The following is a 288,358-nucleotide window of genomic DNA, read 5'->3' on the forward strand; positions in this document are numbered from 1 at the left end:
CTGGGTTTTCCTGACTTAGATCTTAGCTGTAGGAAAATACCCAGGCTCCTTTCCAACTCGGAGGACCTCTGGCCTTGCCACGAGCAGCAGCCCTGCCCGCAAACAGGAAGCTTTCTCCTCCACGGAGGCTCAGGTCTGATGACTGTCACACGCCCCAGCAGTTTTCCCCTAACAGGAAAGTTGTCAGAGCCGTCAGGCATTTCCTCCTCTGCCATCTGCCATCCGGACAGAGGAGAAAGTCTTAGTTTCAGTGGTGCAGGGGAGGTCACTCTGATAGGAGGCTGCTGAAATAAGCCCTGGGAAGTGGGAAAATAGGGTTTGGAAGGGCAAAACAGTGCTTCCAATTCATATTTTTCCTGGGACTCTTTTGTTGAAGAATGATTAGAGTTCATCTTCTAAGTCTGAGTTCTTGAGTCTTTGTGGACCAGTCAGCAACCGGGAGAGGGATACATGGCCTTCATTAAAATTCACATACTCTCAATGGAAAAGGGTTGAAATACCAGGCAAAAATATCATTTCAGTTTGAGCAGTGCTTGTTGGGAGACCCCTCTGCAGAGGAAGAGGGAGGAAGCTTCTGAGGGTCCCTCATAAGTTTGTCCTCTATTCATCTCCATTGGCTTTTCTGCCATCACTTGAGTCTGTTGCAATCTTGAAATGAAGGCTTTTCTCTTAGTTATTTTTGCATTATTCATCATTTCTGTTAGTGATTTCTTTCTTTTTATTTTTTGTACCGGGATTGAACCCAGGGGCACTTAACCACTGAGCCACATCCTCAGCCCTTTATTTTAGATTTTATTTTGAGACAGAGTCTCATTAAATTACTTTGGGCCTCACCAAGTTATTGAGGCTGGCTTTGAACTTGTGATCCTTCTGCCTCAGTCTCTGGGATTATAGACGTGCCCCACCCCCAGCTGTTGGCAATTTCTTTTTAATTCAATTTGAACAGCATATGAACAAATGGGCAATCTTTAAATAAGATAATTTTTCCTAAGTTTGATGTCGTAGATACTAATAGATATATGTTTTGGTACTGGAAAATTAATTTTTTTTCTTACTGCTTTGTTGCAAATATTCAGTTAGTAATTATTTTTTTTCAGTTGGAATTTTAGAAAGAGGCAGTCTTCTTGTGGAGAGGGTAATTGTGTAATACCTGTCAGAATTATTACCTAAGACTATAAATGCAGTTCAGGGGTACAAGTAAGTCTGTCTCCTACTTTCTGTTGTTATATTTTCCTAGGAGGACTTTAAAAAGGACAGAGGAGAGGACCTGATTCAAATACTGTGTGGGAAAGAGGATGTTGATGCTGGGACTGGCATGTGCTCCTTGCTTCTCGCCCAGTCTGAGGTTAAACCTCAGTGTCTACTGCTAGTCTTGGCCAATGGAACAGGTAAGGATGCAACTTTTCTGTGTGTGGTGGGGGTGGGGGGAGTAGGTAATGAGTAGGGCTGAGGTTAGATAGGTCTGAGGTTAAAAGATCTTGGGTGGAGATCCTATATCTCAGCTCCAGAGACCACAGGTGCTGAGGAAAAGGCTTTATCTGAGATGGACCACCCTGGCCATCAGAGCATCTTCTAGAACAGATGGGAGTAAATAGCTGAATAAGTTTCTCTAGCTTCTAGATTTAGCAATTCTTGTTTCTAATTCTAGAACTTCCCAGCAAACTCCTGCTTATGGAAAAACACCAGTCTAAGCTGAGAAAGGTAAGTTCTCTGAGATAATAGGTCTCAGAGGGAACACTGGGTCAGGAAATAGTAATTATCTTCTCTAGAATTTCCCTTCCTTCATCTCCATTCTTCTCTACAGTCTTCATATTCCTATGATTGAACCAAAAATTTTACAGTATAGCTCAATTCAGAAACATCAGTCTTAAGTCCTGTCTCAGAAATCCCCAAGGTCACTATCCTCTTGTGTCTATTCACTGCTGAGTTGCACTCAGGGATATAAAATAAGCTGGCCTTCCTCTTCTAGAAGTCCTTTTCCACAATTAACAGGCTGCCTTTTCTGTGTCTTCTCAAGCTGGGGATCCAAGGTTTCATGAAACAAGATATTGGGAGCCACCAGAGTTATTCCAGAAAGACCCTGATTGCACTGGTCACCTCAGGAATCCTGCTGGCTGTCTTGGGCACTACTGGCTATTTCCTGATGAACAGACGCAGTTGGAGCCCCACAGGAGAAAGGCTGGTCAGTTCTGGGGTCCAGGGCAAAGGAAATGAGGAAGACAGTGGTCTTCTGAGGAGGTCCATGGGTATCATAGGGAGGAGGAAATACCAGAAAAGATACTTCCACTTGTGTGCTCCTACATGGGGATACACATGCATGCTTACACTGTATTCATTCAAGAATCAAAACGACATACAGCAAAAGGTGGTGGGGGAAGTTAACTGGGGCCAGCCCACTTATTCTCTCTTGTAGCAGATGATTCATGTCATCTGTTCATTGTGTTTCCTGAGATAATTCAGCTGGGTACAACCAGAATAAATGGCTAAGTCAATCATACTTATTTGTAAGTATGTTAAAGGCCCAGTAGGTGCCATCTTGCTCACAAAAGGGGGGCACACGGAAGGAAATTCTACTTTTGAAGTATTCTGGATAAGGGAGGACAAGACAGAGGTGTGACTCTTGTCTTTGGGATGTTACCTACTCTGGGGAGTTTATTCCACCCTCAGGACTGCCAGTTTCCTTGTGGTTGCTGGCTACTGAGCTCTGGTGGCACGGTGTGGTGCCTCTCCTCTGTCCTTTCTCCTCTAGGAGCTGGAACCCTGACTGCTCTACAGGAAGAAAGGAGTCTGCACGTGCAGCTGCATCTCCTCTCCCTCCCTTCCTCTACTTCCTTTGGTCTCCCTCCTCACAGTGTCTCACACCCCTGCTGACCAGATAATGCTACTTTATTTATACACTGTCTAGGGCGAAGACCCTTATTACACGGAGAACGGTGGAGGCCAGGGCTATAGCTCAGGACCTGGGTCCTCCTCTGAGGCTCAGGGAAAGGCCAGTGTGAATCGAGGGGCTCAGGAGAACGGGACCGGCCAGGCCACCTCCAGAAACGGCCATTCAGCAAGACAACACGTGGTGGCTGATACCGAATTGTGACTTGGCTAGGTGGGGCAAGACTGGGCACTGTCCAGGAAAGCAGCCCCTCTCTGCCTCTTGACCACATACTGCCTCCGTGCTGGAGGCGACATCCCTCATGTCCTACCCTTCCCTACTGTATGCACCTCAGAGGCTGTTCCTGGAGCCCTGCACTTTCCGGGTGCCCTTTATGCATTCAGCTCTCTGAACCTACACTCTGGTCTTTTCTTGGTAAAGATGTGGTGGGGAAAAGCCAAGGTCCAGAGGAGCTGCCAGGGTGGTTGATGGCCTTGTAGCATCCATACATGGACCCCCTCCTTCCCTCCTGCTCTCTGCCCCTTTCTAGACACCCCCAAGGGGAAAGGGTGGGCTTTTCTAAGCTACAACCTCCTTCAGGAGGCTTTTCTTCCTTTTCTTTCTTTCTTTCTGTTTCTTCCTTGTATTTCTTTCTCCAAACTACCCCTTGTACCTGCTCCCTTGTAATGATATAACCAGAAAAAAACAAGTTGTCTTAAACCATGTCCCTTATCCTTCCTCCAAGACACTGTGGGATTAGTCACCAGCTCCATACTTGCTCTCCTTAGTTCCACCAAGCTTCATGTGTCTCCCTCTGTCCATGTACAGAAGCTGGCACAGTTTTCTGGCTCTGTGTTGTAGAACAAACAGCTCACTCCTGGTCTCTCGGGCCACACAGAGTCTCCTTGGATCAAAGTGGGCAGGACCATGGAACCAGATCCAGATCTTTGATCAGAGCCTCTTGACCTGTGCTCTTCTGCAGAATCCTCTCGCACTGAGACTGCGTCTTTGTCTCCTCTTATCTGCACAGCTTCTATCTCCTCACCTTGACTCCTGGGTTGAGTGGTGACCTCAGTCCCCCAGCAGACTTCCTTTCATTTCTGCCTCCCCCACCTGAATCCCTTCTTTGCTCTGCATCTCCAGATTTGAGAACCCCAGGACATCTCCCAAAGATCCCAAGCTTCCTCATCTGGGGGAGATCCAGTTTCTTTTCTGCTGTTGTATTTCTCAAGGGGTGAGAAGGGATCCTGGTTTCAATAACGGTTGGAAAGAGAACTTTCCAGAGATGAAAGGATGGGGTGGGGTTTTTTTCCTGAATAAAAAGTTGCGTGTTTAAATCCTGTAATTAAAGTAATACTGAAATATCTGTTCTGTGGCGGTATCCCAGCTGAATGTGTCTACATGACAGAGTAGCCTCATCAGACCTGGCAGGACCATGCGGCAATGCGGTGGGGAAGGGCCAGCCTGGGAAGAGGTTGGAACATCTCAGGGGACACAGGTACCAATTGGGATGCTGAGGACCTTTGGTCTGGTTTGCCAGGTCTTCTCCATGGGGTCAGGCAGGGAGGCTGGATGTTTCTAGTAGTAGAGAGAAATGCAGGCTCTAATGCAGCAGGGACCTTCAGGAAGGAGGGTGGTGTGCTGGGAACTTAGGAACACCCTTCTGAAGAAAGGAACGTGTTGGTTCTGCATGCAAAATATGCAAAACAAAGGAAAGGTATGACGTACTAAGCAGCCTCTGTTATCAGACCATCCAGTGTCCCAGCTTAGAGCAAAAATAGCAAAGGACGATGTAGGGACTCTTCTAGAAATCTGGCAGCCAACTCCAGGAGGAGAGCTGGCTTCCACCCTCAGGATTTCAGCAGCTATCTGTAAGCACTCACCTCTTCCCAGCTTCCAGATACCCCCACCCCAGGCCATAGGAAATGGGGTGGGGGGCTGCTGCTGGACACTCCCAGTAGCCTCAGGAAACACCTCCAACCAAGTGTGTCAACAGTGGCAGAAGTGATGGGGCCAAACAAAGGTTGATTCTTCCATTCTTATCTTGACAAAGCCAGACCTTTCCCTCTAGCACACCCCCTCCCCCATTTTCTCTGGCTTTCCTCCAACTTCTCTAACCAGAGGTTCTTCCACAGGACCCAGGAGAGGTGAAGAGAGGACGCTAGAACCCTCCTGGGACTGGAGAAAGGGAAGATGGTAATCAGAAAGAAAAGCCCAATTGGCTTCCAACTAGTTGCCCATCTTGTCACAAGAGTGACCATTTGAGAGTGTGACCCAGTTAGTGGTGACAAGGGGAAGGACAGATACACAGGAAACCTGGGAGGAGGAGAAGCAATTGGGTCTTGGAGCCATCTTTCCAATGTATGAATGTGTAGGCTTTGAAGCAAAGGGCTGTGTGTGTGCTGGGGGTCGGAAGGAGTAGGGTTATCCATGACAGCTGGGAAGCTTTACTTCCCTAGAAAATCAAACTCTCCCCCTTTGGCTTTCGTATCCTGGTGCAGCAATGGCTCCACCTGCTGGCCTTGCTGAGCTCCTACTGCTCAGCCTCAGTTCAACTGGCTCTCTGCTGACTTTCTCTCTGCGGCTGCCCCACCCTTGAGTCTAGTCCAATTTACGTCATATACAAAATTCGTATGACCACAGAAAAGCACTGACGTAGAGAATCTGAAAGATACATTCAATTCAACTTCCTTATTTTGCAGTTAAACACAAAGCAGAGAAGGGACTCAGCTTCCCAGACAGCTAGAATTCAGAAGTCCTGAATGGGAAACCTTCCCCTTCAGCACATCACCCTGCTCTTCTGCAGAGACCTCCGGGTTCCTCTAGTTGGATGTCATGAAGTCAATACAGGAAATGTCAGGGTAGGTCTGGAGCTTTACCTCTGGAGCATTTCACCACATGTGAAATGGGCTGGCCCCCCAGCAGGTCCTGGGTCTAGAAATTAAAATCCCAGGAAGTTGTGAGGTTCAGCTCCCTCTGCTGTGCCCTGGAGCTGTCTCTGCCGTATTACATTGTTCATTATAGACTCATCTTCTGCCAGATTTTCATTTAAATGGATAAATGAGAGTCTCCTCAGCCTGGATGAATAGGTCATCCCCATCCCATTTCTTCTAAGTTGATCAAGTCCACACTTCCTTTTCACACAGACCCAGGAAATGGTAAGCAATTTTGTGCAACAGGATGTTGCTTCCATCCAAGGAGTTTTTCAGCCACTGTTCCGTCATTTGCCAACTTTTGTTAAACACTTGCTATGTGTCATCCATCGTTCTAGAGATTGGAGATACAGCAGATACTTGTGGAGCTTACAATTCTAGCAAGGAAACAATCTTGTCTCAGTAAACATATAGGTATGTTTTCAGGACATATTAAGAGCTATAAAAATATAAAATACAGTAATTCCCTCTTATGTGTTCCAAGCCTGCCAGTGGATGCCTAAAAACGCAGATAGTAATGAACTCTACATACAAGTAATGTCATGGTGCAATAATTGACCTGATAATCAAGATAGCCACCACATGTCTAGCAGGTGGGTAGCTCATACAATGAGCATACACTGGACAAAGGGACGATTCATGGGCTGGGCAGGGCAGAGCAGGATGGTGAGAGATTTTTATCATGCTACTCAGAAGGTAGGTACTTTAAACTTATGAATTGTTTACTTCTTCAATTTTCCATTAAATATTTTCTGACTGTGGTTAAACCACAGGTACCTGAAACTGGAAAGAAAAACTAAAGGGGGATGACTGTAGACTGGGAGTAATGGTTGACATTTTATATGTGGTGGTTACTTTTTAAGTAGGTGGCAGTTGAGAGCATAGGTTCACTTGAAAGAAGAGGTGAAACAGGTTATATTGAAGCTGGGAGAGCTCATCCCAGGCAGAGCAAATAGCAAGTGCAAAGTCCAGTGAGGCAGACCTGCCACCGGCAAAACACTACATGAGGAAAGGCACTGGTAAGAGGGGAGAGTGACAGGAGGCCAGGTCACATTAGACCTTTTAGTGGAAACACCAGAGCATTTTGAGCAGAAAAGTAATTTGATCTGATTCCTGTTTTAAAAGGATCCTGCTGGCTGCTGAGTCGAGAATAGAAGTAAAGGGCAAGAGAGTAGAAGGAAAGAGACCAGGTAGACTCTAGTGGCAGTGGCAGGGGAAATGCTCATGGCCAGGAGCAGCTGATCACAAAGTGGAATTGGAAAGATGTTCTGAAGTTAGAGCTAACAGCACTCGCTCTGTCCATTTATTCCTTCAAACAACACAACCACCATAGGAGTACTTACTTGGGAAAATTGAGGCACTGTACCAATGTATAAATAGTGTATTTTGCTTAATACTCTCAGAGCTTCAACAGTATAGGTACTATTCTTTCAGAAAAAGAAATGGAAACTCAATGAGTAACAAGGAACCATCTGAGATACTCAGACACAGAGGTCAAGATGAAGAAGATATGCATTTATCTGTAACCACAGGTTTAAAAACCTTGCAAAGAATACTATAAGTATATTCAAACAAATAGCAACAAAACAAATGCAAGAAAGAAAATGAGAAATAGTATCAGAAAAGTCTTCAAGAAGTGCTGTGCATCCAGAGTAGGAAGGACTCCTCCCAGCTGGGGAGGCCTGAGTAGGTCTGTGAAGGTGGGTATGATTTTGATGGTGGTGATGAGTGAGGACGTTTGGGGCTAAAAGAAGAGCACATACAAGATTGGAGTCAGGAAAGTAAAAGGTCCTTTCAAAGGACAGTCTTTTTCCTAGGATAGCAGAGAAATAGGAGGTGTTAAGGGAAACTGAGTACCAGAAAAATCAGTGTGTCAGTGAATGCATAGGGTGTTTTAAGCTGAACCAGAGTTTAATTTTATTCAGTAGAAAAGGGGGAGCCACTAAAGAGTTTCCATTTATTCATTAGTCTACTCACTTGTTCAATAAACATTTCCAAGGGTTTATTATAAACCAGGTACTATGTCAGGTGCCTGGGATAAGACAGAGTCCCTTCTGTTGAATTTTATGTTGGGTGGGTATGGGAGGGACGGAGGGCAGAACAGTTTTCATTGAGTGTAAGTGCTACGGTGTGCAAGCTCTCAGTGGGAGGGCCGTAGAAGCCATGGAAGGCCATGAAAGGCTTTCCAGAAGAGGAGACATCTGGGCTGACTGAGGGATAAAAGGGGGAAGAAAGAAGTCGGTGTTCCAGGGAGAGGAAGAAGCAGTGGCCCAGGCACAAAATGAGGATAAATCATTCCAGAAGTGTGAGTTATTCTTTTAAGGCCCAAGCAAAGAATATGATTTTCTTTAGCTGTTCTACGTCTTCGTCAAGACATTCTATTAGTTCTTTTGTTTCAAGCATATTATAGTTTCTCACTGAATCCTTTTTATGATGGCCGTTTATAAATCCTTGACAGGCTGGGCGCAGTGGCACCCACCTGGAATCCCAGAAACTTGAGAGGCTGACGCAGGAGGATCATAGGTTCAAGGCCAATATCAGCAACTTAGGAGGCCCTAAGCAACTTATCAAGACCCTATCACAAAACAAAAAATAAAAAGGACTGAGGATGTGGTTCAGTGGTTAGGCATCTCTGGTTTTAATCCCCAATACCAAAAAAAGAAACAACAAAAAAAGAAAAGGTAAATACCCATGACATATGACTTCAACACCTCTATCATCTGTTCTTACCGTCTATTAATTGTCTTTCCTCATTCAAGAACCTCATTCCCTAGTTGTTGGTTTAAGAGAGGTTTTTAATTGTATCTGGATATTTTGGGTATGTTGTTATAAAACTCTGGATCTTATTATATCTTCTGTTTTAGCAGGCCTCTTTTAATATTGTATTGGTGGGCCCAAGTTCCCCATTTAGTTGTTGACACCTGTGGGGCATTGGGGTTAATTATTGCTGGACCAGGGTAACATTTAGGCTCTCCCCTAGATCTTTGATGACACCACTTTGGTGCCATGTCATTTCTTGAGTCTGTAGCTGCATAACCGTTCTGCCTTCTTCTCTCTACCTATCAGTCTTTTAATGTTCATTTTGCATTCTGTGTCCAGGGTTTTTAGATAAATTTAGCAAAGAGGAATAAGGAGAAGTAGATCTACTCCATCTTGTCTGGAACTGGAAGTTCAAACCAAAAATATGAGGAAAGAGAAGAAATCTCAAGCCATGTGAGTGGAGAGTTAGGCAGCTATCTTCAAAGCCCTCTTACATCATTAAAAATTGAGAACTTCAAAGAGCTTTTGACTCTGAGGGTTATATCCATCAATAATGACTGTCAGAAATGAAAACTGCTGGGGGCGTGGCTCAGGGGCTGTGGGTCTGATCCCCAGCAACAACAACAACAACCAGAAAAGAGAAAAGAAAACAAAATGAAAAAAGGAAGAACTAAAACCAGAAAGACTTAAATTATTTGTTAATTTATTTTAAAATAATTATTTATTTTAAAATAATTATTTATTTTAAAATAATTAGTATCCCATTACCAAACGTAATAAAATGAAAAAATAATTATATTTTACAAGAAAAAAAAAACAACTGGGAAGAAGAGTGGCATTGTTTTACACTTTGGTAAATCTCTAACATCTGGCTTAATAGAAGGTTGCCAATTCTTTTATGTGCCTCTGTATTAGAGCTGTTCTGATATTACATGTCTTGTAGCCTCTGGAACACTCTGCTGTGCACTTCTGAGAGAAAGAAGGTGAAAAAGGAAAATAACATTATAATATTATTATGAAAATAGTTTTGATTTCAGAGACTCTTTTTGCTGTGTTTAAGGAACCCCCAGGGGACACTGGATCAAACTTTAAAAACTGCTGCTCTTGATCTGCACAATTTCAGGAGTAACTAGCTTCATGTGGCTAGTGAGCACTTGGCATGTGGCTAGTGTGTCTGAGGAACAGAACTTCCAATTTTAATTTTAATTCAAATTTTAAACCTGAACTCTATACATTGTGTGTGTGTGTATTTGTGAAACATAACCTTTTAGTTTTAGTAAAAAAATACATTTAGTTTTAACCCTTAAAAATTTAGCATCTGAATGGAGATGGGCATTATGTGTTAAAGACATGTCAGATTTTAAGGCTTTTGAGGTGGGGAAAAAAAGAATGTCAAGTATCTCATTAGTACTTTTTATATTAATTTTGTGTTGCTATGAAAACATTTCAGATATATTGGATTAAATAAAATGTATTTTGAGATTTATTTCAGCTTTTTACTATTTAAAACGTGGCTATTAGTGGGCTGGGGTTGTGGCTCAGTGGTAAAGTGCTTGCCTAGCATGTGTGAGGCGCCGGGTTTGATCCTCAGCACCACATAGAAATAAATGAATAAGATAAAGGTCTATCAACAGTTTAAAATATTAAAAAAAAAAACAACATGGCTACTAGGGAATTTAAAGTGACACAAATACTCAGAGTGTATTTCTACTGGGCAGTGCTGCTCCAGATGAATCTAGATGATGCCAGCTTTGTGTGCCACCTCAGGTCAATTCTTAATTGTGAAGGTAACAGAGTCATCAGAAAGTCTGAAGTAGGAAGGAGACAGAGTCGGATTTGTACTTTGGAAAGTTCTTTGGCTGGGTATGGAGCCTGGACAGAAAAGGGTTCCAGCAAGGAGATGACTGTACCATGGACATAAAGTGAAACGTGAGGTCTGAAGAAAAGTGGTTAAATGGGAGATGTCTTGGGATGACAAAGTCAACTGGATTTGGTTCTCAGATGTGATAATGGTGTTGTGGCTATATAGGACAATGCCCTTATTTTAGTTTTCTATGCAAAAATCTTTAGGAATGAAGTCTCAAAATGTCTGCATTTATTTTCCACATGGCCCAGCATATCACATAGAAGTAGATATATTTCGCCCCCACACACACAACATATCTGTGAGAGAATGAGAGTGAAAATTGCATTTTAGTATCATTATGAAAATATATATATATATATATATATATATAGAAAGAGAGAGAGAGAGAGAGAGAGAGAGAGAGAGAGAGAGAGAGAGAGAGAGAGAGAAATGGGAAGGACCAAGAAAGCAAATGTCTTGTATAAGATTAGCAGTTTTATTTTTTTATTTTTATTTTTTTGCGGTGCTGGGGATGGAACCCAGCAAGAGATGCAAGGCAAGCACTCTACCAACTGAGCTATCCCCCAGCCCAGATTAGCAGTTTTAGATCTAGGAGAAAGTGATCTAATAAATGGGGGAATCAGTGTACTTTTGCAGAATTTCTGTTGGTTTGAAAATTTTCAAAGAGAAATGATAGAGGAAAAACTTTTTAAAAAATCTTAACAGATCTAGGTAGTCACTGATTTGATGTGACAGAGAGGGTGAATGGCAGCCAAGAGTGATTTTCTGGTTTCTTACCTGGCAACCGAGTAGGGGCTCTCTCTTTGGGAAGATAAGATGAACTTTCTCTTGCTTTGGAGTGCTCGCTGCCTCTTTAAAACCGTCACTTCAAGCTGGTTGCCCCCGATGTCCGAAAGAGCTGGCTAGGTAGCAGAGGCGCTCACAGAGAGCTCAATAAATAGTTGTGGAATGAATGAAAGACCAGCTCACTTGGATTCATCAGTTCTCTTGCTAAGGACTTACCTGAGGTGGGAGTGGTGAGTCAGCAGACCCAGATGAAGGAGCATTCCAGCTGGAAAGACAGCTGGGGCACCAAAGTTGTAAGGGATGCAAGAACACCACTGGAAATGGATTAAAGTTGCAGAAACAGAATTTATTAGAACTCTTCCCAGAAAGAGTTGGAAAATATTCCTTAAAATGTCACTGGTGGAGAGATCAGAGGGATTTTGCCACATAAAAGCAGTATGACTTTGGCTTTCTCAGTCCTAAAATAGGGATCATGATATTTTTTGGAAGGTTTCTCCCTGTAGTAAGTGTGATAAGGGGAAAATTATAACTGATTATTACTTACTCTTCAGTCTACTATAATCTGGTTTCTGTCCTCCTCTACTCTACTTATCTTCCCCCAAAAGTGAGCCCCTACCCAAGGTCAAATACAGTGCAGTAAAATTTGGCAACTGCAGCACCAACAAATGAAGCAATCAGAGCAATCATTCAGTGGTGATTAACAGCGACAACTCCTCTTGAGTCTCAGACATGAAGCTATACATAGGTAGTTATTCCAAGCTCTTGGTTTTAATGACTTTGGCCTTCAGTCAGTCAATTCACCTTCCTCTGACCTGCAAGACCTCCCCACAAAAAGATTTCCTGAGTAAGGATTCCTGTGAATGGAACCACTTCAGAACCGCTTGACCTGTACTAAGTGGTCACATAGTGTCGTGGTCATTCTCTCTGGCTTTGGAGTTAGACAAGTCTGCATTAGGAGTTCAACTCTGACATTATCTGTGGGACTTTGAGCAGGTTACTTAAAAAAATTTTTTTTTCATCCTCAGTTTTGTCACCTGGAGAAAAATGGGTCTAATAATATCTACCTCATAACATTTCTACAAGTATAACAGGAAGAAAAAGAATGTTGTTATGAAAAAAAGAACTGCCATATGTCTTCATTCCAGGGTGGGGCAGGATTCATCACAGATGGAGATTTGCTTATTGGTCAAGGAAAACACTTATGGTTACCGCTTTTAGTTTAAAAAAGTTACTGAGCATCTATTCCCTCAGCTGCTTCTCTGATCCAAGATCAAGAATATCCTAGAATGGAATTGTTCAAAAGAGCTAAATTTCCTTGCATAATAAAGTAACAGGAATATAAGGTTTGTAGAGGAGACAAAGACAGTGAGAAGACTCTTAGGGGAAGGGAAAAGTAGTTGTAGGAAGGGCACTGGGTAGAACAGTCCAGAAGGAGGGTGCTGAGCACATTAGTGATTTCTGGTGTTGTCTGTGAATCCCGTGATGCCCCCGCCTTTCAGAAAGTCTTCTAGGTAAAAGGGCCCTGTGTCCCAAAGAGGGAAAGAAGAAAAGAAGGGGTCTAGCCTGCTGTGAGTGAAAGCAAGGGGATGAGGGGACAGCATTGGCAAGAGGCAGATAAAAGCTTAAGTTCAGCTGGAGCAAGAATTCGTAAGGAAAAATGAACATGAAAATGCCAACCCATTCCCCAGGAGTCCTTGGAATCTTGGGAGAACACAGTTTCCACAACGTTTTATATCAGAGCTCAGGCTATTAAAAAAACAACTGTGATTTAAGAAAGGCTGATAAAAATCAGGTTCCATAAGGATTAAATGAGAGAATGTATATAGAGCAATTAGTTCAGAGTCTAGCTCATGAGAAGCACTTAACGAAAGGTAGCTTTTATTATGATGATTTATTGTTCAATTTCTCTTTTCTCCACCTTTTTGAACTTCGAGGGCTTACAATCTACTTGAAAATTATGAACCAGTCGTTCATTTACTCCACAAACATTTATCACGTTCCTTCTGTGTAACAGGTATGTGTAATAATTTCAGGCAGCAGTAATCATCATAGCTGATGTTACTGAGGGCTTAGTATGTGCTAGGTCCTGTGCTAAGTGTCAACAGAGTTTATTTCATTTAATCCTCACAACAATCCTAGGGAGGAACACTTATATTTCCATCTGACAAAAGAGGAGACGGAAGCACAGTGAGATGAAAAGACTTACCCCAGATCACCAGGCTGGCCAGTGAGAGAGCCCAGATTCCAACCCATGCAGTTGGATTTCAGTGCATGCTTGTCGTCCCAGTCTAGGCTGTATTTTAATGCCACCGACAAGGCATGTGAGTTGTGGTATACAGAGGGGCAGGGACCATGAGGGAAGGGCCATGAGGAAAGGGTCTTCTAGTAATTCTAGAACTGTGATTAGGATTTTCTTGCCTTCTTGTCCTCACCTCCCATTCCCTTTTCAACTTCGAGATGTCGGGATAGGTGGTGGATAGAACTTAACACATCTGTCCAGCGCTGCTCATTGGCTGGTTTGAGTTCTCTCCTTCTGCTTGTGCCCACCATTAGCAAGGGGCAGGAGGAGGAGGAGGAGAAGGGAAAGGCCTTACTGAAGCAGTCAATAGGTAATTAGAAGCTGACTATTTTACCATAATGCAGCACAACAGCAATAAATAAATCAATCACTTGGGGGATGGGGAATGACTTTCCTATAATCAGCTATTAAAGGCTTGTATCACTAATTAGTCTATTAATTAGAACCGTTCTCTCCCTTCCACATGTTATCAGCCTGCCAAGGCAGAGAAAACCCAGCCCCGGGGGCAGGAGATAAGAGAAATAAGACAGACCCGAAGCAGCAGATTCAAACAGCTGGGCGTGTGTGTGTGTGTGTGTGTGTGTGTGTGTGTGTGTGTGTTTGAAAGCACAGCTCTTAGTGCCCGGGGCAAATCCACCTGCTAGTAGGAAAGGAACGTTTATCAAAAACCAAAGGGCTGTTGTCTCTGTTGAACGGAAAGGGAGGGGGGTGAGATTTAATCTTTAAAGAGAAAAACCGCAATAACCACACACACGGGGATCTGTGAAGGGCAGTTCCACCGGGTGTTCCCTGGGGCTCTGGACAGCGCAAGAAACAAAAATGCAGAGGCAGCGCTGTTGGAAGACCCAGCGGCAGAGGGCCTCCCCTCCTGATGCCCAGATGTGCACATCTTAGGGAACACACACATCAAGCTCCTACCACATACCTGGCACCTCCTCTGTTGTTCAGGTTTGCAATGCCCCGTCTGATGATTTCACTGACATTCTCAGGATGCCCTTATTTCTGGGAGTTTCCAAAAAGAAGCCTCATGGGAGCCCTCACAGTCGTGGTCACCAAAGGATGGTTGCTCTCTTATTTTGTCTCTCTGTGGTCCATGCCCCATTACCCATCAAGATCTCACCACCGTGGCTCTGCATGGGCCCAGAAACTCAAAAGTCATTCTTGAACAGTTCCAACAACCTCTGAGCTCCAAGGCTTTCTCCACATTCCTGGGAGCACTGCAGCCTTCATACTCTTTTCTTTACTTCTCCAGTTCCTCTGCTCCTCTTTGACACCACCTGGTCACCAAATAGCCATTCCCATGCACTTGAATACATCAGACACTGGGCCTGATACTGGAGTAGGTGGAGACTGCCAACAGCTGTCAGTCATCTTGTTGAAGCCTCCCAACAGACATGATAGGCCATTAACCCCATTTTGCAAAATGGGGAAATTGAGGCTCAGAGAGATTGATTTGGCCATAATTCTACCCGTGGTGACATAGCGAACTCAGTAGATATTTGCTGATGGACAGAATTGGACATGTGGAGGAAACAGAGCTCCAGCTTCTGGAACCCTTGGAGCCTGCTGAGGTGCAATTACATGGTACAGAGGGGCTGTCAACTGAAGTTGCCCTACTCAAGTGTGTCGAGGGGGAGAGGTAAGGAGCTAGAGAGTTGGCCCCAAGGTCATTCTCCCTAGTCCACTCCTTCCTGTCCTGTTTCCACCACGAACCCACCTTGCACACTGAAAAACCCTTCAGAAGTGGGCTAAGCAGTGACATCTGTGAGCACATGATCCTCAGGATGTCGACATGGATGTGTCCCAACACTGTTTCCTATTTTAGGGATGGGAGAAAAGAGCAGTGTGATGTGGAAAGAGCCTGTGCTGGAACCCAGTGTCGCACCTCCGTTCCCTGGTAACTAGCTGGATGACCTTAGGCAAATTGCTTTCCACTGTCCACCTTCAGTTTCCTCATATGCAAAATGTCAGCTGCCTACTCAAAATGTTATTGTGAGGCTCAAGTGAAGTAGTATAAAACTACTGACTAACAAATAGATGTGGAGGACTTTAAAATTGCCAAGTATTGCAGCCTCTCTGTCTAGCCAGTGTCAAAGCAACCCTGAGTACTATTATCCCTTTCAGTTGAGGAAATTGAAGACTCAGAAAGATTGAAATTCATTTGTTAAAAGTGAGTGGTGCTATTCTTAAAAAGCTGTAGGCCTGGCCCCAACACAACTTGCAGCTCCACTGCATTGCTCCAGAGTCTCTTACCTGGGGTATGTGTCATGTTCAAAGTCTTCATTCATTTAGTAAAAATTGGAGGTTGGGGTTGTGCCTCAGTGGTAGAGCGCTTGCCTAACACATATGAGACCCTTGATTTGATCCTCAGCATTACATAAAAAAATAAATAATATAAAGGTATTGTGTCCATCTACAATAAAAAAATTAAAAAATTTTTTTGACCTGGCACCAGCTATTGTGCTAGGTATTGAAGACACTATTGTAGACGTCTTATGGTGCCAGGGAAAGCAGACATCATGTTAAGAATAATATTGAGGGGCTAATGTTATTATAATTTTTTTGGTCCTGGGGATTGAACCCAGTGGCGCTTACAACTGCGCTACATCCTCAGCCCTTTTTATTTTTACTTTTGAGACAGGGTCTTATTAAGTTGCTTAGGGCCTCACTAAGTTGCTGAGGCGGGCTTTGAATTTTTGATTCTCCTGCCTCAGCCTCCTGAGCCACTGGGATAACAGGTGTGCTCTATCATGCCTGGCTGAGGCTATTGTTATATACCAGGAGAAGGACAAAGGACAGGGAAATGCAGCAGGGGACAGAAGGGAAGCCTGAAGAAGGAGTAGGACACAGTCTCATATGAAGTGGAAGGAAGAGTGTTCTTCCCACAGGTGGGAAGGAGCATGGTGTTTGGCATGAGTGAAGCATAGAGGTAAAGGAGAGTGCCCAGGGAGGAAGCAGCAGCATCCGCTGAGGGCAGAGCGGAGGCCTAGTGAGCCAGGAAAGGGTTTGGACCCTTTATGTAGCACAGTGTGAAGCTACATAGGGTTTTAGGTAGGGCAGTGATGGATTTTTGGCAGATCTTTCTGGTTGGACTTAGTTTAAGCTGCTCTAACAGTGTCATCCACTGGGTGGCTTAAGCAACAGATTCGTACTTCTCATAGTTCTGGGTGCTGGGGAGCTCAAGACAGAGGTGCTGGCAGGTTTGTTTCTGGAGAAGGTCTGCTTCCTGGCTTGTCATTGGCCCTCTGTCTTCTTGTTTCCTCTCATGCAGAAGGCAGACGGAAAGAGAGCAAGCTCTTGAGTCTCTTCTACGCGGGCACTAACCCCATTCACGAAGGCTCTGCCTTCATAACCTAATCACCTCCCAAAGGCCCTGCCTTCTAACACCATCACATTGGGGTTTAGGATTACAAGTGTGCTTTTTTGGGGGGGTTCCTGGGGATTGAACCACTGAGCCACATCCCCAGTCCTTTTTATTTTATTTTTTATTTTGAGACAGGATCTCACTAAGTTGCTGAGGACCTCGTTAAGTTGCTGAGGCTGGCTTTGAACTTCTGATCCTCCTGCCTTAATCTTCCAAGCTGCTGGGATTACAGGCGTGTGCCACCACACCCAACACAAATATACATTTTAAAGGAACACAAATATTCAGTCCAAAGCAGATGCGGAGACTGGCTCTGAGCATGTTGAGACTGGAGGCAGGCAGGCGAGGTAGGATGGAGCCAAACGCAGAAATCCAGGTGAGAAATAATAGTGAGGTGAGAAAGGAGAGATGGGCAATCTTTGAGATTGAGTATGTACAAGGAGGGAGGGAAGTAAGATGGGACAAACAAGGATGACATCCTGGCTGCTTCTGGCATGTGCAACTGTGCTTCTGGTTTGGCAGGTGGGTTATGATGCCCCTTATTTGGAGTAATGGATGTTAGTGGTAGAATAGCTGCTATTTGTCAGGTGTATTCTGCATGATCTTGTATCCCAACTTCATCCAGGAAACCCTAAATTGTGGCTGCCCTGCGCAGAGGAATAAATAAGATCTTGCCAATTTAAGAATTATGTTTTTCAGGCATGGAGCCACCAGTGAAGTAGCTATATGCTGGTTATTGGTGGAGCATCCATCATAGGAGGAGGGGCACAGTTCCCTCTGAAACAAAAGCATTCCTCTGCCTGGGCCTCTTGTTCCCCTTAACCCAACTTCTCCTTGATTATTTATGAACTGTTTGTCAAGGGCATACTATTTAAGATACCTTAGTTGCAGAGGGGGAAATTGATCTTAAAAAAGAGTTTACAACTAACCACACATATAACTACAGGTGCATGAATATCTAATAGACACAAAAGACATAAAGAACACGCTCTCAGGAATCAGAGGTCACAGATTGCACTTCAAGAGGCTTTTGTGCTGGCTTTAAAGGACAGGTGGAATTTCTACAGTCAGAAATGTGGGCGTGGGGTCCGCTGGAGATATTTCAGGAGGAGGAAACAGCTGGAGGAAAGGGGGAGGCAGATTCAGGGAATCAGAGGCAGATTCAGGGAATCAACAGCTAGGTCTCCGTCTGTGGATACCTGCAGAGTGGGAATTTTTAAGCTGGGAGTCATAGAGCTTCGAGAAGTTTCAGAATTACCTGAAATCCTATACAAAATTATGTTTTTATACGCATGTGAATACAAAAGAACAGAGGATCCACAGCTCTTCTATTCTCAAAAGGTTCTAGATTCAAGAAAAGGTTGAAAATCAGTACTCTAAATCTCCTGAATTAGAATTTACAGGTAGGCTGGGGCATCTGTGTTGTTTACTAAACAAGCTCTGCAAGTGACCCTGTGCACACCTCCAATCTCCGTGCAGGCCCATGGAGGCCCTGTAATGTCATGTTACCCCCATTTTACAAGAGAGGTCACTGGGGGAGAAATTTGAGGATGAAAAATCAGAGGAACGGGGTGGGGGGAACCAGTATGACATGCAAAGACTCTGGAGACTCCTTCAGGGATAGGGTGAGTGGGAGTTGTCCTGTCCCAAGCCTGGGGACCGTCAGAAGTCCTTTCAGGTCCCCCAACCCCCGCCCCGCCGCAAACCTACTGGCAAATTCTGGGAATTTCCAAATCAGTCGGCTGGGCTGCGGCAGAATTTTCCCGGACTCGAGCGTGCGGTGCTCGACGCGGCCGCTGGGTGGCGCCGCGAAGGACGCCGGGCGTGGGAAGCGCGGCCGCGCGGGCGGGCTGAGCTCACACGCCCGGGAAGCGGCGGCGGCTGCCGGGCCGGCGTCCGCAGCTGCTGCGCATCTCCCGCGCGCCGCGGTTCGCTTGCGGGGCGGCGAGCGGGGTTGCGCAGTCCCCCGGGAGGGAGGTGGCCGCAAAGGTAAGAGCGGGGCCCTGGCTGGGTGGGAGTGGGCAGCGCGGGCCGGGCCTGCAGCGCGATCCCGGAGAGTCCCGGGACACGGTGGGCTCCCAGGGGGCGATGCCCAGGGTCCCGTCCGCGCCCCACCCGCGCTGCAGCGCGGTCCTGGGGCGCAGCTGCCCTCTCCAGGGTGTGGGAGTGGATCGCGGCCTGGAGCAGCCCGGGCGGGCCCCGCACTCTGGGGGCCAGGGCCATCTGGGAGGTGGTTGAGCGGCCCCGGGCCCCGCACGTGAGCCCCTGCCCCCTCCCACCTTCGCTTCCTGGGCTCCGCAGTGGGCGTGGTGCCCCTTTGCTGCAGAGGGGGCGCCCGGAGTTGAGGAAGGCTGTGGGGGAGGGAGAGCGCAGAGACAGGTGGTTGAGGGGGCGAGGGATGGTGCGCCAGGGCTCGTGATATTAATACGTGTTTCTTTTCCCCCCTTCTTCAGGGGGCTCGGAGGTGCGTGTGGCCGAGGAGGCGGGAAGGCCAGAGGCATAGTTGGGGAGAGGGCAGGTGCCACCGGAGGAGATGCCACTGGGCTGTCTCTGTTAAGTCCTACCCCGCCCCCCCTTGCCTCCCACCCCACCCCATGTTAATAAAGTGGGTGTGGTGGTGATGATGGAGGAGTTTGATGAAGATCTGGCCCCAAACTGCCCTGAACTGCCCCAGGCCGCCGCCTGGCCCGGCGTGCACATCCCAGAGCCGTGGACTCTGAGCTCACTGCAGAGGGGGAGGGGGAAATGCCTGCCTTGGAAGAAGCGCAGGCAACTGAGGCAGCGACAGAGACGGGGGCTGCCAGGGTCGGGGACGGAGGACAATTCCCCAGGTTTACAGCCGCTTCATAGGTGGTAGGTTGCCAGGATGTGGTGGGAGGTGGGAGGTGGGGGCTGCAGGAAAAAAGGGCAATTTCGTTAGTACCCCCTTCTTCCAGCTTCGTTTGCAGCCCTAGATCAAAATTTGGGATTTAGCCTTTGCCAAATGTGCTTTAATTTTTTTTTTCCCTTTCCCTTTCGGTTTGTTTTGTTTTTTAGAGAAACAGCAAATGACAGAGCAGAGGGACGGCTGGCCCAGCCAATCCTGGAGCTGCTGCAGTCCTTGTTCCCCAAACAAGCACATTCTGGTAGGAGGACAGAGGAGGGGGCTCTGGCTCTCCTCCCCTACCTAGGACCCCCTTGCTGCCCGCCTGCCAGAAGGGCAACCGGGCTGTCTCAGGCTAGACAGAGGCTGCCAGAGCCAGAGTGGTGATGGTGCTGGGCCCCTCCCTGCTGCCCAGCGTGGGAAGAAGAATGCAGAGCCAGGCAAGTCTCTCTCTCTGTCCTCTGGGGTGGAAGGAGCAGGTATAGACAGGGCTGGGGCAGCTAGGGCCTGGCATTGCTTTGGCATTTGTGGCAAGAGGGCTGTACTTCCAGCCCCTTGGGTTTGTTTCCACCCCTGGCCTGTCCCTGGCACTTGATAACTGCGTCTGTGTGCTTATTGGTGCCACCATGTTATATAACGCTTATATAATCTCCCAGGGCGAGCACTCTGTCTCTGTTCTCAGGTCACGCAGACACCGTGTCCGTGTAGGAGGCAGGATCTGGGAGAGCTTGTGGGTGGACTTACTCCCCCCATCCCCAGCCTGGCTCCTTCTGATCCCAGCCATGGGAGGGGACTGGGAGAACAGGGGCCAATTCCGTATGAGCTGCCTGGCCCTGAGAAAAAGGGGTTGGCTGGACATTCTTCACTACCACCTTGTCCATTTATTTCCCCTTGCCCGGGGGAACATCTGGCAGAGTGGATGCCATTTCTTGTGCTTTGAGGCCAATCACTGATTCTTGGGGACCCTTGGCATGGCAGGTGGGTGTGGTGAGATGACCCTCAGAATGTTGCAGTAGAAAAGCACATGGTACTTAGCACTGGATAAAAAGAGCAAAAAATTAGCTCTGCCTTTGTGGTTTTGAACATGAGACCAGAAGGATGGTGATGGCATCATAAGAAATTTGGAACAGACTTAGGGGGTAGGGGATAGTCAGGGAAGGGTGTACAGGGAAGTGGATCAGACAGCAAAGATAAACATGGTGTTCTTTTACTGTACTCTCCACTGGGCTGTCCCTGGTTACCAGGGCAACAGAAGCAGTGATGAAAATCATGCCTTTCGTTCAGTGGAAAAATCTGGCTCCTCCTCCCGCCTCTTCCTTCTCTAATCGTTTGCGACCCATTGGGGAGGGTGATGCCTTCAGGGATCAGACCCCAGTATATCCTTGTTATATTCCTCTTTCCCCATTTTATTTTTTTTAATCATCTGCCTCACCCCAGCTCAGTAACTGGCAGTTGCATAGAAGTTGGAGTGCGTAGAGGGGGCAGGGCATGGACGTCATTGCAGGGCAGGGTGAGCAGAGCGTGGGCAGAGGTGTGGATGCAGAATGATGGGCACATGAAGAGGATCAGGGATTGATCAGCTCAGTGGAGCCAAGATCTTGTTTCTGAGATGGTAAGAGCTGAGGGTGGGAAGGATGAGTGAGATCCCTCAGAGCTGCCAGTCTGGGTAGAGGTCTTGGGAAATAGGGAGGCCATGAGGTTTCTTGAGTGTTCTGTGGTGAGAACTAGGAACTGTTCATTAAGCATTTATTGTATCTTCCCCTCACATCCATGTTGGATGAGGTGTTTGGATCTGGGACACCCGAAGTAGGTAGCACTGGACCTTGACCTTGAAGAAATCTTGTGCATGTGAGACAGATAAGTAAATGAGGAAGATCTGGCATTCTGGAATCTCGGGCCCCAGGCAGAAAACTGGCAACATACGAGATTGGAGGTGAGGGGTTAGGGTAGAGGCTGTGGAATGGGGAGGAAGAGGTAGTACAGAAAGCCACTTTGCCTTGGAGATAGGACATGGGGAAGAGAAGGTACTGAATTTTTGAGCCTCAATGATTGAAGGAAAAAGAAAAATTAGTGTTCAGACTGGGGGAATCCTGTTTGATTTGCTTTTGGACATATTGCCTTCAAGATGATGGCAGGGCATTGGCAATTAAAGATTGTGATGGAAGTCAGTTCTGGGAAGAGATTTGGAGGATATTAGATTACGAAGCTTGAAGGTACGTGGTTGTTGAGAAGGTCTGTGGAGTAGATCCCAGGGCTTAGGACGTTGACCTGGAATGGGGTGATGCTATATGCCTTGTACTTGTTTATTACGCCAAGGCCTGCCCAGACTCCTGGACCAGTTTCTGCTGATCACCCACATCTTCCTAACCACATCCTTTTTTGAAGATTGGGGTTTTGTTTATGTTTTCTCCCTAGTAACTGTGTTCAGGTACTGTTGGAAAAATAATCCTATGTACATGCACTTACCTATCTAGGCAGTCTCCATGACCTTTGCCGTACCATTTGCTTTCAGCCCCAGGAAGTGCTATAGAGAGGTGCCATGGGCCCTTGGCCGCCACCAGCATGCTGTTTACCTGCTTCCTTGTTAGTCATCACTCTGGAGGAGGGTAGAATTCGGAGACCTTTGCCAGCTATGTGATCTTAGGCACACCACTTCCTTTTCCAGGCCTTAGTGCCTAGTCCTAGGGATTCTAGTTTTTTCCAGTTCTGAAGCCCTCAGATTTGATGTCTACAGCTTTTTCCACCTTTGCCCAGGTTTCTGATCCAGGCCAGGCTTTGGAACAAGCAGCCTAGATTTTCTTCAGTGCTTTCTGGGAGTGAATAGCAGGGATGAACGCCCTTGTCTTCAGAATGGGTGAGAGCCCTTCAGGTGCATGGTGGCCTCTTCTTTGGTGTATGAAAATTCTAGAAGAGCAGGTTTTCCCAGTGACTAGGGTTTGGCAAACTATGATCCATGGACTGGATGCCTGATTTTTGAAAATAAAGTTTTATAGACACATAGACATGCCCGTTATTTATGAATCGTCTTTGATTTCATGCCATAGGGGCGTGGTTAAGTAGTTGCAACAGAGACCATATGACCCAAAAGCCACATCATCTTGACCTTTAAGATACAAAAGATGAAAATTTGCCAACCTCTAACATAGGCTATGAGAAAAGTGTTTGCGTCTCTGTTGGGGATACTTACTAGGACCATTTCAGATTTCCAGAGTTCTTGAAGATTCTGCATTGGGCCTGCCTTTGCGATCCCATGGGAAGGTAGTCTGGTAGTCAAGATGATAGATTATTAGAGTTAGCCTTAAAATAGCAAGTCTGTATCAGGAAAACTACTCATTTTTAGCCCTTTTCCTGGAGTCTGGAGGGTGCCCCACCCTATTTTTGAGCCAGGAGGCCTGAGTTCCTGAGCAAGGCTGGATTGTGGCCTCGGTTTGACAAGCTACTCTGATTTCCCTGGCCTGTACAGAGGAGATTGGACTGACCCATACTCAGCCTTACCACAGGAGAAGGGAAGCTAATGGGTACTGTCAAGTCCTCCAGCTAATTTCCCCTGCTAGCTCTGCTTTACCACTTCAGGCCTCATTACCCCCTTTAGTGCCAGACCCTGAAGATTGTCCTACAGAGATGGTCTCCACCCAGCCTGGTGTGTCTTCCTGAACCTGGCACTCATCAACACTGTCAGAACAAGGCCCTGGGCTCAGAGGTTGGGGTGTGTGTCCTTACTGACTTGGGGCTGGGATTAGCCTCTTTTTTTTTTTTTTTTTTTTTTTTTTTTTGCAGACCATTTTTATGGAATTCTCTTGTGTCCTGATTTCCACCTTACTGATTGGGTCCTCATACCAGAGTCTTTGTGAAATTCTTGACCAGGAAAGGGGCTCATTTAAAGATCTTGCTGCTGTAGAACAGCAACAACACAGAACTTGGGGCAGTTCTTCTCAAGGCTGTGATAGGAAGTGAAAGACGCGGTGGCAAGAGGAAACCACATGCTCAGAGCAGTGGGGAGAACGGGGAGGGGTGACCGAGGTTTATTCCCATTGCAGCTGGGAGAAGGGAGGAGGCTGGTAGTGGGAGGAGGGAGCAGATGATCCAGAATAGCAAAGAAGGCAGAAGCCAAGCACACCCAGAGCTGCTTTTAGCTGGTAATGGTAAGCCAGGCTTCAGGAGCCTTACTTTGTACCTTCCTGATTTATTTCCCCAGAGACTGAGTCTCTGGCTGCTCATCCAAAAAAAAAAAAAAAAAAAAAAAAAAAAGAGATTCTAATCAAAAACTCCTCTCAAAAAACCTTTCATTCCTTACAATTGTAGAGTTTAGGGTGACCCCCACATTACATAGACTTCAACTACTGTTGGGACCTATGCATTGACTAGGAGAATCAGTCATTTCATCTGCTGGTTATTCATTAAGGTTCTGTTATGTGTCAGGCACTGTGTGAAGTTCTGAGGATCCAGGGGTGAATAAAGGATTCACAATCTGGACTGGAAGGTTTATGGACAGTTGAACCAATTTTAATTCCATGTGCACTAGATCATAACGCTTCAGGAGAGTATGTCTGTGTCTGTCTTGTTCATTGCCGTCACTTTGGTGCCGGATGCGGAGTTGGCACGCTGGAGGCATGCAGATGTTTAATCGGCTGACCCATCCTTATTTGGATTGCCCCAGAAATGTGCAGGAGGGATCTGAGTAGGTAAGTGGAGGAAGAAAGGAACTCACACCAGTAGGAGTGACAAGTTTGGGAGGGGTGTACATACTAGAGTCTATTGGTAATGTGACTGCCTTTAAGGAAAAAAAGATAGAGAAGGGTTGAGGCCAGATGGGCATGAGAGAATTCATTGCCATCATTCAGGGCCATGACAAAGGAGGATTATGATCTGGTACCCAGAGGTAGGTTAAAGGCAGTCAGTACCATCAGATAGAGCAGAGGGCTGGCAAAAGAAGGAAAAGCCAGCTCCTGGCAGGGAAGGGAGGATTGGCGAGGGGGAATAGAAGTCAGTGTGAGGAAACACAGGCATCTCTGGGCCCAGAGTGAGGCCAGACATCAAGAACTGTGAATCCACATGAACATGGTGGTAGGAATGAAGAGACTGAACTCCCAGCCATGATCTGTGAATCTCCATAGAAATGACTGTGCCAGCGTATGCTCAAATATACCACTCAGTTAATTACCTATGGTACAGCAAATGCAGAAAACTAAGTGGTTTGACATTATGGTTATTCTTTTATTAAAAATTTCTTACTGTAGAAATTTTCACAGGTATACGAAGGTAGAGTGTTCCAAACCCGTACGTTCCCATCACCCTGTCTTTGAACACATTCAATGCGCAGCCCTTCTAATTTCATTTATACGTCCATCCATCTTTTCCTTTCCCCCTTCATGGGTTATTTTGTAGTACTTCTCAGGCATTGTAGCATTTTATCTGTAAAGACATCCTTATGTTTCTTTGCATGATAATAACTTTAAAGAACATAACCCTAGGAGTATTACATCTGAAAAAGCACAGTCATTCCTAAATATCACCTGTCACCTTGTAGGTATTTTCCCCCGTGGTCTCATCTTTTTTTTTTAACTGTCGATTTAAATCAAGATCCAAATAAGATCTACACTTTTCATTTAGTTGATGAATCTTATGGTCTCTGTTAATAAAGATGACGGCCATCCTTAGTTTGTTTTGCAGTTTTGCATTTCTAGCTTTACTTAGTTGCCCTTTCCCTAGTCAACTGCCATCGATGCAGCTTTCCTGAGTTTCATGGAACCATCTTTGTGATTTTGAACATCCTTCATTATTCCCATTGCTTTATGGTTTAATGCAACTAGTTATTTATTTCTTCCTTCAGTAATGATTTCTCGAGAGCTTGCTCTGTGCCAGGGCATGCACCTGTGTGAAGACAGGCAGCTTCCTGCTCTTATGGCGTCTACTGTCTAACCCCAGAGAGCTGCTGTCAGTTTTCCCTATGTAAGTTGTGTGACCGTGGCCATTTCTTCTGCGTTGACAGATCTGCCATGTTTTCGGGCTTGGTATTCGTGTTCTCATGCTGTCATTTTTTGTGACTGATGAGAGGTGCCCCCGAGAAGCCAAGGGTTTCATAGCCCTGCAACCTGCCTGCTGGCAGTGGTGCCGCCTTTATGTATGTTTATCCATTTAACACGCTTGGGCTTGAGCGTGTGTAGCTGAGAGTTAAAATGGGAAGCTTACTTAACTGATGGATCATAGAGAGGCTAAATGAAAATGTTTAAAAGGTGTCCTGAATTGGTAAAGGGCTTGGTAAGCACCAAGTGGTACTGATACATTTGCACATGTTGGATGTTTCTCTGACTTTGTGGAGTGCAGCTTGAACTGGGGCTTTGCCTGCTTTAATTAGGCTACTTGCAAGCCTTTCAGATGACAGACCCGCTTGCTTGATTTGCTGTTCTTTGCTGAGCTTACAGTATTGCGTATTCATGCTTCTGCAGTAGCAGAATCTGATGGTACAGTTTAGTCCTGTCTTGTCAATGTAACTAATTGACTTTTCTCTATGTGAATAATCAGACTTTTGTTTGATCTCTGTAATGCTCTGGTTTTGTGATTGTTCCATGATTTTTATTATTTTTTTTTTTTGTATTTTCAGTTCAAATGTAGCTATATTGTAGTTCTTAGATTATAGTGTCTGAGACCTTTAAAGAAGTATTAGTAAACCTGTTTTCTCAGATACAAAGACTAGTATTCTTTTACCACTCCTAGATTTCTATTATATGCTTAAAATAATAATATAGAACATATTAAATATGTCATGATATACATCTCTGGCTATACTGCGGGTTACATGGTTTAGAGTTTGAGTATGTTTTATTTTCTTCAGTTAAATGGCCTTTACTTATTTTAATATGTACATGTGTCAGTTAAAACTTTTGAGCAACTTCCCATGTGTGTTTATAATTTATATATAGCATTTCTCTACTGATAATGTATGTCATAAAAAAGTTCATTGATATGTGGTATTATCTACCTTTTTCTTGCATGAACTATTTGGGGTCCTATCCAAGGGCAGCCCCTCTCTGCACTAATTCCAGTCCCTCTCACATATTCAGGACATTGCCCCAGCACTTCCCCTTCTCCTTGCTTCACCAATATTTCCCTCTCCTGGATCATTTCCAAAGACCGTTGTTTTGTATTCTTAAAAAAATTCACCTTTAACTCCACCTGTCCCAGCTTCTGCCCCTCAAAGAATTTCCTGCTTCTGCTGCAGTTGAATTTCCTCTCAAACCTCACCACTCCAGATGGAAGCTTTCCTGACAAAGTCACAGTGAGCTGGCTCTGTGTTACTAAGTCTGCTGTCCATTTCTTAGTCTTCATTCTGGTAGTTCTTCAGCAGTATTTGGCATAACTGGTTATACTCAGTATACTCCCTTGTCTTCCAGGGTGTATACTTGTGGTTTCCCACTTGGCTCATTGGCTCCTCAGCTTCTCATCTTCTTGACCTCTGAACCTGAGAAGGTCATGAAAAGGCTGTGCAGTACCTCCTCCCCATCTTCTCCCATCCCTACTGTGATATTCTCCTGTCTCATAGCTTAAGTACCGTCCGTAAGAGTGATGTCTAGAATTTCTTAAAAGTAACCTTGGGAGAGAAACAATATTGACCATGAGTTGGTAGTTGTTAAAACTGAGTGATGGGTACCTGGGGATTTGCTATACTGTAGTTCTCTTTAGTTTTACTTATGTTGGAAATTTTTCCTAATGGAAAGTTAAGTCTTACGCTGATGATCCCCAATTATTTGTCTCCATCCCATGCTCTGTCCTGAATTATAGACCTGCATGTGCATCTGCCTGTTTAACATTTCAGTGTTGATGTTTGTAGATGGTTAGTACTGAACATGTCCGAAACTGAACTTCTGATTTTCCTGCTCAAATATCTTTTTTCTATGTTCTCCCTAACCTAGTTATGTGAATGCTTTTCTTCCAGTATCTCATCCAAAACACCTTTGCTTGACTTCTGTGTCTTGTGGTCCTTCATCCCATCCATCACAAATAGTGTTGACTCTACCTACAAAGTATATTCAGAATGTGGTCTATCAGAACTGCCTCTACCCCCTCTACTCTGGTCTAGACTATGGTCATCTCTCACCTGCTTCTCCTTTCCCTCTTGTAGGTTGGAGTCCTCACAGCAGCCAGAATGATCCCATGAAACAAAAGTCACATCATGCGCTACTGTACTCCAAATCCTGGAGTGGCTTCTCACTCAGTAAAAGCCACGGCCATTACTGTGGCCAGTAGGACTCTATCGCTTCTATTAACATTGTCCAAGGGAAATATAAGCCATGTAGGAGAGCCACATAGGTAATTTTAAATTTTCTGGTAAAGGACAAATGAAAGGAAATGAAACTGTTGAAATTAATTTTAATATTGTATTTTATTTAACCGAGCATGTCAGAAATATTTTCAGTTCTGAGATCCATTGCACTGTTTCTGTCTTATAGCTTGTACTAAATCACCCTCAGCATATCCCAAGTTAGATCAGCTCGTTTCAGGTGCTCAGCAGCCTCACTTGGCTAGTGACTTACTTTGAACAAACCCAGATCTGTACAGCCTGGCCGCACTTTGCTTCTTTGTTCTTATCTCCTCTGCTCTTCCCTTGCACCTTGTTCCAGCGTCATGGACCTCCTTATTCCTCCTCATATAAACCAGAATTTACAATTTTAGGACTTCTGCATCTTCATTTCCTCCACTGGGGCTGCTTTTCCCCAGGTAGCCCCATGGCTGACCACTACTTCCTTTGTGTCTTTGGTCAGATGGTACCATTCCAGCATTGCATACCCTCACCCCGACATTCTCTAGCACTTCCTGCATCCCTTTCTACAGTGATTGTTCTCCATCGCTTTTTAACATGCTACATAGATTTCTATTAGTATATTTTCTCTCTCTTCATACTGAAGTATGAGCCCCCTGAAAATGATGATTTTTGTTAGTTTTGTTCTCTGTTATATTTCAGAGCATAGAATAGTGCCAGGCACATGTGACAGATGATAGAGATTTGTAAAGGATAAAATGAATTATTAAGAATTATTAATAAGAACAACCAGGCATGGTGATGCATGTCTGTAATCCCAGCGATCAGGAGGCTGAGGCAGGAAGACTTCAAGGTCAAAGCTAGCCTCAGCAACTGGGCAATACCTTGTGCAACTTAGTGAGACCCTGTCTCTAAGTAAAATATAAAAAAGGGCTGGGGATGTGGCTCAGTGGTTAAGTGCCCCTGAGTTCAATCCTCGTACCAAAAAAAAAAAAAATTTTTTTTAGTAAGAACAATGCAATTGAGTATACTTTATTGTTTTGGAGTATCTTGCTATCATATAGTAGTTTGAAGTTCTAGTTTAGGTCAGGATATTTTGAAAAAGACCTCACAAATATGTGACAGAAAAGCATCCTAGATTATACTTTTAAATGTTGATACTTATTAATTTTTTTGATAGTGCTGGGCATTAAACCTAGGGTTTCATGCATGTTAGGTAAGTGCTCTACGACCGAGCCTCATTCCCAATCTGATTCTTTTTTGTAATAGTCACATCTGCCAGTTTCTGCAAGGATTTTTGTTGAAATCCAGCTAATACATTTTAGTCTTTCCTGATATCACTCAGTTCTTGTGAAATAATTGGAAGATTTTATATATTTTTATGTTTAATAAATGGGTTCAAGACCCCTGAAATACTTCATTTAGGGATTTTTAAAAAAGCTTGGATATATGGTTTGAGTGTTGGCACAGATAGGAGATTTTAGAGATGAAGTACTTACATTGAAGTTGGCAACATTATCACATAATGGTGGAAGTGATTTCCAAGACCCTGTTTATAAGTTACTCTTTCAAGGACTAAAGGCTTTTTTTTTTTTTAACCCATTCTAAAAAATCCACCTTCACCTTAAAGAGACAGATTATGTATTTGTTTGTTTGCTTAAAAATATTTAATAAGTAGGAACTGGGGTTGTGGCTCAGTGATATGGCGCTTGCCTAGTATGTGTGAGGCACTGGGTTCAATCCTCAGTACCATATAAAAATAAATAAACAAAATAAAGGTATTGTGTTCATCTACAACTAAAAAATTAAAAACAAAGAAGATCTGTGGTTCATTTCCTTTAAAAAAAATTTAATAAGTAGCATTCTGTTGACATTCTTGACAGAAGAGTTCAACAAATTTTGAAAGCCTTGTTGTCTAGTTTGGAAAAAGAAAAATGCAGTTTCTTTTTAAGTTGAACAACTTTTTCAAAGCTTCCATCAGTTTATCAGTGACAGCATGGTCCAGCGATTTTCAAATTTCACCCTTTAATTACAAAGGACCATCATTCATTGTATTAAAGATGGTATCTTTATGTGTAACTTGGCACATGCCAACTACTAAGTTATGTAGACAATGGGACTGCCACTATTCATCCTTCTGTGTTTTGCATCTTCCACTTAGATATAAGGATGCTTTCTGTACCTTAAATGACAGCAACTACTCAACGCATACATATAAGAAGCATACCAGTGCAACTCATATATTAAATAATAGTGAAGTGTAATTTCTTCTTTTTTAATAAAATAAGTGTAACAGGCAAAATATTCTTCAGTTAGTGGATCTTCTTGATGTATGCTGCATCAGAGGGGATTGCCCTAATTATTTTTTCTGTATTAACCTTACTTCCATAACCAGTCTTTAATCCATGTGAAGGTTGAGTCTTGTCTTTCTATACCTGATGGTGCTGAGTTTCACCAATATTTGCTGACTGTTGGTGCTGGAGAATAAATGCATTTTCTGACCAAATACCATAAGGTTATATTTCTTAGATAGTAAAGTCCAGTTGCCAGATTTCTTTTGTTAGCTGTTTGCACAGTTTCTTTAGCAGTGTTGACTATTGAAAGCTTCTGTGACATGAAGGAAGTCAGCACTGTGGTCTCAATGCTGTTGGCTCTGCAGTCTGGGTCTTACGGGTAGCAAATATGGTAGCTGCTTAGTCATTTCTTTGTTGTGATTTAGGAAGTAGACAGTGCCCTGGCAGATGGTTATGGTAGCTTAAGAAGGAGCTATCTTTAAAAAAAAAAAAGCATGTGTGTACACATACACACATATATACATATATATATATATATATATATATATATATATTTAAGTGACCCATAGTAATTATACATACTTAGGGAGCATAGCATATTTCAGTATGTGCCTACAATGTGTAGTGATAAGATCAGGATAATTGGCCTATTCATCACCTCAGACATTTATCATTTCATTGTGTTGGGAGCATTCAAAATCCTAGTAGCTGTTTTGAAATATATAGTTAGTTATTGTCAACCATAGTTTTCCTGCTATACTGTAGAACTTTAGAAGTTATTCTTCCCATCTAACTGTACCCCTGTATCTGTTAACCATCCTCTTTCCATCTCTCCCTGCTCCCACATTCTTCCCAGGTTCTGGTAACCACTATTCTGTTCTCTACTTCTATGAGATCAACTTTTTAGCTACCTCAAATAGATGAGAACATGTGGTATTTGTCTTTCTGTGCCTGGCTTATTTCACTTAACATAATGTCCTCCACTTCCATCCACGTTGCTGCAGATGACAGCATTTAATTCTTTTTCACGGTGGAATAATATTCCATCAAGTATATAAAAGATATTTTCTTTGTCCTTTCATCCACTGAATGTTGGGTATAACCTAGGTGGATGCCTTATCTTGACTGTTGTGATTAATGCTGCAGTAAATATGGGAGTGCAGGTGTCTCTTCCACATCCTGATTTCCTTTGGATATATCCCCAGTAGTGGGACTGCTGGATCATATGGTGGTTCTATTTCTAGGTTTTTTTTTTTTTTTTTTTTTTTTTGAGGAACTTCCGTACTGTTTTCCATAATGACTATACTGATTTACATTCCCACCAACCATGTAAGAGAGCTCCCTTTTCTCCACACCCTCTCCAGCATTTATTACTTTTTGTTTTTTGATACTATCCATTGGAATTGGGGTGAGATGATACCACATTGTGATTTTAATTCCTATTTTCCTCATGGTTGGTGATGTTGAGAATTTTCTCATATTTCTTGGCCATTTGCATATCTTATTTTAAGAAATGTCTATTCAGATCATTTACTCATTTTTAATTAGATGATGTGGTTTTTTTTTTGCTATTGAGTTCCATATATTTTCTGGATACTAATCACGTGTTGGATTAGTAGTTTGCAAATATTTTTTTCCCATTCTGCAACCATTGTCTCTTCACCCTGCTTTCTGTGCTGAATCTTAGTTTAATTTTAAGCCACCTCCAGAGAAGTAATACATCTTTACAGCATTTCTTCATGTCTTCTGTCAGGTTTCACCGTATGCTCAGAGTGCTTGCACCAACAACACAGGAGTACCCTTCTCTACCTTGATAGTCCAGGAGGTAGGTCGGCCCAACACACACATCTGGGTTGTTTTTCCGACTGCTAAGACCAGAAGCACAACTTGGATGCATGGTTGAATGGAGAACTGCAGGCGGTGGCCAGGACACAGGCCTTCTGTGCTTTCTGCTGCAGTGAGGACCAGGTCCCCTGTTTTCCTGGCACCTGCATCGCTCTGAACGAAGCCTGTCCCCGAGCACTACTCTTTGTCACACAGACCACTGGTGACCCATCAGCATCTGCTCATGGATGCACATTTGCCTAGGATGACTGGTGTGGACATTTCGGTGTCCATTTCTCTTTTCAGATGGAGTGGTTGGGAATGGGAGAGGAAGGAATAAGGGAGGAAGACAAACATTTGCACCTTTCAAAATAAAATTGAAAGCACGAAGGGGACACAAATGGAAGTGTAAGAAAGTATTAGGTTAGCCAGGAGGAGGGGAGCCAGGAATGGGATGTCTTTTGGAACACTAGAAAGATCTCTTCTTTCTTGTTTGTGGCTGTTTCCCTGGAGCCCAGCTGGTGCTTTGCCACAGTCAGGTGCTCAGTGCATATGTGTTTGTTAATAAGTGGGTATTCGGGGAAGGGTGGGGCTACGGCTGGGCACAGAGATGGAGGAGGAAATGACTTGTTGGGGCAAAGTGGCTGGTGTGCTCAGGGTGTGTGGGGCAGAGGAGGGGCTGTGCCTTGATGGAGGCGGTGGGAGAGCTTTGACCGAGCTCCCTATGAATTTGATTTGGGTAGCTCTTAACCTCTTTTTGTGCCAGTGCTCATTAGGAATTGCATAGAAGCTATGGTGTCTCTCTTCCTTGGGGAAAAAAATCATAACAGCATATGATTTGGCATGCACCATCAGAGGATTCACAGGTCCTGAGTTATAAAACCCTGCTGTAGGCTGGGTGAGCTCCTCAGACAGCGATAAGACACTTTTCCCCTGCCTCCTGGAGTCTTTGGGAACTGACCAAATGTACTCTGTCGGCATTCTGGGTTTGGAGGGCACTGATAAGCAGCTGCACAATGGTAGTTCCGAGGAGCCTGGGGCGCGTTGAAGGGGTTGGGGGCGCTGCACACTGGATGAATGGAGTGCGGCTGGGCTTGCTACCCTTAGCAGGGGCAAAAAAACTGACCAGGAAAAAGGTTTTGAAAAATGAACCTTTAAAACTTACGGATTCAGAATATTGAGTACTTATGCTTTTTTTCTATGACTTGGTTTCCGACTCAGATACCTAGCCAGGTGGTAATTATGGATATAAAGAGGCAGTGTGCTGTGTTTCTGGGAACAGTGAGTATGGAAAAGGAGCGATTAGGGTTTCATATTACCGTGGTCTGGGATTGTGGAATTTCTTAGCTGTCCTGATCCATCCGGGTGGGCTGTCTGGAGGAAGAGGTGGCAAAATTTCACAGGCCTGTTGGAAAAGCAGAAAAACAGTCCAGGGTAGCTTAACATTGGATTGTTTTTTGTTCCTGTTGACAAAATGAATTCCTGTAAAAAGTGTCTTTGTACCATCAGTTAAAAAACAAGCTACTTCCTGGTGACCTGGGTTTTGTAGCATATCTGATGTATAGGAGGGGGAAAAAAACAGGGTAATTTCTGCCTTTTTGTGTTATAGGAGGGTTCCACCAGTAGTGTGTAGTGAGGCAGTGCTTGATCTCTTGGACCATTTTGGTCTGGGATCAGCCCTGTGCCTGCCTGTGCCTAGTGACTGAGCCAGCACCAGAAGGCACCATTGAGGATGCAGGGGGGGGTCTGTGGGTCTGTCCCCTGATACTTTAGGACTCTTGGAATTACCATTGCTGGTGGACTAGTGTTACAGAGAAGGGACTTGGCAGTTGAAGTGGTGGTGAAACCAGTGTAGTGGGAAACCAGCATTAAAACAACGTGCGTCATGTAACTGTAAGTACTGCCCTGTGGGGTCTGTAGTAAGGATGAGTGGTATATGGCAGGAGCCTCCGCTTCCACTGTATCTAGAGAGAGAAAGACAAGTGCACACGTACATGTGTGCTGAGTTGCCATGTGAAATTTATTTTTTTACAATGGGTCAGGGTCCACAATGCTTGAGAAACATTGTCTGGGCAGATCTCTGCTCGCGGCATAAACGATGGGCTCCGGCCGCTTCCCCAGAGGCCATCTCTGTGGTGACAGATGTGGTGAGAGGGTTTCTTTTAAAGAGCAGCGGAATCAGGCTCTTACAGTGTGATCCTCACCTTGTCCTGGCTGCTCACCTGTGCTTGGTGTTTCTTGCTGCAGGGGAGCTAGGACCAGGGCCAGCAAAGTCTCAGCCAAAGGTTAGGAGCAAAGATTGTCTTCTCTTCCCTTGTTACCCAGGGAATGACTCCCTGGAATGCTGCAGATCTGGCCCCATCCCTCTTCTCTTGGTTCTGGTTTTATTAGCTGTAACCTTGTCTTTTAAATACTTTACTTTTTTTTTTTTTTTTTTTTTTTTTTTTTTAGCAGCAAACCTCTTTCCCCATGTACCAAGGCAAGGGCAGGGAGAGAATGCCCATCCTGACTTGTTCTATTCATTGTTCTGTTTCTAAGGTTCATTGGGTAGTGAGATTAGAGTTCAGACCATCTGGGCTGAGGTTCCTGGTGGATTGTGATGAACTGGCTCCTTCCTCAGTGATTTCACTTAGATCCGTGATGTTCTAGCTCTCTCTTTCCCCCAAAAGAATGAAGCCTTTCTCCAATCATAGTTGTTTCTCCTTTACCAGCTGCACGGATCGGCCTGCAGAGTGCTGACCCACTTGTCGTACCTCAAATAGAGGTTTAAATTAGGACCTTTAATCTGTAAGAGGCTTACAGCTTGTTGGGTGGCCAGCTGCTCTGGACTCCCTTGTGGCCAGAGCTGGGCTTTGCCTGGCTGTTCTCTGAGGGAATCATGAGGGTCGGTGGCAGGAGCCATGGGTCCTGGGAATGAATGGGTGGGCAGCACCTCTTTGGATGGAATGGGGTGATGTGTGTCTATGTTATGGAGGAGTCTGGATCCCACCGTGCTATGGTCCTTGGATATTGGCCCTGCTTCTCCTGGACACTTGAGCCTGGATCCTCGCTGATGTGTGGTCAGCTTTGTGAATTCATTCCACAAGTAGTAGTCCAGAGCTATGTGTCCAGCATAGTGCTAAATGCTGTAAGGAGTGCACAGAAGCATGAGATGGGTCGTTCCTCAATCTGTGTGTTGTCTCTTTGAGGTGTAAGACTAGTGCCTGTCAAAACACTCACTCATCTGTAGGCGAATGCTTGTCTGACCAATAACTTTTCAGGGTAGCAAGTTACCAAGTTCTAAGTAGTCATGGCGGGAGTATTGTTAAGAGACCTGAAAAGACAAAGAGCTCTAGGATGCTCGGAACTTGGTCCTGAATGGTAGGATTTAGAAAAGGGAGGATAATGGGAATAGAAGAACAGCATGAACAAAGGCAGGGAGAATGGGTGGGCGTCCTCCTAAGTGCCTAAGTACTGATGGCAGTGGAGCCCCATCTCCCCTTCCCACTTCTTGGAATAGTCCTTTAGTCCTAAAGAATCTTACTTCTTGGACAGCAGAGAACCAGCTCTTGGGTTCCTTCTCTTCTCCTTCTCCTTTTTGTTATGACATTGATGACTCCTAACGTTCATTGAGCACGGTTTTATGTGCTTTATATGGACTGTCTCATCATGCCTTCATAACCATGCTCTGAGATAACTGTTCTGCATTATTGGGTGCATTTTAGAGTCAGTACATTGAGGTTAGAAAGGCCACATAACTTGGCCGTGGTGACAGCAAGGAAATAGGTGGTTGGGTCCTGAGTCCACATGGCATGTCCTGAAGCAGAACTCCCCAGGTAAGCAGAGGCTGTACTCAACCCACTTGTTCCCAAACGTGTGTTCGCATTAGAATCATTTGGGGATCTTTTAAAATTGACACAGCCCAGGCCAGTTACATTATAGTCTTGGGGGGTGGGGAGCACATGAGCATCAGAGTTTTGGAAGCTTCCTGGGTAATTTCACTGTGCAGGCAGGTTTAGGAACCCCCTCTTAACCTCTTATGTTTTTGAGCCTCTGAATATTTTACTCAATATCTTTCTGTCTCTGAATTATCTAGAGCCCTATAGAGAGGATTCTTCAGCCCTATCCTAAGGGTCTCTCTATCCACCCACTCTGTCCCATGGTATCTGAGGGAGCAGAACCCCTCCCACCCCACAGCATCAGTGACTCCCGACAGTAAATCCTGAGTGCAGAGGAGTGGGCAGATGAAGGGGTGTTCTTCCCAGGATCAGTGGCCCCTTTTCCTTCCGAGTGTTACCTTGGGGGCAGAGCCTGCCTTCAGAGCCCAGGAGACCTCCGACTGTGTTTTCTCACGTCTTATGCTCCCCTGGGCCCTTGACTTCAGTGAAGAAGGGAGAGGGTCACACGAGGGCAGATCTCTTCTCGACAAGTCCCGTTCCTCTCCGTCTGTCCCCGGCTGAACCTGAAATGGACACGAAGAGCAGAGTCGTTTGGGTGGCTGGGAACAGCACTAAATTTAGCAAAACTGTAACTGGTGGGGGGCCTGCCTGGAGTGAGCCAAACCCAGCCCCGAGTGGACTAGATTTATAGTCAGCAGTGCAGTCAGTGTTGTCTCTGCTTGGGCAAGTTCGAGGTTACACAGGATCTTTCGGTTTCCAAAGCCCGGAAGCTTGTCAGCCTGTGCTGCAGACCTCCCTGGCCCTGCAGATGTGTCTCTGCCCACACTACCAATGGTGCCCACTGGGTTCTGGTTTTCCAACTGTCCATCTGTGCCTCCCTCAATATATATTGGATCTTTCTTGGTCTGCAAATTCATGTCTCTTGACCTGTATTGTCAGCCTTAATTCTCCAGGTCCTGAAGGGCTAGACCTGAGCTTTAGCAGATTTTCTTTAGGGCATCTGGCATGTAGGACAGATGAGTCTGGAAAAGGGAAGAACTAGGATGGTTAGCTGAACAAGGATTTGAGGGTTTGAGGTGTACTTTCCCTCCTCCCAGAAGCTTAGCCAAGTAGATGGTGTTCATACTCTCAGCACAGGAAATAAATTGTGATGGGGCAGAGTGGCTGTGGGACTCCCCTGTGGTCTGCTTAGTCTTGTGCCCGGATATGGGCTACATCTGGGAGGAGGTAGAATTTATGGGATTGGAGACTGCAGGTCTGCAGGTGACAGAATGTTCCTTCTCCCACTCCTCAGATCTGATGGTGGTAGCTTGTCTGGGGAGAACTTCTGTCTCCTTCATGTCCTAGGGGACAGTGACCAGGCTAAGTGTCCTCACGTCTTTCCAAAGTGGGTGATTATAGCATCAATTGGGTCAGGGCTGAATCATGTCTATGTTAGTTTAAGACTTAACCAGCGGCGACTTTGCATCCTTTTCCCCTTCCCCTGTTTCCCAGGGGATGTTTGGTAATATCTGGAGACCTTTTTTGTTGCCACAACTGGGAAGCAAAATGGCTGTTGTGGGTTTCTAGCGGTATAGAACAGATATACCGCCAGTTATCCTACAGTACACAAAACAGCCCTCCCCACAACAACAAATTATTGAGTTTAAAATAATAATCTTGATGAGATTGAGAAACCTTGGCATAGACAGACAGTTTGTAGAAATGACCTTCAGAGTTCATTTCACCTAGTCCCTGCTTCTGTTTAAAGTGACCAGGAGCTGTCTCGCCATTACCTTCTCCCTTTGTCCCCTTCTCCTTCCTCAGCATCTGCAGGGGTCCTTGTTGGTGAGATACTTGAGCATCTTACTTCAGGAGGTTGTTTCTAGGTGGTTGCTGTCAGCTCCTGCGGCATGATTTGGCACAGAATCATACCTTTTAAGCACATGTATATTCCAGGCCAGCTGTATAGGTGGTTTTATGCAGCTGGGTTGTCGTGCACTGGAGCAGGCACACGATGTTGGCATATTTAGTTGCTGATAATTTTTAAGATGAACTTAACGGGCAACAGCGAAGCCATTTCAAGCCGGCATCATGTGGGAATGATGGGACTGTAGCCTGGAGCTGTTTTTCTCCTGTCTGTAGCGGAAGTGTTTGCTCTGCCTTGCAGAACTGAGTTCTGCTTGTTAAAGTTCCCTTAAATGTGGGAAATCATACTCTGTGCCCTGGAGAACATGCTTTTGCTTCCCAGATAAAAGACCCAACCTGTTGCCAGATATCTAAGCAGCCCCATGCAGCTCTCAGCTGCCAGCACCGTCCTGCAGTTTGCAAGGCTGCTTTCAGGCTAGAACAGGGAAATGTGAAGTCTCCCAAAGTGAGGACCTATGCTCTAGCTAGATGGTGCCTGGAGGGGAGCTGTGTATGAATTCTAGAATATGCTGGTTAAATTTCAAGACAGGTTTCAGGGTTCTTTTCATGTGACCTCATTATGTGAACTCTTTACTTGTGACGTCAGAGAAGAAAAGTGGGAGTGGGGCTTTATGACTAGAAGAGCTTGGAATCGTAGTGTTAGGGGAGCAGCTCGGCAGGGCAGAGCCAGGGTGAGGCCAGCTACCCTGGGAGACGTGCACACGTTCTCCTCCAGCAAGAGGAGATACTGACGTCCTTGGGACCCGTTTGCTTCTAAGTGGCATTCCTTGTGTCCTGAACACTCACTCAGTTTCCCTGTTTGCGGGGGGGCAAATACATTTTTGGATAGGCCCATGCAAGTTAGGAAGGCACTTCTATTTAGGAGAGTAGACGATATTTGCAAATGACCTTGGGTGCCTTTTTTTTTTTTTTTTTTTTTAATGTTTCCTTTTGTTAGTGGAAAGCACTGGGGAAAGGATTAACATGTGGCAAATCCTTACAGTTCTTGGAGTTTAAATTCATCACTTCTCTTCTCATGCAAGTGAATGAGGTGATGCTTTGGGGCTCAGGAGCCATGTTCTAGTTCTAGATTACTGCTTTCTTAGCAACTAGGGCAACTGAACCAAAAGCCTCGGAAGTCCTATTAGGTGATGGCGAATATTTGAATGGATCGAGCAGAGGAACATGTATATATTTAGAAACTCACACCCAACAGAGAAAGAACCTCCTGGTAAGCCAGGCTTGCTCATCCCTGTGCCAGGTCAGACACACCCAACGTTACATCCTCTTGTTCCATGATAAGCTGAAGTCACTTCCTTCTATACCCAAGGCTGCCCACACCCAGCCACTGTTTCCTGCCTTAGGTCAGGAAGTGCAGGTCACTCCTCTTATTGCCTCTTGGTGGCTTAGGCACCTCTGTCAGCATTCTGGGTTCTTTTGTTTCTGCCCCTCAGTCTCCTCACAATTTAATTGTCATCTTGCTTCCAGAACCTGAGCTTGTCTTTGAGTCCCTGGCTTATGTTTGGAGTTCTTGTCTTGCAGACTTAGAATTCCTTCATTGCTCTGCAGCCACCAGAAATTTAAGCCCCGAGTGCTGATTTGGAATTATGTGATCTTCTGATCTCCTTGGTCTTTCACTTTCTTGGCCCCTGGCTCCCTCTACTTTTGTCTCATTAAAAATCTTGTTTCTGAACTGGGCATAGTGGTGTACACCTATAATCTCCTTGACTAGAGAGGCTGACGCAGGAGGATCGCAAACTTGAGGCCAGCCTTAGCAACTTAGTGAGACTCCACGTAACTTAATGAGAACTTGACTCAAAATAAAAGAAGGCCTGGAGATGCAGGTCAGTGGTTAAGCACCCCTGGGTTTAATACCTGCTACAAAAAAACAAAAACAAAAAACTTACTGCTTATAAAAATTATTCCATATTTCAACCTGCATTTATAAAATCCAAATATGTTTTCAGACAATTCTTGCAGAACATAAACTTGGGAGTTTTGAAAACATGTATTTCATTTCTATGGCATTAAATTTTTATAGATCGATGTCTGTCATTTATTAAAACACAGTAAGAAAGTCCTCAGAAATGTGCATGTGTCTTTTAGATTTCATTAGCAGAGGTAGAAAGTGAGAAAAATCTCTTGGTAGTTGGGCATCAACCCATTTGGATAAAAGTCCGTTTTCTCCTGGTTGCTGAATTTTTCCTTCTCTTTCTTGTTAGCCTGATTTAGTTAGGTTTTCTTGATGTGGAACACACATAGAAAAGAGTGAATAAATTGCGTGTGTTCGGTGCAGGGTGCACAGACTGTAACCAGCACCCAAATCCAGAAAAGAAGTAGTATTTCCAGCCCCCAGAAGATGCCTTGCACTTTTACTCAACGCACTTTCAGGGATGGCGTTGAGTCGCCTGCTGATGTCACAGGCTGGCTCCACCACCACCTGAGCGATCCGGTTTCTTTCATTCCTTTTGTGTTTGCCTGCCCCTTGCCTTGTGTGCCAGCGCCGTCGCCCACTCTCCAGCAATGCAGCGTTCTGTGGTATTCACGGGCCGTAGTTTATTCTTCCTCGTACATTGACGTTTGGGCCATGTGCGTATTTTGGCCATTGTAAACAGTGATGCTGTTGAAGTGTTGGCACAAGGCTTGTGGTGTAAGTGGAGGTATGTGTGCACACACGGTCATGTGCCACTCAACAGCAGGGATACAGCCTGAGGAATGCATCATCAGAGGTGAACATCATACAGGTACTTGCACAAACTAAAATATGATGTCACTGAATGATAGAATCTTATAGGACCTCCGCCATACAAGTGGCCTGCCATGGACCAAAACATGTAGTGCATGACATACCTACATATCTGTGAATATAAGCATGTACGCATGCATACGCACCCACTGGTATATTTCTGTTGGGTATGTACTTAGGAGTGGAATTGCTGGATCATAGTTTTAATAGAGCTAAAGTATTTATACCAATTACATTCCCACTAGCAAAGTAGGAAGGTTCTGCTTGCTCCAAGTTTTTGCCAGTGTTTGATATCTTCCTTTTTCATTGTACTCTTTGTGGTGGGTGTATGGTAACATTAAGTCCAAATATGCATTTCAGTGAGATTGACCATTTGGGTATCTTCTTTTGCAAAATGGTCTGTTTTTGTCTTTTGCTCATTTTTCTATTGTTTTTCCTGTCTTTTTCACATTGCTTTGTAGGAAGTTCTTCATACATTGTCCCATATATGTATTGCCAATATTTTCTCAGTGGCTTTTGTATCCATGTCTTTAGTAATATCCCATTGAAAGCATTGGAGTTGTTTATAGTACTTTGCATAAGGATATTTTATTCTTTGTAAGCTTTGTTGAAGTCGGGGCTACATTTATTAAGTCTTCTATAAATGAACTCTTGGAATATTGGTTATGAAGGGTGAGGCAGGGTCTCTTGCAGTTCTTGGCATATAAAGTGCTGGAACCTGGGGAATCACATCAAAATAAAAATGTTAATATCCAAGTATTTACTAGGTGCCATTTGGTGTTCTAGGCATTTTACATGGGCTCTCTAATTTATTCCTCAGACAAGTTTATCAGTTAAGTACCATTATTATGCTCATTTTCAAACAAGGAAACAGGCTCAGAGAAGTTTTCTAATTGCCCAGGGTTACAACTAGCTTGCAGGGCCCGTGCTCTTAACCACTGTACTTCACAGAAAGTTGCATTTCTGAAAATTGCTGTTTTATTATAGTTCCCAGCCCGTAGTAAGTACTTAATAAGTACCTGTTGAATGAAAGACTCTAACTGTGGTGAGTTGGGTAAAGTCTTCATTGAGCAGGGAAGTTTGTCCTGGCAATGGGATATGTTGGGTACAGGAAGCAGTTGAGTTCTTTACTGAGGACTTTGCCTAGAACAGTACTGAGTAGACACCGTAGTGAATATTTGTGGAGTGAATGAATCCCTTACAGCATATTGTGAGCCGTGTTTAGCAGATGGGGGAACTCAGAGAACACTACAGGGACTAGGGCCAAGACAAGTACATTGGTAGGGGTCATGATGATGACTCGAGGAGAATTCAGAGATGGGTTGGTAGCATCCTGACTGTACAGCCACAAGGCAGCCCAGTGGTGGTAACATAACAGGGTCCAGTGTCAGTAGGCAAGACTGTCCCAGTTACAGGCAGTCAGGTCAGAAGAGGTCTCAGCCAGGAGTGCAGGGCTGGCAGGATTCAAGGTCAGGTAATCCAAAGTCACAAGGTTGCAAGCAGTAAAAGTTCAGTCTTGTTGGAGAGAGAGCCAAGGAGCATTTGCAGGGAGCTGTTGCCCAGACTGGGTTCCCCTCCTCAATGAGGCCTTTCTTCTCAGGCTGCTCATGGTGCCTGGGAAGAATACAGCAGACCTCAGGTCAGAGACTTGTCCCATCCTGGAGCCAGAAGAGGCCTTTGTGAATGTCTTGCCAAACTCTTCATTTGACAGGTGAGGAAATTAAAGTTTAAATTAGAAGTTTTTCAGTGAGTAGTAGAGCCAGCACTGAGACCAGACACTGCAGAATTATTCCTGCTTCCTTGTATTTTCTATAAAAAATTAAGAACTGATGGGATTTGTGGTACTCAGAAGGAGGAAGGACTGAGGAGGAAGGACAAGCCTTAAAGAGGAAAGATGGAGAGAAATTGGGTATAGGGGAGGAGAAGGAATCTGGTGACTGTCATATGAATTTAGAGAATGGCAGTTGAGGTGCAGGAGTTTGAAGAAAGAAGCTGCTTAGATGATGTCTGCAGTCTTGATTCTAGAGTAAAGTTCTGTGAGAACAAAGTTTTTTTTTGTTTTTATTGAAGTAGAACATAGAAAAAAGGACACAGGGGACAAAGACTTAACAAAAAATGTCTTTATATGTATGTACTAATTTTGCTTGTCCATTCATCTGTCTGTGGACACTTAGTGCAAGAAATTTTCATGGTTTGCTCACCAATAACTGGAATAAATTCTGACTTTAGTAGCAACTCAACAAGTAATTTTGGAATGGATTTTAGTATTGATGAACCTGAACTGACAATGGAATATTCAGGTGGGCTATTCAGCAGCAATGCCAAGACAACTCGAGTCTAGAGGTAGAATCCCTTTCAGAGGTGAAGGATTAAGTCAGTGATGTGGTGTCCCAGAGATAGGGTGGAGCAGTGAGAGCAGGGGTCTGGGGTTTGCACAGGTGGGTGCCAAGTTATGCCAGATGCAGTCATTTCGGGAGAGTGTCATTACTTAAAACAGGAGAGAGGTTTTAAGAATGGGGTAAAAAGCAACATCTAAGTCAAGAAGAATGAGGTTCAAGAAGGGACACTGGAATTGGCAAATAGCCATGGGGCTAAGACTTGAGCTCGCTCTGCCTGACATCATGGTGGACCTGAGAAAGGAATTTCTATAGAGTGTTGGTAGTTCAGACCAAAATCCTTGGTCAAAGGAAATACCCGAAATGCCAGAGCTGTTCAGTGCTGGGCACCAGGCGAAGAAGTAGCACTAGTTATAGGCAGCAGAGAAAAGATTCATTAGTACAGATCATACTGAGGCTTCAAGGAAATCTTGAACTTGAGCATGGACTTGAACACAGCTGGACTCTGCAATTTACAGAGGGGAGAAGGACACCTCAAGTAGAGGAAGCAGTGAGAAAAAGAGCTTGATGGAAAGAATGGGAGCCACAGGGGACAATGAGGAAGCCAGAATGATGAGGCAGAGGATATGTGGGGGAAGTGGGACATAGGGCTGTCACTTCTATTATTTCCTCCCCTTTTAAGTTGATCAAGAGATGGCAGTTGGGGAGCTTGAGTGATCTACATCTAAACACTACTTCCAGCATAACTCAGCAGCCGTATTTAGAATGACTGGACAACCAAAGAATCCCCAGGACAACGCACTGCCCTGTGTGTATAATAGAACAGTCTAACATGGACACCAGTAGTTGTAAAGACTGTTGCATGTGACAGACCTACCTGGCTCAGATATGAGTGTGACTATATCTGGAATCACAGGCTAGATAATTCAGTTTAACCAGTAATTCATTGAGCACCAGCTGAAAGCCATGCTTGGTGCTGGATGCTAGAATATGGATTGAGATTAAGAAGTACAAATTGAGCCATGTGCAGTCGTGCACGTGTATAATCCCAGTGGCTCAGGAGACTGAGGCAGAAGGATTCAGAGTTGAAAGCCAGCCTCAGCCACTTAGTGAGGTCCTAAGCAACTCAGGGACACCCTGTCTTTAGATAAAATATAAAAAAGGGCTGGGGATGTGGCTCAGTGGTTAAGAGCCCCTGGGTTCAATCCCTGGGACCAAAAAAGAAGTACAAGTTGAGCCTGGGCTGGTCCTAGTCTTGCCTGAGTCTTAAAGACTTCTCTTTTTGGAGAACCCAGAGAGATAATTGGTTGAAGACTGAGAAAGGGGAAGCCTCATCTTCTCCCATCTCCCTGTCTGCAACAAATGCTGAGCTCCAAATGCTGTGTCCTGGGCCTGATAAAAGTGCGTAATGCTATCCCTGCCTGACAAAGTGGCTTGGTAAAATTCTTAAGGCTACATATAAGGGTGGCCCCAGATCTCTAGGAAATCCTTTGATATTACTTATAATCTCTAGTGAACTCCCCCAAATCCAGGTGTCGCTTATCCCAAGAAAATTGCATAGAACATTCTCACAGGATATAAGTGAAGGATCCAGAATGTGGAGCATGAATACTCTGTACATGGAACCAGTAGTGCAGAATCAGGGCCAGAGAGGCCAGAGGCCTTATCTGCTTATTTGTAGAAGGATGTTTCTTCCAGAATTGGGAAGCATGAGGCTTGGATCTCTGCAGGCTAATGTCTCTACCTTCTCAGGCAGCACTGTTTACTCTAGTCCAAGATCGCATGTATCTGTGTCTCCAGCCTCATCTGACCTGGCACCCAAGAGCCCAGATTTCAAAGAGCCTCATGTACAAACAATAAAATATCAATGGTAACTGGATTACCAAGTGTTTTCTGTGTTCTAGGTGCTGCTTTAAGGGTTTCCTGTGTATTAACTCCCTTAAGCCTCACAGCAACTGTGAGGTGTTCATTATATTTGACAGATGAAGAAACTGAGTCTTGGAGATGCGTAGGCTGTTTCTTGAGACTGCTTGCTGGTCATAGGTGGAGTTAAGTTAGCCAGTCTGGCTCTAGCACCTGCACTGTCCAGGGGACACAGCCCAGTAGGATGCATAGGAGCCTCTGCAGACCAGAGCAGAGAGGTCAGCTGCTGACCAGTCAGACTCCTGGATCTGGTTTCTCCCAGTTCGGACCAGCTGTGCCCACTGCTTCAGGGAGAGGACTGCTACCCTATTGTGTTGCCTGAATTGCCAGGAGGATTAGCCTCTACCTCATGTCAAAAGAAGCCAAGCAGGAAAAAAACAGCAAACAACTCATGACTCCAGAAGGAGCTTTGCAGCCTCTCCAGCCAGGGCGAGACCTCAGTTGCAGCAGGCCCAGTGGCCTAGGCGATGGCCCAGTCAAAGGCGTATATTGCTGAGAGAAGGTGCCGAGGACCCTAACTTTACAGGTGAGGACACTGGTCTGGCCCACTGTGGTTCTCAGTCTCTAGTGGTCCTCCTTCTCTATCCTCCATAATGCCTATGAAATTTAATAGTGACCTGATGACTCATGGCAGCCTGGAGGCCCAGGGTGTTGCCCCAGTCTTGTCCCAAGCTAGCTCTGGGACTCTGGGCAACTCTAGTTTCCCATCTATAGGAGAAGAAGATTGAATTTGAGTGGTGATTTCCAAAACATACTTACTTTTTTAGTTGTTTTTTAATTACAGGGGGACATTTTCTTCAAACAGAGTATTACTAATAGATGCAGAATATGAAACACTTAAAAAGCAGAGGTATAAATTTGCAAAAAAGAAAGATAAGGAAAAAAAAAAAAAGGCAAACACCCTGAAGGCAGCCTGCAGGGTCCCCATGATTCCTGCCCCTTGAGTCGCCTCTGCTCCTTCCTTTCTTATTAAAGACTTCAAATTCTTCAAGGGCTCCTCAGTTTCTACCTCCCTCATAGAGGCTCTTTGTCTCTAATGATTTCTGCCCCTTCCAGGTTCCTATTGCATTTTTGAACTATTTCAATCCTTTGATTCCCCCATACTACTTAATGATGGGCTCAAAAATATTTACAAAATATTTGTACTCATGACTTTATTATGTATCAATATAGCGTATGTTTGCATATGCATCTCCACAAAGGCGTCTGCATCTATATACAGGAGAAATGTAGTTGTATACACACGTATGCACACACAAGACCTTTAAGGAAGGATTATGGTTTTATGTCCCCAGTGCATACACTACATATGGAGCCTGTTTTTAAACACAGGAATCATTTTCCTTATCTTCTTGAATTCCTTGCCTGTGTCAAGTACTCAGTAAATAGTGTTAAATGATTGTGCAGCATGTTGAGCTTTGTATCTGCAAAGTGCTGGATTTTGAATGTTAGTTCTGCTGTATACTAAGTTTATGTCCTGGAAAATATAACTACTTTTTTTTTTTTTTTTTTAATCTACAAGGTGGAGGTGAAACTTATGCATTCCACAGCTATTTATTTAGTGTCTACTATGTGCCACGCATTATTCTAGGTGTTAGAAAATTCAGTAGCTCACAAAGAGAAGTCCCTGTCATTCCAGCCAGTTTTTAGGAAGAGCCCACAGTGTTGCTGGAAGAAGAGGCAGGAGGCCCTTCTGCTTGGTCAGAGTTGAAATGCCACCCTTCGGGTTGTAGCAAGATGGAGGCTCTCTGGTAGCCTGTGGGGCACACAGGGACGCACTGAGTGGAACTTCTGTGAGACAGAGAAGGAAAAGCTGCCTGGGTTGGACTGAGGGGAAAAGCTCCTTCAAGGCATGTTGCTGTCCTGACCCTGAGGCTGTACCCTCTGGTCCTATCCCCAGTGGACTAGGAGGACCAGTACCTGTGGAGATGCCCCAGTGTGAGGCCACAGGCCCCACATCCCCCATGCCCACCTGTGACATGCCAGCACCCGGACTTTGGTCCAGTTGTGACCTGGTGAGGGCAGCCTGGCTGGCGGGAGTATATGAAATCTCTTAGCTCTGCCGGGAAAGAAAAGGACTTGTGAGATACCCAGGTATTCTCCTCCCAACTGTGCCAGAGACAGGCTGGAGTTTAAGCCCGTAAATACCTGGGGATAAGCTCTCCCTCTGAGTGGCCTTTGGAAATGAAGAAGTTGAGTGGATGTGCTGTGAATTTGCAGTTCGTGTCACTTCACACTGTGACATTTGGATGTTGCTCATACGCACGTCCCCTTCTGCTCGCTCCTTTCTTAGAACGGGAGAGGGAAGCCTTGGGTGGGATTTCACCTCCCACCTCAAGCATCTCTTCCATCTGGGAAGGCCCTGCTTCCAGGATGTTCTCTTTAGGCAGTGGGGAGAAGGTGCTGTGGCTATCCTGGATTTGACTTTATCGCATGTGGCCATCTCTGGCTGCCCTGCTGGGCCTAAAAGCCTCTCCCCAGAGATGCCCAGTACCTGTGGAAGTTGGTTCCTCACTTAGGGTGATTTTCATTTTTAAAACCGACACGTAGTACTTGTTCACCCTTATGGCGTACTGTATAATTGGATCCATGTATACAATGCCTAATGATCAAATCAGGGTATTAGCATTTGTGTCTCCTCAAACATCATTTCTGTGTGTTGGCAACCTTTGAACTCTTTAGTTATTTTAAAATATACTTAAAAATTGTTCTAGCCTGCAATTATTCTACTTACTTTAGAATATTAGAAGTTATTCCTTCCATCTGACCATACCTGTCTGTACTCATTGTCCATCCTTTCTCCATTCCTCCCTCCCCAAACCCCCTTCTAGGCACTGGTAAATACACTTCTGTTCTCTGCGTCTCTCAACTTTCTTAGCTTCTACGTATGAGTGAGGACATGTGGTACTTTTCTTTCTGTTCCTGGCTCATTTTACTTAAACAAATGATCTCTGGTTCTCTCCATGTTGCTGCCAGTGACAGGATTTCATTATTTTTTCAGACTGAATAATATTCCTTTGTGTATACATACCACATTGTCTTATCCACTCATTTATCAGTGGACGTCTCGATTGAATCCAAACCTTGGCTTTTGTGAGTAATGCTGAAATAAATGTGGACTTGCAGGCATCTTCTGCACTTAGGGTGATATTGAGTAAGTTGTACTTGACCTTTGCTACACCTCAGCCTCCTCATAAAATAGGACTGATAACAATTGTACTTACTGATTAAATGAGCAGGTAGGGCTTAAAATAGTACCTTGCTGGTGTTGAGTGTTCTGGGTCTTTTAACTCCTATCGCCCACCACATTTGCATAGCAGTGCTGGACTTGTTTGCCCCATGGCCGTGAGCTCTTTGTTGACAGGATACGCCTTCTATTTTCTGCAGTCTCGGCGCTTAGCCCAGTGCCTGGTGTCTGGTAGACATTCACTTAAAGCATGCCCAAAGAACTGTGACCTCAGATACATAGAGGCTGGGATGAGGAGGCTTCTGGTAGCAAAGGCATAGAAGAGGGAGGCCAAGGAAAGGGCAGTGAGGCGGATCAGCAAGAAACCTGAGGTGGAGAGGTGGATTAGAACCAGATGCTAGAGCAAGGCCTAGGCTAGGCGTTGGGGAGCCATAGAAGGTGTCAGAGCAGGACTTGATGGTCCAGAATTTCAGAGACAATACGGACAGACGTATCTAGACTGGACTGAAGGAGAGAGAGCCTGGAGCTAGCAGGGCAGCCAGTTGGGAGGCTGTTGGGGACACAGGCTGGGAGTCACGAGTTGCGTGGGCAGCAGCGCCCTGTCTACTCTCCCTCCCTCCTTCCCTCCCTCCCTCCCTCTTCAGCTCCGCACCAGAGGAACCAGGCCAGCACGTTGTGACCTTCCCCCGTCCAGCCCTGACTGTTCCCAGCCCTGGTACTTGTCGGTCTGCGTCCCACTCACTCTGACACACCTTCCATAGGTTGCCAGGTTACCACAGCCCTGTGCTGCGTGAGTCCTTGTACCACAGCCCTGTGCGCTCCGTTCCCCTCCTCTCCAGCCTCTGCATGTGTGTGTTTTTATTATTCTCATCTTAAAGTGAGAAACAGGCTGCTGGAAGTAGGCCATGTGCTTTTATTTGCTCTTCTCACCAAGGACAGGCATGTTCCCAAGCCCTGGGAGCAGAGCCCTGGAGCCCTGGGGGAGGAGGGTGTGAGGCAGAATGTGGAGGCTCTGTGGACCAGGAAGGCACCAGGAAGGCACCGTGCACCCCATTGGCCGCACCTCAGCTGGCGGCCATTTTGTTTCTGGCTGGCAGTGGCAGCTGGGAACCTTCCCGCTCTCTTTGCTGGCCCCAGAGGAACATGTGCATCCGGGTGGGCCCTGCGTCTTGAGACCTGATAGTTGCTGTGGTTGGAAACCTGGTCCCAGTTTCCCTGGCCAGCACAGACAGTTCTGGTCACTGTGACCTGGGTAGCAGTCCGACCTCCTGCCTATGGCACTGATCATATTTTTGACATCTGTGTACTGTGATTCTTGGCCACAACTGTTTGGAGGGACATGGTGACTGGGATATAAGGAATTTGCTCACCGTCAGTTGGTATTAGGCACCTACTGCATACAGAGTTTTGTGTCTTGAATATACTATGAAAGGCACAGAGTAAAGGAGTCACTGCCGTCTCTGCTTGGGCAGGGCAGTGAAGTGGTAAAAATAACAGCCATTTATTGAATGTTTACTATGTGTTGGACATCGTGCTAAGTACTTGCATATATTATCTCACTTCATCCTCAGAGTAACCATGTGCCAGAGTTGTTATTAGCACTGTTTTTTGGATGAAGAAATGAATACCAGATGGAATTAATTAATTTGCCCTGGGTCCCACAGCCAGTGTGAATCTTACTGACCCCTAATCCCCCACTGTCTATCCCAGTGTTCGCTCATGCCATATGTTCCCAGAAGACAGGATGGAGCATTTTGAAGTCCTGGGTTCAGTTTATTACGAAACTCAGTTTGTTACAGAACTTTACTATTTATTGACGGAACCATCTGGACTGACTCTTCTTGCTTTTCTCATTTGCTCATCTGTAAAATGGGAATATTTGTGTATATTTCACAAAACTCCTGTGAAGGATGAAATAAGGTAATTTGTTATGGAAAGGGCTTCGTAAATGAGAAGGCATTATTCGTACATGTACCTCATTTATATGAGTCAGTGGTAAAAACTTATTTTACATGTGCATGGACTTTTTTTTTTCCTTTCTGAAACATGGCTAGTCCTGCCTCTTATACCAGGGATGTCAAGTGTGAAGATGGGGACTAGTTTATCAGTGAAGGACAGGAGTTGGGAGGGTCTCCTAAGAGGGAAGGATGTCATTTGCATGCCCAGCACAGTGTGAAGAAATGAGTGAGTCCAGTTACCAGCCGTGCATCCTTGGGGAAGCTCTTCAGTTCTAACCCCTGAGTGCACCAGCTTCATACTGTCGTGAAGGGCCCCACACAAGGCGTGCCACGTGGTAGGTGCTCAGTCAATGAGGGTTGTGTCCATGGTGAGAAGGATGCTGTTTGGGCAGGTGAAGGGTGAGTGGATGTCAGTTTGAGGACTTGGCCTTATTTGAAGGCTCTCCGAGGAGAGGGACAAGGAGACCATACGTGTCTGGTGGGACTGAGGCTGAAATTGCAGAGCGACTTTAGGAGGAATTCAGAGCCCTGTAAAAGACCTTAGGTGGGTAGACTTCTGCTAGTCTCCCAAAGCTGCGGATCAGTGGTGGCCAGGGATGTGGGCCCCACAGGGTTAAGAGGAAGGAAGCCTCTCCCTCAGTCCTTCAGGCCCCAGGGAGGTCGTCCTAGAGGTCAGCTGGCAGGATTCTCACAGGGCCCTGAGCAGGTTCAGATTACTGAGAGCAGGATCCCATGGTGAAGCTTGTCTTCATCCCTTTGGCTAAGGCGCAAAGTTTACTCAGAAAGCGTTCCTGCCGTTTTTTAAATTGTTACTTGATTTTGTATGAGAGAAAAGAGAAACAAAAACCCTGTGTTGAGGAAGGAGGTTAACTATTGGGGACAGTTTGCTGAGATACTTTTCTTGTGTGAAGATGATGTAACTCTTGGGATGGCTTAGGGTAGGAAGTGGCCAGTCAGTAGTATCTTGGCACTTCATGGTTTTCAAAATGATGTTTAGAAATCGGCCCCAAAGACGTTGTCTTGTGTGTCCGTTCCTGTGTTCATTGGTCCGTTCACCCAGCAGATGGTTACTGGAAATGGATGTGCCCCACGTGGTGGCATAAGGGGCCATAAGACGCAGTCCAGGCCCATGAGAAGCTTCCTAGCAGCGAGGCTGTTTTATAACTGTTCCCAAATCATGTTAGCTCTGGAAGCTATTTTAGGAACGCCTTTGGTTATGAACCATATCTTATATTTAATTTTGATTCTCTTTTCCCTCTTGTCCTGGATTCAGTAGCAGCATCAACAAACACTGTGTGCCTGGCATTGTCTTAGGTGTTGGAAATACTTAGGAATATGGGGAACTGCTTGGTCAAAGCTCATTAATCACCTAAAGCCGGCACCTAGAACAGCCTCCAGAGGACTGCGGGCCTTCTCCTGGCCATCACCAGCACTTCCCACGTGTCGGAGGGGCCCTGGAATGAGGCAACAGGTAGAGGGCTTTGCCTCCTCTCTTGGGGGTCTGTATATGTTCACAGGAAGAATTTCATCCCCCCTAGGAAGTGCTGAAGGCACACGAGGCTCCATCTTTCCATCTGCCTCCTGAGGGTGGGGATGACTCTTTTTGCTCCTCTCATGTCTTTTCCACCACAGGAGGTCAAGACCAGCACTGTGTTCTTTCCTGAGCTGGAATCTATAGTTCATAGCCACGGGGAGCTCTCAGTCTCTGAGAGAGTGAGTTTGACAGTGACCTTGCCACCCAGGCAATGAGATAGCTAATTTCTTCCCCCTTTGTGCCTCATGTGGAACCACAGGAAAAGAAAGCTGCATAAAGACCCCTAGGACTCAGAGTTGGGTTGCACTGTTAGCCTAGAGAAGCCACCCTTAGCATCCTAAGCTAGAGGTGGGGGGAGTGCAGGTGTTTGTGGCATTAGGGTGTCCCTTTGATAGTGCATGGGGACCGTTTTTAGCAATGGAGTTGGAAGAGTAAATTCATGTTTGATAAGTTTAGATTAGAGGAAGGAGAGAATAGCAGAGATCTCAGATAACCAGTATGGGAAGGGGAGGGGTTTGGATTAAGTGCGAACCTGTTTTCAATGTGTTGATCGGGGACTTGAGGGTCATCATGTTGACCAGGTTGGGGGGGAACATAATCCAGCTCCTTCTGCCAATCAACACATATTGATTGAGTGCTGCTAGTAGCTTAGCTTTGGAATAGTGAAAAAGAATTCTAGAGCTTGTCTGGGCCCTATTTTTGAAAAGTTCAGACTCATTGGTGGCACCAGGTGGGACCCATGGGACATGAGGTGTGACAGTATATTATCAAATCCTGAATTGTAACAGGGTTATGAATGTTATTGGCATTTGAAGAAGGGAGAGCAGTCGGGGCTATCCTGATGGCCTGCAGGATAGCCATCTCTCCTGCTTGGGAAAGAATGGAGAATAGAGGTAAACATAATGCTTAGTCTATTAGAGATCATGGGCCTCAGATTCTGGTCCAGCATCAACATGTGTCCAAGTACTTTCTTGCTGGAGTTTGGCCAGCAAGAAGGATCCATCTGGTAAGCACTTGGAAAAGGAGCAGGTGAGCTTTGGAGTTGATTCTGAGCCAAGAGAAGCTGAGCAGATTAATGCAACCTATGAGAAATGGCTTAGTGGGTTGCATAGAGAAATAATTCACCAAAGGCTTTTCACTAGATTTCTAAGACCAGGACAGAGACTCCTGAAGAAGACACAGATCAGTTTTAAACAGGGAGGGTGAGGGGGTGGTCATTGTGTAATGGGGAGGCAAGAAGGGCTACGGGGCAGGCTCCTCTAAAGACAAGAGTCTGCTATACTTTGGACTGCCCAGGTCATTTTGGTTTCAGTTCTTGATTCCAGTTGGAAGGGAAAATGTCAAAGTAGAAGGAGAACAGAGGAAGGCTGCCTGCAAGTGAAGAATACTTTAAAGCTTGAGACTCTTCACCCCAGAGAGATGAGGGGGGGCCAGGCACTGTACTGTATACTTAAAGGACTATCAAGGAAAGTGGGTGTCAGACTTATTCTTGAATGCTCCCAGGGCCCCCCTGGGGTCAGTGTTAATGGGTTCAGCAATGCAGATGGCAGTGCACAGAACTGAGTTGCTCTCCTACCTTTTGAACTACACAGACATAAGGGAGGGAAGCTGGGTGAGCCCCTGAGATAGGGAGCCCCATCATGGGTCCTGCATCACTTATGTGTGAGCAAATTACCACCCTGTAGTGTTGCTAATGATAAAAACAACAGTGGTACTAGCACTTACTGAATACTTGTTGGCATGGGTACATTGTCTGATCTGCACAACACTGAGAAAGGGGTATGATGAGCTTCTTAGCCCTACTTTACAGATGAGAAAGTTTAGGTCATAAGATGAGGTCATCCACCCAAGATCGAACCCAAGGCTAAGTCTCTAGGCCTGGTGCAAGGTGAGGTCAGACCGTGCGGAGGGTCTTACAACCTCACAGCCTAATAACCACAGCACCTGAGGTCTGTCTGGCAGGCCATCCCTGGCCCTGTGGATGGAGAGGGAGGCTCTGTGTGATTTGGGCAGGAATGGTGGTGAACTCTTGGTGAGCTCACTGCGGATGCTTTTTCTTGGCTTTGGGGTCGGTGGGAGGTTCTGTGAGCAGAGGTACTCCACTGGCTGTTTGGTAAGGGGCTCTCTGGGTAAGTGGGCAAGGAACCCTAGGAGGATCTCAGCATCTCAACTCCTCCTTTCCTTTGTTCTCCAACCATCTAGGGACTTAGGGCTCTTGGAAGCTCCAAAGGAACTTCTTTCATGTCTCTAGAAACTTCTAGAATGCATCACCAGCACACTCAGCTTACAGGTGCCTCTCTAGCCCCAGCTCTGCACCCCCTGAAAGGCACAGAGAGCGTGACTGCCAGGTGTGTCAGCATGGTGGGTAGCAGGATTCAAGCCACCTTGTTTGGGCGCCAGGTTGGGATTAAGGAGCCACCTGTGCTGGTGTTCTGCTTCCTCTGTCACGGCCTCTGCTGAATGGGAGTCCTGCTGGCCAAGGATCAGGTTCCTGAAAATGTCTTCATTCTGCTTGACATACAACAGGCCCAAACACATTTTTCTTTGAAATAACTGAGTGGTCGTTCTTCCTGTAGGACCTGCCTGCTTTGTAAATGCTCATCCTGGCCTCTGAACGCTTTGGAGTTTTCAGAGGAAGGTTATTGGAGTGGGTGCTTCTCTGACTCCAAGTTACATGGCTTTGGTGGAGCACATCTAAGTGTGACCCTTTATCTTTTTAGGTAAAGCTGACATTGCTGCTCTGCTTTTAAAGAAAGGACATTGGCCTTAGAGTCCTATGCCAGAGATTAACCTGAGAATAACCCCATGTAGGTCCCAGAGGGCATCAGAGAGCAGAACCCACTAGAAGGGTGTTGTTCCAGCACCGGTCTTTACCACAGGATGCTTCTCGCCCCCAGGGACTTTGCTCAGCAGGCTCCTTCCCCACAGCTCTTGCTCACTGTAGACAGAGGAGAATTCAGTGTCACAATTTTTTTTTTTTGGAACCATACATTGGTATGGCTTCACATTATGCAAATCATTTTGAAAATGTATCCCAACTGTTTTCCAAAATTCTGATTTTATGTTTTTGGTAGCCCCCCATCTCTCCCCATTTCCAGATGAGAGCCTTGGCCATGGAGGTCTTTTGTCTCTACTCTAGCTGCCCCCAAGGCTGGCACTTGCTGTTGAAAGCTCAGACTTGTGCTGTCTTCTGTCTTAGGCTGCAGGTAGAGCCATGCATCTGCAGGGGGGTGCAGGGATAAAGCAGAACGGAAGTGAGAGTTCAAGTCAGAGTTGTGGGGAATCCCCGTCCTACTTGTTCATGATTCTTGCTGTCTAGATCTGACTCAGTTAAGCAAAACAGTAGTTTGTTACAGGGTAGGAAGACTCCATTTTTAAGGCACATAGCACTAAACTTGTGTGGTCACACAGAGGTCAGCACAGCCCCATGAGTCATCAGTTGCCCATGTTCTATGTCTCCCAGAGATGTCTCCTCCTGCCTGCGACAGCAGCAGCAACGTCTCAGGGCACCAGCCTGTGCCTAGAGGGCATCTGGTCAAGACCCTCGTGCCCTTGGCCGTGACAGGCCCATGGCACTGGCTATGGTTCTGCTGTTGAGGAATGGGGTACGGATCTCTGCAGTCTGAATCATGTGGCCCAGCCACACACCATCTCAGGAAATTATTTCCATTTGTTGACAGGGCCAGGATTTTAAGAGAAGCCAGCCAAGAGGCGCATTAGGTTACTCCCTGAGTCCCAAGGAGACTTTATGCCCCTACCTATATTTGAGGCAGTACCAGAAGCCCCTGGACCAGGGTCTGTGGCCAGTGGCTAGTGGAGTGGCCCATCATCAAAAACACAGGTGCCAGTTCCTTTGCTGAGCAGGGTTTTGCTTGAGGTGCACTGGCGAGCCCTCTGGGGTGAGAGCTTAGATTTAGTGATCAGTGGCCTAGGACAAGATAATGCATTGACTTCTTTTACTTTCCCAGGAGTTGATGGGAAACAACCCGAGCAGGACACATTGGAGCCTGGATTTTTGACCCAAGAGACAGACTAACTCAATCTGTCCAGGAGAAAGCATTTGCTTACAAGCAGGGCATAGTGATCACAATGTCTATCCTCCCAGTCCTGACTGTTCCCCTATAGGTCCCCCCTCATGATAGTGCCCTTGGGCATTCCTCAAGGGACTCTGGGGTTCACCTTCATCTGTGCCTGATGTAGCCTTTAATTGCCATTACCCTGCACTTGGGGGCAGTCCCGCATTCTCTGGGCCAGCGTCTGCCAGGCCACTTACTGTCTGCCTCCTGACACCGCCTCCCCATCTGTGGACAAATTCTGTGTCCGTGTCTGCATCTCACCTCTGCCAGGACCTACCCTCCAGCACAGCCTGTCCCTAGCCCTTGTCTCTTGGATTTTCACTTGGCACCTGGAGCTGCATTGTGTCCTTGGAGTGTTTGTTGTCACCGCTGGGCCTTGTTTTGCTTTAGCTTAGTGACCTGGGTGGAAGTGCCATAGTCCCTAGGGTTGTGGATTTGTTGGGAATGTCTTCTCAGTAGCTCTGGGATAATTCCTCCAGGAGGCTGACCACATGGTGATTGTCACCAGTGATCTGGGCTGTTAATGGCTGTGGTCCTTGAGGAATTGGTCCCTCCCCCCATGAATGCCACCAGACTTCTAATCTAGAAGAACCATTTACCTTTCCCCAGCACACCTTCATATTTTCTTACTCTTTATGATTATGTATATTTATGAATTTTGTGTTTTTATTTCTTCTTGAAAGTTACCCAAGATTAGAAATTCATCTCTTCTTACCAAGTATGGAACTGTCCCGATAACTCGGTTTTTACTTGCCTTTTCCACCCTCTTTATTCCAAGCCCCTCATCCTTCTGGACTGGCCACCTGAACACTTGGTCTTGTCTGCTTACTTTGCCTAAGTAGTTATTGACTAGGCAACATGCCTGATTAGTGCCTGGATGGAAGACCTGAGAATGCTAGGTACCATATATATTTGAAGGCATTAGTAGGCCTTTTCTTATACCAAGTGCAGAATCATCATCATCATCATTGTTGTCCAGGATTAATTGAGCAGTTAACTTTGTGTTGGGCTTTGTGCTCAGTGCTTCTATATCTTATAATTGTCTTCTCCAGGAAGCTGAAGCTTAAAACTTAGGTAGGTTAAATAAGTTGTTCAAGTTTCTATAACTGTTGAAGAGGCTACACAAGAATTTAAATTCAGATCTGTTTTATTTGAGCAGGGCTTGCATTTTATTCCCTGGTGTTGGGGATTGAACCTAGGGTCTTGCACGTGCTAAGTTAACACTCTTCTGCGAAACCAAATCCCAGCCTGTCTCATTTGACAGTCAATTTTTAACCATTTTATGTAGCATGCATTTAAAAAATGTTTGTGAGATGGTGAGATTGCTCAACAGGTCAGCTAACCCATAGTATCACCGATGATGATGATGATGATGATGATGATGATGTTGTCGGCAGCGACAATGATGGATGACAGCACCAACATTTCTTGAGTATTTACAGTGCTCTCTTGTATTAAATGATGTGTATCAGTTATCCCTTTAATCTTCACAGCTCAGTGAGAAAGATCATTATCCCCTTTTTGCTGATCAGGAAATTGAGGCTCAGAATGGGCAAGGTGACTTGTCATAGGCTACACAGCTTAATAGCACAAGTTGGGGGATTTGCGTGCGGGTTACCTCTTGAACTGTGAGAATCTGTACTCTCACTCCCCGTGTTGGTGCCTACAGAAAATAAGACTCATTTTACCGTTCTTTCTTCCTGCTATCTTCTTCCCTTGCTTCTGATGCTTTTGTCTATTCCGATCTTCCTGTTCTTCCTAAGAAGCCCAGCCCAGGGCTCCTTCTCAGACTGTGCCTGTCCACCTGGAGCTTACATCACATGGGTGGCTGTTCAGGTTGTACTTTCTTAAGATTAGTGATCCCTATGGTAATAATAGATGTATTTGTCTATCTTATTTCTGATCAAAGGAAGGGAACAGGAAGCCCAGATAAAGACCCATACGTATCAGGGTATCTGATTTATGACAGAGGGCACTGCCGAGCCATGGGGAATGGACGGTCATTTTAAACAGTGCTGGTTCAGTGGGATCTCTACAAGGAAAGAAATGTATCTTGACCATATACAAAAATAAATTCCAGCAAGATCATATATCTAAAGAAGAAAGTTAAAATTTCATATATAAGATAACAGTATCTTCATAACCTGGGGATAGCCATTCAGTTCCTAAAGAAGACACAGAATGTGCTCACTGTAAAGGAAAAGCTTGAAAAATTGAACGACGTTAAAATGAGATACTTCTGGTTGATCATCAAGACGCCAGTAAAAGTGAGCAAAAGCAGGCAGTGTGGAGAAGGTACATTCAGTGCCTATAACTGGCAAGCGGAAGCATATCCAGAATACATAAAGAACGCCAACAAATCCATAAGAAAAAGCCCCTCCCCCAAGGCGGGCAAAAGAATGTGCCGTACTTAGGAATTGTGCCTGGTAAACAGTTTCCTTCTCCCAGTTCCAGGTTTTAATCAGCGTGTCCTGGATCATTGGCACAGCCTGGTGGCTGGCCTTGGGAACTGTCTAACTCAGGGCTCGTCATTTCCTTTTTGTGTGTGGCCTTTCCCGTGTGTTGCTTCACTCAGCTGTTTATTCTGCCCGACGTACCTCCTTTCTCATGAACGCATATGCCTGTTCCTCTTTCCCTTTGGCTTGTTAACTTTTGATCTGCTATTTTAAGAATATTTCTCTTTGGCCTTTTTTCCCCCCCTTCCTTTTTCATTTCCCTTTTTGTACCTTCTTGTTGAGCCCAAAACCTTGTGGTTGTAAAAACTGCCCTAAAATATCTCAAAGACTTTGGGGGAGTAGACTTGTGCTGTGGAACTCCAGGCAGAGCAAGAACCTGAAGGCCAGTGTTTACCCACGGAGAGTTTTCATCTTCCTTGTGCTCAAGAGGTGGGGTAGGAGATTCTGAGTGAAGTCAAGTCTAGGCAATGACTTGGGCGTAGTGTTGTTGATGGAGGGCCTTATGCCTTGCATAGGCAGCTGGATTATGATAATCCCTTCCAATCTTATCACCAAAGCCCTTTACAGACCCTTCGTCCATGTCCAGAGCAGTGGCACTCAGCAGGGGAAGAGCCAAGTTCCTCTGCCCTTCTGGCAGGTCAAGGTGGAGCACAGATAGTAGTACTTTAATACTATCACGTATACTTAAAACTGATTCCAGCACACTCTGCACCTGCAGCCCTCAGCAAAGTTACAACCATTGACCTTCTGAAGGTTTAGGTTCTCCGTATTTTGCTCTGTGCCATTCTTTTCGTCAAATAGCAGCCTCTGTGAGGTCAGGTTTTTCCGTGTGGGTAATTCTTCTTTGTTTACTTTGTTGAATTCCTTACTCTGACAGTACTTGTTACCCCTTTACATTACAAATGTATTGTATTTTGGACCTAGAGAACAAACTGGAAACTCCGTAGATATGTTTTGACTTGTAAACATTTTTGGCCATATTAAAAAAAAAAAATTCAAATTTAATGTAATAAAGCTAAATTTCTTCCTTGTCCTGAAAAATTGCATAGTCTGGACTATCTGGGTCCCCCTTCTCTGAAGGCCCCAAGCAGGCAGAGCCCAGGAGGGACTGGCCATTTGGACTGGCGTGTTCCTTCCACTTGGCACATTCTCTGCCCAGCTAGCTTTACTCCTTTAACATCTGACCCCACAAAGACTTTGGAGTTGGTCAGTTCTGAAGGGAATAAAATAGACTTTTATGGGCTAGCCTTGGAACCCAACCAGTTTATTTAATATTATTTCAATGGGAAAGTGAATTCCAGCTTCTAAAGAGTGGATTTTTGGAACATCAGCAATGCAAAGTTGGGAATGTTCATAGGGTACACAGCAGCATGAATATCTGAGGTATTGGCCTATGTTCTGTAATTCTGTGCTGTGGCTGGCTTAGCACTTAGTAGGTACTTAATCAATGATTTACCTCAGGGGTTACCAGGTGCCAGTTGTCTGCCCCCTCCCTAGTGGTGAACAGAAAGGCTGTCTTGCTGTGGACCTGGGCCTGCCGTTCCTCCTGAGACCGATTGCTGCGTATCTATCTAGAACATCCACTCTAGCTCCAGATATTGCGTAGAATGTGGAATCATTTTCCTGCACAGCTGCCCTGTCTTGAGAGCTGGGATTCTTTCACTGAGTAAAGACTCAGTCCCTGTAGAGTCGGCCCTAATGAGAAAACGAGAGAACAGAGAGACCGGCACGAAGGCTGCTTTCCTGGCGGATGCCTGCGGAACTGGAGTTGGTGGCTGGTACACAGTGCTTGCATTCCACACCCTGGACAAGGGTGGGTCAAAGTTCAGCTCCTTCCCTTTAAAGAAAAAAAAAAAAATCTTTGTCTTTGGCATTATGAAGTTTTAACCCAGATCATTAGGAGGCCATGGAGAAGGCATAGTGTCTGGGGAGTTTAGTTCCTGGGGCTTGTAGCTGCAGAGAAGCCGGGGAGCAAGTGAGCCTTTGGGCTGGATCTGAAGCCTTGCCTTTTTGAGTTTGCACTGGCCGGTCTTCCCAGGCCTCTGAGGAAGAATGGAAGGAGCCAGCACTTCTCGCTGCTCTGGAGTTGTCTTTACCCCCTAGAATCAAATGCTGCATGCAGCACCCTGTAAAACTGCTTCCCTGTAGGCTGCGGCGTGCTTGCTGAGTAAACATCCTCCCATGTTTTTGGAACTAAATTCATTTCTGCTTCCTGGTCATCCCATTCGGGTTTTTCTGTTCTCGGCGCCCTGCAGAATCAGGTTAATAGAAGGAAGACCTAGAATTGGGCAGAGGCGCCTAAAATGGCTGTTTCAGTTCTAGTAAAATCGTGGGAAGGGTAACGGGGTCGTGGGAGGAAAAAGATTTAGACAAAAAGTGAAACGAAACAAAGCCTACCCACACGGTGTCGTCCCAATGCTTCGCAAGTCAATTGGTCCACGCTGTGCCCCCCCACCCAGGATGGGGACGTAGTGTTACTCAGGCTCAAGCTCAGTTTTGCTGTGGTCATGCGTGGAACACAGTTGTCTCCACGGATTCTCTGGCTGTGGATGTCCCTCTTCTGACCCTGCACTGCTTTCACTCTGTCTCTCGTGACTTTCTTGCCTCTTCTCTCTCACTTCCACCCACCCGTGACATCTCCATCGCCATGGCAGTGAGCAGCCACGTCATTCACCAAGTTCACAGGGTGATGGGCCAACTCGGTGCCGAGCCTACTTCCCTCTAGTTCTCCCTCCTGAAGGAGGAGGCTCCCTGGCAGAGCTCGGAGCCCTTTGTTTATTTGATCCTGGGCTCTTGGATAAATCAGGAATGTCCTGACATGAACTTAGGCATGTTTTTCTTCCATAGAGAAGGAAACCACGGCAAATGGGATTTGAGTAAGCAGAAGACCATTCTGGGGGACTTGCTTTAGTGCCATCAAGGCCACATTCCTTTGGTCATCAGACCAGTAGGTGACTTCTTTATTGGCATGCTTTACCCTGGAGCCCAGAAGGTGTGAATTTGAAGCACTTTCCCCCCTGCTGGGAGCTTGGCACATTTGCTCTAGGCTTCTTTTAAAACCATGTAGTGCCATGGTTGTCTTCCAAGTGGTCCTTCTTTCTGCCGTGTGAAACCTTGGCCCACGGTAGTTACTTAAGGCTGCTTGGAAAGCTTTTCCCAGATGAGGTGCTGCCCGTCTCTCATTCTCATTCATCCTCCAAAAGTTGCATGGTTCTGGACATGATGCACTTCACCCAGGGCCTAAATACGTCTTTCACCTTGGATCAGGTCTAGGCTCGTATGATGCAACTGGTTGTCAGAAACCTTTGTCATGGCTGCATTCTTTGCATATAGCAGTGTGGGAACCCAGGACTTGCTGTGTGTGTCTGGGTATGTAGAGTCCAGTAGGTTAGTATTTTGAGCTGTTCTTAGAAGCATTGATCTTAGGGAGCAGGAAGGTGTTGGGTACCATGTGCCTTGCTGCAGTAGAGAACTGTCAGGATCCAAAAACAACTCCAGTCAATCTCCAGAGCATCAGTGTGAACACACTCCCTGTAAGGGTTCCCAGGTGTGAATGTCTGTGTATTAGGATTGGCAGGTGGGCTGGTGAACGGTCGTCTTAGTTGGCTGCCCATCCCAGACAGGAGAACCTAGTCAGTGGCACCTTCAGACCAGGCTTGGCTGTCACTCTCTTTTGCTGTTTTTCATGTTGTCGGAAGGATCTTCTTGGGAACAAATGACTCAGCAACCTGAATCTCTGAGACTGTGTGGCCTACGTGCCTTTTGGAGAGTAATTGGATGTATCTTCCTAGGCCCTACAATTCTGAGCCCAGAAAAAATGGAGATCCAGACTGGTTTTATTCTGGATTCTTCAAGCTGCTATTCAATTTGGTTTTCTAAATTCCTGCCCTGATAGAAGGATCTCACTTGTGGGGTAAGCAGACAATGTTTTAATTATGCTTTTTATCCTTAGGAAATTCCAGGGAGAAAAAGGTCCTGGTTTGTGGCCAAAAAAGCAAAAACAACAAGACCAAAAATTAGCTGTGGCTGTAGTTCTGGACTTGTCTGGGGCAGAAAGAGTATAATGGGATGGTGGTCTCAGGGTGAGGACCATTTTCCCCCAGTGGCTGGGAGAAGTCCAGATGGCTCAAGAAAAGATGATGCAACCTTTAGCATGGGACAGCCCCGTCTGGGTGCTGGGGGCTGCCACTCCAAGAGTTAAGATAGGCTTGTGGCTGGGAAGCCCTCAGGGAAGGAGTGAGCTTACAGGGACAGGGACCTCCGTGCTCCATAAGAGTGAGGTACAAGGGGGAAAGGGGCTGAAAAGTGTGGCCAAGGAAGCAGAGTGTAGGCCCAACTTTTTTTTTTTTTTTTTTTTTTTTTGCCTTGTTTGACCAGCCTTGGCACTGCCCTCCGGCTCTCCAGGGGAAAAGCTGCAGTTCTGCTCTTGCAACACAAGGAGCAGACTGGAGAATTTAGATCTGCGTCACAGAGCTCAGAGAGAGAGAGAGAGAGAGAGAGAGTGAGCGAGCGAGCGAGCGAGCTCCGTCCATAGGTCTGCTAGCAACAGCCGTGCTGCAGCAGAGAGAGAGAGAAATCAAGAAACAAGTCATAGCAACACCGGGCACCAGGTTCTGCCAGCTCACTTGCCAAGCATTCAGAAATCTGTCGGGGGCCAGAGGCCTCTGAGTAGCCTAGGCTAAGGAGATGACACGCAAGGTGGCACGGGCGGTTCCCGCGGGGAGGAGGTGTGGTGGGGGGGCAGGGGTGGGATCAAGAGGTTGTGGGGCGACAGCAGAAGGTTTAAGGGGACCGGATTCTGGAACATTCGGGACTGCGGCACCTTACGGCCGGACGGAGATTTGGGTCTGCGCAGGCGACGATGGGTGGTCCGACAGGCTTCAGGACTCGATGGCGTAGCCCACTTCTTCCCCCACGTACGTATTTGCTGGGATGAGGGGCGATGTCTCTGCGTATGTGGGTGCTCTGTCTTTATAACCTTCTTTCTTGCTTTTTGCTATTTTTTTCTATGAGGGAGGTTTTTTCCCCCACTTTAATTTCTTCTCCCTTGGTGTCAGCTGCCCAAGCCTGACCAGGGTAGAAGAGAGAGGAGTGAACTGTCCCCAGCTTCCCACCTGACCTCCCAGCCTTTGCCCTGTTTTCTTCTGGTGGAGACAGACAGACAGACTGGTTTTCCGGGTTGTTTGGCTGTCAGCGTCCATCTGTCTGTGAGATCTTATGTGGAAGGTAGGGAGTGAGGAGGAGGAGAAGGGCCGAGAGGAAGGCGAAGGGGACTGGTCTTTTTCAGGGGTTCCCTGTTGAAATGTCAGGCCCTGGGGATCTGGAGCTGGTATGGAGTGTGTGGCTGGGGTGGGGTGTGGGCTGGAGAAGTGGGGTAGACCTGGTGGGTTTGTCACTGCGTAGTTGGGAAAAGTGGGGAATGGTGACGCAGTCACTGTTGCATCTTGCTAGGAGCTCTGTGGGGACAGGTAGTGAGGCTCTCTGGGTCTGTGGGGCCAGCCGAGAGGGGCCAAGGATGAGCCGAGAAGGGAAGCTAGCATTTAGAGATTAAATGTCATCCTTTTGGCGTTGGAAAGTTGTTTACCTTGCGCTCTCTGTGTCTCCATGTTGGCTCCCTTCCAGTTCACATGTGATGGCCTTCCCTGTACTGCTGCATCATTAACTAAGTGACTGAGCTGGCCTTCCATTGGCCAGGGGAGGGCTCTCACTCCAGACACTTCCTCTGATTGGTGGGTGGGCCAATGGCAGGTGAAAAGCTTTTTATGATTGGCTGAGGGCAGGGTATCAAATCTGAATTTGCATTTCACTTGCTTAAAGGGGAGGGGGGAGAAGCCCAGCAGCTTTCTAAAATCTCTTCAGGGGTGTGCGTAGGCTCGTGTGTCTGCCTGCTTTTGACTGCCCAGTCGAAGCTTCTTCCTGTGCCTTTTAATATTTCATAGACTATAGGGAAGAAGAGCTCAGGCCTCCCCAAACTTTCCTTTTTGGAGGGAGGAAGGTTGGGGAGATGGGTGTACAGAAGGTTGACCAAATTGGAAAAAAAATATTTGTCCTTTAGTTTGGTGTTGGAAAAGGGAATTTTCCAATCAGCCACACCTCAGTGTTGCGGCAAAATAATTCTTGGCTCCCCTGGAAACGCTTGGGCAAGGTAGGGCAGAACTGCTGCTGCTATTGCCACCACCCTGGGCTTCCTGCTGACTCTGGGCTACTCCCCGGGGACAAGAGATTTGCATTGACGTCCGGGGCAGTCCAAAGATCCTCAAGAGCCAGTCCTGAGCTGAGCCCACTATGGGAAGGACCTACCTTTTGGAAGCTGCTGCTGCTGGTGCTTGGAAAGGTGAGAACGGGGACAGACCTTAGGAAATTGCTCAGAAACTGCGTATTTGGTGGGATTTCCCAAAAAGTCACAGGGCAATGAGAGGTTTGGAAGTCCTGGGTTAGAATGGTTTGTCAGCCTGGGGAACCAGGAGAGAGTAAAACTGGGGCATCAGGCTGTTCGCCTCTGTGGGGGAGGGAGGCTGGAAAAACCAGGGTCTTGACTCTTCATCCTGTCCTTGTGGACCGTCTCACATTTGTGAGGAGGGGGCTTCCTGAGCACTGCGCCATGCGCAGCGGCCCGCACCCATGACTGCGCATGTGGGAGCGCAGTGCGCCCTGGGTCTCTGGCCTAGGACGAGCACCGCCCTCCCGGTTACATAACGGAGGGCACGGGCATGTGCCTTCTCGGCCCTTCCTTGCAACCCTACCTCCTCGTTCCCCTGGGCCCATAGAGCCGGGGAGGAGGGTCTGATTGGGGAGCAGTGGAAGATTTCATTCCTTGGGAGGGCCAGCTCTTACCCAGTTAGGGATAGGGGCTAGGTTTGAGGACAGAAATGGTTGTTGTCCCACCGTGGGCCTGGGCCGCAGAACGTCCTTCTGAATGCCCTGTATCACCTATGGCCTCCAGGGCCTCCCTGGGGGTGGGGAAGGGTGGCTCCTTTCTTCCCCTGGTATTCTCTCAGATTTTGTGGAGGAAGTTTCCGAAGAAGATGTGACAGTTGTGAGCGTAAGGAGAGGTGTGGAGGCCTATTGGGAGGTGGTTGACAGTTCCCTCTTATCACTGGCTCCCCTCTCCCTGATGGACTCCTTTCTGGAAGCCTTTGATCGGCTGCCATTTTGGAAGCATCTCTGCTGGTCTCTGACATGGTGGCTGGTGGCGTTGGTTTTTCTGGTCCCGCTGTGCCAGTTCCGCAGAGTGGGCGGGGGGCGGGGGCTATGACAGAGGAGGGGGGGGTGAAGTCGCAGCAGGGGGCGGGCACAGTGTTGGCTGCCGCAGTGAAGATGGCCCCAGGGGCAGAAATGGCCAGTCCCACCCTGGGACAGAGCCTCCGATGGGGGTTGAGGTGGAAGCCCTTTTGGTAGGGGTGCCACGACCTGGGGCCCCAGCTTTGCCAGAGCGTGGGCATTGGGGAAACCCAATGTCCTCATCAGCTTGAGGCTTAAAAGCAGCTGGGGGGATGAGCTGACTGTTGGGAGAAGAGTGGGGGCAGAGACTCGGCAGCTCATATCAGATGTGTCAGACCTGTGGTTTGTGTTCCCCAAATAGGCTCTGTCTCCGTCAGCCTCTCCACGGGGACAGGGAGCGAGGTCCATGGCAGCCTGCAGCCCCGACTTTCTACCGTTTCTCTTCCCTGTGTCCCCTCCATGCCCGCCGCCAGTGCCATGATTCCAGCTGCTCTCTTCCAGTGAGGCTCCCTGCTGCCCGTCCCTCTCCTTTCCAGGCCCTTCTGCGTGCAGCGGCCATCTTGTTTTTCTTGCTCAGAAATGTAAAATGGTTTCTCGTCATTCCCAGGATGAAATTCCTTCCCTTTCACATGATGCCCGGGGCTGCCTGTAACTGGCCTTAGCTGTGCTGTGCAGTCTTACTTCTCTCAGTTTCCCAAGGTGGACCACATATTCCATAAAGCCAGGTGACTCACGTTTTCTTGCTTTTCCCCTCTCCCTGTTTTCAGTTAGTGGTATTTTCCGGCTTCCTCTCACCACATCCACCTGTGGCAGCTCCACTGCCTCCACAGACCTCTCCTGATCACCCTTGCAAGAAGCGTTCCTCACAACCACCCCTGCCACTTCGGAAAATCCCCACGCACCTCACCCCTCTTTTATGGTACCTTTGCTGCACTCTGGTTCCTTATGAGAAGTCTTATGTCACCTATGAGGATATGAGCTCTAAGAGGGAGACTGGGGAAAAGAGGAGGAGATCCAGTATCTACCTGCCACCTTCTTTTTTGCTAGATAACATGTTAGGTTCTTTTCGGGCAGTTATGTCACTTATCTTTACCATAACCCTGCAAGGAGAGGAGAGCCCCATGGCTGGCAAGTGGTGTGATCGTGGAAAGATGAGCCTGGTCTTCCAAAGCCTTTGTATTTTTCCTCTCTGAATTCTAGTGTTTACAAGATCCCTGTTATGAGGTGGATCCCACTAGGTGGCTATTTAAGGGATGTCGTATGTCCCCAGGGTTTTGTGGGAGTTTGGATGGCCGATCTTCTTGTGCTTATGATCCAGGTCACTTATGTTCCATGCCTTCCTTATTAACTTCCTCCATTTCCTTTGTGGCCAGGTTCACTCAAGATGATGACTCTTTTGTCGCTGAAATTGATGGATTGACAAGCCAGCCTGACTGCCTTCCTCTTGGAAGAGGAGGCAGAGGCAGGGTGGGTGATAGTATCTTCCGTGAAGGATGGGCCCCGGGCAGTCAAGGCAGGAGCAAAACTATTAGACTGGACGCACTTAGGTTTGCATCTCAATCCTGGCTTCTCTCAGCTGGGTGATTTTAGACAAGTCATTCAGTTTTTTCAAGTTTTAGTGCTCTCATTGTGTGAGGTAGAACTGTGGCAGCCCTGGTAGGGGAATGGCTAGCACAGTGCCAGGCAGACGGGTTCCCAGCAGAATCAGATGCTGCTCTCTCCCCCGTCCCATCCAGTGGTTTGTCAGGGACTTAGCACACACACATAGCAGGTGGCTAGAGAAGAACCGGGGGAGTAGGGAGCCTGTGTCCGTCTGTGATGTCATAAGCAGGGGCAGAGAGGAGGTGACCTGGCAGTACACGCCTAAGCCTTCGAGGTGAGGCCCCTGACACCCCAGAGGAAATACCCCTTGACTTTTGTGGCAAGAATGTGCAGTGGGCACTGAGCAGTGAGGACTGGTGGGGGCAGAGTGAGGGTTAAGCAGCGAGCTTCCTGGGAGCCTTTTGACACCAGGTTCGTTTCCCTTCTTTCCGAATCTCAGCAGTGGCTGCCTGCTTCCTGATGCCGTTGGGTCCCGTGGGAGGGGAGCTGGGCACCCTGATGCCCCTCGTCACCAATTCCGGGACTGTGGAGCAGAGAGTGACGACAGCCAGTGAGTCGTCAGTAGACGGCAATGGGGGCCCTGGTGACGGCTGCTTTGCTGTTTTTTTCCTCTTTGGAAGATGACTCAGTGTATCAGGAGCCGGGAGCTGGAGCTCTCAGCTGAGTGGCCAGAACGTTCTGTCAACATGAAAGCAGCAGAAACAGCTCACTGGGGCTCTGAGCCGATCCCTAGCCTGGGGTCATTTTCAGGGAGGGCTGATCAGAGAAGAAGGCCCCTTTCAGGCACGAGGATGGGGGAGACGCCAGGTAACTCAATAGGCTCTGTGACCCTTGAATTTTTAGAGCTCGAAAAAGAAATATAGCAGATCATGTTGTTCAGTGAGTTTGGAATGAGGGTCACTTTTTGAGCTCTTCTCATTGCTCCCAAATGACAGATACCTTCTCAGGACCAGAAAACCTTTTGGGATTTCTCATCGAGGCTTTGTCTTCTGTGATGGGCTTGGTGGTCATTGTGGTGTACAGAAGGCAGTTCCCTTGTTGGGACAGGGGTCGGCCAGGCCAGCCTCAGTGAACCATGGCACCCCTGGACCCCAGGAGCTGGAGCCCCAGTGGCAACATGGTGCCTCAGGATGCCTCTGCGGTATGTTAAGATGGTGGGTCCACCTCCCCAGCCCTTAGCGAAAGGCAGCGCAGGCACACTGTGTCAGCTCATCTTTCCTTATTGTCCCAAGTCACAGCTTATCTTCTTCCTTCATCTTCCTTATTTCCTCTGAGATGAAATAGTGGACCTTGAGTTCTTGACCTTTTCTTTTTTTCTTTTATTTCTTTTCTATTTTTTTTCCTGCCATCATGGCGACTCAGGGTTCTAGGCTTTTCCTGATTCTGCAGCATTGCGCTACAAGCGCGTGATCCCCCCGCCCCGCCCTGCCCCGCCCGCACGCTCACCCGCCATGCCTTCTTGGGAACAAGAGACAAGATGCACCTCCACGGCCACTGAATCCTGGCCAGACCATTATCCCCTTTCTGTCCTCTGCCACCTTCAACCAGCTTGGGGGCAGAGGAGTTTGGGGACGGAGGGACGGAGATCCTGGCCCGGAGCTCCCTCCTTCCTTTCCCCTCGTGCCATTTTTCAGTCTCATGCTTTCTCATAGCTGATACCAGTGCTGACATTTGTCTCAGAGTACCTTCTCTCCCTGAGGACCTCCCAGGTGACTCATTTTGGATCTCGGGCAGAGTAGCTACTGAGCCTTGAGAACCAACAGGAGCAGGGAAACATGACTGAGCTCACATCAGAGTTGGGCAGCAGTTGGGGGCCGGCCATTTCCCCACCCAGAGTGCAAAGGTGGCCACAAGACTCCTTGTGCCTGAGTAGAGAGCATCTTGACCTAAAAAGACTATGTATATGTGGGAGTTGGAACCTTTTGCATCTCATGCTTCTATGTCCTGAGCTGTGCATGTGACAAGTCCCTGGATTCCATGCTTCAGAGATCGCTGTTGCCTTTCCGGTTCATGTTCTCAGACAGGTGATGAGCAGGCCTCTTAGATCAGATTCTGCCATGCCCACTGGTACTGGCCTTTCTCTAAGACGATGGGTTCATGTCATTTTGTCCATTGTTGTCTTGTTTCTGTCACAGAATGGTGGCCAGCAGCTGAGGGCTGTGGTCCCAAGGGCCACATACAGCCCCTGGATAGGACTCTAGTTGGGGTCTCTACAGTTCATTACTTGATTGGCCCCGTGAGCTGAGTCAAGCCTGCCTACCTTTGTCTTCTTCCCCACAGAAAATTCAAGAGGTGCAGCTTGGCCTGTGCATTGGTGACCTCCTCTTGGTGACCGGCTCAGCTGAGAATGGCGCTGGTGTTCCCAGGACAGCACTGTACTGCTGGACGGCTCACTTGCATTTATTTGGAACACATATACACAAGAAGACTGGCAGTCCTACTGCGGTAAGTATTTGCTGTATTTTTTTACATTCTTTTATTTCTTTGAACATTGGAAGTGGATAGATGTTTAGAGCCCAGCCAGCTGCTCCGCCATCTCCATTCTTTTCCTGCGCACCCCACCCTTAGTTCTCTAGAAGAGGACCAGATTGATTTTCTGGTGCTACTGGAGACCTGCAGAGAGCCCGGAATGTGCTGTTCGGCCTCCGCACATCCCCCTCACATTTGGGAGAAGTCAGTTTTCCCTAAAATGGAGCCAACAGCCTTTGTCCTCTGTGCAGAGTGTTAATGGGCCCGTGGAAGGACCCTGAGTGTCCTCACTGCCCCTGGCTGAGAGGTGAGGCTCCCGATTGGCTGGCTGCAGGAGAATGGCCCTTGCCAGCACCTAGCATGGTTCTCTGCCAAGTTCTAGCTCCAAATCTCAGGCTGGTAGGAACCTAGACTATATATAGCATTGTGCTAAGCAGTTCTTATCAGACGTGTCTGCCCTCCCCTGCAGGAGAGGAGCACTTCTGTCGGAGAACTGGAACGTAGAGAGTGTGGGCCATCTCCAAGGGCCTTTTATTCCAGGAAGGTGTGTGTGTGCATGTATCTGCGTCTGGCCCAGGGCTGCCAAGCTTACTCTCCTTTCCCCTGTTTAGACACTGATAGATTCAAAGGTCATGCCGGATGAGGGCGCTGATGTGGGATGAAGGCCAGGAGGGGCTGGTAATTCTCTGATGGATGTTGGGCTTGGAGGAGAGGCTTGGGGTGGGGGGATGACGTGGCCGAAGGCAGCACACCCTGCGTCAACGACCAGCCTCCGGTTTCTCCTCTTAGTATCCTGTTTGCCTTGCTTTGCCCAAGGATGTCTTTTGACCTCTTTCTTCCTTTTCTTGGACCTCTCGTCTTCCCTGCCTTCCTCCACCCCTTCCTCCTCCTTCCTATGATTTTCTTTAGGACGTATAAGACCACACTCGGCCTCCATCCCCTGGAGCCGTGTCTGCTCTCTGCTCTTGTTCCCATCCCCATTCAGTCACAAGGAGTGCTGTACTCAGGAGGAGGCTGGATGGTGAATGAGCGTGTCTTGCTGGGTGGTTTAGGGCAGGGTGGGTTGGATAGTCTCCTCTTCCCTCCTATAGGTGCTATCGAGCCAACGATTTGTGTAGTTCTGTGACCACAGTTGCTGACCAGTCTTATCAGCGAATCACCACCAGATTGCTTATTGGAAACCAGAAACAACAGGAATATAGGATCTAATCCCCTGCCTCATGCCAGGTAAGTCGAGTGTGACTGCTCCCTGGGCCTTCCCCCAACCTCCTCTTCCCATGAAGACCATTTCCCCTATTCAGTGGGGGAATCCTCAGACGTCTCCATTCAGAATCTCTTAGACAATTGCTCTCTTCTTTCTGTTCTCCTCCTCCTGCCTTTTCTGTGAATGGGGTTAGTAACCAGCAAGGGGCTGGGGGGAAGGGTAGCCAGCTGAAGTGACCAGGATGGTAGATATGTGGGAGGTAGCTGGGTAGCATTTCCGGGTATGGTGGTGGCAGAGCAGTTGAGACTTCCATAGTAAGCGAACAGAAACTGTTCTTGGCCCCCTGAAATCCTGCCTGAGAGTTGGGGTTCAATCCCTCGGTTCTTCTGAAGCTGCAGGGACCTTGGGCTTGTTCTTCCCCATCATCTGAGTGGGCATCATGTCTTCCTCTAGACCTTGGGCCTTGACGGGGCTCAGTCTAGGGCTGTAGTCTGGAGTTCAGACCAGGCTGAGCAGTGGGCTTCAGGGCTCTTCCCTTACTTTTGGGGTTTCATTTGAATGGATCATGTTCTTCTAGGCCCTCATTGTCTTTTCCTTACAAAAAAAGAAAGTAAATGCTGGCCCAGTGAGCCACTGCTGGGATCTGTAAACAACATAGAAATGCCTTTTCTCTGCCTCACTTTTTGCTGGTCACAGCACCAGCAGTGGCTATGGAAATTGATGATGACCTGGAGATCTGTCACATACAGACCGTGTAGAAGGCAGATGGTAGGTGCTTGCCCTGTCACCAGGAAGTCTCCCACCAACCCGTTTACTGTAGGGTTCTTGACCAGCAGGGCCAGCTGGAGCTAGCCAATAGCAGGTTTGTCCGGGGTCTAAAGATAAAAGGAATGGTGCTGGGTAATTTTATGAGGCACCCATGGGCTCCCGTCCCTGGTCGCCTCTCTCTGCTTGGTCTTACGGGTGTGCCTCCCTCTCTCTGCACCACTCCTGCCACCAGCCAGGGAAGCTGGCGAATCCCCTCACAGTGCGTCATATTCTCTTCTCCCTCTTGAGATGAATCTCTGGGTTGACCGTGAGCAGCCTGAGACCTTCCCCAAGGGGTCTCTTCCTTCAAAGAGCTTGACAAGTTCACTAGTGTTGAGATGACTGGGTGTGTTGGCTGCTCTGTGCAGCCAGGGAGGTGAGGAGGATGAGCCAGGCCCTCATGATGTGTAGACTAGAGTCTGGCCAGCTCTCGCTGTAGGGCTGGGGCCAGACGTAGCTGCTGGCCCTGCTTGGGAGCCTCCGCTTTCACATGCGCAGTGCGTCCCCAGGCCTGGCTCTGGGTGACCTCTGCCCTATTCACAGCCTTGCCCTTGCTTGATTGGGAAAACTAGGGTGGGGAGTGAAGGGGAAGTTGGTTCTCCTCATGGTCACACAGTCGTCTTGGTGAATTTGGGTCGGTGCTTCCTGACTGATTTTCCTATTTCTGTCTTTGATCTAATGCTTTGCCTCCTGCTTACCAGCCTGGCTTCTGCTCCCATGATGGGGGGCATTGCGTGTTGCCAGTCATGTAAGCAGGACATTTGGCACCCCTTGAGAGAGAGACACTTTTTCCTTGACCTTTGAGTCCCTGAGGTCTGAGAGCTAGGGGACAGGGGCCCCTGCATCCGGGATCCAGCAGAGGTTAACAGAGCCGATGGCACTGGAGCCTAGGTGGCGTGGCTTGGCTGGGAGTTGTGCGGGCGGGACCCTGCCAAGGCCCCTGATTGGTCAGCACCTTCTCCATTCCATAGTCCTGTTAGGGCTGTGAATTGTTTAATGCATATGTTGGCTCTGTCCCCTGGCTTGAGTGCCCCTGAAGCTGCAGCCACAACTTTAGAGGGGAACTGTACCTCACGCCGGTCACTTTTTGGATGTGTGGCCTCCTCTGAGATATGTAAGAGATGCCACCCTTCCCCCCGCCGGCCGTCTGTGGGAGGCACTCGTTGTGCTTTGCTTTTCTGGGACTTGCAGTGGCTGTGAGGAAAGCATAGCCGGGGTTTGGCTCCCTGCTGGCTCCTTCCACGGGAGCTGTTCATGGGCTGATCGAGCCAGAGAACACCCCCAGGGCCTCATGGTCTGTGCAGAACCTGTGCTGCAGTGTGAAGCTTGTGTGGGGTGGGTGGAGCGTCAGTACGGGGATGGAGAGAGCCTTATGGCGAGGTGGCTGTGCCTGGTTGTATCACAGGAACAGGGCCAGGAAGATGTGGGAGGACAAGTCCAGTACTCACCCTGGGGTGCCTCCCATGGCCCAGGGCAGATGTGTGTTCCCCGTGAAGGATTCCCATCTTGAACGCCTGGCACTATAGGCAGTGTGGTGCCAGGTCAGGTCTGTAATGAGGGATGAAGGTATGAGATGCATCCGAGTTCTCAGTTCCCGCATGCCATCCAGGGAAGGGAAATTGACCTTCATTAAGGGCCCTTTGCTTATCTGATTTCATTCTCAGAACAACCATGTGATGTAGGCATTATTTCCCTTTGGGAACTGTGATTAAGTGACTTAACCAAGCTCACACATTTGCTAAGTGGGGTTGTTGAGATTTAAACCCAGCACTTCTGATTCCATAGCCTGTAGTTTTTTCCTCACCTCCTTGTTCTGAAGTCAGGTATTTTTGTGAGCTACGACCCTCAGAGAACTAATGTGAACCAGCATGAAAGGCAGACACCCCAGGACCCTCCCCAGGGATCGCTATGTGTGTTGGGGAGGCCAGGCAGAGGCAGACGCTCTTTGGTACCCACGGACTAGCAGGACTGAGCAAGGCAAATATGTATGGAGCTTCTCTAGTACTAGGTGCTGGATTGCAGAACTCAACCAAACCAAGTTCCCGTTCTTGAGGAGCACATATTCTAGTTTGGGAAGAAGTCAATAGTAAAGAAATTTAAAAGTATATACAGTTTACAAAAATGTACACAGTAGGCAGATATGGAGATTGTGTGGGGATGAAGGAAAAGGACAACACTCACTAAGGGTGTCCAGATGATGGTCAAGAGGGGATGGAGAGATGGAAGGACCTCAGCTTCCTGGGAAGCCATGCTGGTTGCACTTTCCTCCAGAGGTCGAGATTGATAGAGACACTAACCCCTTTTTCTCCTTAGCTTACAGGAGATGTAGTGAGTCGGGAGTCCAGGTGGGAGTAGATGTCACCAGTGAACGAGGTTTTTCCTTTTGCCACGACTGTCCCTGGCTTTCTTCTCCCATCCTCTCTGGGTGCCAGCTGGCTTCAGTGTCTCAGCCTGGTCATCGTGCCTCTCTTGTCCATGCAGCACAGGGAACATTTGGGTCAGGTCTTTGCCGAGTCACTGGTCAAATATGTGCCTGCAGGAGGCACATCCCTTCTGCCAGGACGCGTGGTTCCTGGAGCTGACAATCGTGACAGGCAAGGAAACGGGCACAGGGTGGGGAGAAGTCGCCTTGTGTTAGATTACCCAGGTTTGCTTTGTGCCTTGAGAGGCTGAGGCGGGTTGTTGGTGCTGGAGGCCTGGAGGGCGTGTGTGCAGTGTGTGCAGCTCCGGTGCCCAGGCCTTGGTTACCTGGGAGAAACAGCAGCGGGGCCCATGGTGAGTCAAGCTCTGAGCTTTCTCTCCTTGGCCCACCTTTGGTGCCTGGCCCACCCAGACCATGGAAGCTGCTATCTGCTGCCAGGGATCTGAAGTTGCCAGGGATGAGGTAGAGTGGTGGGGATCTTGGGAAGGAGGCAGGCCAGGGGAAGTGGGTTATACTGCTGTGGTGTAGAGGAGTTATCAGACCTACATTCTGGTCCTGGCTTTGTTGACAGAACTCATTCACTTTACCCCAGTGAGCCTCAGTTTCCTTTCATGTGAAATCAGGGTGTTAAAGCGAAATCTTTTTGGAGATTCCAACTCCTTTAACACAGGTCCTTTCCTGGATGCTCACGAAGGTGTTGCTTAGTCAGAAACTCGGGACCAGGAAATCAAGACCTGAGTCACCATGAAAGGAAGAAGGGGAGGGATCTTGAAGACCTGATAGCAGTCAAAGCCCCCATTACAGAGAGGAGCTGCTGGCGTGAATTAGGGTGGGTAGATGGAGATAGGGTTTGAAGGACTTTCCCAGAAGGAGGAGGGAAGGGCTAGAGATGAAGCCCCAGCGAAGGTGGTTGATGCCCCCCCCCCCCAAGTGATAGAGGAATTGTCCCTTCTGCTCCTAGAGGCTTGTGGGAGACAGGTATGTGGGAGCTGCTGGCGGGGCTTGCTGCTGAGCGGGACTGGCTTGAGAGACCCTTCTGTAGGGAAGATGCTGGGTCCTATCTGTCTCTAAGTCCTGGGTAGGGTGGGACCGTGGACTGGGGGAGGGCATCTGTTCCAGGTTCTGCCCCCATGTCAAGAGATTTTCCTTAGTGTTCAGCCTTCTTTTCTCATGTGGTTGTTTATGGCCCTCTATTAAAAACTAAATTCAAAGGAAAAGGTAATAACAAAAATAAAAAACAGATCTCAGAACTGCCAGTTTCTTTTTGGTTTTTAAATCTTGAATCATTCTTATAAAAAGCTAAAATAAAACACATGAAGGAAGGCCCAGGGCCCCAGGCACAGCAGACCGCCACCGGGAGTAGTTAGAACTCTGGCCTAGCTTCTGCACGGCAGCCTCAGTCCCAGACGTCCACCACGTCTCCAAGGCGCTGTGGGTAAGAACCCCTGGAGCTGAGGGGCATGTTGTGCAATCTGCTGAACAGGATGCAGAATTGTAAAAATAGCTGCATTTCTCCAAGACGCTGTCTGCTTGCCACTTCATAAGACATTTACCTGGAAGTCACAATTACCGGGAGCCCATCCCTCCCTCAGTATGGTACAGTGACAGGGATTGGGCTAGGACTCAGGCTGGAGGGGAGGGAGTTGATTAGTAACCATCATATCACTCACACATGGTTCTTTTCACATTTGCTGGCTCACTTGGTCCTCACGCAACCCTGTTCAAGTAGGTGGCACTAGCCTGTCATTGATGAAACAGCCAGGCAGAGTCCTGTCAAGACCTGACTGCCCGTACCTACTTACTTTGAGTCTCCCACCTAGCTCCCCTGACTCCAGCTGTCATTTCCCTGGGACCTGATCAGTGGGTTGGCGACCGGCACGGAGGAGTGGAGTCTCAGACAGTGTACTTGATCCCTTAGGGCCTTCACTTCTCCATACGTGTGAGAGCAGAAAGAAATCTCAGTGTCCAAATCCTCCTGTTCTCTGATTTTTTAACTTCTTGGAGGTCTTGGGAGAGCTGGCTTGCACTTTTTACTTGGGAAGTTAACCACTTACCCTGTGTGCCTGGAGAGGTTTCTGACATGTGGAAACTTCTGGAATATGTGGTGCTTGAAACCATTCTGATACCTTTGTAGGGCACTTTATGCGTGCGCATACAGACCTGTTTCAGCTGCTATAGCTCACTTAGAGATGAGGCCTCACTGTGGGATCTTTGTGGTTTTTCCAACAGCTTTGTGAGGGATGCCCAGAGCTTTGCCCAGCATGCATGTTTTGTGTATGTTACCTGTTTGCTGGCTAATGTACAGCCCCTGCTGGAAGCACTGGCTAAATGTACAACAGAAAGTCAGACTAGACACATCAGCTTCAGCTCTGAATGTCTCTTGGTTGACTTGAGAAGGTAGACCTTACCCATGCAGAAGAGGGCAGACAAGAGAAGTCCTCAGTATCAGGTCTCCTTGTGTGCTGAGCATAGCCTCCCCCAACCTCCACCTCACCCCCCATTCCACTAAAGGGTGCTGAGGCAGAGTAATTGGACTGTATGACTTCTTGGCCATTTAACCCTCTGAATGACCTTCATTTGAATAGCTCCAGAACTTGTATAAAAGAGTAAACAAGGGCTTATCCTTATTTGCAATGAATTTGGTCAAAATGGTTTAGGTCTTTTCTGGTGGTGTTCCCTTAGAACGATTGAGATTGGACAGGGGTAACATAAGTGTGTCTGGTGACAGCTGTCCATTTGCATTCCTTGAATGCAGCCCTGGCTTGCAGAGAAGCCCTGTGGTGAAGAAAACATAGGGGAGCTGTTTTGGTGGTAGAAGTCTTCAGTAGCCTGGAGTGTGAAGATTTGTGTGTTGGACCTGGTTCTTTCTATTCACCTGGAAGACAGAAAGAAAGATGGGCCAAACCTGCAGCAGGGAAGGTGATCAGAGAGAGCCATGTGTCACCCTTGCTTGGCCTCCCAAGGGAAGAAGAAGCCTATCTGAGGCGAGGAGACTGGATGTCTTTGATAGGGTTCATCTAGTCTTTGGATCCATCTCTGAAACAACATAAGGTTCAGGTACTCAGATCCAGAGCTGGTTCCTTGGCCCCACCCTCCCTCTTTCCCTTCTACCTTCGAGGGTGTGGGGACAGCATGGGCATAGAACCTGGAACTCTCACCCATTTCCCTTAGCAGAGAGAACTTCTGGCATTAACCCTGTAGGAACTGATGTTTGCATATAAATAATGGAAAAAGGCTCGCTGCCTCCCTTCCCTTCCAGGAAAGAGCCCTGAGCTGTTCTAATTCTGTGTTTGTTCCATCATCACTGCCCACCCCTGCAGAGTCCTAGCCCTTAGGGGCCTTGAATGGGCATTGTGGGGGTTGAGAACAGGGCAGAGCCAGACATGGTTTGCTAGCAAGAAGGTAGAAGATGGGAGAGGAATACCTTAGGGCCAGCCACAGCGCTGGAGCCACAGGCATTGCCTTTGATGCTAAAGGCTTGCATACTACTTAGCCGTAACCCAAAGTCTGAAATAAATCCTTGATGCCTCAGTGAGAGTTGTATTTAAATATGGAAAATCCTTTTGTGTTTTTGCCAGGTACGGATTTAGCATCAAAAGGCCTGACAGGAGTCAGGCATGGTGGTGCACACCTATAATTCCAGCAGTTTGGGAGGCTGAGGCAAAAGGATTGCAAATTTGAGACCAGTCTCAGTAACTTAGCAAGACCCTGTCTCAAAATACAAAATATAAAATTAATTAAAAATTTTGTTAAAAAAAAAAAAAAAGGCCTAATGGACTGGGGAAAGTTAGGGGGCTCCTGTCTGTCTGTAAAATAATACTTGTTTCATATTGATCTTTTGCTTTCTGTCGTTCTTATTCCCTACTCTCTCTTATCCCTTAGGCATACATGAATACAATCATCCCTAAGTTTCTATGAGGGACTGGATACCAAAATCTGCAGATGCTCAAATCCCTGCTGTAAAATGGCATAGTGTTTGTATTTAACTTATGCACATGGTCTCTAAATTACTTATAATGCCTAATACAATGTCAGTGCTGTGTAAATAGTTGTTGTATTGCTCAGGGAATAATGATAAGGGAAAACCTGTATATGGTAAAAATGTAGTTTATATATACATATATGTATAAAATTATATATACATATGCATATATGTTTTTTTAATCTATGTTGGAATCTAGGGATGTGGAACCTGCAGATACAGAGGGCCATCTGTGTTTGTCTGTGCAATTATGTTATTGCACAGTTTGCCCAGTGTCTCTGGTATCAGTGAATGTGTGACTTTGATTTCACATGTAAATCAACCACGAGCTCACTGCAGAAAAACCAACTCAGGGTTGGGGGAAGGGCAGCTGCCTACAGACCTCCTTCCCAGAGTCCTGGTGTGGGTCACCCAGGTGCCTGAGAAGATGAGATGAAGGGTGTCCTTGCTAGGACCAGCTGGGCCCCACAGCCCAGAATACTCCCCCAAACCTTATTCGCTGTTATTTTTTTCAGCTTGAATCCTGAGTAGTGGCCTTGGAAGTCTCAGACCACATGTCACCCTGTGAGGTAAAAAGAGCCAAAGAGGACTTAACAGAGAGCAAGGGGACACTGCTCCTGGCCACTGGCCACTCTCCAAGACAGGTGAACTCTGTGTTCAAAAAGGGATTCATTTAATCATTTGGCTCCTAATAGAAGTTATTTGTATTTTCTCTCCTTCTCTCTTTTCCCTCCTCTCTCCTTCCCCCCACCACCAGCCTCCAAAGAATTTAATCTGCTGGACAACAAACAATACTGTTATAAAACTTGGAAAACAAGAGGGCGAGGCCTCCCTGACAAGGAGAAGGGCATGCCGGGTAACGGCCCGAGGGAGCGTGCCAGGCCCGAGATGGAGCCGGGCGAGAGCCCAGTTGGCCGGGTACCTGGGCGCCTGCCCCTGCCCAGCCCACTCACTCCGCCACCCCCAGTCCAGAGGGGAAGAAACCAAAGTGCAAAGGGGACCAAGACATGCTTGAAAAAGGGAAGTCCTGTGTGTTCCCCTCTCTGCGATCTGATGGGAATGCACTAGACTGTGAAACTTCCTCCTCCACTCAGCTCCCCTCCCTCCCTCCCTCTCTCCCTGCTTTCCCCTCCTGTCTCCTCCTCTCCCCTCCTCCTCCTCCTCCTCCTCCTGCCTCCTGCTACCCACTGTTCTTGAGACTGGCAGGCAGAGGTCCTGATAACAGAATGAGGCTGGAGTAGCAATGTAGGTGCAGCTACAGCTGGGCCAGCCGAAGGGGAAGCGGGAGAGAGAACAGACTTGCAGATGGCTTTGGACTCGGACCTATCTCTGTCTGGCCCAGCCTCCCTCCCTCAGCTAGGAAAGTGGAACCACCTCACGTCACAGGGTGTGCCCAGTCCATGTGCTCCGCCAGGTGTGTGCCCAGGTACTGGGTAGAACTGCCTTGCAGAGGTTAGTGGATGCGCCCTGGCTTCCTGGTGCCTGCTTCAGGCTGTGCTCCAGGGAGGGTGTCTGACTTGGTGAAATGCTCAGTGTTATGAGGTGCTCTGTCCCCCCAGGGAGGAGCATAGGCTGCTGGAGGAGCTCCTGGGACCCACTGAGCAGGCATGAGGTCCTGTGAGCGTGGCACCTGGTAGGATATTGTGTCTTTACTTCTTGGCAACTGAAGGGGGGGTGACCAGGTCTTCCTGGGGGAGGTTGGGGAATCTGCACTCTGGGGCATCACTGCACTGACCTCCAAGGGTAGACCTCACCTGAGGCTGAAGTTATGCTTCTGAGTCCATTCTCGCAGAGCCAAGTAGATGATTGGGGAGTGACAAGGGAGTGGCGTTGGTGGTTTTCCTTTGGACCACATTGGTTTGGGCTGGTGAACTGTGCGGTGGTCATTGTGTGTGTGTAATAGACCATAGGCATGCTCTCTTTTCCTCTTGGAAAGCACTGGCTTCCTTGAAAGCAGTTCAGGACTGTGACCGTCCTCCCATCTGCCAGGGAACCCAGAACTTTGCGTTCCAGCCTTCACTCCATCCTTCCTCCTCCCCTCTCTCCCCACTTTCTCCAGCTACCCCCATTTCCCCCAGGGGCAGGACAGGTGGAAAGCATCCTCTCCATCCAACCATCCTGACCCAGGGCCCCTACACCCTGTACAGGGTCTGGGAGCTTTTGAGACCCAGGGTTCGATCGGTAACGTTGGGGAAGGGACAGAAAAACTGACTTGCAACGAGTGCAACTGCCTAGAAACGTAGGCTTCCGTGCCCGTGATCCCAGGGAAGCCAGAAGAGCTGATGCTGGGCCCACAGGGGCTTTGGAAGGCTGTGACTTCTCACCCTGTTACCTGAGTCAGTCCTCGAGGGGCCCGCCGGGTCTCAAGGATGCTGTTCCCACTTTGGGATTCAGGGCCTAGGATGCAGAGTGGTGCCTGATGCTGACCATTCTTCTGGGGGCTTCAGGCCAGCTAGCCGTGTTCCTCCACCCATGGTCTCTCAACACGTATCTTTCATTTTATCACCCTTTCCTCTGATTCATTAACCGCAGCTAGTTGGCAGCAGGCCCTACCCTGACAGCTAAAGACAAAATGTCCAGGACACTGGGTCTGGGCCGGAGTTGAGACTGACAGGAAGCTGGGCAGCCCTTTCAGTCCGCACAACAATGGTCTGGGACTGTCTTGAGAGCAGGACGTTCCTCTTTTTTCAAAAAGGCCTTCTAGTCTCCCTTTCTCCAAGTTGAGTTCTTCCTCACTGCTTGGAACCTTGAAACCAGCATTCCCAGAGGCCAGAAGATGGACGCTTGGGGCTCGGCTTCCGGCACCCTCCCCCACTCTGGCTGGAACTTGCATCAGTCACGTAAGTAGCTGTGACTCAGCACCCAGCGCTGGGTCAGGAGGGAGAAGCTGCTGCCTTGGCAGGAACCTTCCCACGTTCTGCATTTGAACACATTGTGGTAGCCCAGGGCGGGTGAGCAGGAGAGGCTCCCGGTGAACACCACTGGGTTCAGCCGGTTCATGTGTGCATTTTACAGTCAGGGGTTCCATCTCCTTCCCATTTTCCTCCCATGGTATTTTTTGGGTACCATGCTGGGCTCAAAATAGGATCTTCAGGACTTTAAAACACAGCATCATTTAGAGAATGAAGTAGTAGTTGTCTTTTGCGATCTCTTGACTGTTCTTAGCCAGTGGGCCGTGAAGTGTGTTTAACGCTCAGCTCTGTTTGGTTTGGCCTGCACGGGTTTTTTTTTAATGTATCTGATTTTGTATGCCTCTAGACAGAACGTGGCCTCTCCAGGCCACTACCTCTGCTGCACACTGTCGCTGCCTCTGTCTCTCCATGTCCTGCCCAGGCTGTCAGCATTTGCACATGTGATGACCAGTCTTCCCAGGCTGCCTCTGGACAGATGGAGACACTGAGGCCCATTCAGGGGAAGTGGCAGGTCTCTGTTCTCAGAGTTTGTGCCAAGCAGGCAGTTCTCCTTCACTGGGTGCTGACCTTTCTTCCGCCCTCGGGTCCCTTCCCCGGGCAAAAGAATGTCCTGGAAGGTAGAAAAGCCTCTAGATAGAATGTGAACATGAAAAGTCTGGCTGGAGCCAGGCTTCCCAGACCGCTTCCCTGCAGTGTCACCTCTAGGGCTGCACATCTACTCTGTGGGTGAGTGGTCTTCCTCCCTAGGTAGCTTCACTAAGCCCTTCAACATAGCCAGTTTGCTTGGGCCCCTTAGGCCTAGGCAGGAGAATCCCATCACTCTCCTTGGACGGCAGAGCCCCCAGGAGGCTGAGGGTTTCACAGACTGCCTTCTTCCGGATCTAGGTGGCCCTCAGGCTCACTGCCAGGAAGAGGAAGCCCCTGCCAGCCCTTATCAAATCACCCTGCTACTCCCAGCTAGCACAGAGCCACCAGCTTGTTTCAGAGAAGAATCTTTGCTCAGCTGACTTTTAGAAGAGAGCTCTGCTTCCACTGAGAGGTTTACGACCCGAATGACCCTGGGATTGAAAGGGCAAAAGATTTGGGTACTAAGATTACTTTTTTTTTTCCTCCTCTTCTTTGAGAGTGTTTAAAGCAATGCCTCGTTAATAGTTTCTTATCTTCTTTCTGAGAATTGAGAGTTAGGTTTTAGAATCCAGAAGTGGGGATGGTAGACCCTGGCTCTTGTCTTCTGTTTCCCTAGGTGCTAGGTAGACTGGGTGACACTTCACTTCCAGGAGAGCAGTGGAGACATTACTTCAGTGTCACCCTGACAACCAAAGGAGAAGGGCACATTCTGAAGGAGAGAATGACTTGGCCCTCCAGTAGGTGGGACTAGACTTGGGGGAGGTGTGGGAAGGCGCCAGGATGGAGAGGGTGACTGGAGCTAAGGGAGAGTGGATGGAGGGATTCCAGAAGGGTCAGCAGAGTCAGGGCCTGTGGTAGAAGGCAGGTGCTTTCAGGATCTCTGCAGGACACCTGTGCATGGGCGTGTAGGAGGGGGGGTTTGTCAGGTCTCATAACTGAAAGTGCTAAGGAGGAGTTCAACTAAAGTAAAAAGCCGAAAAACCGAGAATTATCGTATGTAAATCTCAACCATCCCCCTCATTTTACAGGATTTGGATCTTTGGTAATAAATGTCATGACATTTCTGACCTTAAAACCCTCGCTGTCACCGTCCACCCAACCCCAGTGTTGGTTGCAGATGTCAACCCCAGATCAGCCCCTCAGCTCCTCCCCCACCTGCAGCTGAGGCCCTTGGAAGCCTGGTGGTAGATGGCGGAGTCTACTATTGGTATCCGAATTACTAGAGTGGGTTCCTTGCCAACAGCTTCCACACTGCTGGGGGAGCCGTGCTGGGGGAGGACCTCAAAGTCTCCAGAGAGAGCAACAGTTACCCCAAACTACCTGACCTCTTGCAGAATCAAAATCATGCCCCCATCTCCACCCAAGTATAATGTGTTCTGTAGTCAGTATCATCCCACTTCCCTGCAAAAATATGGCCTCCCTATTTTCTCCCTCCCCCCAAATTGCTCAGAGTTAAGTTCAGGAACAAAACAAGATGATAGTCAAGCTATGGAGCAAGCAGCAGTGGACAGAGAGGTGGGAACATGGACTTGGGAGTTAGACCTGGATTTGCATTTACGGATCATGTGACTTCAAACAAGTTATTTATCCTCATTAAGGATCAATTTCTTTGCCCGCAAAAACTGGAACAATATCTGCGTCATTGAGACTGTTGTGACAACTAAATGGCACTACTCTTGATGTTCAAATTTTATTTCCTGCTTTTCCTTGTAGCAACACAACCATTGTTGCCAAGGACATGAAAAAGATAAGTCTATGTTTAGAGTCCTAAAGAATTGGTGGGGAACCTAAAACACAGCTTCTGTCTCTTCTTTCTCTGGGTTATGGTATCCGAGGAAACACCCCTATTTTCTTAGCTTCAAATGGCGCCCCCCCCCCAAAAAAAAAAAAAAAAAAAAGATGATGCAGAAGAGGAAATCTAATTTGGAACATAGTTTAGAAATTTATTGTCAGACAAATTTTGAAAACAAAGCTCAGTTTCAATTATGTGAATTCAATATAATGATAGTCATAACCAGAGGTTAAATCCAGTAGTCAGTTAAAGGTGTCAGATTTGAAGCTCTTGATACTGACATGCAGGGTGGGAAGGAGGAGTCCATGCTCTGTCTGAATGAAGCATTGCCTTGGGAAGGTGGAACTCACCTCAGTGTAGTGTCCAGTGCCTCAGAAGCAGGTAGACTGCTTGTGTCCTGATGGAGGGGGAGGAACAATGTATCCAGAAACACTTGAGTGCTGGGAAATATATAAAAGCAAGGGTGGTATGACTGTAAAATTAATGTATTTTAAAATTAAATACTTTGGATTTGGCTATTTTATTTCATCATGTATAATAATTTACAGTGACTGGTTGTGAAACTAAACAGAGTTAATGAGTTTTGTATCGCTCTCATCTGTTTGAGGCATGCGCCATGACTTTCTGTTGCTTTGAGCAGTACCTTTTACTTCTCAGTGTTTCTAGTGGATCATTCTGTCATGTCACAAGTAGAAGACATTTCTTCTCAGGGCAGAGGCCTGGTCTTCGGATGGCATCTTCCTGCCTTCTTCAGTGAGATCCTCTTCTTCTGGAAGCTGGTTTCACATGGTGGCTTAGATTTTTCCATCTTTGTATCTAGCACCATTTGAAATCAGTGTTTTAGGAGTAAGAATTGCAGCTTGGCAAAGGATGGACTGGAGAGGAGCTGCTGCCCAAAGGACTGACTCCTTTCGCTGCTTGAGCCTGTTCGAGAAGTCAAGGGAAGACTTGGAAAGCAAAATTCACTCTTGAAGATGGTGGGTGTGGGTGGGGCGACGGCAGGGCGGGGAGGGGAGGTGTGTTTAAAGTAAACGCAGTGGCTTGAGCAGGGCACAGCTGACTGCTAGCACTTGTCTCCAGCATTAATACATTGGTAGGGGCTGTATGCACAGTGATTGTGCTGTTCAGCTGGTGATGATGTGTTGGGTGTTGACTGTAATAGGGAGGGGCAGAGGGCTGTACACCTGGAGGACTGTCACCTCAGCACTGTCCACTTGCTCCTGGAGGATGCCCTGGAGTATTCAGCTGGAATCAGATTTGCCACCTGCAGAGGTGCAGACCCGAGGAGCACTACCGGCCCATCTCTTACACAGGCTGACCGATTTCTCCTGGTGTTCAGAGTCTGTTTTTGTCTAGCACCATTTGAAATCGGTTATGATGTAGGGGGAAAAGCAGCAGCCTCACAGCCTCATGCCAAGTCTGGTCAGCAGCAGCCTGTGGTTTCCTGGAAGATGGATGGGCAGAGAGTGGGGAAGGAAGATCACACTTTCTGTGCTAACTTCTTTAGCTGCATTCATGATATGTTATTGCAGAGGTAAGAGATAATTTAATGGATTTTTAAAAACAAATCACTGTAATTTATCTGATGTCCTCAGTTGCATTTTCTGAAATGTAATACGGCCGTGAACTTGTGTAAATTGGTTGCTGTTGAATTATCTTTCTGTTAAGAAGTGTGTTCATGCATCCTGACTTTAATAAATAATTTCATATATTCAATTTATCATGTCTGTTTTTCATCTATTATTTTCCATTCATAATTTTATGATAAGTGGGTCTTGAAAAATTAATTTGCTGTTCAGATCCTGCCTACCTCAGAAGGAATTTGAAGTAGGTTACAGCAGACAGACATTAAAAAATGAAGCTCATTAAGACAAGAATGAGATTATTCTATGAGCCAAGAAGTAAAATGAGAGAAAAGATGAGGAAAGAGAAGAAATGCTGAAGATCTAGGCCGAGGGATATTACTTACTGAATGGGAAAACTGTCCTCAGTTCCAAGTGAGCTGCAGACCCAGCCCTGTGCCCTTCAGTGTTCCCTGCAGGAAACTTACTTAACTGAGCATATTGTCACATGGTCCTTAAAGGGGAGCAGCACTGATTTCAGTTGCATTATAACAGATGGAGTTCTACTTTTGGCTGTTAATTTATATCAACCCTTGAAGACAGGGTGAGCCAGTTTTATAAAGTTATTCAGAGATTAGCCAGATTTGACTTCATAGGGGATCAAGCTTGAAGCATCTTCAGGAAGGCAGGCAGTGGCCCCTTGGTTGGGTTTTTTCCACAAGAGATGTGTGACTGACTTTGAACTCCCTGAAGTACAATTATTTCAGATCATTGGTTCTCAATAAATGGTGACAAATCAGCCACCTAGGAAGCCTCTTCTAAGCCCACATCCCACCCGTCTTCCCCAGATGGCTGCCCTGCCCAGGTGGAAGGCGGATGAAGCTTTGGCTGGGAAGACTTCCCAATGAATGTGATGTATCCTACAGCTGCAGAGCTATTTCAGGCTGTTGATGGAAGACTCCATCTTCTAATCCCCAGGGTGTAGTGGTGGGAAGAGTTAAGACCCTAAATTGTGTTTCTTCATTTTCCCACTGAAGTAGGCTGCAGGAGTGCCGGCAAGTATGGTGTCTTTGGGTCTGTCGTAGTAATGACACATTAGAACATTTTTCATTCATTTACCATGTCCCAAGCTCCAAGTTTATTTGTTTTGCAAATATAAGTAAAACATGATTCTGCCCCCAGGTGGCCCTGATTCTAGTCCTTAAATGAGTAAATGCTGGAAGATTGAGTTTAGCATCAAAGCACAAAAACAATGAGATTCCTTTTCTATAAGTTTATAGTGTTCCCATTGAAGGCCTAATTTTAAACAGTGATGCATTGGTAGGTCATGAGAAGCAAAATAACTGGGGCACCTCTCAAGTAGGATTGTTTTATCTGGATGCTTATAGTCCTTTGCCTAAAATTGCCATTCTAAGGTGACTTTTCATAATAAATTAGTAATTAATGTAGAATGTTCCTCCTGGTGACACCAGCTTGAATCAGGTTTATGAGGCCATGTTACCAACCTCCGTAAGAAAAAAACATTACCTAAATTTTACCAGTTTTTTTGTTGTTGTTTTTTGTTTTTAGCTATACATTTATAAGTGAAGAGGAAGCATTTTACTGACTGTAAAACCGGCTTGTGCAAGTTGTACTGGCAGATCTGTGGAAGTCACCACTGATGAATTCCTAGGAGTGAGTCACCTTAAGTGTATAGACCTTGGTAATTTATTGTGTACATTGAACCCAGGTCTTCATTTTGGAAACTGGCACATGGTCTGAGGACTACCTAGCAGACCAGTGTGTCCATACTGATGGGGGAGCCTGAGAGTTTTTCTTGAATGCAAGAAAGGTTAAATCTGGGGCTTAATCTAATCCCTAATAGTGTACCCTGCTTGCTTCCTATTTGGGTCACCCAAGAGCCTTCCAATGGGTCATCCTACAGACCCTGGTTTAGGTGGTCCAGGAATGGGGCATCAATATCACTTTATATGTTTTAGTTTCTTCAGGTGATTCTGATGTGTGGCCAGAGTTGAGGGCCTATCCCCTGTGGCTTTGAATCTGAAAGGCTTTGGTCCACAAAGTGATCTGAGGACCACTGGCATTGGTTACCTGTGGCAACAAGTTGCCACAGACATGGTGTCTTAGTACACGTTTATTAATAATTCTGGAGGTTACAAGTCTAAAGTCGTTTCACGAACTGGAACTGAGGCATTTACGGGACCGCCAACCTTTCACAAGTACAAGGAGAGAACAGCGTTTCTTGCCTTTTCCAGCATCTAGAGCTGCATCCTTTGGCTTTCATCCCTTTATCTTCAATGGTCATGTTATCTGCTACCCTATTCCAATCTCTGCCTGTCTCTTCTAAGGATCCTTGTGATTACATTCAGAGTCTCAACAAGATAATCTCCCTATTTCAAGATCCTTAATATCTGCACAGATCCTTTTGCCAAGAGTAACTTTCATGGGCTCCAGGTATTAGGATGTAGATATCTTCGAAGACTGTAACAGCTCACTACAAATAGCAAGGCCTGGGAACTCCTTAGAAATGCAGAATGCAGGCCACATCTGAGAACCCCTGAATCAGTATTTGTTTTTTTTTTTTTTTCTTTTCTTTTTTTTTTTTTTTTTTTTTTTTTTTTTAAGAAACATGGTGCTGTGAGATCCTACCCAAGGAATTCTTCAATAATTGAGACCCACCTCACATACAAATTTTAAGGAGGCAGATAATCAGATGACAGATTTCCCAGATACCATGCATCCTTGCTCATCTAACCATTAGTAGTCCTCTGGATTCTCAGTGAAGCCCTAAGCCCTAAGCACAGAATGCCAGGGTGCTGCTTTGTCCAGTATTTGGTACGGGGTTGCCATAGCAACATACAATAATTCACTTTTTCAAAAGATACATAAGGGAGGTAAATTTTAATCCACTTAGGTGGCTTCCTCTAATGCTAGTTTTATTACCTCTGCGTAGGTTTTCTTGGGCTTTGCACAGTCAAGTTGAGAACCAGCGTTACCCATGTGGCAGGTTATTCACCTGCTGTGTATAAGCGAGAAGGAAGGAAAATCATTTATTGACCTAATGTTTCCCCCACTACGTTACCCCCATATTTAAGTAGTAAGAGACAGTTTGATGTTTTAAAAATGTCCATTGCACAGAAGAAGAGAGCTAGTTTTATACCGAGACTAAAATGGCTCTGGGAATCAGGGTTAAAGACAACCTTGCAATGATGACAGAACGGTGCGGAAGGGTTGTGGAATGCCCTGACCGTCCACAGGGGGGCAGCAGCGCTACAGTCTACGAGGACACTTCATCTCTAACCTTTTCTGGAAGAGCCTAGAAATCCTGAGAGCAAGGTAGTTTATCCATAAGTACCTTGATTCTTCATCATTTCTAGAAGTTAGTGACTGTTAAGTCCTGCTCTTAAGTACAAACATGCAGATTTTTAGGATATACAAGAAAAAACTGATTCTTGGTTAAAATGTTAGTTGTCAGGCCTTAACTGTTTAGAATACTGTAGAATTGACTATTTCCCTAAATGTAAAAAATCTAACATGCAAATGCAATTTCTTTCAATTCCAAGTCTCTTAAGCATTCTTTCAGAAACTCTTGCTGTATATTTCAAGCCATTTTTATTGGTTATTACATGTAAAAGCATGGGCTATAATTTGCTCTAATTCAGTACCCAGTACTCCCCCCTTTCCTTCCCACTTTTCTCCCCATTCCCTTTCCTCTGCTGATCTTTCTGCTATTTTTTTTTAAATTAGTGTCTTGTGGTTATACATGATGATGAGAGTCAGTGTGGTGTATTTATATGTGTACGTAGGAAACTGATCAGATTCATTCCCTCTGTCCCTCCTCCCTTTGCCCCAATCCCCTTTATCTATTCCACTGATCTTCTATTTTGATGGCCTTATTTTGGACCACCTTCTGCATTCATGCCAATTTTTAAATTTTCTTAAAGCAACTATAATCTCACAGCCAGATAAAATTTTCTAAAATGCTTTACTTAGTCTTCATTCTTGGTTAATTTTCATCCAGTGTTGGTATTAAAGATTTCTTCTGTATTTCTAAACCACAGATTACTTTATTGGTTGACCAGACAGCAAGACCTTAATTCAGGTCTTTACAGAATTTTCTGATAGGCAGAATTAAAGCCGTGATTGTATTCTGTAAAGAAAAGCTTTTATCTTCTCTATACATTTATTTGCATAAATTGACTTTCAGCCTTGAAAATCCCTAATGCAGATGTTCTCAGGCTCAGCTGTACCTTAGAATCACTAGGGATGCTAAAAAAGCCTTATGCCCAGGCCACCTCCCAGATCAATTACCTGAGAGCCCTCTGGGGTGAGACCCAGGTGTCACTAAAGCTCCCCAGGTGATTCTGGTGTGCAGCCATGGCCAAGAAACACCATGGCCTGATAGGAGAGCTCTAGCTGTCTGATTTAATTTACATTTGCAAAGACAAGAACAACTTTTTACAAACAAAACCAAATCCGATTAGTCACACAAAATCATTTTGTATTTCAATTGTTGGTACGTGACTCTTGTACTATGGATGCATGGAAGTGATGTGGAAGATATATCTTCTACTAGACACATGTATATAGATACTCAAATGTGGTTAACTCAGGGTTAGGTAATAATAGTATAGGCTACAAAAGCTGGACAAAAATCAGGCAGTGCTTCCTGGAATGGGTAATGCTTGAGCTGGTCCTTGGAAGGTGCATGAGGATCTTGACAGGACAGTAATCATTTCAACTAGCAGTGGGGTGGAGTATAGCAGAAAGCCCAGGGCAGATGTCCTGGCTTGACCCAGGGCAGGTTATTTGAAGGAATGTAGCAGAAAGAAAAGGCTGGGAAAAGTTAGGACTTAATCGTAGAAGGTTTTCAAGTGTCATGCCAAGAAATTTGAACTTCATCCTGTAGGTGATGTGTCCCTGAACACCTGTGAGCAGGAGAGGTGCGCTGGGTTGGGAGGGGAGAAGCCTGGAGACAAGGAAGGGTCCCAGATGTGAGGAGCAGGAGTAGTGCAGTGGTTAGAGTTATTTCCTCTGATGTGAGACAGTCACACTGGAAAAAAAAACATCCTCACAGATCATGCTTTTCCAAATATACAATTTTATTTTTGCCAGACTTAAAGAACCAGTTTTACAAAATGAACAGTGAAAGACCTCCACATATGGGACTTCTCATTTTACTGCAAGTATATTTTTTGTGTTAAATAGATACTTTAAATTTTCTTTCCCCTCTCATTTAAACTAACTTTTAAAATGGACTTTTCCATTTATTTAAATAACCAACAAATTACTTGCCAAGAAAAATATGTATTTACACATAAATATCAAATATAAATATTAAATGGAAAAAATTAATTTCAAAGCAGAAACGTATAAATGTAAATTTAAGCATAAAAATATCTGGAAAACATTTAGGTCTTAAAAAATAGTACAACTTCTAAACAATTGCTATATTCTTGAAAAGTATATGAAAATGCATATAAGCTTCAACTCTTATTTAAATCACTTAAATCAGGATCATTTACATTGCACAATAGACAGGTCTTCATAGAGTTAAGCATTCTCCAGTCATAACCTTCTCGAGGTGACATTTCTTTGGTCCACTCTGTGCTACTAAAGTTTAAAATACAACTTGGAAAAAATCTCATTTTTTTTTTTTTTCCTGAGGGCAAGTCCCTCCCCTGCCGCTTGCTTACTTGCAAGAGACCACCTGGGCTGGGGACTCAGTAAGGGGCCGAGCTCTATTCTACCGAGCGTGAAGAGCTACCTGAGTGGTTCAGGTTCATTGGTCTAGTAGTGCAACCAACAGCAAACAAACATTTGCTCCTCTGAAATATATGGCTGAATTTGCACTCTACCTTTTAGGAGATGAGGTGAGATTCACAGGTAAGAGGTTTCTATAGCAAGGACAGTTGTACAGGTATTAAGATTCTGACAACATGTGAGGTTAGCTGATGAATTTATTCTCTACAAAAGACTTCTTTCTTTTTTGGTGCTGGGGATTGAACCCAGGGGCACTTTATCCCTGAGCTATATCCCCAACCCTTTTTATTTTTTTGAGACAGGGCCTCACTAAATTGCTGAGGCTGCTCTCAAACTTGCCATCCTCCTGCCTCAGCCTCCTGAATCACTGGAATTACAGGCATGCACCACTGTGTCCAGCCAAAAATGACCTTTTTTTTTTTTTTTTTTTTTACATAATTATTTTGTGGTACTGGGGACTGAACCCAGGGGCACATTCCCAGCCCGTTTTTATATTTAGAGACAGGGTCACACTGAGTTGCTTAGGGTCTTGCTTAAATTGCTGAGGCTGGCTTTGAACTCAAAATCCTTCTGCCTCAGCCTCCCGAGCCACTGGGATTATAGGCATGTGCCACCACACCTGGCTCAAAATGACCTACTTTTAAGTGGCATTTTAAAAGTAAGACCTAAGTAGGGAAAGAAAGCCTCCCATAGCAATGACTTTGAGTTACTCAGCGGATGGAACTCTTCAAGGAAAGCAGAAGGCCACAGCATCAACTTTACTATGAACCGGCATTCTTATGGTGTAAAAAGCAACTAACTTTTCACACAAGTATGCAACTGATTTTGATAGCTTACTTGTTTCCTAGACTGGTTTAGTGATGTTGCCACAAATAAAAGATAAAAAATACATGAAGTTTCTACCTTCTTTAAATCAAAGAAATTACCAAAAAGTTTATCCTATTAACTTTTAGATAATTTTCCAATAATAGTCTTAGTTAAGGAGGTCAAACTTGTCAATATTCCCAATGATCAGTGTTCTGGTTTTTAATGGATAAGGAGTATACACCTATTTGTGAAGGCTTTTTACAATGAACAATATACAAAATAACATTTTAGAGTTGTACAAAGATGGAATCTTAAGAGTTAACATTAAGAAGCTTTCAAAATCACTTTTTAAAAAAATGCAATGTAATTTCACTGTGAGCTATATTTTCACATTTTACAAAACAAATCATTTCCCCATCTTAAGACTGTCGGGGATACTGTGTTGACCTGCCCCTAAGTCCAGATGTTAGGGGAAAGCAGGAACTGTGTTCAGACCCCAGTTCATACATGTAAGAACAAAGGGTGACTACATTCAAGCCACATTAAAATGTGAACAGTATAACTCAACACTGCAACCACGACAGGGAAAACAGAGTAACTACTGCAGATCAGAAGCTCTTAGTAGAACTAAAAGATAAACGGAGAGACAGGGTTGTGGAAATCATGCGGTTTGCTCTGCTGGAGTGGTCGACCTTTTCTGGTAAGTGTTGTATTGAGCTCTAATATCTGCTTTCCTACAAGGCAAGGTGTAAAGAGCAGTACAATTAAATACAGAAATTAAATTCCTGAAGTCTATTTAGAAAATTTTTTTTGTGTGTGTGGTGGTTGTGAGGATCAAATCCAGAGCTTTAAGTATGCTCTACCACTGAGCTACCTCCCCAACCTGAAAATGGACAATTAAAAAAAAGTTCATAATATTAAGAGTCCTTAAATTAGAAAATACATGATTGACTTTAATAATTTTAATGTTCAGTCAGTTTCATTCTTAAACCATTTCTATCTTTGTATTTATTTCCTCCAAAACAAGAAATAGAGCAGTAACACACGAAGTACTTAGTAAATAATTTTCTCATTTTCATTTAGGGCCAATGGGAAACACTGGAGAGAAACATGTGCTTCCCTAATATCACAATTCTGAATCTGAGGCTCTGAGATGAAAGTTTTTTCAAGGTGGTGACTTTAGCAGTGTTCAAGTGCAGATATGCCTCAGTTATCCTGCCAGGTCATACATTCTCCCAAACAAAGTTTACATCAGACCTTGTAACACAAGACATTTTTGCAAGATCTGTGTCTGATCTGAATACCATCCAAAGAAATAAAATGCCAGTCACACATGTAATTTAAAATTTTCTAGAAACCACATTAAAAAGTATAGGACAGGCAAAATTAACATTGAATGTAACACAATAAAAGCAAAATATTGTGAATATATTTTGACACATATCTCACCTTTTTTGGTACTATGTCTTTGAAATCCAATGTGTGTTCTACACTTTTAGCATACCTTACCTGGGCTAATACTTCTAAGTCCTCAATAGCCATATGAGGCTATTAACTTGAATTGGACAGTGTAGTGATAATCAGGACCTGCCTTAGGAAACTGACCATAACAGAAGGTCTAAAACTAAATTTGGATCAGCCAGCTCTTTACGACTATGTATGCCACAGCAAACCCTTCAGAGATGCCTACCCATGGTAATAGCTAACCATGTTAATTTCGGATACCTTAATATTTCTCTTGTGAGGGAGGCCATTACTGCAACCTGCTCTGGTCACATAACTCTATTCACAGGATTTTACAAAGGACTGCTGTGACAAGTGACTGACTTAATAGTTTGAAATACCAGTCACTCAATTCTCTTAACTGCTACACTTTCTCAAAGTCAATAACCATTTTTCCTGTAGTGGTAGAATATTTTTCTTTAAATGGAATTAGAAAAACAAATTCAATATTTGAGAAAGATAAAAGGCATTAACATAAACTTAAAGAAATATTCATTTGGCAAATCAACAAAGATATTTTGAAGATAATGAGAACTTGAAACTGAATTTACTAATTACCGTTATTTTATATTAACTGCAGCATTCATTAAGTTATCTTCAAATGTTTACAGACACCCTGAAGCTCAGAGCTTGAAAACCACCTTTCTGGTGGGCATTAGCTTCAAAACTGTCCCATGAGATAAAGGATGTATACAGGACTAAGATGGTCCAAACTGTCAATTCCAATTGGTATGTTTTGTCTTTCCCTTTGACCTGTGATCAAAGACAACTTTGCTTTTACAACAAAATTGTCCTTCCCATTGGCCTTTGTAGATCCTGTTCTTCCAAACTTGATTATAAACTAGGGTAGGACCTCAGAAAAGGCGGAATCCATGCTCCCTATATTCCCAGCCATGTTGACACACAGTTTAGCACAAATAGAGGGACACTTTAAGTTCGTTTCATTTCAAAGACAAAAGATGGTTGAAGTCAAAGCGTTTATGGCAGAGCAATTCACTTTTTAAAATCTGAGGATTTGTTTTTATTTAATACGTCAAATATTAAAAATGGAAACATGCCTTTATACAGAGTTATTTGTAAGTTGGAATTGAAAGCATTTTAAAAATTAAGTAAAATATCTTTTTTTTTTTCTGTAAAAGGCTTTTTTTTTCCTTCCTTGCACTTAAAATGAATTGGTTCTACTAATTCTTTCCTACTAATTATAAAATGCCCCTCTTTTTGGCTTCACAGCTACTCTAGAAGGTGGAAGAGGCTACATAAGCTTAGGAAAGCAAGAGAGAACATAACTACTTAAGCCTACTTCAAAGCAAAATCTTGTCAGTACACATTATGTTAAATTTAAAAAAGAATGGAATGAGAAAACCTTAATAAGTTAGCAAGGATTCTAAGTTTCCTCTTTGAAATTTACTGCCAACATCACTCAGGTTATTGACATCTAAATATCCACTGAATATTTTTCAAAACAAAGGACATCATTGCAAAGAAACAACGAAAAACAGATAGATACCTTTTACTAATAAAAGTAACCTTTCTCTATCTCCTCTTCTCAGAGAGAAGTAAATTGTACTTCTCTGTGGCTCTCATCAGTTAGGTATGTGCTGAACAGAGGAAGGGAAAAGGGCTGAATAAAATAGTGACATCCAACCAAAAAGAAGCAAGAGTAGTGCCAATATGTGATAAAAATCAAAGACAGAGAGAATGGAAGTAACGTGGAGCATTAGGTTCAAAAATTAAGGATTTCTGATTCTCAGGAACTTGATGTGAATTTTGTGCAAGTAGCTACTTTAACTTTGAAGACTTGCATATCTTCCTGCAGATGACCAGACTCTCAATTTCTGTTCAATATATTTACCTTTAAAACCATTTTTGCACAAAACCAATAATGTAAAAATTCTTTGAAAGAATAACATCATATGAGGAAAAATATTTCCATGGTCTCTCAAAACAGTCCCCTAGATTTTGAGGGAATACAAGATATCTGTATTCAATACATGTCCACTGTCTTGCAGGTCAACTTCATGACAGGTCATGCATTTTGATGCACCTCAACTTTTTGCATCTTTTCTTCTTATGGCACATTTTTTTCAACTTGAGGGAAGATCTTTGTAAAACTTATTAAATGACTTCTCAAGTTTATGGTGTGGCTCTAATTATACAATCTCTCTCTCTCTCTCTCTCTCCCTCTTTCTCTCTCTAGCTTTTGGAACTAAGGATTGAACCCAGGGTGCTTAACCACTAAGCCACATCCTTAGCCCTTATTTTCATATTTTATTTAGAGACAGGGTCTCACTGAGTTGCTGTGGGCCTTGCTAAGTTGTAGAGGCTGGCTTTGAACGTGCAATCCTCCTGCCTCAGCCTCTTGAGCTGCTAGGATTATAGGCATGCTCCAACATGCCTGGCCAACACACACACACACACACACACACACACACAAAACCTCTTGTTATGTATTATTTTTTGGATCAAAAATTTTAGCAAGGTTTGTTGAATGCTCAGAAATTTGAGAGCCAACTAGAAAAAAATGTTTACCTTTATTTTACTCTAGCTTTTTGCCCCAAGTCATTACACACCCCCAGCTATCTGGGCTTAATTTTTAAGCTGCCTGTGCTTAATGAGTATTTCATTTACAAAATTAGGTAAAATATTTTGGTTTCTGTAAAAGGACAGTCTTTCCTTCCCTGCACTAGAAATGAATTGGTTCTGTTGATTATTTCACACTGAGATCAAAAAGTCCCTTTTAAGTTCACAGCTGCCTGAGAAGGTAGAGGCAATGACAGACTAAAGAAAGTATGAGGGGAACGTAGCTATTTAAGCCTATGTCAAAGCAAAATTCTCTTAGTACATAATGTCCATTTTAAAAGAGGAATTGTATATTTCAGACAGCTTAAAAATGACAAAGTATTTGAGTCAGTTAATATGAATACAACATCATGGGGACTGGGGTTGTGGCTCAGTGGTAGAGCACTTGCCTAGCACATGTGAGGCACTGGGTTCAATTCTCAGCATTGTACATAAAGAATAAAAGGTCTATCACATCTAAAAAATATTTTTAAAAATATAAAAAATTATGAATACAACACATCAAAAGTATGTTTAAGTCATACTAAACCATATAAGTCATTAATGGAAAAGAAAACCAATCTGTCACAGTATTAAAAAATAGGAATTATACAAATAATTCTCATGAACTTCAACTCTTACTTATCCAAGGATGATTTAAGTACAGAAAATCATGCATTTATGAAAAATATTTCACCAGTAAGTGAAAACGTTTATTCCAGCAAAAGGCATCTGTGGTTCAGAACCATGCAGATTTAACAAGATCAGACTCAAGCAGAAGCGAGACAGGGCAAGGCTGTGATTTCTGAGACTAGAAAGTGCTAGAATTAGTTAAAAAAAAAAACTGGAAGGGAAAAGGAAGCAGCACGTGCATGGGGTTTCAGAACAATGGCTGAGAACTAAGAAACAGAAAAATGCAGCAAAATAATTGGACCTTTTGGTCATTTTTCATCAAATAATTTAAATGATGTTGGATGCTCTTTAAAATGACTATACGAATTTTTGTACTTTGAGATAAAGGCTGCAGAAGGGGTAACTGTGTTCCCAAATCATCATGAACAGCAGTTTACATAAAATTTTACAGCAATTCAAGATTATCTGTGCCTTTACCCTGCTTCCATTTACCCTTGGAAATAGAGAAGTAACTTGCTACATTTTAGAGTCCTGTGTAAGAAGTTTCCAGGGCAATATGATATTGGGACGTATACATTTGGTCTTTGTCACTCTTTCCTGGCATACAACTCTTAAGATCCTTTGTATCTTCAAAGTGCTATCTTTTTGTATGCTAGTGAGTTGACGGATGGATGGCTGGTCCTTCAGGAGGGGGGGTTGGCCACAAGAAAGACCAACACAGGATCAGAGCGCTGGGATTTTTCAGGTCCACTCCCCAACCTCCAACCTCTGGGAAGGGAAGAGGGACTGAAGGTTAAATTGATCACCAGTAGCCAATGAAATAATTAATCATGCCCAGGTAATGGCTTCACCAAAATCAGAAAGGACTGAGTTCAGAGATCCCAGACAGCTGAAGATGTGGAGGTGCCTTCAAGGTGGTTCACTCAGAGAAGGCACAGCAGTTCCGTGCCCTTTGCACACTAAGCATTTTTTTCCTCTGATTTTCACTGGCATCCTTTATAATCAATAAATACATTTCCAAGTCCTGTGAGTCACCCTAGCAAATTGAGAAGGGGGTAATGGGAACCGATTTATAGCCTGTGGCTCAGAAGCTCAGATAAAAGCAATCTGGGGCTTACAGGTGGCATCTGTAAATGGGGTCTTGGGGACTGACCCTCAACCTGTAGCATCCAAGTTCAATGAGAGGGTACCCAGCTAGTGTCTGTCCCAGAACTGATTGATTGCTTGGTGTTTGGGAGGGCGGGGGAGGGGTTGGTCACTGATGTCTTCTCTGTTGATTATCAAGATTATAGGAGAAACTGAGTGTATTTCTGTTTTTTCAGAGTAAATGATAGTCAATTTGGAAAGACACTAAATAGTGCAAAAAATAATGGAAATCATTTTTAAAGTACAATAAAGAAAGTATGACCCCACACCTTAAAAAAAAAAAAAATACATGGAGATGAGAAGTCTTAAAAAATATTCAGTGATTTTAAATTTTATCAGAAAAATTTAGCAATAAACTTGACATTGTTTTTTCAAACTTTAACAACATGGGCCCATCTGAAATAGTAATAGTCTACAGTCAAGTTATTCAAAAGTGTAGTCTAGGCCCTAGGGAGCTCATTACAAACGTAGCATCTCAGGCTTCACGCAGACCCAGCCAACGGCAGCTGAATTTTGACAGGTCTCCAGGTGATTCATGTGCACATAAAGTTAGAGAGGCACTACTCTAGACTTTAAGAAAGACAGACATATCACCCGCTAGGTAAAATAACTTCAGCTATTAGAATAATATAAAACTTGAAGAATTAGACAGGACTTCAGGGTTTTAAAGCCAAAGGATCCATTAAGAGAATCTAATTTTTTTTTTTTTTTTTTTTTTTTTTTTTTTTTTTTTTTTTTTGCTGCTGAAGTCAAGCTAGGACCCTGTGCATGCTAAGCATGACAAAGAACCTAACTTTTGATTCAACTACTACATGTTATACTGAATATCTATTTTTCTGTCATAAGAAGGCAAAGTATATCCTAAGAGATTCCCATACAGTTCATATTTTAAATCAAAAGCAATAATTACCCCTTCCACATCATTCTTTGAACTCTTTTTTCTGAGCTCATAACTGTATATAGAATTAATTTTGTTGCATTAAAGATAAAATATATTCCCAAAATATTTTAAAATTTAATATTGCAATTTTTTTGTTGAGTATGCTATAATTTATGGACTTTTAAAAAAATCACAAAACTAATTTTTTTTTGGCAATGCTAGGATTAGAACCCAGGGTCTTTGTACATGCTAGGCAAGAGTTCCACCACTGAGCTACATCCCCAGCACAAAGCTAATTTTGGAATCTCAAATCACTACTGCTATTAACCCTTTAATTTTTGAGTACAATGATCAGATAATTGTGCAACTTTTAAAAGATCTCTTAAATGATAGCTAGAGAGAATTTGATTAATACTCCTAGGGAACTTTATCAGATAGAGTGATGTTTTAAACAAAAAAGGGAAATGAGGAACAGAAAGATATTTTGTTGAGCTTAGAGGTTATTTCTATACAAATCTTTAAGACTGAAAATGATTTCACTAATTGTGGTATATATACACAATGGAATATTTCTCAGCCTCAAAGAAGAATGAAATTATGGTGTTTGCGGGTAAATAGATGGAACTGGAGAATATCATGCTAAGTGAAATAAGCCAGACCCAAAGAACCAACAGCCTAATGTTCTCTCTGATATGCAGATGCTAATTCACAAGGGGAGGGACTAGGGAAGAACAGACATACTTTGGACTAGAAGAGGGGAATGAAGAGAGGGAAAGGGGTACAGGGGTAGGAATGATAGTAGAATGAATCAGACATTATTACCCTATGTGCATATATGACTACACGACCAGTGTAACTCTACATCATGTACAACTAGAAGAGTGAGAAGTTATAATCCATTTATGTATGATGTGTCAAAATGCATTATACTGTCATGTATAACTAATTAGAACAAATAAACAAAATGATTCCACCAATACTATTTTCAACTTATACTGTTGTAATATAGGTAATTAAAAAATATACAACTGTTAGAAATCACATGGATATCATGTGTTCTATAAATACAAGACTTAAGATTTAAATGATGGAATTGTGGGTATTTTAAAAAATTGACCAAGTAATATGAAAATTTTCTGATCTTTTAATAAGTGAAGAATATGTTTTTATTACAAAGCCCAAATCAGATGATTAATATGAAAGGAAACTATAAAATCAGGAGCACCAGAAGACTTAAAATTATTAGATTTGATTTCAAAGCTATTTTTAAAGCTATAGGGAGAAAAAAACACATACTATCTTTCAGAAATTCCAAAGCACCTAATCTTGGTCTATGTTCCAGGATTTGTTCTGAATCGTTTGTTCATTAAAATTTGTTTGATACTTAAATACCCTATTTTCCTTAAAAGATATGTATTCGTACACTTTTTTCTATTCTTAGCCCCTATTATTTTTATAGAGAAAAACAGACATAAGTTAACGGAGGTGCCCTGCAAATCTTAACTGTCAGCAACTTATAAGTTTAACCCCTTCATTATACTGCAATGTAATAAATCAAGAGGAAATAAAAGAGAAATTTAAAAGTGTTGTTTTTAATTCTCCAGTTTAACATTTATAAATAGCAACTCTAAATGAAATCAAATTGGGCATTTGAATGAGACACCTACATAACCTTCTTACAACAAGCTATTGTTCCAGACAACAGCTGGAAAAAATGGAAATTTTCATGGTAAAAATTCCAGTGAATATAACTGTCAAAAGTATCCATAGTGAAATACTTTTAATTGTGGCCACTTGTCCAATTTAGGAAACAGGGTATACCTAGGGTAGGGAAGGCCTCATAATGGACCATGATTCACTAAGAAGCTTAAACCACAAATCCCACAGAAACTTTTCTTATAGCCACAATAGCTGCTGAAACAATTCTGCATAGATTTCTCATGTTGCAATGATGGTAAAAGTAGCTGAAAATATTTTTAGCAAAGAAATGCAAATTGTAGGACACACCAAACGCTTTTAAAAAGATGTCATGCAATACAGAGTACAAACCTAAATCCCACAAAGGATGCTAGGGATAAGAAGGATTAATAAGTAAGAAGACACATGCTTTTATTTACCCCTTCTTCCTGCGTTGAAAATATCTGTACAGCCAGAGGAAAATGATAGCAACTCCAACAACTACAAGAAGCAGGAAATAAATAACATGCAACTGAAAACTCATTACCAAGGATCAAAATTTAAGCAAAAGAAACAAATACTGATTATATTTCAGTGTTCAGAAAATGGTACTCTATTTAAGCACCTACATATTTATATTTCATTTAAGCTCTTCATTATCTAAATCCAGTTCCCTGGAACCACCCACATGGTCCACAGAAAGTCAGGGAAGGATCCTAGCTTAATTTAGAGAATTATCAAAATATACTCTACTGTCATATATATCTAAAAAGAACCAATTAAAAAAAAGCATATTTGAAAAGCAAACTCATTACATCATTGTAAAGAAGCACATAATACTTAGGGTTTGTTTCTAAGTAGATACATTAAACATGACACAATATAAAAATCACTAACAAAAGGTAGGACATCATTAAAATGTCAGGTTTTTCTAGGTGGATTAACTTAATTTCAAGTTTTAAAAACTATAGAAACTGAAAAACTACTTTAAAATGAACTCTGATAATTTGATTTACACGGTGTCAAAATTCGGGATACTTACGTGAAATAAGAACAATCAGCACAATGATCCATTTAGCTAAGACAGAAAAAAAAAAAAAAAAGATGTTGAACATATATGGGTCTCCAGATGGCAGTTACATTTTTATTTAGCTCAGATCATCTAAATGCTAGAGAAAAACTTTTTTTTTTTTTTTTAATCTACCTAGTTTTAGCACAACTGCCATTCAAGTCATTTTGATCGCAAAACTTTTCTAAACCACTTTCCAGGTGGTGGGTCCAACTTGTGAAACTTCTAATAAAACCTCGCTTTTCAGCGTTTTGTTCTGTAGTTACCATATCAGGTAAACATTATTAGAATAATTAGCATTAACTACATTAGAGGAAAAACACTGAATGTGATCCTTTCCTGGATTAGCAATATGATGTACTATACTATCTCAAGACACTGGGCCACAATCCTGAGCCAAAGCGCCCAGCTAGTCATGCCCCCCTGAGGGTACACAACCAGTACCCCACTATGAGTACTATGTTGGGTAGGTTAGGTGCATTAAAAGCATTTTAAACTTAGGATATTTTCAATTTACAATGGGTTTATCAGGATGTAATTGCACTGTATGTTGAGGGGCAACTCTATAGTCAGAACTCTATCCACAGGTTCTGAATCTGTGGATTCAACCAACTGCAGATCAAAAACATTTGGAAAAAATACAGTGATCTGTTCAGTGGCATTTACACTATATTATTATTATAAGTAATTCAGAGATGACTTGTGGCATATGGGAGGATGCGCCAGGTTGTATGTAAGATAGTACATTGTTTTATAACTTTAAAGTTATCTGCAAGGGGAGACGGAAGGTTCCAGAACAGTCTCTCATGGACACTGAGACAGACAGTAGAACTTAAAAACTAAGCCTGGGGTGAATTTTATTAAAGGATTAACAATTACTCAACTAGTCTAATAAATAGATTTTTGTCTTGTTTTACTCAAGAAATCTTTTATATCCCTGCAATTTAACTGTCATGACTCTACTTTATTTGTTTAATATATATTATGTGGTCTGTAAGACTACATCATCAAGTGTATTAAACCAGTCTGTTAACAGAAAAAAATTAACGTAACAGAGTGCTTTAAGGTTTGTGTACATGGGATATGAATAGGAAGAGAATTTATTGACAAACTGCCATCACAAAATAGCACTATCATGTGGAAAGCAAGTTGTGTTTTACATATCTTAACCTACACATAACAAGAGCATTTATAAAAGTTACCTTACCCTATTAGCATTCCTATACTGAGGCACCCCTATAAAACTCTACTTACCTACATGTTTCTAACATACTACTACTTATTTTTGCATTGTGACCTGCACAAAGTAACCATAAATGTCAATTATCACTAATAATTTAAGACTTTTCTTCCTTAAGTGGAGATAACTGGAGACTATCATATTTCCATATAATCCATAAGGTCTCATAATGAAGGGTTATTAATAATCAAAATAATAACCAAATTCATCATCAAATAGTCCTTCAGTGGGATTGGGATATCCTAGGAAAAAAAGAAGAAAAATAGATTAAGTAAAATAAAGTTAAAAAAGAAGAAAATAAAAGAATAAGTAAAGCTTAAAATCCTTTAAATTCATTCGTTGATTTTTTTCCACTTTTGTACAAAACCTTTAAAATTTCATTTTCCTTATAAACCATATTACTTCTTCTTCTTTAAAATGTCATAAAATTTGGGCTTGGGGTTGTGTGTAGGTCAGTGGTAAAGTGTTTACCTAGCATGTGTGAGGTACTGAGTTCAATTCTCTACATCATATAATAAACAAATATTTTTAAAAGTATCATAAAATTCTATAAATATATATTCAATATAGCTTTCTTCTTACTGTACACTAACATTCCCTGTGATAATACTAAGTGTGTGTGGTACAGCAAACAAATTTATTTTTAGTATATTCTCAAAATTAGTCTGTGAATTCAACGTGATTCATTAAAGTTAAAGATAAAATAAGGCTTGGTAAATGCTTTTGAAGTTAATCTGGAATAGAAAGAAACTTCCTTAGCACAATAGAGACTATACATGAACAACCCACAGTTAATATAATATCAGTGATGAGGACTGAAAACTTTTCCTCTGAGATCAAGAACAAGTGGTCCCCATGCTTGCTACTTCTATTCATGTAATGAGAAATTTCAAGGGACCCCAAATAGCCACCACTATTCTGAAAAAGAAGAGCAAAGTTGAGAGCCACTTGCACTTCTTGATTTCAAAACTATAATAAAGCAGTATTGGAATAAAACCTGGCATAAAGACAGACCAATAGAATAGACTGGAGAGCCCAAAGATCAACACCAGCATATCCAGACAAATGATTTTCAACAAAAGTGCCAAGAGCAATCATACTTGTTTAAGATTATACTCCCTTCAACAAATGGTGCTGGGAAATTGGGATATTCACTGGGAAAATAATGAAGTTGAAGTCTTACTATGTTTATTAACTCAAAATGGATCACATACCTAACTGAAAGATCTAATACTCTAAAACTTTTAGAAGAAAATATAGAGAAAACACTTCATGATATTGGATCTGCCATGATTTCTTAGATGTGACACTAAAAGTTTAGGCAACAATAGCAGCAAAATAGATAAACTGAACTTCATCAAAATTAAGAATTTGTGTAACAAAGGACACTAACAGAGTGGAAAGGCAACCCACAGACTGAGAATCATTTCAGATCATATATTTGATAAGAGATTAATATTCAGAACATATAAAGTATCCCAAAACTTCAAAACAGCAAACCCTATTTGAAAATGGGCCCAGGACTTGAATAGCTATTTCTCCAAAGAAGATATCCACATGACCAATAAGTCCATGAAAAGATGTTGGACACATCACTAATTATTAGGGAAATGCACATAAACACTCTAATGAGTTTTGACTTCACATTTAGTAGCGTGGTGCTGTAGTTTTAATGTCTGGCTTCTCTAAAAAACATGTTGAAATTTAATTGCCAATGGAACAATGTTGGGAGGTGGAGGTGGCATTGACTGTAAAGAGACCTTTAGATCAGGAGGGCACAAGAGAGTGTGCCAGTGCCGCCATCTTGGAGGTAGGTTTGTGATCACAGGAGTGGGTCTGCCCCTCTTGTTTGTGCTCTCTTCCTCCCAGGCCCTTTCGGCACCTTTCTGCCATGTGACGTCATCTGCCATGTGATGTCTTCCTCCAGGTCATGATGCAGCAAGAAGGCCCTTGCCAAGTGTAATCACATTCAAGTGAGATTCCCCAGCCCCCAGAACTGGGAGAAAGACATTTCTGCTCATTATAAATCACCCCATCTGTGATACTGTCATAGCAGTACAAAACTGACTAAGGCAGATGGCTGTTACAAAATAAACAAAAAGGCAATCCAATATAACAAGTGTTGGTGAAGATGTGGAAAAACTGGAACCTTTGTGCACAGCTGGTAAGAATGTAAAATAGTGCAGCCACTGTGGAAGACAAGACAGCAGAAGCTCAAAAAATAAAACAATTACCCTATGACCCAGCTATTCTACTTCTAGGTATATAATGAGAAGAATGAAAACTGAGTCTTTGAACAGATATGTGTACAAACAGCATGTTTAAAACAGCATTCTTCAGAATAGACAAAAGGTGGAAATAATCCAAATATCCATCAACAGATGAAGGACTAAATAAAATGTGGTATGTACATATAATGGAATATCATTCAGCCATAAAAAGGAATAGAGGAATAAAAGGAATGACACATGATACAACATAGAGGAAACTAGGCTGGGGATGTAGCTCAGTAGTAAAGTGCTTGCCTAGCATGTTGCAAGACCCAGGTTCAATCCCCAACACTGTAATAATAATAATAATAATAATAATAGTAATAATAAAATCTTTAAAAATATTATAATAAATGAAATAAGATATGAAAGGACAAATCTTATATGAATCCACTTAGATGAAATGGATTTAGAATAGGCAAAGTCAGAGACAAAAAAAGTAGAATAGTGGTTATCAGGTGTTGCGGGGAAGGAGAAAATGGAGTAGTTTATTGGGAAGAATTTTAGTTTAGAATGATGAAAAAGTTCTGGATCTGGATGATAGTGATGGTTGCACAATAATATCAGTGTATTTAATGCCACTGAATTTCACACCAAAGATGATTAAAAGAATAAACAAAGAGTCAGTTTGGAAAAATTAACATGGTTTGGAAATTTCTGAAATGGAAGTGTTTTGCCAGATATTAAAACATATTATACTATAGTAAATATGATTCTGGCACAGGAATGGGCAGAGTTCAGAGAAGAAAGGTAGCTAGAATAGCTTTGAACTCAGTGTATGACAAAGAGCAGCACCCCGGATCATTTGGGGAGAAGAGATCTCATCCAACAGACGGTGGTGCTCAGCTACTGGATGGGGAGAGGAGGGCGGTGGGGAGGAACCCCATTTCATTCCATATACCACCAGGAATTTCAAGTGTACCAATGATTTAAATGCAGAAAATGAAGTGAAAATACATGGTGCAGGTGGCGCACACCTGTAATCCCAGCAGCTCGAGAGGCAGGAAGATGGTGAGGTCAAAGCCAGACTCAGCAAAAGCAAGGCACCAAGCAACTCTGTGAGTCCCTGTCTCTAAAATACAAAATAGGGGGGCTGGGGTTGTGGCTCAGTGGTAGAGCACTTGCCTCACATGTGTGAGGCACTGGGTTTTATCCTCAGCACCACATAAAAAAATATAAAATAAACAAATGCTTAAAAAAATGATAAACATCTTACAAAATAAAATAAAATACAAAATAGGGCTGGGGATGTGGCTCAGTGGTCGAGTGCCTTGGTGTTTAATCTCTGGCACCCCCTCCTCTCAAAAAAACACACCACTACCTGGTTAAATCTTCATGTAATTTCAGCAAGACTAAAGCTTGTATAAGAAACAAAACAGCTATAAGGGGAAAGATCAATACATCTAATTATCTACCGTATTAATGTAAAGCTTTAGAACATATAAATGACCACTGACAGGAGACTAGAAAAAAAAATATGATATATATTCAAGTCACCATAAGAAAGAAGGGAAAGAAATCTAAATAAAACCCTAACCCAAGACACAAAATGGAAAATAAAGTACAAGTTGTAGGAAAATGTGTACCATGATGTCATTTTTTAAGAGAATAAAATAAAAACAAAATACATGTATAACTACCCATAAAAAGATGTTGATATACAGAAATAGATAAAAAGAAATTCTCAACTCTAAGTAGTGATTAATTTGGGCAATGGACTAGAAAGAACTATTCCTTTACTCTATACTTTTATAATGTTTGAAATTTCACAAAAGTATGTTTGTGAAAAGTATACCACTCCTAAATCTGTACACTACTCATGTAGTGAAAAGTGACAAAAATAAATCTAAGGCCATCCACATAAAAAACTTAAAACTGACAAGTACAAATAAAAACAAAAACCAATCCGGAAAAAATGTTCACTTCCTATGAAAAGGGTTTTAATTTATAAGGAGCTTTCAAAAATCAACAAATATTTTAGAAATCCAATAGGATAATGGGCAAAGGACACGAATACATAAATGTGAAACTTTGGGCATAGTGCCATGAACCTGTAGTCTGAGCTACTTGGGAGGCTGAGGTAGGAGGATCACTTGAGCCCAGGAGTTTGAGGACAGCCTAGGCAACACAGTGGGACCCCATCTCAAAATAATAATGATAATAGTAATAATAATAATAAAAATGAAAATAAAAATGTAGACCAAAAATATTCAGCCTCATTGATAATTAAAGAAATGCAAATTAACATATCATTTTTCATGTATTATTTTTGAAGTTCTTAACTTTATCAGTAGGATTAAAGAATTGTCAAACCTGGATAATTTTGAACTGAAGGTTTCTTGGGATGAGTAGGCTTAGGACCTAGAATAATAAATTTCAGATTATCAATTCACTAGCCTTATTAATATAAAATTATAAATTTAATTTTGATATTTAATTTTTTAGAAAGATTATTAAAATGAAAAATACATATACTTTCTGAATTTTGTAATTCTACATCTGAGAACTTAATTGACCTACACACATATTTACACAGGTACACAGGAAGTATGCCCAAGAATGCCCACGACAGCTTTGTAATTTATAGTAGAAATTCTAGAAGTTAATTAATAATAAACTGTAAAAATAATATGTTCTGGATAAATATCTGTCTTATTAAAAAAATATCCCAATGTATCCTATTACACAATTTGCATCTTAATCATTTCTACTTAGTATTTCACAGACTTTTTATTAATTTTAGCACATTTAAATTTATCTTAATGCCATTATATGTTGCTGTTGATACTTTTGATATTCAGTTTCCTTAGCTAATGATGAAAAAGTTGATTAAAAAATTTTATAAAAATGATAAAATTCCCATCAGGAATTTTGATTTTTTACAAAAGATTCCTGTAGTTGCTCCTCTTTATAAACCTTTTCTCATAGTCAGTGCTTTCCTTGTCTCTCAAACACTAAGCTAAATCAGTGTTTTACAAATCCTTTATGAAATACTTATAGTCAACTCTTTCAAAAGAGTATATCAGTAAACTTGGCAGACTATGATATAGATATACCTGCTTAAAACAGTAAGCAAATATAGATGGGTTAATAAGTACAAAATTTCACGTGCAATCTTGGTTTTGTTCATACATTCATCTACCACAAAGCCATCTTTCTCTGTACCACACCTCTCACCCCACAGCACTCAACTAAGGTACTTAAGGAGGCTACCAGGTACCAGGTTCTTAGAGGAATTAGAAAAAGACATTCTAATTACTATGGTAACATGTATAATTTCCCTCCATCCTTTAAAATATTAAGGATATAGGAAATATATCCATAAATTAGGACCAGAAATTGAGATTTGTTTGAGTGTAACATCTTCAATACACCAAAGGGGAAATAAAGTCCATAGAAATGATCTTAGTTGAGTTAGAGCGAAGTGGGAGCCTGTGCATAGTCTGGGCTGGCCAATGTTCTTCCCCTGATTCCTACTGTCTTCTGCTTCCGCCATCCCAAATGAAGTCAAAGATAACTGAAATCAGGAAGATAATTCCTTCCATTATACCGTAGAACCGTCATCTGTAGTCCTTGCAAGAAACCTTCCATTTCATTTTGGTAAATAAGGAATTTTCCTACCTTTGAAGTTGCTATTAAATTTATTTCCTGTTGTCAAATAAAACTGCCCAGGAAAGAGTAAAAAAGAATAATTGCTTCAGGTGGGTAAGAAGAGTGAGGAGGAGGTAGAAATTCAGGTCTTGCAGAAACTTTTCAGGATGTACTAGATTGAAAGACTGAACCATTTTCATTCCAGGAAATGAAATATAGCCCTGAACTAGCAAGACTGGGTAAAGCTGTCAACAGATGGCCTTTAAAAAGAAAGACATAACAAGGTTGATGACACAGAAAACACACAATGAAAAACAGAAGGAATGCACCTTCACCTCCACTAACATTAATTCAAGAAATTCAGTCATGTTAGTTAACTTCAAGAGCTTCCTAGATACCAAGCACGGTGCTAAGGTCTTTACCTGCATCCCACATAAACTTTACTATCACCCAGTAAGGAAGGTACTAAGCCGTTTTACATATGAATAAACACATTTAAAGTTTCCAAAGTTCACATTGCTGTTCATGTGTAGACTATGGCAAATCAAATATTTGAACACTATGAATAGCAGAGAAAATGGCTGTCAAAAACTATGCTTGAGTATCCATTATGGAGAATTAGAGGATATCTGAAAAAAATCACCAGGAATTTAAAGGATTTTTTGAAAATTATAAGTAGGAAATTACTAAACCTGAAACAGTGGAAATTGGAGATATTGTACTAGGAGAAGTTGATGCTGGAAAACAAAATAATAGTTAATTGGATCACACACTTCAGAGTTATTGCTAGTAGTTTCACCAGGAATTTTAAAAGATTTTTAAAAATATATAAGAATAAAGTTACTAAACCTGAATAACTTAAGGTTGGAGGTTTTGTACTGGAAGGAGGCACCACTGAAAAACAAAATTATGTAAGTTGGATCAACTACTTATTGCTCTCTTAGATGATACAGGCCTTTCATTTTTGACTTGACAAAAATATCCAAGCTTCAAGTTACTCTGAAAATCTGTTGCTATTTGCCTTTTATACATAAATATATTGAACAAGAGAACTTACATACCTGTGTAATCTACATACACACTAAAAACCCCTAGCAAAACACACAATCATAACAGGAGAATTCTCTGTAAATTTTAGATTATACGTCTGTTATAGAAATGAATAAAAGATGAAGTTAAATATTATGATTATTACTTTCCATTTTTTCTGTATCAGTGATATTTAATGTCAAAGAAATAAAATCTTAAAAGCAAAAAAACAAACAAACAAAAAAAACCAAAAAACCAAGAAGGAAACAAGAGAACCTTTGTACCTTTGAGACATGTTGGCAATGGGGGATCCCAAGTACTGGCACTGGAACAGACAACAGTGTTGCTGCCATTCATGTAAAAACCCTGGATGCATTCAAACACAACTGTCGCTTTGTAGGAAAATTTCTTTCCAAATCCTGATAACTGTTTTCCATTTTCAACTTCTGGAAATGGACATCTGACCACTGAAAAGAGGAGAAACTTCAGAATTTAATGGAAATGGAAATTTGCTTTAACATAGGGGGAAAAAAAAGTAGTACAAAGTATCAATTTCCAGTGGAACAAAGAGAGAGACAAAGAATGGAATGCAACATGAAAGTCAAAAAGATTTTTGTAGATTTAAAATTTAGGCAGGCACCCTGGTGCACGCCTGAATCCCAGAGGCTTGAGAGGCTGAAGCAGGAGGATGGTGAGTTTAAAACCAACCTCAGCAACTTAGCAAGGCCCTAAGCAACTTAGTGAGACCCTGTCTCAAAATAAAATATAAAAAGGGCTGGGGATATGGCTCAGTGGTTAAGTGTTCCTGGGTTCAATCCTCAGTACCATAAATAAGTAAATAAATAAATACCACTATAATTCAAGATAAACAGATTCCAATATTAAAACTTTTTGAAAAAGTCAAAGATTTTTCTGAGAAGTTATATTTGAGTGCGAATTTAAAAGTTGAAAAGCTAATCATGCAAAGATATGAGAAATGAAAATTCTCAGGTAGAATCCACACACAAACAAACTGGGATGTCCAAAGAATAGAAAGGCCAATGAAATCAGGGCAGATCTTTCTAAATCTTTTTTTTACTTTCCAACCCAGAGATAAAGAAACATACTTCACATTGTAAATCAATACACAAGCACACAAAAGTTAAAATCAGTACTTAGCCTCCATACCAGTGGACTTTGGTATTTACCATACTACTTTATTTATTAAGAAGTAAAATCTACCATTACCCAGTAGATAGACTTCAGGGTTTACTAATGGTTTGTGAGAATTTGGAAAAAAAAAAAATTGCTGGACTGAGCAGAATGCAAAAGAGTATCCTGTGAAGATAAACATGACCAACAGATGGGGCCAAGTCATGTATAACCTATTTAAGCTAGAAGAGGCTATGGATCTGAATTTCTACCTGGAACCATTTCCATTTGCCTGAGTAACTTCAGGTTGTGTAGTGACAGATTGTCTCAGTTTTGGTTTATCTTAAGATGTTTTCACTAATTTCTCCTTCAGTTTTGGAAGACTTCCCTTTACATAGAATTCAAGGTTAAATGTTTCATTTTTCTTAGTACCCTAACAGACACCATTGTCTTCCAGCCTCAATAGTTTAAGAGAAGTCAGCCATCATTCTTACTTGTCCCCACCCTTCCATAATAGTTTTTTTATTATTGTTATTGTCCTCCTCTTATTGGCTGATTTTTCTTTTACCAAACTACCAAACTATTGGCATTTTTGCTTTTTTTGTGGTTTACTTATATTTTTTGGTAAATTTTAATGATTTATCTACCCTACTCAAGATTCGTTGTATTTCCTGGACTGAGGTTGTTGCTTTGAATCAAACTTGTTTAATTTTTGGTCAGCATTTATTCAAATAATTTTCTGCACTGTTCATTTGTTTCTTCTTCTGAGACTCCAACTACATGTATGTTTGACTGCTCTCCTACAGGTATGCAAGGCTCTCTCTCTCTTTAAGATTTTCTTTTCAAATCATGTTGGATTTCTATTGACCTGTCTTCAGGTTCAATGATCTCTTCATTTGTTGTGCTCATTCCTAATGTTATTTTTTTTTAAAGTTAGTATATTGGATATACTTTACATACAGTAAAATCCACTCTTTCAAGTGTACAGCTATGTAAGTTTTAACAAATCCAATAAGTGCATAATTACCCCTGCAATAAGAATACAGAAAAATTCCATCACTCCAAAATTTTCCCATATCCACTTGTGATTCATCCTTTCTCTTCATTTCTCAAAACTAACCTAACCATTGATCTGTTTTCTAACCCCAAAATATGTTTTTTAGAATGTCAGGTAAATGGAATCATAGCTTTTTGAGAATGACTTATTTCATTCAGCAGGATGCATTTGGGATCCATTTGCATTGTTGCCAAATCAGCAGTTCACTCCTTTTTATTTCTGGGCATTTATTACTCCATTATTTGGATTTAGGACAGGATGTCCCCTCATTCACTGGGTGAAGGGTATGTGGGTTATTTTCAGTTTGGGGTGATTATGAATAAGGCTGCTATGAACATTCTCATATAGGTTTCTGTATGAGCAGATTTCCAGTTCAGGTGGGTCACTGAGTTGTATGTTTATAAGAAATTACCAAAAATGTTCTAAAGTGGGAGTTCTTCTTTGCATTCTTACCAAAAACATATGAGATTTCCAACTGCTCCATATCCTTGCCAATACCTGATATTGTCAGGTGTGTGTGTGTGTCTAAACTCAACCATTCTAATAAGTGTTTGATGGTATTTCATTGCTTATAGGGGCAATTTTATTTCTGCCTTTCCAATATATATGCCTATTTCTCTTGCCTTATTGTAACTAGGTTGGAGCTCCAGCACAATGCTGAAGAGATTGGTGAGAGTAAACATCTCTGCTTTGTTTCTGCCTCAATTAGTTCATTCCTTAATTAGAAAAAAAATGAATCTTTTACCATTAAGTATAATGTTAGCTGTGGGGTTTTTATCTGTTGAAGAGACAGTTATCTTCTATTCCTAATCTGCAGAAAAGTTTTATCACGAAAAACTGATAAATTGGGTCAAAACACTTTCTCTTTTTGCATCTAGTAAGATGATATGATTTTTTTCTTCTTTTGAGTTTGCTGATTAATTACACTGATTTTTATACCAAATCAAACTTGCATCCATGGAATAAATCCTACTTGGTCATGATGTACTTTTCCTTTTACGTATCACAAGATTTGATTTGCTAATATTTTATGAGGATTTTTAGTTTTATATTCATCAAGAAAATTGTAATTTTCTAGTAATATTTTTGGCCAGTTTCGGTATCAGGGCAATGCTGTCCTCATAAAATGGGTTGAGAAGTGCTTCCTCCTCTTGTATTTTCTAGAAAATCTTATGTAGTATCTGTTATCTATTCCTTAAATATTTGGTAGAATTCAGCAGTGAAGCCATCTGAACCTGCAATTCTCTTTATGGAAAGGTCATTAACTTTGTAAATTTTATTTCTTTAATAGAGATACAACTCTTCAGGTTATGCCTATTTTTGAGTGAGTTTTGGTATACTGTACTTTCAAAATATTTGCCAATTTCATTTAAAATGTTAAATTTAAGGGCATAAAGTTGTGTGTGATGTTCCCTTATCCTCCTTTAAATGTCTGCAGGATATTTAGTAATATTCCTTTTTTCCTTGTTGATATCAGTAATTTGACGCTTTTTCTTTCCTTTTTTGCTACTGGGGATTGAACACAGGGCACATCATCACTGAGCCACATCCTTGGCCCTTTTTTTATTTTTCATTTTGAGCAAGGTCTCAATCAGTTGCTGAGGCCGAACTCGAATTTGGGATGCTCCTGCCTCCTAAGTCTCCTGAGTAACTGGGATTACAAGGTGAGGTTACTGATTTGTGGCTTTCCTTTTTTTCTAACAGAAGGATTTCATGCTATATAATTCCCTTCTAAGCAGTGTTTTAGCTCTATTTCATAAATTTTGATATTCTGATATGCTATTTTCATTTTACTCAATCCAAAATTGAGTAAAAATTCCCTCCTGACTTATTTTACTCCTAAATTATTTAGAAGTATCTTGCATAATTTTCAATTATTTGGGTACTTCCTTGATGTCTTTGTTACTTACTTCTACTTTCATTCCATTGTGATCAGACTTGAATGATTTCAGTTTTTTGATACTTGCTAAATTATTGCCTAAATTGTGTTCTATCTTAGAGATATTTTATGTACACTTGAAAAGAGTATATATTTTGCTGCTGATATTCAGTGATACCTATCTTTTAAAGGGAAAAATCCCCTCCAATGTCTCCATGCTTATGATCACTTTCCAGTGACTTGGAACATTTGAAGATTTTTTTAAAAGACATTTTGTCCAGAGTTTATCATTCTTAACAGTAAGAGGATTACTGTATTAGAGTCTTCTTTGTATTTCCATTACCTGTAGCTAGAACTCTTAAATTTCTTGCAATATAACACTTTCTTATTTTCTTGTGTTGAGTTTAATTTTCTGTTCTTTCAAACAAACATCCTAACTCATACACATATACTTGGGCATGCAGGCATGCACACACACACAGAGTCATTCACAACATATAAAATGGAATGCAAGAACATACTGGGGTAAGGGATAGGGACTTCTAGATCTAGAATTATTTTTTTACTCCACCTGCCCTACATTAAATTAGAAGCCAATTTTTCTAGAGGAGGACACACATGTGCCTGTTTTGTTTACAGGAAGGTAAACCTATTTACAAAATATTTCTACAGGAATGACAATGTAGCAGGACAGATTATTACCTTTACACTCAGGAGGACTGCTACTCCACACTCCGTTGCCAGCACAATATAGCTCACTTTGTCCCACAAGTGAAAGTTCCTCTCCTCCAGGTATTTTATCACAACTGTAAGTTACTGCTTCCATATACTCAAATACTTCTATGTCACTAAAGGTATATTTTCCATCTTTGATTTTTGGAGGTGGTGAACACAAAATCTCTTTATAAAGGGGGTTAAAAAAAAGAAGAAACAAAAGGTAAAAAGAAGATTGAAAAAGTAAGACAACATTAGTAAAATTCTATGAATTGCCTCCAATAAATTCATCAACATGGAATTTATTTTTCTCCCCCATATAGGATTTCTATAAGTTAGTTGTGAATTGAGTATCCATCTAGAAGAGGGTTTCTTTGAGAAAATGTATTACCACAAGTTCAAGCCATTAATGTAGAAAGAACTTCTAGAACAAAACTCACTTTCTTAAGTTACTGAATACCTACATTTATTTGCAAGGTCACACTAAGCTTTGTCCCAGTCATCTTAAGAAATGCTGACAATTTATTGAGAAAATTTGCCTGTGATTAAAAATACAACTGAGTGCTAATTGAGAAATGCTTTATAGTTTATAAACATGTTCATTTTCTAAATTGGTGATTCACAATAATACCAACACATTGTCTTTTTTTCACTCTCCTCCTCACAGTAATTTTTTGCTACCAGGCTATGAAGCTTGGTAACACAACAGACCAACTCCAAATGTCTTCCTTTAAGCCAGATATTGAAGAGATTTGCAAAAATGTAAAGTTACTATGCTAGTATTCTTTTGTTTTGCCATAGTTTTACTAAAAATGTTACATATGTTAACATGTATCAAGTTTATTGTCCTTAAAAATGGGTTAGTAAATAAGAATTTTAAATGCTTCTCCATTTTAATTCCATTATGATCAATATTAAAAGGTATAACCCACATGAAGAAAATGTTTTTGGGGTACATGTTAATCAAAGGCATAAAGAAATCCCAAGGCCAAAATGTCTGAGAACTGCCAATCCAAATTTTAAAAAAAGAAGAATTTACTTACTTTCACATTGTGGAATTTTACCATCCCATTCTGGGTATTCTCCTTTAAGCACACAATGTACGATTGGTTTACCAATTAAGTAAAAACTAGATGAGAAAAGAAAAAGTTAATGTTTTCTTTAGTCGACAAAAAGATGCACGTAATTATGAAGGAAATTTTTAGATGGTTGTTTTTCTAAATCGCAGTAGTGTGAAGGAGAGGTGCACCAAAGTGCTAAATAAATCTGCAATTTAATCGAAGGAAGACATCCTCCATGTGAACATACATTGTCCAACAGCAGTGTTGTCTAAATAAATCTGCTGTTGCAAATGTGTCAGTCTGGCTGCTTTGCTGTTTTCTGCAGTCACATCACACGTTCATTTCTGTGCCTTTACTTGCACATTCTGCTTAGTGAGGACAGTGTTCAAGGAGAGGAGCATGCCTAGTGCCGAACTACCTGGGTGCCTGTCCCTGCTGCATGGCTGACCAGTTGCTTGAGATTTGGGCAAGTTTCTCTTGCTTGATTTCCTCACCAGTTAAAAGAGGATACAAGTACATAGCCCTATAAGGTTATTTAAAGACTCAGATGAGTTAGTACCTGGCGCACAGTAAGTGCTAGATGAGTGTTAGCTTAGATCAGAATGTATTTCTAGGAATAGCTCAGGAAGATTCCTACTCAATGAAATCTTCTCTGATGATTGAAATTCATACACATCCTCTTCCTCCTGAACTCTCACTATTATACGAATTATTCTACTTCTCTGGTCCTGCTCATTTACTATTTTGCTTTGATAGCTTTCTGAATATATTGTGTTTCTCTATAAGTCTACAACTTCTTTGGTTAGGGCCTGTGCTTCCGTTCTCTCAAATATAACTATCAACTATCACTAAATATAACTATCGACTGAATGTTCCAAATTACTTGATCAAATTTTAAAAAGCCATCAATACTGCTTGATAGTCACAGCTCACTTTTCCCCCAAGAATCACTTATTTTTAATATATTGTATTACACTGAATCTTTATATGCACAATTTTCAGAAATGCCCAATATTCCCCAACTTACATTATTGAAAGAGCCTTAAGAACAAAAGTTATTATCGAGTGGCCAGTATCTCCTTCTGAGATGCTTCAATTATTTTTTTTAATATATGTTTTTAGTTGTAGATAGACACAATACCTTTATTTTATTTATTTTTATGTGGTGCTGAAGATTGAACCCGTGCTAGGCAAGTGTTCTACCACTGAGCTACAACTCCAGCCACTGAGATACTTCAATTCTTTATAGCACTCTCAAAAATAAGGTCTTCCATCCAAACTACCTTGATTGAAAAGGGTAACCAGGTCAATTTTGATATGGTTAACACTTTACAAAGGTCTCTGGACATAGGAGGAATGTCTTTGGTTGGCAGTTCTACCTTCCATCTCTGGGAGCCCTACTTCAGCTTTTAAGAGTTGGCAAGAGGGTGCACTTGGTTGTGAAAAGCCAAGCCACCCTGAGAACTCTATTCCTCATGTTTATAATAGGCTTATTATTAGATACAGCAAATAGTATACAGCTTTGCTTTCCTTCAACTTCAGTTTAGTTATTACACATATTTCCTGTTTCTATCAAGTGCCTAAGGATAGTTTGGCTAGAAAGCAAAATTAAAGAAAGTTTATGTGACTTGTTAGGAAGAGAAGAGAAACATACAGAATTGGTAAGACTGACCTTATTTTCTGTAAGGAGCAACTTACCCATCAGAACAAATAAAATGAACTTGAGCACCCCACACGTGACTAGAATTTGGGTATTCTACTCTTCCATTTTTAGGACCACCTAAATATGTACATTTTCTTCCTAAAAGAAAATAATTGTGAAATTTTAAAATTTAGTTTCAAAACATACTTGAAAGGAAGTCAACATTCTGCTTTGCTCTTTGAATGGAATATTATTTTCTTTAACCTCTATATTTTAAGGGCAAATGTAAGATTCAGTTACACGGGCAACCAATTGCCAAGAAAAAGACTCCCTAGAAATTTCTCAAATCCTGCAAAACCACACTTAATCCAGTCTTGCTTCCTGTGAGAAAAATCATCATTGTAATAGTGGCATATGCTCCCTAAAATGTGGGGTAATCTTTAGAGCAAGCAAAAAGACATGGCTGTGTTTACTTACTTATACAGGCATCATCTGAAATAGGCACCCAGGTATGATTCGGCTCACAAGTAGCAATCGTGAGAAAGCCCAATAGTTGGTCATATCCTGCTTTACACTTATAGGTTATTTCTTCCCCAACCTCATAATAGGGTTTAGGTTTGCTAACAAGTTCCAAAGCTTGAAATGGTGGTGGTAGTACACAGGCATCTAGGGATAATGGAAGAAGAACATGAAAAGGAAGCAGTAATTCAACTTTCACCATCTTGAGACTGTGGTTTGGCAACAGGTAGCACACAGAAAGATTCTAAATGACTGTTCTATGCTTTACCCAAGTAATGCTGGTCATGGAAGATGCTCCTTATTTTAAATAACATTCAGTTAGCTTTTGGCTTACTTCAGAAAAAAACCAAATTTGCATTCAACTGCAAACTGAAGAGATACCATCCATGTTTTTGGTTTAAAAAAAATATACATCAGTATGTGTCTTTCCCCACTTCCTTATAAATTCATTTCAAAACTAGCCTTTCCTCTAAGAAGTCATCTCTAGTACACAGCACTCTGCTTAGATTATGCTTCCATAATTTGAAACATTAACTTATGACAACTTGTCATTTCAGGCTTAGTCTTCCCTTGGAAGGTACGTCTCCAGAGGTCAGGGACCACGTCTTCTTTTCCTGCTCTACTCTGTCCCTAGTGGGTTACTCAAGAAATGCTGGGGAAGAGTGATTATTAAATAAACATTGTAGATTTCATAGATCAACAAAAATATGGACCAAAGTATTTCAAAATATATGACTTCATTCCATGTGCTTCATGTAAATGAACTGAACTTCTGATAAGTAAACAAATGCCATTTAAATATAAAAGGTTACTACTTTGGATGGCATTTCATAATCTGCCCTCTCCCCCACTTTCTTGATCAGTGAACACAATTAAATCTTCCTTCACCAATCACTGCATCATGCACTCCCTTGGGAGCCCCCGTGGTAGCTATGGGGCTGTTTATTCTACTATGCCACAAGGAAAGCCACTATATAGCTGTCCTTCTAGAACATTTCACTTTTGTTTTTGTCTTTCATTTTGTTGTATTTGTAGTTTTCTCTCTAGAACAGTGATGATCCAGTAATTCATCTTACAAGTGCTATCTGAACACTTGTAAACCTAGCAACAGTTTTGAAAGATAAGAGGGAGGAGGCAGTAAGTCAAGGCCTAACTTGTTAAAAGAATGCAAAAGCTGCTCTCATGAGGAAAGGACCTAAGGAGACAGGTCTGTGTTGATCCAGAGGAGCCTAGTCTTTCTCACTCCCTGGATCTCATTCATACTTCAGATGCAAAGATGGGTCAAGAAAATTCTAAACAACAGAAATGTTCCTCTCATTTCATGTCACATTCTAAAATTCTCTCTATATACACATTGTCTAACATAATATTTGCATTGTGTTCTGCAATCCACTTATGCACAAGATGTTTTCAACATTGCCAACATCCTGGTTTTAATATCTGAACATTCCTCAACCAACTGCCTAAAACAATAGCAAAAAGCAAACAAAAAACTCAATAATGAAAAGCATATTTCAAAAGACACGATAGAGTCGAGTTTTATTACTAACAGTGAATTTGCTGAATATCCTGGGCCACAAATTTTTATTTTACAATGGAAGAAAAGGGGCAGGGCTAGAAACACTATATGATTCAGTTCTAGATATGGATGCATAACATCATTTTAGACTTTACAACCACCAGGACAGAAACCAAATAACAGGATGCTGGTTACAAAATTACACAAGTATCCTTTGCTTTATGCATTCAATTTAAGTAATTGTCTTGAAAACAGATAGAGGATTCTTAACTTTCAATATGGTGCTCTATATTGAAAGAGATATCAATTATATGGTTTAGTCTACTCTCTCTTGAAATATTCTCTCTCCCTAACATGCATAAAGAAAGATATGCTTTCAACAGTGGGCAGAATTTTTTTATTTTATTTTATTTTATTTTATTTTATTTTATTTATTTATTTATTTTAGTCTGGTAACCAGTGCATTCCAAACTTTACACACTGGAACAATTAAGTCTAATATCACACTATTGTATAATTAAATTTGTTCTCTTGTTCAGAATACTGATTTTTTTGCTATTGAGATTTTAATGCTAACCATTCCCAGCTCCAATATCTTGATTTATTTTTTTCTAGATGTTTTACAATGTTATTAAATTTAAGTGGCAATGCTGAATTTTAATAGATGCCACTATATAATATGAAAAGAAGTCCCAGGTGACTTTCAGTAAAGTGAATTAGTTCTCTACACTAGATCCCCTGAACTGTTCACCTTCTCTACACTTAACGGGCTTGCAAAAATGAACTCTCTGACAACTGCGCACACTCGCACTGACACCTAGACACCACCAAAAATTCCTGGTATCTGACCACAAATGAAACTGCAATGAAACTGGACCATTTTGCTCCTTCTCCTTCTGTTCTCACAACCTGTTTTAAAATTGTCTTTGAGGGGCTGGGGTTGTGGCTCAGTGGTAGAGCACTTGCCTAGCATGTGTGAGGCACTGGGTTCGATTCTCAGCACCACATATAAATAAATAAAAGTATATTAACAAGCAAAAAAAATTTTTTTTTAAAATTGTCTTTGCTTCCTCAAAATGCAGGCTGTGACTTCTATACCTTCTAAATTTTATTTCTCATTTGTCACTCATTTCTAGGCCCACAAAAATCACGTTCATCACTTTCAAAGTTGTTAACTGGTCTCTTCCTAAGTTCACACTAACAGTCTTCTCCTCATGAGTTTCATTACCCTTTAGATGATATCTAAAGATCTGGCTAACTTCAGCATTCTCTTCTGCTCTGGAATGATCCATGTCTTCCCCCCCCCCCGCTCCCCGCACCCGTCCCCAATCTCTCACTGACTTCCTGGAGAGTACACTACCCTGGGTTTCAGGCTTTCCTGTTTCTCTTCCTTTCCTGCCTGAAGGGGATCAGAGATATCCCTAAAGAATCTGCTTCAGAACCTCTTGTTCCTTTATTCTGCAGGTCCCTCTCCCCTGACTTCACTACCAGGGATAACCAACAGCCTTCCAGATCCCTGTCTCCAACCTGGCTGGGGTCCCAAGCCTATATATTCATTGCCAACCCACACAGGTCCCCTTGGAAATGTGTCACACAATTGCATATAACACTGCAAAGCCTGAGTGTGGTCACTTTTGAATCATCATATTTGCATATGCCCAGCAAACAAGTTCTGTTTCCACAGCTGGAATGCTCGATCCTTTACTTCAAGTCCTGGCATTTCCCATCTGAACTGCTGTAAGAGTTTTTCTTTACCTATCTTGTCACCTTTCATTGAACTGATTTTTTCACATTGCTATCAAAAAGTAATATTTATATGATGTATATAAAAGTTCTTCCAAGACAGATTGGGACAGATTAAAGTCCCTCCCTATAGAATCCTGCTCGCCCTTGCACACTATTCTCAAGCTGTACTCAGTTACTTGGAGGCCTGTATGGGTGTGCTTTCCAACACGTTTGGTCTTCATGCGTCATCTGATTTCCATTTTGACCAGCAAGAGTGCCTTTCTCCCACCTTCTGCATCCCAACCTCCCAGTCTCATCTTAGATGCCTCTTCTTCTTCGAAGCATCTTAAGCATGCTCACTCAAAAAAATCGTGACTTTGAGGCTGAGGCAGAAGGATAGCAAGTTCCAGGCCACGCTGGGTAACTTAGCAAGACCCTGTCTCAAAATCAGAGAAAAAGGGCTAGGATATAGCTCAGTGGTAAAGTTCTTGCCTAGCATGTGGGAGGCCCTAGGACCAAAACAAACAAACAAAACCCCCAAACAAACAAAAAATGAAAGTCTGAGTTAAATGCCCTTATGATGCTCCAATTTACTCCTTTCATAGACATTTTCATATTATACTTATTTGTTGTTTACTTCTCCTTGAGGACAGATCATTCTCTAGTGTCTCTAGTACCTAGGACTAGAGATGCATGAGGGCTGCTATCAGTTCAATATGCTCTTAGATCAAAACTCAATCCTTCACTCTTCAGTCAACTTGCTTTGGTGAAATCTGCAATTCATAATTATTACTTTGCTGTTTTCATGCCAGGCTTCAAAATCTTTCCTTCATTTAGTTATAAACATTTCCCTGTATTAGAGCTTTATTTCTTTCATGTCAAAATGTTTACACTGTATTAGTTTATTATGGATCTAATCTCCATTACTGCTATTATTAGAAATGGTATTTTAACATCATCAAAAGTGAACTCCACATACTGTGAGTTCTATGTTTTTCAAAATCAGAACCTATTTCTTAGAATAATAGTGATGGTGATAAAACAATTCAGAAATGGTCAATTTTAAGCACTACCTGCATCAAGCATTGTTTTTAGGCTAACTTCATCTTTGTAATCATCCTATGAGATTGATACTATTTCTCCCTTCAGATGAGCAAACTAAAGCATCATAGGTGAAGTAACTTGCTCAAAAATACATTCCTAGTAGGTGCCAGACCCAGGAATCAAGTCAGGCAGGCTGACTGGCAGGCCACACCATGAACCACCACCAACTGCCTTCCATTCCCATCTCTCATGTGAAACCCCGACACACTGACACCATCTTACACTATCTGCAATTTAGTCTTCAAGAAATTGCCTTTTACTGTGCTTGGGGAAATTAGAGTTTAGATTTCTGTTGTGCTTAGTCAAATAAAAGAGCTCCCAATGCCCTAAATGGACAGGTAATAACACCAGAGTCTGAATTTACAATGGTGATGATTTCCTTATAATTAGCCTGTTGCTTCTCATAGATACCCTGCTATCCAGACTTCTCCCATTATGTTACCTCCTTTGTCCAACACTGAGCATCTTGGCAGTCCAGCTGCATCACCTCTGGATACCTTTGCTCACTCTGCACCTTGGCTCCAGACTTCCCTCCTCCTAGGTTGACCATAACTCCTGCTCAACACTTGTCTTCCTCAACTTAAGTCACCCATTGCTTCTTCTGGAAAGCTTTTTCTGCCTCCCCCTGGGAAGTAATAACTGGCCACCTTGCCCTGGACTCTCCTGTGTATGGATCTCTCTCAGGTAACTAGCACATGCTAGTCACAACATCCAGCACAACATGTCCCTCATAGAAGCCATTTAAAAAAAAAAAAAAAAAAAAATGTTAACCACGGTAGCACTGCTGCCAGACCCAAAACAGTAAAGAACATGCTATAATGCATTTCGGATTGAAAATAATTAAAGTTTTATGCATTGGAGAAAGGAGAATTGGCCATTTCTTTTGTTGTTTGTCTCTCAGTTTTCTAGACTTAGCAGAAGACCAGATGAACACTGCTTCCTTGGCGCTGTAGCATGCAGGGTAAGAAAATCAAGAAACTGCCAGATAAATACTACTGATCTTGGCTTCTTTTAACTGGAAAGAAGAAAAATGCCTAAAGCAGACAGATGAGACCACACCTAACAGGAGATCATGGGTTTTCTCTGAAAAAGCAGCTCTACTTCTAGAGGAATAAGTCTGAATTTTTTTTTTTTCTCTCCAAAACTGGATAAATGCTCCGTTGTGCAATTTCTGCCATTTGACAGCTACCTTTGAGATGTTGGGACTCCCATGCACATCACTATCTGTTTATAAAACCTCCTCATGAGAGAGTGAGCTGCTCGCAAAAGGAAACCCATTTTACTCACCTCCTCTCCCTGCCCAGCATAGTGAGCTTCTGTTCATCAATCTTGACTTTACCTAGCAACCGTACACTTAACCTTGGTTTTCCTCCCCTTCAGTATTAGTGTTATTACCTTTCCTATTGCACCCTATATTCCTTTTATTTATCCATTTTCCTCTACTGAAATAGCTTCCATCATTTTCTTCAACTTTTAGTATTTTGGGGGAGGGATGCAGGGAGGCACCAGGAAATAAACTCAGGGGCACTCAACCACTGAGCCACATCCCCAGCCCTATCTTGTATTTTATTTAGAGACAGGGTCTCACTGAGTTGCTTAGCACCTTGATTTTGCTGAAGCTGACTTTGAACTTGCAATCCTCCTGACTCAGCTTCCTAAGCTCCTGGAATTACAGGCGTGCACCACAGCCAGCACCTGGCCTTAAATTTCTAGTTTAAAGCCTATTCTAAACATTATTCTTTAAAAAAAAAAAAAAAAAAAAAAAAACCCTTTTGTTTTCTATCATCACTATTCCCTACTTGCCTCTCTCCCTTTTGAAATGAACGCTGTAGTGATCAGTAAGAAGCAAGACTGGAGTACTAGGAGCCCTGGAGAACCTATAAATAGGGAAAGGCAGGTCCTCCCTGACCCTCAGCTCCCCTGCCCTAGCTCCACAGAAAGGCCAGCCCAGGCATAGCTTTTTAAAGAACTTTTCTCCTGCAGGCAGGAGGAATTTTTCTTGTGCTCTTAAGTCCTTACCAACTATGAAATTCATGGTTATATAAGAGTGTTGATACTGAAGCCCCAAATTGGCCGTTTGGAACAACAAATGTGACAAGACAGATAAAATCTCTCTGCCTTGTAATGGGGAGAGATAGAGAACAGAAAATTTTAGAAGGGTGGTTACAATTTGCCACGGTGTGTATGTGTGTGTCTACCAGAAAAACGGTGGTCATGGAAGATTCCTCTGAGTGAGTAACAGTCCAGCTGAGTTTGCAGGATAAGACACAGCCAATTATACAGTGAATCAGAAAGAGAACCATTCCAAGGCTTAGGGAACAACAAGTGCAGAGTCTGGCCTATTTGATGAACAGAAATGTCACTTTCCTTCCTGTTGCTTGTTAAATGCAGAGAAGCAAGCTCCTTTCCTCTAGAGCACTCTAGTTGGTTTATAATACATGCATTAGTATTATTCATTGGTTAATATCTGTTACTTCCAATACATCTTAGCAAATATTTATAAATTGCTTACTATGTATGTGGCACTGGGGATATAACAGCAAAATAAAGTCCCTGCTTCGTGCACTTATGTGTGTAAACAGTTAATGAAAGAAGGACCATGACAATAGGAATGACCTATTATTGCCTACCAGTACAATCTCAGGACCAGCACAGGACCTGGAACCAACCTAGAAGGCAAATATTGTTAAATGAATGCTGCTAAGTAAAGAAATGCAACAATACAAACTGTATGTGTAATAGAATTCTACATATAACATGGGTGTAGAAACAAAGTGCATTTAAAAATAGGAGACACAAAAAGGGTTAATTTTGTGTAAGTTTTACACAATAATCATCTATCTATATCGTGTATAGATATTTTGTACCAGGGATTGAATCTAGGGATGCTTAACTATTGAGCCACACCCCCAGGTCTTTTTGAATATTTTTAAAAAAATTTTTAAGACAGGGTCTCACTAAGTTGCTAAGGATCTCACTGAATTGCTGCGACTGGCCTGGAAATTTGTGATCCTCCTGCCTGAATTTCCTGACTGGCTCGCATTTACAGGACAGGAGTGGGCCACTGCATCCAGCAAGCATATATTTTGAATAAAAAGTATTTAGTCCATTCAACGAAAGGCACAACAAACTCAGTGGAATGGACCTTCGGCTTTAATGAGTAAACTGTTGGTGAGGATTAAACCCAGGGCCTTGTGCTTGCAAGGCAAGCACTCTACCAACTGAGCCCCAACCCTAAGGATACTAATTTCTCTCAAGGTTTTAGGCTGCTCCTCTGAACCATGACCTGACCTAAGGAAAACAATCACCCCCCCCCCAAAAAAAAATTAGGTTATAAAATCTGATACTATCTGTATTGGTTGGGAACAGGAAGATAACTCCATGGATAAAAACAAACAAAAAAATCCTCTTGTAAACCAAGACCAATTGTGTCTGGGGCAACAAGGAGACTTGATACAAAGGGCACTTGCGCGCTTCCCATCCCTCTAAACTCAGACACTGAACCTGCTCTCACCTGCGCACAAGCAGAAGGCAACCCACCCTCCTCAGAACCAGAACTCATGTCCATCCCCAAAGAAAGCGAAGAGTGCGCTTACCTTGGCACCGCAGGGCACGCCACTTTTGCACAGCACACTGAACAACGCCACGCCCCGCCTCCCACAGCTCAGCTCATTTAGGCACCGCTGACACCCTGCATGCCAACTTTTACTGCAGGGACCCCCGAGACCCTAATGAGCAGCTCTTCTCTCCAAGGCACCACCCCGCGCAGGGAACACAAGGGCAGACTCTAACCACCCGCACCGCATCGACCCTCGCAAAACTTCAATGCACCTGAGCGCTCTAAACCCCTCACCCGGAGCACCCGGTGCGCGCTTCCCACCCAGGATTGGCTCAACCCCGGAAACGTGGCGAGTTTTTGCTAGGGTCACAGCTAGGCCCTGGACGAACCTCCGCCGCTCCCACCACTCCGGCACAAATCACGCCGCCCAAGCAAGGCTTCACTTCGGGCGCAGCAGGGTCGCCACAGGGCTCGGCCCGCACGTGCTCCGGCGTGCGCGTCCTGGAAGCGCTCAAAACGCACCACCCCTAGCAGCATTCTGGCCGTGCCTTCTCCGCCAACCCCGGCCACCCCAGGTCCACCCTGACCCGCGGCTCCCACCCCAAGCTCCAGCCTACGTCGGCGTGCGCAACCTCTTCAGGCTCCTACCAGAGAATGTAAACAGCAGGAACACCGTGGTTGCCAGAAAGATCGCTAGGAGGCACCGCTGGAAAGTAAAGGAACTCGCTCCGCGGCGGGGAAACGCCGTGCACGGCGCGGAAGACACCTTCATCTTTCAGGGGATGAACAGGAAAACAGTGCCAGCCAAGCAGGGGAGTCCCTTTTGAGCCCGGTTGTCATACGCAACAATCCCCAAATTCACAAAGTGTGAAGGGCCGCCAGACAAGTGGGCGTGGCTGGGGCTGGCGCCCGGGTCGGAAGTGACTCGAGGCTGAGCCGCTGGGCCAATCCCGCGGCATCAGGGCGGAGTCTCGGCGCGCGTCGCTCAAGGGCCTCCGGGGACCCAGGGTGGCCCTGGCTGAACAGACACCCGGTTCCCCGGGGCCTCACTGCGCTCTGGCTGTGTCCTCTGCAGACCAGCCTCCAGGCGCTGACTTGCGGGAAAGGGCTGGCTTGCCGCCGCTTTTGTAAACAGGGTTACCACCCTATCCAGGAAGGGTGGAAGAGAAACTGCTGGCCTTGTCATCATTTCCGGTAACTTTGGCTTGCAGAATAAAGCACAGCGACCTAAAAATAGAGACCCGGAGGTCAGGTACCGAGTCGCTGTGGGGCCAGCACCCCTTGAGACTCGCCCTAACCTGGCGTACTCCAGGCTGCGGGACTGCCTGGGCCCTTATTCTATCTGGCGTTAATCAGGCATTATTAGGGACAATACTTGAGTGTGCCTTGCTTAAATGTCTGCTGCTAAATTATCTCAGGGCCTTTTTTTCAGTTTCCAAATCCCACAGGTCTGACTACTGCACCAACCCCTAAGGTAATTTGTTCTTCCTCTTACTCCCTCAGACCGCTTCCCCCTTTTAACTTTTTTAAATTATATATATATGTGTATATATATATATATATACACATATATATATATTTAATTTAGAGACAGGGTCTCACTGAGTTGCTTAGGGCCTTGCTAAATTGCCGAGACTGGCTTTGAACTTGTGATCCTCCTGCCTCGGCCTCCCGAGCTGCTGGGATTACAGGAGTGTGCCACTGCTCCCAGAACAACTAAATTTTTTTTTTTTAATAATTTTTTTTAGTTGTAGATGGACCTTTTATTATTTCATTTATTTAATGCAGTGCTGAGAATCGAACCCAGTGCCTCTTGCGTGCTAGGCAAGTTCTCTACCACTGAGCCACAACCCCAGCCCACAACTTAATTTTTTATGGAAGACAATATGAAAAATAAAAAGACAAGTGCCCAATTTCTGGAAGGAATGAGTGCGACAGGATTTTGGATGGGTAGGAATTGGTTAGGTGAAGAAGATAAAGGGTAAAACTTTTTTGTTGAAATAATCTCTAGAACAATGCTGGAAAATTAAGAATGAGCAAGATTGATCCCTAGGGTCATGAAAAAACCTGGATTACTGGTAAAAGAAAAAACTAACAAGACTAGCATTAAAAGAGCAAAGGAAATGAGTTGACAATTTTCTTCCTCTCAGACTGGCAAAGAATAAAAACATCCATGTGAGTGAACATGTAGGGAAATCAACACTTTTCACATAGCTTTTCAGCTTGTTAAGTCTTAAAGGGGATGTGACTTTCTCACTCAGTTTATCCCAAAGAAATCATCGGAGCTGTGAACAGCAGTTTATAATTATGAAAAAGCACAAACTCATAGATATTTACCAAAAGCATTAAGGAATTTATAGTAGGTGCCTTTATGTGATGAAATTCTGTGTGTGGCAAACATTGTAAATGTATTTGTTCATACAAAAGCAGACTCCAAATTAGAATATGCTTTTCCTTTAAACAAAAATATTTTAACAATACACATAAAAGGAGACAAGTTGGAAATATGTCAAAATTAACAATAGTTGAAAGGATCATACATATTTCAGTTTCTTTGTTTGGCTTTCTAGTTTTTCTATATTGAGCCTATATTACACTTGGAATAAGGTAAAAAAAAAAGCCTTTTTTTTTGTTTGTTTGTTTTGAGACAGGATTGTTACTGAGGCCAATTAAAGGAAAAAAATATCCAACCTATATCCGATATATCAAGGGCAGTTTTATGTATAGGATGGTAGGAGCAAAACCTGTATGGCACAGGTGTGCTGCGTTGGTGAGGAAATGGAAGCTCACGGTACAACCTCAAATGGGTTCTCTGTAAATAAGACTTGATATACATTTAGCACAGCTCTGTATCTGAGATGTCCCGAGACTTTCTGGATTCACCAAGCTGTGGGTTTCCTTTTCTTGCCAGAATAACAAAACTTTTAAAACCACACAAGACACCAAGTCTGGAGGGGTTATATAAAATAAATACCTGAGTATTTTGGAATATAAAATCCAGACATTCCTTGGTGGCAATTAAAGGAGGTACAATTAAGGAGACAATAGGAAGCTCAATGAGGCAGGACTGGTATTTCTTTTAACGTTTCCAGTTGTGAGCTATATGACAGAAATGTTCTGTGGCTCAAAGTCAGAACTTATTTGTGAAAACAATTTATTACTGTAACAATAAATATTAAAAATTTCCTGTTTATTTCTAGGCTTGGAAGTAAGATTTCCTTTTTTCTTGTGAGCAAATTAAAAAGATAGGAGAAACAATTTGGCTAGTGTTTGTTATCCTAGTTTCAGGTGCTATATGAAATTCAAGGATTATAGTTTTATTGAAACTTTGTTTCAGTCAGTAAAATTTCTATCCCTGGGGTTCTTCAAGCCATTCTTAATATACTTGAAGACTTCCACAACAATTTTTTTTAAAAAACTTATTTTGATTTGACCCAATTGAGCTTCCATTTGAAAAGTTCTGGGCCTTGTTCCCTATCTTTCCAGATAATTTCCATGAATCAGGGATAGAGTTTCCTTATAATATCTCTAGTGCCAAGATTCATAGTAGGATCTCAATGAACACCTGATAAAATTATAGGAAATAAAGGGGTCTTGCTGTCAAATGCATTTAATACATCTTTTACAGTTCTCCATCAGAATCAATTTAGCAAGTGCTGAAGAAATTGAGAAATTTTGATTTTTACTAATATTGGACATTAGAAAACAAAGCGGGATTTGTCTCTAAATGGGGTGAGGTAAACTGCACACAAAATAAACTTTCCTAAATCAGGCATTTCAAGTTTACCTGTAAAGTGGAGCTACTGTCCATGCCTTAGCCTTGCCTCTGGATTGTTTCAGTAACTGAGTTCAAAGGGAGAGTGGACTTACTGAGGCTTTGGCAGGGATAGAAGTGGAATGAAATAGGAGATTAAACATGAATGGTTCCTCAACTCCCCCTAAAGACTTTGTCCAACTGCCACAGACAAGAAAAGGAGAGAATGGAAGATGTAGGGGGTGGTGGGGTAGGTAAGGTTTAAGAAGGTTTAAGAAGGGTGGTCAGACAGAGTGGTGGTAGGCAGGTGCCATTAGATGCTGGCCAACTTTTTCTTTAAAATTTGATATGAGATGATTCTTTGCCTCTTAAATTAATATATCTACATTATGCTTTTTGGAGGTTGGGGTAAGGTGTCATCAGGCATCTTCCAGCCAGCTGACCTTCATATGTAACTATGTTTGATTTTCTTTCCTCTCACCTGAAAGAATGTGAGTGAGGTGGGCCACGCCCAACATGGGGATTCTGCCAGCAACCAAGTTCCTTCTTTCTGAGAAGGAACACACATTCATTTTGGTCTACCTTAACTTTTGCAGGCTTTACAAAAGGTAAATATATTACAAATTATACTCCATAAGTAGATTTGCAAAGCTAAATCTTTTATTCTTTTCTCATTTTAATTGACAAAATTTTATTTAAATGTCATAGATTTAAATGACATTACATCTTACATTTATTCTACTTAAAAAAAAAAGCAAACAAAACAAAGAATGTCACATATTAATAGCTATGGAGAGCAATTGGTCCAGCTGCTGTTTAGATGAAAAATGTAAGGCCGGAGGTTAACAGAATTACTTAATAATACGAGTTAGGCAATGAGGCATTTTCCTAGTATATATACTATTTCCCATGACAATTGATGTAATAGAAAAAAAATCTCATGGCTTCCTTGCAACTAAAAAGTCATGGACATCAGATATTTATTAATCATATGACTCACTGGTTCACTCCATTTTGGAAAAAGAACACAGAATTGTTTTCTTGTGATGGAGAATTGTAATTCTAAGAAAGGCTAATTCTCATTTAGTTTCTAGTCCTTCTTTGAAATGCACTTCTTCAAAATCCTAAGAAATAATAGAGATTAACTAAAGAGCCAACTGAGCAAACACCTACCATTGAGTATCATTTTGTAAATTCTCAGGCTATACACTTCTTTTTTTTTTTTTTTTTTTTGGTGACCTGGCTGTATGTGGTTTGCCCATCTTTAGTGGGTAGAGTTGGCTGGAATCTTTAAGAACTTTCTAAAATAATAAGGCAATTTCCCTTTGTCTATGGTATAAGTTGTGTGTGTGTATGTATATATATATATATTTTTTTTTTCTTTTTTTGTTCAGTGAACTTTGCTTATGCTGGGCTTTTCTTCTATCTTGCACAATTTTAAATTGAAATTCAAGTTGATGTCTAGCTTATTCCCTATACTGGTGTCAAAGTAAAGTTGGCAAAATAGATCTTTAGAGCAACAATTAAAACAGAATTACACATAAATTAGTGGTAGCCATATGCAAAGATATTATTCAGTATTCACAAATATTCTGGTATTTTCTAGAGACTATTATTATGACCCATAATATTATAACAAGTTCTTGATCTATAAATATGTGGAATGGCTAAAAAATATCAAGGCCTGATTATTGATTTGATAAGATCTTTTTAAAAAATTGACACATAAAAATTACACACTTATGAGGTACCATATGATATTTGTATGTACTGTGTAATATTCAAATCAAGGTAAACATATATGTCTTCTTAAACATTTATCATTTCTTTGTGGTGAAAACATTCAAAATCTTTTCTTTTCGTTTTTTTAGATCTGCAGTCATGCTACTGTGCAATAGAAAACCAGAGCTTACTCCTCCTGAATGTAACTTAGTACCTGTTCACTGATAAATTCTTAAAAGTTGTGCTTTTTTTCAGTTAATCTAGTGCATTCTAGTAAACTAGTTACTTTTATAATTATTATTCTTTTGTTTAAAATTTTCCTTTTATACAAAACATGTTACAAAGTGGGTTTTTGAAGTAGAACTTAAAAAATATAAAGAACTTCATTTGTTTTTCCTAGATACGTCTTTTGAGTAGTCTTGACCACTCTTCCCCATAATCATTTAGCACCTTTTCAGTGAAGAAAAACTGCTTTCTTCCCTAGAGGAGGTGAAAACTGATATGCATTTTACTTCAATCCGTTAAAAGGAGTAGGTTCTGCTCTATAAAATAAAGATATATGTGTCTGTATAAAGAAACACGTATATAGAAAATGATTAGTAGAAAATGTGACTTGTGACTTATTAATAAGTCATTAATTTTCATATCTTCCTGATTTTCCAAATTCTCCTTAACAAGCTCATTCTATATCATGAACATTTCAAAATAAGAAAGGAAAATGACAAACTTATAAACCAGAACCCCTAGACAACATCTTCCTTTAAATAATTGAAACAATTTTCCACATTTAAGTACAGTCTGGTCCCCTGACTAGATGATGTGTGCTTTCAGCACAGGAAAGAAGGTGAGGGGTGAGAGGAATACAGACTAAGAGGTGGAGTTCTGCTGAACACTGGACAGCTTTCGCATCTTCGGGCGCACACGTTTGCATCTCTGTGAAGTCACTTCAAAGGGTTCATGAACCTCGGATCTTATTCTCTTGAAGTGGACTGGCTCCTTTCCCATCGACAGGTAATTGGAGGTTTCTCCAACTTTATAATGCTTTGTCAAGGAAGGACACTGAAATAGCAGAATATTTTTATTTAGATGACAGCAGCAGAGGAAAAATGAACCACCAAGAATTTATATGCTGATTATCACAATGCTGGCATCACATAAATTACAAGTTCATTAGAAGTGTTTATTCCCTCCGTAGTGGTTGCTATGTAGGGCACAAGAAAGTATGGTGTAAATGGAGACTTGAGTAGATAAGAGAGAGATTAATGAGTAACTTGACCTTTTCCTTTTTCTTTTGTCAAAGAAAATGTGTTCTCAGAGTTAAACAAATAAATAAAAAGAGGGTTGTTCCAGAAAATGAATAGGTCAGTTAGAAAGTGCAACACATTTCCTTGTGTCTCTCATGAACCCTGGTGGTGGTGGGGGCAGTAAGTAGTGGCTGGTAGCTTGGAGTAGGGTCAGCTTCAGCAAGCAGGTCCTCCTCCTCTTATTACAGTCAAGAATGCACTGGGGTAGTACATGCAGAATAAGATATCCAGGTGCTTCCTGGGCAAGCTGAAGCCTCTTTTCTCTGGATAGGAGTCATATCTTGCCACCAAAGGATAGACTCCCTGGAGAGGACTACTGGCTCACCTGACCCCAGTGATGACTGCCACTGTATTCCTCAGAGTCATTCTTTATCTCACAAGGCTTCCCAGCATCACCTGCGACCTGTGTCTTCTCTAAACATTCTCATATCCTTCAACACACAGCTGTGTCTTTGGTGTCTGCCTGTTTATTTGTGCCACTCACTCTGCCCCAGCACCTGGCCTGGATGCAAGGTCTCATGCTTGCTAGATTCTGTCTAACTCATGTGGCTACAGATGATTAATTTGCTCCTGTGGAACACTGTGGTCAGAATTCCAATCTTAAAGGGAGATCAGAAGAGGAAAGGACCAGGAGTGGGAGGTAGGGAAGGAGGGGGCAAGTGCCAGGGAGTGATATTGGCCAACTTATATTGTTATTTGAGTTGTCTATACATATGTCTTGGTTGACTATAAAATTTCTTTCCTACCCTCTTACTTCTTTCTGGGGTCTCTTCCACTGTCCTCTGTTGAGTTTAGGACTTCTGTCATATGTGTGTATATAAAATGCCAAGTTAGTTTAATGCACATTAATGTGAAAAATAGGTAGGACATAAAGAAAAAAATATTTGCTAATCAACTTGATGCTTTTGCTTCTGCTTTCTACAGGAATATCTAGGCCTTATGGCACTATTATTTCTGAAAGCACCCTAAGGACCTATATGTAGAAAATATTAGGATTACTGGCATAGCCAGAGTGAGCCAGGACCAAATGAATTGCTCTATATGATACAGAAAAATGGAGCATTAAATTTGCAAGAGGCCCAAGAGTTGAAATGAGATACCCCAGGAATGCAGTAAAGATTTGAGGAAAATGGAGAAGAATCTAAGAGAGAGGCCTGGGAAAAGACAGGGGGTGGGGATCCAGGACTGAAAGTCAGAGAATAGCCAGTAAGAAATTCCTCAAAGACTGATATAATTCAGGTGTGGGCAAACTCTTCCACTGAAGGACCAGTAAAATTTTTTGGCTTTGTGAGCCATATGATCTCTGTTCAAACTTGCTGTTGAGATGGGTATGCAGTCATAGTTAACAGGTAAATGAATGGGTCTGGCTGTGCCAATAAAACTTTATTTACAAACACAGGTGGCCAGCTGGATTTGCCAGCTAGCTTGTAGTTTACCAACCCTTGGTCTAGGTAGTTACTTTTCTGCCCAGCTATTCATTAAGTCATGGGACACTTTCAGTTGTGGCATCATTTCCCCTTTCACCCCAGACCTTTAGCCAATATTTATCTCACAATGGTTTGTGGTAAGGTTGCACTGAGGAGGTGGGATAAAGGGTTGGGGATGGCAATTAGCCCCAGTGGAGGACAGAAATAAGAGAGAGTCTCAGGAGGCCAAGTGAGGCCAAGAATTTGATGCAAGTCAGTAATCAGGGAAAAGGCAAGGTGAGTCTCCAGAGGATTTTTATGAGACCCTGCACGTGAAGGAGAGTGGAGGACCTGGAAGGGCACAGAGGCTGCAAATGCTTAGTTTCCACCAGGAAATGAAAAGAAGAAAAACAAAAACAACAAAAACAGACTACTTCTCAAAGGTTCATAGCATGAATGCACAAAAAATATAAGAATGCTTTGAAAAACGGTGCATAGGCACAGCATCAACAGAGTTGTCACACAAAATTGCCAGAAATGGCAACAATCCAGGAACAAAATAAATAAATAAAGGTGTTTCCAGCTCATGAAGTGGTTTCTGCCTTCTTTGGTATTGATGACCTGCTTAGGGTCATATCCTATTCAAATGCTGCCTCCATTTTTGATATTTGGGTTGTTGCCAACATTATGAGCTCAGTAAATGGAGAGGTACCTGCTGTTTTCCTGACTTGTTAGCAGAGTCTGAGGAGGAACACAGCTGCCTTCTTGAGGATGTAAATGGATATTCACTTCTTTACACTTTTCATCTGGATTATTGCTAATTGGCAAAGGAGGAAAAAGTTAGGAAAACTGTCTTAATCATATGTTTCAGTTTTAAAGGAAATCAATAACTTTCATTTTGAGATTTAAGTTATAATTCTCCTCAAGTTCCTGATATCTTTACAAGGTGCCTAAAAGGAAAAATATAACCAATCTTATTTTTCAATACTAAGTAAAAACTTGGATTAGGATATCATAGTAAAATCATCCTATGTAATGTCAGAAGATTCAAAACTGTTTAAGTTAGGTAGGTATCTGTGTCTTAACATAATACATTTCACTATTTCTGAAATAATTTTGATTAGGACATAGGGTTAACCACAGGATTTTGACAGACTTTTCCATATCCATGAAGTCTTTTTCATTTTTCTTCCCTTTTCCCTTATACTGAAGTACACATTCTATTTTTAACACACGTACTATGGACAGGAAAGCAGAAGTACTGTCCTGCACCTTCACTGATCCTTCCTTCCCTCCAGCTCCACAGTCACACATTCAACTCACCATGGATCAAAAATATTTTAAAAAATGCTGGGTGTGGTGGTGTGCACCTATAATCCCAGCAACTCGGAAGGTAGGAGGATCACAAGTTCAAAGTCAGCCTGAGCAACTTAGAGAGATCATGTTTCAAAATAAAAAAAGAGCTGAGTTTAGCTCAGTGGTAGGCATTTGCCTAGCATGAGTGAAGCCCCTGTTCAATTCACAGTAACATACACATGCACACAAAATTGAAAAATATTGTGACTGTGCTGAACATATATAGATTTTTTTCTTGTTATTTTCCTCTAGGCAACACAGAATAACTATGCAGCATTTGCATTGTCTTATAGGTATTATAAATAATCTAAAGGTGATTTATGGTATACAGGAGGTTGTGCATAGCTATAGGCAAATACTACATTTTATATAGGGGATTTTGAGCATCTGACGATCTTGGTTACCATGGTAGTCCTGGAACCAATCATTTTTTGATATCAAGAGATGACTAAATATAAAAATTTACAGTAAAAGGAAATAATAACCTCGACATCAATAATAGCAATCATGAATAAATAATAGCTAACATTTTCTGAACTACATCATAAGCAAGGCACTGTGTTAAATCAGATAGGAACTCTCATTGCAATTTCACAGGCAAGGAAATTGAAATTTAGGGAGGATTGGTGCCTTGCCCAGGATTTCATAGCTAGTAAGTAACTGTGAACTTAGGTCTCTTGGATTGCAAATCCCATTTGCTCACCTGGATCGTTATGCTGCCTCTTTGGAGCTTATTTAGTAAAAGCTTCCTGCTACATAAATGAAAGGATTAATAACGTACCAGTACATGCAGATTGTGCATAGGAATTGGAATTAGGGATTTAAGAATGGAACACAAGGAGTTAACTCACTGCACCACTTACACTATTTCCTTATCACTCAGTTCCTCTTTACCCTCTCAAGGGACAGAGAATGATGGAAGCACTTGAGACAAAGGCAGAGTCAGGGCCAGAGTGTCCTCAGGATGAGGAAGCCAAGCTTGAGACCCATAGATAAGGAAGAATGGAGGGAAGATGACTCAGTGGCGAGATGAGTAATGTCTGGAAGTGCTCTTGGGTGGTGAGTGTACGTGGGGTGGAGAGAGAGTGACCTAGTGGGCACGTGTTGAATGAATGGCTGTCTGATTGGTTACTGGTAGTTAATGTGAACATAGGAAGACGCCTTTCCAGAGATGCCTTTCCAGAGATGTTCTTAACAATTTTGTCACTCCAAGAATCATACCAATGAAGACATTGAAGTTTAAAGACCTTTGTCAAGAAGACTGTTTCATACAGAAGTAGGAAGGGGTTAGAAATAGTAACCAGAGGCAAAGATAAGTGATCTCTGAATGGAGAAGTGTAAACAGTATTATTCTTCAGTGATCAGTTCCTAACTTATTTCACATTGATCACAAATCACGGTTATAAAAAAGTACACAGTGAAATAAAGGTGTAGATAGTCACTACTTTTGTTATTAAAATTTCAAGCTGGTAAGATTCAATCACAGGAAGGTCCTGCAAGTCTGTGTGACAGGACAGGAAGAAGACTTTCACTAAATCTCCATATGGGAGATGCCCTTAATGAAATATTTTAATTTTCTTAAAGGTTATTAACTTAGAATCAAATTAAAAAAAAAAAAGAGATCACATTCTTTTTTCTAGAAGCCTTCTGGTTCAATATACCAGAGTAGCTGAAACAAAGTCAGTGAAATGTAGAGGAGGGAAAGAGGAAATATTTCAGTTTTATACTGTACATAATTCTGGATACTGAATTTAAGTGATACAGAATCAAATTCAGAAATGGGCAACTAACATTATAGAAGGAATAAAACAAAGGGTTTAAGAGTTTGAGTCAGATAATTTAGACAAAAGTCCTAATTCCTGACAACTTCCTACTGGCAGAACTTTAAGCAAGCCACTCAATGTCTTTGCACCTCAAAGTTTTCTCTGCTCTAACAATATATTTGGCCTACCTGCCTCACAGAGTTGCTTTGAGGAACAAGGAAGATAATAAATGATAATGTGTTTTGTAAAATACATGTTAATTTTTGTTGTTTTTAGTATGAATCAGGACTACTATACAAGTAGAGATAAAAAAACAGTAAATAATTATTCTGTGTGGATGTAGGTGGTCCCTGCCCCCAAGGAGCTGATAGTCTGGGGAGGGAGGATGGTGAGGAGTGTGTGGTGATCTAGAAGATAAGAAAAAATGTTAATAGAATACAGACAGCCCCAGGCAGAGAGCCAGAGGGGCCAAATACACAGAGTAATTCGATATTCTGAATCTGGGAAAGCTGAGGATTAAGAAGGCATGTAAATTATCAATAATGTGATACAAGTTAATCCCTTCTTTAATTCTGTCTTAAATTTAAAAAGAACTCACAAATTTTGGGGGTGTTTAATGAGAAACTTAGAAAAATGGACTTCTGTAATGTAAAGCACCAGGCCACTTTTTCTTTTTATAAGAACAAAGGGCAAAGAATATTTACATGTCAAGCTGCAAAATATAGAGACCTTTACTTAGGAAAGATAAGGATTTAGCTTAAATCTAAATCTCTACTAGTTATTTTATTATGACATTGAGTTCCTGACTAGCTTGTTTGCAAAATGATCTACTGGGACAATCTACTTAAATTTTTTTATTGGCTTCTCTGTGAAATATCAGACTTCAATTTCTATAAAGGTGTTGTAGGAATCTGCATTTGTTACGAATGTTTACTATAGAAAACTGCTCACTTGAAGTTTTAAACTCTTTCTCGTGGGTATAGAATTTGTTCATCAACCTTACAACATTGATCTTATTGATAGATTTCACTAATATTGTTTTAATTAAAACAGCCAACATAAACACTGCATGTTTACTTTCCAGTCAAAAATGTTTTGCTATTTAGATTATAATCTTTGCAAAGTTCTTTTCAAGTTTAAAAAGTCAATGGTTACAAATACAAACATAATGAATCCTGTTATTATGTGTAATTATAATACACCAATAAAAAAGTCACTGGTTTTTACAAAAGACCTTCCCTCCCTCTTTCCCTCTTCCTTCCTTCCTTCTCTCCCTTCCTCCCTCCCTCCCTCCCTCTCTTCTTTCCTTCTTTCCTTCCTTCCTTTTCTTTCTACATCCAGAATGTAAAATCTCAATTCTTCCATACAGGCAGCCTGTGATATGTGCCCCAGAGGAGCACACTAACTCCTAGTGCTGAGACAGGATTTGTGTTGAGAAGTCAGTGTCTGCAATGTCTCAGCAAAATAGGATATCAATGGTCTCATTAATACCTTTTTAAAAACCTCCTACTTATTTTTTCTCATTTCTTTCTTAAAATGCTGTTTTTTAATCTGGTACTGAGGAATGGAACCTAGACGTGCTATACCATGGAACTATATTCCAAGCTCTTTTTTTGTTTTTTAATATTGAGACAGAATCTTACTAAGTGCCTAAGCTGGTCTTGAACTTGAGATCCTCCTTCCTCAGGCTCCCAATCACTAGATAACAAGTGTGTACCATTGCACCTGAAATACTGTTCTTATTGTTTTTTTTTAATGTTCTTAGTATCATGTGTTTCCTATAGCATAAATACTTTTCTACTTTTTGTGTCAAAGATCTTCTTTATATGAATTATCACATCTGTCTATATAGTAAGTGCAGTTTTTTAGGTTTTTATTTATTTTATTTTATTGTTTTACTTTCCTTTGAAAGTACAAAATACAGTTTACATTTTCTGGGAGAATAAGGCTGTACTTACCCTTTCTTGCACTTTGGAATTATCCAACTGGGAACAATGATGGAGAAAATGAAGAAGATCATACCAAAGCAAATGCCTAGACAGTAAAACAAAGTAATAAATGCATGGAAAATATAATCCAGAGGTTTAAAATTCTATCTTGAACCTAGTCCCACTAGAGATTGCCAGTGACTTTTTATTTTTCTTTTTTAGATTAACTGTAAGTTCTCCTTTTCCCCAGGTTTGATTGAGAGCATTGGTCTTACTATTCATATTAAGGGGTGAGCAGAACAGTTTTGTGAACTTTAGCCCAACAGCTGCCCTTAAGTAGGCAGGAAATGGCAAGGTAGCTGCAGGCTCCAACTCCCACGGCCTGGCCCTTGTCTCTCATGTAACAGGCTACTCTACAAAATAGAAATTCCCCTGGAAACAACTCTATTACAAAACTGTTCTTATGTAAGGAGAACCTAGAAAGGAACCCAGCAGACTGGTCTTGTGGCTTTTAGTTTGTGCAAACAGGCATTATTATCATCTGGAAATCTATTCCCCAGTTACAAAGCAAAGAGGAAGTTGCCTTCTCCAGCCACATTAAAGACATTTTTAACAACAAAGAACCACTGTAAGAAAAGCTTTTTTATATCTTTTATTTTTTGACTTTCTTTTTTTCCATATTTTTATTGGTGCATTTTATATAATAGTAGGATTTCTTGTTGCATATTCATACATGCACATGATGTAACAATATCATTTGGTCAATATCACTCCCCAGTATTTCCCCTTTCCTTCCCCTCTTCCCTCTCCTGGCCCTTTTCTTCTACTCTACTGGTCTCCCTTCAATTTTTATGAGATTATTTCCTTTTTCCTATCTTCCACATCTGAGAGAAAACATGATACTTGGTTTTCTGAGTTTGGCTTATTTTACTTAACATGATGCTTTCAAGTTCCATTCACAAAGAAGGATACTCAATGTATATGAGGATGCCAGTTTCACCACACCCTGACCTGAATGTACCATTATTTTAATTTTAATTTTAATTCATAATACCAGATATTTTATCTTTTTGCATTTCATTTTGAGGGAGATAGATGAAGAAGGGCTTAGGCAGCCAGGGCAAGATGGTGAGTGAGGAGGTCGGGGACAGGGCTCAGAACAAAGGAGGATGGAGAGGGTCTTCTGATGAGTGCTTGTGGACACAGTGGGGGCACCAATCAGACAGACACTTCTGTACTTGTGTTCGTAAGCTGGCATCCAATAGAAAAACTAACACAGACACATGGACAGAAGGGGCACTAATCAAAAATAGTGAGGAGCAAGTAGACAGGGGAGGAGATAAGGAAAGGAGAAAATTCAGAGACCTTAAAAGAACAGGCCCAAACTCCCCTACTGGATTCCAAGCTCTGAGGCCCCTTCTCTTCAGAGAAGTCTATCTCTGCATCTCTGTCACTTTTGCAGTAAACCTACTTCTTGCTTGCTATCTCTGTGTCCTGTTCTTCAATTATTTGCTGAACAGAGGTGACAAACCCATCACCTCTAGACTCTTAACAATTTACTGTAAGGAGATACTTACTATTAAAGGTGCTAGAATCTCTCAGCAAACCTTTCACAAAACTTACCAACTATGAGAGCAACACGTGAGCCTAAAAAAAAAGACAAAAGCCACAAAGACATCAGCCTGTCACGCTGTATGATCCAGAGGGATCTTCCCACCAGTACAATCCATGCTGATTTTTCTCTGGTACTCCATTAAAATTTTTTCTAATATAAAAAACATGTGTTTTCACTCACATGATCTCATCATATAATCTCACTCCCATAGTCTTGTACATACAGTGAAGACCTTTCTCTTTTTGCAGTAATATTTTTGTCATAAAAGTAATAGAGTTTTAGTAGAAAATTTGTAAAGGAACAAAAAAATCACTTATAATTCTAATACGCATAAATATGGTTTAGTATATTCCCATATCTGGCACTTTTTCCCATATCTCTAAGTTTTTACATAATTATATAATTAATGCAAATTGCAACAGAAGCAAACTAATACAATCTATTCTAGTAGATGTGTCACTGTGTTCAGTTATTTCTATAGTATATTTAAGTTGTTTCTAGTCTTCATCATGAAACTCTTAATAGAATGTATAAAATATTTTTGCACAAATATTTCATAAAACTGGATACCTGAGAATGCTAACTGGCATGAACATTTTTATTATTCTTATGATATATTGCATAACTGTTTTTCATAACAGTTTTTGCCAGTTTACGATGGTATTTTTAACATGTAACAATATCAGTTTCATCACATCCTGATTTTTACTGGGAGTTTCCCTATAAACCTGTTTGTTAGTGTTAATTTAATGTGAAAAGGAAGAGTCATCTTGTTCTTTTCTTTTGCATTTCTTGAGTTCTAGTGAAGTTAAACAGTTTCCATATATTTATGTGCCTAAGTAAAAAGATATTTATGCTCTTTCTCCATATCCTTCATTCTAAGGTAGTTTTTGCATTTCCTTGTTCCCCTTTCGGGGTTTGCGAGGTGAACTCTGCAGAAGTTCCATTTACTTAGAAATGGCATGGAGACTTTTGTGAACTAAGAAGGTCCAGAAAGTGAGGAGAGAAGTGGGGCAACTTGTGCTGTAGCTTTTGAAGTGAGTCTTGGTGGAAAAGAAAAGAGCTAAGGTTCTAAGAAACAAGTGACTTTAAGGAAGGGGACCTTGGTGACAGAAATGGGCAAAGTGGATTTTAGAATATTTTTGTAGGTGTCACATAATGTAATATTCTGAGAAACTCCAGTGAAGGCTTTTCTTAGTTTTTACATCTTTAGTGGAGGTGAAAGACTTCTCTGGAATGCAACACCATGCTTATATTAGTCTTGAGAACACAGTTAATTACAGGTTATATGTATTAATTCTGGCCTTAATGGGGAACTCAAGATGACCACCCCCACTCAGAGGAAGATGTGGCTACAAATCAGTCCTCTGAAATAACCAAGCTGTTGAACCGAGGATGTGATAGGCCTGAGAATTTCAGGAAATTTATTTTCTGATGCAGTACTCAAGAGGTTACTTTTCTAATTTGGAATGCTTTCAAAATGCCCTGTGATATGTTGTTCCAAGCCTGGACAAGCTCTGTGATTTACTCCCCAGCCTCCTTTCTAGGCAAGCCCAGGACTGGTATCTTGAGCAATCTGTTCTAAGCTTTAGGGACAATTTAAAAAAAAAAAAAAAAAAAAAAAAAAGCTTTTTGGTTTTGTTTTGTTCTTTTAAAAATGCTTTAAAATTTTTCCTGCTTTTCATAGTCTTGTCTTATCTTTGCTTTATCTCACCGTAAAGTCCCAATACTTCAAAGTTCAAGATTAATAGGGTACGTAATCCATCATGTCAATAGACTTAAGGATAAGAATCATATGGTTATTGCAATTGATGCAGAAAAAGCGTTTGACAAAATACAACACCCCTTCATGCTCAAAACACTAGAAAAAATAGGGATAGTGGGAACATACCAGAACATTGTAAAGGCTATTTATGCTAAGCCCATGGCTAACATCATTCTTAATGGAGAAAAACTGAAACCATTCCCTTTAAAAACAGGAATAAGACAGGGATGTCTTCTTTCACCACTTCTATTCAACATTGTCCTCAAAACTCTAGCTGGAGCAATGAGACAGACTAAAGAAATTAAAGGGATACGAATAGGAAAAGAGGAACTTAAGCTGTCACTATTTGCTGATGACATGATTCTATATTTAGAGGATCTAAAAACTCCTCCAGAAAACTTCTAGACCTCATCAATGAATTCAGCAAAATAGCAGGCTATAAAATCAAAATGCATAAATCTAAAGCATTTTTATATGCAAGCAATGAAACACCTGAAAGGGAAATGAGGAAAACAACTCCATTTGCAATAGCCTCAAAAAAAATAATAAAATAAAATACTTGGGAGTCAATCAAACCAAAGAGGTAAAAGACCCCTACAATGAAAACTACAAAACATTGAAGAAAGAAATTGAGGAAGACCTTAGAAGATGGAAAGATCTCCCATGTTCTTGGATAGGCAGAATTAATATTGTCAAAATGGCCATACTACCACAAGTGCTATACAGATTCAATGCAATTCCAATTAAAATCCCAATGGTGTACCTCACAGAAATAGAGCAAGCAATCATGAAATTCATCTGGAAAAATAAGAAACCCAGAATAGCTGAAACAATCCTTAGCAGGAAGAATGAAGCAGGGGGTATCGCAATACCAGAACTTCAACTATACTGCAAAGCAATAGTAACAGAAACGGCATGGTATTGGCACCAAAATAGACAGGTAGATCAATGGTACAGAATAGAGGACATGGACACAAACCCAAATAAATACAATTTTCTCATACTAGACAAAGGTGCCAAAAATATGCAATGGAGAAAAGATAGCCTCTTCAACAAATGGTGCTGGGAAAACTGGAAATCCATATGCAACAGAATGAAACTAAACCCCTATCTCTCACCCTGCACAAAAATCAATTCACAATGGATCAAGGACCTTGAAATCAGACCAGAGACCCTTTATCTTATAGAAGAAAAAGTAGGTCCAAATCTTCACCTTGTTGGCTTAGAATCAAACTTCCTTAACAGGACTCCCATAGCACAAGAAATAAAAGCAAGAATCAATAACTGGGATAGATTCAAACTAAATAGCTTTCTCTCAGCAAAGGAAACTATCAGCAATGTGAAGAGAGAGCCTACAGAGTGGGAGAATATCTTTGCCACTCATACTTCAGATAGAGCACTAATTTCCAGAATATATAAAGAACTCAAAAAACTCTACATGAAGAATACAAATAACCCAATCAACAAACGGGCTAAAGATATGAACAGACACTTCACAGAAGAAGATCTATAAGCAATTAACAGACATATGAAAAAATGTTCACCATCTTTAGTAATAAGAGAAATGCAAATGAAAACTACCCTAAGATTCCATCTCACCCCAATTAGAATGGCGATTGTCAAGAATACAAGCAACAATAGGTGTTGGAGAGGATGTGGGGAAAAAGCTACACTCATACATTGCTGGTGGGGCTGCAAATTAATGCAGCCACTCTGGAAAGCAGTGTGGAGATTCCTTAGAAAACTTGGAATGGACCCACCATTTGACCCAGCTATCCCACTCCTCGGCCTATACCCAAAGGACTTAAAATCAACATACTACAGAGATACAGCCACATCAATGTTCATAGCTGCTCAATTCACAATAGCCAGACTGTGGAACCAACCTAGATGTCCTTCAATTGATGAATGGATAAAGAAACTGTGATATATATATATATATATATATATATATATATATATATATATATACACAATGGAATATTACTCAGCTATAAAGAACAATAAAATTATGGCATTTGCAGGCAAAAGGATGAAATTGGAGAATATCATGCTAAGTGAGATAAGCCAATCTCAAAAAACCAAAGGATGAATGATCTCACTGATAAGCAGATGATGACACATAATGGGGGTGAAAGGGGGGCAAGATGGAGGAAGGAAGGACTGTATAGAGGGAAAAGAGGGATGGGAGGGGTGGGGGGGAGGGAAAATATAACAGAATGAATCAAACATCATTACCCTATGTAAATGTATGAATTTGCAAATGGTATGCTGTTACTCCATGTGCAAACAGAAACAACATGTATCCCATTTGTTTATAATAAAAATAAATTAAAAAAAAAAAGATTAGTAGGGTAGAGACTCTAACAATAAGAAAACAAAGAGACCTATTTTTAGTCTAGGTGTTCATCCAGAGGGCAAAGATGTTCACATGTGGTCCAGCCCAATTCATGAAGGGTCTGAGTTCCAAGAACCTATTGGTAACAGTTAACTTGGCTCATTCTTATTCTTTGTATGTATCTCCATCTATCTGAAAGAAGAACTGCTCATTGTCTGGTATTGGTGAGCTTGGCTTAATAGCTTTCCCCCTCACTATGATTAATACTAGAACTTTCTCTCTCTTGTTGAATTATATATATTAGACTTTTGCCTGTTTATTTATTGTTAAAGAACAGAGCCTCTTCAGATAGGTAAACCTATTTTTCAGTCTTGGGCAAAGTACTTAAATCTTTTGTGTCTCAGTTTCCATATCTGCAAAATGGGGATAATAAGAATACTACCCTCCTCATAGATGTTGTGTGCATTAAATTAGAATCAATCTATGTGTCTGTCTACCTACCTACTTACCTACCTACCTCTATCTCGTCTTTGAACAATAATATTAAATGCTCCATAAGTTAACTTTTTCAACTCTTCCTATTACCACAACTACAACTACTATTCTTTATGTAAAAGGACTGTAAACCCTTCATTGTATTTTCCATTTATCTAATGTCTTCTTGCTTTTAAAAGTATATAAGTTTGAAGTCAAATTGATCAACAGGTAAAAACAGTGAACACTTTTAATGATTTTTAATAAGTACATTTAAGTTTCAATTGGCCTCCAAATAGGTGTTGTTGTTCTTATTGTTATTGTCGTTGTTTTGGTGGTATTGGGGATCAAATCCAGGGCCTTGAACATGCTAAGCACACGCTCTATCACCAAGCTATATCTCCATCAATAATTGTTTCATAAATACACTTTGTGTATGCGTGTGTGTGTGTATTTAGATTTTCTATGGTTTGGCTTTTAAAACTTTTAACTCTTTATTATACCTCATATTTATTTTATGATAAAAATGTTCTAAATTTTTTTTGAGTGCTAATTATATAATTTGGTAACTTACCCTTTCTCATGAATTTATGATGTCTCCATTATTACACCTATAAGACAATTTTATTTTTACCTACAATAAACCTTTATCTTATTGATACCAATTATCCTATTTATTTATAGGTTTATTCTTGTTTTGGTGCAAAGTGAGTTTAGTATTATGACTTTATATTTTATTTTAATATCTGGTAGGGTTGATTCCCCAATTAATTGACTCTTCTGTCAGTTCAGCCAGATCTTCAAAACACCCAACAGGCACTCAAATAGTTAGCCAGTGAGTTTTCTACCAAACAAGTTAATATAATTTGATATCAAGGACACATCAAGTTTATAATTTAGACATGTTATTTATGATGATTAGTTAACACTTTTGAAGGATTAACCTTAACAAATGCATCTCGAACAATCTTGGTATATAATCAGACATTATGATTAAGAGACTTAAGAGGTGGGCAGAGGGAAGAACCTAAAATAAACTTAGACTAAGAAAAGTTATTCATTATATATTAGTTTGCTTCTTGAAATACACTTGAATACACTTCAGTATTTTCTACCTTGAGCACATACCAGGAGGCTGCTCTCCTACAGAGCTCAACAAAACATGATTTCTAAATCTACTGTACCAGCTACTCTAGCTTCAAATTCCGTAGCCTACAGCTTAAACAGAGGTGAGCCTGCTGCTCTCTGCAGCCTCAAAGGCACTTCCTGATGCATACTGAAAACATTTCTTGAAGGCTTACTCTATGTGGCTCTTATCACTGGCTGTAGATAAATCATTACTGTGTGATACATGCAAAAAAAGAGTGATGTAAACAAATCCAATATACAAATCCACATATAAAAAGCATCCATGGCCCCAAGGAGAGACAGATGTGGTAAGAAGAGTGAGGAGAGAAAGGCTGGCCTTACTCTCATTGCTATGGACCTTTGGGGAAAGATGGGCGCTTGCATCACACTCTTAGCTCCTAGTGCAGGAGTCTCTTAGCTTTTATGTGGACTCTGGCTGGACCTAGGAACCAAATTGATACAAGGCTGATTAATAGAGTCTACAAGTTTTATTGGCTTATATACAAGGGCACCTTCACAAGAGAATGAAGTATAAAGAAATGAGGTAAGCGAGATGCTTTCAAAGTACAATAAATTTATGCAGGAATGACAGAACGAATGGACCTCTGGACCAGGGCAAATTCTAGATGAGAGTGGGGGATGTAAAAACTAGTGTAAGATAAAGGCTACTCCAATGCATTTATTCATTCAGAATTACTACAGCCCAATTTTCAGTCTCTGGTGATTGGGATTATTTTCTTGCTTTGGCAAGGAGAGAAGACCTCTCCCAAAAGAATTTTATTTTGTTTTATTTTATTTTTTTAGAGTGTTGAAGTTGAAGTTCAGAGTCCTAGGCAAGAGCTCTACCATAGAGTTACAGCCCTGGATATTTTTGGCTTGCTGCATGTAGGAAAAGACGGGTCAATTGATTCCTATAGTTCCTCAAGTGATTTTGGCTTGAAATAATCAATATTCTGGTTTGACATATTTTGAGATGGCACATCCTTAACTTCTTTACTAGCATGCGCCATGAACTTCACACCACACCTGAGGCTAGTATGGATGCATGAGTGAACTGCTGAGAAGGGGCTATGTACCCTGTGTTGGTACTTACGTGATGTGCATGTGGCCAGGGAAGGGTGCCATCTGTCATCTGCCTGGCACTGGCTCCAAGGACTGCCTTCCAGAGTATATCCATCCACACACTCCAAAGTTATGTTATCGCCATAGTGATATTCTCTCATGATCAGCTCCTGCCGGACTCCATTCAATGGTGGGAGGCTGCATTTTACCTCTGAAATTACACAAATTGGAAATTGATATTTTATTGTTGTTAACTGAAATCACTAGCATGAAACAATCATAACCCCAAACCTAACTTGCCTTCAGCAAAGATGGGGTATACTTTCAATCAAGAACTATTGGCTCTTCCCCCACACCAAGCATCTTGTGATTTAATGTTCTCTGACTTTCATTTTCTTACATACAGTAAAGGAATATGGAATATTTTTCAGAATTAACAGCTCTGTAACCAGAGCATTGCAGAAGGATCAGGAGTTAGGATAACCATGTTCTCTAGCCAGGGATCATTTGGATTACACCATAAGGACACAGTAGCATCACATTAACTCTCTAGGCACACAATACATACTGGTATTTTTGCTCTTGATTAAATGTGTATTTCAGGCCCATTTCTATACACAGAACAAAAAAAAATTAGTAAATCATGATTCCAAATTCAAAACATTTTCTTTCTATTTAATTTACTTTATCTCATTTAACTCATTCTCTGATTTGCTTTCTCTTTCTGCCAGCCATCAATAGCTCCTTCTACTTCTAGCAAAGCCTCCTTTGCCATTGTGATAGTCTCAAAATTAGCCCAATGTTTTCCCCTCTACGAGTACCAACAAGGTCAAGTGGAATTTCCTCAAGTGTGGTCTGTGGTCTTCTTACATCAGAAATTCTGATGGAATTGTTAAAAATAGACTTCTTACCCCTTCTTAAAACAGATTCGGAGTTAGAATCAGAGGGCATGGAATGGTGTTGAAGAATCTGCCCCGGAACCAGGTTCTGGCTGATCTTGCCAGTACTAAGGATGGAGATGCCCTGCTCTTGTATGCTTGAGGGGACAGATAATAAGGTAAAATGAATTTTGTTTAAATGAAAAGAAAGCTGTTGCCATGAGGATAGAACACTAGCCTTTCATTTTCAAGAGAAGAACCATCCCACAGTCTTAACCTGTGACTTTCAAAATATTTACTCCTTTTCATGCTTTTAAAATAACTGCAGCAAGGAGGATGAACTCTTCGGTATGTGCAGAGCCACAGGACTCTGTATTTTGTGCCATCTATTCTTGCCAATAAGCACAAGAGAGTCACTTACCATCTCTGTGGTGGGCTTCATTTTCTCTAAAACGAGAAGGCTGAGGACTGGGAGCATGAGGAGGACTTCTGAGACTGAGGACAGGAAGGGCTCTATGATCCTGCACCCAGGGCAGACCCCGTAAGGCTCGCTCTTCCCTAACATCTGAAACGGAGGTGTGTCTGAAGTCCCTCCTATGTTATCCCTGCCCTGAGCCTAGTATTTCTTAAAAAGAAAGAGCAGACAAGAAAGGAAGCAAACAGCACTGAACTTACAGTTTTATAAAGTCAAAAGAATAGCATTTGAAAAGGGACAGTATACAGTGCAGTGCTTAAAAGCAGGACCTGAGCAGGGGTCCAATCCTCAGAGGGACACTCATGAGCTGCCTAATACAGACTAGTTATTGGCTCTCTCTGGCCTTCATTTCCTCCTCTGAAACATGGCAAGAGTGACAATCCTGCTGTATTGAACTCTTTTGGAGTTTTACATAAATAACTTTAAAAAAAAAAAACCCTCAGAACCCTGTCTAATTACAGAATATTATTAAATTCCCTATTTTGTAATGAACGTTACCATGAAAGATTTTTAAATCAGGTGTTGTTGCTTTTTTTTTTTTTTTTTTAAACCAGGGATTCAACCCAATGGTGCTTTAACCACTGAGCCACATCCCCAGACTTTTAAAAATATTTTATTTAGAGATAGGGTCTGTGTAAGTGACTTAGGCCTCGATACATTGCTGAGACTGACTTTAATTAGCGATCCTCGTGCCTCAGCCTTCTGAGCTGCTAAGATTACAGTTGTGAACCACCATGCCTGGCTCAGGCATTGCTTTTGCACATAAACTAGAATAGAGGAAATAGTTCTCGAGGACTGGCTCCATGGAACAGACAAAATAAACCTTTGGTTTTGTGGAGCATAATGAGGCTCCACATTCAGTAATTCTAGGAATTACTCTCGACCTCTCCTTTCACGTGTGATGGACAAGGCACTGTCTCCCTTCTGGTTCAGTTTTCCTCGTGGCAAAGGATAAAGAGGTAGTCTCTTACTTACCTTCTAAGGATATTTGCGAGGACTAGCTGTGACCCTCTGAGATGCTCCAGAGCATTTAGTTAAAAATCAGCAAAGCATTTAAAATTGGTGTGTGATGCCTATTGAACTACTGGAAATTTCACCTACCATTCTCACTTTCTGAGCAGAGCTAAGGATCCCTGGGAAGCCTTCCTTCCTGCCTTCTGTTCTGTTTTTCTCCTCTCGCATTGACGCTCACCTCACTACTCTCACAACTTTATTAAATTACACTAGTCTCAATGATCTTTCAGCCTGATTGACCTCATGCACCAGTTTTCTATAACAACCCAGAAAGAATGAAATACCAAGAAATGAGACACCTTTGCAATAATGATTAAATTGGCTCCAGGTTCCCTTGTCTGTACAGAAAATGAAGGTAGTTCCCACCAACAGGTAGCCGGGGTCACACGTATAGTTGACCATCATCCCAGGAAGATATGAAGAAGCATGTCCTCCAATTGGATGTCCATTCTGGATCTTGGGTGGATGTGGGCATGCTGAGAATGAGTTCCACACAGACAGGAGAAAGGCATCCAGTTAAATGCAGAAGTGTGAACACACCAACATAAATGTCTCTGGCTTAGAGGCCTGCAAAGACCTGATACAGGCAGGTCATAAGTCACTCACTGGTGATTCTTTAAAATAGCTCACTGTGTTTGTACACAATCCTCTGCAAACTTTTTCAGAAGTACTATAATATCCACAAGCTATCAGTTCAATGCTGTTCTGTCCTTATTAGAGGTAGAGACTTTGTATGGGCTATCACAGCCACAGAGGAACCAAAGATTGTCAGGTACTGTAATTTAAAGTCAAATGTATATGCAAAAGGAAAGACCTACATAGACCAAGAGCACAACCTTAACCTCCACATTCCCAAGGCAACATTTTGTGGGAGGGCACTGAGGATTGAACCCAGGGGTGCTTAACCACTGAGCCAAAAGTGCAACCACTTTAATTTTTTTAAATTTTGAGACAGGCTCTTTGCTAAGTTGCTTAGAGCCTTCATAAATTGCTGAGGCTGGCTTTGAACTTTCAATTCTGCCTCCGCCTCCTGAGCTGTTTGGATCATATGCATGAACCACCACGCTCAGCTTGAGCTATCTTTGTTAATGGTGAGGTGAAGGTACATCCAAATGCAGGCAGCAGGCAGCAGCTTGAACAAAAACAGTGCCAGTAACAAAAAGAATGTAAATACCAACATCTGAATTTTTAAAATTACTTCTGTAGCATTACCAGTCCTGAAGTAAATTATGCCATTGACATGTGTTTTTGCTCCATGCACCCATCTATCCAGTGTAAATACAACTGGTAGTGGAGATGTCACAAAAGAGTATTTCCTTTGACATTTGTTTACAGTGATTTGAAAATATTTCAACAGAAACAGGACCTCATTCTCTCCACCCCTTCTTCTTACCATTCCATTCTTATACCAGAGGAAGAGCCACCAGAATTCTACCTACTTGATCTTACAACAAATTGTTTTTTTTAATTTTTTTATTTTGTTAGACAGGGTCTCACCATGTTGCCCAGATTGGTCTTGAACTTTTGGGCTCAAGCAGTCTTCCTGCCTCAGCTTCCCGAATAGCTGAAGTTACATAGGGTGCATGCCGCTGTACCAGGCTGGAATACCACCAACTGGGACACAGCAAGGCACATTTAGAGCCCAGCTGTTATTCACCTGAGAGGTATATTTCTGTCTCTGACATTCATAAAAAAGTCATGTTCACAAGCAAAATTGACTGTCACTATGGAAATATGGAAAATCTTGCTTAGATTATCAAACCATTCAGATATGTGGAAGTAGATACGAACCAAACGGAACAGAAGGTTCACAGCGAGGGGCAGGGCTGCTCCAAATCCCATTGCCTTGATGGTCACTTGTGCAGCGGATGGTGCTCTGCCCAATGAGGTCAAAGGTCATCCTTCTATCTGGATGGGGGTCACATGTATAAGATATTTCTTTTCCATAGGGAATACCTTGCAGAGAAGTTCCTGTGTGCCTCCCATTAAGAATAGCTGGAGGATTTGGACAAAATATTTCTAGAAAGAAGAAAAGAGTTTTAAGTTCTATTAGAGTGTCAATCAAGAAGAAAAATATAGTAATGGTGCCCTGTGACTGTTATTAAGAATTCTTTTTCTTTTAGAAGAACATAACTAAGGTAGAAGGAATTAAATCTGTGAGGCTTTTGCTGAGAAGGAACTAACTGAGGTAAAACCTAATAGTTTCTTGCAAAAGCCCAAAAGATTTTTAAAAATATAGTTATTTTTTGCAAGAGCCCAATAGTTTTTTTTTTTTTTTTTTTTCCAAAAGCCTGGATCACTTAAGTAACTAAGTTTTTAATGAATTTGGAAAATAATTAATTTTTTAGGCAACCATTTGATTGCCTATTTTAAAACAGGTGTAGTAAGAGTTCTGGGTTGACAATGGGATATGAGTCAATTTTGGTTCTCAGAGACCTTAAGTTCCAGGGAATTTTTTTGTGAAGTTTATGAAGCAGTATTATCTTTAGGAGATATAAATGTTTCTTGGTCTCTTGGTTTCTTCTTACATACCAAATATGCAATGGTGTCACCAAAACCCTTTGGTGATTATAGATCACATGGAACTAGGGAGCCTCTCCCACTTTTTGATTTTATCTTAAAAATTATCAGTAGTCATTTCTTCCTGTTTGTGTGTGTGTGTGTGTGTGTGTGTGTGTGTGTGTGTGTGTGTGTGTTTGAAGCAGTTCTTTCCTGGAAATTAACTTGAGGTGAATTTAGGAATTTAAGCTTATCAGAATTGTGTATAAACAAAAGGAAGGTCTTAGTATATCAAAGACTGATTTATCACATCTGAGTTGTATCCATCTATGTTTATCGAAAATTTACTTATATATCTATTTTCAGTTTTATGTATCTCTGAAAGATTGAGTTTGTTGGATATCTGAGTTCCTTGCATATTGAACATTCTTATAATGTTTCACCATAATATATAACATATCCAAATAGATTTTTTTTTCAAGCATTTTAACAAAATCCATATTTAAATGAACATTTTCCAATCAGGAAAAAATGATTAAAAAAAAAACCTTGATTTGCTTTAGGACACAGGGTAGGGTTACATGGGTAATGTCTTATATATACAACATGTACTTCTGAATCTTTGGCGTTTTCTTTAAACAGGTGGTTTGAAAATGTGGGGTACCTCTTTATTTCAAATACTGACTCATCATTCTGTCTCCTATGATAATTTAGCATAGTAACTTTTATTTTCTCTATGTCTCATCATTATTTAAGACCATTTTATATATTCTACTATTTTTAAAACTTTTTACTTATTTATTTTCCTGTCTGTTGTCTCTTTCAGAAAATAAATGCCATGAAAGCAGAGATGAGTCTTTTGTGTTTATTACTCTTTCTTCACATGGAAAGAATTGGGCTCATGGGTAACGTTCTGTCAGTAAATACCACAGACAAAGTAACAGGCTGGGTAAATGCTGAGGTACGTGAAGAGATAAAAAAAGCATAAAAATTTAAGAGAGATTACTCCTTAACTACAACCCTACTAAATAAATGAACAAATAAAATTTGATTTACGTTTATGTCATCTAATTTCTTCTTACATTTTCTGCCCAAGTTCAACATGATCATTAAACTATTTATTTATAGATTAGTAACATACGTACATGATCTGTAAAACCTATGAGACCTCTCTTGAAATTCTGCCAATAAGGAAGTATTTTTATCAATAGTTTAAGGATTCAGAAGGTAATTGATTCCATGAGGCAAAAAAACCCCAACAAAACAAAACAAAACAAACAAACAAACAAACAAACAAAACTTTGGAAAAGAAAATTAGGAGAGCTATCCAAGCTGCATAGTTATTCTTTCTACTCACGTTCACACACAGGAGCACTGCTATTCCAAATGCTTTTCATTCCAGCCATGACACAATAACTAGCAGAGTTGCCTTTTAATCGAAACCTTAAAAAAAAAAAAAAAAAAGACTAGTGAGTGATTTCCATCTCACCCTTGTCTTTTCACTGACAGTTGCTCAGCTTCCTCACTTCAGCCTGAAGAGGATTTGTTTCTTAGGTGTAGACCCAGTTTATCAGAATCTGTATTCAGTAGCTGGCAGAAACTCAGCAGCCAATATTTCTCAAGAATCTCTGTACCCTGGGACTGGTAAAGTGATCAGAGCTGGTGTGTTAATGATCACACAGACTCCATGGCCCACCATGATCTAGGGACATAGGACCAGGTTTCCCCATGTACACAAGACCCATGACCTTCAGAAACCACCTCTCACTGATGACCTGCTGAATCCCACTACTTTTAATTATGGGGTCATGAGGAACAACAGCAAAACAGAGAACATGTGGAAAGAGAATAAGGCTTTGTTCTCCTAGGACTACAGCTGTAATGGGCCAGAAGGAGGCTCATGGAAGCCTACTGAACCAAATGACCTAGGAAAAGAAGGGTGAGAGGAGGCATCTTTGCCACCCTGAAATGTTATTATTGAATTCAATGGTCCTTCTGAAATCTGCTGAAATCTAAAATCATTCTGAAATCAAATCCCTATTGGGTGATGTACTTTATAAATGCCAAAGATTCCTTGGAAATTATTAAAATTACCTGCTTGATTGCCTAATCTTGCTGACTCTCACAGACCCACAGTGCATACCAGAATAGTAGATTTACATAAACCTGCATAATACTACCCAAAACAGGAGCATCGACCATTATGATCCTAATGTCAAAGTCACCACTGATATGAAGATATATTATTGGAAACATACTTAAACATACACTATCACAAATTCCACTGTGGATTGATTTTTCACTGTCATAACCTTTATCTGACTTATCAGTGAGCAGTTTTTGTTTTATGCATCAAGCATTTTTTTCTAGCAAACTTTCCATAAAATCACTTTTCTGCCTCCAAATAACTATTTATCCATTCACTTCAAGTTCCACCCAAGTACTCAAAATCAGCAATTGTGTCTATGTTTGTGTTTAATATTGAATTACATGTGTCATTTTTTTTCTTTGTTTTCTTATAGTGGTGCCACTGAGTCTCTGCCCTGATTTCAAAACTACCCTTCCAGAAGTTTTATCTCCTGGGTACTTCTTTTCTACTAGTTCAGCCTCCTTCTTGTATTAACCCTGGAACCCAAGTTAGTAACTATCTAGCATTCTGTCTCTAGTTTCTATGATGGGTCATACTCACCCTTCATCACAAATGAAGATCACTTTTGCCCCAGGCTGTAAAGTAAGTGGAAATACCACATGACCATGAGGGATTTGGCCTGGGAATGGAGCACATAATTTCACTAGGAGGAAAAAAAGAAGAAGATGAAGAAGTAAGATTGCACGTAAAAGGCAAAGAGAATGATCTGAAAACCCGACGGGTCTATGCACCTGCACACATTGGGGCAGCTGGACTCCAGTCTCCCTGGGGTGTGCAGCGCAGAGAAGCAGCCCCTCTGAGGTCATACCCTGACTCGCAGCTGTAGAACACTTCTTGCCCAGGAGAAAAGTTATCCTTGTTGCTTGGGGTATGCACACCATGCAGGATTTCTGGGGGTGGCTGACATCCTATGGAAAGAATGTCTAAATTATGAGTTAGTTTTGAAGGAATGCTGTGCTAACTCCTAAGCCTTTCAGGAAGTTAGAAAATAGTATTTAAAGGCTGCTGTAGTTAGGATCTGGAATGTAGTTTGGATCTCCCAAAGGACCATCTGTTAAGGCTTGGTTTTTAGCCAGGGACATTAGGGGGAGGTAGAGGAATCTTGAAGAGTTGGGGCCTGGTGAAGGTTTAAGAGCATTGGGGGTGTGACTTCAAAGGGGACTGTGGGACCCTGGTCTTTCTCTTTTTCTCTTTCATATCCTCAACATGAAGTGAACAGTTTGGTCCACTATCTGCTCTCTGCCAGGATGTACTGTCCAAAAGCAATAGGGAAAACCAACCATGGAGCGAAATCTTTCAATAGTGTGAGACATAGTAAACATTTTCTTTCTCTACAAGTTGACTTATATTGGTATTTGTTACAGTAACAGAAAGCTGACTAATATCGATGGGTTCAGGTGTAACAGAGAAGTCAAATGATACACCACCCCCTCATTTTACTGATGTAGAAATTTAATGAAAAGATGTAACAAGGCCTCATAGCTAGTAAGCAATAGAGAAATAAAACCCAGTTCTCAGAATAAGGTCTTGATTCACTTATAAGTCTATAAGTCACAAGGTTCCTTCTCTTAACTCTGACTATCCAGTACAGAATTATGAGTGTTGGTGGATTCTCCACCTGCATATTTCCTAGGAAGGCAATCCAAATTTTCAGCCTCATTGTTCAGGTGATGAGAAGGTTGCCTAGGCCCAAGTCTATTCAACAGGTTTCCCCTTCTCCGTAAGGCATACCTGTGATTAATGTACAGTCCTCTAGACACGCTTACATTTCTCTGTCCTCCAAGTTGCTCTCTCAGTGATTTGCACCCGTGAGTTGGTGAAAGAACTCTAAGCTCCTTCCCTGTCCTATGCATCAGCCACAACACCTCTCAGTTCACTGCTAAGCTAATCGTTGAGGCTGAAGAACACAAAATGAGCCATCAAGAACAAGAAATCCCCAAATAAGCCAGTCCTTGTAATAAGAGGACATATTATTTAGAGACTCAAAGTATACTTTCACTTACAGCCCTTGTGGTGGGTGCCTAGGGCCTCAGAACACATTTTTTTTTTTTTTTTTTGTACTGGGGATTAAACCACCAAGCCACCTCCCCAGGCTTTTTTTTTGTGGTTTTTTTTTTTTTTTTTTTTTTTTGCTTTTTTTTATTGTTTGTTCTATTTAGTTATACAGGACAGCAGAATGCATTGTGATTCATTGTACACAAACGGAGTACAACTTTTCATCTCTCTGGTTGTACACAATGTAGAGTCAAACCATTCGTGTAATCATACACGTATATAGGGTAATGATGTCCGTCTCATTCCACCATCTTTCCTAACCCCACCCTCTCCTCTCCCTTCATTTCCCTCTACGCAATCCAAAGTGCCTCCATTCTTCCCTTACTCCCAACCCCCCATTATGTATCAGCATCCACTTATCAGAGAAAACATTTGGCCTTCCGTTTTTTGGGATTGGCTTATCTCGCTTAGCATGACATTCTCCAACTCCATCTATTTACTTGCAAATGCCATAATTTTATCCTCCTTTGTGGCTGAATAATATTCCATTGTGTATATATACCACAGTTTCTTTATCCATTCATCTATTGAAGGGCATCTAGGTTGGTTCATATTTGTTTTTTGAGACAGGGTCTCGCTGAGTTGCTTAGCACCTCGTTAAGTTGCTGAGGCTGGCTTTGAACTCACCATCCTCCTGCCTCTGCCTCCCGAGCTGCTGGAATTATAGGTGTGTGCCACCATGCCCAGCCTCAGAACACATTTTAACATCAACTAATCTATGTCTATGAGTGGAAAACCTGTTTAATTTTGAGCAAGTTATTTTGCTCTTGATTTCAGATTCCTAAGGAAAACATGTTGGAAGTGGACCATTACAGACAAACTCTAAGGTCTTTGCCATGATTCTAATGCTGCATCAATTTTCATAAGCCAGTCTCTTTCTCTCACTGACAGATACTGACAGATGTAGGGCAAGAATCAGAGCAGTCAGTCTCTGGGGTCTGACTTACCTGCTTTTTAAAAATTCCTGGGTGTGTCACTTAGTAACAAGTGACTAGGACAATTCATTTAACCTCGGAAAGACCAAACTACCTTCACTATGGAATGAATATATGAATAGCACTCTTGCAAAGTGTTGTTGTAAAGGGGTAATGTGAGGAGATGCATATGAAGTGCTTATCATGTGGCCTGCGTGGAGAAGGTCCATAGCTTTCTTCAATATGATTGAAAGAGATTGCACTTGGGACTGTGCCCAAGAACTGTCAAAGGAGTGTCCCAGAGATCTCCTTTCTTGGCTAATTAAGCTTTTGCTTATGAAAATAAAGGGGAATACACACAAGTGCCATGCACACACACATATTTATGTACACACACACACACACCCCTTAATTTCATGTTCCTTCCCCTCAGATTTACTCTTCAACCTGCTTACCACACATCCCTCCTCAGAGCACACATTAGTCTTCTGGTCCAACAACTCACGCCTTTTAGGCCCCTCCCAAGCTCGGCCAGACTCACCCCTGGAGCAGCTTGGTAACGCTGGCTCCCATTTGTTTCCGACCTGGCACTGCACCCTGGTGGGTCCTTTCAGGACAAAGCCAGGCCGACACCCAAACTCCACGATTTCATTTAAGGAAAATAAGCTTCTGTTGCCAGTTAGCATTATTGCATTTTCAATGTGCGGAGGGGTGCATGTATTAGGTACGATGCACTGCGGGGGAGGGCCGCTCCAGATGCCGACTTGATTGTCATTGCTGGTGCAGTGTATGGAGGGCTCTCCCACCAGGTCAAACAGCTTTCTCCCTCTGTCTCCAACATTGCACTGATAGGTCACCACCATTCCATATTGGAAATCTTCTCCATTGATGCTAAAGAAATTTCCATTGGCAATGGCTGGAGGTGGCTCACAAGGAATCCCTGGGCAAAGAGCAAATTCAGCAAAACACTTATTTCTAAAAGTTATATTTAATTATGAATTTTGGTAACAAGTTAAAAAAATCTCCAAATTACCCAAAAGTAAATATTTACAATATCATTGTAAATATTTACAATATCTTTGCTAGTATTTAGACATATTATTTTGCAGAGTGCAGATTAGGTGACCACAATATTATGGGTTGTGCTTTTTCCCAGTCACCATTACTTCAAAAAATGTGTTCATATATTATTATAGCCCACATATTTGTTTCTCATTTTAAATGAGAATTTAACCTTGTTCTTTCACCATTATTAATTTATTTCTTTCTCAGTAGAAGGCACTTGGTTTTATTGTATTGGTTACTAATGTGTAAAGCATTAGTAATGTGTAAAACATTAGATAATGTAACAACTTTATCAAATATCCTAAAACAAAATCTCTAGCAGAACTAATAAAAAAAGCATAAACAAGCGATATTACATTAAAAACACAATAATTACAGATTCAGATGTTGTGAAAAACTGAATATTGTGTCTTGCTATATGTAAATTTGAAAATGAGCATATTAGGAGTAAAGATACATTTTGCCAATGCTGACTCAAGAAAAAGTAGAAATTTTGAATACCCCACCAACCAATATGAAAATGGAAAATGGAAATGAAAAAATGTATTAAAATGCTATCCTTAAAAAATACAAGGCACAGTTAATTTTACGGATAAATTTAATTTTCAAGAAATAGAAGACTCCTAGGCATTTCAAATCATTCTAAAACACATAAAATATTTTTATTACTTATTGTCAGATATGCCTCATATTGGGAACTTGTTTCCTTATGTCCTTAAGAATATATTTAAAAAAAAGAAATTTGTTGGATAAATTGTATAAAACATAGTCAAAATCATCTTTAAGGCCATTTTCTAGAAAACACAGTTAACTATTTAAAGTGTAGCTTTTCATATATATTCCCACACAGACCCCCTGCCAACAAAACATATTTTTAGGAAAATATCTTTTCTGGATGAATAATATTGCAGTAAAAGGATGTGTTATATGATTTCATTTCAAAGAGTTGTCTCTATTGAATCAATAACTCCTTCTGGCATATTTTAACCTTTATTTTATTTTATTTTTATAGAATACATTCCTTGTTCCTGTAAGTAAATTAATTCCAGAAAATGGTCAACATTTAGATGACTTTTCAACCACTGTTTAATCACAAAGAGTAATGTTGGTAATATTTGCACACCAAAATCTTTACAAAAACCTGTGTATTTTTTAAAGAATTAATCACAAACAGTAGAATCCTGGAGTAAAAGATTTATGCAGTTAAGAGTTTTGATGCATAGCCTATACTGGCCTTCTACAGAGTATGTTTCATTTATTCTCCCATCAATCAGACTTGAAGTTGTTGATACCCTCACAATATCATCAAACCCAGGATTATATTCTTGTTAAATTGCAGTTGCTCATTTCTCTATGCTCCTCAAAGTGGGAAGCTCATCTTCCACACATCTCACAGGGAAGATGGTACATCACTATTCAGACAAAGGTTAAGGAGGAAGACACAGCTGTTCTGTTCCAATAGATGATGTGAACTGAAGAGCTGGCTGAGAGGAAGTAACAAACTTTGTTTTTGTTTACTTCATTAAACAGAATGCTCTACAAATTGGAAAGTGTCTCATCAACCAGAGAGGAATTTGGGGCTGTTTAAAATGAGCTGAGGACTATGCAACAGGCCCTCCATAGTCACTGAATCCACAGATTCTACCAACTGGGGATTAAAAATAGTAGAAATACTTGAGAAATCTGAACATGTACAGACATTTTCCTTGTCATTATTTCCGAAACAACACAGGATAAAAACTATTAACATAACATTTACATTATATTAGGTGTTATAAGTAATCTAGAGCTGATTTAAAGTATATGAGAGGATTCCTGTAGGTTATATGTAACTACTGTGCCATTTTATAGAAAGGACATGAACATCCATGGATTTTGTTATCTGCAGGTGCTCCTGGGACCAATCTGTTTTAACTTTAGGTTAAAACAAGTTATACATGAAGATAAGGAAAAACCAGGTGGAGCTAGACATTTAGAACGCTGTGAGCAGTTTTAAGGATATAACTGTATTCTTCAAATATAGGAAAGAGACTCTTTCCAAGAGGGATGAGATTTGTTCTTTGTAATTCAGAGGGAGCTGGCAACTCTAGGATTAACTGGTGGGGTAAATGGGCGAGCAGATTTTAACTCACGTTCACAAATTGGTGGCTCTGAACTCCAACTGACGATATTGCCTGAGATGATACATTCAGCAGAGGAGTGACCAATGAGTCGGTACCTAATTGCAAAAGAGGAAAAAATCCTACTGTACACATCCCATCAGCCCCAACACAGCATGCCTTGTGGCAATTTGGGAGAGTCTCAAGGCCAACTTTACCTACCTATTGTATCTAGCATTTCATATTTCTCTTTCTCATCCTCTCACTATTGATCCTAGCGGATCACTCTGCTTCTTAATTTCTTGGCTTTACTCTGGATTGTACTAGGCACCAATATAAAACCATTCTTTTGTGCATCTGTTTAGTGATTTTCTTCCAATTTACTTCTGCTACTTTTTGTTTGCACATTTCTGACATATGACTAACATGACTGTGTCATTTACTTGAGACTTTTTAAGGACCACAAAACTTGATGCTTTCAGTTCTATTTAGCAACCCTTACCTTTTTTTTTTTTTTGATGTTGGGGGGGGATACTGGGAATTGAACTTAAGCATACTCGACCATCCCCAGTCCTGTTTTGAATTTTATTTAGAGACAGGGTCTCACTGAGTTGCTTAGCGCCTCGCTTCTGTTGAGGCTGGCTTTGAACTTTCCATCCTCCTGCCTCAGCCTCCAGAGCCACTGGGATTACAGGAGTGCACCACCACGCCCACCCAGCCCTTACCTTTTGACAGGGAAATTAAGCCAAATTTACTGAAATAAAGGATATGTTTCATCTCTTTGTTTTCATTCTTTCAACTGCCTCTTTCATTCATTTCACAACATCCAACAATGGGGAGGAAGCATTGAATACAACTGATCTGCTTCAAATATGAAAGGTGTTTATTTCTGGCAGAAGAAATGCCTCATTCCTTGCTCTTCCTTTTCCTTTCCTTCCATTTGCTAAATGAACAACATCTGGGGAGCTCTTCTATTTGGTCTAATGAATCGAAAGTTAAAACATCCTATATTTTCCCATTAAGAATTTGATTTCAGGGCTGGGGAGATAGCTCAGTCGGTAGAGTGCTTGCCTTGCAAGCACGAGGCCCTGGGTTCAATCCCCAGCACCACACACACACAAATTGATTTCATTTGAGTTCATATTCAATATCTCTCACACACACATTTTCCAATATTTCCTTACAATTTTCATGTCAAAAATATGTATAATTGTCCCATCTCCTAGATAATATAAAATATACCTCTGTAGCCTGCTTTTCTTGTTGTCTCCCATTTTCTAGTTGTATTGAGATATTCTATGCCTTGAGTAGAGATTGCTATTAAATTATGACATTGCAAATTTTCACTTTAGAAGAGCTAAATCTGCCCTGGGATCTAGTTTCATAACTTGGTTTAAAAGAGTCAACCACAACTTTTTTGTGTTTGCTTTTGTTTTCCCCCAGTTTTCTATTTACGTGGTGCAATTTTGGGGACTTGCTCATGCTTTGGGGTGTATGTGGAGCCTCTGGATTGACACTGCAGTTGGCTCATTAGAAGCATTGTCCTCTGCATGTCAGAGTTGTGTGTAGGAGCCAGGTGGTGGCAACAAAAATTAATATCTTTTGAGGTATTATGTTAAAATTTTAATTTTTGGATTCTTAAAGTATTTTTTTTCTCTATCCCTGAAATATAGAAGTTTCCCTAGTGATGACTAAGTGTGGACCTAATTTATTTAACTTTCTGGAGTCTTTTGTTACATGTAATTTGGATCCAGGTGCTGTCTTAGGTGTGTGTTCTCTTTTTTTCCACTGAATTCTAGAGGAATTTTGTTAACCCTGCTCTTCTTGCTCTGCAAGAATTTTCTGCAATATTCAGTGTCTTTGTCACATCTATAATTTTTCTTAGTTTCACAGTTCTTTAGATTTATTCTCATTTTACCATTCAGATTCTAGGCACTAGGCTTTGTGAGCCCTGGACTGTCAAGTGTATGAGAAAGCACAGGTTTCTTTCCAGAGTTTCCTCTGGCTGCACTGATTTCACCCATACTCTCTGATTGGCCCAGAGGTTCCCATTCAGAGAGAAGGTGAGGAGGTACGTTCTCTGTGTGCTGAGGAAGGGAAGCACCAACCACAGTGCCATGCTTGGTGAGTGCTCCATGCTTGACCTTTTCAAAGGGGACTCTGCTATGGACTGAACTGCGTCCAAAATGATTTGTTGGTATTGTAATACCCCCGGCACCTGTGAATGTGATTTTCTTTGGAAATAGGTCTTTGCAGATGTAATTGAGTTAAGGTTAGTTCATGATAGTGGGCCCTAATCTAACATGACTGATGTAATTATAAAAAGGATTGAGAGTTCAAAACCAGCCTCAGCAAAAGTGAGGCTCTAAGCAAGTCGGTGAGACCCTGTCTCTAAATAAAATACAAAATAGGGCTGGGGATGTGGCTCAGTGTTTGAGTACCCTTGAGTTCAATCCCCAGTACTCAAAAGCAAAACAAAACAAAATAAAACAAAACAAAACAAACAAAAAACACTGGACATAAACACACAGACAGAGAGAACACCAGACAGAGGGAAGACAGCCAAGTGAAACTGAGATAAAAATTGGAGAGATGCTGCCACAGGTCAAGGAAGGCCCAGGGCTCTTAGAAGCAGGAAAAGAAAGGAAGGTACTTCCCAAGAGGTTTCAAAGCAAGCAGAGTCCTGCCAACATCTTTCAAAAAAATATTTTAACCAATAAGAACAAATAAAAAAACTTAAAAAATTTTTTTTAGTTATAGATGAACACAAAACCTTTGTTTATTTATTTTTATGTGGTTCTGAGGATTGAACCCAGTACCTCAGTGTGCCAATCAAGTGTTCTGCCACTAAGCGACAACCCCAGCCCTGCTGCCAACATCTTGATTTGGTACATCTCATCTTTGAAACAGAACTGCGAAAATTGCTGTTGTTTGAAGTCACTCCTTTTGTGGCACAGTGTTGTGATCTTGATGACCTGATTCTCACTCTGCGAACTTGCCTTTTGTCCAATAGTGCATGAATGTGTGCTCTGGATCAGGGTTGTTGGTATGCTTTATTTTAATTTATATTTTGGCAGATTGAACCCAGGGGTGCTCTACCACGGACCTCATTCCCCAGGCCTTTTTATTTTTTATTTTGAGACAGGGTCTCGATACGTTGCCCAGGTTGGCCTGGAACTTGTGATCCTCCTGCCTCAGCCTCCTAGTCTCTGAGATTTGCAGGCATGTATCTCTGCACCTGGCTATTGATATGCTTTGACTGCACCCTCCCTCCCAGTGAATGCTTCACTTTTCTTGTCTACACTGCCCTGGTTTCCAGCAAGGATACACATTTCCCCCTAATCTTGTCAGATGATTGTTCATTTCAATCAGGAGTTAAATACCTGAGTTTATACCTTTTAACACCAGGTAGTAATAAGATAGTTGCCCTTTCTGAGATGTGCCATGAAGGTATTATTGCTGTTCCAGAACTCTTGAGCTAAGAGATGTCGCTCCAACTCACCCATTATTGCATGTATAATTAATTCTGGATCCGAACTGGGTGTCTGAGTCTCCATGCACCAAGCCATGAGTAGGATCTGAAGGAGTTTTACATGATTTACCTAAGGAAGGAAACAATTTTGGAGCTGGAGTCATCTGGACTTTCTTACAACATCAAGTCCCAACCTGACTGTAGTTAGGCAGTTGAGAGGATTCCACAGCTTTTGTTACTCTGAGAAAACTCATCAAACTTTTATTATCAGCCACCTGAGTATCACTTTCAAAAAGAAGTCACCTCCCTGACTTGTTTTATCTCTACCTTATATTCCTCATCAATATGAAGGTCATTTATACCAGAATATTTGAATTTTTCAAAGGATTTATTCCCACCAAGAAATTCAAACAGAATTTATATCTCCATACACAATTTTTTTCCTGGCCTAGAATCATTCATTATTTAATGTCCCATAAGAAATTGACATCTCCACAAGCGTTCCTTGAAACATTCTTGTGAAATGAACAGTTCAACCAATAGTCACAGATGATCTACAAGACCAACTTTTATTCCCACCTACCTAACCCATTTTTTTTTTTTTTTTTTTTTTTTTTTGTCACTGGGAATTGAACTCAGGGGCACTCAACCACTGAGCCACATCCCCAGCCCTATTTTGTATTTTACTTAGAGACAGGGTCTCACTGAGTTGCTTAGCACCTCCCTCTCACTTTTGCTGAGGCTGGCTTTGAACTCACAATCCTCCTGCCTCAAGCTCTTGAACTGCTGGAATTACAGGTGTGTGCCACTGCATCCAGCTCCCCAAACATTTTTGAAAAAGGTTTTCTCATGTCCAGAATTTGAAATCTGATCAAATCATATCCTACAGAGGCTTTTACAGACACCAGAAAGCCCAGTGCTGAGTTACTCACGTTTACAGACATCTTTGGGACTTGACCAGACCAAGTTCTCTAGACATGTGATAGAGAATGACCTCCTGTAGTACCCAGAGCGGCATTCAAACTCTAAGGATGTTCCCGCAGGGAACTCAGATTCCTTGGTTTGAGTTTTCAGCTTAGCAAACTGAAAAGGATCTGGGGCTTTACAGTGACCTAGAGAACAAGAGACCAGGAACATTTGCGTTAACAGAAAGATACCCCATGCTTTTCTTTGTTCTCTCTCCCTTGTTAGTTTTGATGCCAGAAGAAAATAAATTTTTGGCTCTAGAAAAATAATTTCTTTCTAATGTTGGGAGGGAAAGTTCCACTTACAGAGAGCAACCAGAAAACATCAGATCTGAAAGGCAGGTCTGCTATTTGATCTTTCTGCTTGTATAACTTAATGCAAAGATCACTCCAATTTAATTTTTTTATCAGTTTTAGAAAACTAGAAAGATGCTGTTGCTCAGGTTCCACCTTTCCTCTCTGGCTTCCTTGTACTTCAAGGCATCAAAACTCCGATGGATTTCAATCGGGATCCAAGATGGCGAACTAGAGGGAGGCTGCGTTCCTTGTCGCTTCATAACTATGGTTTCAAGCAGAGGATATCTGTTTCTTGGACCCCCAGACCAACTGACTGCGCCCTATCACCAGGACCCCAGACCGACTGCTTGCACCCGGCCTCCAGGATCCCACAACCACACCAAACACACCGGACCTCCAGGACCCCTGCCTGACCAACCGTATCCCACCTACAGGACCTCCAGCTGATCACGTCCAAACCTGAGCTGCAGCTCCTCATTTGCAAACACATTTCGAAGCCCAGAGCGGCCATCTTGGATAATCCTGGAAGCCATAGCTCTGATCTTTAGGTGGGGCAAATCCCATCCTGAGACTTCTGCTGGAGGCTTGAAGTTCATTGTCAGGTACCTCTCAAGCATCAGGCTACTGAACACTGGGAGGTTTCATTACTATATGACTTATACTGTAGATTTTCTTTTTTCTCCTTATTGAAAAAATTTAAGTTTTTATTTCCTTACTTTTCTTGCTCTCTTTTCCTTTTGTTTACCTGTTCCCTCAGAGTCTCTTTCTCCCTTTTTTGCATGCTAATATCCAATTTCTTTTGATTACACTCTCACCCTTTCTATTATCTAGAACTTCAGTATAAACTTTTCTTATCCCATTAACAACCACATTCTACATCCTTCTGCATCCTCTTTGTCCTCCATTAGAAACTGCAGACCTTAATGCAAATCTGTTTGTTTTATTGAAGATAATATTTGAACTCATTCTGTTTATTATGACAATGTTATTATTGTCCTCATAGGCGCTTTTTGGTCTAGGATTGCATAGTGTCTGAATTGGGCACTGCTAATATTGATCTCTCCTTAAAGAAAGGGTTTTGGAAACCTATAGGGCCACTATAAGCCTATAGGGGGAAATTTGGAATACCCCAGATCTTCACTGCTAGAGGGGAAGATACATGAACAACATGAAAAAACAAGGGAAGAAAACGATCCAAACAAATCTAGATTCTATATTAATAGAAGCCAATGACAGTATGTTAGAAGAAATGTCAGAAAAGGACTTCAGATTATACATGGTTAAGATGATTCGCGAAGCAAAAGATGAGATAAGAGAGCAAATGCAGGCAATGAATGATAATACCAATAAGCTGAAAGAGCAACTGCAGGAAGCAAAAGATCATTTCAACAAAGAGATAGAGATTCTCAAAAAAAAAAAAAAAACCAAACAAACAAACAGACAAACAAACAAACAAACAGAAATCCTTGAAATGAAGGAAACAATAAACCAAATAAAAAACTCAATGGAAAGCATCACCAAAAGACTAGACCACTTGGAAGACAGAACCTCAGACAATGAAGACCAAATATTTAATCTTGAAAATAAAGTTGCCCAAACAGAGAAGATGGTAAAAAATCATGAACAGAATCTCCAAGAACTATGAGACATCATGAAAAGACCAAATTTAAGAATTATTGGGATTGAGGAAGGTACAGAGATACAAACCAAAGGAATGAACAACCTATTCAATGAAATAGTATCAGAAAATTTCCCAAGCCTGAAGAATGAAATGGAAAATCAAATACAAGAGGCTTACAGACACCAAATGCACAAAATCACAACAGATCCACACCAAGGCACATTATGACGAAAATGCCTAACGTTCAAAATAAAGATAGGATTTTGAAGGCCGCAAGAGAAAAGCATCAGATTACATATAGGGGGAGACAAATAGAGATAGCAGCCAACTTCCTCAATTCAGACTCTAAAAGCTAGAAGGGCCTGGACCAACATATTTCAAGCTCTGAAAGAACATGGTTGCCAACCAGGAATCCTATACCCAGCAAAACTAACCTTCAGATTTGAAGATGAAATAAAATCCTTCCATGATAAACAAAAGTTAAAAGAATTTACAAATAGAAAGCCTGCACTACAGAATGTTCTCAACAAAATATTCCATGAGGAGGAAATGAAAACAACAATGTAGGCCAGCAAAGGGAGGAACTACCTTAGAGAAAAACCATTCAAAGGAGAAACCAAGCCAACTTAAAAACCAAAAATAAGCCAAATGACTGGGAATACAAATCATATCTCAATAATAACCCTAAATGTTAATGGTCTAAACTCATCAATCAAAAGACATAGACTGGCAGAATGGATTAAAAAGAAAGACCCAACAATATGCTGCTTGCAAGAGACTCAACTCATAGAAAAAGACATCCACAGACTAAAGGTGAAAGAATGGGAAAAAACCTACCACACACATGGACTCAGTAAAAAAGTGGGGGTTTCCATCCTTATGTCAGATAAAGTGGACTTCAAGCCAAAGTTAGTCAGAAGGGATAAAGAAGGACATTTCATACTGCTTAAGGGAACCATAAATCAGGAAGACATAAGGATAGTAAATATTTATGCCCCAAACAATGGTGCATCCCTTTACATCAAACAAATCCTACTCAATTTCAGAAATCACATAGACCACAACACAATAATTCTGGGTGACTTTAACACTCGCTGTCACCACTAGATAGATATTCCAAACAAAAATCGAACAAAGAAACCATAGAACTCAATAACACAATCAATAACCTAGATTTAATAGACATATATAGAATATTCCATCCATCAACGAGTGGATTCACTTTCTTCTCAGCAGCACATGGAACCTTCTTGAAAATAGACCATATGTTATGCCACAAAGCAGACGTTAGGAAATGCAAAAAAATAGAGTTACTGCCTTGTATTCTATCAGATCATAATGGACTGAGAGTAGAAATCAATGACAAAATAAAAAACAGAAATTACTTCAACACCTGGAGACTAAATAATATACTATTGAATGAAACATGGATAACAGAAAACATCAGGGAGGAAATAAAAAAATTCTTAGAGGTCAATGAGAATGACGATACAACATATCAAAATCTCTGGGACACTATGAAAGTGGTACTAAGTGGAAAATTCATTGCATGGAGCGCATTCCAGAAAAGAATGAAAAGTCAACAACTAAATGACCTAACATTACAGCTCAAAGCCCTAGAAAAAGAAGAATAGAATAACAGCAAAAGTAGTAGAAGACAGGAAATAATTAAAATCAGAGCTGAAATCAATGAAATTGAAACAAAAGAAACTATTCAAAAAATTGACAAAACAAAAAGGTGGTTCTTTGAGAAAGTAAACAAAATAGACAAACGCTTATCCGCACTAACAAAGAGAAGGAGAGAGAAAACTCAAATTACTAAAATTCGTGATGAAAAAGGAAATATCATGACAGACACCACTGAGATACATAACATAATGAGAAGCTACTTCAAAAATCTGTATTCCAACAAAATAGAAACTACCAAAGACATTGACAAATTTCTAGAGACATATGCTCCTCCCAAACTGAACTAGGAGGACATACACAATTTAAACAGATCAATATCAAGCAATGAAATAGAAGAAGCCATTAAAAACCTACCATCCACGAAAAGCCCAGGACCAGACGGATTCTCAGACAAGTTCTACAAGACCTTCAAAGAAGATCTCATTCCAATACTTCTCAAAGTATTCCAGGAAATAGAAAAGGAGGGTACCCTACTGAACTCATTCTATGAAGCTAATATCACCCTCATATTAAACCAGGCAAAGACACATCAAGGAAAGAAAATTTTACACCAATATCCTTGAGGAATATAGATGCGAAGAACCTTAACAAAATATTGGCAAACCATATCCAAAAGCATATTAAGAAAATCGTGCACCACGATCAAGTGGGGCTCATCCCTGGAATGCAAGGATGGCTTAACATCCGTAAATCAATAAACGTAATCCATCATGTCAATAGTCTTAAGGATAAGAATCATATGGTTATTTCAATTGATGCAGAAAAAGCGTTCGACAAAATACAACACCTCTTCCTGCTCAAAACACTAGAAAAAATAGGGATAGTAGGAACATACCTGAACATTGTAAAGGCTATTTATGCTAAGCCCATGGACAACATCATTCTTAATGGAGAAAAACTGAAACCATTTCCTTTAAAAATGGAAACAAGACAGGGATGTCCTCTTTCACCACTTCTATTCAACATTGTCCTCGAAACTCTAGCCAGAGCAATTAGGCAGACTAAAGAAATTAAAGGGATACGAATAGGAAAAGAGGAACTTAAGCTGTCACTATTTGCTGATGACATGATTCTATATTTAGAGGATCCAAAAAACTCCTCCAGAATAGTTCTAGACCTCAATGAATTCAGCAAAATCGCAGGCTATAAAATCAACATGCATAAATCTAAAGCATTTTTATACACAAGGGACGAAACAGCTGAAAGGGAAATGAGGAAAACAACTCCATTTGCAATAGCCTCAAAAAAATAATAAAATAAAATACTTGGGAGTCAATCAAACCAAAGAGGTAAAAGACCTCTACAATGAAAACTACAAAACATTGAAGAAAGAAATTGAGGAAGACCTTAGAAGATGGAAAGATCTCCCATGTTCTTGGATAGGCAGAATTAATATTGTCAAAATGGCCATACTACCACAAGTGCTATACAGATTCAACACAATTCCAATTAAAATGCCAATGACGTACCTCACAGAAAAAGAGCAAGCAATCATGAAATTCATCTGGAAAAATAAGAAACCCAGAATAGCTAAAACAATCCTTAGCAGGAAGAATGAAGCAGGGGGTATCGCAATACCAGAACTTCAACTATACTGCAAAGCAATAGTAACAGAAACGACATGGTATTGGCACCAAAATAGACAGGTAGATCAATGGTACAGAATAGAGGACATGGACACAAACCCAAATAAATACAATTTTCTCATACTAGACAAAGGTGCCAAAAATATGCAATGGAGAAAAGATAGCCTCTTCAACAAATGGTGCTGGGAAAATTGGAAATGCATATGAAACAGAATGAAACTAAACCCCTATCTCTCACCCTGCACAAAAATCAATTCACAATGGATCACGGACCTCGAAATCAGACCAGAGATGTTGCATCTTATAGAAGAAAAAGTAGGTCCAAATCTTCAATATGTCGGCTTAGGATCAGACTTCCTTAACAGGACTCCCATAGCACAAGAAATAAAAGCAAGAATCAATAACTGGGATAGATTCAAACTAAATAGCTTTCTCTCAGCAGAGGAAACTACCAGCAATGCGAAGAAAGAGCCTACAGAGTGGGAGAATCTTTGCCACTCATACTTCAGATAGAGAACTAATTTCCAGAATATCTAAAGAACTCAAAAAACTCTACATGAAGAATACAAATAACCCAATCTACAAATGGGCTAAGGATATGAACAGATGCTTCACAGAAGAAGATCTACAAGCAATCAACAGACATATGAAAAAATGTTCACCATATTTAGTAATAAGAGAAATGCAAATGAAAACTACCCTAAGATTCCATCTCACCCCAATTAGAATGGCGATTGTCAAGAATACAAGCAACAATAGGTGTTGGAGAGGATGTGGGGAAAAAGCTACACTCATACGTTGCTGGTGGGGCTGCAAATTAGTGCAGCCACTCTGGAAAGCAGTGTGGAGATTCCTTAGAAAACTTGGAATGGACCCACCATTTGACCCAGCTATCCCACTCCTTGGCCACTCCTATACCCAAAGGACTTAAAATCAGTATACTACAGAGATACAGCCACATCAATGTTCATAGCTGCTCAATTCACAATAGCCAGACTGTGGAACCAACCTAGATGTCCTTCAATTGATGAATGGTAAAGCAACTGTGGTATATATGTACAATGGAATATTACTCAGCTATAAAGAATAATAAGAGAGGTTGTCAAGATGGTGGACTAGAGGGTGGCTGCATTTCATGTTTCTCCAGGACTCAGGATTCAAAAGAGGAGATATTGAGGGACTTGGGACCAACTCAAAGCAGCCGGGTGAGTCTCTCCCGTTGTGGAGCCGTCCCAGATGGGACGGTAGTCCCAGAACGCAGGGAACTTTGTGAAGTAGAGCTGCCCAACAAGACACCCCTCCCCACCGCTGGAGCAGTGAACTCAGACAACTGGGAGCATGGTAGAGGAGGCTGCTCAGCACAGCACTTGGACTCGGAGCAACCACTGGGGCTCTGGGCTGCTGCCCAGAGGAGGAGCTGTGAGGAGAGCTGTTTGGACTCCGAGCAACCACTCCTGAACACTGGGGCCTGCCTGGAGGGGGAGGAGGAGCACGACGGGTCGCTTGGACTCGCAGTGACTGCATCAGAGCTCCAGGCAGCTGCTCAGAGGAGGAGGCGAGTGGTGAGTTGTTTGGACTCAAGGCAACCTCTCCTGAACACTGGGGGGCTGCCTGGAGGAGGAGCGTGGTGGGTCACTTGGACTCGGAGTGACTGCCCAAGGCTATAGGCGGTTGGCGGGAGGAGGAGGCATGCAGTGAGTTCCTTGGACTCCTAGTGACCGTACCGGAACACCACGTGGCTGTCTGGAGGAAGAGGCGTGCAGTGGGTCTCTGGGACTCGGAGCAATTGTATGGGGCTCCAGGTGGCTGCTCAGAGGAGGGTCCACACAGCCAGGCGATTAGGTGCAGCGCAGGGTCCCAGGACCTAGGAGGCTTCTTGGTGGAAGAGCCGCACAGAGACACGCGTAGGGGCTGAGTGAAGGTTCCAGGACTGCGGGCACATTCTCTGAGGAGGGGCAGCCTAAGGACATTCATCTGCGAATGGTGAGGCTCTCAGGCCCAGGAGGTAGGGCCGGGCCCCTGGGAACTTTGCAGAGGAAGGCAGCCCAGCCCAGGCAGTAGCTGTAAATTGAGGGGAACCTCTAGGAGGGGAACTGACCAGCGAGACCTCCCCACCGGGTGAGTCTTCCCTGCCGGGTGAGGTTCCCCACAAGGACGGTAAAACCAGAGACACAGGCCCAAACAGGCTTTGCCTCAGCCCGCAGCCTAGTTTCCGTTTGGATGACCATTGGTCAACAAATGGAGGCACCTCTGCCCACTAGCAGGGAATATACCCCACCTGAAGGCCACCACCCCTAGAGAGGCAGCTTCCTTGTGGAGCACCGCACTATCAACTTCCTCCAAGACTTCAGCCCACTGAAGGCTAAGAGGGGATATACTAGAAATCTTCAGGGACATTATAAGTCAATAGAGGAAATCTGCAATATCTCAGCAGTCCACTGATACCTGAACAATATGAGAAAACAAGGGAAGAAAATGCCCCAAACAAATCTAGATGTTACATCAATAAAACCCAATGACAGCATGGCAGAAGAAATGATAGAAAAGGAGTTCAGAATGTACATAATTAAAATGATCAGGGAAGCAAACTATGAGATGAAAGAGCAAATGCATACACTGAATGATGAGATGAAAGAGCAAATGCAGGCATTGAATGATCGCACCAATCGACAAGTAAAAGAGCAAATACAGGAAGCAAAAGATCATTTCAATAAAGAGTTAGAGATATTGAAAAAAAACAAACAGAAATCCTTGAAATAAAGGAAACAGCAAACCAAATTAAGAACTCCATAGAAAGCATATCCAACAGGATAGAACACCTGGAAGACAGAACCTCAGACATTGAAGACAAAATATTTAACCTTGAAGACAAAATATTTAATCTTGAAAACAAAGTTGAACGAACAGAGAAGATGGTAAGAAGTCATGAACAGAATCTCCAAGAACTATGGGATATCATGAAAAGGCCAAATTTAAGAATTATTGGGATTGAGGAAGACTCGGAGAAACAAACCAAAGGAATGAACAATCTATTCAATGAAATAATATCAGAAAATTTCCCAAATCTGAAGAATGAAATGGAAAATCAAGTTCAAGAGGCTTATAGGACTCCAAATACACAAAATTACAACAGACCCGCACCAAGGCACATTATAATGAAAATACCTAACATACAAAATAAAGACAGAATTTTAAAGGCTGTGAGAGAAAAGAACCAAATTACATTCAAGAGAAAACCAATACGGATATCAGCAGATTTTTCAATCCAGACTCTAAAAGCTAGAAGGGCCTGGAACGTCATTTTTCAAGCCCTGAAAGAAAATGGATGCCAACCAAGAATCTTATACCCAGAAAAACTTACCTTCAAATTTGACGATGAAATAAAATCCTTCCATGATAAACAAAAGCTAAAGAATTTACAAAAAGAAAGCCAGCATTACAGAATATTCTCAGCAAAATATTCCATGAGGAAGAGATGAAAAACAAAGAAGCAAATCAGCAAAGGGAGGAACTATCCTAAAGGAATTGTCAAATAAAGGAGGAACGAAGTCATGTCAAATAAATAAATAAATAAATAAATAAATAAATAAAATAAAAAATGAACCAAATGACCAGGAATACAAATCTTATCTCAATAAAAACTCTGAATGTTAATGGCCTGAACTCATCAATCAAAAGACATAGACTGGCAGATTGGATTAAAAAGAACAATCCGACAATTTGCTGCGTGCAAGAGACTCATCTCATAGAAAGAGATACCCACAGACGAAAGGTGAAAGGATGGGAAAAAAACATACCATGCACGTGGACTCAGCAAAAAAGCTGGGGTATCCATCCTCATTTCAGATAATGTGGACTTCAAGCCAAAGTTAGTCAGAAGGGATAAAGAAGGACATTTCATACTGCTTAGGGGAAGCATAAATCAGCAAGACATAACACTCATAAACATTTATGCCCCAAACAGTGGCTCTTACATATATGTCAAACAAATCCTTCTCAATGCCAGAAATCAAATAGACCACAACACAATAATACTAGGTGATTTTAACACACCTCTTTCACCACTGGACAGATCCTCCAAACAAAAATAGATCTCAATAACACAATCAATAATTTAGGCTTAACGGACATTTATAGAATATACCATCCAACAAGGAGCGAAAACACTTTCTTCTCACCAGCACATGGATTCTTCTCTAAAATAGACCGTATATTATGCCACAAAGCTACTGTTAGCAAATAGAAGAAGATAGAGACACTACCTTGTATTCTATCAGATCATAATGGATTGAAATTAGAAATAAATGAGTCAAAAACAGAAACTACTCCAACACCTGGAGATTAAACAATATGCTATTATATGATGAATGGGTAACAGAAGCTATTAGGAAGGAAATTAAAAAATTCTTAGAGGTAAATGAGAACAAAGAAACATCATATCAAAATCTCTGGGACACTATGAAAGCAGTACTTAGACGAAAATTTATTTCATGGAGCACATTCAGTAGAAGTAAAACTCAACAAATAAACGACCTAACACTACAGCTCAAAGCCCTAGAAAAAGAAGAACAGACCAACACCAAAAGTAGTAGAAGACAGGAAATAGTTAAACTCAGAGCTGAAATCAACGAAATTGAAACAAAAGAAACAATACAAAAAATTGACAAAATAAATAGTTGGTTCTTCAAAAAAAATAAACAAAATTGATAAACCTTTAGCCACACTAACAAAGAGAAGACGAGAAAAACCCAAATCACTAAAATTCGGAATGAACAAGGAAATATCACAACAGACACGATTGAAATACAAAACATAATTAGAAGCTATTTTGAAAATCTATATTCCAACAAAATAGAAAATTTCGAAGACATCTACAGGTTTCTAGAGTCATATGAATTGCCTAAACTGAACGAGGAGGACATACACAATTTAAATAGAACAATTTCAAGTAATGAAATAGAAGAAGTCATCAAATCCTACTTACAAAGAAAAGTCTGGGACCAGATGGGTTCTCAGCCAAGTTCTACAAAACCTTTAAAGAAGAGCTCATTCCAATACTTCTCAAAGTATTCCATAAAATAGAAGAGGAGGGAACCCTCCCAAACTCATTCTATGAAGCCAATATCACACTGATTCCTAAACCAGACAGAGACACATCGAGGACAGAAAATTTCAGACCAATATCCTTAATGAACATTGATGCAAAAATTCTCAACAAAATTTTAGCAAATCGCATACAAAAACATATTAAAAAGATAGTGCACCATGATGAAGTGGGATTCATTCCAACGACGCAAGGTTGGTTCAACATCCGGAAATCAATAAATGTAATTCACCATATCAATAGACTTAAAGTCAAGAATCACATGATTATTTCAATAGATGCAGAAAAAGCATTTGATAAAATACAGCACCCCTTCATGCTCAAAACACTAGAAAAAATAGGGATAGTGGGAACATTCCTTAACATTGTAAAGGCCATCTATGCTAAGCCCATGGCTAATATCATTCTAAATGGTGAAAACCTGAAATCATTCCCCTGAAAAACTGGAACAAGGCAGGGATGCCCTCTTTCACCACTTCTATTCAACATTGTCCTTGAAACTCTAGCCAGAGCAATTAGACAGACCAAAGAAATTAAAGGGATACAAATAGGAAAAGAAGAACTCAAACTATCCCTATTTGCTGATGATATGAATATATACGTAGAGGAACCAGGAAATTCCACCAGAAAACTTTTAGAATTCATAAGTGAATTCAGTAAAGTAGCAGGATATAAGATCAATGCACATAAATCTAATGCATTTTTATACATAAGTGATGAATCTTTGGAAAGAATAATTAGGAAAACTACCCCATTCAAAATAGCCTCAAAAACAATAAAATACTTGGGAATCAATCTCACAAAAGAGGTGAAAGACCTCTACAATGAGAACTACAGAACGCTAAAGAAATAAATTGAAGAAAACCTTAGAAGATGGAAAGATCTCCCATGTTCTTGGATAGGAAGAATTAATATTGTCAAAATGGCCATACTACCAAAAGTGCTATACAGATTCAACACAATTCCAATTAAAATCCCAATGACGTACCTTACAGAAATAGAGCTAGCAATTATGAAATTTATCTGGAAGAATAAGAAACCCAGAATAGCTAAAGCAGTCCTTAGCAGGAAGAGTGAAACAGGGGGTATCGCAATACCAGATCTTCAACTCTACTACAAAGCAATAGTGACAAAAACGGCATGGTATTGGTACCAAAATAGACAGGTAGATCAATGGTACAGAATAGAGGACATGGACACAAACCCAAATAAATACAATTTTCTCATACTAGACAAAGGTGCCAAAAATATGCAATGGAGAATAGATAGCCTCTTCAACAAATGGTGTTGGGAGAATTGGAAATGCATATGCAACAGAATGAAACTAAATTCCTATCTCTCACCATGCACAAAACTAAACTCAAAATGGATTAAGGACCTTGGAATCAGACCAGAGACCCTGCAGATTATAGAAGAAAAAGTAGGACCAGATCTTCAACATGTCAACTTAGGTCCAGACTTCCTCAACAGGACTCCCATAGCACAAGAAATAAAAGCAAGAATCAATAACTGGGATAAATTCAAACTAAAAAGCTTTCTCTCAGCAAAGGAAACTATCAGCAATGGGAAGAAAGAGCCTACAGAGTGAGAGAAAATCTTTGCCAATCATACTTCAGATAGAGCACTAATCTCCAGAATCTATAAAGAACTCAAAAAACTTTACACCAAGAATACAAATAATCCAATTGACAAATGGGCTAAGGAAATGAATAGACACTTCACAGAAGAAGATGTACAAGCAATCAACAAACATATGGAAAAATGTTCAACATCTCTAGTAATAAGAGAAATTCAAATCAAAACCGCCCTAAGATTCCATCTCACCCCAATTAAAATGGTGATTATCAAGAATACAAGCAACAATAGGTGTTGGAGAGGATGTGGGGAGAAAGGTACACTCATACATTGCTGGTGGGGCTGCAAATTAGTGCGGCCACTCTGGAAAGCAGTGTGGAGATTCCTTAGAAAACTTGGAATGGACCCACCATTTGACCCAGCTATCCCACTCCTTGGCCTATACCCAAAGGACTTAAAATCAGCATACTACAGAGATACAGCCACATCAATGTTCATAGCCGCTCAATTCACAATAGCCAGACTGTGGAACCAACCTAGATGTCTTTCAATTGATGAATGGATAAAGAAACTGTGGTATATATATATGCAATGGAACATTACTCAGCCATAAAGAATGATAAAATTATGACATTTGCAGGCAAATGGATGAAATTGGAGAATATCATGCTAAGTGAGATAAGCCAATATCAAAAAACCAAAGGACGAATGATATCGCTAATAAGTGGATGATGACACATAATGGGGGGTGGGAGGGGTTAGTGTTAGGGTTAGAGTTAGGGTTAGGGAGGGGCCGAGAATGGAGGAGGAAGGACTGTATAGAGGGAAAAGAGGGGTGGGAGGGGTGGGGGGAAGGGAAAAAATAACAGAATGAATCAAACAACATTACCCTACGTAAATTTATGATTACACAAATGGTATGCCTTTACGCCATGTACAAACAGAGAAACAACACTTATCCCATTTGTTTACAATAAAAAATAAATAAAAAAGAATAATAAAATTATGGCATTTGCAGGCAAATGGATGAAATTGGAGAATATCATGCTAAGTGAGATAAGCCAATCTCAAAAATCCAAAAGGGGAATGATCTCACTGATAAGCAGATGAGGACACATAATGGGGGATGAGAGAGGGGCAAGAATGGAGGAAGGAGGGACTGTATAGAGGGAAAAGAGGGGTGGGACGGGTGGGGGTGAAGGAAAAATAACAGGATGAATCAAACATCATTACCCTATGTAAATGTATAACCACGCACATGGTATGCTGTTACTCCATGTACAAACAGAAACAACATGTATCCCATTTGTTTACAACAAAAAATAAAAAAAAAAAAAAAAAAAGGATGAAATTTCCACTGGAAAATGAGAGAAGGAAAATGGTCCTTTCACGGGACTGATTTAATAAACTCTGAAACTGTTTAAAAAAAAAAAAAATCCAATGGAGGGTTCATGAGCATAGATGGTTCTGAACCCCAGATGTTTCTTAGCCCTGGGAAACATCCTAGTTTTCTAGGTCTGATTCCTGAGCCAGCCATTCCAATAAGAAGGAAACAAATAGCTTCTCCTTAAAACAACATGAACACCAACCCCTCTGCAACACTCTTCATTGTAAGAAAACTTTGCTCAAAATAAATTTGGAATCTACCTCTAGCTTTAGTTCCACACTTCTATGATCCATTAAACTCTAGGCTCAAAAAGTTAAAAGCTCACTTTGGATTCAAATTGCACAAAATCAGGAAATTATGTATGCTTGGAAACAGAAGGATCTTTTCCACCTGATTATGGCAATACCTTCTCTCTTAGCTTCTAGTTCAGTTGTCTTCCACCTCCCTTACAATCATCTACTCAAAGATTGAAAGTCATACCGGAGCTTATTCTGCAGGCAGGGAAGTCTTTGCAAGTAGATTTATAAACTGGTTTCTCATTTCTTGATCATAATTAAATAATTTTCCTCAGTACAAAAAGTGTGTCTTATTTTCAAGACATATTCAATGTATTTCCAGATACATTTCATGAGAAATGTATCGACCTATATTATCTGTTTCCTTCCATCTCAGAGCTTGCAATGTTCCCTCTCTTAGCTTCTAGTTCAAGAACACCATATCACAACTAAAACCCAGCGTGTGTCTCAGGCTAATTCACAAGGATGTTGGTCAGGCAGGTCTCTCTAGTCTCAAATCTAACTGGGAACTAGGACAACCAAAGAGGGTTCTGATGAAAAAAAAAATGTCATAATGCTTAGAAGACTGCCTCTCTCTGTTGACTGGGTAAGTCTGCACTAGGAATCCCCATTCATAAACAGCCTCATTGGTACACTCCAAGTGGAAGGCATAGTGTTAAAGGTAGAGGGGGCAAAAATGGCTTCCCCAGAGGTCAGTGTGTAATGCCAGGGTTAGGGTTCCTTCTTCAGTTTGCTTCCTCCTTTCTATCCTCACTCCCTGAAAGTGTCTTGGGGGCTGTGTGTCTCTGTCAACCTTCTCCAGAACTTAGAAATGAAAAATCTCTTTACTCTGTATTTTAGTTTGCTTTTTCTCTCCACCAAACTGGGAAGCTTTAAGAACTAAAATTAGTCTGGATTGAAGGAGCTCAAAGAGCCAGGTGTGGTGGTACATGCCTGTAATCCCAGAGGCTGGGAGGCTGAGACAGGAGGCTCTTGAGTTTAACACCAGCCTCAGCAATTTAGCAAGTCCCTAAGCAACTTTGTGAGATCCTGTCTCAAAAAAAAAAAAAAAAAAAAAAAAAAAAAGCTGGGGATATGTTTCAGTGCTAAAGTGCCTGGGTTAAATCTTCAGTACCAAAACCAAACAAACCAACCAAAAAAACCCCAATGAAACAAAACGAAAATAACTTAACTCAAGGAGGCTAAAGGTATCTCTGCGGTGTGTCTACAATGCAGCCCAATTTTCAAGAAGAATACAGACGGGTCTCAGGCTAACTAGGTAATTAAAATAGTTTTTGCCTGGCTTTATTCTTGCTGGCCTATCCTGTCCAAAGTCTGTGAAGATGGTATGACTTGTACTAGTTAAGAGTCATAGAAATTTGTGTTTGATTCTTATGATTTGAAATTATTTTCCTTGCAATTCTAATCAAGGGCCTTTCCACCAACTACCGACTCCTCTCCAACAGCAAAGGCCATGAGAATCTTCCATGTTGATATATCTTAGAACCATTCATTACTGGTTTGGCATTTAATTGTGTCAAGTGCACAAATAAATACCACCCTGTAAGTGCAGGAATGTGGAGGATCTGGCTTAGAGATTCTGAACCTATTTGGACTCTGGAAAAATGCACACTCACCCAGAAGTCTACAGCGAGGAGCAGGGCCACTCCAAACTCCGTGCCCTTGGTGGTCACTGGTGCAGAGGATGGTGCTCTCCCCAAGGAGGCTGAAGGCGATCCCGCTGTCTGGTTGGTGGTCACATGTGTAAGTTACTGCTGTTCCAAAAGGAAAGACTTCCAGAGAAGCTCCCGAGTGTCTCCCATTAAGGATAACAGGAGGACTTGGACAAAAGATTTCTGCAAAGAAGGCAAGAGCCTCAGTTTCTTCCAGGGATTTCATCAGAGGTATTTCACCATCATAAGGTGTTATGATTGATGATACTTTTTTTTTAAAAAAATATTTTTTTAGTAGTCAATGGATCTTTCATTTATTTATTTATTTATTTATTTATTTATTTATTTATTTATTTATTTATTTATTTATTTATATGTGGTGTGGAGGATCAAACCGAGGGACTCACACATGCCAGGCAAGCACTCTACCACTGAGCCACATCTCCAACCCCGATTGGTGCTACTTTTAAATTTGCTAGGATGACAGTGTATATCAGTCCTTGATAGGGCAGACTATACAAAATGAGATCTCAAATTTTACTGAAAAAATACAAGAGACATTTGCTTATCCTACATTTTCCAGATAGTTGAGTTTTCTGGATAATAGAAACTTTATGCCTTTAATTAAGGATTCAGAGTCTTAAAGAAAAAAATATAACCATTTTGAAGGGTAACTCATTCATTTACTCAACATATGTTAACTGAGCACTTATTCTGAGTCAACCACCCTTCAATGTCCTGGAGACCCAGTAGCAAAGAGCACAGAGAAGGTGCTTGTCCTCCATGGAGCTTATGTTACTGGGAAATTCTTTTTTATTTTTTGTGGTGCTGGGGATCAAACCCAGGGCCTTGTGCTTACAAGGCAAGCACTCTACCCACTGAGCTATATCCCCAGCCCAGGGAAATTCTTCTAACATGTATTCCAAGTGTGCTGCTCACCCTAAATAGACAAAAGCTTCCTGGACAACTTACTGATATTGATCATCCATCTCAGCTAGGAGAGCAGCGCTGTCACCATGCACTGAAACATATACAAGTCACTGTAAAGAACTCCGAATGCACTCAAACTGCTCTGCTTTTTAAAATCTCTTGATGTGTTTATGATTTACATTCTTTCTTTATTTTCTGTCAGGTTTCAAATTGTTGCTTCTTTCTGGCATTTGCTTTTCAGTTTGGAACAGTACCCTCACTTCTAATTGGCATTTCTAACTAAACTTGAAATTTGGATGAAGCTACTTCAAACAGTAATATCTGTGAAAAATAAGAGAAAACCTGAGGTACAATCAATAGCATAGCTCTCATACACGATAGTAGGTCAGCCATTTGTCACTGGATGTCCTGGACAGCAGAGATTTGTATTTATGGTATGTTCTTATAAAGTTTTACTATTAAAACACCACAAGAGCTGGGCATGGTGGCGCATGCCTGTAATCCCAGCTGAGATGGGAGGATCTCAAATTCAAAGCCAGCCTCAGCAAAGGCAAGGCAGTAAACAACTCAGTGAGACCCTGTCTCTAAATAAAATACAAAATAGGGCTGGGGATGTGGCTCAGTGGTCGAGTGGCCCTGAGTTCAATCCGTAGTACAAAAAAAAATACCACCTCAAAATATACAAGTGGATTCTCAGCACACAAACATTTTAGTAAAATTTGATCATTAAAAAAGAAAATGGTACTACCAATCTTTAGGATCAAGAAATGAGACAAATGGAGAAACTAGAAGAATTCAGTAGTGTCTCTGCACACGAGACTCATTTTTTAATCAACTTGTTATTTCCGAATCTTGTTGTTTAGATACAGATTTTGAAAGTGTAAGAAGTATCATATTGTCTACTTTGTCTAATGTGTTCCCTTACTTTCCCGTGTCACTGTGAGCTATATCTTCATAGCATTTAATTTATTTTTTATTGGTCACCTCCTCATATTGAGTATAAACAACATGGGGACAGGGAATTAGCCCATCTTGATCACTGCAATATGAACATCAGGCACATAGTATGTGCTCAATGAGTAATTATTTGAATGAATGAACGTTTAGTATTTGTGTATCAGAAAATAAATAGAAAAACTATAAAGTGACTGTACCTTGAGGTCAGAACAAAACGAGGAAAAAAAAGATGGGGGAGGGGCAGAGAGAGAAGGAATGAGGTAGGAAGAAAAAAAGAAGGGAAAAGATACTTGTCAAAGGTATCATCTGATCTTTCCTGATTCTAATGGCAAACTACATAGAAAATGTCATAAAGAACATAGAATTCCAAATAACAGACTGACGTCACAGTTCCAAAACCAAGAGATAGGCATGAAGATTCACAAGAACATACTATTAAAATAAGTAACTTGTATCATAGGATAGGAAGCAGAAGAACCACATCATGGGAGTCTGTGGGTCAAAATACTAAACAAATCAAGGAGATTTGTGGCTCACAGCGTTATTCCTCATACTCACGTTCACACACAGGGACGCTGCTATTCCAAAGGCTTTCCATCCCAATCTGAACACAATAACTGGCAGAACTGCCCTTTAATTGAAACCTAAAGAAGAAAATGTAAGTGAATAGTGATGTTTCCACCTCAGTGTCCTTCAGTTCCTAATCTTAGGCCCAGCCCACTGTCTCCTCCATCTGCCACTCCCTCTCAAAAAACAAACTTAGGATTTTGAGGATCTGAAACCAGCAGGTGGCAGAGGTGAAAGATTAAGTCACTCTGGAAACATCACAGTTGCAGGGGGCATGGCAGAATGGTGAAACCCAGCAACTTGGTCACTTCATAGTCCTAGCTTGAAGTGAGGGAGCATCACTGCCATTTCCTGATCCCTGGACCCAGACTCAGAGCCTCAGTGATCATCTGTGATGAACCTGGCACCACTCACTGCTTCTGCAAATCCAGCCTTTCAATGCAACCTCTTCCCCAACCTGGAACACAAGCAAATGAGCTCCCAGTTTGGAATGGAAAAGAAGGGAAAGAAGATTGTTTTTGGGCTTCTGCACTTTTGATGGTTGTGAAGAAGGCTCACAACAGAAGGTTGGGCTGTTGAAGAGTAAGTCTGACTATTCTAAGAGGAAGAGAAAAGAGGAGTCAACTTTTGTATGAAATAACACAAATTTCTTAATGTGTATTGAGCCCTAATGCCCTCCTATGTCTTAATGTGGACTGGAATTTGGGGCCTACCAAGGATTCTTGGGAACATTTTGAGATCAGGTGCTTCATTGTCCATGCCTGTCAGGTCCCAGAAATGTGCCCACTGAGAAAAGCACTAAATTCACATCACAGATTAATGACCTCACCTGAAATATTAATCTGCCGTGGTGATCCCACTTCAGAGCCCACAGCTCTGATATATAACTGGGCTTAAAAATGCTTATTCTTGTGCTTTTACTCCTAATGCAAATTCTACTACTGATGTCTAAAAATTTTCCTGATAATTCTTAAGTGAGTGTTATAAGTTTCCTGTTACATATCAATTTTTTTCCTGATGCTCCCCAAATTACTCAAATTCCTTTCTACTTGGATAATAGAATTCTTTCACTTAAAGCATCACCTATATATTCATAACCAGTAGTTATATTTGCTTTTGAACTTGACATTCAACAAATGTCTCTGTTCTCCCTTCATATATCATGTTATCAGTTCTATATGTTTCTTATTCTTACTTACTGTATACACTACCAAAGTTAATCTCTGAATATTTCTCTCCCCTTTTTAGACAAACTCTTAACCTCAACTTTGATAGTCAGCAGTTCAGGCAAGCTCACACTTACCCTTTATTACAAACAAAGGTCACTTTTGCTCCAATCCGGAGATTCAGTGGAATTAGCACACGGCCATTGGGGAGTTGGTCCACAAAGTCATCACAGGATTTCACTAGGGAAAAAGAAAGCCAAAGGGAAATGATAGCAGTGTGTGGAGATTGAAGATACAAGCTAAAAATGTTAAGCCAAAAGAATCGAGGCACCTGCACATGTGGGGGCAGTTGGACTCCAGTCTCCCTGGGGTGTGCAACGCAGAGAAGCAGCCCCTAGGAGGTCATACCCAGGCTCACAGCTGTAGAACACTTCCTGCCCAGGGGAAAAGTTATCCTTGTTGCTTGGGGTATGCGCACCATGCAGAATTTTGGGGGGTGGCAGACATACTGGGGAAAGAAAATCAAAGTGCTATTAATTGTATGAAAGAACTTTTCCTCAGTGGTGAACTGGCTAAGAGAATCATAACTATGGTGGACTGACACCATTATTTATTGATGGCAAAACACACACACACACACACACACACACAATAATATGGTAAGCAAGTGTTTTGCAAAAAGTCATAAAACATATACATTGCAGAACTTTGGCTAGTCTGAGGAATACTCAGATAACTGTTGTGCATTTGAGGTATACACCTAAGGTTACCTGCAACACCTAAGGTTACATGCACACAGTTCCCTCTAGAATGCTTCCAATCTGCTCGCCCAGAACAAAATTGTTTGGATCAATGGATTCGTATATCTTCATACTTCCTTTCTAGAAAGGCACCCTCAAAGTTCAGTTTTCTATTGTAGTGATGGTGTCTGTGCTCAAGTCACATCTAACAAATTCCCCCATCAGCCACAGGTTGCACACATCTGTTCTTATTTCAAGTCCCTCTCTGTGGCCACCTGATGTGGGTGGTAGAGAGCTGGGAATTTCCCCTTTACACTACATAGCTGATGCCGCCTAGTCACTCATTTATTTCATCCCAGTGAGAAGATGGACAAGCACGGAATTAAATCTAAAAAACCCACAATCATCCTAACGAGAGTGCGTACTGAACCCAGAATATTGTCACTAAGCCTCTGGCTGTCTCTTCATACAATTGATTTGAATTCAGGAAATCCAGATGCATGTGGGTCTTAACAAAATCTCCACACACTGTTATTATTTCCACACACTGCTGTAAAATGAAAAAAGAGAAAAACACTTCATTTCAGTGTAGCTTTGGGTGGATCAGTTCCCCTCTCTGGACTTCAGTGTTCTCCAGTAGGGGGAATGGCCTAGAAAAAAACGACTTCCTTAAGGACTTTATAGATATTCTGATGTCATACTGTCCATTTTCAAGGTTCATCACCCTACAGTTTTCCTCGACTAGTAAATGTACCGTGATGTGATGTTTAAGAGATGTGCTAAACTGTGCTTGACCCCAAGCCTCATGTTTTTTGTTTGTTTGTTTTGTTTTGTTTTTGTTTTTGTTTTTTATACTGGGGATTGAACCCAGGGGCACTTAGCCACTGAGCCACATGTCCGGCTCTTTTTATTTTTATTTTGATACAGGTTCTCACTAAGTTGCCTAGTTTGGCCTTGAACTTGCGATCCGCCTGCTGGAGTACAGGCATCCACCAACATACCTGGCTTTACATTTCTATACTGTCTCTTTCCTGCCTGAAAGCCGCAATCTTTTGCCAGCCAGGCTATGTTTCTGTTCTGCCAATTGGAAGCATATGCATCAAATTAAAAGGCAGGAAGATGACAAGCCATTCTACTTCCAGGGGTGGCTCCAGCAGTGGCAACTTTGATGGCTCTTAGTATCGACAACTTTAATTCTAGCGATGTCAATGACTGTGGCTTCAGTACAATCAGCTACATCCTGGAAGCAGTGGTGGCTCCTGCCGTAGCAGCAGGAGCTGCCCAATTCAGCAGTGAGTGTGGGCACGAGTGCTCTAGGCCTGGAGCAACCACAGCTTCTGAATCTCTGGAAACACGGCTTTCTTTCCTTTGCTCTTCCTGACCTTCCAGCATCTTTATAACTCAATTCCTGCATGAAAACCCCCTCATTCTTTGAAGAATCCAAAGTGATTTGCTGGATGGATGATGACCAGCAGAGCCAAAGCTCTGGAGACAGACAGACTTGGTTCAAGTCTTCATTTTTGCAAGATATTATCTTGCTTCACGTTGAAAAATTATCTAACCTCTCTAAGACCTGTTGTCTTTATAAAACATGGAGAGAATAGTAATCACCTCATGGCTTTAAATACTAAATATACACATAGCCTATAATATGGTGCCTGGCCAAGTGAATGACTCATTACGTATTACCAATTATTATACTCAAGTGTAATCAATAGATGTTGGAGGTGGGAGGTAGGGTAGTGATATCTGCAGAGCACTTCTGTTTATAAGAATCCCAAGGGGGCGCTGGGGAGATAGCTCAGCTGGTAGAGTGCTTGCCTCGCAAGCACAAGGCCCTGAGTTCAATCCCCAGTACCGCAAAAAGAAAAAAAAAAAGAATCCCAAGGGGAAGTGGTGGTGGGAGAATCCCAAAGAAACTTCACATTCCTTGCTCGGACTTAGCTTTGCGTCTCAATTTGAATGTATGTTCATGTACACACACACACACACACACACACCCTTGTTTTATGTTCCCTCCCAAGAAAATTTACGTATCCAAGAAAATACACTAAACATTGCTCCTCAGGGCACACTTAGTCTCCTGGTCCAACCACTCACGCCCTTTTAGGCCCCTCCCAAGCTCAGCCAGACTCACCCCTGGAGCAGCTTGGTAACGCCGGCTCCCATTTGTTTTGGGCCCGGCACTGCACCCTGGTGGGTCCTTTCAGGACAAAGTCAGGCTGACACCCAAACTCCACGATTTCATTTAAGGAAAATAAGGTTCTGTTGCCAGTTAGCATTATTGCATTTTCAATGTGTGGAGGGGTGCATTTATTAGGTATGATGCACTGCGGGGGAGGGCCGCTCCAGATGCCGACTTGATTGTCATTGCTGGTGCAGTGTATGGAGGGCTCTCCCACCAGGTCAAACAGCTTTCTCCCTCTGTCTCCAACGTTGCACTGATAGGTCACCACCATTCCATAAAGAAAATATTCTCTGTTAGAGCTTACGAAATCTCCATTGACAATGGCTGGAGGTGGCTCACAAGGAATTCCTGGGCAAAAGGAGAGCAAGCTAAATGAGAATGAATTTAAATAAGGAGTGAGAAAAATTTAATGACTCACTAACTTAACTATTTTACATTTGTTATTTGCTTTTGATCTTTGCTAACGTGTAAATAAGTTCTTACAAAGTTTAATTTTAGGTGGGAAAAATAGCATGTGTGCTATCTTTTCTACTTATTTCCTGTAAAATACACATTTTTTAAATTAATACAACTCACTCTCTTTTCATTTTAAATAGTTCCTTATCATATTATAGTAGAGTTTATAGTTTTCCTGACTGCTTCCAACTTGCTTTATTAATTTCTGTTTTTGTTGTTAACTGAGTATAGCTCTTTTAAAAATAAAAACCTGTGCTATAAGAAGTATAAGGGAAGAGAGAAAACACAAATATATGAGAGTAGGAAATAGAATTTGAACTTATTAATAATATATGCAAGCATTTGTGAAACTATAGACTACCATAGGTTAAACATTTTGAAAATCTAAATGATACAAGTGGAAATATAAATTAGCAATATCTATTAAAAAAGATGTAGTAAGGTACAATTGACCAAGAAACTTGTAAGAATAAAAGAAAAAAATTAACAGATAAGTTCTATCAAACTTTCAAGAAACACATACTTCCAAATGTAACTTCAAACATTTGATACCATGTAAAAGAAAACTTATCACTCCTCTTTATCAAGACTAAGTTTGAGATCATATCTATGTAAAAGTGATCATATATTTGTCCACTAATATGAGTACATATGAGATATAGAAGTTACGCATAGTCTATCATATTGCTGTAAACTAAAACTAAGTAACTTCAACTAGTATCCTAAAACACTTGAAATTTGAAATTAAAAGTTAAAATTCTCAAGGAGCTTTCTGCTTCTAGTAGTGGTTATCTCAATAATTTGAATCAAACAATGCTTCTTCCCCACCCCTGAAGAAAGTTAGAAATGCTGGAAAGTAAAAGATAAATATCTGGGAAGCATCAGAGCCAAACAAAATGGCAAAGCATTGCTGGGTCCAGAGCTGAATATCTAGGTGGGAGCTCAGCATTGGAGTGCTTTTTCCTTGGCAACAGGCAGTTGAATCAGGAGGCGGCAACTGGGAGGCCAAGTAGACTCGAAGAGTCAAGGGACAAACATTACAGTCCTGGGATGACAAAAGAACTAAGCATCTGGGAATTGAAGTTAATTGAAAGTAAACTTGCTATCTCAAAAACTGAAACTATTCTTCAAGTGCTGTAGGTGGCCCAGAAAAATCATGAGGCTGAACTAAAGTGGTCCCAGGTTGCTAGTGTTCCCTGGGGCCTGGCAGAGAAAAACAATAAAAACCTTCTCATGATTCCTATAGTGTGGATATGGGTAGTGTCTCCCAAAGGACGGTGTGTTAAAGACTTGTTATACACAGTGGGTTCATTGAGGTGGCAGTGCCTAGTGAGAGGCCCTTAGGTCATTGGGGGAGTGCCTTTGAGGGGAATTATGAGACCTCATATCATCCTCTATCTTGTTTGCTCACTGGCTCATGATGTATGCGATTTTGCTGTATTACATGCTCTGCTTTGATATGCTGCATCTTAAGAGGCCCAAAGCAATGGCACTACTCAGTCATGGACTGGAACCTTCAAAACTGAATCAATATTAATCTTTTGACTTATAAGTAAATTACCTCAGTTATTTCATTATAGTGATGGAAAGTTGACTAATAAGACCTTGAAGTTAATTAAGACCTTGAAATTACTTCTGTAGACAAGTTTCCAAATATAATTTCTAATATACAATAATAGATAATTAGGTATTTGAAGAGAAAAAATAACCTGAAGAACCAATGCAATCAATGATGCTAGAAATTGATCCAAAAGGACTATAGACATTGGAATTTTCATTTATAGACTTAAAATAAATGTGTTTACCTATTCAAATATATAACATACAAAATAATCTTTTGATAGAAACTAGAAACTGTTAAAAAGAACATGAAAAATTGAAAAGAAACCAAATAAAATTCTAAAATTGCAAAATACAATTTCTGAAATTAAGAATTTGTATCAGATTGATAGCACATTAGACACAATTGAAGAAAAATCAGTGAACTGGAAACTAAGTCAGAAAAAAATATACTCAGAAGAAAACACAAAGAGATGAAAGGACAAAAAAAAAAATACAGATAAAATAGTAGGAGACCTTTAGGAATACAACCTAACATTGTGTAACTGGCGTCCCCCAACCAGAGGGGAGAGCACACACAACATTTAAAGAAGTAATGACTGGGAGAGATTCAAGATGGCGGACTAGAGGGTGGCTCCGTTTCATGTTGCTCCAGGACTCAGGACTCAAGAAGAGGAGATATAGAGAGACTTGGGACCAACTCAAAGCAGCCGGGTGAGTCTCTCCCATTGGGGAGGCGTCCCAGACAGGGCGGTAGCCCCGAACGCAGGGATCTTGGTGAAGTAGATTTGCCCGACAAAGACACCCCTCCCCCTGCTGGAGCAGTGAACGTGGACAACTGGGAGCATCGGAGAGGAGGCCGCTCAGCACAACGCTGGGACTCAGAGCAACCCACCGGGGCTTTGGGAGGCTGCCCAAAGGAGGGAGTGCGCGGTGAGCTGTTTGGACTGAAAGCGACCACTACTGAACACTGGGGGCTGCCCAGAGGAGAAGGAGAAGCACGGGCTCGGCACGTTGCTTGAGCTTGGAGCAGCTGCACCAGGGCTCCGGGCAGCTATCCGGAGGAGTACCATGGACTCAGGACTCAAGAAGAGGAGATATAGAGAGACTTGGGACCAACTCAAAGCAGCCGGGTGAGTCTCTCCCGTTGGGGAGGCGTCCTGGATGGGGCGGTAGTCCCCGAGCGCAGCGAACTTTGTGAAGTAGATTTGCCCGACGAAGACACCCCTCCCCCCACTGGAGCAGTGAACGCGGACAACTGGGAGCATCGGAGAGGAGGCCGCTCAGCACAGCGCTGGGACTCAGAGCAACCCACCGGGGCTTTGGGAGGCTGCCCAAAGGAGGGAGTGCGCGGTGAGCTGTTTGGACTGAAAGCGACCATTACTGAACACTGGGGGCTGCCCAGAGGAGAAGGAGAAGCACGGGCTCGGCACGTCGCTTGGACTTGGAGCACCTGCACCAGGGCTCTGGGCAGCTATCCGGAGGAGCAGCGTGGTGAGTGGTTTGGTCTCAGAACAACCGCTCTTGAACACAGCGGGGTTGCCGGGAGGAGGAGGAGGAGCGCGGCGGGGTGCTTGGGCTTGGAGTGACTGCACCAGGGCTACGGGTGGCAGTCAGATGAGGAGGTGCACAGTGAGTTCCTGGGACTTGTGTCGAACGCACCAGATCTCTGAGTGACTGCCTAGAGGAGAAGGAGGTGCGCGGGGTGTCACTTGGACTTAGAGCAACCGCATGGAACACCAGGCGGCTGCCGGAGGAAGAGGCGTGTGGTGAGTCACTGGGACTCCAGGTGGCTGCTCAGAGGAGGGGCCGCATAGCCAGGTGATTAGGTGCAGTGCAGGGTCCCAGGACCTAGGAGGCTTCTTGGTGGAAGAGCCGCACGGACAAACCGAGGGGCAGAGCAAAGGCTCCAGGACTGCAGATAGCTTCTCTGAGGAGAGGCAGCCTAAGGAGATTCGTCTGCGAAGGGCGAGGCTTCCAAGCCCGAGGTAGGTCCGGGTACCTGGGAACACTGCAGAAGAAGGCTGCCCAGCCCAGGCGGTAGTTGTGAATTGAACGGAACCTCTAGGAGGGGAACTGACCAGCAAGACCTCCCCACCGGGTAAGTCTTCCCTGCTGGGTGAGGTTCTCCCACAAGGGCTGTAAAACCAGAGACACAGGCCCAAACTGGCCTTGCATCAGCCCACATCCTACTTCCCCTTTGGATGACCATTCGTCAGTAAGTGAAGGTACCTCTGCCCACTAGCAGGGAATATACCCCACCGGAAGGCCACCACCCCTAGAGAGGCAGCTTCCTTGTGGACCACTGCATTATCAACTTCCTCCAGGACTTCAGGCTACTGAAGGCTAAGAGGGGATATACTAGAAATCTTCAGGGACATTATAAGTCAATAGAGGAAATCTGCATATCTCAGTGGTCCACTTATACCTGAACGATATGAGAAAACAAGGAAAGAAAATGCTGCAAACAAATCTAGATGTTACATCAATAAAACCCAACGACAGCATGGCAGAAGAAATGATAGAAAGGGAGTTCAGAATGTACATAATTAAAATGATCAGGGAAGCAAATGACGAGATGCAAGAGCAAATTCAGGCACTGAATGATCGCACCAATCGACAGTTAAAAGAGCAAATACAGGAAGCAAAAGATCATTTCAATAAAGAGTTAGAGATATTGAAAAAAAAAACCAAACAGAAATCCTTGAAATGAAGGAAACAACAAGCCAAATTAAGAACTACATAGAAAGCATAACCAATAGGATAGAACACCTGGAAGACAGAACCTCAGATATGGAAGACAAAATATTTAACCTTGAAAACAAAGTGGACCAAACAGAGAAGATGGTAAGAAATCATGAACAGAATCTCCAAGAACTATGGGATATCATGAAAAGGCCAAATTTAAGAATTATTGGGATTGAGGAAGGCTTAGAGAAACAGACCAAAGGAATGAACAATCTATTCAATGAAATACTATCAGAAAATTTCCCAAATCTGAAGAATGAAATGGAAGATCAAGTTCAAGAGGCTTATAGGACTCCAAATACACAAAATTACAACAGACCCACACCAAGGCACATTAAAATGAAAATGCCTAACATACAAAATAAAGACAGAATTTTAAAAGCTGCAAGAGAAAAGAATCAAATTACATTCAGGGGGAAACCAATACGAATATCAGCAGATTTTTCAATCCAGTCCCTAAAAGCTAGAAGGGCCTGGAACGTCATTTTTCAAGCCCTGAAAGAAAATGGATGCCAACCAAGAATCTTATACCCAGCAAAACTTACCTTCAAATTTGATGATGAAATAAAATCCTTCCATGATAAACAAAAGCTAAAAGAATTTACAAAAAGAAAGCCAGCATTACAGAACATTCTCAGCAAAATATTCCATGAGGAAGAGATGAAAAACAAAGAAGCAAATCAGCAATGGGAGGAACTATCCTAAAGGAATTGTCAAATAAAGGAAGAACCAAGTCGTGTCAAAATAAATAAATAAATAAATAAATAAAATGAACCAAATGACTGGGAATACAATCATATCTCAATAATAACCCTGAAATTTAATGGCCTGAACTCATCAATCAAAAGACATAGACTGGCAGATTGGATCAAAAAGAAAGATCCAACAATATGTTGCCTGCAAGAGACTCACCTCATAGACTAAAGGTGAAAGGATGGGGAAAAACATACCATGCACATGGACTCAGCAAAAAAGTTGGGGTATCCATCCTCATTTCAGATAATGTGGACATCAAGCCAAAGTTAGTCAGAAGGGACAAAGAAGGACATTACATATTGCTTAAGGGAACCATAAATCAGCAAGACATAACAATCATAAACATCTATGCCCCAAACAGAGGCTCATCCATGTATGTCAAACAAATCCTTCTCAATTTCAGAAACCAAATAGACCATAACACAATAATACTAGGTGATTTTAACACACCTCTTTCACCACTGGACAGATCTGCCAAACAAAAATTGAACAAAGAAACCATAGACCTCAATAACACAATCAATAATTTAGACTTAATGGACATTTATAGAATATACCATCCAACCAAGAGCAAATACACTTTCTTCTCAGCAGCACATGGATCCTTCTCTAAAATAGACCATATATTATGCCAGAAAGATAATGTAAGCACATACAAGAAGATAGAGACACTACCTTGTATTCTATCACATCATAATGGATTGAAATTAGAAATAAATGAAAGAGTAAAAAACAGAAGCTACTCCAACACCTGGAGATTAAACAATATGCTATTACATGATGAATGGATAACAGAAGCTATTAGGAAGGAAATTAAAAAATTCTGAGAGGTAAATGAGAACAAAGAAACATCATATCAAAATCTTTGGGACACTATGAAAGCAGTACTTAGAGGAAAATTTATTTCATGGAGCGCATTCAATAAAAGAAGGAAAAATCAACAAATAAATGACCTAACACTACAGCTCAAAGCCCTAGAAAAAGAAGAACGGACCAACACCAAAAGTAGTAGAAGACAGGAAATAGTTAAACTCAGAGCTGAAATCAATGAAATTGAAACAAAAGAAACAATACAAAAAATTGACAAAATAAATAGTTGGTTCTTTGAAAAAATAAACAAAATTGATAAACCCTTAGCCACTCTAACAAAGAGAAGACGATAGAAAACCCAAATCACTAAAATTCAGAATGAACAAGGAAGTATCACAACAGACACGATTGAAATACAAAACATAATTAGAAGCTATTTTGAAAATCTATATTCCAACAAAATAGAAAATTTCAAAGACATCAACAGGTTTCTAGAGACATATGAATTGCCTAAACTGAACGAGGAGGACATACACAATTTAAATAGACCAATTTCAAATAATGAAGTAGAAGAGGTCATCAAAAGCCTACCAACAAAGAAAAGTCCAGGACCAGATGGGTTCTCAGCCTAGTTCTACAAAACCTTTAAAGAAGAGCTCATTCCAATACTCCTCAAAGTATTCCATGAAATAGAAGAGGAGGGAATCCTCCCAAACTCATTCTATGAAGCCAATATCACACTGATACCTAAACCAGACAGAGACAAATCGAGGAAAGAAAATTTCAGACCAATATCCTTAATGAACAATGACGCCAAAATTCTCAACAAAATTTTAGCAAATTGCATACAAAAATATATTAAAAAGATGGTGCACCACGATCAAGTGGGTTTCATCCCAGGGATGCGAGGTTGGTTCAACATCTGGAAATCAATAAATGTAATTCACCATATCAATAGACTTAAAGTCAAGAATCACATGATTATTTCAATAGATGCAGAAAAAGCATTTGATAAAATACAGCACCCCTTCATGCTCAAAACACTAGAAAAATTAGGGATAGTGGGAACATTCCTTAACATTGTAAAGGCCATCTATGCTAAGCCCATGGCTTATATCATTCTAAATGGTGAAAAACTGAAATCATTCCCCTGAAAAACTGGAACAAGGCAGGGATGCCCTCTTTCACCACTTCTATTCAACATTGTACTTGAAACGCTAGCCAGAGCAATTAGACAGACCAAAGAAATTAAAGGAATACGAATAGGAAAAGAAGAACTCAAACTATCCCTATTTGCTGATGATATGATTATATACGTAGAGGAACCAGGAAATTCCACCAGAAAACTTTTAGAACTCATAAGTGAATTCAGTAAAGTAGCAGGTTACAAGATCAGTGCTCATAAATCCAATGCATTTTTATACATAAGTGATGAATCCTCAGAAAGAGAAATTAGGAAAACTACCCCATTCATGATAGCATTGAAAAAAATAAAATACTTGGGAGTCAATCTCACAAAAGAGGTGAAAGACCTCTACAATATGAACTACAGAACACTAAAGAAAGAAATTAAAGAAAACCTTAGAAGATGGAAAGATCTCCCATGTTCTTGGATAGGCAGAATTAATATTGTCAAAATGGCCATACTACCAAAAGTGCTATACAGATTCAATGCAATTCCAATTAAAATCCCAATGATGTACCTTACAGAAATAGAGCAAGCAATCATGAAATTCATCTGGAAGAATAAGAAACCCAGAATACCTAAAGCAATCCTTTGTAGGAAAAATGAAGCAGGGGGTATCGCAATACCCGAACTTCAACTTTATTACAAAGCAATAGTAACAAAGATGGCATGGTATTGGTACCAAAATAGACAGGTAGATCAATGGTACAGAATAGAGGACATGGACACAAACCCAAATAAATACAACTTTCTAATACTAGACAAAGGTGCCAAAAATATGCAATGGAGAAGAGATAGCCTCTTCAACAAATGGTGCTGGGAGAATTGGAAATCCATATGCAACAGAATGAAACTAAATTCCTATCTCTCACCATGCACAAAACTAAACTCAAAATGGATTAAGCACCTTGGAATCAGACCAGAGATCCTGCAGATTATAGAAGAAAAAGTAGGTCCAAATCTTCAACATGTTGGCCTAGGACCAGACTTCCTCAACAGGACTCCCATAGCCCAAGAAATAAAAGCAAGAATCAATAACTGGGATAGATTCAAACTAAAAAGCTTTCTCTCAGCAAAGGAAACTATCAGCAATGCAAAGAAAGAGCCTACAGATTGGGAGAATATCTTGGCCAATCATACTTCAGATAGAACACTAATCTCCAGAATCTATAAAGAACTCAAAAAACTTTACACCAATAATACAAATAATTCAATCAACAAATGGGCTAAGGAAATGAACAGATACTTCACAGAAGAAGATGTACAAGCAATCAACAAACATATGAAAAAATGTTCAACATCTCTAGTAATAAGAGAAATACAAATGAAAACCACCCTAAGATTCCATCTCACCCCAATTAGAATGGCGATTATCAAAAATACAAGCAACAGGTGTTGGCGAGGATGTGGGGAGAAAGGTACACTCATACATTGCTGGTGGGGTTGCAAATTAGTGCAGCCACTCTGGAAAGCAGTGTGGAGATTCCTTAGAAAACTTGGAATGGAACCACCATTTGACCCAGCTATCCCACTCCTTGGTCCATACCCAAAGGACTTAAAATCAGCATACTACAGAGATACAGCCACATCAATGTTCATAGCTGCTCAATTCACAGTAGCCAGATTGTGGAACCAACCTATATGTCCTTCAATTGAAGAATGAATAAAGAAACTGTGGTATATATATACAATGGAATATTACTCTGCCATAAAGAATGATAAAATTATGGCATTTGCAGGCAAATGGATGAAATTGGAGACCATCATGCGAAGTGAGATAAGCCAATCTCGAAAAACTAAAGGACGAATGATCTCGCTGATAAGTGGATGATGATACATAAGGGGGAGGGTGGGAGGAGTTAGTGTTAGGGTAAGGGTTAGGGTTAGGGAGGGGGGCATGAATGGAGGAAGAAAGGACTGTTTAGAGGGAAACGAAGGATGGGAGGGGTGGGGGGGAAGGGAAAAATAATAGAATGAATCAAATAACATTACCATATGTAAATTTATGATTATACAAATGGTATGCCTTTAACCCATGTACAAACAGACAAACAACATGTATCCTATTTGTTTACAATAAAAAAAAAAGAAGTAATGACTGAAAATTTTCCAAGACTGATGAACCATCTCATTAAAAGATTCAAGAAGCCACATAAGCCCAAGAAATAAAAATTCAAAGCAATCCCTAGCTAGGCACATCATAGGAATATTATAAAATCAAGTACAAATGGAAATCCTTTTTATATTGATTGTATTGGTTATATACATGTCAAAACTGATCAAACTGCATACTTCAAATATGTGCATTGTATTATACTTCAATTTTACCTCAATAAAGCTATGGGAAAAAATGCAGATGCAATAAAAATACTGTAAAAAATTTAAAAAACAATAAAATCAAGTACAATCAATCATAGGGAAACAGAGACAATGACCTTCAAAGGAACCACAATTAGGAAAATGTTTAAAGAATGATTGCTAGAAGACTTATGATACATAAATGCTAAAAAGAGTTCTTCATGCTGAAGGAAAATAGTTTCACACAGAAGTGCAAAAATGAGGAAACACACAAGAAAGGGCTCATATGTGGGTATTTAGGGTCTTGATTTAGGATCTATAAGAGAGAGAGAGAGAGAGCACTCCTTCAATGATTAGGATAGATGCAAGTTGTAAATATTTTTATCATTTATGGGCCTTTGGGGTACATGGTATAGCCCAAGGTCACACAAAGATAAGTTATTAATGATGAGATGGGGAGACCTGTGGATCAAAATCTACTGAGGTCCAGAGTGTGACTCAAGCAAGGTTCTTGTAAAGGGTTCTTAATTAGTGGACTTAAAACAGGTCCAAGTTCTAGGAGGTCATACTGAGACTGGGAAGTGGTCCTGTGGCATAGTTATAATGTCATGGTCATGATGCGGTGGCACTGCAGAATGCCAATGGTTTTAAACAAATGATATTAGATCAATGGCCGATCCGCTTGGAAAAACAAAAGAAACCCGAAAGCCTTGACCATACTACATACCATCTCTACATAATAATAAAAATAAAATTGAGTTGAATCCCAGACTTATACATGAGAGACCCATGTTTTTAGAGTATAGCAAAGGAAAATATCTTCATAACAGGTCAAGATTTTTGAGGACTGCAGAAAAAAGTAGTAACTAGGAAAGAAAAATTCATAAATTGAACACTATTAAAATGTAGAACTTCCATCTCAAAAGTCATTAAGAAAGTAAAATGACAAGTCATAACCTAAAAGAATATATTTGTGTTACATTTATTGGGAGATGCAAGAGTATAAAGAACTTCTATAAAATAATAAAAGAGACAAACTAATCAAGAATGCACACACGGTTTGAACAGGCACTTCATAAGCATATGAAAAGTTACTCAGCATTTTAAGTTATTAGAAAAGCATAAATTATTTTGAGCCATATGGATAGGTGTGTAATATTATCTTACTGAAATAGTAATCAGATTGATTTGACTGCGAGATCTCTGACACTGGCTGATTGACCATAGTGTCGTTTTGGTCTGTATAAGCAGAGCAGATCTAGGTCTAGTGAATACGAGTGGGACTTGAATCATTTCAAAAGAGAATCATGGTCGGTCAACAATCCCCAGACTTGAGCTAGTTCACAGACCTAGAGCAGTTTGAATGAATCCGAGATTGGATCCACTCCAGGACATATATTGCTACATTGCTTAGCCAAAAACCCAAGATTAAGTCTCTTTCTAGCTTTCCCCGAAGGACTTATGGCTATTTTTTGGAGTTCAGTTATTAGAGCAGAAATAAAAATATAGACATATTTATAGATTATTATCTTTTAATCAAATGAGATCATACCATACATGTGGTCTCTCTTCTGATTCTTTTTCACATGAAATATGCATCCTTAGAATGTCAAGTGCTTCTCTATGAAATCAATATTTTTTATGGCTGCATAACACTCCAGTGTATGGATGTACATTCTGTATCTGCATGGCTAGCCTATGTTTCTTAGGAAATTCTTTATAGTCATTTTTAACATATCATTTTCCTCATAGTAGATTATTTCTAAACCATGATTTGAAACATTTCATGCATTTGGGTTACTTTAATATTTTGACTACTATAGAGAATACTGAAATCCAAAGTTTATAGTGAACTCCTTGAGAAAATTCTATTGTATCATAAGCATAAATCCTAAAATGTGGGTTAAAATAAATTCCCACTTATAGGTTTACAGTGCATCGTGCATTTCAAGAAGTTTTGTTGAATCCACAGTCCATGAGAAGGCAGGGTCCTCTGCAGCTTCACTAACCTTGAAGAATAAAGGTTTTATAGTCTCTACTAATTTTCCAAGCAGAATGATTATTATACTGGAGACTTCAGAACCAACATAATTAACAAGTTAATTGAAGTTAAAATTTAGAAGGTTTTTTTTTTTTTAATGCATTTAAGACCCCTGATTTAGAAAAGACACTGTCCAGGATAAGGGATCATTTAAGGAAGCAGTTGCCAAGAATCACAAGGGAGTATCTGACAGCATTACTGCTGTCTTCAGCTTTCTCAAGGGAAGAATGAACAAAGGGCAGTTGATGAAGACTTTTATAATTCCTTGTAGGGCCCAGATGTCGTCCAGCAGAAGAGCACTTGCCTCACATGTGTGAGGACCTGGGCTCCATCCCCAGCACCACAATCAATAAAAATGACAATTTCAGAGGAAAATTAGAATCTAATGGTAAAAGTGATAGGAAGGAATAGTTCAACTCACTCTCACAAATAGGTGCTTCTTTATCCCAAACCACAGTACTGCCTGAGATGATGCAGATAGCGTCGGAGGCACCAATGAGTCGGTACCTGGAAGACAAGAATAAGGAATGTTACACTCTAAATACGGATTGCTCCTTCCCAGAGGTTACAATCTTGAAACTTCAGGACTTTTTTTTCCACTTGTTAAAGTACTCAAACTTTACAGCTTTCTTTGGAGTTTTTGATTTTCTTCTTCATGCCTTCTCAACTAGATGGGATTTCTCTTCTTTATGATCTTATGAAACATTTTATATAAGCTAAGGTAAATTTATAGTTATTTCCTACAAGTCTCACTTAAAAAATACATAGCAAGCCTCCTGAATTTGTCATATCTATACATGGGTGTATATCATCAACATGTATCTCTTCTGCATTGCAAGTATTAATGTATGCATACATGGATGGGTGAATGCTTTATCAATAAAATTCATCTAACTAGAATGGAAGGAAATTCAAGCTCATCAAAAAGTGTTGAACACTTATTTCATATTTAAGATGTTAGTAAGTCAGCAATCCTTACTTAGTGTATTACAAACCATTGAGTGTGCCACAAAATTTGGAAAAATTCACAAGATTTATTTTACTGCACCTGAGATCTTATACATACTTTGTTAGATTGATACCTAAGTATGTTATTTTGGGATCTATATATATCTCCAAAAGAAAATCTAAAAACTAATGGGCAAAACAAATTAGAAAAAGAAGACAAGATTAGATTCTCCAAAAGCTGATAGATGAAAACAATAGGCAGCAAAAATGAACCCACCACAGAGCAAATAAATGACAGAGAAGATAACAAAGCCAAAGAAGTTCTACAATTGACAGGTGTCAACAAAGTACAAGGCATAAAAATATAATGCTAAAAATGAAAAAAGGCCTTAACTATAAATATTATAGAAAAATATCTTTGTGATCATAATCACAAACACTTAAATCAAATGGAAGAATTCATAGGAAAATTAAGTTTACCTTAATAAGTTTATGAAAGAAACCCTTAATAAATTAATAATGATCTAATATATAAATTATTAAAAATTTTCTCAGATAAGAAAGAGTAATCTAAATAGTTTTATACATGTATCTGAACAAACTCCTAAGGAACAAATTAACAAAATATTAATTATACTCCTAGACCAAGTTGGTTTTTTTCACAAATGTTTTTGTTAATGTGATTCACCACACTTAGAGATTAAAAGAGAAAAATTATATTATCTTTCAATATGTTTTGTGCTGAAAACACAGTTAATAATATGCAAATCCATTCATGATAAAAAATTTAGCACATTAGGGAAAGAAAATAGTAAAAAGGTACATATGAAAATTCTTTTTTTCTGGTACTGCGGATTTAACCCAGGAGCACTTTATCACTGAGCTACATCCCCAACCTCACAAACTCCATAGCAACCATCGTATTTAATTCTGAATCACTGAAAGCTTTTTCTTTGGGATTGGGAATAAGAAAAACTGCATGTCAGTAGACCGTTATAGTGGAGATCCAAGTCAGTATAGCAAGGATAACATTGAATAAAAATTGCAAAGAAGTAAGAATTCCCTTATTCAAAACATGGTTGTACCAATGAAAAAAAATCCGAAATAATCTGTAGCCAAAATAATCACAATTCACAGTCAGGTTTCTATATATTAGCAATATTTGAAAGTCAATTGCATTTCTACATATCAAAAACAGAATACAAAAAACTTAATACCACTACAGTAGCATAAAAGTACTAAGAATGGATATATGAAAAATATGCTCCAGACATCTGTGATGAAAATTATGTATTTCTATTGAGAGTAATGTAAGAAAACCCAAATAAATAGATAGATCATTTATGGTTTGAACGTGTCAGTATTATAACGCCTTAAATTACCTGCAAATTGATAGAGGTTTAATGTAAAACCAATCAAAATTTGTATGGAAGTACAACAGATTATTAATTGTCAGGAAATTAATGTGTCATAAGTCCACAAATTAGATTGTGAACAGCATAAAATAGAATATAATAAAATTTAAAATATGAGTGTGCTCCATGTAGTGTGTATATTGTTTTGTGATACATTAAATTTTTGATTGAGATAAAATTCCCATGCCATAAAATCTGTTATTGTGAATGTGTACAATTCAAGTGTTTTTGGTATGTTCACAAAGTTGTGCAATTATCACCACTATGTAATTTAATTCCAGTACATTTTCATCACTCTCAAAGGAAAACCCACGCCATTAGCAGCCCTTTAAAACCACCTACTTTCTCTCCATGGTTTTCTCTACCTTGGGCATTTCACATAAATGAACTTCTACAACATGTGACATTCTGTGTCTTGCTTATTTTACTGAGCATGACACTTTCAAGTACCTTTCATGTTATAGTATGCATCCTTACTTCATTCATTTTCAGAGCAGATAATATTACATTACACACATGTGCCACTTTTTCAAAACAACTATAATTACTTATTACAGAAACATTAAAGGGTAAAACCCTGATGTTCAATGTCATTGTCTCACACTGATTCAAGGAAATAAATTCATTTAACTTGAAAGTTTTAATGCTCTAACTGTATTTCTTTTTTAAAAATGTAATATTCATATTTATTTTTGTTTTATCCTACACATTGACAAATAAAAGTACTAAATTTTGTGTAAATAGCATGTTTTGATATATTTCTACATTGTGTAGTGATTAAATCAAGCTGGTTAATATTTCTGTCATCTCACATATCTGCAATGTTTTTGGTGAGAACATTTAAGATCTTTTCTCTTTCCAGTTTTCCAATATACATTAATTTTTTTGCCTTTATTTTATTCATTTATTTTTATATGGTGCTGAGAATGGAATCCAGTGCCTCCCACATGCTAGGCAAGCGCTCTGCCACTGAGTGGCACTGAGTGGCACTGCACCCAGCCCCGGCCCTCCAGTATACATTATTCTTGACCGGGATCATCATGCTCTAGGACAGATTACCATAATTTATTCAACCAAACTGAAACTTTGTATCCTTTGATCAGCATCTCTCCATCCTCTCTCCTTCAAACCTCCTCTGGCAACCTGTCTGTCCCTGGCAACCTGCTCTGCTCTGCTTCAATTTTTTTATGTTTTGCATATGAGTAAGGTCATGTGGTATGGGCTCATGGGTCTGACTTACTTCATTTAGCATAATGTCCTCTAGTTCTTCTGTCATGAGCAGTTAATAAGTCATTGCTTTGAACTATGTGAATCCTGGGCAGTGAGACCTGCCTTTGGGAACCCAGGAGTGCCAGGGTGCCTGGCAAATGCTCATTTGCAGCATGGCTCCTGTTGATAGGAAAATTCTGTGCTTGTCACAGAACTCACTGGTTCAAAAACTTTGATCTCAATTCCCAGCTGCCCAGAGGGAGAAGAGAGGGGCATAATCTGCTAAGCCCCAACTATGTTGTTTTCTCAATTCCATCCTCTTTACCTCAAGAAGTGTTTCACACTGAAATCCTTTAATGCCCCTACCTGTAAAATAAACACATGGGTTTTCGTTCTCTTTGTGAGATTCAGTCTCCATCAGAGCTGGATCATTCCACCGTGCCCCTGCTTTTCACTTTTTGCTGTGTCTTTGTCTTTATTTCTCTAAATTTCTCATACTGTTAATATTTCTAATCCTGCTCACCACCCTAGTTCAGGGAAACTGAGTAAACATCACGCGGGTCCTGATATTCATCCGTGTCGTCACAAGCAGGATGCTCTTCTTTTTAAAGATTCCATTACACACACACACACACACACACCCGCACACCACATTTTCTTTACCTATTCACCCACTGATGGACACCTAAGTTGATTTGAACGTGTGAGTGCAGATATCTCTTCAATATAATTTGATTTCCTTTGGATATGCACAAGAGGTGTGTTACTGGATTATACGATGGTTCTACTTTTAATTTGTTGAGGAACCTCCATATTGTTTCCATAATGGTCATCCTAATTTACAATCCCACCAACAGCGTACAAAAGTCCCTCCCTTTCTCTGCATCCTTGCCAATACTTGTTACCTTTTTGTCTTTTTTAGAGGAGTCATTTTAACAGGTGTGAAGGCCATCCCACTGTGGTTTTAACTTGCATTTCTCTGACGATTAATCACATTCAGCATTTTTTCATAAACCTATTAGACATTTATTTGCATTTTCTTCTTTTGAGAAATGTCAATTCAAGTTCTTTGCCAATTTTCAATAAGGTCATTTGCTTTCTTGTTATTGGGTTATTTCTTGTTATGGGGTTGTATTCTTTACATATTTTGCATGATAGTTCCTTATTAGATGTATGGTTTGCAAATATTTTCTCCCATTCTGTAGGCCGTCTCTGCTCTCTGTTGATATTTTTCCCTTTTTTTGTGTGTGCAGATGTTTTTTAGATGAAATTCCATTTGTCTATTTTTTATTTTGTTTCCTGTACTTTTGGGGTCACATTCAAAATGCCATTGCTCAGATCAATGTCAGTAAGGTTTTATCTAGGTTTTCCTCTAATCCTTTTAGGGTTTTGATCCTTATTATTTTTTTTTCCAGTGCTGGGTATTGAACCCAGGGCCTTACTCATACTAGGTAATTATACTACCACTGAGTTACACATCCAGTACCTGTTCCTACATTTATTTAAGTTTCAATCTGAGTTATTTTTTTAATAGGGTGAGGTAAGATTGCAATTTTATTCTTTGGCGTGTGGATAGCCAGTTGTCTCAGCAGCATGTATTAAGAATATTGAGAAGTCTGTCTTTTCCCCATTGTATGTTTTTGGCAATTTTGTTGAAGAATAATTGACTGTAAATGTCTGGGTTCTCTCTTCTGTTCCATTGGTTTACGTATACAGGTAGGGTTTTCTTTACCATTCTCATGCTTTTTTTTATTAGTAAAACTTTGTAGTATATTTTGAAACCAGGTATGTGTGACTCTAGCTTTGATTTTTGTGTGTAAGACTGCTTTGGCTATTTGGATTGTGTGTGCGTGTGTTTCTATATGAATATTAGGATTGTTTTCCTACTTTTTTGGAAAAATGTCACTGGAATTTTGAGAGGTATTGCATTGAATCTGTAGATCACTTTGTGTAGTATGAACTTTTAACAAAATGAATTCCTCTAATCCATGAATATAATATACATTCCATACATTGGTTTTTAAAATTTTTCATCAGTATTTTATAGTTTTCAGAATACAGATCTTTTACCTCCTTGATTAAATTTATTCCTAAGTATTTGATTGTATTTTTGTGCTCTTGTAAATGGCATTGTTTTCTTGATTTCTGTTCTTGATATTTCATTGTTAGTGTACAGAAACGCTAATTTTTCTCTGTGTTGACTTTGTACCCTGCAACTTTGCTGAATCTATTAGTTCTGACAATTTTTCAGTGAAGTCTTTGGGATTCTCTTTATATAAGATAATGTAATCTGCACAAAGAGAAAATTTTGCTTCATTCTTTCCACTTTGTATGACTTTAAATTGCTCTGGTTATACTATTTTAAATAGAAGTGGGGAGAGTGGACATGCTTGATTTATGTTCCTAATCTTAGAAGAAAAACTTTCAGCTTTTCATCATAGAATATGATATTAACTGTGGGCTTGGCATAAGTAGAATTTATTAGGTTGAGTACATGTCTTCTATACCCTATTTATTGAGGGAAATATTAAATGAGGAGATATTAAATTTTGTTCAGTACTTTTTCTACATCTGCTGAGAATGACCATTCATTCTCATTTTTAGTTCTGTTAATGTGGTATATCACATTTATTGATTTATGCATGTCAAATCATCCTTGCATTTCAGAGATAAATTCCACTTGACCACAGAGTATGATAATTTTTATGTACTGTTGAATTGTGTTTGTTAGTATTTTGTAGAGAATCTTTGCATCAATGTTCATCAGAGAAAGAGACCTGTAATTTCTTCTTGTTGTTGTTGAAGTAGTGTCCTTGTCTGGTTTTGGTATTAAGGTAATGCTAACCTCATAAAATGAGTTTGAAAATTTCCACCATCTTCAATTTTTTTGGAAAAATGTGAAAAGTACTGCTAATTCCTTCTTTAAATGTTTGGTAAAATTCACCAATAAAGCCATCAGAGTCTAAGCTTTCCTTGGTTGGGTATTTTGATTACTAATTCAAACACCTTACTTGATATGAGTATGTCCAGATTGTCTATTACTTCATGATTCAGTTTTGGTAAGAAAATGGAATTTAACTATTTTTTTTCTAGGTTATCCAATTTGTTGGCATATACTTATTCAGAGTACTCTCATATGACCTATTGTAGTTTGGTAAAATTAGTAGTATGTTTCATCTTTCACTTATAATTTTATTTGGATCTTCTTTTTTTCTTAGTCCAGCTAATAGTTTTTTGGTTTATCTTTTTAAAAATTAATTCTTAGTTTCTTTGTTTGTTTCATTTCTTTCTGCTCTAATAGTTATTACTTCCTTCAATCTGCTGACTTTGGACTTTTTTCTTTTTCCTATTTCTTTGAGGTACATAGACTGTTGATTTGAATCTTTTTTTTTTTTTTTTTTTTTCCAGTGCTGGGTATCAAACCCAGGGTCTTATGTATGCTAGGGAAGTGATCTACCAGTGAGCCCATCTTCTTTTTTTTTCTTTTTCTTTTCAATTCTTTTCTTTTCTTTCCTTTTCTCCTTCACTTCTTCTTTTGGTAGCAGGTATTGAACCCAGGGCCGCTTGACCACCACGTCTTATCCCCAGTCCTTTTTATTTTTTATTTTGAGACAGAGTCTCAATAAGTTGCTTAGGGCCTCTCTAAGTTGCTGTGGCTGGTCTTGAACTTACAATCTCTTGCCTCAACCTTCTGTGTTCCTGTAATTACAGGCATGCTCCACCAAGCCTGGTCATAAGAAGATTCATTAATCACCTTTTTATATTTTTCAGTCTATTTATGTATATTCAGTCTATTTATATATATATATATATATATGTCTACTCAATCCTTTGCTCATTTTAAAATTGAGTTATTTTTCTTTTATTGTAAAGTTCTAAGAGTTATTTACATATTATGAATACATCCTTATAAGATCTATGATTTGCAAATATTTTTTACTATTTGTGGGTTTATTTCACCATCTTGATAGTGTCCTTGGTAAAACAGACATTTAAAAATTTTTGGAGACCAATTACCTATTTTTTCTTTGGTTCTCATGTGGCAGGACAAATTAGCCCATATTCTTAACTCACCTAACATTAAGGGTGAGCTGAGGCAATGCCTTCACTGAGTGTTAGCCAGGGGGAAGAGTCAACCATGGCATCATGCTCTATAATCACTTGATGGGTAACATTTTCAAAGGGGACTCTCTCATGGTTTGAGTTGTATTCACAAAATGACATGTTGATATTGAAACCTCAGTTCCAGTGAATGTGACTTCATTAGGAAATAGGGTCTTTGCAGATGAAATTGAGTTAAGATAAGGTCTTTAATCAAAGGCTGAATATTTTCTCTGATAAGCAGATGCTGGGATGCTGATCCATAGTGGGGGGTGGGTAGGGAAGAATGAAAGAACTTTGGATTGTACCAAGGGGAGGGGCGGGTGGGGATGGGAAGGATGGTAGATTGGGACAGTCATTATTACACTATATACATGTATGAAAAAATAAAAAAATAAATAAATACAAATTTAAAAAAAAGATAAGGTCTTTAGAGTGAGCCCTAATCCAACACTGGTGTCCTTATGAAAAGACTGAACATTAGACATAAATATGCACATGCAAATTCCACATGAAGACAGACACAGGGAAGATGGACATGTATAGTCAGAGATAAAAACTGGCACAATGCTGCCCACGCCCAGAAAAGCCTATGGCTACTGGAAACTGGAAGAAGCAAGCAAATTTCCTCTCCTGGAGGCTTCAGAAGAAGCACAGTCCTACTAACATCTTGATTTTGGATTTTAATCTCCAGAACAGAACTCCATAAATTTCCATTGTTTTAAGGCAAACATTGTGTGGCACTATGTTATGGCAGCCCTAAAAGTCAATAGCATTGTTACCATTCATATTTATTCTCTCCCTTTCTTCCAATAATATTGGATTATAACTTTGGATTAGGGTTATTAACCATAAGGTCCCCACCAAGTGAATGCCTCTTTTCTTAGTATGTTGCTATTGATGTCTCCTAAGCATCCATGTGTTGAAGGGTTAGTGCTCAGTCCATGGTGCTAGCATGAGGTGTTGGAACCTTTAAGAGTTGGGACATTGTGGGAAGTTAGGTCACGGGGTGGGGTTGTGCCTTTAGGATATTAGGATTTGGCTCCTTACTGTGTCTCTCTTTGCTTCCTGACCACCATAAGGTGAAACCGCCTCCCTCAACGTGATGTACAGTGCCACCACAGGCCCAAAGTGATGGAGCCAAGTGACCGTGGACTGAGACCTCTGAAACCATGAGTCAAAATAAAACTTTCCTCCTTTTAAGTTGATTATCTCAAATAATTAATCATAGTAATGGAAAGCTGTCTAACATATGTACTGCCCTGGTTTCCAGCAAGGATACACATTTCCCCTTAATCTGGTCGTATCTTGTTTTATTTGAATCAGAAGATAAATATACATGCCCAAGCCTTTTAAGACCAGAAAGTTGCTTTTTCTGGGGTGTGTCTAGAAGGTTTTGCTATTCCAGAACTCTTGAACTATGAGATATTGCTGCCAACTCACCCTTTATTACAAGAATAATTAATTCTGGATCCAAATCGTGTGTCTGAGTCTACATGCACCATGCCATTCACAGGTTCTGAGGGATTTTTACATGTTTTACCTATGGGAAGGAAACAGAATTTTGGAGCCAGGTAAAATAATCTGAACCTTTTTAGCATATAAAATCCCAACCTATGGCATATCCACACAAGCATATAGCATAACTTGATCAATTTTATTCTGCAGTTCTTTTTCTTACCCTCCCCTTGTCCTTCCTCCTTGATCCCCTACCTCTTCTCTCTTGATCTCCAAACTATTTTCATGAGATACTCCCTTTTATTTTTGCTCTCTAGCTTTGCATATGAGGGGAAAGTATTTGACTCTTGACTTTTTGAGTTGGCCTATTTCACTTAGCATGATTTTCTCCAGTTCCATCCATAACTGGGCTATTGTGAACTGCACTGTAATATGCATGTGGAATGCACATGTCCCCAAAGTATACTGACTTCAGTTCTATTTACATCTTGATAAATAGAAAAAAACAGAAGAGCACAGGATGGGGAAGCAGGGGAAGGGAGGTGGGGAGGGAAAGGGAAAGCACTGGGGAATGAATGATGTGTGCATATATGAATATGTCACAATAAACCCCACATTATATATAATTTTAAAGCACTAATAAAAACATTAAAAATAAGTCCCAACCTGACTTTAGCTGACTGCAGAACAAATGTAATCGTGATGATTTCACAGATTTTGCCACTTTGAGGAAACTCACCAGACTGCCTTAGGATCAGCCACCATGTAAGCACCACTTTCAAAAGGGTCTCCCCTTCAATTCTTTCTCATCCCTACACTGTGGCTTCCAGAAACAGGTACACTTCATTTATTATCCAAGTATTACACTCTGTAATTCAACCAGAGTAATACAGACCTCAAAGCCTGGGATTTTCTCATCTCCTAGTTATTCAGTACACTTTTTTTTTCCTTCATAATCAATTACTACTTAGCTTTGGTTGTGAAAGTAGGAAACCCCTGGTGAATAGGGATTCTCCACCCCTTGCATGTCTTGTGATGATCATTTTTCATGAAATGAACTTATAATAGAGGTGTCAGGAAATCAAAGTAGTAAGGAGACACACTCTACAGGAATAACTTATATGTACTATACATTGGGCAAAGTTATGAAGTCCTATGTGTCTTAGTTTCAAGATTTGAACAAATTGAATCAGACCTTGCCAATGTTTGACTGACCCAAAGAAATTTCCATTTAAGTTACTCACGTTTACACATGTTTTCAGCATTTGTCCAGACTGAGTTTTCTTGGCAGGTGATATAAAACTGTCTCTTGATATAACCAGGGCGACATTCATACTTCAAAGAAGTCCCAATGGGAAACTCCAATTCATCAGTTAGATTTTTAGCCTTGGCAAATGAAAACCATTCTGGGGCCTTGCATTGACCTGGAGATCAAGACCACAGCAACATCAAAATTAGTGAGGAAACTTCTACTCCACTTCCTCTTTCTCGCTAACATACTTTATCGTTGTAATAGAAGAAAAAGAACACTTTTATAGTGGCAAAAAGATTGATTTCTTTAGTAGGCATCTTAGAAATGAACTTTTAAAATTATCAGTATCCACCTACTAAAAAAGTCTCTGCTGCTTTGAAGGCAATCAAGCAGTGTGTGTATTCTCTCACGCAAAGAGAAATTTCAATGGCCAGCTTTAAGTTTTAGCTGATCAGAAAGTGCCTGAGTTTGGGCTTTATCCAGCCCAGTTCCTTTATCTTTCTGATCCTGTACCCAGATACCTCATGCATTTCACCCAACCATCCTCATTCTTGGTGGTCCCTAGATGCAGTGAGAGTACAACACCCCTCTATTGCCCTCAGTAGGAGTTGACAATGTTGAAAGTCAGTTGCCAAAGAGAAAATAGATAAAACTCACCCACTGGAGCCATATTTCACTTTGTGAAAGCATTTATTTTCTTTTTTTTTAATTTGTTCTTGTAAGTATAAATGACAGTAGAGTATATTTTGATTTATTATACATACATGGACTATAACCTTTTCTAATTAGGATCCCATTCTTGTGGTTGTACATGACGAGGAGTTACACTGGTTGCATGTTCATCTATGTACCTAGGAGAGTTATGTCCCATTCATTCTACTGTGTGAAAGCATTTATTTTCTAATATATGTTCTGAGTTAAATACTAGGCTTAACTACCTCCCCTTAAGGCCTACCAGATTAAGTCATGATAATAAAAATGTCATTTAGAATCAAACAACAAATAATCAGGAAGAAATATCTGTTGGAAAAAATATTATCATTTTACTTTAGTTTTTTTTAAAGTTTTACTTCAATCCAAATTTTTCTGTTTTCATTTAATTAAAAATTTTTAAAGTTTTAATTTCTTTTCCTACCACTCTCACTAATTAATTTGAATTACGAAGGGTAGATTGAGGCCAGCTGTTATTTCTATTAATCTTCAAAGAACTAATTTTGGTGTTATTGATTTTGCTCTTATCTTAATTTTTACTGCTATTTTCTTTGAGTTTATTTGTTTTTTTTTTTTTTTTAGGAGATTTCTTGAAATGGTTATTGAGAATTTGAAAAATTTCAGTTTATAATAGTTTCTAAAAGAAGCATTTTGGACTATTAATTTTGTTTTAAGTGTAAATTAACTGTATTCTACAAATCTCAATGTGTTGCTTTTTTTCAGTTCAGAATATTTGATAATTGCTGTTGTGATTTCTTCATTGAGTGGTGGTTTGCTTGTAAGTGCTTTGCATAATTTATGAACATTTGAGGAATTTTTAAAACCATGTATTTGTTAGCTACTTTTGCAATTGAGTCTTATTTTATGGTTCAACACGTGGTCAGCTGAAGCGACTATAGCATGTGAACTTGTTAAAAATGTGTGGACTGCAGTAATGTCCCAGTAATTTGGGCATGTCAGTGAGGTCTGATCTCTTAATCATAATTATTCAAATCTTTGAGATTCTTCCTGATGTGGGGGTATTTGCTTACTGTACTATAGGTTGTGTTAAAATATTTTAACTTGCCTGTAATCCCAGCTGCTTGGGAGGCTGAGGCAGAAGATCACAAGTTCAAAGCCAACTGAGGCAACTCAGTGAGACCCTGTCTCTAAATAAAATACCAAAAAAAGGCTGGGGATGTGGTTCAGTGATTAATCACCCCTGAGTTCAATCCCTGGTACCAAAAAAAAAAAAAAAAAAAAAAAAAAAAAATCCAACTTATTATACATTTGTCTATTTTTCCTCTAATTTTGTCCATCTTTTATTTCATACATTTTGAGGTTTTTTTAAGTCATAAAAATTTGAACTGCTATATTTTGTTGAAGATCAACCCTTCATCATAATAACATAAGTCTATTTCTAGTAATAAATCTTGTCTAGTTTATTTGAGACAAATTCAAAAAATGATAAAATGATAAATTTTAATACCTAATATATCAATCATTATTTTAAATGTAAACACATAATGAAAATTTAAAGATAAGATTGTCATAATGTCACATTTACTGAACAAGCTTTATTTTGGTTTCAGTCATTTTGTATGGGAACATGTATTCTGTGTCTTATGCAGATCGTGTAGTTTTTACTGTTAATTCATTATGACAGAGGTTCTCAAACTTTCTTAGTTTCCAGAGACTTCAGAGTCTCCATAAATTTTCCATGACATTTCTAATTTAAAAGAAATACATAAAGTACTCTTTAGTAAATAAGTATGTTCTGAAAGAATGGACATTTTTTTAAGCTGTTTTATCTCAACTCCCTAAGGTCACCCTCCCAGTGATGGGAGCAAAGCCCCTAAAGCTGTTCCAGGAAATAGCCCAAAACAGAGATTAAAAGAGTAAATTGAGCCAGATAACTAGATAGTGCTCAAACAGTAGGATTACCAGAAACTATTGACCAGAATCTACGCCCTGTTGTAAAACATTGTAAAACATGTTGTATGTTATCAGACAACTCAGACCCCCTTTGGAATTTCCCGGCAGCTTTGTTCCCCCATTTTTCTTTTTTTTTTCCTTTTTCTCCCTTTCATGTGCGACCCCTCCCGATGTGTGGTTTTCTGCCTTTATAAACTTGTAAGATTTTCTGCTAGGGACTCGACCCTTGGACTCCTGCGTGAGTCACGAGTTGGGTCCCAGCGCGCTGGAATAAACACCTCTTGTGGTTTGCATCAAGTGACGCCTCCTGTGGTTGATTGGGGTTGCCGTTGGTCCGAGGGATAGAGTTGGGGTCTCCTTTTTGGAGGTCCTTCAGTTCAAGCAACTTAAGTCTCATGACCGTCACCATCATTTAATAATGGGATGTTGGGCACTGCACAACATCTCAAACCTTGGAATCAGATTGGAAACTGGCTTCATTTCCCATTTCCCATTGATTTTCAAGGGGTACCCTTTCTTTAACACACCAATTGCTAAGAACCAAGCTTTACAAAGAACTGACGTCATCAAGAGGAACCTAGTATGACCGATCTAATGTTGAAACCAGGAGCTACGTTAGGCCAGGAGTTTGTGGTTTACACAGTGTCCAAGAGATGTAAAGAACTTCTGTTGCCACTGAAAATTTAAAATCTTCCAAAGTGCCCCATGGGTCTGCTGAGGCTTTCAAAATTGTAAGATGGCAAATTTCTATTGTTTTATGCCATAAAGTTTGTGGTATTTTGTTATAGTACCAACAGGAAACTATTGCAAGAGATACAGTGTTAAAAACTTTGCATCCCAAATCAAAACTACCTTGAGATTTCATCTCACTCCAGTCAGAATAGGGATGATCAAGAATATAAATAATAATAGGTGTAGGTGAGGATGTGGGGAAGAAGGTACATTGATAAATTGGTGGAAGTGCAAATTAGTGCAACCACTCTGGAAAGCAGAATGGAGGAGATTCCTCAAAAACACTAAGAATAAAACAACCATGTGACCCTATCCCACTTCATGGTATATATCCCAAAGACCTAAGATCAGTATACTATAGGGATGCAGCCATATCAAGGTTTATAGCAGCACAAGTCACAATAGCCAAGCTATGAAACCAACCTAGGTTCTCTTCAACAGATGAATTGATAAAGAAAATATGACATATACACAATGGAATATTACTAAGCCACAAAGAAGAATAAAATGATGACGTTTTTTAGTTAACGGATGGAACCGAAGATTATCACGCTAGTGAAATAGGCCAGACCTAGAAAGCTGATATGTAGAAACTAGTTCAAAATAAGGGAAAAGGAAAGAAAAAAGGGGTGTGGGATTCCATCAAAATAGAAGAAAGGTCAGTGAAGTAGAAGAAAAGGGATTAAGGTGGAGGGAGGAGAGATGGGATAAGGGAAGAACAGTGGAATGAATCTGATCTAACTTTCCTATGTGCATTGATGAATATACCACAGTGAATCTCACCATTAGGTAAATCAACAAGGAACTAATTTAAAAAATTTAAAGTAAATAGCAGAAAGATCAGTAGAATAGGGAGAAGGGAACAGCAAAGGGAAAAAAGGAAGGGAAGGGTAGTACTGGGGACTGAATTAGAGCAAATTATATTGCACACTTTTATAATTATGTCAAAATAAATCCTAATGCTATGTACAACTAAAAAGAACAAAAAAGCAAAAAACAAAAAGAACAAAAACCTTCACATTCACAGAGGCCCAGCTTTGAACCAATGTGTCCTACTTTCTAGCTATGAGGTCTTAGACAAGTTGCTTGATTTTTCAGGGTCTCAATTGATCATCTTAATAGGGATGATGATATTTACCTAGCATTTTTGCTGGGAGGATCAAAGGTGGTATATACTGCATCTTTAGTAGTGTCACTGAGGCTCCTAAAAAGACCCTTGATAAATGTATTATTATTCATAGAAAATGGAGAATGATAACAGATTTTTCTGCTAAAGCAGGCATGTTTTGTTTCCAAGTGTTTATTTTCACCAGGCCAGTGGCGCATGCCTGTGATCCCAGTGGCTCCAGAGGCTGAGGCAGTTTGAGGCTAGCCTCAGCAACTTAACAAGACCCTGTCTCAAAACCAAACATGAATAAAAAGGGCTGGGAATGTGGCACAGGGGTGAAGCGTCTGCCTAAGACACGCCGTCTGCTCCTCCCATGCTGTATCATGATTCCTATAGGCCCAATGATAGACACAAGAATTCCTCAAGTTGCTTTTTCCTGTTGATGATGGCTTTAATCAGAATTGCAGACTGAGTCTGCACTCCCTACGTAAGCAAAGAGGATGTTCCGAGAATGCTCAGATAGTGATTTTTACCTATCACTAGACAGCCTGCATGTGTCATCATGTCGCCGCCCGCGGCAACAGTCGCGCGGATATTGTTACCGCCTACAGCAACAATTGTGCGGGTATTTATGGGAAGTGGACTGGAAACGAACTACTTCTACTATCTTTCTCTTTAGTGGGCTGCTTTCTTGCTTGTTTGCTTGTTCCCTAGCTTATAGAGGAAGAAAGGCTTTGAGAGGAGAAAGAGAGGCTTTGCATAAGAGAAAAAGAGAGACTTGGCTTAAGAGAGAGAGACTACACTTTCAGAGATCTGTATCTTCTTAGAGTCCTGCATCCTGCAAACTAAAGGTGCGTGCTATCAGAGGTGCTTCTTCTGTGACCTGCCATCTGCCTTCTGCGATCTATCAGAGGTGCTACTTCTCTGTGCTTATCCGTGGTGCTTCCTATAGGTGTGTCTTATATACCTAAGGCAGCCAATCAGCTTAGGATTAGCACAATTGAGGCACGCCCCTCGGTACCAATCAAGAAAGAATGAGGAATATCTGTTGACCGCTAGCGCAGAGGAGACATTAACTAATCAGGCAAAAGTAGATCACGCCAGTTATGTGCCACCTCTTGGCTCCACGCCAGCCGCCATCTTAGGGTTACCCAAACATGTCTTCTGCATCATCACACGTTCTCTGTATGAAACCAGCAGTGGTTAGACCAAGGTGCCTTTGTTTCTTCTTCATCTTACACCCTGCTATCCTCACACTGTGCGGTAGCCCTTTCCCTTTGTTTCCTGAAGCCTACTTCTTTCCCTGTCTATCATGGTCCTTCCCTGTGAGATGCTTTTCACTCTAACCTCTGCTCTTCCTCCAGGTCTCTGCAAAAGTGCCACTTCCTTATCAGAGCCTCCCATGATCCTCTCAGAGGTTGGGAATATAAACTACTCACTCTACTCTACCCCATAGTTCTGTACTCAGACCTTTTTCATTGCCTATTATATCAATAATACTTTATTGTGCTTTTTCAATTGGTGTGCTTTTAAAAGTGTTTATTTCTCTCCATAGACATTAGAGACGGATAACGGGAGGGCAAGAGACCATGTGCCTTTTGTTCCTCAGACTATCTTGCGCATGTGCTCAGCACCCGATTATAAGCACTCAGTGTATATTTGTTGCAATGAACTAATAAATGATGACTTGCCTATAAAACTTAAAATGTCATCGAGAGTCCAGACTACACCGCTAGAAGCTCTGATCCGCTGGGTTGAGGTTAGAGCCCTGAAGTTTATCCTTTTTTTGGGGGGGTACTGGGGATCGAACTCAGGGGATCGATACCAGCTGAGCTATCTCCCCAGCCCAGCCCTGAAGTTTAGATTGGTAAAACTTCACAGATGATTTGTTAGATAACAGCACATTAAGAATCACTGTGATAAACAGTTAAAAGAAAACTCAAAAACCACCAAGTGAAAAACAGTTCCTGAGAAAACCAAGGTGAGAAACAGTTACAAACCACTGAGTGAAAACCAATTCCTGCGATTTCAATTACTAGGCTTTCGTCTTTTCTCTAGTTGACACGCAGGATGAAAGTAGTGTTGATCTTGGTTTCATCCACGGATGCTGGACAAGGGAAGAAATTCCAAGGGCAGCCACTGGTGCCAAAAGTGTGGGTGAGTGAAACTGAATGGCAAAGAAAAGCCCCCAGGAAGTGACAGGAAAGAGCTCTGAAGCAGCACAGCAAACTGCATCAACTTTTTTTGGAACACTGTTCTTTTTATTTGATTACCTAAACCTTTTACCTGAATTGCATATATGAATAGTATATGGGATAATAAAAATGGAAACTTGCCAGCCGTGGTGGCACATGTCTGTAATCCCAGCAGCTCAGGAGGCTGAGAGAGGAGGATCGTGAGTTCAAAACCAGTCTCAGCAAAAGTGAGGCACTAAGCAACTCAGTGAGACCTTGTCTCTAAATAAAATACAAAATAGGGCTGGGGAAGTGGTTCAGTGGTTGAGTTCCATAAATTCAATCCCAGCTATCCTCCCCCCCAAAAAAAAACCCCAGAAACTTTCATACTAGCCCTACTGAAAAGGTACATATGCACCTTCAACAGAGATAGATTCTTCCTTTTTACTAATCCCTCAAATTATGGCTACTCCCTATGATAAATATATTAATATGCATTGCCTAAACTCAAGACTTGCCATAATTTAAATATTTTAGACCTTTATTAAGACATACCAAATAAAATAATTGATGAGTAAGTGTACTCATCAATTTGATGACTTGACATATAGATGCATCATGAAATTATCACCAAAATCAAGAGAACAAATATTTCTACCACATCCTCCACCCTACAGAGTTCCCTCATGTCCCTTGGAAATTCATCCATCCCTCCACCTCCTTCTCTCTCTCTTTTTTTTTTTTGGGGGGGGGAGATTGAACCCAGAGGCACTTTACCACTGAGCTAGATCCCCAGCTCTTTTTATTATTTAGTTTGAGACAGAGTCTTGCTAAGTCACTGAGATGGGTCTTCAGCCTTTGATCCTCATGACTCAGCCTCCTGAGTTGCTGGGATTACAGGTGTGTGTCATGGCACCCTGCTCTCCACCTCTTTCTCCAGGTAACTTCTGACCTGCTTCCTCTAACTCCAGATTGGTTTGATTTTCTAGAACTGCATATAATCTTGACAACTCAGATTTTGTTTTACTTTGATCCAGCTTTCACACATATCATCTTGAGATTAATCCAGGTTGTTGCATGTATAAACATTATTTCCTTTTCTTGCTGAGAAATGTTCCATTATATAAATAAATATAACAATTTAGTTTATCCACTCACTTGCTGAAGGACATTTTTATTATTTCCTGTAATTGGCAATTATAAGTAAAACCGCTATGAAATCCACGTAGACGTCCATGTGGACACAGTTTTCATTTCTCTTAGGTAAAAACCTAGGAGGAAAATGTGGAGTCACATGACAGGTGTGTGTCTAAGTGTTTCTTTCCAAAATGGCTGTACTCCTTTATCTGCCAATGAACAGTGGCTAGTAATGCACTTACTTCACTTATTGCAAAAAGTTGGTACAGTCTTCTTAATTTTAGTCATTCTCATGGGTGTATATTGGTATCTCATTTTGTTTTTGTCTTGGATGACTCAGCCCACTTTCAAATATTCCTGATTCAAACCTTCCACTCAAGGCACGTTGACTTACCTTGTGCTATAAGCACAATTAACTCATTGTCACTTCTGTGTCTTCACTCCAATATAAGCTGTCAACCTGGGGTACACTCTGATCCTACTCTGCATATCCTATTATTTAGTGAAGGGAACGAAAAAGGTTTTGCTTCAAAAAGTTAAAAAAGAGCATGTACTTTTTAAAAGAAAACCCAAATTTACGAAGTATACATTATATTAATTAAATAGAAAACTCTGAAGAAATATGATACAGATGGAATAGACATTTTAAATGCTTTGTTAATCATGAGTTAGTCCAATCATTAAATAGCAACTTAAGGGGCAAAATATTATCACAGTTCATTTCTGTTAATAGTGTATGTAAAGCTACTTTTCAACAAGTATTCATGATACCTTCTAAAGTTTTTGGTTTTGTGGGTCTTTGTCCATTGTGGTTGGGCAGTTGGTGTCTCTTGCACTTAATGCCTTTCACAAAAATCCTGTGTATATGTGTGTCTTTGAGGATGGGAAGGGGGACTGTTTTCTCTGTCATCTTATTCGCTGGAGTTGGCCTTGTTAGAATTATCTTTACCTGGTGTTTCTGTGCAGGACACTTTTAAAGTTACGTGTGAACATGTGAAGTCTATTTTAGAAAAAAATTAATAATATAAACTATAAATCCACCTATCTAAACATATGAACACTGAAATCACAAGGCATAGAAAGCAAATTGGAATCTCCTACTCCACATCTAAACTTAGCAGGGATAACAGAGCAAGACCCAAGAGGAAGACCAGGAGAGGGCGCCAGAGCCCGCCCTGTATTAAATAGTACCTTAACTCTAACTACAGTGCTACTTTTGTGGTCCTGAATATGGTTTATCTCCCTGAATGGTCCGTGTGAACTTGAGAAAAATATGCATTGTGCTGTCGTTGGATGAAGTGGTCCATAATTGCTAACTGCATGCAGTTGAATGATGGTGCTGTGGAATTCAATCATGTCCTTATCGATTTTTCTGCCTGCTGCAGCTGCCCATTTCTGACAGGGTGTTGAAGTCTCCAGCTATAATAGTGGATTCAATTATTCCTGTTCACAGTTCTGTCAGGTTTTGCTTCATGAATTTTGACAGTCTGTTGTTAGGCACGTACATTGTAAGGATTGTTGTGTCTTCTTGGAGAACTGATCCTTTTATTGTTCCTCATTTTCCTTGGTTTGAAGTCTGTCTTGCCTAAAATTAATATCGTGGGTACCCTATAATAATAAAATAATCTGAATTCCTCTGCTATTTTTATATAAAAATAAATACTCCCAGGGATCATCTTGTATAACCTGTTGTCAGATTTGTTTTTTAAGTACTGCTAAAGCCAAGCTGCTGCTTCCTAGCCTTTTCTGACACTGGAGCTCAGAACACTCCCTTGTTAGTTATCCTGTACTTTTTAGGATCTCTTTTGTGACTTCTTAGATGGATTCTCAGATCTGCATGAGGATTGTCAGGTTATAGAACACTGTCACATGCACTGTTTCATCTGATTCTCACAATGACCCTCTCAGCCTTATGTCAATTATGTTCCTTTTATACATGTGGACACTAAGGTTAGGGTTGTTAATTGATGTGTGGGTTTAAGGTCCCAGCTAGAAATTAGCAGAAGCTGGGAAAACCCAACCAACTTCTATATACATACACCTTAGAGGTAGAACTCTTTCTGTCACTTCTTTTAAATTCCAAAGTACTGCTAAATTACTTTGGCAACTAAATTACTAGATAGTTTAATTTAGGGTGCCACCTTTGGAGGTTATTGTGATAACCTCAGTAAATATTTTCTTTTCAATTAATAGTGTTCAGGATTGCTTTAGTGGTAACCTAATAGATATTTTCCTTCTTGGAAGTCTGTCAGGTTCTGATAAAACTCTAGCAGGTTAAACTCTGTTCAGTTTCTCTTGTGGGTAGACTTTAAGAACAGCAGAATGATCTGGTGTATTTCAAAATGATTTCTTTTCCCCTTCCCTTGCCAGAAACATGAATGTAAGCAAACTATGATAACATTCCAGTAAGAAGGGGGCAGATAGATACTAAGACCACAAAAATTTCTATGCATAGACAACACATTCCTGAATTTAATTTGGTATACTATTAAAAGCACAATTTCAAATGTTTTCACATCTGTTCATCTGAAAAGTTACGTTCTGATGTCTAGGGAGATAAAATATTAACCATGTCTTTTCTGGAAACTTGGTTTTCTTTTTTCCTCAGTGTCAGAAGAGAAGGAACGATCAAATAATGAATGCAAAATCTTTAGTGGTGGGGAAGAGCAGACCCTGAGTTGTCAGGAGGATGCTGGATAAAAATAGACAAGACTGTCACTTTAACACTTGCTAATGAGTCAAAACAACCAAGAAGACTTCTGGGGAGGACACAAATAGTAGAGAAGGGTTATAATTGAAGATGTTTACCTACTTGAAGTTTAAGAGGAAGGAAGAGAAGATGGGGCCTCAGAATCTCCACACAGTTAAAATACGCTTTATTTTGTGCCTACACATCACTAAAATGCCACGTGTACTCCTCTCTGCTGTCCCTTCTACCTGCAACCAGTGACATTGTGTATCCTTGAGCTCACTTGCTTTTCTAACCTCAAGTGCCTGGCATGGGAGGATCTTTCTTAAATTAGGTGCTCAATTAAATCCGTGTTGATAAAGTGATGATTGGGGGTGAGGATATAAGTACAGTCCAATAATGCAGGGTAGTTTTCAGGTGATTACTGTACTCCTAGGACTGTTTGCCTCAACACTCTTGGCAAGCCAAGGGCAGAGATAATGATTGGCGGATAGAATGGATCAAGTGGCAGGTACTGTGTTAGACACCTGACGCACTTCGTGCCATTTAAGTAGCAACACCATGATGGAGAGATATCAAAATTCCCATTTACATAGGAGGAACCAGATTCAAATTGCTCTATTACCTTTGCTCACAGTTAAATTTCTAGGACTTGAACCCAGGTTTGTAGAATTTCCAACCCTCCTTTCTTTCCCTACGATCGATGCCACAATTTACTATTGCCAGTCCGGATTCTATACACAAAGGCAAGTAATTACGTGCAATATGGGTTGAGCATTCCAGCCCTCCTCTGCTCTGGGTGCCACACCACTCCCAGCGAGTGGGATCTCCTCTCTAACCCAAAGGCAAGCAGAGGCTCCGGTGCACAGACTCACCCTGCGCTGAGCGCACTTGTAGCCACGCCTTGGACCCCGCGTCCAGGGCAGCCAGGCGCGTGTTCCTGCGGCCGCAGGGCTACCTCGCCCCCCAGCGCCTACCCACGCCCACCCGCATCTCACCCCGGACCGCCGGCAGCGCGAGCAGCATCAGGACCGCCAACGGGGCTCCTCCGCAGCAGAGAGCCAGAGCGGGCGCTGGGGGCCCCACAGGCGCAGGGATCCTTGGAGAAGAGGCCCCCATCCTCCCCAGGCAGATCTAGAAACCGGATGAGATCTCGAAGAAAATGAAGAGAAGCGCAGCAGCGGAGAGACACCTATTGTTGGGCTCCACATCCAGGGTCCGGGGAGGGCAGAGGGTTCCGGGACAAAAAGCTTTTGACCACAGCTTCCCCTTATTGGGCGAGGTCTTGTTTACTCCGCATTATTTTTGATGAGTTTCGCTACCTTAGGGCCCCAGGTGCAAGATCAAGATCCGAAGATTCTGCTCCCTGTTGTATTTTACGTGTGATGACCTGCGGTTCCAGACAAAGGCAGGGGTTTGTCGCAGCTCGGTCAGCATACACTTCTGCACGACTTTTCGCCTTTGCAAGAATCCGTGTGGGTGGGTCGGCTAAGGAAATGCCTGCTCTCTGTGTTTCAAGGAAAATCGCAATGGGTGTGTAGTGTACTGGGAATATGAACAATCGATTTTTTTATGGTGAATTCAGATATGCTGTGCCATTGAAACATTTTTATTTTAAAGAGTGACTTAATCAGGTTTGCATTTTAAAAATTTAATTCTGTGTATAGTATGGAGTCTAGATTAGAAAAAGGCAATAGTGAATGCAGGAGACCGATAAGGAGGCTTTGCCATCATCCATGTGAGATTGTGACTGCGTTGTTAGGTGCACAATTAACAAAGATCTTGGAGACAAAATGAACAGGATTTTATGCACTGGAGGGTTTTTTTGTTTTGTTTTGTTTTTTTAACTTCCTTTATTAAAGATAGTGGTGAAATAAAGAAAAGTATCAAGTCAGCCTCAGGATTAGAAATGAAGTTTGAAATGAAATAAGAAAAATAGGACAAATTTAGTGCAGAGGGTTAAGAATTCAAGGATGAGGGAAATGAGGTGTGTGTGATAGGTTGAATAATGTTGCCCCCCAAAGATGTTCACATTCCAAGAGGGAGAACCTGTGTTACCTTACATGGCAAAAGGGACTTTGCAGATGTGATTAAATCAACGATGTTGAGTTGAGGGATTATCCCTAATTGGCCTTGTGGGCTTGATGTAATCACAGGGATCCTTATAAAAAGAAGGTGGCAGATCAGAGCAGGAGGAGTTGATGATGAAAGCAGAGATCAGAGTGTTCCTGTCACAGACCAAGGGATGCCAGAAGTTGGAAGAGGCAAGAAACAGATTCTCCCTTGAAGAAGGCACCAGTTCTGGCAACGCCTTGGTTTTAGCCCTGTAAGACTCATTTGAACTAATGGGAGGGGAGCATATCAAAGTTTTTTTTTTTTTTTTTTTTTTAAATCTTGAAAGGACTTGGGCTTGCAACTGATGGAGTTTAGAGGTTTAGTGAAGGCCAGGTGTGGGACTGTTCAGAAAAAGATTGGGACTATCGGTAATGTGTTGATTATGAGACTGGGCTTCCAGAAAATCACAAGAGGACTTTTGAACAAGGGAAGGAATGGAAGATGCTCAGAATCACAGGAATTGAGGAGACAGTCAAGGGGAACATGCAGAAAAACCAGAAAGAAGATCAGAATAGAAACAAAGGAATCTCTTACAGGCAGTAGTTCTTAACATCTTTGGATATCCTGTATATACCTTTGCTTGTCTGGTCAAACTTATGGATCTCTTCTTAGAACTATTTTTAATGCAAAAAAGGTACAAAGGATTATACAGAAAGCCAATCATATTAAAATACAATTCCAATCATGAGTTGTTGGAGGTCTGTAGTAACTAGGATCAGAACCCTGAATTTACTCATGAAGTGAAACATGGGTCAGTTGTATCTAACACTGGACTTGGAATGAGTTATGTGGAGTAATTCCTGTGGAGTGGGGCGTAGATGAGGGTTGAAAAGGTGTTGTAGCAGACACTTCAGTAAATGCATTAGCTTTTATCTCTTTCATCCGTAAGTGTGATGGATTTGTGGTGAAGTCAAGATGCTCAGGGTGGAAGACTATTCTCTACTAGATGCAGCTTCACTAATGGAAACATGACTCAGCAAGGCTGTATCACTAGGATGTGCAGCCTTGGCTCTTAGAAACATTCCAGAATACTGCTTCACTCATCAGTCCCTCTCTTCCAAGTCTCACCTCCCCTAACTAATGGAGAAATGGTAGTGTTCTAAAGCCCTAGATTCTTATTTTTCATTAGTTTTCATTAGACTGTCCTCCAAGATTCTACTGTAAGTAATATCCACTTTGATCATATCATTTTATCATACTTCCTTTTTGTTGCAACCAATACCATTTTTCAAGGATCTGTTATTGTCCTTTCAAGATATTTTCAACAGAGTAATGGAATAGGCCAGATTCTAGTAGGCTACTGAGAAAGGAAGAAGGGAAAGCTCAATTCCTCAGCCTTACCTCACATGCTATTTTAATGACAATCATTTCAAATGGGTCTCTGTAATTCTGCCTGGTATTCCTACTGTTATTTAGTCCATTACTCTCCCAATTTCCTAAGTGACTGTTTCATATTTTTATTTTCACATTGAATTAAGGTACTTCCTCCATCATTCTTTTTTTTTTTTTTTTTTTTGTGGTGCTGGGGATTGAACCCAGGGCCTTGTGCTTGCAAAGCAAGCACTATACCAACTGAGCTATATCTCCAGCCCCCTCCATCATTCTTAATCTATGTTTATGACTTTCTTTTTATCACTGAGAAAATGTAAGCAATCGGAGAATTTTCAGACTCTTCTACCTTCTGTTACCACTTCTCCCAAATGCCTGTGTTTGTTATAAAGCTTTGTTATCACCTGTGGTATATTTGTACTATTCACTCCCTCATTTGAGGACAAATTCTGCACTCACCTAGTAGGTTCTGTCTGCTCTTACTCAAGGACTTCACTTCAGGGATCATCTTTCTCCCTAGCATCTGCAGTTCCTCCTTTGAACTGGACTTTACTGTTGGCATTATAATAAGTTAGTCTCCCAATGCAGTGAGTATATCATCTGATTCAGTTACGTTCCTTTGGTGTGGAATGATCTTTGCCCAGAGGTCTACCTATATGGCCATCTCCTCAACTCCTTGTGTTATTCTTTTATTTTCCTCAAATGTGACCTTCTCAATGGAGCCTTCCTTGGCCACTATTTAGAATCGCACATCCATTCCAAAATGCTTTCCTCTTTCTTTGCTTACATAATCAAAAAAATTTTCCATCTGTTATGTGTAATATAAAGCTCTAATAAAAGAGATGCAAAACAAAAGTGCTTAATTTTTTTTTTCATTTTATTGCCATGTGCCAATCTGCTTATTGTCTGTTTCTCCTTTTAGAATAAAAACTGCATGAGGGCATGCCAATTATCACTGCTGAATCCCATTGACCTAAAACAGTGATTAGCACATGGAAGGATTTCCATTTTTATTGAACACCATATTTATTGAACATGAATGACAGAAATGGTTGAAACAATTAAGGTCAACTATTGTTTCAGAAAATTCAGTGTAAAGAGAAAATAGCTTGAAAGAGAGACATGGATAGTTTGGAGGGGATTTGTTTTCAAATGGAGGGAATGGTGGATGGTGGAATCTATTGCTTTAAATGGGTTCCTTCCACTAGAATATCACCCCCCCCCCCTATTTTTCCACTGGAAAATCCACTTTTCCCCCTGCTTCCATGTATTTAAGGTAGACTGTGGGTTCTCAACCTCAATACTGTTGATATTTTGTACCAGGTAATTCTTTATTGTGGGAGACTCCTGAGAGTCATAGCATGCTTAGCCTTATCTCTGGCCTCTATCCACTAGATGCCAGTAGCACCCCCACGCTCCAATTGTAACAATCAAAAATGTCTCCAGACACTGCCAAGTGTCCCTCAGGGAGGAAATGGCCTCATCTGAGAACCACTGAGATAAGTTTATCTTACCCAAATCTCCAAAGCTAGGTGGACAGCTGAGGTTCTGGTAATTGGTTCATTTGGAGGCATGTAACACTATTTGGGTAAATCAGAACTATTGAATGGACTTTTGAAGAATTTGTTTACAAGAGAAGTTCTTTTGTACTGGAATGCAAAGCTAGTGGACTGTGACTTTGGCATTGTCATCAAATAGTTTGCCAGCTTTTAGGAAACATCAGCCAGAGAATAAAACTAGTAAGGGAATGCAGAAAGGGATATAAGACTGATACCTGAGGACATGATTTGAATATTTAATTCCTATTTACAAAAGCCAACCAAACCCTGGGTCTTTTCTGTTTTGTCGTATAATAAGCTTTTTTTTTTTTTTTTTTTTTTTTTTTTACCTAAGCCAGGAAGAGATGAATTGCTCTCACTTGCAGCTTAATGGTTCTGGGCTTGAGGAGGCCTGTAGGTGGGAAGGAGGAATCAGTGAGGGGAGAGAATATAACCAATGGAGCAATGTTCTAGAAGAGGAAGGATGTGGTGAGAAAAGAACAATACAGCTTGTTAAAAGTGGTGGATGGAAATGAGAATGAGGGTGAGTGAGGTGGAGGCAAAGGAAGTCAAGATAATTGCCTCTGATATGTCCATGACCTGCTAAGAGAAGGAAGGAGGGTTGAAGGTAGAATGGATGATTTGAGGAGAGCAAACAGATACTGTGGGGAAATAAAAATGGTACCCACTGTGAGTTACTAGAAGATGCTTAACAGTGCCCCACTTCTGTGTATGTATCCAAAAGACTTGAAAGAAATATCTGAATGGATGTTTGCAACCATGTTCATAATAACACATTTCATAAGAGCCAAGAGGCAGAAGCCACACCTCCAAGTATCCACCAGTGAATAGATGGATAAACAAGATGTGGTATGTACATGTGCTATGGTTTGGAAGTAACCCCCAAGGCCCAAGTGTTAAAGGCTGGTGTGCTATTGGGAGGTGGTGGAACCTTTAAGAGTGGAAGGCAGTTAGACCATTGGGGGGATGTGTCCTGAAAGGGATATTGGGACCCTGGACTCTTTCTCTCTCTCCCTCCCTCTCTCTCTGCTTCATGGCCATGATGAGGGAAGGTGAATAGATCTCCTCTACCAGGCTGTCACCATGATATACTGTATCACCCCATTACCAAAACAATGGGGTCAAGTGACCATAGCCTGTAACCTCTGAAATCATGAGTCCAAATAAACCTTCCCTCATTAAGTTGTTTATCCTTAGTATTTTATCATAGTGACAGAAAGCTAACACAATGTGTGACAGAATATCAACCTTAAAAAAAGAAGGAAATCCTGTCACATGCTACAGCAAGGATGAACATTGAGGACACCATGCTAAGTGAAATAAGACAGTCACAAAAGGACAAACTGTGTGATTCTACTTGCATGAGGTTTCTAAAGTAGTCAAATTCATAGAAACCAAAAAGTAGAATGGTGTGGCCAGGGGCTGGGGAAGAAGGGAATGGGATATGATGTGTCCATGACCTTCTAAGAGAAGGAAGGAGGGTTGAAGGTAGAATGGATGATTTGAGGTGAGTGAACAGATACTGTGGGGAAATAAAAATGGTACCCACTGTGAATTACTAGAAGACTCCCATTCCCAGAGGAATGGTTTAGGGATATAGATTTTCAGTTTCACAAAATAAAAAATTCTTGTGATTTATTGCACAATAATGTGAATACATTTAATCCTACTAAACTGTACTTTTAAAAATGGCTAAGATGGTCAATTTCTTGTTAAATGTGTGTATTTTTTTTTAACAAAACCATTAAAAAATAACAAAAAATATGCTGAACTGCACATCTCATCTAGGAAAAAGTGGGAGAGAGGAAATTTGTGGTCACTGGTGAGCAGGGTTTTGTGTCACTATTGTTTAAATGCTGGAACACAGAAAATTAACAGTTAGAGTGAGGGTGTGATGGAAGAGGTGAGCTGGGCTGGATAAATATGAGAGAAGGCATTGGTGGTGAGGAAGTTGAATTTGTGGATTGAGAGTTTTGCTAAAATGATCAAGTGGTAGGATCCAGAATGAATAGCTTAAACCATGTACTAGGACTGTGACTGTAATTCAAGACCTAACTACGTCTGTTATGTCAATAATTTATCGATTCCAGCCAGGTGTGGTGGTGCACACCTGTAATCCCAGTGGCTCAGGAGACTGAGGCAGGAGGATCTTGAGTTCAAAGCCAGCCTCAGCAACTCAGCGAGACCCTGTCTGTAAATAAAATACAAAAAGGGCTGGGGGTGTGGTTCAGTGGTTAAACTCCCCTGACTTCAATCGCTGGAAAAAAAAAAAAAAAAAAAAAAAAAATTTTTTTCATTCCAGAAAAACAAAACAAAATCATATAAGGCAAGTGAATTTTGGATTTTTTGCAAATATGGTTTATTTGAATGACTAATATACACATTAAAAATGTTCAGGAAATATCCAAAGCTTGAAGTATGTATCAAATCTTTAGAATTAAAACTTGACTTCTACTCCTATAATTTCAAAAAACTTGTGCAAATTGAAATCAGTGATTATGGAAAGGCAAAGAGTATACAGTACTATCAGAGAAACTTAAACCAAATGGGGATAAAAGTGAAATATTTAACCATATCAGAGAAGGAAGCTACTATTAAAATAAAGCCAGTATTCCCCAAAAGGCAGGTCCATCATAATCACAGCAGATACTCTAGATGTGGCTTAAATAATTAAAGCCGCATTATAACCCAGAGCATATGGTAACAGTAAGTAGGCTGGTTACAAAAAGAGAATGGTTCAGGATGTGAGGACGGCTCTTTTCGGTGCCTTCTCAAGAAGGTGACACTTCTAGAACTATATGAACTTGTTCATGGCCACAGCCTGGCTTTAGGAAGATCACAGGGAGTCTTTGGCAAATCCTTGCACGGCTCATGGCAGTGAACCGCAGTTCCCATCTTTAATGTCAAGCAAATTTTCTTTGATTTGCTTGGGAATAAGTACATATAGGAAGTTATTAGCTTATATGAAATTATTTGACTGATGTTGAGACCACACAAAGAGACTTGATGATGTTCAAGTGGTGTCTTTCCAATCAATGTTCCGTGGGATTCCAAGTCATGAAGCACACTGAAATAGATCATTCCTGTAGGCGACAGCAGTGCAACTTGACATTCGAATAATGAGAGCGTTAATATTTTCATTCAATTATAACCTTTAACGCCTGTTTGAAGAATCATTCCATAAGACGTGCTTCTTCAGATAACACGATCTGGAACAAATAACAATTATGTTTACATTGATAAATGTGAATAATGAAATAAGGGAGAAATTGAAGTAATTGTCTCATTCTCATTCATTCATTCAACAAATATTTATGCAATGGCTTTACTATGGTCTCCCACATTTTGGATTTAGAGATCTCCCTGGCATGATGTCTCCTGCTCTCCTCTTACCTTTTTCTAAAACTCCCTATCAGTAAGTAACTTTTCTTCCTCCATTGACACCACAGCTTTTCTGTACATTGCTTATAGTACTTATTCTGACACTATGAGAATTATATTCCTTAATTAAGTAATTTCCAAGAGGACAGAGATGGTAACTTCATTTTATGTCTCAAAGATTATGTAGAAGAAAGCGTATTGAAGTCACTTTGGAACTTGAATTCTTGAGGTTGGCCAAGAGAATATTTTAGTCTTGTTTTTTTTCATCTAGAATATTATTTCATCTTGGTATTATCTGAGGATAATATCTGTCTTTCAGAGCCCAATGAGGTAAGGCATGGAAGACTCTCAGCATAATGCCCAGGCAGAGTGGACCTTCTGGTGTTCACCCCCATTTTCTGCCTCAGGTGGATCCTTCATGGTGCCTGTCCACCTTTCTGTACTTCCTATCATTCAGTCTTCAACTTTTAGTTCACTATATAATGGCTTCTCCATTCTCCTTAATCTCTAGCATATTTTCCACTCTCACTGTCAGCTGATCAATTTGTTTTCTGTTCACTGAGAAAACAATCATCAAAGGGAACTTCCACCCGTGCGTCCACCATCATGCCTCCCACTTGCCTTCACCTGCACCTGTCTATTCTGCTTTCCCTTCTGTGACAAAGCTTTCGCCATCGCAGGCCCACTTCTCTGCTCAAGCAGCAGACCCTGTTCCTTATAGTGCACCCAGATGCTGCTCCAGCAATTCTTCCCTCTTTCCTGCCATCATTGTCCCCCAGATCATTCCCATCAGTATACAGAACAGCGGCATAACCATTCATAATCAAATATTTCCCCTGACTTCTTACTCTTCTTTCTACCTCTTGCTGTCACTTCATTTATCTGGTCTTCTTTATAGAAAAACTCCTAGAAAGAGCTGTATGTAGTTAATATCTACAATTGCTCTCCTTTCATTCTCTCATAAGGTCACACCAGTTATACTTCTGCCTGCTGACTTTCTGCCCAAACTGTTCTTGTTGAGTTCATTAATAAATTTGTGCTGCTAAAGCCCATGGTCAATTTCCACTGCTCATCTTTTTTGACCTATCCATAGAATGTGGTGGAGTTGGTCCCTCCTCCTTCCTTCTTTCTTTACTTGACTTCTAGAAGAGCACACTCAGGCTCTTCTGTAGCAGGGGTTGCTTCTGCTTCTTGCATCCTTTGTTGGTCCCTTCTCAACCCATACCTCCTCATGTTGTAGTACCCAAGGCTCAGGACCTGGGCTTTCTCTCTTCTCTAACCTCTTTCACCACCCTGACCCTTGGTGATCTTATTTAGTCTCATTGTCACATATGTCCGTACTCAGACAAGGCCCAAATATGTATCTCCAGCCTGGACCAATTGCCTGCAACAGAGACTTGTACATCAGCTTGTACACTGCTCATTCAGATGACTCATCCCCAGGATGAAACAGCTGGTCTTCTCCCTAGTCTTGCTCTTCACATTCCCAACCATCTTATGGCAACTCTGTCCTTTCCATTGTTTAGGCCAAGAAGCCCTGGCATTATCATCAACACCTTGCGACCTTGCGCTCTCTCTCTTATCCTGAAAGAAATTGTCATTAAATCCTATTGTTACTCTCTTAAAATGCATGTGAAATCTGAACTCTTCTCTGCAGTCTAGTGGTGGCACTCACTATTTCTTCCTTGGGTAACTGCAGTAGCCTTCTCACTGGCACCCTGACGCCTACCCTTGGCTTCCTACAGTTTCTTCTTAACATAGCAGGTATGGTGGCTGTGATGCTCCTTGGCTTAAAAACTTTTCACAATGAACTTGCATACTCTATACAATCATCCTCTCCCCATCCCCTTATTTCTCTGATGAGGATCAGAGACTTTTCCTCTCAGTCAGTCCACTTGGGGTCACACTGACCACCTGACTGTGCCTCCAACATGGCAGTCCACTGCCCCTTATGGCCTTTTACTTGTGTTCCTCCTTTGTCAGATGCTGTTCCTCCGTGTGGCCACGTGGCTGGCTCCTTGCTGCCCTCTACTCTTTGCTCAAATGCCATTTTCTTGGTGAAGACGTCACTCACACCCACCATGTTTTTTCTGTCCGTTTGCCTACTTGATTTCTCTTCATAATACTTATCTTCTTATTTATTTCACTCTTAGTCATTGTGCTATTTAGTTATATATTTGTTGAATGGATGAATGGGCATTTAAAAAACTAGGAAGATCAGTTGGCAATATGAAGTAGGTAAATTAACAACGTGCATGGTTACTAAAGATTTGTGCAAGTCAGAAGAATATATACTTAGTACTATGCTTATTGATAAAATACTTATCATTATGATTATTGATTAAAAATGGAAGGGAATCTTGACATGTATATGAATAAAATATTCAAATTTCATTAGAAACCTGTTTGTCTTCTGATTAGCTTGCTGGGTTGTACGGATCAATAGAGTACACTTCTCGTGTTTCTAAATGAAGAGCTCCTTCTTTAGGGCTTGAATTTGTATAATAATTGCTAAATGGAAGAAATAAGACAAAAGCAAAATATTTAATAATTGAAATAATTATTATAAATGTGTATCAGTTGTTTGCTTTCCATAAATTTAAATGCATGGTAAGTACTTTTCATTGATGATTTCATTTTATTGTCTTAAATAGTCTGTGAAGTAAACACTATAACTCCATTATTTGTAAATACACATAAAAATAAATAACTTGCTAGTGTGGTAGCTGTCAAAGTCAGAAGTTGATACTTGAAAGTTTTATCCCACATTTAGGATTCTTAGTGACTAATAAATATGACTCCCAAATTGAAGATAAAAATGAAAAGAAGCTTTTATTTTAGGGTGTGATCATAATTTTATCCCTTTGAGACTCCATTTCCCATTCAAATTTAAACGGAAATTTTATTTGATGTTTAACTCATAATCCTTACATACTCATACAGCACTAAAAATTTTTAAACAATTTTCAAGATAATGTTTTTACTTTGATTCCTTGAAAGCACATACATTTTGGTGTGGTGTGTCTGTGTTGCTAGGGATTGAAGCCAGGGCTTCACTCATGTGAGGCAAGCACTCTACCACTTAGCTACACCTGCAGTCTTACTATGCTTCTAAAGCCATGTTTCCAGAATTAGTGAAAGACAATAAAATGTGATTATAACATCATGTAGAACTCTTAAATAAATTACTGGGTAAGAAAGATTACTTCTAAGGTTGCTAAGGCTACTTACAGCATTCCACTTACTACCACTTTAAGAGGTCAACTTATAAGTAAGAATATTATAAAATGGTAATTTTTAGGTAAATGTGAGAATTAGACTTTGTTAAAATATCTTAGAAGAATAGCATAGTTTTTTCAAATGTTTGGATGGCTTTTTAAAATATTTAATTTTGTCACTGGAAATACATTTTTAAATGATTACTCATCTCATTTATGAAAAGTATTCAAGGCAGCTCAAATGTTTATATTAGTTATTAGAAAAAAATTGAAGTGGGTTAGAAAATGTGAGTGGCACTTAGGAATTTAACATATATGTTTGGTTCTTATCAATTAAGGCATTTAAATATGTTATATGATGTAACATGCTAATAAACAATAATATTAAGACTGGAATATTATGCATTATTTGAAACTCTAGGCATTCCCGATTTTGCAAATTTTCCTACACATGCAATGCTCTGATAGCAAACTTAGTAGCATGACGGAAAGAGATAGAGACCACATTTTCTATTTATTTACATTTGAAATTACTCTTAGCTAAAATTACTTTCTAACTTCCTGTGAGGAAAGTCATTCATATGATAGACCTATTATTATTATTTTGGAAGGGGATTCGTTTCGCACTTGAATTCTATGAAACTACTTTCTCCTCTTTCTGCCCACCTCCGTCTGTTAAAATTAATAATTGTATAAGCATAAAGATTCCTAGATATCATTTGAAATTAATTATAAGTCATAGCCAAAATGATTTTATTTACAAAAGCAATAAAAGGGACACTTAGATATTTATGGAGTTATGAGATGAACTATTAAATTTTGACTGATAGGTATTTTTTTAAAAAATACCAAATCAGTCATCTATGTTTCTGGAAGGAAACTGAATATTTTGAAGGGGTCAGTTCTTCCCAGAGATATCCATAGGTTTAAGGAACTTCTTATCAAAATCCTAATACTTTTTTTCTTGGGACTGGGGTTATGGTTAAATATAAGTAATTCTATAACCTATCTGCAAAAATAAATAGAAAAAAATATAAAGAGGGAGAAAATTGTACTATTTCAGAAAAAAAACTATTAGAATACTATAATGATTAATATAGTAGCTCTGGCTCCTAGAGATGGGTGGATCAGCAGAACCTCAACTATTTTCCACATCTGCATCATATGTCTCTGACATAACCTGCAGCTGACAAGAATTAAATAGGCCCACTATCTGATGGGGGAAGTACTACAAAACAATGGAGAAGGGATGGTTTTCTCCAAACAGACTCTACAGAAAGAGAATGCAACTAGGGTTACATTGGCCACCATGCCACAGAATAAATTCCAGATGGATTCAGATGTTTAAAAAAATTAAAAGTAAAATGGAAAGGTGTGTCTAATTTCTGAGTAAGAAAATACAAAAAATAGAAATCTAGTATTTATGCAATCAGGAGAGTAACTGAGTGACAAGATTACTTGAGAGTTGGAAAATTGTTTTGTGACTCTTGCACCTAACTTTTCTCAAACTTAAATACTGAATTCCTGAAAAATCATAATTGGGCTTAAAGTTTTCCTGATTTGAGCCAAATCTATATGGAAACAAATGAAAAGGCCTAGTCGTTCTCTGAACAAGAAAACATCAGGGAAAAGATGCTGATTTCTCAGAAATTCATTTATAGTCTTAAATGCAACCACAATATGTGATTGATAACAATTCCAAAAATTGTAAGAAAAAAACAAAATAGAGAGTAAAGTTCTCAAAATTGTATTAGAGATTCTTTATCAGATATTATAGCGTATAAAGTGATACTAATTAAACACAAATGGTTTGCAATGGAAGAATAGACAAATCAATGAAGCAGGAAAAGGGGTCAAGAAACACAACACATTCAGATACATTAATAATTTGATATATTATCAGGTTAGGTATTTCCAGAAAGTCATTTGGTAATACTTGTTAAATATATTGAATATTCATATACTTATCCCTACTAATTCTAGAAATTTATCCTAAAGAAACTAGCAGATGAGGAAAACAGTTTATCCAAAGGTGTTCCTCATACCTTATGTAGTATCAAAACAAATGTGTATACAACCTAAAATTGTTGCAAAACATGGATGCACAGAATAAAATAATATGCTCTTAAGTAACTGAAAAATACATGATTTAAAGGTGTGAAAAATATGTACATTAGTTGTAATGGAAATCAAATTATTCTAATGCCAAATTTCAGTTTAAAAAGCAAAAAAGAGAAAGAATGTGAAAGGAATATTTGATAAGAATGGAGCAAAATATCTGCAGCTGTTACCACCGAGATTTTTTTGTTTTGTTTTTCTTTCTGATCCCTAGATTTTGTCCAATATACTAACTAAATAAACATCATTCTACAAAATGAGCTGTGTGTGAGGGATCTTACTTCCTTCCATATATCACAAGGTCCTTCATTACAATTGTCACTTCATTTAGTGTGTGCTTCTGTGTTCAGTTTTAGGCAAGAAGCTAAAACCTGTTGTGCATTTTGATCAAGCATACATTTGAACTTACTGTTCTCTGTACTTGAGTATCATGCACAAGGAGACACCAACCAAGATGAAAGCAAGTACTGAACCTGCCACAATACCTAAGGGAAAAAGAACAGTGACGATCAAATGCCAGAAAAAGCACGGCCTACATTGTATGGACTGATGGTGGGTCTGCTCTGAGTGTTTTACGTTTAAAAAGTATTAAAAAGGTTTATATTTTATTATACTTAAATTTTATCAACCATAAATATTGAGTTCCTGAATAAGTCATAGTAGGCCTAAGGTTATTCTGATTTGAGCCAGTCTACATTTTATCTCAAGCAGCAAGCTCAATATTGCAGGGTTCCAGTCAGCTTTCCTTTGGGTTTTTCTGTTCCTTTCAGTTTTATTAGTAATGTTCTTGTCACTGAGATGAAATTAGGAGGACAAGACACCAGGATCCCAGAGTTTTTGCATAACAACATTTGACTCTCGGTTCTTTTTTGCTATAGCAGAATTGTTTTCAAAAAGTACCAAATCATGCAAAAGACCAAGAGATACTGAAAAGAAAACTTTCATTTTAAATAGCAGGAATAGTTGGTTATTTAAATTACTTATGCAACTCTATCCAAAGGAATATTTTGTAATATGCACATTAAAATATCCTTAAAATACCAGAGAAGATCATACCCAATAAATTGAAATGAAAAACCATTAACAGGTAGACTATATGGCATCTAAGTATTTATAAAATATCATAAGAGCTTTTCTTCAAGTATTTAAGAAAACTTACCAGAAAGAAGAGGAGCAAATGAACCTAAGGAGAATACAAAATCATGAAAATATCAGTCTAGTAGTGTAATTCCAATGTGACCCAAGTCCCATAAACCTTTGGCAATGTGCCAGAAGTCAATGCTCAGCTCCTTTCTAAGTCTACTTATGATAGATTGGATCCCTGAGTTAGACCCACTCTTCTATCATGTGACAAATCACCGGATTTTTTTTTTTTTCACCTTAATTGGATAGGTTGTGGAAAATCACCAAGTAACAAAACAATATACTCAACTTTGTTATTAATGATTTCTCAGAATCAAATGCAAACATGAACAGTAATAACAGGTCAAATAACATGGTTTTGGAGCTCCTGTCAGATTGGTAAGCACAAATAAAGATTTAGTAAAGAGGGAAGTCACTGCTACAACTCCTTTCCAAATGGAAGGCTGTTAGTTTGCATTTTTGCTTTTCTTAATGTTTCTCTCTTTGTCTTTTATTTACTCCCTTCATCCTCAGAAATCTGTGCTTTTTCTAGAAGAGACCACTGGCTTCAAGTTATTATTCATGGTTATTGTACCACTGATCACAGACCTATGTCAACTGAAAGCCCTGGAGTCTCCAACATTGAGGGAGACCCTGGCACTCTCTCCATGGGCCAAGTGCAAGCAGCAGTGAAGCCTTAGCACTTACGGGATCTGCAGACAGCCAGGGGAGGGTTCCACTGATGGTCGCCCTGGCACTGGCTCTGGGGGCTGCCCTCCAGGGTATACCCATCTTCACACTCCATAGTTACAACAGCTCCATACTGGTACATCTTCCCGGGTTCCAGCCCCTTCTGAATTCCATTCATATTCTCAGTGAAGTTACAGTTCATCTCTGCAATTAAAGGAATCAAACTGAGGTGGAGTCATACTTTGTCCCTTTACTAAGAAAGAAGAATCTTCCTTTAATGAAAAGGTTATGGAACCCCCTTATTTCATTGTTAATAAGCAAAGTTTCATTGAAATAGCATGTGGCAGTATTCCAGGCATGGTCTTTAAGTGTCAGCCATCAGTCTTAATAATCTCCAGATAATTTAAATCAGATTGTTTTCTTTCCTTTTGCTTCTGTGCTAATAATATTATATCATTCTAATGGTTTCTTAGAGAAATGATGAAGGCTGAATGGGTAATTTTAAATATTTTGGATTACTGGTTTATTTTACTACTTCTGGTTCTACTCTCTAGTTCTTTATACAAGTATGTTTTCTCATTTCTTCTTTCATCTTTTCAGTGTAGGGGTCAATAGTGTAAGATCTTGGATTTGAATTCTGATTCTACTACTTCCTAGTTGTGTGACTTTGAGTAAGGTATAAATCTCTCCAAGCCATTGGAACCGGGAACAGGGATATTAATGGCATTAACGTTCTATGAATCTCAGGAAGATTAATATCATGATGTAGTGTATGTAAGATGCACTGCACAGTGTCTGGCATATAGTAAAATGTGCTCAGCAACATTAGGTATTAACCTACTATTCATACTTCATATACAATGTTTTTGATAGCAAAAATGACTTTCTGAAGATTTTATAAAAATTTTACCCATAATCCCATGACCCCAGAGGAAATATACTCCAAAGACCATCATATTTTTACTGGTATTTTATGAAATGAACTTTAATCATAACAGTAACGAGGGTATAGATACAATCTGTGCTTAAGTTTAATTATGAGAACTCTTCAATTTTCTGTGTGAAAAGGATTACATTAGTGGTCATTTATCAGACAGACTACAGCCTCAGTCATTTTTCTTATTTTGAGATAGTCATGTTAATTAATGTATTAATCCAATTAAGTGCATTTAATTAAATGATCCATTTAATAGCATTTCATTGGTTATTCTAAGTTGAGCATACCTATTTGGAACAAATTAATTTACTAAGAAAAAAAAAAGAAAAAATAGACAAAGTACCTTTACAATAAGGGGCAGGTTGGCTCCAGGTTCCCTCATGTGTGCAGAGAAGGAACTCCTCTCCCACCAGCAGGTAGCCTTGGTCACAGCTGTACAGGACTGACATTCCAGGGGAAAACTGAGCTTTATTTCCACCAGTATGATTTCCGTTGTCAATGGTAGATGGAGGCTGACACTCTAAGAAAGCTTAGAGATCAATAAGGAAGGACCTTTAATCCAGCACAAAGGAATACCAGGCAACACATCTCAGGTGATAACAGCACAAAAAGGCAATGAGCCATAAGCCAGTCAACTGGTAACCAGAAACATTCATTCCAACCAGACCAAGCGACACTGTACAGAAATGTGTGCTTCCTACCTACATCCTCCATGATCTAAGGAAAAGCGACAAGGGAAGATATTGAAAAATCAGTGGCTGTGATCCACAGTTGTAATCTATCAGCCAAGAGTATTCTCACCTTTTCCCTCTACCTAGCAACAGGCTGTAGTCTAAGCATCACACATCCAATGCCTTTAGGAACTAGGTAGTGATTCACCATGTGACAAATCAGAGAGCCCCTGTCCTTTCAAAAGTGGCAAGCTGCTATGGATGTCACTGTTTGCATGTTCAATAATTTTCTTGGACAACAGAGATGGGTTTCTCTTAAAATAAGATCACCGTACTGGCCACAGAGAAGTTTGGGGGTCATGAATTCATTTGGATCACTCATTGGCAGCCTCTGCTATAGATAATCAGAGATAGGAATAAAGTTGCCAATCACAACTAAATTTGGTGAGTTTGGAAGCCAGCATCATTCTCTGGAACACCTGCAGTTCTCCTGCTGGTTGGTATGGTAGCCTTAAATATCAAATCATCAAGCAACATTACAGCCAAACATTTGCCGAAAATGTATGTGTATTTTTCCTATTTTAAATTCATAAGAATAAGAAATTTGGAGACTCAATCAATTTGGAAGTTAACTTTTGTCCTTTCATATAGTATTGCTCTACACAGTAAAAATGGAGAGGGGGAAAAAGAATCACCGAGAAGAAAAGTCCGATATCCTGAAGAACAATACAACTGCCTTCCCTGTTACATGCTTTTCCCTAGGCAGTATTGCAAGTGCATATTCAAAAACCTGTATTTCGTATAATAGCCGTATTTTATCCCTTAAAGGAACCTACCTTTTTTGATACAAGTTGGTACACTGGGTACCCAGGTGTTATCTGTGTGACACCTTATCAAGTGACTTCCTCTCATAATGAAGCCAGGACTGCAGGCAACATGTAATATGTCATGGTGGGAATATGCAGAGCGAGTTTGGTTGAGCATGTATCCATGTTTGACTTCTGGGTTAGGGCACTGAGTTACCAGTGGAGACGGTAGACACCGTGGGAGAGGTTCACTCCAAGACCCATGTCCTTTAGAATCATTTCTGCACTGTAAAGTTTTCTTCCCCAGAAGATAGAATCCTTGGTCACATTCATAAGAGACTTCTTTTCCATATGGAAAGTGCTCTGCCGTCACACCTGTGTGCCTCCCATTGGCAATCTTGGGTGGAGGTGGACAGTGAATAGCTGCAGGAGAAATTTAGAGAATTCGACTTTAGTTGGTCCTTTGAAATGGACAATCTTCATTCAGTACAGATGACACTATGCAACTGCGTTATATTTTCCATAACTAAAAATTATTTAACATTTGGAACCTGGATTATGCTTTTTGTTAAACAACTTCATTAAATGTTGTGAAAATATGAGTAATACATATTTGTTTCACAAAATTCAGAAAATACAATCAAGTATTAAGGTGGGGCTGCAAATTAGTGCAGCCACTCTGGAAAGCAGTGTGGAGATTCCTCAGAAAGCTTGGAATGGAACCACCATTTGACCCAGCTATCCCATTCCTCGGCCTATACCCAAAGGACTTAAAATCAGCATACTACAGAGATGCAGCCACATCAATGTTCATAGCTGCTTAATTCACAATAGCTAGATTGTGGAACCAACCTAGATGCCCTTCAATTGCTGAACGGATAAAGAAACTGTGGTATATTTATACAATGGAATATTACTCAGCCACAAAGAATAATAAAATTATGGCATTTGCAGGCAAATGGATGAAATTGGAGAATATCATGCTAAGTGAGATAAGCCAATCTCAAAAAAACCAAAGGAAGAATGACCTTGCTGATAAGCAGATGATGACACATAATGGGGGGGAGAGGACAAGAATGGAGGAAGAAGGGACTGTATACAGGGAAAAGAGGGGTGGGAGAGGTGGGAGGAGAAAGGAAAAAATAACAGAATGAATCAAACAACATTACCTTATGTAAATGTATGATTACACAATGGTATGCCTTTACTCCATGTACAAACAGAAACAACATGTATCCCATTTGTTTACAATAAAAATAAATTTTAAAAAAATTAAGAAAAGAAAAAAAAAGATAGAAAGAAATACAATTATGTTCTTATGACCTCAAATAGGAGCTATAGTTTTTTAAAAAAAAATGGGCTACATTTTTATAAATTAGCAAATATATGGCAAATACTCAGTTTCTACTGTTTGTTTCCCAGTGCTAATGTTGATAAAACACTGAAATATTTTTTGTTTGTTTGTTTGTTTGTTTTTGGTACCAGGAATTGAACCCAGGGCACCCATTGAGCCACATCACCAGTCCTTTTTATTGTTTGAGACAAGATCTTGCTAAATTGCTTAGGGCCTCACTAAATTGCTGAGGCTGGCTTTGAACTTGTGATCCTCTTGCCTCAGCCTCCCCAGCCTCTAGGATTACAGTTGTGCACCACTGGGCTCAGTTCATACAATGATAGATTTTCTATTACATACACACTGAGGGAGAATCATAAATAAACTATTTCTTTGGTGGTCTTCCCTCTCTAACCCCCTATGTACACAGGTAGTTTTTTATTTTTCTAATTACCTTTACATTGTGGAATCTTTTGGAACCAAATCCCATTCTTAGCATCTTGACATTTCTTATAAGCATGTCCAGTCAACTGGTACCTAGTGAGAAACACAATATAATAAATACATTTCCTTTTTCCAATATCACATTTCTGCAACTGAGTTTCTTCAAACTACAGATACAGAAGCACTTCTAAATAGGAACTTTGGCCGAAGAAGCTAAAACTCTTGATCTTGTAAATAAGAAAACTACTTCAGACCTAGAGACCTAGTAAAGCTCTTCCCATTTCAAGAAAGCACAGAAAGTCAGAGTTGCTAGTTAGACCACTGGAACCTAATGGTCACCGTGGGTGAACAGTGAGGAACCTCTAAAGGAACTCATTAGGAAAAGCTGTAGGCAGAGTTAATGAGCGACTCCAGGCAGACCCCTTTCCTCGGAAGGGACCACCTCACACTCACCCGACATGACAGGACGTATTCACTAGTTCCACACGTGCACCAGCTGGAAGCTCTGTCACGTGCCTACATGCTTCTGGGGGAGGAAATTTGGAATTATTCATAGATCATCTCATCTCAAAGAGAAAGACAGCTCAGGAACTGAAAGTACCTTCACATCGTGGAGCGGGACTCCAGTGTCCTGAAGGCATACAGTGAAGGGATTTGTTTCCCACAAGCATGTAGCCAGGGTCACAAGTGTAGTCTACAGTCATCCCCGGGACAAAGAGGACCATATTTCCACCTGTATGCCGACCGTGATGGAGGGCAGGAGGAGGCTGGCAGCCTGAGGAGAAAGCTCCCCACATAAACACCAACACAGAGGAGTTCTACTCCAGAACTGTAAGTACACAACATTTGACAACAGACAATCTAAACCTTGGAAGCCAAGGATCAGAAAGCTCTCGTTCATCACTGAATGCTTTCTACTATTGTAAAAGAACAAGGCCCTTTAAAAAGTTCTTCTCATTATCTACCCTGAATATATCTCAGATCTAAGGGAGCATTTGCACAAAGAATACACATGATGCATATAAAACATTCTTGTACGGAATGGAAGGAATGGGAAAGTAATGCCCCCTTGACTTTTTCCATGACTCTAGTGTTGGGTGGGAGATAATAAGCAAAAATAAGTAAGTAAAATACTTATTTTTTACCTTTTTCACAAACTGGTGCTTCAGGATCCCAGGTGTTATTAGCTTTACAACGAATCTGACCACTACCCTTCAAAGTATATCCATCATAACACTGGAATGTCACACTGTCGTTATAGAAATATGGGGCTCTCTTGCTGGATGTCTGGAATCCATTATCAATGAAGACGTCTGAGCACTGAACATCAGGGAGGGAAAGTTTACAGAGAGGAGCAGGGCCACTCCAGGTGCCTCTCTCTCCATCAGTGCTGGTACACCGGATGGTGTGCTCCCCAATGAGGTTGAACGGTACTCCTTCCTCTGGCCCGGGGTTACATGTATAAGTGACCACGGTTCCATATGGAATGTCTTCCAAGGAACTCCCTGTGTGTGTCCCATGGTAGATAACAGGGGGTGGTGGGCAGGTGATTTCTAGAAAGACGAAAAGATACTGTTGAAGTCTGTCTCGGACACCAAAGAATATTAGCAAAGCAGGTTGTGATGCTGTTGTTTCCCCTAGGCTATGGACGAATGCTCATGCTGTGAGTTATATCAGAGCTCATTATGGATATAAAATTCAACTTAAATAGTTTCACAGGAGAGAAAACCTTTATTAAAAATGAACCTGCTGATGAATATCAGGATATGAGGCAGAAAGACCCAGTAGTCACTTGCTAATTAAAGGAAGAATTCTTTAAACATAGCCTATAGGAGGACCAAAAGTACAGGGGAATAGAATTATGCTTTTTTGAGTGTTCTCTTTATGCTGAGGTGATACAACAGTATGGTTGGCTAAGAATATCTATTATTGGTTGAGCACCTACTTTGTGACAGGAAGTTTCACCCTCTGGAAAATAGGGATTGTACCATTTAATTCCAATAACTCTGAAGTCTGTAGTTTTATGGCAGTTTGACAGATGAGAGACTAGAGTTTCAGAGAAGCTACATAAATTGCCCAAGGTCATACAGCCATTAAGCAGTGGGAACAGAATTTGACTTCAGATCTGACACCAATCTCCTAATCTCTTCTCTAAACCAAAGTGTACCCCGAGTTAAGGATGGCAGCTCATATGTTCATCATTCTCATTATTCTTATAATCTTAAATCACAAAAGAGAATCAACAACTAAATACATTCAGTTTAAGTGACTGAAGTAGGAAACGGTGACAACAGAAAGACCTGGCAAAGCTACGCAACTGTAACCATTGACAGAATTGACAGAATGGAATCTAATGCACTAATACCCACAGCATGGCCTGAAACAGAAATCTCCCAGGAAACACAAAGATTGCACATCACTGCAGATTCTCTGTCATTTTTGCCACTCACCTTTACAAAGACGAATCTCCATAAACCAAGGAATTGTACCTTCACACAGTTGATAAGCATTCTCACTTAACCGGTACCTACAGACAAAGAATCACATCATTTGGCCATGTGCTGACCACTGAGCTAAGTGGTCAGCTATTGACTTTAAGGCAGATTTGCTACTTTCAGAACAAGAAGGAAGAGAAGCAATAGGAACAAAAATGTAGCCAGGGTTGGTACCTAGTCTTTATGTTTCTGTGCAAGAACAAACATGTTATCAACTCTGCAGGAACATGTAACAGCGATGGTCCTTTGTGGTGAACTCTTATACAGAGCTTGCAGTATGCACTACTAAGTCAGAGCCTTCACTCACCCTTCACCACAAGAAGAGTAAACAGCTGGTCTAATAAATTGATGCTGAGGTTTTTGAAAGAGTTGAGGTCCTATGGGTTTACACTCGGCCACTAGGAAAGGAGATGAGGGTGAGATATCAGCACAAGGTAATCTTAAAAACAGCAAAACATCTGGATTTGAGGCTTGGTACCTTTGCACTGAGGGGCAGTGGGTGTCCACGCTCCCTCAGAGGTGCAGTGCAAGTATTCTTCTCCCTCCAGCACATAGCCAGGGTCACAGCTATATTTTACGGAGGTTCCAGGGTCAAAGCGGACCAGGCGTCTACCTTCCCTTTGCCCATTGAGGATTGTAGGAGGAGGCTGGCATTCTAAAGCAAAGGAAAACACAAAACAATCTTTTTAAGATAACAACAGAAACTGAGCCAAAAACGTTGACGTCAATGCTATAGTTCCACTCTGGCAGCAGCTGTGTGGCACAGAGGGTATTTTGCAGCTCAGTTTTGGATAATTTTAGATCATGGCTTCTCAGTCTTGTTTTCTGCACTTAGGCTGTTGCAGATCCTGTTCAGTTCCTGCTTGGTCTAACTCCTCTCCTCTTTCTTTCCTCTTAAGGAGCCATCTTGAGTGCTTTTATGAGAGATTCTGATATATCCCTAGGTGATGGCTTTGATGATTTCCCTTTTAAGAAACACTGTTAAGACAAATAAGTGTTTTTCTTCCATTTTTTTAAAAATAGAAATGGACAATTAAATGATCCTAATGTTTTTTTCCCCAAAAAATATTTCCACAGAATGAAACCATGGTAGGGGGTGGTGTTAAGAAAGTCCTCCATAGAATTTCTGGCCACTATGTTTGGTTTGATTAAGAGTATAGGAAGTGGAAACGGTCCTGTTGAAAGCCCATAACCCCTTCCTCTACCTGTTCAAGACGATGCATCCGTAGCACCTTTGTTGAGTGCAGAATACTCACCCTTTTCACAGACTGGCACCGTTGGCTCCCACATGCCACGGGCATTGCATCGGATTTCCCTGCTGCCCTTCAAGGTGAAGCCAGGTTCACAAGCAAATAATGCAGTGTCATTATAGGAATATTGATCTTTTGGCACAGACAACACTTGGCCTCTCAGGATCTGGGGATGTGGACACTGAATGGCAGAAGTAGAAAGTTCACAGCGTGGTGCAGGGCCACTCCAGGTCCCTGTCTTCTGACTGTCCATGGAACAATGGATAGTGTTCTCCCCAATGAGGATGAATTTCACTCCTTTCTCTGGGTCCGGGTCACAAGTGTAAGTGACGGTGCTTCCATATGAAAATTTCCCTGAAGAGCTACTTGTATGTCTTCCATTGAGGATAGGGGAAGGTGGTGGGCAAAGAATTTCTACAGAAATTAGAGAGATACGAAAAATTATAGGTGTACTGCAAATGACAATGCCTCGGGTGCTGCCTGAAACTACTCTTACCTCCTAGGTGGAAGGCCAGTGACGCCTGAATCTGTAGTAACTCCATCAAGGAACTAACACAATAGAATTTAAAAGTATGATTTGAAACCTTCATTTCTGAGTATATTGACTCAGTTGATCCTTTGGTTCCTATTACCAAATATACAACCTTTTTTATGATTTCACAAGTCTATGTAGCTTTCAGAGGAGGAGAAACCTAGGAAGCCCATTTGATTTGAGGAGGCAGAGAATAAAGAGGTGATTGAAGGCTGTTTCAGTGAAGACCCTGTAGCTTAAGATTTCTAGGTGTCCTTTGCTATTTAAGAGTCTGTATGCTAGTGAATGAACAAGAAGCTTTTCAGAAAGCCGAGTCTGCAGCATCCTATTGAACAGCCATGGTGCCCTGCAAGGGCCCTGTGGTTGTCTTACATACCTTCACATACTGGCTTCTTGGTCCACATAGCTTGATTTCCAGCAATGACACACTGACTAGAAGGCGGGCCTTGTAATCTGTACCTGGAGACAGAGGGTGGTCATTCGGAGCTGTCAGGCAGCTTGTGCTGAAGAACATCAGCCTCTAACTTAAAATACAGAAGTTCACTCCGTTTGTGTGCACCGACTCTTTTTATTAGACCTCTTTCTCTCACAACCTCACTCAGGATAGCCCTAGATCCTTCCAGAGGCACCGTCTTCAGGTTTCAGTTCACGCCATACACGTCATCCAAATAAATCTCATACAGCCTCCTGACACTCACCCTTCCTTACAGGAAAATTTCACAGTCACTCCAACACGAAGACTTGGAGGTCCCTCTACCTGCCCGTTGGGAAGCAGCCCTGGAGGTTCACACTGTGCCTCTAAAAACACAAGCCAAATATAAGAAAGTGTGGCCAATCACAGCACAGCCCAACTCCTTGAAATAGATTGCAAATTTAGGATACCTTGGCACACGGGAGCGGCGGCACTCCAGTTTCTCGTAGATAGACACCTAATGGTCTTTTCTCCATGAAGCACGTATCCAGGTTCACAACTGTAAGTCACAGACAATCCTGGGGCAAACTGGGCAACATTTTGTCCTGTGTGATGTCCATTGGAGATCTTGGGAAGTGGTGGACACAGCAGAGGGAAATCTTAACACACACACACACACACATATTAGGAAAAAAAGCCATCAGATGAGACAGGCTTTACAATCTAGATGCTGACTTTAGGATATAGATTCAAATAAATGGCATGTAATCTACAGTAATCAGCTATCACTAATTTTCAACCTCAAATGTGGTGTAATCATATCCACTTCATGCCATGACTATTGCATTATTTTTCATCTTTAATTACACTAGATGAATTAATTTTGTCTTGAGAAAAATTTCAGTTGTTAAATGTATTCACTTTTACCCAAATGTTCCTACTGTCCTTAAGTCTGTTCTCTGCTCCCAAAGTAGCACATTATTATTTGGAGGGTTGTTCTGCCAGACATTAGTAATAAAGCTTATTGGTATCACATATTAGATACGTATGACACATATATATTGTGTGCATACCCCATAATACTATCCTATGTTTCCTGTACTTAATATATTATGTCTACATCATATAGGTATGTCTATATATGTCAGGACACATAGGTCTACCTAAAGCTTTATAAAAACTTAGTTGTTACCCAGAGCTACTCCATTTTGTGACTATCTTAAAATCTTCCTCTGAGACTATCCACACATCTATCTATCTATCTATCTATCTATCTATCTATCTATCTATCTATCTATCTATCTATAGATCAACCTATTGGCAGATGAAATTATATTGTTAATAATTTGACCATTTCTCAGCCCTTTAATCCATTTAGAATTTATCAGTATTGTTCCTTATTGAGAAAATCAATATCCAATTATGATGGTATAACATTTTCAAATATCATAATCCTTGTAATTGGAGAATTGAAATTTGGATTTGGAGTTCATTAGGACTATAAATCAAACCAGATGAGAAGAAAATGAAGAATTTAAAGTAGTCCAATTTTCAAAGTCTTTTGATCTGAAGAATAAGGACATCTCAGGAGATAACTTGAAGAGAAGCTGGTTCACTTCAGAATGTGCTTACCAAGCACATAGGACAGAACATTACTGAGCCAGATTATAGTACAGCCTTCCTCAATGGATTTTACATCCACTGGGTGAATTTTTGCTATTAGATTTTTTCTTACTTTAGTAGTAACCTGAATACACAGTTAAAAATCACTCAAATCCCACACAGCTCCTGTAAACTCTGGTCCCCATCTTTGGAAGACTTGCCACTCAATTATTCAGAAGGACCAATGACATGTTCCCCCAATACTTCAAACTCCTTTGCTCAAGACATGTTCTTCAAATTGACAGTTAAATTCCTCCACAATGGAGAAAAAGAGGGAAACCACAATTTTCAATTTTTTCCTTGCTTCCTCCCTCCACCCCTGTCATTCTGAAATCCACCCCATTCTCCCTTCAGGAAGAGACGAAGCATGGTTTACACAGAGACGTGAGATCCCAGCCTCTGAACTAGGTTCCATTTTCTCACTCACCACTCTCACAGGTGGGTAGTGGCGTTGGGCCCCACCTTTGATTTGCTTGGCACCAAACAGTTTTGTTTCCTTTCATGGTGAAGTTGGTTTTACAGGTAAATGTCACGGAATCACCATGTACGTACGGTGGTCTAGCTTCTCTATTTCTGTATCCCCCTGGTACTCTGGGCTCAGAGCAAAAAGAGTTTCTTTTGAAACGTTCACATACAGGAGCAGCTTTATCCCAGACTCCATTCACTTGGTCTTTACTTATACAAAAAATACGTCTCTCTCCGATGAGGCGATGGGCAGCCCGACAAGTGTATGTTATTACAGTAGCAAGAGGTATAGGTTGCGAGTAATCACTAGTCCAACCATTGCTGATAGGAGGAGGAGGGCCACAAGAAATTCCTGAAAAATAGAAAAGGAATTATGTCGGCACACTGATTGAGACACTAAAATATTTCAAATTTAGATGAAAGATTCAAATGCAGATCATAGCACTTTTTAGAAAATCTGAAATGACTTATTTCTAACTTACAGTCCCTCTTTATTCCCAAACTCCTACATTCTTATCTCTTTCTCAATCTTCAGCTACCAAATCAACATAAACCATTTTAACCCAACAATAACAGTGAAACAGAATTTACCCAATAATCTATCTAAACAATTTTAATAATAAATAATAAACAAACAGCACATGAAAATAATATATTAGTGACTTGGTAATTACACATGGGTAGGCATCATGGGCTCAGTAGACCTGATTTCAAATCTCCACTGTCATTCAATAGCTGTATGACCTTAGGCAAGTTGTAGCCTCTCTCAGCCTTAGTTTCTTTATTAATAGTATAATTCAAGTTACTTCACAGAGTGTGATGAGAATCCAGTGAGACCAAAATATAGGAAAGGGGCAAGTTCAATACCTAGAACATAGTAAATATCCAGTGTAACCTACCACACACCTGGGATTACCGTGGCATGATCACATTTGGTCCTGCCACTACAGATACTATGGCCTGACTACAGGTCATTTGTCATTCCTCAAAGCTAGATTCCTTTAAGAAAGTCACAGGAAGTGAACAGTTTTGAATAATGACCTCGTATCCTTTATTTTTGTGTCCTGATGGGCATAATGATATCAGTTGTTAATATGTACACCTTTCCTGGGTAAGTCTCAGAACAAAGAGAAAACTACCAAATTTCACCCTTTTTAATTAATTTCCATCTGGCTCCAACACGAGCTCTTCAGTAGAGGAACTGACACAGGAAGACATAGCTTAATTATTTTAGCACATCATTACGCTTGGTTTTGGTCCAGGTAACTTTCAAGAGTCTTTATCTTTGTATAGATTTTGTAGCACCACATACAGTCAACTGAGTAAATTTAACACTTTTGGTCTATATTCTAAAACAGAGAAAAGTGGGCATCAATGTATTTATCTGTATGTACCTGTATGGATATAGATACACAAACACAGATTTCTTCATTCAGAGCACACACATGGATAAGATGTTATGATTGGCAAATGTACGTAAACACACAATGTCAAGATGCAAGATCCATACTCAATGATTCTTGTTTTCTACTCACGTTCACAGACAGGAAACTTATTACTCCAGATTACTGTCATTCCTTCTGGGACACACTGACTAGAAGATTTGCCATTTAATCGGAACCTTAAACAATAAGGGGTAGCAAATCATCACTAACAGAAACCAATTCTCTGTTGCATGGAATTAACATTTCTTTCAAGTATTGATAGAATCTATATTTTAAAGCATTTCTGGATTAAGGAAAAAGTCCAAGGTTACTTGCGACTCCACTTGGTCACACAATGGATTCAGACAAGGTAAAAACAGAGAGAAAACAAAGCCTAAGAATCATATTCTTTCCTGAATTCTCCCTCTCCTCTTTGGCATCCAAAGGTCAAGATTTTCTTGACCATCTTGAAAAAAAAGACTTCAGTTCCTAGAGAAGAAAATATCAAAGATCTTATTACCCAAGTTCACCCCAAGGAGTCTCTCTGACTGAACCCCAATCATGTATTCATTCTCCATGATAGGTCCCTTAACTTGTCAATTAAAATGTTGCTTTTTCAAATAATGGATCATTTCCAGCCTTGACTGACCATGTACAATCCATACACTTGGAGAAAATGAAAAGGGTTTGGTTAAAATGACAGCGTTCTTAGTCATAAAGTGTAAAGGAGAGAAAAAAAAATCAAAGTGAGAAATAAAAATAAATCAGTTTTAGAGCTCACACGTTGCAATGCTCAGCTCTGGAGAGGTGGCAGTTCAGGCCCTATCACCTCGCACTCACCCTGGATCACAAACAAAGGAAACCTCTGCCCCAAGCTGGAGATTAGGAGGAGGAACCACACGGCCATTGGGAAGTTGGTTTGGAATGGCAGCACATGATTTCACTGGGGAAAAAAAGAGACAAGACTGGCACGTGAAGAGTCAGGAAACGCTGAGTTTCCTTTATCTGGAGTAGAGCTTTAGGCACCTTCACATTTGGGGGCTGCATGACTCCAGGTTCCCAAGGATGTACACTGCACAAGGTTAGTTCCAATGAGAGTGTAGCCAGGCTCACAGCTGTAGGACACTTCCTGTCCAATTGTAAAGAGTTCCTTATCCCTTTTGTTATAATTACCATGGTGGATATGTGGAGGTGGTAGACACCCTGAGAAAAGAACAGGACCGGAAGGTCTTTTATTTCTGAAATAAGAACTTTTTTCTTTATAACTTATAGCAAGGCTGGGATCGGTAGGGGTGGGATGAAGGTTCTTGCGTCATCTCTCCTGTGAAGGCAGAGACTCGCTTTGAGAGAGCTGGAGTGGGCTGACTGCACTGCCCTTTTCAGACACGATGAACCATGCAGCCACCCGTTTTTCCCTATCTCGGTCCTTGGCAGGAAACATCACACTCACTCATCACTTTGCATTTCATTCTACTACAGCATCCAGGATACCCTTTCACTTCTAGTGTGACCAAGGGAACCACTCTTCTGTAACACATTTTCACTATCAACTATGTCTCTTCTTTTCTGCTCCCAAGACAAGACTGAAGAGGTGTTTGAACTTTGGGAAAGGAGTTCCCAGTGTTGCTAGGTTTTCAGAAAGTTCGATCCTTTGCAATCAGAGGAGGGAAGAAGGGAAGAATGGGAGAACAGACCCAATCTGACAACAAGCCTTTCATAAAGGTTATGTTTTTCAATATGAAAATGTATAATGTCCATGATATTCTGAATCAAATTCTGATCTCACCTAATTTCCCCCATTGACATGGCCATAGATTTGGGAGCTCATTTTATCCTCATTTAAATGACATCTAACACATATATGTATATACACATATATATCTGAAAAATCTATATTGCCTATGTGACTATATATTTTTTAATTTTTATTTTTAATTGGCACAACATTGTACCAGTATATGAGATATTATGTGATGTTCAGATACATGAATACATTGTGTCATATTCAAGTCCTGGTAAATATATCAATCTTCTCAAGTATTTTTCATTTCTTTGTGGTTAATTTTTTCAAGATTCTTTCTTTAGCTTTTTTTAAAAAATATATACTGTACATTATTATTATATAAAATCATCATAGTAGGATGGACAACACCAGAATTTATTTCTCCTATCACTTAGTATATATTGATCAATGTCTCCCCATCTTCCCCCCAACTCATCCTAGCCTGGTTGCCACCATCCTACTATCAACTTTCATGAGGTCAACTTTTTTAGATTTCATACATGAATGAGATCATCTGGGATTTGCCTCTCTGTGCCTTGGCTTGTTTCACTTAACATAATAGTATCCAGCTTCTTCCAAGTTGTCACAAAGGACAGGTTTTCTTCCCCTTTAATTGCTGAATGGTATTCCATTGTGTGTATACACTACATTTTCTCTATTCATCCTCAGCTGATAGACACTTAGATTGTTTCCACTTCACGGCTCTTGTGAATAGTGCTTCAAGAAACATGGAAGTGCAGATGTCTCTTCAACACAGTGATTTCATTTCCTTTGAATATATATATTCTTTATTGTATATATATATATATATATATATATATATATATATATATGAAGAATGGGATTGCTGGATTCATATGGTAGTTCTATTTTTCATATTTTGAGGAACCTCCATTACTATTTTCCATAATGGCTGTCCTAAGTTTACATTTACACAACTGTGAGCACTCCCTTTTCTCTACATTCTCATTAGCACTTGCTGCGTTTTGTCTTTTCGATAATAGCCATTCTAACTGGAATAAGATGATATTGTATTGTATTTTAATATGCATTTGCCTGATGATTAGTGATGTCAAGAATTTTTTCATATATTGGCCATTGGCATGTCTTCTTTTGAGAAATGTCTCTATGTCTATTGTCCATTTTTAAATTTGATTACTTAGAAATGTTTGCTTTTGAGTTGTTCGAGTTCCTTGTACAGTGTGGATATTAACTCCTTGCCAGATGTGTAGTTTGCAAATATTTTCTCCTCTTCTGTATGTTGCCTCTTCATTTTATTGGTTGTTTCCTTTGCTGGGTAGATTTTTAGTTTGAAGTGCTTTTGTGGTTTTACTCAAAAAATCCTTGCCAATTCCAATGTCCTAAATCATTTCACTTATATTTTCTTCTAATAGTCTCATGCCTTGTATTTAAGTCTTTAATCCATTCTGAGAGTTTTTAAAAGTGTCTTGTAATTTCCCCTTTATTAATACAGATCTAGTACTGCCCCAGAATATAAAAAAATTTCCTGCCCCTTCAACATTTCAAATTCCAAATTCTTTAACAAGAATCCCAGTCACATATGCTATGTTCTTCCTACTCTTCCTGTATGTTCCATGTGTCTACTGCCAAAACACTAATTTTATTTCCAGATACACAGAATTTCAGCCCAACTTACCCCTGAAGCACGTTGGCAGTGGGGGATTCCATTCGCTGTTTGATTGGCACCATACTATGTTGCTGCCTTTCAGAGTAAAACCAGGTTTACACTTAAACATCACTGTATCATTTAAGAAAAATGAGCGTTTAAATCCAGTTTCCATAATTCCATTTTCAATTTCTGGAAATGGGCATTTGACTTGAGGAATACACTGGGGAGGTGGGCTGCTCCAGACACCAACTTGATTGTCTTCACTGGTGCAATATATCGACTTCTCACCCACCAAGTCAAACAGCTTCTCCCCATTTGGTCCAACATTGCAATGATAAGTTACCACGATGCCATAGTAAAAGGTATCTCCACTGCTGCTATAGAAGTCCCCATTGGAGATGGCTGGGGGTGACTCACAAGGAATAGCTTTTGGGGAGGTAGGTCAGAAAAGAGAGAAGGCATTTAGATATTATACTTTCTGAGAATTTTGTCTTTGCACTCATAAACCAAACTTCAACTCAGCCTACCATTTATCCCTATTGTTGAAATTCTGTGTCCTGATCTTAAAGAAGATGCTAAATAGGAAGAAACCAGGTAGGAAGATACATGGAACAGGTTGGTGAAAGCTCAAAAAGCTATGAATTGATCCCTAGTCCTTACTTCAGAGTACAGATAAACTGCCAACGGGAGACACCAGGGATGGCCTACTTTTGCACGGAATAAAGTTGTCAATATGTAATCTTATGGTATATTTTATATCTAAGAATTCATTGACTATAAAATAACATCACCAAAATACAGTAATCAAAGGAAAGTGTGTTGAGAGTAAGAGCCACAGAGGAAGATAGATCGCAGCTCTGTGCTCAGAACTACCTAACCCAAGTTGTAACCCTCCTCGGTACTCATTTTGATGAACAGATGCCCAGTTTTCCCCTAAAAGGAGATACAAGGAATTATGTAGGGTGCCATAAAGAGACTGTTTTACTCACATTCACAAAAAGGCATGTTCTTATCCCAGATTACAGTGTTGTCTAAGATAATACACGTAGCAGATGAGTCACCAATGAGTCGATATCTAAAGACAAGAGATGAGTGATCATCTCCCAGCTACCATCATATTACAGAAACCTATTTCTTTATCTACTGAAAGAATGTTAAAAAAAAGAAAAAACATCGTTATGACAGGCAGTAAAGATTCATACAAAAATTCAATAATCTAAAGCCAGATTAAATTAGGCCTTCAAGTCAATAGCACTGGAGATTTGAACTTGAAGAAGAGCAGCCCAACTTCTTTCTGTCTAGGGATCCTCTAGGGGGTGATCCTGAAGAGCAGTTGTCTCTGGAGCAGGTCAGGATGACTCCTTTTCGCTTATGTACTTTAAATGGGAGGTGGCAATGACTTTCAGGTCTCTTTTTGGAAGACTAATGGTTTCTAGTTGGAACTACTAGTATCCATGTATCCTGCCAACTCACCCTTTATTACAAGAATATGTGATTGTTGACCCCAACTCGATACCCTTGGGGATAAACACAGAGCCATGGAGGAGTTCTCTAGGATTCATACATGATTTACCTACAAGGGAAAACAAAATAGAACAAAATAGGACTTGGGGCTGGGATTCAGAAGACTTTATGTTAAATCCCAACCTGACTGAGCCTACTAATGTTTATTTTAAAAAACTGACATTACAAAATGTGTTAACTTCCAAAGGATCAGTCAACTCTGGAGCACTATTTGTTTAACATATATGGTCTCTATTTCTGAGCATGGATGCCAACTTCGTGGTCAGTTATAACTTATAGTCTTCAATTCCCCTTTTTATATTCTGACAGTTGATGGCATCATCTGCCTTAATCTCCTACATTAAGAAACGCTCAGGGTCATCATTTCCTTTCTGTAACTCACTCTTTACTCCTTGACCTTCATTCAATTAGTCAATAAATTTTAGAGACTGGCATCCAGAAATTTCTCTCCAAATCAACTAGTTGACACTGTTGTAGTCTCCCATTGGATTACTGAGTGACATAATTTACCTTTCTAACTCTGGTCTTCCTTGGTCTAATATGTCACTATAGCACTGCGCTCTTTTTAAAGTACAACTATGTCCATGCCACTCTACACATTTAAAAACTTATGATGGCTTAATATTTTTATGGAAAAAAGGTATGATCTTTCATAGTTAAGCACCAATCTACTTAACCAACTACTGCCCATTACTATGTACCCTATTTTCCACCCTTACTGATTTTTTTTTCTGTTTTCCAAACATACGTTCTTTCATAGCTCTATGATTCTGTGGTTATGCAATCAATGAGTGAGCCACGTCCCCAGCCCTTTTTATTTTTTATTTTGAGACAGGGTCTTGCTAGGTTGCTTAGGGACTCACTAAGTTGCTGAGGTTGGCTTTGAACTTGCAATACTCCTGCTCCAGCCTCCCAAGCCACTGGGATTACAGGTGTGCACCACCACACCTGGCTATGCTTCTGCATATGATAAAACATCCTCTGTCCAGAAGGCCTAGATTTCCCTAATTCTTGCAGATATCATTTACTATATATGTCTCTATAATATAGTACTTTACCTCTATAAATAAATGATATAGTACAAAATATATTTAAGTATCAGTTTTTATAACTAATGTAGGAACTCCTTAAAGGTAGAAGATTTTTTTGTCTCTTTCAAACCCCATTGTCTAGTGTAGTGCTTCATACCTACTAGTTATTCAAACATTTCTTGAATTGAATGTGGTAAGAAAGGTGAAACTAATATTCCTTGTATACTAACTTCTCACCTCACTCTAACACAGTATAGAGACTGCAGAACCTAGTCATGGAGATAATAGGATTAATGGGCTTGGCCTGTGGTGCTGACTTAGCCCCAATATCCTGTACCCTTAGGGAAAAAAGGAAACACGGAGATGCTAGGAGTACCCTGCATGACATACTAATTTACTGATCTTTTGTCTGGAAAATAACAGCCTATTCCATACAGATGCATTGATAGACCCAAAGATGCCTCCATGACAGGATTACTCACGTTTACAGAATTGCTGAGCATCTGACCACTTGGAGGTCTCTAGGCAGGTGATAAAGAATGACTTCTTGGAATACCCAGGGAGACATCTGTATTCCCAAGATGTCCCAACAGCAAACTCAGACTGATCACTCTCAACATTAGGCTTAGCAAAAGGATACCTTGGCAGGAACTTACACTGACCTAGAGACAGAGACCACAAGAATATCAAAACTAAGGGAGACTAAACTTCTCTGCTTCTATCTTGTTGCCCATTATCCTAACGACTTTGATCTTCTGAAAGTAAGCTAAAACTGAAGCAGTATTGTCTGTAACAAAGAACACATAGCATTGTACTATGCATGAATATACTGAGAAATAAGCTCAGAGGTTCAAAGAAATTTTAGGATAGACTTCAGAGGAAGAGGTAGAGAAAACAATTTTTCATAAAATTCTAGAGAGACCCTGAGGTTGTTCCATCTTCTTACAAACTTATAAATAAAAGCCAGGGGTGTTTTGTTATTTATTTGTTTCATGGTGAGGTCAGAACCTGGGGAAAATAGGATGAGTACAGACGTTTTGAGTTTTGTGCATGGGGAGAGTATGCTAATATTTTTCCAGCTTCATTGAGGTATAATTAATAGGAAAAAACCTGCACATAACTAACATATATGCTTTGGTAAGTTTGGAAAACACACGCACGCGCACACACACACACACACACACGTACACCTCCAAAACAAAACAAAACAAAACAAAATATAACCCTAATTTTTATAAGTAAAACCTGGAACCTTAAAAGTAAAAAAATCTTATAAATTAAAACATTGAAGAGTAGCACAGGAAACTAAAGAACATCAGAGATTTTGAAAAAACACGTGTATGATCCTTTAAAATTAAAGAATTTAAATACTTATTTTAATCATTAAAATTTTGGGGTCTAGAGAAAAAAATGTTTATTATTCTTCATTATTTTATCAATCTGATAGAGTAATATAACCCTACAGAGAGTTTAATAAGTACTTTCTGATGAGTACTAAAGAAAAGGAACTGGTCCATTTCAAGATTTTTTCCCGTGATTTAAAATAACAATAATAGTGATAGTGATGATGATGATGATAATAATGAGTAAATGCTATCCTAGGAGTTGGGTAAAAAACTCTAACAACCATATACTTGAGGATGTCCCTAGGAAAGTCATTTTTCTAGATATGAGAAAGAGCTCAAGTTTCAACTCCCAAAATTTATATGCAGAGAACAAGAAGTTCATGCTTGTTTCAGATCAGATGATAATCCAGGCTAAAAAGTCCTAGCTGTGAGGCCCTCTCAGCATAAACATTTATAAACCTTTTTCTCAAACAAGTCTAAGACAGATGAAAGTCAAAGAGTAAATATGGGCTAACCCATAGGCATTCACAGAACTCCTAAAGTCACAACCAGACCCACCCTTTCTGTGGCTCCACACTTTTATTAGAGGATCTAAGTATACCCATCAGTATAGGGACCCAGATATCACTGTAGGTAACCCTTCTATTCATCTTCTCAACTCCTTCAGTTTCTTCCATCAATACCTACAAAGGTACCCAGATACATACTCTGCGAAACAGCAAGAATTATAGAGAAAATGAGGGTTTGATCTCATGAAGACAATCTTCATGACTTGACACCATTTAGACCTCTGATTCAGATCATGAGGTTTAACCTGTAGTTACCAGATGTACATAAGGATAATACCAAATTATCTTTCACAAGCTGAAAACCAATTTAAACTCCCAAGATTTCATCAGTAAGCAATGATATAGACTAAGAGGGAACCTGGAACTGCAAAAGCAGAGGGTGCTTTATAATATGACTTTCCACTGGGAAAGCAGACAAGAATCACACTTCCTGGATGAGGAGTAATAGAAAAGTCTCATCCTTAATAAGGAGACTTGGAAACTCTTGCTGGGCACATTTCTTTAAGAATGAAATTGTCAAAATCCCAGGTAACAAGACAGAACTTCCAGATCAGTTTCTTTTCAATCAGAAAAGGGAAGGTTAGTTCATGAACCATTAAGTAATATGAATATTCCTGAGGGTTACTGTACACTTTGAAGATCAGAGTAGATAGTAACTGCATCTAAAAGAGGAGACAGTGGCAAGGCACTCACACACACACTATCCCCAAACCATGTTAAAAAGCAGGCAAAGCAGTTTCTGGAGAAGAGGCATATATTTAACTTAGAAATCCATTTAAAAGAAATGAAGGATATGTATGTATGTAGGATGACAAAATTACCTAAAAGTTTGGTCAGAAAGTGGGGAGGAAGGGAAACTATCATTGAGAATGAAAATTACCATCAAATACACTAATACTGAGTTTCCTGGTATTTGATGAATAATTTTTGAATGACCGTTATGCATATGAACTAAGATATGGTCTCAAGTGCAGGAAATTCACCACTGAACTTGAGATAATGTTCCCAGTCTCATAGAATTTATATTCCAATGGAAGGAGAGAGATCATAAATAAATCCCAGAAAATAAATAAAATGGTTCTGTAAAGAAATTGAGTAACATATCAAAATGTAATGTACCCGAAGCAGGAAGGGACAGGGTGGCATACAATTTCTGTTGCATGTTGGTAAGGGGAAGACCGTGAAGAGGAGACTCTTGAGTTGTGACTGAAGGACCAGAAGTAGCCAGCCAACTAAAGCACTGGGTAGAAGTGTTTCCAGCAGAGGCCTAACAGTAGGAATGATTTTGTATGCTATAGGGCTGGACAGAAGGCGAAAGTGGCTGGAATGTAGCAACAAAGCAGGGTGGTACAGGAAAGTTAGTGAGGTCAGCAGGAGCCATCTCCTAGGCCCTTCAGGCCACAGGCAGATGTTTGAATGTTATCTTGAATAGAAGTCATTGGCAAGTTCATGCAGAAAAGTCACATGACCTCATTTACTCTTTTGAAAGAATATTCTGGCAGTTGGATGGATGATTGATTGGATTTCTAGAAGCAAGGCAAAAAAAAATAAGGCTTGGTTCAAAGAGAGACAGTGAGAAATGGATGGATTTGAAATATATTTTAGAAGTAGAATTGGCAAGGTTTTCTGTTGGATTTGATGTGGGACTAAGGAAATGGAGGAGTCAGTAATGACTTCTAGGCTTTTGACTTGAGCTATCTGATGAATGGAATTACCACGCACTGAAGTGGGAAAGCCTGGAAAAGGAACAGATCATGTGTGTGAGTGTGTGTACACACAAGTGTGCAAGTCTGCATGTGCATGTTTGTGCTATGGGGGTGCATGTATGTGCAGAATCAATTCCATTTCAGATGAGGCATATTTAATACACTAGGCATCCAAATGAAGATACCAAATAAGCAGTTGGATGTACAAATTTGCAGCTGAAAACAGGACTACAGATAATGAACATCAGTTATCAACATATAAATAGTTTTAAGGCCACAAGTCTAGATGAGATCTCTCAGAAAGAAGGATATGGAAAAAGACAGAAGAGACCCAGGCTAAGCCTCAACATCCTTGAATATTTAGAGATAGGGCAAAGGAGACTGAGAGTAAACAGACAGGTATTGAAATAACAGCGAAGAATTTTATTTTGGAAGATGAGAATAAAACTGTTTCAAGGAGGAAGTAGTTTTCGCTGAAAGACTGAGAAAGATAGGGTAGAAAATGACCTTTAGTTTAGTCAGCATGAAGGTCAGTAGTGACCTTGCCAAAAGTAGAGAAGAGGAGAGAGATGGGGAAGAGCCTGTCTGCAGTGTGTGAAGGTGCACAAGAGGAACGAGCAAGCAGCCATGGAGAAGTTTGCTGAGAAGGATGAGAAGACGCATGGAGAGTGGAGTTCCACTGGGTTGTGATAAGACCACCCCACCCACAAAGGAGGTCCTGGGTCATGGTTAAATGCTGGTGGGATGACTCAACAGAGGGACAAATGGAAGATGCAAGATGGAAAAGCTGTGGAAATAGAGTCCTTGCAAAGGCAAGAGGGAACAGAATGTGACTGTGAACACAGGAAGAGGAGTCAACTTTTTCAGGGGAAACTGACTACTTCCATTGTCATAAGAGGAAAACAACCTTGTGTTGTTCAACGTGTGTGTGTTGAACTCCTACTCATGCGCTGATGCTAGAATTCAAGTCAGGTAATAGGACCAATCAAGACCATGCTGTCCTGGAACTTGTTTCTAGTGAGGGACAAGCAACGAAAGGACAAATAAACAAGAAGGTTTATATAGGTGTCAGAAGGTGACCGGTGATCTGCATAAGAGTATGGGGTTATGTATCAGAGAGTGGCCTGGGGCATGGGCTGCTTCAGATGAGAGTCAGAGGACCTGGAGAGTGAACTGAGACTGGACTGTGGAGGAGGAGCCTGGAAAGGTAGGCGGAGCCTGGAAAGGTAGGCGGAGCCCTGCAGCAGAGAACACCCGTGGAAAGCTTGACAATGTGCCTGTGACCAAGGGACAGGGAGGGGAAAGCAGTGTGGCTGGAGTAGAGGTAGTGAGGGGGGAATGGAGACTTTCCAAGAGGAGCAGAGGCCTTCTAGTCAAGGACAAGGAGCAGGGATTTTATTCTGGGGGACAGGAAGTCCTGGCCAAATTTTAATCAGAGGAGAGCAGGATCATCCCCAATGGGGGTAGATGTGTCCAACAGCTAATTGGAAAAAGGGACTCCCTATTTCACAACTTTGTTTTCTTAGTGCAGGATGAGCTCAGGTTGCCAGTGGGTGAAGGCCTGAGTGAAATCTAGGAGTGCAGGGAATTTGATATATTTATGTGAAGAGTCAAAAGGAAAAGGTGAGAAAACACCCTAAGAAGGAAATTTGCTTCTTTTAAGTAAATTTGACTTTACTTAAAGCAGTGCGCCAAATAGACCCCTGCTTTAGAATCTTCCAGAGTGCTTGTTAAACCTTAGCTTCCTGGGTCATACTCCAAACTCAGGAAGGAGAGGGGAACCTTCGGAGCGGGAGGTGGGAACCCGGGCAGCTACATATTAAAACAGTACTTCAAGACTTTCTTTTTAAAATTGATTTATATTGATGCATTCTAATTGTAAAGAGTTTCTTAAGGACACTTAAATGAAGGAACTGGCCAAGAGCCAAGAGATGATTTGGGGTGATCATGCAGTAGTGTTAAAAGTCAGGAGGGGGAGTGGGCAACACATGAGCAATGGGATGACAGACAGACAAGAGGGTGAGCAGGGAGCAAGAAGGTGACATCTAATCAGAAAGAGCTTGATTGGCTGAGTAGATTCTTCTCCTACAGGCAGTAGGGAATCCATTTAGATTTTTTGAGCAAGGGAGTGGAATAATGAAAGCATTATATATATATATATAATATTATAATAATAATTATTATATATTGCATTTAATATATATACACATGCATACATGCACATATTTTTTGAAATTTGGTTTTCATGATTTAAAAGGTTAAAAAGGCAGGAGGCAAAGTGATCTATAAGAGAGGAGGGTATAATTAGAATGCTTAGGATTAGAATATTGGAATGGGAATGATAGACAAATTATAGGGTCATGTGAGTTTTTAAGAGTAAACAGAAAGGCAGACCAGTTTTTTGCATGTCTGGAGTTAAGGGACCCAGACCATGATCCTGCTCTGGTACAAACTGTAGACCTGTAGGGAAGAGCGAGTTAACTAGGCTGGTGAAGAATTAATTTTTCCATTGGTAAAATCTCGAAATTTAGAAACGGTAATGGAATGCTGGTAAGAAGTAAGGTTTGGTGCTGAAGCAGATGCAGGTGTCAGAGAAAGTTGTGAATGTGCATTTGTCCAAAGGATTTTCTAGGTAGAAAAAGGAAAGAGGGATGAAGGTAATGAAATATTCAAAGAAGATAATTAAAGGAATATTCAACTCAGGGCCAGGAGACAGTTCAATGTCAGGAACACAAATAAACGCAACATAACTAAACGAAAAAGGAAATAATAAACGTAAATAAACGTAAAGGAACTAATAAACGCAACAGCTCCAACTCCTTAAGCTGGGAGTGGCGGTTTAAGTGCTGGCTCCTTGAAAACAGATGCAGGCAGCAGGCTTATTACTGACATTGAGTAGTATCACTGCCATCTAACTTTCACTTGCCCAATTTCATCTGATACTGAGGAAAGTCAGTGAGATGAGATGGTAGGGCAGCCCAACACGGACTTCATTTCTCATATGGAGAAACTGAGGGTGGGGGGCACTAAACAACTTGCCAAAAGTCACCCAGTTATTGTGTTCTGTACATAGTAAACGTCTTTAAGACGTTTCACACTAGCCAAGAGATTTTAATCAGAACAAATTATAATACTTTAAAATCAAGTCAATCTGGGAGAAAAACAAGTTATGGTCAACACTGAATGGGAAGGCTTTCTGAAAGCTCATACCCTTACAAAAGGTCATTAATATGACCAATGTCATATCAAAGTTCAAAATATCTGAGAACCACCGTCGGGAACCAGATAGGTTTATTATTATTATTATTATTATTATTATATTATTATTATATTATATTATTATTATTTGTAATAATAATAATTATTATTATTTATTATTATTATTATTTCTAGAAAGGAACCGAGGCTCCGCTGCTCCTGCCCGGCAGGAGCAGAGTGTGTAGTGAAACACGTGCGCGCTGCGATCCTGGCGCAGAGCCTGGGTAGGTTTTAGGCGTTCGCAGACCTCCGCAGGCGAAGAGCTAGAAGACCTGCCTAGTCCCAGGGGCCGAGAGCCATGAAAGTAAAGAGCTCGCTCAACACCAGCCACACTAGGTGTATCGGGTGGCGACCCCCGATGGCTCAACCTCCAATTAGACTTCCCAGAAGAGGGACTGGGACAATCAGGACCCGGAGTCTGGGGAGGAGGTTCCCAAAGCCAGCAGGGCAGTCATCTGTCGCTGCCCCCGCTTTCCCACTTTTGGCTCCATGCTTTGCATAGCGGCACTGAAGCCTTCCCTGCCCCAGACGCGTCCCTACCTCCGTGCTCCCCCTCCCAGCTCACCGAGGACCCCTGGCGCGAAGAGAGCCAAGAAAACCCAGAGCAGGCCTGCGGCGCCCATGCCACGGCGGCAGCCCCAGCGGCGGGATGTGTTCCGGGACCCTCGAGCCTCAGGCAGCTCCCGGAGGGCAGGGCTGGGGCAGCAGGCAGCTGCAAGCACCCGGAGGCGGGTCCTTAAATAGTGTCTGGCACCTCGTGAGAGATTTGCTCGCTCACCTGCAGGTGGCCCGGGGGCGGAAGGCATTGCCGAGAGACTGAACGAAAGAGGCGGGGAGGGGTGGCCTTGGCCGCAGATGGGCTGGCCGAAGAATCGCCCCTCAGTGCAACTTTTTTTTTGGCTGTGAAACTCAGTACACTTTTTTCTCTTTCTAGAACGGAAACATTTCACAAAATAGAACTCACACTAAAATGCCCAGTGTTTGAATGTTATGCTAGTCCATCCTATTCTATTATTATTATTTTAAAATTCTGGTTTGGATTCACTAAATTCATTTCAAATTGATGAATTCAACCCTCAGTTTGAAAACCAACCAACCAACCAACCAACCAATCACAACAACAACAAACCAGTTTGAGTTTACTTAGTAAATTTTTGAACCACAGCCACCTCCGCTATTAAGTTCTTTTTACTTTGAAGTAATTTCTACAGAAAAGTTTCACGAATAGTGCAAAGAATTCCTATGTAGCATTCACTCAGATTCTTTGTTAACATTTTACTATATATTTTTTTACCATTCTCTCTCTGTAAAGATGTATAGACTGCACATGTATGATCATGTACTTATATAGTTATTACTTTGGTATCTATTGAGAAAAGTTTACAGTCCTTTATATCCCTCTAAATGCATCAATGTGCATTTCCTAAAACTAAGGACTTTCCCTCCATATCTGCAGTAGTGATCAAGAACAAGAAATCAACATTGATATAATGCTATTTCATAATATACTGACTACATTCAAATTCTGACAATCATCTCAATTATCTTGGTCATAGCAAATCATCAGCAAAACTACCTTTTTTTTTTTTTCGTGGTTCAGGATCATTCTAGGATCATACCTTGCATTTGATCACCATGTCTTTCTTTCACCTTTTATTTTTAAGGTACTCAGTCTATTTCTCTTTCATGACCTTGACATCTTTGAAGAATATATAGTAAGTATTTTTGTAGAATGAATTTTAATTTGGTTGTCTATTACATAGTAACAAATTACCCTAAATTTTGTGGCTTAAAGCCAGGAGAAACATTTGCTATCTTCCAGTTTCTGTAGTCAGGAATTTGAAAGCAACTTAGGCTTGGGATCTCTTATGAGGTTGCAGTCAGGACATCAGGTGCAGCTACAGCCATCTGAAGGACTGGCTGGGACAAGAGGAGCCACATGGAAGTTGGCTCACTCACATGGCCCTTGCCTAAATGTCTCATTTCTTTACCACGTGAACCTTGCTGTTGGATTACCCAAGTGCAGAGTGTTCTAAACACATGGCAGCTAGTTTCTCCCAGATCAAGAGAGGCAAAAGCCACAGTCTCTTTTATGACCTATCCTTAAAAGTCACATATGTGATGTCCAGAATATTCTATTGATTATACAGATCAGCCCTATTTAGTGTGGGAGGGCTCTATGCATGGATGGTAATTCTAGGAGATGGGATCATTGGATACCATCCTAGAGGCTGACTGCAACCTTCAATTTGTGTTTGTCTATTATTTCTTCATTATTGGATCCAGATAATGTATCTTTGACCCAAATACCAGAGAAGGAAGATGCTGTGTCCTCCTCAGGAAGCACTTGTTATCTATTGTTCCTATTACTTAGAAGTAGTAATTTTTAACCCTTAGTTAAGATGATACCTGCCAATCTCTTGTACTATCTGTCCCTTTTCAATTAATAAGTATTTTCAGGAATATACTTTAAGCTATGTAAATACTTCAATTTTTCATCAAAATTTCCTTTGCCAAGTTAAACTCCATTAATGATCCTTTCCTTGTTCAAAGACTACTATTTTGGTCACCAAATGTTATTTCTAAATCAGGCTTTACTTCTATATTCACTAGTTGGCATTCTACTGAAAAGAAAAGCTTTCTCTTCCTTGTATATTTATTAATTTACTTATATATGTCACTATGGACTCAGTGTCTATATCACTAGGAATTTTACCTATTTAATTGATCACAGTCCATTGCTGCCACTATTTTGATGTTCAATTTGTCACTGATTTGGCCAGTAGAAAACTTCAAAGTAGTTCTTGTGTCATTTTTTTTTGTGTGTGAGTGTGTCATTTTTACCTCTTCTTGTGATTCTTCTATTACTTCATTATTTTTTGGCAAAACAAGATCCCCCAGATTCACCTTGTACCCTTCCAGACCCAGTACTGAAACTTGCCATTTCTCTGAGGAAGGATGGTCCTTTTGGGTAGAGAATGTATTCCATTTTAGTTTTTAATTCATCTTTTTGAGTTTTTTACATAGGTGAAACATTAAGATAGTTCCAAATGTCTGAATTATATATAAAGGTATAATCAGATCAGTTCCCCAGCACCACAAAAAAGAGATATTTATCTGTCTTTTGTTTTTACCCACATAAGCACTTACATATCTCTCTTCTTATTTCTCCTTTTTTGCATAAAAGAAACCATGCTAGAAATACTCTTTTTCATTTTTTTTTTTTTCATCTAACAAACATACTGGAATCCACTCCACATATTCTCAAAGATACTCCTCAATTGTTTTTATGGCTGCCTGGTACTTTATTGCATGGTTATACTATAGATTTATTCAAACATGTCTCTATGTACAGACAGCGGCTTTTTAATGTTCTAAAGAATAACCTTGTGCATATATTTTTTTTATTGGTGAAAGTCTATCTCCAGTTCAATTCCTAAAAGTGAGATTACTTGGTCAACTACACATATGTAGTTGTTACGGTTTGAATGAGGTGCTTCCCTTTCCCCCACCCCCCAAAGTTCATGTGACAATGCAGTAATATTCAGAGAGGAAATATTAAATTATGAGATCTGTACTCCAATCAGTGGATTAATCCTTTGATGGATTAATAGTCTGAAAGAATTACTGTACTGGGTGGTGGCAGTAGGCTGGTGGGGCATGACTGGAGAAGATGGGTCACTGGAGGCATGCCCTTGGGGATTATGTCTTGTTTTCCTGGCTCCTCCTTTTCTCTCCTTTTCTGCTTCCCCACTTTCGTGAGCTAAAGAGACTAGCTTTCCTTCATCGTGCCCTTCCATCATGATGCCTGGCCTTAACTATGACCCTGAGCAATGGAGCTGGCTGACCAGGGATTGAACCTCTGAAACGGTGAATCCAAAAGAAACTTTTCCTCTTCTAAAGTTTTTGTTTTTATTTTTTGGTCAGGTATTATTTTGGTCACAGCAATGAAAAGCTGACTAACATAGTACTTTTGTTAGACAATGTTAAATTCCCTCAAAAAGAGTTGCACCGATTTCTGTTCCTACTAGAAATGAATGAGCATGCCTATTTCCCCAATCTCACTAATCTAATGTCATAATCATAGACTTAAATTTTAGCCAGTCTAATAAGTGAGAGAGTGTATCTCAGTGTAGTTGAATTGGCATTTCTCTTATTACGAGTAAGCTTGAACATGCCTCCATGGGTTTAATAACTGATTTCATTTTTATTATTTTCAGGATTATCGTTCATGATTTTCTTCATTTTTCTTTGCGTATGTTAGGATTATTAGTCCTTTATCTGTGATGTATTTTGTAGGTATTTTCTCCCACTTTCTCAATTCTTTTAACTTTGTGATGCTATTTTGCTTTATAAAGATTTTCTGTTTTTATATGGTCAAGTTAATCAGTCTCTTTATTTGCACCTGGATTAGGAGGCATAATTAGAAAGGTTTTATCTATGCCTAGGTTATATAGTAATTTATCCATATTTTCTTCCTGCATTTCTGTTGTTTCATTTATTTTATAGTTAGATTCACGATATTTGTTGTTTATTCTTGTGCTCCTTCCTGGATTTCCCAAATACTTTCTTTGCAAATCAACACTTCTCACCTGCACCAAGACTCAAATTCTCTGCAGGTAAGTGTGCCGAATGTTTAGTATCTTACAGTGATCTCACTTAAACCTTTGTCAGAAAAACAAATTCACTCTTGTCTACTCCGAGCACTGCAATAATTTCCTCTCTTATTCACAGTAAAAAATCAATGTCTTGAAACAGACCTCCTTAGTCCAGTGTGATCTACTTCCCTTCAACCCCTCTGAGTTCATCTTCTATTACTTTCCTTTCTTTTCCCTCCTCTGACCACATGGCTTCTGCTATTCTTGCCTCTCAGAGGTTTTTTTGCTTGCGCAGAAAGTTGTTCTGAATTCCCCAGGGGTCAGCTCCCTCATTTCTTTCCACACTTCCCTCAAAGACACCTTTTCAATGAAATTCCCCAATTTTTTCTTATATTTTCACCTTCCTTTCCAGTCATATCCCCTTCTTTGATCTAGTTTTCTTCAAGACTTAGCTTGATTGAACATGTGTATCTCATTGATTTTGTTTGTGTTTGTCTCTCTCTGCAACGTAAGACTTAAAAAGGCAAAACTTTTTGTCTTTCTGGTTGTTTTTCTATTTCCTAATCCTCTGGTTCCAAGAATATTATCTGGCTCATGGTAGACACTCAAAATAATTTTTTAAATGAATAAAAATACACAAATTTTGTGATTTTGCATAAAGTTATAATATTGTACTATCCTCAAGACATTAGATATGAATTAAATGAATTTTGTGGTTATGTATAATAAACAAAATCCAGAATACACATGAATTAGTGGCAATGGGGAAAACTAAAAAACAAAACAAAAACAAAAACAAAACAAAAACAAAAACAAAACAAAAACAAAAACAAAACAAAACAAAAAAAAAAACTAAACAGAACTGATATTGGGGCAGCAATACATAGGTGGATTCAAAAAGAGGTTACCCTGCATCAGGTGTAAATTTCTACTACAATCAAGAGACTAAGCTTTGTGTGTTGGGATTTTTACAAGGGAGGCGATTTAACATAAAAGTCTTGAAGTAAACTGGGTATCCTGGAATTGTGGTCCTTTGGCTTCTGACTGAAGGAAACATTCCTCCTTAAAGAAGCATCCTTAGAAGCTGAAAGATTTTTCACAGATTAAAATCAACCACAAAGATAAGTTCATAACCCAATTATTTAGTAAAAATTAATAAACAAAAAATACACTCTTAATTAAAATAGAAATATAAAGAAGCTCACTTAAGCTGATAAGCAGGTTTGCAGGAAACCTACAGCAAATATTCTTTAGGGTGAAATGTTAAAAGCATTCTAATTTCAACTGCTTTTATCTTGAATCTGAAGATGATGAAATGCATACTAAGAATGCACAGTGGGCATAAATCTATAAACATATGTGAAAAACCTTTATGAAGAAAAATAAAATGTTATTCAGAGAACTAAAATATGACCTAAATAAAAGGAAAAACACATTTATGAATGGAAAGACTTGTCAAGAAAATATATCAGCTCTCCACAAATTGATTTACATAGAAAATACAATTTTAGTTAAGATTTAACATTTTTCAAGAAACCAGACAATGTTTTTCTGAAATATGTAGGGAAGAGCAAAAGGACAAGAAAGAAGTGATACTTGTTCTATTAGGTATCAAGACTTATTATAAATTCTTAATATTTAGGATAGTGTGGTATTGGTGAGAAGATAGGCAAATGGATTAATGAGAAAGAAAGTTCTCATGCATAGAAACTAAGACACAAATGATACCAAAGGTCATTGGTGAAAGACCAGACTATTTAATAAATACTTTGGAGACAAGTAGTTACATGTGGTGAGATAATGAAGTCGAATCCTGACCTTACACACACTAAATCTAATGCCAATAAATAAAGGTCTAAATGACCTTAAGACATTTAGAAGAAAAAAAAAAACTAGACAGTATTTTTATGAACTTAGGATAAGGCAGTGTTTCTTATAGTAGACATAAAAATGTAAAAATAGAGGGAAAAAATGATGACTTCACCTGCATTGTGATTAAGAGCTTCATTAATTAAAAGATACTATCAAATGTGTAAAACCATATCAACTAAGACACGTGCAACATACCTAACCAAAAAGGAGATTATTATGTAAAACATAAAAAGAACTCCTGGATAGCAATCAAATCAGCTATTAATGAGCAAAAGTACAGAAATCTATGTTCAGTAATATTAATTGGACAAATGATTCCATTAGAAACAACTTCAAATGCTTCAGTGTGTATTATATATTTGGATCTAGATGTCCCAATAAATAAGGAAATAAATAGAATGTGTAAGTGAAATTATTTGGGCAAAGCAAAAAGAAAGGGGAGAGCCAATAGAGCATTTTGAGAATGGGGAGAATTTGAAAGCTCATTCTTACAGATACCAGGGCCATTGGAAACAAAAATCAAGGCTCACCAGGATGACTAGAATAAAATAATCATATAATAAAAAGCATTGGTAAGGAGGTGGAGAAATCAGAACTCTTACAATTTCTGGAGGTGGGAATATAAAATTGTGCAAGTACTCCAGAAAACAATCATGAAAGCCAGACACTCCATTCCTACACACTTGCACATAAAGGTTTATAGCAGCATTACACACAAAAGCCAAAATGTAGAAACAACCCAAACGTTCCCCAACTGATGATGGATGAACAAATCGTGATATAGCCAGGTAATGGAATATTATTCTGGCATAAAAGGGAATGAAGTACTGATACATATTACAACTTGCATGAACCTTGAAAACAAGAAACCAGTCACTAAATTCCATCTGTTACATGATTCCATTCACATGAAAATCCTCCGTAGGGAAATCTATGCAGATAGAAAATAGGCTAGTGGTTGCCTAGCTATGAAGGGGCAGATGATGTTGGGGTGGTATAGGAGGGTGGTGATACTGAAGGATATGGCATTTCTTCTTGAGGTGATGAAAATGTTCTAAATTAACTGATGGTTGTTGCACATATTTGTAAATATACTAAAAACTATTGAATTGTATGCCTTAAGTGAATAAATTGTATGGTGTGTGAATTACAGCTTGGTAAAGCTATTTTTTAAATCTAAGGATTTAGAAAATGTGAAAATTAATAATATAAAAATTATATCATGTAAACACTAGTATAAGAAATGTAGGGTAGTTAGATCAACTGTTCATAAAATAGAATTTAAGGCAAAAAACATGACTGAGATAAAGAGGATTACTTAATAATAAAGGAACAAGTAGGTTTATTGGGTGATTAATGATTTTAAATTTATTTGCATATAATATATTGTCAAAGCATTTAAGGCAAATTTGACAGAGGCTACAAGAAGGAAAGACCAATTGACAATTCAGATTCAAATTCACAGATAATTAATTTATCTGTCAATAATTGATGCAACAAGTAGACAGAAAATTATCAAATGTATTGAAAGTTTAACAGGCAAGACACTGTGGACCTTGTACCAGACAAATATAGAATATACTTGTGGAGCAGTGACTTGGATGTAGAATACACCTATGGAGAGCAGTGACTTGGACCGTGGCATCTGACTGCCTCATGGCTGCATTTGTACTGGGAGTTTCCTGTGCAAACGTGCAGATCATGATTGCCCAGTTGCTATGGTGACACCCAGCTGAGGAGGCTCTGAGCGTAGGCTATATCAGTCTGTTCCTTGAGCTCAGGCATCAGCTGCAGGGGATGGAGAATTGTGGGCATAACAAGAGAACCTCAAGGTCTTGCAAGTTTCACTGCAACCTTCAAGTCTGTCTGCTTTGCTGAAACTTTCCCACAAATTATTAACCTTTTGATGATAAAACTTATATAATAAATATGCTGAGATAGCTCTGGGTTACTGTTCCTCCATCAGAGGACAGTGTCCCACCTGGCCCTAGCTTTCTTTCTCTCTCTCTCTCTGTCTTTCCTCAATTCCCCATTGCCCCTCACCAGTCTCTAAATCAACAGTCGTGTAGGTTGTGGCAACACTTTATTTATTTATTTTTTTTACAGGGATGCAAGGGCTAATTTACAAAAATTGACCACAAACCAGATCATAAAACAAATACTAAAAAAAAAAAATTCAAAGATTGAAAGCATGTGGAATATGTTCTCTGATCTCAATGTCATTAACCTAGAAATCAGTAAATAAAAGATAAGTTTAAAAATCTGTATGTTTCAACATTAAGATAGATATATCTAAATAATACATGGGCCAGAGGTGAAAATCATAATGGAAAGAAACATGTTAATATGTATTTCAAACTGAGCCATAAACTCACCGCATATTAATATTGATGTGCTGTAGTAATGCAGGTTTGAGAAGGAGATGCAAAGATATGTAGAGAAGAAAGTCTGCAAAGCACTTACCTTAAGAAGTAAGAAAAGGAAATTGAAATAAAGTAGAAGGGAAGATATACTAACAATAGGGGTTAAAGATAAACTAAAGAGAAAAAATAATAGCCAAGTTAGGTTCCTTAGAAAGTCTGATTAATTTGACAAATGATAAGAGAGATTAAGAACTGAGAGAAGGGTGAAAACAAAAGTTATAGTTGATGTTAGCAATGTACAAGAGGCCAATACTGCAGACAGACAAAAGGTCCTGCTAAGTTTATCCAGTGATATAACCCAGAAGTCCCTAGCAAAACCTTCCTGGTCTTCCTTTGGTTTATCCAAAGATACTGTCTATTACCATAAATAATCTGGGAACTTCATAATTTCTAGTGAGTTACAAGAGATTGATATCAAATCATCTTAAGCTGATCTTAATCATCTTTTTGACCAGCCCCCCCTTTCTTACAGTAAAATTATGTTCATGTTCAGGTTACCCCCAGACCACAGGCTGTGGATGGGATACTTGCTCCAGCAGAAAACAGTTGCCATTTGTGCAAATAGCACAAACACACTGGCCAGTTGTGGTTTTTAGTTTTGATGGGGATTGGGGCCTGAATATGCAGAGGTATTGCCAAGAACCCATAGATGGTACATGTAGGGACATGATAAATGGCACACAGATGACTTCAAGAAAAAAAAAAGTCATTTTCCATGACACCTACTTATTTCCATCACAAATATTTTGGAGAATGGTTAAGGTTTCCTGTCATGACATTAATAGCATTTAAAAACAGGTATAATTATTTACAATCTAGTTAAACACATTACTTGGAATGCATACAATATAAAGTTTATATATAAAAAACAAAATCAGTTACTAGAGATTTTCTGGAAAATCATTCTACTCAATTAACCTAAAGAACAGAAGAGAAACTGCTGCAATTTTAGGGGGTTTCCATGCTGGGTTGAGGGATTCAAATGTTGATCCCTCAGCAGTGAAAGAAGTTCATTCAGGAGTCACATAGTGAAGAATGTTCTTTCTGTTTTGGAAAGCAGAATTAATGTAATATCAGAATGAGTGGAATTAGTATCTAGATTCTGGCTAGGATATTTCCACCCCCTCCCAGCCCATGTCATTATTTGAGTGAGTGTTTAAACAAGAACCCCTGTAGGAAGTTACCTCATTCTTCTATTATATAATGCTAGTCATGAGCTGTCCATGAAAATGGTCAAACATCTCTTTAACCTGGAGACCAGGTAGTGGTGCTAGTGGTGTAATTGTGTGGAATGGTCTAGAGGATGGTGTTGGTGACACTTATTGCGGGTTTTCAAGCTGCCTGACTCTTCGAAGGAATTTCATTACCATTTCTATTTTCAGTCTCTCAAGGTCAAGGCAGAAAGAGATTTTCCTGCCATGTGGACTTGTCTTTCTGCAAAAATCAAGGATTTTCATATCATGTTTTACTATATTTAACTTATTTCAGATCCTGTGTTTATGGAGTACTGAAAGAAAGACTTGACCAGTCACACAGTTTTCAGTGGTGTGGAATAGCCGAATGAACGTCATCCCTGATGCCACCGGAAATGGAGACTGATTGCCGGCCTGGTGACATCCGGTCTCTTCCTTCTGAGGTCATGATTAAGAAGAGCAATGAGAGGCCAGTAAGTACAGGAAGAGAGTGTCCTTCCACACTTCTTCCAAACTTCACCCTTCCTTAATAGCTCCTTTGTTACTCTAACTTGGGGTTTATCCAATTTTTTTTTTATTAAAAAAAAGATCTTTGGCTTCAGGGGGACACATCTTATCTCATCTTTATTTCCATTTTGCCTGGACAAGTGGAGAAATCTTTTAGTTTATCTTCCTTTTCTAGGGTTCACTTTTAAAATAACTTTAATAAACTAGATTACAGAGGAGAAAAATTATATTCCAAACACTTATTAAACATAATTGCAGTACAAAAAACTTACTTTCTCTAATTTACCCAGCAATCAAGTATTTTTTAAAAGATTTTGCAAGAGATTTGAAGACTCAGTGAAGACAAGTGCCAAGTTATACGGATTCTTGGTAGTTACTTGAAGTATGTATATAAGAAGAAGGACGAAATGTGATTTTAAAAAGGCATTTTAAAAACAAAAGATCATTTGGCATTCTAATGGTAAACAAAATGATTTTCATAAATTGGAGTTCACCTTGTGGATTAAGAGAAATTGGAAAGATTACTTCTGAACACTAAATAAAAACAGAGTACAAAAAAAGCCAATAAATTAATATACTATATTTAAAAAAACAACAGAGTAATCAGGTGAGGTAGCCTAGGATTTCACCAAAATAAGCTATAAAATTAGTAACAAATATGGAAAATAGCATAATTAACCTAGCAAAAAATTCAATTTATTAAAGAAACAACATACATTTAAAAACTGATAAGCTTATTAAAGCAATTTTAATGTCTATAAGAGCTCCAAGTCAGCATGCTCATTAGAATTCACAGGATTTAAAGCTCAAAATGAAACTTTCTCACTAAGCCCAAAGCAATAAAAGTAACAGCAACAATAAAGCTAACAGAATATTTTATATATAGGTCCAAAGATACTTTTTTAAATATCTTAGATCATTGGGTAACACAAAACAATTTGAGATTATACTAATTTTATATACATATTGAAGTATTTTTAATTATAGTAGTCATATTTATTTATACCATCTAGGTTTTACACACACACACACACACACACACACACACACACACACATTTCTACCAGATTTTAGATATAAAAGGAGATCAGCAATAGCTATTATTTGCAAATTAGCAAATAGATGAAAAGGTCAAAATTCACTCAGGGTCTCTATCTTACAATCAGTCTACTGAAGCACATTCACACATGTTCAATCTCACTTTTACTTCTGGTTATTATGGAGCAAAGATGCATAAAGCAGCTATTACACAGATAGGAAATGTAGACAAAGGGGATATGTATCTCCCTCTTCAAACTGTAAACCTCCAGAAAGTCTGTACATTCTTGCCAGCCACAAATGATTCAATGGTAAGTAGTAGCCATTTCAAGTTAATTTCAATATAAACAAATCAAAGGAAGTGAAAACCTTCTTTCTTCAGAAATTTTAGTAAAAGGTCCATTCATTAAAGTGAATAATGCATGAAAATACTAAAGGACCACTGTATCTAAATGTACTACCAACTCCTTTTAGTAACCATTTATATTTTAATCTTGTGGATGTTTTTAGCCATCATAAATTAAAAAAAATATATTCCCCAGTATATTGTCCATCATGCATCTAACCATTTACTTCTCCAGAACACTTTGTTATTAACCATCTGGTATAAATAGTCAGATGTGGATTTGCTTGAAGTGATTAGGCACACAGCTTTTCTCTGCTGTACAAATCATGGTTACTTCTTGGACTGGTGATTTCGAAGGCTTTGCAGCACTCATGAAGATTCGTTGGTACACTTTTGCAGCACTTGACCAGTAGCTTCTGGACCAGGGGCCCCTCCAGGCAGAAAAGGCCCTGTGCTGGGAAGCTTGGTTTAGACTGAACTTCAGCTTCCATTTTAGCTTTTGGGCAGAGTAAAGCTGTGTAATCACACAAAGAAGCTCTGCTTCAGGCCACAGCAAAAGGCTTTTGTGGCTTCTTTCTTCTACTATAGTCATTCTTAATGATTCTCATACTGCATCACTCTCTTCTTTTAGCTTACTGTCCCTTCAACTGTTAAAAATTCATTCAGTTGTCAGGAAACTGTCAGGATCCTCCCACTGCTGTTTATCGAAGGCTGTTTGGGAAAATATGAATGCTTCCAATGAATCTGAAGTCAGTTTCTAGATTCAACAGACAATGCCCAATTACATAATTTCTTCCCAGCACAATGTCTGTTTTCATGGCTAACTTGTTTTCACTTCTTTTCTCTGTCCCAATATTCTATATTTGCAGCCTTATAAACTATATTTCTACCAGTGTTAATGTACTACAGAAAGTCTTGTAGAATTTCGAGTGATCAAGTGATTAGTGTTTCTGTTCTAGTCTTCATGAAATGAACAGATAACAGTAGCATCCATAGCCACCTAGGATAGAGAATAAAGCTGCAACTTTCTAGGCCAATGGGTTTTTTGATGACATAGCCATTACTATTTGCACCACGCCTTTCCAAAGGGACTGCTGAGTTGAAAGACTCCACCTAAAACTTCTACTCTCATATCAGTATGATTTGGGTTATCTTATGCTCATCTGTGGTTTTCTGATAGTTGAAGTTCCTCCTCAGAGATTTAAAAACTGAGGTTCCAAGACGGTCATATGCTGTTCGCTTCTGTTGCCATGTAAGAGGCCTGTTCCCGTGGGTTCTGACACTGATAGAATTTGTTTCTGGAAAAATCACAGGCATGGGCAATGGTATCTTTACATCTATTTCTTTTCTCACTCATTCATTCAAAAAACATTTCTTGAATACATGGCGTGGGCCAGGCACTATGGCAATGGCTGAATAAAGTGAGTAAAATTCTTGTTTTAGTGATCCTAAAAATTAGTTGCAGACCTTCAGCATCTGTGAATCACAAAATGATTCTGTACATGTTCTAAGCTCCCCACAGATTTCAGTATCACTGGAACCCCATTTCCTTTTTGGGAAGCACCTGTGAAGCAGCAGAAGATAGTGCAGATCGCCTCTATTCATCTGATGCATCATGCCACAGAATTTTTCTGGCAGGTGGAATGGAAGATTCATAAAAATGAGGAAAAAAATCTCTCTGCTGTTAAGACAGAAAAACCCCTTTCCTTAATTTCCATCATTTAATCCCAATTCCCTTCTTAATGTGTTTAATTTTATATATCTTTCCACTTTCTCCATTTATGTAACAGTATACTTTATATTTCCCTCAAATAATTCTATGCAATTTGTAATAACCTGTGATCCAATGGGTATCTGTTCTAAATTTCCATTGATACACACACACACACACACACACACATATATATATATATATATATATATATACATATGTATGTATATATATTTAATTATGTTATTATTTTTATACCTATATTTTATTTGTTTACATTTACGTGGTGCTGAGGAGCAAACCCAGTGCTTTGCACATACTAGGCAAGGGCTCTACCACTGAGCTACAGCCCCAGCCCCAGATAAATATATTTTTGAAGTAATCCCCTGTGAAGAATATCCTAACTTTCTTCTGTGTTGTCTGAACAATGTGATGCTGGCTTAAAAAAACCCTCATGACTCTTGTTTCCTGGCAAAGGAAAACTGCATAGCTGATAAATACATGAACAGATGCTCAAATTTACTAGTAATCAAGGAGCTGCGACATAAAACCAATATTATTTCACACTCCTCTCATTGGCAAAGAATTAAAGTCTGACAATACTAACTGTGGATGAGGGTGTTATTCAGGAAGTTTTTATACCCTGGTGGCAGGAAACTAAATCAGAAATACTTCAGAAAATAATTTGGCTCTATCTAGTAAAGTTAAAACTGGATATGTTTGGTGATCCTACGATTTCACTTCTAGATATATGCCCAGGAGAAACATAAAGGCTACATTTATACTAATTCATATAACTTATGCATTGGTGAAAATGGTTGATTAAAGTTACATGTATCATCAACATGGATAATTCTTTAAAACATTCTCTTGAGCACAGATGGAAAAACTATAGGATACATAGAGGAAGACATTTCTGTAAAACCAATTTGCAAAACTGTACTGCTTTTGCATCCAATTTTGGTAAAAAGATAAAACATGCATGGAAGAAATAAATGCAACTTTAAGGATACTACTTCCTTTTAAGCAGAGAAGGAGGGAAATTGGATTGGATATAAGAGTTCATCTTATTTTATAACAAAACTGCATAGCTGCAGTTTTGAAATGCAAAATGAAATATGAAATGAAATATGAAATATGAAATATGGAAATGAAATATGGAAAAATGAAATATGGAAAAGTTTGGGCTTATTATTCTTGCTATTTTTCTATATGTTTGAAATATTTCATAATGAAAAAGGAAGTATATTTCAATAGAACAGAGGTGGTTTGTAGCAGACCTGGGTTCAGAGGCAAGAAGTTTGTAGTGTGAATCATTCTTGCCCAGCAAGACAGATGCTGAAGTTGGAGGTACGTGAACATCTACTTTTCAGAGAAGCTGTCTTATGAGGTTCTAGCAGGGCCTAGATCAGTGGATGCATATTACATCATGTGTAGCATCAGGTTTAGCATAACCAACCAGGGCTCACTTCTGGAGATTCTGATTCATTCATTCCCACAGGGGCTCCCTGAGTGATCCTAACCTACAGTCGGGGTTGAGAGCCACAGACTTGGTGAGACATCCTTCAATATATTATCCTTGTCTCTTTTCTCTGATTCCAACTTAAGAAGTGACTTTCTGCTGCCTAAGCCCTGATACTGAGAAGGGAGGAGAAGTTCCATGTAGGATACAAGAATATACTAGTTTTTGGAAAATTCATACAATTTGTAGGAATAATTCCTGGGAATTCTGTTAATGTGAGTGTTGTGGTTTGAATGTGAGGCATCCTCCAAAATCTCATGTGTGACACAATGCAAGAAGGTTCAGAGGAGAAATGATTGGGTTGTAAGAGTCTTAAACCAATCAGTAATTTAATCCCTTGATAAGGATTAACTAAGTGGTAACTGAAATGGTAGGGTGTGGCTAGAGGAGGTGGGAATTGGGGTATGGCTTTGGGTATACATTGTATCCAGCAAGTGGAATCTCTGCTTCCTGAAATCATGTGAGATGCTTCCCTCTGCCACACACTCCACCACGATGTTCAACCTCACCTCAAGCCCCAAGCAATGGAGCTGGCCTTCTATAGACTAAGACCTCTGAAACCATGAGCCCTCAAAATAAACCTTTTCCTCCTTTAGGATTGTCTGGTCAGATCCTTTAGTCACAGCAGCAAAATAACTAAAACAATGAGTCTCCACTAGAAACAATGATCCTTGTGTTGGTGGAAGCCAGTTTCTGAAACTGGGAAGTATTAGGCCTTGGAATATGGGGAGACATACTTTAACCTTGAGAGATCTCATTTGAGTGACTGGACTGATTTTCTCACCATCTTCCCCTTTTCTTCCACCAATCCCATCACTTCATCACTTCATTGTCTCATTATCCTCCAATAAAGTCCTAATATCTTAAAATCATCTGTGAGAGGGATGTTCAGGTCCTACACCTTCCTCTCTAAACATGTCTCACCTTTCTATCTAAACTACTATATGGTTTGAATTGCCACCTGGATTTATCAAGTCTCTGAGCTTTTGTGCATGAACAAACTTTTACCTTCTCCAGGTTATACTCCTTCACCTCCTTTCTGACACTATAACATCACCCCTGTTTTGAACTTGTCTCTCAGATTTCAATTCAGAGTTCACATGTCCTGGGATTTTTCTCTACTCTCCAAGACTAGATTAGTTCTTTTACTAATTGACTCATTCTAAATGCTTTTGGTACTACAAGGGGGCAGGCAGTGGCTACTAAAAATTTTCAATCACGTTTCTATCTCTTTACCATCGGTGTTGTTAATCTCAGATGGAGATTCATCCCTTTCCTATCCATATAAGTTTACTTCTATTGGCCCAAATGCAAAGTACTTTCTCTCAAAACTTTGCCTCTCTCATTGTTATCTTTGTCCAATATGGTTTTTCCCTCATTTGTACACCTGACACACATCAATCGGGAACTTCCTATATTCTAGGCCCTGTGCACAGTCTTGGGAATATGGCCTTGGCAAGGATGATTAATTTCTGTTCACCTTTTTGGTCTTACTTTATCCAAGAAGCATCTCTGACACCTTACATCCAGGTCACATGCCCTTCCATCATCTTCCATACCACTGTGGACTGCCCCGCATTCCAGGGCTTTTTACATTAGCATTGTCACCTGTTTATTTGCTTATCTGTGTTCGTCTTCAGACTTTGAAATTTGTGAGGGCAAAACTAGTTTCTATACTAGCTTATCCCCACTACCTAGGCAATGCCTGACACCACAGTTAGGGCTCAACAAATATTTGTGGAAAGAATGAAATTTTTCTATATCAATGAGAAAGAACATTGAAGGTTGACATTGAGGTATACAAGTGGATTTATGTTCTCTGCATCTAGGAATGTGAAACCAGGATTTAGGGAAGATGATCGAATGTGAAATGTCAATTAAAAGTGTTTCGCACAAAGAAGAGAAGTGAAGCAATGTGCAATAAGATGACATCTCTTGGAAAATGCACATAAAGAGAGAAAAATAAGCATAGAGACTGTGTATTGGATTTATCCTTTGTCCTATCTGAAAGTGTCTAAAGCAGAAGATGCTATAGAATAATTGCCCCTTGGCATATCACTCCTACTCACCTTAGGTGTATACAGCAAACTCTGGGATCCTCAGCCTGAGGTCTTTCTCCTCATTATTGGAACATGTTGGGCATTACAGGGTAAGTCAAAAGGGCTGGAGAGTTGTGCTTTTAACTAATGACAGGGGAGAAGTTGGTGGAAAAACACCCCAACTTCTCTGCTCTTCTTTTGGGATAAGTCAGAGGTGGTTTCTCCACTGTCCCTTAGAGTTCCCCTGTGGGATTGAGTGCCAGTGGCGTTCTGAGGTAACTAGTGTGATAACGCACATTTTACTGGTTTCTTTCCCTTCCCCATCTCACTTGCTCATGCCCCTACTAGAATTTCCTGGAATCCCCTCCTCTGTAGATGATGACACTCAGATCTACTGCTGGGGAACCCAAATCAAGTGTTTGAAAACGCGGAACATCAGATGTCTGTAAACCAGAGAAACATTTTAAAAAAGAGAACGTCCTTACTCATGTTCAAACTGCATAGGGTTTTCACAGTGTGATCTTGAGGGCTCATTGTGGACAGTGCTAATGAAGACAAGGGGGGAGAATTTCTCTTGGCAAGACTGAGAATGCACACGGACTTTTTCCCTGGTTTTGGAAGTAGCCATTTACCTCACACAAAACCCATATTCTAGATCTTACCATTGTTTTTTCTTTTTGCAACTTCCCCAAACTAATTTGGAGTTTGAGCGTTAATTTTGTTGTCTCTGTCAAGTGCTCTCTGATCCATTTCCTAATTCTATACTTTAGATGAATTACACTAAAAAAAATCCCACTGTTCCTTCACATTTAGTGAGATCATTCCACAATTGCAGTGTATACTCGATTTCCTATTGACAAATTGTTATTCTTCCTAAAATTTTTATGATAAAATTGTATTTTATTCATTAAGTTCCTTCTACCAAACCACTTCAGTTTCTGTCATATATGGGCTCTTAATTTTGACTAAAGATTCTATTTAACTACTTAAAATAAATGTTCATTATTTGAAGAGTTTTATTAAAAATTAGGCCCATCGCTCACTCTACTTAAAACAATAGCTGTATGTATTTTATGGCCTTCTTAATCTTTATCCAAATGCAAATAATACCTTGTATTTAAAAATTACTTCTGTTATTAATTATTCATTACAAATTTGTAAGTATACCTTTCCCCCTGCTTATCCTAGGTCTTAAGTGTTCTTTTAAGTTATTTCTAAAGTCTTCACGTTTCACTTTAATAGTCACATACTATTTTACTAAACATATTCCAAAATTGACTTAACCATTAAGTTGACCAGTTAAGTCAACTTAACTATGACTCAGACTGCTATTCAAAACAATTGAATGACATCTAGTTGAATTTTAGATGTATAACATTCTAGAAAGTCTTATTTTTACAGCAGCTGGTTTTTCTCAATTTCATCAGTGGACCAAAATCCTAATGTCCTTCTAACGTGTGCCATAATATTCCTTACCAGCCTTTAATTTATTTGAGGACTCTTCTGACAGTTATCCTAACTCTAAAATCACTCTATGATTTTAAATTATTTTAGCCATAGTGGTGTGATACCACTGTGGAGGAAGATGAGAGGCAGGGGTTTCTACTAGGTGTTTGTCTATCGAAATCTCTCTCTTTTTGTTTTTTTCGGTATTGTCTTGTTTGTACATTTAATTTCATGCTCTGTTTTTTATGTCCTACTTATATTGTTTGACAGCATCCAGTAAATACTGATCTAGGGATACCAGAGTAAGTTTCCACCCCAATAACCTGCATTTGGCTTCCAGTTCTTCTTTTGCTTCTGAATCACCATGATCAGATTCCCATGGTCATCCTGTGTCATGATTTCTACATGTGGAGCCAATGGCCCTCCAGCTCTCACGGTCAGCACGGCTCACGGCTCCTTGCATCTCCCTTCACCATTGCCCACCTCCATTAAATGGGGCCATTCATCCCAAGAGTTGTATCTGCTGTGGTTGCTCTTGGATTTCCTTCTCCTATGGACCTGAGAATGGAGGCTTAGATTCTAGTACAAATTCTATCCCTATCTAAGGGGAAGACTTTGATCAGGTGCATTCCTCTGGACCTTCATTTTCTCATCTCTAATGAGAAATGGGTTTTCTCATTTCTAGCTGTTTCTGCAATTGTATAATTTTTAAAGTCTTGTCCTTAGCACCTACAAGACTGATCTATTGGAAACAGGCCTACAACCTCATCTATCCCCACTCTCATCTTATCCCTGCTTTTCAATTCACCAATTCTTGCTTAAAGCAAGCAAATGACTCTCGGAGACCCTGGTGCCACTTGTGAGAGTATACACTGGGGAACCAGAATCCAGAGTTGGTACATAGTACAGAAATGATTTTTGAGTGTTCCATGCTTATGTTTGTGTTGACCAAAGGATGTTTGTGCTTTATGAAACTTTAAAAAAAAATTTTTTTAGTTGTTAAGGGATATTTATTTTATTTATTTATATGAGGTGCTGAGGATCCAACCCATGGCCTCACACATGCTAGGTAAGCACTCTACCACTGAGCCACAACCCCAGCCCTTTATGAAACTTTTAATAGTAAGCAGTTTTATTTCTAATATGTTTTTAAAATAAGTGCCTATCAGACAGTACAGTTGGATCTTTGGACAAAAGGTCCTTTTCTCTCTTTTGGAAAATCCCCATCTCAGTCCAAGAAACACTGGTGCTTTCTGCAGGATGGTAAAGGGGCGTTATGTTTGACCCTGGGACTTCCATGACAACTGACAAACATCAGTGTTATCAGTCAATCTAGTAGAATAACAAGACAATCAGAAAACTAGTGCTTGTTTTTGTCTTTTAATGTTTCTGAATTATCTTTTGGCTCACATTTTTAGAATGTTCTTATAAATTAATGACAAGTGAAAAAATATATATTTAATGTTAACCTCAATAAATATTTCACTAGGTTATTTGGCCAGTAATATCACCTTTTGTAAAGATTTGGAACTGAATTCTCAAAATAACATAGTTCTGTGTTTCTGAATATGGCTGCTGATCCCAGTCACCTAGGAGCATGTTAAAGGTATAGACCCCTGTGCCTGAACTGATAACTTAGAAGGCCTGGTGAATGTATGTTTTTAATGATCTTATAGGTGATTTTTTGGGGGGAGGTGGGTACAGGGATTGAATTCAGGAGCACTCAGCCACTGAGTCACATTCCCAGCTCTATTTTGTATTTTATTTAAAGACAGGGTCTCACTGAGTTGCTTAGCGCCTCACCATTGCTGAGGCCAGCTTTGAACTCTGAATCTTCCTGCCTCAGCCTCCCAAGCCGCTGGGATTATAGGCATGAGCCGCCATGCCCTGCCAGGTGATTATTTTGATGTAGTCAACTTCTCGCCAATATTTGAAATGTTTCTGGGGTCCATGGAACATTTCATTCCTCTTGGCTATGTAAGTGTACAAGGTCTCATGTGTCTTTAACATTACCCACAAAGAGCTTTACTAGCTTTTTCTGGACTTGAACTTTGTTAAGGCATTCTCTCTCTATTTGTTTTAGCATAAAGATAAGATTTGCTCCACCTTCTCCTTTTCTTTTCTATTCTTTCTTTTTACTCTTTCGCTGGTGATTGAACCCAGGGTGCATGCCTGGTAAGCACAGCTCTACCACTGAGTTAGACCTCTACCCCCACCTACTCTTCCAACCAGTGGCCCCTTATTGAGACCTGCTATTTGGAACTACACAGAATGAATCTGGTACTTCTTCACTTATATGATAGCAGCCATATGTCCTTCTCTTTTTAAATTAATTATATAATGGAGTCAAGCTGTCATGCCATTGTCTTCACTCACTGTTGGATAAAACCCACGTTGTTCAAGGTATAGTGGGTAAAGCTGACCTCAGCATGGTGTGGTGGCATCAGCAAAGAGAAGGATGGGGTTATTATCTTCCTTTTCCTGCACTTGACTTGTATTTATGTGGCCCAAGGCACATGAAATGAATTAGAGAGTTCCATCGAATCAATGACTATTGACTCATGTGAAGTCAATCACATCTCGAAGCTGTTTTTACGTGTGCTGCTCTTAAGCCAAGTTAGTTGCCATACCGAACTTATGCATTTGAACATTTGAAGATTGAAAAGCTAACAAAGAACCTGTCTTGATCACTGTATTTGTAATATTTAGATTTCATCTGAAGTTTTCCAAGGTCAGTATCATTTTGGATCCTCATCTTTCAACTAGCTCTGGCTACTCACCCCTACTTGATAACAGTCAAAACTTTAATAGCACAAAAAATGCTTCCAATCACTGAGAAATGAAATCAGGTCTGTATTTGAAGTGACTATCAATTTGTAAGAATAATCATTTTGCGAAGATTAAGATGAAAATAAAATGAGTTTAACATAAGCACAAACTCATAAATCCTGCACCTGCTTCATGATAGTGTTTTGATGCTGAACTATGTTTCTAAATGTGTGGATTTTAAAAGGGTTTACTTTCCTCCACCTGGAGTTGGCAAATCCTATTACTATTTTAATCTAGTTCTTCTCTGGTTGATCTGACTTGTGTAATTAAATTTGCTTCCTCCCTTCTCCCCTGGGTTTTGTCTTAAACTCTCATAAAAGTTCCCATAGGAAATAGGAACCAAGGTACATTGCACTTGCTTTTCAATTCTTCTTTTTCTGGTCCTTCCTAGGTGAAAGAGTGCTTTTGATAACAACTTTGAAAGCTGATTTTAAGTCTCTAATTGTTCATTTTGATTAAAAATAAGTTAATGTTAATATTAGGAATAACTATATGATTGGAAATAAGACTAAATATATTGGTGTGTGTGTGTGTGCGTGTGTGTGTGTTTTGGTTTTTTGTTGTTGTTGTTGTTGCTAAGGATTGAACTCATGACGTCCAACAAGCTGGGCAAGTGCTCTACCAGCGAGCTATCCCCCTAGCCCTAAATATATTGTTTTAACACCAAAATAAAAAAGTTTTCTACTTTGTGGCATTTAAAGATATAATTACTATAGTAAAAAGTTTTTAAACTCCAGTAGAAATGTAAAAGATATCATTTCTAATTCTAACTTTTTTCTATCTCATTAATCACTTCCTATTTTTTTCTTTTCTTTGGATACCTTTCGCTATTTTTGCAGTTCTCATCATCCTCATCTCTAACCTAAGATTTTACAATAGTTTCTCAGGTTATCTCTTTTCTTCCAAAACTCAGACATGGAAGAGAATATAAAAAATCTTTGAAATCAGTATAACAACTAATTATCCTATTTTACAACAGGCTATTATGCAACTATGATAATGAGATAATAAAATCATAATTAAGCGTAAATTAAAAGAATTGTTTCAATATTCTAAAATTATTCAAAATTCAAAGTTAGTGCCATGAAATTTAATTTTTGGCTCCATTTACTTTTAGTCTGTGACACCCTCTTCCAGCACTAAAGCTGCCACCTTTGAGAGTTATAGCTCCAGAAGTTTGTGTTGAGGAACTAAGAAGTCAGAAGCAGATCAGCTGAGGACTACCCCGCCATGTTCACAGACAGTGGTTGTCATTCTTGACCAATTATCAAAATCACCTGGGAAGTTTTTTGTTTGTTTGTTTGTTTGTTTTTTTAAATACACAAATCCCCACACCCCTTCTGAGGACTACTGAATCAGGTTAACTTCAGTAGACCCAGAGTTTACGTAAGCTCTCCAGATGATACTAATGATCAGCCGAGACTATGAACCACAGCCTTAAGAAATTCTGGTAAATGGTTAAGAGAAATTTGAATGCCATCGAGAGGAAGTATGCAACCCTAAATAAAAATTTTACAGTTGATACCAGTGGAAGACATGTAAATGAAGTCGGTGAGAATGGATTCAGAGACTGAACATGCAAATCTATTCCTATTGGATTTATTTTTTTAAGAATAGTATATGCCCCAATGCCAGGGTTAAAAATTATAATTGTAGCTGGGCATGGTGGTGCACACCTGTAATCCCAGCAGCTCAGGAGGCTGAGGCAGGAGAATGGTGAGTTCAAAGCCAGCCTCAGCAGAAGCAAGGTGCTAAGCAACTCAGTGAGACCCTGTCTAAATAAAATACAAAATAGGGCTGGGGATGTGGCTCAGTGGTTGAGTGTCCCTGAGTTCAAGCCCCATTACACACACCCCCAAAATTATAATTATACTTACATTGACTTTGAAGAGTGGAGTTGAAATTTAGCATGATTTTGAGAAGACACTTCCAACCAACCACTTCCTTGGTAACAGCCTAAACTTGATTGTGTCGTAATATTTTGCCATTCTCAAAATCATTAATTTGCTCATCTTACTCTTTTCTATGACCTCCTTTACATTCAGCTTACTTGTTCAAAGGCCAAACTACTTTTATTTGACCTCATTAGGACCATCTGCTCCCTTTCCCCCATTCTCCTCCTCCACCTGCCCACTCTTTCTTCAGTTCCTTCTTGAATCAGTCAATAACAACAAAAGCTCCTTTGCCTGTCTGATCCCTTTCACACGTGTTTAGAAAACCCCAACCCAGGATCAGCCCCACTTTCTGCTTTCTTTCCACCTGAGCACTGCCATTGAAGGTACAAGGCAGGTTCCACTGGTGGCTAAATTCAGGGTAACCAATTTCGAGTGAGCCTTCAACCTGGTGGCAATTTTAGAATTATTTTCCTTTGTGAACCCACTTTCTCAGTGATTATTTTGTACTTTTTTTTTTTAATACCCCTCACCCTTCCAAACTCTTTCCTACTTTTTCACCTCCTAGAAGTCATCAGACAGAGATTCTTCCAATGTCTTGCTACCAGGCCTTTGAGCCTCCATCTGCATTCATCTTTCCCTTTTCCCATTCTATCTCTATTCCTGCTGAAGGCTAATTCATTTTACATTAGGTGTTGGATTCTACTCTCTCCTAATTTTTTTTCAGAAACATTTTACCACTAAGTAATTCTCCCTTCCTAACGCTGCATATTCAAAGCTTCCTAAATGCTGCATATTCAAAGCTTCCTAACGCTGGATCATCTCCAGTGACATTTTAAAGGGTTAAAAATGTTTTAAAAGACCTTTATGCCCCCAACCTCTTCTACTCAAACCCTGTTTTAACATCCATCCTGTTCACCTTCATAGGAAATCTTCTCAGGCTCCTGAGTTATAAGATGACCTATCCCTTTCAACACTGTTTCATTAATGTCATCCTGCTTCAAATTGACCTGTCTCTCTCATCAAAGTTAACAATCACCACCATGTTGCCAAACCCAATGGACATTTTTCAGTTCTCAATAGGAATTGACATTAGCAACTTTTTTTTTCTTGAAACAATTTGTTCTCTTAAATTCCAGTGGATACCATTATCTACTGGGCATTTACCCATTTCTATGATACCTCATCCTTTCTATAATTTTTCCTTTTTTCTTTAGATTCATCCTCCTCTACCTGGTTACTAAATGCTGGAGTTTTTCAAGCCTTAATCCTGGGCTCTTTTCACAGTTCTATTATATCCCCATAGGAAAATGCATCTATTACCAAGAAAATGACTGAAAAATTCTGAATCCATCTCTTCTAAGCTATGAACGTCTTATTTCCCATGTCCCTGTGGGTGTTTTCCTCTCCATATGTCAAGTACCATACCAAACTCATGATCTACTATCCATGAGTCTGGTGATGAATGAATCTTCACACGTGAATTCAGTTTTTTGAGATTCATCTATTTTTTCTGAATACCTCTTCTACCTATTCACACTATCCATATCTTCTGCTCCCAATTCCATACTAATGCCACCTCTGACTTGAAATAATACATTAATTGTTAAAATGATTTTCCTTAAATTAATGTGCCTCTCATACTAATCCACTTTTGACACCACACCAAGAATGATATATTCACAACGCTATTCTCATTTTAATTTTTCTTGTCTGGAATAAGTTCCTCACTGACTTTGATATAAGTGGGGGGTGGGGGATATTACCATGCTCTCCCCACTTTTACCAATCCCCAAAGCTTTAAAAATCCTTAAAGTTTTTCCATTACTTTTAAACAAAAGACCAAATATTTAATATCCTTAAAATCTTTGGTCACCAGAAGCTGCACTATCTGTCCCTAGGTTATCTTTCTAGCCCCCTTTTACCACTTAGCTTTTTTTGTCTTAAATTATGCCATACAGCTGTAATATTCTTTGGAGAAGAGGTAATCAATGTCCCTACAGATTCCATTAGGTTAAAGCAGAGGGTTAGAGTTTATTTAACCCCATGTAGAACAGAAAATGTGTATTGGTGACCCTTCCAGGTGAAAGCAAAGTGTTTCTGGTGGTTTTACTAATAGGTAAGGAGAAAAATATTGTACAGAGACCTGCTGTATTAACAGGTAGGAGGGGCTATGTTGATTGGCTCTATAAATTTTTTTGAGTCATACTTTAATTAAATTAGTGATAAGCCAATATAATTTTCATGACTATTTTTCTTCTGCATAGTTGATTTGAATGAAGATTTCACAGAAATCATAGGCTCTGAAGCCTTCAGGTCTTTGGTGGTTACACTAATCTCATACTTTACTCAGGAAAGTAGCATTGCTTTTGATTTAATCTTTTGGTAAATAGAAGACATTCAGAAGTTTTCACTTGACCCTACCTCAGAGAAAAATAACTTGATTAATGTCAATGCACTGATTAGGAAAACCATATTTGAAACCTGCAAGTTGTTGAGTATATGTATTACATCCTTTGTATGCCAAAATTGGAAAAAGAAACTATGAAATGCCTTCTGGGACCACATAGCCTACTTTGATGTGGACCTGAGCCAAACCTCCATTTATCATTCATCTGTATCAGTCAGTCAACAGTAAAATCTTATTAGCCAATGCCAAGGTATCTGTGGGCCAACCATTCTGATAGTTCCTATGGCCATTAATTATAATAACCACATCTATAGACTCTTTGAAATAAGTGCCATTGACCTTCACCACTTCAGGATTCATTCATCTCCATTGAATGCAAAGATACATTTTCAATGACAGAATTTGCCATTGTCATTTCTTTTTTTTTTTTTTAATTGTAAACAAATGTGATACATGTTGTTTCTCTGTTTGTACATGGCGCAAAGGCATACCATTTGTGTAATCATAAATTTACAGAGTAATGTTGTTTGATTCATTCTGTTATTTTTTCCCTTCCCCCCACCCCTCCCACCCCTCTTTACCCTCTATACAGTACTTCCTTCCTCCATACTTGCCCCCCTCCCTAACCCTAACTCTAACCCTAACACTAACCCTTCCCTCCCCCCCATTATGTGTCATCCTCCACTTATTAGCGATATCATTTGTCCTTTGGCTTTTTGAGATTGGCTTATCTCACTTAGCATGATATTCTCCAATTTCATCCATTTGCCTGCAAATGCCATAATTTTATCATTCTTTATGGCTGAGTAATATTCCATTGTATATATATACCACAGTTTCTTTATCCACTCATCAATTGAAGGGCATCTAGGTTGGTTCCACAGTCTGGCTATTGTGAATTGAGCAGCTATGAACATTGATGTGGCTGTATCTCTGTAGTATGCTGATTTTAAGTCCTTTGGGTATAGGCCAAGGAGTGGGATAGCTGGGTCAAATGGAGGGTCCATTCCAAGTTTTCTAAGGAATCTCCACACTGCTTTCCAGAGTGGCTGCACTAATTTGCAGCCCCACCAGCAATGTATGAGTGTACCTTTCTCCCCACATCCTCGCCAACACCTGTTGTTGCTCGTATTCTTGATAATCGCCATTCTAATTGGGGTGAGATGGAATCTTAGGGTGGTTTTGATTTGCATTTCTCTTATTACTAGAGATGTTGAACATTTTTCCATATGTTTGTTGATTGCTTGTAGATCTTCTTCTGTGAAGTGTCTATTCATTTCCTTAGCCCATTTGTCCACTAGATTATTTGAATTCTTGGAGTAGAGTTTTTTGAGTTCTTTATAGATTCTGGAGATTAGTGCTCTATCTGAAGTATGATTGGCAAAGATATTCTCCCATTCTGTAGGCTCTTTCTTCACATTGCTGATAGTTTCCTTTGCTGAGAGAAAGCTTTTTAGTTTGAATCTATCCCAGTGGTTGATTCTAGCTTTTATTTCTTGTGCTATGGGAGTCCTGTTAAGGAAGTCTGATCCTAGACCAACAAGGTGAAGATTTGGACCTACTTTTTCTTCTATAAGCTGCAGGGTCTCTGGTCTGATTCTGAGGTCCTTAATCCATTTTGAGTTTAGTTTCGTGCATGGTGAGAGATATGGGTTTAGTTTCATTCTGTTGCATATGGATTTCCAATTCTCCCAGCACCATTTGTTGAAGAGGCTATCTTTTCTCCATTGCATATTTTTGGCCCCTTTGTCTAGTATGAGAAAATTGTATTTATTTGGGTTTGTGTCCATGTCCTCTATTCTGTACCATTGATCTACCTTTCTATTTTGGTACCAATACCATGCCGTTTTTGTTACTATTGCTTTGTAGTAGAGTTGAAGATCTGGTATTGCAATACCCCCTGTTTCACTCTTCCTGCTAAGGATTGCTTTAGCTATTCTGGGTTTCTTATTCTTCCGGATGAATTTCATAATTGCTTGCTCTATTTCTGTAAGGTACGTCATAGGGATTTTAATTGGAATTGCATTGAATTTGTATAGCACTTTAGGTAGTATGGCCATTTTGACAATATTAATTCTTCCTATCCAAGAACATGGAAGATCTTTCCATCTTCTAAGGTGTTCTTTAATTTCTTTCTTTAGTGTTGTATAGTTCTCATTGTAGAGGTCTTTCACCTCTTTTGTGAGATTGATTCCCAAGTATTTTATTTTTTTCGAGACTATTGTGAATGGGGTAGTTTTCCTAATTTCTCTTTCTGAAGATTCATCACTTATGTATAAAAATGCGTTGGATTTATGGGCATTGATCTTGTAACCTGCTACTTTACTGAATTCACTTATGAGTTCTAAGAGTTTTCTGGTGGAATTTCCAGGTTCCTCTAAATATATAATCATGTCATCAGCGAACAGGGATAGTTTGAGTTCTTCTTTTCCAATTCGTATCACTTTAATCTCTTTGGTTTGTCTAATTGCTCTGGCCAGAGTCTCAAGAACGATGTTGAATAGAAGTGGTGAAAGAGGGCATCCCTGCCTTGTTCCAGTTTTTAGGGGGAATGCTTTCAGTTTTTCACCATTTAGAATGATATTAGCCGTGGGCTTAGCATAAATGGCCTTTACAATGTTAAGGAATGTTCCCACTATCCCTATTTTTTCTAGTGTTTTGAGCATGAAGGGGTGCTGTATTTTATCAAGTACTTTTTCTGCATCTATTGAAATAATCATGTGATTCTTGACTTTAAGTCTATTAATATGGTGAATTACGTTTATTGATTTCCTGATGTTGAACCAACCTTGCATACCTAGGATGAAGCCCACTTGATCATGGTGCACTATCTTTTTAATATGTTTTTGTATGCAATTTGCTAAAATTTTGTTGAGAATTTTTGCAACGATGTTCATTAAGGATATTGGTCTGAAATTTTCTTTCCTTGATGAGTCTCTGTCTGGTTTAGGTATCAGTGTGATATTGGCTTCATAGAATGAGTTTGGGAGGGTTCCCTCCTCTTCTATTTTATGGAATACTTTGAGAAGTATTGGAATGAGCTCTTCTTTAAAGGTTTTGTAGAACTCGGCTGAGAACCCATCTGGTCCCGGACTTTTCTTTGTTCGTAGGCTTTTGATGACTTCTTCTATTTCAGTACTTGAAATTGGTCTATTTAAATTTTGTATGTCCTCCTCATTCAGTTTAGGCAATTCATATGTCTCTAGAAACCTGTTGATGTCTTCGAAATTTTCTATTTTGTTGGAGTATAGATTTTCAAAATAGCTTCTAATTATGTTTTGTATTTCAATCCT

At 40.5% G+C, this 288,358-nt stretch overlaps 6 protein-coding genes across 14 annotated transcripts in view; 2 read left to right on the top strand and 4 right to left on the bottom strand.

Annotated features, from left to right (window-relative positions):
• CD34 (CD34 molecule) overlaps positions 1-4,232 on the top strand; it is a 23,149-nt gene extending 18,917 nt beyond the window's left edge. Inside the window, exons 5-8 of one of the 2 annotated variants that reach the window (XM_079107903.1) lie at positions 1,238-1,388; positions 1,649-1,701; positions 2,018-2,182; positions 2,750-3,049. In XM_079107903.1, coding sequence (XP_078964029.1) covers positions 1,238-1,388; positions 1,649-1,701; positions 2,018-2,182; positions 2,750-2,764 — 384 coding nt within the window. In that variant the 3' untranslated portion in view covers positions 2,765-3,049. Of the gene's footprint in view, positions 1-1,237; positions 1,389-1,648; positions 1,702-2,017; positions 2,183-2,749 lie in introns of both variants that reach the window. The other variant, XM_079107902.1, reaches the window with a different exon arrangement.
• A 14,229-nt stretch (positions 4,233-18,461) lies between these two features.
• Positions 18,462-87,279, top strand: LOC306641971 (uncharacterized protein; the record flags this gene model as incomplete). Its single annotated transcript, XM_079107293.1, has 5 exons — positions 18,462-18,864; positions 19,912-20,000; positions 69,198-69,362; positions 70,478-78,445; positions 80,497-87,279. 4 exons carry the CDS (start codon positions 18,462-18,464, stop codon positions 70,502-70,504), a joined length of 684 nt encoding a protein of 227 aa, XP_078963419.1. The 3' UTR covers positions 70,505-78,445; positions 80,497-87,279.
• Positions 87,280-91,346: 4,067 nt separating this feature from the next.
• CD46 (CD46 molecule) lies at positions 91,347-125,807 on the bottom strand. Of its 6 annotated transcripts, XM_079107898.1 has the most exons (13): positions 125,420-125,807; positions 116,823-117,011; positions 116,402-116,504; positions 114,686-114,771; positions 113,631-113,828; positions 109,146-109,328; positions 108,682-108,726; positions 108,525-108,569; positions 102,172-102,213; positions 100,705-100,740; positions 100,103-100,163; positions 94,275-94,365; positions 91,347-91,998 (listed from the first exon to the last, which is right to left on the bottom strand). In XM_079107898.1, the coding sequence occupies exons 1-12, from the start codon at positions 125,541-125,543 to the stop codon at positions 94,314-94,316; spliced, it is 1,164 nt and encodes a 387-aa protein (XP_078964024.1). In that variant the 5' UTR covers positions 125,544-125,807; the 3' UTR covers positions 91,347-91,998; positions 94,275-94,313. The 6 variants fall into 6 exon arrangements, 5 of the variants coding, with proteins under 5 accessions (XP_078964024.1, XP_078964023.1, XP_078964025.1 ...); XM_079107897.1 differs by lacking the exon at positions 94,275-94,365; XM_079107899.1 differs by lacking the exons at positions 94,275-94,365; positions 108,525-108,569; positions 108,682-108,726 and adding an exon at positions 106,555-106,602.
• Positions 125,808-130,196: 4,389 nt separating this feature from the next.
• On the bottom strand, positions 130,197-219,903 carry CR1 (complement C3b/C4b receptor 1 (Knops blood group)). Of its 3 annotated transcripts, XM_079107854.1 has the most exons (23): positions 219,428-219,903; positions 207,957-208,136; positions 206,698-206,797; positions 198,003-198,088; positions 185,676-186,074; positions 183,130-183,306; positions 182,936-183,038; positions 181,624-181,709; positions 179,143-179,361; positions 163,939-164,118; positions 163,037-163,136; positions 159,568-159,653; positions 156,912-157,310; positions 154,133-154,309; positions 153,942-154,044; positions 152,610-152,695; positions 150,545-150,772; positions 149,053-149,229; positions 146,418-146,597; positions 139,628-139,651; positions 138,035-138,110; positions 133,670-133,774; positions 130,197-131,306 (listed from the first exon to the last, which is right to left on the bottom strand). In XM_079107854.1, exons 1-23 carry the CDS (start codon positions 219,546-219,548, stop codon positions 131,294-131,296), a joined length of 3,405 nt encoding a protein of 1,134 aa, XP_078963980.1. In that variant the 5' UTR covers positions 219,549-219,903; the 3' UTR covers positions 130,197-131,293. The 3 variants fall into 3 exon arrangements, with proteins under 3 accessions (XP_078963980.1, XP_078963982.1, XP_078963981.1); XM_079107856.1 differs by lacking the exon at positions 163,939-164,118; XM_079107855.1 differs by lacking the exon at positions 154,133-154,309.
• Positions 219,904-225,832: 5,929 nt separating this feature from the next.
• On the bottom strand, positions 225,833-259,914 carry CR2 (complement C3d receptor 2). The gene is made up of 19 exons (XM_079106480.1): positions 259,805-259,914; positions 244,931-245,320; positions 243,312-243,500; positions 243,128-243,227; positions 242,806-242,888; positions 241,904-242,311; positions 241,126-241,302; positions 240,955-241,045; positions 240,603-240,679; positions 239,298-239,705; positions 238,754-238,927; positions 238,606-238,678; positions 238,163-238,245; positions 236,406-236,798; positions 235,242-235,427; positions 233,980-234,165; positions 232,559-232,718; positions 229,216-229,324; positions 225,833-226,641 (listed from the first exon to the last, which is right to left on the bottom strand). Exons 1-18 carry the CDS (start codon positions 259,860-259,862, stop codon positions 229,231-229,233), a joined length of 3,330 nt encoding a protein of 1,109 aa, XP_078962606.1. The 5' UTR covers positions 259,863-259,914; the 3' UTR covers positions 225,833-226,641; positions 229,216-229,230.
• On the bottom strand, positions 247,211-250,810 carry LOC306641417 (complement component receptor 1-like protein; the record flags this gene model as incomplete). The annotated part of the gene is made up of 4 exons (XM_079106481.1): positions 247,211-247,335; positions 247,419-247,595; positions 249,833-250,231; positions 250,795-250,810. The coding sequence occupies 4 exons, from the start codon at positions 250,808-250,810 to the stop codon at positions 247,229-247,231; spliced, it is 699 nt and encodes a 232-aa protein (XP_078962607.1). The 3' UTR covers positions 247,211-247,228.
• Positions 259,915-288,358: the final 28,444 nt, after the last annotated feature.

This window comes from Sciurus vulgaris, assembly GCF_902686455.1.
Source record: "Sciurus vulgaris genome assembly, chromosome: 12".
Taxonomy (NCBI): Eukaryota; Metazoa; Chordata; class Mammalia; order Rodentia; family Sciuridae; genus Sciurus; species Sciurus vulgaris.

Coding starts and splice junctions, on each gene's coding strand:
- CR1 (XM_079107854.1), bottom strand. CDS start 219,548: ATGGGGGCCTCTTCTCCAAGGATCCCTGCGCCTGTGGGGCCCCCAGCG. Junction 208,137..219,427: donor CGCGCTGCCGGCGGTCCGGG/GTGAGATGCGGG, acceptor CTTGATCTCCAG/GTCAATGCAAGGCCCCAGAA. Junction 133,775..138,034: donor ATTCCAAAGTGCAAGAAAGG/GTAAGTACAGCC, acceptor TTTGCCAATTAG/CAATAATCCAGATGAAAAGT.
- CD46 (XM_079107897.1), bottom strand. CDS start 125,543: ATGAAGGTGTCTTCCGCGCCGTGCACGGCGTTTCCCCGCCGCGGAGCG. Junction 109,329..113,630: donor CAGTCCTCCTGAGTGTAAAG/GTAATAATCTGT, acceptor TCCTCTTTTCAG/TGGTCAGATGTCCATTTCCA. Junction 108,570..108,681: donor TCCAACCTTAAGTTATTCAG/GTTTAGTAACTT, acceptor TTTGTTTTCCAG/CATCAACTTCTCCTAGTACA.
- CR2 (XM_079106480.1), bottom strand. CDS start 259,862: ATGGGCGCCGCAGGCCTGCTCTGGGTTTTCTTGGCTCTCTTCGCGCCA. Junction 241,303..241,903: donor GGTGCCAGTCTGTGAAAAGG/GTGAGTATTCTG, acceptor CCTTTGCTTTAG/AATGCCAGCCTCCTCCTACA. Junction 229,325..232,558: donor ATACTCAAGTACAGAGAACA/GTAAGTTCAAAT, acceptor TCTTCCATTTAG/CAATTATTATACAAATTCAA.